Raw genomic sequence first — 288,358 nt, forward strand, 5'->3', positions numbered from 1 at the left:
CTCAAGTGCTAATATGCTAACTAACTTTAGGACTCACTAGTTCTTCCTGAACACCAACTACATCACTGTGATCATGATGTCACTGGATGCAGGAACAATAACAGATTTTGCAGCAAGAAAACTCAGCTCTCTCAGTCAGTGAAGCACAGACTACGGAATTTATTGCTTTAATTCACTACATGTACCATCAACACTGACAGGACATCCACATGAAAAGTGGTGAATTTTCCCTTTAACCATCAAAAATGAACTTGTGATTGTTGGGTGTCCTGTGTTGGTAATTGCCCATTTTACACAGGTAGCAATCCAGCCCTAGGACTCTTTTCAAACCACTTTCTTACATTAACAATTTATACATATTTGTGAATTTCCAATTAATACCATTGTGACTATAGAGATTTTTCACAGCAGCCATACTGATATGACATAATAGGGTGATAACAGGTGTTACCAATGATATTTATCAAGGGTCAATCAACAGGACCTTAATTAGTATCATTGCTAAGATCTATGTTTACCCTAGTATTTCATATGAATATGGCTGTTGTGAGGCAGGTTTTTACATCAAGTTTTCACCAAAGGTGTTCAACCCAGTTTAATAATTAATCATCTTTTCCACTTAATTAATTTAATTAAATTGAATTTAAACATATTAATTAAATAAACACTATACCTTGTTTTTAGATATAGCAAAAAAGAAATTCTTCCTAACCACAATTACATTTTTGTGACATTTCTGAGCAGCTTTGCAGTTGCAGTTACTCATGTAATCTGTTACTTGTGCCTGCCAGTTGGTGGCTGCTGGGCTGGTGGCAGACGCCACTGACACAGCGCTCCACAGCAGCAACAGCAGCAGCAGCAGCGGGGCTGAAGGGAGCAGCCGCTGTGGTCACATTAAAAACTGCATCGCCTTTTGTGACAACTGTAGATCAGTGAGCCATCAGCTCCCCCCCTCGCTCCTGTGTCAGGGATTTGTAGTCTTTAGCGTACAGAACGCCGCCGCGTGGTAGCGCCCTTTGTGAGAGTAAAACTACAGTTCCCTCGGAGCTGCTCGGAGGTGTTAGTTGTCAATATGGCTGTTGTCAGACAGACAAAGCGGAGAGGCAAATAATTCGCCTCTGATTAGAAATCCTTGGAAAGGGGTCGGACAGGGCACTGTAATCAAATAGCTTTATTGTTCGGCTGCAGTAAAAGACACCGCGGGTCTTTGCTCGAGTTATAAAGTTAAATGGTTAAGTGGACGATTTGAACCGAGGTAAGTCATGTACTTTAGCTTTCTACAACACTGAAAGTGATGTTATTAATATCAAACGCTCGCTAGCAGCGACAGCGGCTAACGTCAGCTAGTATCAGCGCTGGCACGGCTAGCATGTTATGCTAATCACTCCACGAGCCCAGCGCTGCCAAAATAGCCTCTGATAAGTTGCTAGTTGTCCTCTTGTGATGCTTGCGGACCGTTGCAAGTATAAATTCAGCGTCAGCCGTGCTGGAAACGATGTAAATCATTGTAGGTTAAAAGGTTTGAAGCCGGCTAATGTAACATTACAGTGGGCATTGTCCGTCTGCCACAGGAACATTTGCTAACGTTAGCTTTTGGGCAAAGGGCGTGAAGCTGGCATCACCAGCAGCTGCCTGCTGCCTGCAGCGGTGAACCGAACGACAGATCTGCGCTCTCACTGCTGCAGGCCGTATAGTCAGCAAAACAAAAACACATGGAGGAAAAAGAGGTGCTATCCAGTGTTGTCAATTTTAGAAATTTGGAAAACTTCATTGCAAATAAACGAGTTTGATTTACTCAGATAGTATCAGATGCATGCCATCTGTATTGAGGTATTAACAGCTTTAGTTTTTGCATGCATGGTGAAAAGCCAGCGAGATTTATCCGACGTTGTCATCTTTGTGGCTGTGATTCATCTTTTCTTCTGTGTGCTTTAAGGAGTTGTTGAACTTGTTCGTACTGTTTAGCAAGTGATAATCTAGTGTAGCGCTGCAACTAACAAGTATTTTCGTAGTCGATTAATCAGTTGATTATCATTTGTTTGTTTTAAAATGTCGATCAGCTTTTCCCACAGCCTTAGATCACGTCCTTGAGCGTCTTGCTTTACTCACAATCCAAAGATACTTAGTTTACTTTCAGGGAGGAGTAAAGAAACTAGAAAATAATCATATTTAAGAAGCTGGGATCAGAGTTTTTACTTTTTTTTCTTTAAAAGAAAGTGACTCAAACTGATTACTCAATTGTCGAAATAGTTTGGGTATTAATTTAATAATTTATTATTAAGCTTATTAATATACTGCTCTTGTCTTATAATGAGTCAGTAGAAGTAGGATCACTCATTAACTTTTTTCTCTGTCTCCTTTGGTTTTCACACCTCTCCATCTGTGTTTTGTGATCTGCAGATTTATATTAGATTGTTTCTTTTCTCTGCTGCAGGAGCTAACCTCTGCTTAGTGGGTTTCAACCACTTAGCCAACTTGTGCCAAAGTGTATAGTTAACCCTGTAAATACCTGACCAGGATGGCTAATGATTTCAAATGCCCAGTGTTGTTAACAACACACAATGAGCCTCTGTATAACAAGTCAGAATCTCTCCCTTGCCGTTGAAGTAGTAGTTAGTACATCCACTTGCATGTTAGAAACAGCTGGAGCTCGACCAATATATAATTTTTGAAGCAGACAATATTAAGGAGTACAAATTCCAATATTGATATATTGTCCCATATTGCAACAATCCCTCAAAGGTGGTTATCACATATTTGTGACAAAGATATGTAATGGAGGCATGCTGTTTTCCAGTCTAACAATAAACTAGTAAAAGTATTAGATTACTCATTAACTATTTTGGTAATTGATTAATTGATTTCATAATTCATTTTTTTGCAAAAAATGGTCAAGATTCCTTGAAGTCAGCTTCTTTAATGTGATATTTTGTGGTATCTTCACTCTCTGTGTCTTTGGGTTGTGGGAAAACCAAGACATTTAATGATGTCATTATGGGCGAAATAAAAAAAAACAACATTTTCTGACATTTTATTGACCAAACAATTAATCAGTTAATCGAGGAAATAATTAACATATTGGACAACATATATGTAGACAGATATATAAAACAATAGAGGCCTGGGCAATATGGCTTATAAATAATATCTAAAGATTTTCAGGCTATACCACGATATACAGCTTGATATACACATTTTCCATTAAATAACATACCATAAATTCTTATAGTAATAGGACCATCATACGGTGATCTAGGTTACATGGACAAAATCAAGTATAATAACATTTGTGACCAAATACCTCAATATTAATATAGTGACAATATTATAGGGGTGCTACAGGTCTCGGACAGGCTTCCAAACATGTTATTGCCTGTCTAAACAAAGTCTCTACTGGAGAATGAAACATATAAAGCCCGTCAAGACAAATATAAATTAGATAAAACGTATGTCAATATTGATATATTGGTCAGGCTCAAAAATGTTGATGCTGTCATTACAGTAACCAGTCTGACAGTTGCAGTATAGATTCAGTGTAGTTCATTTCTTGGGGATATGACAGGTTTTGCAGTGTAACCATGCTTGGTAATGATTTACAGCTTTAGTAGTCTTCTGTATGAAAACTTAATGACGACTAAAGTAACTAGTTAATGTTCAGCAGTGCTACTCACCCACCCTGTGGCGCAGAAGTAATGTATTTTAGTGCCCACCCAAAGTGACTTTCTGCTCTGTGTTGTTCTCCTCTTTTTTAATGCTCAGTGTTACACCAACCAACCAATCTCTGAAGGCTTATATTCACCAGTTTCCTTTATGATAACTTCAAAACACTGCGTACACTCTCAAGTCATTTAGTTTTTTTTTCTCTCTCTGTCCTCTGCGCAGCTCAGCCTAACACAGATGTAGAAAAATGCCAGTGACCCCTTTTAAACCATTTATCATATCAGCATAGGTCGGGCTGGCACAGAAGATGGAAAATCTGCCGCAGTCTGATTCCAGTTGCATTGATTTTGAGCACAGCAAATTGCTTATGAAAAACATACAGCGTGGGTGGTGTGCGTGCAGAGCCGGGGATATATTGTAGCTCTTAAAGAACGGCAGTCAGAATGTTAAGATAGCATCAGCTGTCAAGGTGACTCTGGCACTCTGCGTGTGTTGCCTGCTGGTTCCCAAAAATAGCTGATTTTTATGCCCGGCCCCTCCCTTCCCTTTTTCTTTCACACTTCTATCTCTCGCTCTTGTCTTCCTTTTTCTTACTTGCTGCCTCTTTATTTTCTTCTTGCAGTTTTTTTCTCCTTTCCTACCCCTCTAACTCTCCTCCACTACCTTTATTCTGCCTCCCTCCTCCTCTCCCATCATTCTCATTTTTCTCCCCCATCTGCAACTGCGTTCCTTTTCACTCTTTCCTACTTAATCCTCTCATTTCCTCCTGTCTCATTTCTCCTCCTGTTCTCCATCTCTCTTCTTCTTCTTCCCGTTTCCCTCCCAGATCTTGAGCATCCACTCACTTTCCTTTCCTTAACTTCCCCCCTGCATTTCCTGTTTCCTCTCCCCTCCTCTTCTTCCTCGTCTGTCTCACAACCTGTCTGTCTTGTCTCTTCTCCAGCAGCAGGATGTCTGAGTTCAGTGAGGAGCCGCGCTTCACTATCGAGCAGATAGATCTGCTGCAGCGGCTGCGTCGCACCGGCATGACCAAGCAGGAGATCCTGCACGCGCTCGACACTCTGGACCGGCTGGACCGGGAGCATGGCGACAAGTTCGGCCGCCGCACCTCTTCCTCCTCCTCCTCCTCGTCCTCCTACGGAGTAGGCGGGGCCAACAACAACTCTGCCTCTAATACTACTACATCATTCAACAATAACAACACTGCCTCGGCAACCACCACCTCTTCTGTGTCGTGCAACGGCAACAACAGCAGCGGCGAAGCTGGCGCCAACGATCACTCGGCGGCCGCCGCGTCTTCCACGACCTCCAAAATCTCCACCTCCACGCAGACGCAGTTCGGCAGCGGAGGGGGACTCTCGCCGTCCCCTAGCAACAGCTATGACACCTCTCCACCTCCAGGGCCGCCGCCGCCTTCCGCCATCTTGCCCTCGCCAGTGTCGCTGGTGGCGCTGTCACAGAACGGCAGGGATAGCCTAGCCGCCACACCCAACGGAAAGCTGTCTCCTCCGAGGTACCCGGTGAACAGTGCGGCCGCAGCACGAGCATTCGGGTTTGAAGCTACAGAAGAGGACCTGGACATTGACGATAAGGTGGAGGAGCTGATGAGGTCAGTAAGGGAGCTCTAAAACTTTGTTTGGGAAACTTTTCATATGTGACCATTTGTCCAACTTTAGTTTGGTGCTTGTAGAACTGGACAGTGTATTAATGGGCTACGTCCACTAAAGTATTTTCCCCAGCAGAGAACACCAGTTTGGAGCACTTAGAAGCGCTTTGAAGATGCAGTGTTTTTTATGGCTGGGACGATACATCTTCTGATTTGATGCTATCATGATAATTGCATGCTGATTCTAGCTTACTGCAAGTTTTGTTTGCTTTTTGAACACCAGACCATGGTAAAAAGTTCAATCATACAGTTAAGACTGTATAGCGCTCATTCTTGGGACAAATCATAACCTATCAAAAAAAACAAAAACAAAAAACACTTTAAAAATGATTAGTACCAACACTCTTAATTCCAACTTTTTGGTGAAAATTTATTCTTTAAGGATTTATATTTCTAAACTTGCTCTGTGCCAGAGAACATCCTTATCCCAGACAAGAATTCAAAACTTTAAACAATTTAAAAATGTGTGAAAATCCTTCAAACCTAAAACTATCAACACCCACTGCTGCGTATATATATGTAAGGGCCCTTGGTTTGTATTTTGTAGCCCTTTTAAATCAAAACCAAATAACAAATGTCAAATTTTGTCATCTTCATCAGACTTGCAATCTTAAATGAAAACAATGCACATCACATGTCAGTCAGTCTTTGAGTTTCCTTTCATTAGCTGTTCCTGTTTATCAAATTGGTGCCATAAGAAAGCAATAAATAAAGTACGATTTAAAACAAAAATGAATAGAGCTCCTGAAAACAGCACACAGCACAAAGAGCCTTGAAATGAACACTTCTTCACACATAAAACCAAATTTTGAAGCTAAATTTTGAGTTTTGAGGTTCCTGTAGCTGGTCAGTGGAGTGTGGTGTTGAAGGAATAGTTTGAGTTAACAGTGTGAAGTCAGAAAATACACTCCTGAAAGTTTGAGCACCCCTGTCGATTTATGTTAATGATGTAAAGTAAAATTAATCCGTTTGCTATGATAGTACCACAGTCGCGATGCTAATTTCCCTTAGCATGTCAAAGGGGATTTCCATTGTGTGTTAGCATTGAGCACTCAATTCAGCAATACCAATCAGGAATCATAAAAAAGAAACATGATACTAAAGAGAATTTATTTATTTATTTATTTTTTTTCCTGTCCCCAGCGTTTTTTTTTTGTTTTTTTTTTTTTTTAAATGTCGGCATAAGGTAGTGTACTTGCTTCAGATGAAAGGATGGCTAATCTGTAGATCCATGTGGAGATCCATGTGTTGATATTGTGGTTGTATTTGAATTAGACTCACAAGTCGGTCTCTAAACACTTTGCTCAATGCAAGCTGCTCCCAGTTTTCATCACTAAAACTGTGTGGAAACAGTTAGACAGTTTAAAAAAACAAAAAAAAAAACAAATCCACAGACGAGTGGAAGAAGTGAGCTCTCCAGGGATGTCATCTGTTACAGACGTGGATAATCAGAGATCAAGCAGTAATAATTCATTGATTAGCTGTAACTCTTAAATTAATCAACAACTGTTCTTATAATCAATTAATTGTTTTGCGTCGTTTTTTAAGATAAAATATCCAAATTCTCCGATTTCAAATGTGAATATTTTCTGGTTTCTTTACTCCTCTCTGACAGTAAACTGAATATGAGGGTTTGACTTTTGGACATAACAATTTGAGGGTGTCAGCTTGGGTTTTGGAAAACCCAAACCCAAACAATCGATTGTCTACTGAAGAAAATGATCGTCAGATTAATGTATAATAAAAATAATCAATAGTTGTAGCTCTATTCAGAGACCAGCAATATTAATTTCTCTTCTATTGTCGTTGTTGTTCAGCACTTGTACATGTAGGATGTGACAGTTGGTCTTTGTGGTATTTGTGGCGCTCCTCCTCCACTGTTACTGGACGGCTGGTTAAAAAGTGACAGTGATGGCTGCAGCATTTTACCCAAAGCTGAGCATTTTTCAACTCTCTGTGCCCAGAAAAAAAACCCCAAATGTGCAGCGCTCACTGCCTCGTCACGCTGTTGCCGTTTGTACTAAAGCAGAGTGTAAATAGGCTTTTGTGGACACAGCCCTTAACAGTAAGTAGGTTATGGTGATATAAGACCAGATATCATCAGAGAGTGTGGATGTAAATTCCAATCATATCTACAGTACTACTGATCCTTTCACAAAATGTTCTTGTGTATGAAAGCACTAAAAGTGCCTCTAAAAACAACCTGAAAGGCTCTTATCCTTCTTTTTTTGAAGCCTTTTCATTTTGAATGGCTTGTGTTACAGTGGCCAGTTGGTTTGAGTCTTTATTGGCAGTAGTGTCCACAACGATAAGGCAAGAAAGCACAATTTATGTCAGGGTAATTAAATAGCACCAACTGGAAACTCCACTGAAGCTCCATTGTGTGCAGCTGCTGTTGGAACACATATGTCTTTATAAAACTGAGGTTTAGAGTTTATCTTGACCTCAGAAACAGCAATTGAGAAAAAAGTCCTGCCACATAGTTAATTGAGTTCTGGGGCTTTTGATCATATTGCATGATCTTCATCAACAGATATACTTTGTCACAGAAATGCTTGATGTTAAAAGTTTTTTTTTTTCATGAGCATTTTCAAGACCTTTTGTCCATTCTGGTATAAATGTCAGGGTTCAAAATTCATTCTTGACTGTAGAAACAGAAGTTAAGAATGCATTTCTCACCATGAAGCTCATTTAGTAGCTATGCTGGAGGTTTGAATCAAAAAAGTTGTATGTTTAACGGGAAAAACCTACTGCTTTGTTAAACCACTCAGGCAGTGTAAATGAATGAATTTGTGGCTACAGACTCTGTTCACCAGGATTTACCTGTTTGAAAATAATTTCACCACCTCAGTCTGGCTTTGTTTCAGTTGTGCTGAAAAGCTTCTTATTCACCGTATTATTCTTGAGACTATGATGAAATGAACTGATCACTGGTGTATTCCGTGCTATCATTATTTGTTTGGTTGCACTGGTGCCACTAATACAAATGCATCTGGAAACTGGAAGAGACTTATTATCACTTCTGTGAGAGAGGTTACCTAAGGTGCAGTTCTATTTTGCTTTGCCAAGGCAGCGTTCACTTATGATTATCCTTGAAGCACCTCCAGTGTAGAGAATATTTGCACAGGCAGCGTCTGCTTGATCACAATAGCCAATTCAAGGCGACCATTCTCGTGGGCTCCATGTTACATTTTCAAGCAGGTGGACACTTGCCCAGCTTGCCCTTTACACTTGCAGTAGGCACCTTGACCCTAGGGGTACAAGTAGTTGTGTTTTCGATTGATCTGATGATTATTTTTTTAAGTGAATGAGTGTATTATTTTTGTCCAAAAAATGGCAGAAAATTATGAAAATCTTTATAAACAGATATCTGCATATGAATGTAGAATCTGTAGACAATTGACAGGATAAGGATGTTCCCATACCGATACCAGTAGCAGGAAATGGTTCTCATAGTCCAGGAAATATGGTATTGGCTGTTGGCGAGTAAGTGAGCAACAGTGCAGTGTATTAGCCCAGAAATGGGAAACGACCTCTTTCTTTGCTAAGTCTGCATTATTGTAGCCAGGTCATGGTAAACAGAAAGTCTTTTTAGTCTGTGTCAGGAGGAGGAATAATCCGGTGGATTTTCCATTTTCCACTCTGAGTCAATGTTTTAGCAGTGTTAAGGCCACTGCTGCAAACCTGACTAAGTTACTGACTGATCATTGGTACTGTGAGTATCTGGTGTATAATCTCTGTTACTGAAATGCAAATACAAGAGTTGTGGAGAAGAGAAAACAGGCTCTTTATTAAGTGGACTGAACTGAGATTTTTTTTTAGTGCACTAGTATAGGATTGGTTCTCATTTTGGTTCATGTGGTTAGAATCTGTATCAGGATGGATAAAGTGGTATCAGGACATCTCTCATAATATTGGTATCAAATATTCTGGTTTGTTTGGAAGCAGGTAAACAGTCCATGTAGAGAGCAAAAGAGGTGGAACACATTGATCGAAATGCAATCTCAGAACCCGTCGGCTGTTGTGTTAATGATTTGGCTTTTTATTATCTTTCTATATCTTCATTCATATGCAGATATCTGTTAATAAAGGTTTGCTGAAATGGCTTATATTGTCCATTCGTCTGTTTCAAGTTGCTAATCGGACTGTAAACAATGACTGGCAAATGGAAGAGGACATCTTTGTCCAAATATCTATCATCCATTATCTGGACAATTGCTGGCAACACCGGAAGCTGTGAAACATTGGTCGCTGCCCTCAGAGATTAAAAACTTATTTATGCCCGATGTAACCATCACTGCCCACAGACATCCATGTGTCCTTTATGTTAGCATCGATGTGAAATAATGCATCCACTAGAGGACGCCACTCTAAGTCAGAAGTGAAGAAGAAGAAGAAGAGTCAAAAGTTTCTCACCCAGACAAACATGGTGAGGAAGTTGTGATAATGGACGTGGAGGCAGCGTTTGTAAATGGTGGTGGTCTGTGCGTCTATTAAAATATGGCGTGGACAGAGAATTCTTTTCAGTAACTAATTAATCACGAACATCATAATTTTCAATACTTTAGGATTTTTTAAAAACTAATTCATTGTGACCTGTGTCGTGTCTTGGTTGAACTATTGACTACATTATGACAGTGCCTTCACGACTACCAGTGGCACTGCTATGTTGACTATGAGAAAATGTGCCCAAACATGGATAGAATGAACTCAGAGTACAGACAGAAGGCTTTGTCTGTCTGCGTGTTTACCCAGTAAATTCATCAATCCACGAGGTATGGCACATCTGTGCAACGGTTCTGATCCGTCCTCCGCATGGTTGCACCCACAAGCATTTCGGTAGTAGAGCGTTTTGCCCACCTGATTATGTTAACTTGCTGAGAATTTTTTGATTAGGTCTTCTTTCCTTGCTCTGTGTGCTTCTAACATGGATAAGCAGGCTACATGGTTAAATAGTTTCTTTACCTCTGTCTTTATGATCGTGAGTCTGCATGGGGTCTTTTATTTTGAAAATTAACTGGATTCTCCCTGCCTTTTCTGTTTCTGACTTCCTGCCTGTTCAATCTGCTCTGTGCTAATTGACGCGGCATCTGTCAAAAAGAGATTTGGTGTGAATTCCCCGCATAGCGGAGCGCTGAGCTGCGTCTGGGGCGCGTCTGAAACGTGCTGCAGTGCCTCTGGTGGAATCACAAGCATTGTCTGGTATAGTGGCTCACTTCCACTGTCCTGGCGCAGCCGTACCTGGTGGAAAATGCGAGTAATGTTAAGCTTCAATGAGCTTTAGACTGACGTTAGACTACAGCCATGGGTTCCAAAATTGTCTTTATGATTCTAACACGCCCCAAACCCAAAGACATTAAATCAGGGCTCAACAATAAGTATTGACTGCTTGCCCAGGTCAAGTAAAATGCCATGTCAGGCAAGTAAATCTGGCAACTCACTTGCCTGCATGGGCAAATGGTATAAAATAGTTTTTGATGAGTAATAAATTGTTAATTAATTTTCCATGCAAAAATGGCAGAGAATGCTTTTTTCAGCCTCTCAATATGGAAATCTCTCTATTTTTTCATTTATTGTCATATTCAACTGAATCTCTTTTAGACCAAACAAGACATTTAAGACATCACCTTGGACTTTGAAAAACTAGAATTTACATTTTTCATTATTTTCTGACATTTTATGAACATAACAACCCTAGACTAAATATGACAATTAAGTTAAATTTTGTTGTCATTTGATATCTGCTAATAAATAAAACCATTTCTATCAAGCAAGTAAAAAATGACTTTTGGAAATCCACTTGCCCAGTGGGTAAAATGTTGATCCCTGCATTTTAAATCACTTTCATATCTGGAACCAGTGAATGACAGTAGTTGCTGATTTAACTTTCTGGTGATTGACTGCTACTTGATGCAGAAATGGACTTGCATTGGAGCCTTTACTGTAGTTCACTTGTGAGTTTGTTAAGCATCAGTGAATTGTACTTGTTCTTTTTTTTTTTTATAGTGTGCAGACAATAAGTAAGATAAATGTCGCCTAAAGATACACAATTGTGCAAGAGGTGAAGTGTTGGCACAGATATTTTCTTGTCGAGTGCTGGCTTGGCATCCAAGCAGGACCACATGACAGTTGTGATTAGCACATTTGTCTTGTACAGCCCGTACCACATAAAGATGTACATCCTGTGAACAGAGCCAGACATAAAGGCGTTTTTGTTGAGATTGTGCCCACAGTCAACAAAGAGCGTGTTGCATAAAAAAGGGGAAGTATTCTGCTGCAGACGTTTGAAAAGGCTTCAGGGTTCAAGATGACATTTGCTCAGAAGGAAGGAAGGACGAGAGCATCTGGAAACATTACGTGAAATTACGTAGAGTAACATCAAATGACATTCATGTGCTCAACAGCTTCGCAGGCATTTCACTGTGACAGTTTCAGTGTTCATAATCTATCACAGTCTGCATGTTAGACACCTCCTCTTTACACATTAGCTCTGTCCTCCTGCTGCCTCCCAGCTGCCCCTGTATGAACAGTCAGGGTAAGAATAGACATCCAGAGCTCAGGCTCTCCCCTCAGCACCGCGCAAGCTGTCCCGTTGCTCATTCACGCTGCCTCTGCATTAAATTACACGTCCTCTTTAGACAGCCCCGAGAAGTTAAGAAGCGTTCAAAAGCCCTCGTCCTCTCCGCCCGACTGTAGGACTCTCCAGCGTCTCGCTCTGTGGGGCTGCGGGGGCGTGACACAAGGCTTCAGCTTGTCAACAATCCCACGGTGCCCTTCTGATTTTTTTTTTCCTTCCCTCCTCTCTTTTAAGTGCACATTTCTGTCTCTGCAGGGGTTCGGCCTTTTGAGTTGGCATCCAACACATCGCCCCCCTCCCTTGTCCTCCTCCTCCTCCTCCCTCCTCCTCCTCCACTTCCCACTCTTCCTCAGTCTTGTACAGCAGCTTGTGCTACATTGATTCGCTGGTGTCGATACAAGCAGCGTTTTTGAGCTCTAATTTTAGCTGCGCCGCAAGAGGCTGGTGTGGAGGATATTGATGCTGGATGTCAAGAGTCGTGACGCATTTTCATTTCAGAAATATGCGAACGGAGAAACTCAGGACTTTGATGCGTTCTGCATTTTGACTGTGTCTGGGATACTGACTGGTTCAAAGGATGCTGTGATTGTATGGTTTGAGTTGGGTGGGGGTAAGCGCCCGCTGGAAATGCCTCCCAGTAAAAGAAAAACAAAAAAACAAAACACCCAAAAAAAACGTATGCACTATTAGCATGGATAAATGCAGTTTACACATTTGACAGGTGTTCACAATCTGTACCAGGATGAGGAATGAAGCCAAGACAGCCACAAGCTCATTGGTGTGTGGGTGTGTATGTATGTGTATGTTATTGTGTATGTATAAGGGAGGGGAATGGGCTCCAAGCCAGAAAGCAGGGTGGGTACACTGTGTGACTGCACATGTTCACTCACCACCCTCCATTCCTGCAAGTCTGTGCATGTTTTCCTCTTTTTTTCCCCCTGCCGAGGACACCGAGATAGTGGAAACGTGTCCGCCAAATACATTTAGAAAATATAGATTAGTTGATTGTGGCTCGATTCATTTAAATTCATACGTCTCTCGCCTTTGTGTTCTTCTGAAATGCAGTGCAGATTATGTCACAGCCATAAAAAAAAGAACAATACGTTGATAATGCTGTCAAAATGCACGTCAGATTAAAATGGAGCCTTGGTTTTGAGGGTTTCCCATGAATACAGAAAAATACAGAAAAAAAAACAGATCTGATTGTCTGACGTGTGAATCTGTTATTGTACAGTATACCAGATTAGCAGAGTCTGATGTAAAGGGACACAGCATCGATTACAGAAGTGTACAACATGTACGCTTTTGCAAGCGATGATACAGCAGCGTGCAGCTCAAATTGAACATGTGTAAATACAGTAGTTGTCCAGGCATTTTACCTTCACCACAGGCTGTATGGTTTTGCTGTCAGTCTCTCGTTTTTTTTACCACAATGCACTAAATCCATGGAACCTCAGCGGGTCTTTGAAATGCTGTTGATCTTCTTGTATGCATTTCGTCAGATGTAGCTGCTGGCAGTGTTGTATTAAGATGTACTGCTGTGTTCTTACTTGTGCTGCGTGTGTTTGCAGGAGGGACAGCAGCATGGTGAAAGAGGAGATCAAAGCGTTCCTGGGGAACAGGAGGATCTCTCAGGCAGTGGTGGCACAAGTTACCGGTGAGCAACAACACTGACGCACTCTGAAACCATGTTTTCTGCAGCAGACGTAATGTCATTTTGTCTGTCATGCACATTTATTTGCTGCTGAATGTGCATTGCTCCAGTTGTTACATCTTAGCTGTTAAGCAACACTGGGCAGCTTTTTATATGTTTGCTTAGAGGGATTTTTTGAAGTGGGGTTTTATGAAGTACTTATAAATGGTCAGTGAATTACCTACAGTAGATGATGGGCGGCACAACCCCAGTTTAGAGAAGGAGAGAGGAGTACAAGCATCGAAGTTGAGCAATGTCCTGTTGTGGACAGTTTTACCCACCTTAGTGTAATTTAGAATATTTTTACTTTACCTTACCATTAGACAGCATTTTTTGTCAGGAAACTGCCATTTTATAACACGAATATCACTTTTGCCTCGCTCCACCTGACTCTTTTGACAAAATCAGTAATTTTACCTCGCAGAACACGGGAGTTGCTGGTCTAACCTTTTAAAGCACTAAAGTAAAAAGAAAAGTAGAAAAGCTCAAGCTAACTAACTAATTGAGGCAGCAATAGACCAGCAGTTCCTGTGTTCTTCATGGTAAAATTATTGATTTTGCAAGTGGAGTTTGGCTGCTTTGGAGAGAGCAACAGTTGGCTTATATAATGGTGTTGTCTGACAGCAAGTTAAAGTGGTCAAAATATTCTTAGTATAGCGTACACTTAAACTGATAATTTAGACAGACCTTGTTTCAGGTGGGTAAAATGTTTTACTGGTAATCGTGTCAACAGCAGTACATCATAACACTGGTTCTCCTGCTGCTTCTCCAACCTGGGGGCGTGTCGACCGCCATCTAATACATTATGAATAAATACCTCATTCAATCCCACTCCAGACAACTATCCCTTTGAGGACAAACAAAGAAGATCAGAGGGGGGCTTCTTATGCATCTGCTTAATATGTGCACATAAGGTTTGGGATTTTAAGGATAATGATTCTGAGCCCAATGAGGGAGGAGTAGATGTGACTTTGAAAACTTATTTATGGAAAAAGGGGATCTTTAAATAAATATGGGCACTCATGAGTTGTCAATATCATCTACCATTGCTGCTTGATAACAGCTGTTTACAAAGAGAATTGAATTGAATTATCACTGCACATTTTATTTCATTGATTTAGTTTGAGAATGTTTTTTTTTTTTTGTACATGAATAGTAGTTCTCTTTTCTGCCATCTCTGGGCTTTTCATCCATATTTGGGACCAGAACTTTTACTTGACTGTTTTGGTTTTGGTTCTGTGACTATTGAAGTCTGAAGTGAGAAAGAAAAATTGTTAGGTTTTTTTTTTCCAAATGAAAACAGGTGCTATAAAAGCACAAAAATAGTACAAAAATACTAGTATTAACTTTCCAAACCTGCTGTACATAAATCAAATCCTCCACTTTAACAAAATAGTAAGCTACCACTAGAAACGAGTGAAAGTTCCCAGCAGTATTTCTGCGGCTGCAGCCGGTGTGAGAGACAAGCGATCGGAGAAGAAATAAATTCAGAGCTAAGGAGAGAGAAAACACTTTCTCCCTCTAGTATTCCCCTCTGTCTCTCGAATTCTTCCAAGGGCTGTCTACAAATTGTACCGGGGCTTGATGCAAAACACTCTGTTGTAATTCGATGTCTGGCTGCTTTCCAGGCATCAGCCAGAGCAGGATCTCTCATTGGCTGCTGCAGCACGGCTCCGACCTGAGCGAGCAGAAGAAGAGGGCCTTTTACCGCTGGTACACGCTGGAGAAAACCACACCAGGTACATCTGAGCCTTTCAACCCACTTGCACTGCTCACTCTTGACTCTGTGTGTTTGGTTGAGTTGATTTGTATAACATATTGAAGGACTGTGGTTAAAAATGGAAGCAAAAGTAAGAAGGGAAGTGAAGGATCTCTGTTCCATGAAAGGGAAGTAAAGCTGTGGTTGACCAACTGAAGAAAAGTTGAGAAGTTTTAAACTTGGATGTAAATATAGCAGAGGTGTTAGCCTGCCTCACTGATCGCAGCAGGAGAGCAGCTCCAAAGAACGGAAGCACAGTAGGAAAACTCTGCTGTTTCCAGCAGTTTCCTGTTAGACTGTTAATGTGATAAGTAGAATTAGGCAGCGTCTTGTGGTGTATGTGGTGCAGTGAGATGTGATTCACGCTATATGATGCCTCAATTCCATGTAATAACTCACAGGTTAGCAGAAGCTTGTTGGAGTGTAAAATGAATTGGAGGCTGGTGGAGACAAAGGGAGATGAGACTGTCTGCAGCAGTTTGGTGGAAATGAATTGTTGTGCACTGTAGAGCTGCAATGATTAATCAATTATTAATTGACTATTAATGCCCATCCATTTTGATAATCATTTAATTATTTTGAGTAATTTTTATGTCCAAATTCTCCATATTTCAGCCTTTCAAATGTGAACATTTTTTCGTTTCTTTACTCCTCTATGACAGAAAAGTTTGGGTTGTGGACTAAACAAGACATTTGAGGACATTACTGTGGGCTTTGGAAAACATATTTTATATTTTTTTTTACATGTAATGGAACAACTAATCAATTAATTGAGAAAATAATCGACAGATTAATCAATAATGAAATAATCTGGTGTGCACATTTTGTTTTAGTTTTAGCCTTTTGACGAAAATGTATGTTTTAGTCGTTTAGTCTCAGTCATTAGTTTTAACTAACAACACAAACATTTTAATCTCATGTTTGTCTTGTGTTTTTACCTCCATCATGGATGTTATGTTTTTGGTTTGCTCTGTTTGTTTGTTGTCAGCAGGATTATTACAGAGAAACTACTGGCCTGATTTTCATGAAACTTGGCGGAAGGGTGTAGCCTGGAACTCATCAAATTTTTGAAGCTGAATCTGAATCAAGGCAGGGATACACTAATTCTTTTTCACTGTTGTTGATAGGGACAGATTGAGCCTGTGTGGCCTTGAATTCCTGAACAAACTTTATTTTTTCTTCATGTAAACATAAAATTAACCTAAAACACACTATCCAGACTTGTTGAAGTCTTTTTAACATATCTAAATGAAGTCAAAACATCAGATTAGCAGCTCTCACTTGACTTAAATATATATATAAATGCACAGCTGAGATGATGAGGCTTCATTTTGGTACAACCATATTTTGACATTATTCTAATCATATTGGAAACATCCTGACATACAGCAGCTGTCCTTGCAGATTTGCTTGTCATAGAAGACGGCACTATTGTCCTTGGCAGAGGTCTGTACTCTGAGTCATTCTAGTTGAGGTTTATGTTTTCAAAGCAAGCTACATCTGTCACCATTTTTGGCTTGGACAGTTACCGTACTTACAGGTGTTCTCATCTTTTACAAGGATAGTGTACGCACTATCACAGGCCACAAATCCAGTCACCATTAATAAGTCCTGACTAACTTAATTTTTTTGAGACACTGTTTAGATTTAGTACGGTTAGTTTTGGTTTCATATTGAAATCATCTGGTGGATTAAAGAACTTAACATGTAAGACATGTAAGGCTGCATCTCCCTCTGTTTGACAATGATTTGTTTGTGGACAGGCGTGTGTCTGACGTTGGCGTGTTTACAGTTCAGCAGGTAGCCTGACGTCAGTGGTCGTTTATGGAGGGAAATGAATGAAGAGATTCACATCACTGTCGCTACAGTCTTGTTCTGAATTTGTTAAGAATTAGGCAGCGTTTGTTGTTGAAGAAATTGGAACAGTGTATGTATAAGTTGTAGGCCTGCAACTAATGATTATTTTCATTGTTGATTGATCTGTAGACTATTTTGTTGATTAATTGATTGTTTGGTCTATAAAATGTCACTAAATGGTGAACAGTGTCAGTCAGTGTTCCCAAATCCTTCAAATCCTCCATCCTCCAAAGATGTTCAGTTTACTGTCATACAGTAGTGAAGAAACCAGAAAATATTTACATTTAAGAAAATGGAATCAGAGAATTTTGACTTTTTTCCTTAAAAAATTAGTCAAACCAATTAATCAATCATCAAAATATTTGGTTATTTAGTTGTCTGCTTGGGTCTAATTATTCATTCTCTGTCTTATTTTTAACTCTTGAGGTCAGTTTCTGATTATTAAATGTTTTAAATTTCAAGGCTGAAGTCAGTATTCAGGGAGGGAAATCTTTAGTAAGTCAAGTCTGAGTGCAGTCAAGTTTCAATTTTTTGTTTTTGTGACACCTCAAGGCCAAGTGTCATGCCTTGAATCCAGTGCTCTGAAATGTTTTTACACTGTAGTCGCAGTTTTTACATGTGCAGAGACTAAGATGAACCTTTTTTTGTCTTGATCAAGTCAACACATGGGCAAAAAGTGAAAGCAGATGCATAGTCTGTTGTCAGTCTGTTGTCTTAACCTTAAACCCTCCCTTCGCTGTGAATGGTTAACAGCAAAAACAACAGGCCTCCTGCTGGGAACGGATACGTGTGTGTGCGTGCTGCTGTATCAACCTATAGCCAGGCAGCAGGCATCCCACGCCTTGTCCTCTGCGGCATGTTCCTCGGTGGAGCCCTGCCAACACCGACAGCAGTGGAAACTGCTCTATGCTATTTATGGCCAGACTGAGCCTGGCCCAGCTCAGCCCAGCCCAGCACACACGCCTCCATCACTGCTGCAGAGAAAACTGATGCCCCATTCATGACGCTCCGTTAACCTGGACTGTTTCAGGGCGACCCAATTAGGCCCCGTCCACAGTGCCCGTAGCAGATTAGGTGATGATACTGCACACGAGCTTCTGACCCCGTCACATATCTGATTTTTCAGCCATAATGTGGCTAGTTTTAGTGAGTCTGAGTGAAAGTAAAAGCTTTTGTGTTTTCTTTTCTGCTGTGGTCATGACTTGAGATGAGGCAGCACATTCTTTGTCCGCACTACTCAGTCAAGTTATAATCAGAATGTATTGGGAGATTTGCAAAAGGCGACAGGCTTTTTCACTTACGTTTTTATTAAGGGATGTGCTTTCTGACTGTTGTGTGCTATGCTCAGTTCATCTGTCAAAACAGACACTAAACACATCATTACTACATTTTTTTTTAGACATTTACGAGCACAGTCTGTACCAGGGCTGAACGATATGAAAAAGTCATTGCAGTGACGCTGACTGAAATTGCAATTGCGATATGCAGTATGATTAGTGGGAAAGATCATTTTTGCATCATGATTTTTATTGGGGAAAAAAACTATTCAGATTATGATGATGTGACATTTATTGAGGTCTGTACCAAACAAACATGTTCTCTTTCATCTGGAGAAAAGGATTTTTAGGCCAGGGCATCATACATCACATCATTATAAGGCTGTCACACATTTTTCCTTTTTCAAAATATTGCAATTTGGATATTGCACTTGGCCAGACTGCAGTTTCAATAATATTGTCATTAATTTTGCAGCCCCATTTTGTACTTTTTAAGCCTATATGTTCAAGAGCTTCAACTAACTATTATTTTTATTGTACAAGAGCAGTATAACCACAAAATATAACATCAAGAATAAAAATATGGAAATAAAAATCTTTCTGCTTCTGGCTAATGTGTGATGAAAAAAATGAAAATGTGTTTTTTATATGTATAGTCACTGCAGGGGGGGCGTGGATGACCAGGAGAGAAATATAGAGTAAAACAAAGTTAAATGAATATGATCTATGTAGGTGAAATAAACAGACTTTTTCTGATGTTATGCTTTATATTACTAAAATTCAACTTGATTCCTTTTTTTCCTTTTTTATAAGTTGTTCTCCCAATTATTGTTAATGACTGATAATAAATGTGAAAAGGGGGGGTGCGAACACTGGTCGCCCCTGTAAGGGGGGCATGCCAGAAAAGTTCTGGGAGACACTGGATTGATCAGTTGTTAGCGTTTTCAACTATTGGTTGAGGAAAATGCACAAAATTTGCAACACTAGTTTGGAGAGGTGACTGTGACCACTCAGCAAAACAGAGCAGGAGTTGTGAAAGAAAATATTAGACTGAAGATTTGGTGAAACAGAAACTACTTTGACTGAACAGCTGCTACTGATAATGTCTTCAACATCAATGGTTAAAAATTTACTTAGTTTTTGAGACAAATACTTTGTATTTTACATTGCTTGAGTACAGTGTTTCAGTTCTTTCCACCACTGCTAACCAGTGATTCTGCCCCCCACCCAGGTGCCACTCTTAATATGCGGCCGGCTCCGTTACCCATGGAGGAGATGGAGTGGAGGCAAACCCCGCCCCCCATCACCACCGCCCCTGGTACCTTCCGTCTGCGTCGAGGAAGTCGCTTCACTTGGAGAAAAGAGTGCCTGGCTGTGATGGAGAGGTGAGAGCGGAGGGGGTGGAGGGAAGAAGAAAAGCAGAAGATTAAAGATCATAAATGGGAGTCTGTTTCATAACTCATCCTTTATTTCCACATGGAGTTGAGGAAACATTGCAGCCCGTCCAAGAAAACAGCCGTGCAGCGAGCCTCTGACTCTCAATATTGGCTCGGCCGCACCGCACACATGACAACCAGCAGTAACTCTGCTTTGTTGACATCGTCCTTGTGTAGTGAAATTAATTTAATCAGTGTGACTCTTCTGCTATTTATAGCTACTTCAACGACAACCAGTACCCAGATGAGGCCAAACGGGAGGAAATAGCAAACGCCTGCAATGCTGTTATTCAGAAACCAGGTAAACCACAGGAACCAGGAACGTGTGGACTGCTGAATAAGAATACAGTAAAAATAACATAATGACATTATGCATTTATATTTTAGTTAAGTATACAGAAGTGTTAAACAATTACTTTATTGATGGATAAGTCAATCAGCACAACATTTATCTGCAACAATTTCAGAATAGATTAATTATTTAGCAAAAATTTTCTTGTTAAACCTTCTCAAATGTGAATATTTGCTGGGGTTCTTTTGTTACCAGTTTGACTTGTCAGAATTATCACTGTCTTGCAAGGATATGACGCTGACACCTTGTTACCAATCTAACTTGCTGCTTAACATAGTATACAGTACATATATATAGTATAAGCCGTATATTGTCAAACACTTGTCAAACTTTCAGGACAGATTTTCTTCTGTAACCTGTTGACACAGAGTGATACAGTGTCTATAAATTTGCTTACAACATGACTTCTAAATTTGCCTGAGAATCACTGCATTTTTAAGTTTTATTCAGTATGAAAGTAATTCATTGATTGTTGTCTGTACATCCATGGATACACTGGAACCAGGAAATGCTAATAGCTAATTTGGCTACTTTCAATGGTGCTAATTTGTCAAAACATAAACAAATATTGGTATTTTATGTTGTTTTGTGCGCTACTTCTTTGTGTACTATTATATAATTATAATGCCCAGGTCGAGTGACAAGTCTGGCACAGTAAAACTGGTCTAAAACACCCACTGGATCTGACGTTTCTTGAACTTCATCTACGTTTTATAGACAAAACATCTGTGTCACATCTGTTGTATGATCTCCTCCTTATGCAGTAGGATCGAGTTCTTCCTTTTCAGCAGATATTTAAGCACCATCAGTTATGAAACATTGGTGCTTATAAATGCACTAATAAGAGTGGAATTCACAGCTTGAGGGAGCAGATAGATCATAAAAATGAGGGCCCAGAATGAATTAAAAAGATTAGACCAGGCTGGAAAAAGATAATGTAAGCAAGCTATTATAATTGTGCATCTTGTATCACTACACTTAATCACATTCTCACCAGAATCTCTTCCACTGAGTGATCAGACTCTCGTGGTTTGTTTTCAGGGAAGAAGCTGTCTGATCTGGAGAGGGTCACCTCCCTGAAAGTTTACAACTGGTTCGCCAACCGTCGCAAAGAGATCAAGAGACGGGCCAACATTGGTAATGTGGTTTTGGGGAGGAACCGTAAATGTCCATTGACACTTTTATTTGCACTGCACATTTAATTACATCCCTTTGTGTTAACATGACTATTTCATAATTAATAACACCAATTATAACATTTTTCTTCCACATTGAATGGCTCGCCATTAATTCATTCCATCACTATAATTAGGTTGATGATTGTTAATCAGTCACCTGACATCTATAATGACCTCTGGCAAAGTATCCCCCATAACTGCTGTGAAATTATAAAATTCCTCTTGCATTAACCTAGAACAATTACATTTGTGAAATAGAAGCTCCATTAGGTGCTAGCCAAAGGACTCAGAGGAGAGGACAACCGGAGCTACTGAAGAGATTCATTTGGTCAATGTCTGTGCTAATGTGTGGTGATTTACAGCCGTCCACAGCAGTGGTTCCCAACCTTTTCTGTCCAACGTACCTTAATAACCCAGTGAGATGAGCTCAAGTACTCCGTCTTTTATTCATTACTTTTAGCTAACCATTTCACCCATTTATCCATTATTATTAGCTAACTATTTTTAGCATTTATTCATTACTATTAGCTATTTCTAGCATTTATCCATTATTATAAGCTAACTATGTCTAGCATTTATTCATTATTATTAGCTAACTATTTCTACCATTTATCCACTACTTTTAGCTATTTTAAACATTTATCCATTATTATTAGCTAACTATTTCACCCATTTATTTATTATTAGCTAACTATTTTAAACATTTATCCATTATTATTAGCCAACTGTTTAACCATTTATCAATTAATATTTTCAATAATATTATTACCTTACTCTTTCAACCATGTATACTATATTCAGAGGTATTTCTAACATTTTGCCCCCCTCATGTTTGTAAATGGGAATTTATAAAAAAAAAAATAGAGACACCTGAATATAATGTAGTCCAGCTCGAGACCTCTGTAATTAACATATAATTACAACATCACCAAACATTGAACATTATAAAGTCAGTAACTTAGTAGAACTTATGGCAGTTTTTGAATGGTTGAATCAAATTGCAGTAGATTATACAGGTGTACCTACTGTAATAAAGTTCAGCTGCTCCGCAGTCTGAGAATCACTGCTCTTTAGTAGGTAATGAAGGACATTAATAGCAATAAAGTGTAAATCTAATAATCCATCCTCTTCCTCCAAGAAGCCACAATCCTGGAGAGTCATGGGATAGACGTCCAGAGTCCGGGGGGACACTCCAACAGCGATGACATCGATGGAAACGACTTCTCAGAGCAGGTAGAGAGAGATTAAGGATCCCAAAAGACACATAAAACTAGATTTATGTTCCAGACAGTACTGTAAACGAGACAGAGGTCACTTCTCCTTGTGTTCGTGCTTCATGTCTTCATTTTGTATTGTACTGTCTGATTTATATTTTTTTCATTAATATTTTTCCTTTGTTTTTACGGATCAGCCTCTTGCCAGCCATACACATCCATCCTGTGGTGAAAGGCTGTTCTTGGACAGCACTCAGCGTTCCTGTCATAAGTTAAATGTGACCATGTATCGTCCACGTCCTTCATTCCAATTGAACAATAACATCAGTTGACTTTACTAATTAGTTCCCTCTCTTTGGTCAAAGTCGTGTTAATAATTGAAATCAGCAGCAGGTTGTGGAGTGTGTTTGGACTTGAACACTGTGACCTTTCTGGCACAGTGTTTCTGCTCACACATTCACACTGAAAGAACATTTGACCTGCTGTTTTCCTTCACATGAATGTATCGTCTCCAAATATAGAAAGAACATACAGTTCTTTTATATTTTGATGAAGAATTGCTGCTCAAAGCTGTTGCTGAGGGCACATTAATTAACAAAAGCTCGCTCTCTTCTCCTTTTTTTTCTGTTACCAGTGGAAACTTAAGCTGCAGCAAAGCCCTGTATTACTGTAGAAACCTACAGATGAAGATTGCGTTTCAGTTTAAGCCCTCAAGCTTGACTCCTTATTGCACAACATGCTGCAGCTGAAAATGGAAACAGACCATTAAAATTAAACTGTTGCGGTTAAAGTGAACTATTAAAGCAAATGAATTATGAACACATGAAAGGGTGTATTTAATCTGTCCACAGGTGTCTGAAAGATTTGATTGGTGATTTATTTCTCTAATCAAACTTGAGTTGATTCTTTTTTAATTTTATCTCCTCCAGGCATGTGACCTGCCCTATTTTGACAAGAGACCTCTCAGCCGACCTTTTGGCCTTTACCGACTGGAGCCCACCTCGCCAACACAGGTACGTCCACACACAGAAACACGCCGGTATGTGTGGACAACAGCACTTCAGCTTCACTTTCAGGCAAACAGGATCCACTCTCTTTAACCTGCGTCATATTTCCTTGCCACCATGCCAATCTGTTCTGATCGATTATGTTACTGAATATCTGCTCTGCAGTACAGAGAAGACACCAAGGGAAACTCAAATAAATCAGACAGAGGTTAAAAGAGGTCCCTTAATCACAATTATACTCTGATTGCGTGTCTTTAAATAGCTGTCAGTAATCAGACAGCACGTCACTTAAAAGTGGATTTGATGCTTGATGTCGGCGCCCACCCATTTTCTGGCTCTTGTAAACTCAGTTTAAAAAATGTCTTTGTTTTAAACGTCCAAAATAGTTTGTCTGCAGAAATTTAAACTCAACCATGAGAAATGCACGACAGCAGAAATTGTATGCTTGATTTACTGTTTTGATCCACAGTACACTGAAGGATCATAGTTTACTCATCCTTGAGATGTGGGACAAATGTTCTACCAAAAAAATTAAAATATTGTAAAACCAGCACTCTAATTCCAATATTTTGGTGAAAAATGGGATTAGCTATACTCTAAGGGCCACTGTCTCACTTACTGGTTTGAAAATGGTGGGAATACTGTTCAAGCACGGGTAAACTTTCTACTTTTTATATTTATCAGATATATCTCAACCATAGCATGTCAACTCTGAAGTAAAAATGAAAAAAAAAGCTTATTAGGATTAAGAGTTAGATTTTTTAAAATATATTTTCTCTCTAAATCGAAGAGTAAAAATCAAAAACCCTTCAAACTAGTGTTTTGTCCCAATTCTCAAGAAAGACTGTTACAAACTTAAGCTCTACAGTGAAGTCATCGACCAAGTTCTGATCAGAAGTGATCATTTGTTAAGCCACGCCCCCCTTAACTACTGTTTCTACACATGTCAAGCTTCCCCTTTTCATATGGCACATGCAGTATACAGTGTTAGCAGATTTACCACTCAAAACTCTTCTCTGCTTTTTTTTTAAAAATAACAACAGGATCTTGACAGGCAATTGACAGGTTTGCTCGCTGAGATGAAAACTGTCGCTGGAAGATTTTAATCATCTGGCCAGCGTTGGCTCTGCTGGTCGAAGCAGCCGTCTTCGGTTCACTTTATTTTCCAGCTGCCTTGTTTTAAAACCAGAACCCCGTAAAAGCGTCTTAACTGTACTCTTTTTGACTACATAGAACAGAGGTTCTCAATATTTTCCAGATACAAGGGACCCTCTCATGTATGCCACTTGGAATAATTTGACATGTCCTGTCTTTCACACCTCTACTTACAACTATTTGCACCATGACAACAAAGATTTTTGTCAGCTAATCTGTGTCTAGTAGATATCACTTTTACAACATAAACAAGGCTAGCACAGCATGTGTGTTCAGGAAATAGGAGAGGAAACAGTTGAATAGGGCTGCAACTAACGATTATTTTAATAGTTGATAATCTGTTGATAAGTTACTTGATTAATGGATTAATAGTTCATTTTTAAATGTCAGAATATGGTGAAAAATGTACATTGGTGTTTCCTGAAGATGTCATTTACTGTCAGAGCTGCAGAGAATTTTAACTTTTTTTCTCAAACTGGTTATATGTTATCAAAATAGTTGGCAATTAATTTAATAATTGATTAATAATCGAGTAACTGTTGCAGCTCTATAGTATAGTATGAAGCTTGCTCAACTGTTATTGGAGCATTGAGCAAAAAGGGGGTGGGACTTCATCAGTTGCAGTTGTAGGGAGGGTTGTAGTGAACAGTCAGTTGGTCAACATGATGGCAGAAACAAAGTCCACACATAGCGAGTGCTCGCTGTTCACTTCTTCCCTCTCTTCTCTCAGGACGACAGCGCAGCGCACAGCGAGCACCAGGACCCCATCTCTCTGGCTGTGGAGATGGCCGCTGTTAACCACACCATCCTGGCCCTGTCCAGAACCGGAGGGGTCCCCAACGACATCAAGACGGAGTCCCTGGAGGACGAATGAACTGCACAGGAACCGGGACGGAGGGAGCGGACGAGAGAAAAGCAGCGGGAAAGGGAAGAAGGTGCATAAAAGGCGGCAAACAAGGGGGGGCTGAAAAAAAAAGAGACCAAAATAATGCTACTTAGTAAATCCTCAGTATCTGTCCCTCGGCCAGCCCCCCGCCCCGTCAACTGTCCCTTCTCTCTCAGCTTCCCTCCTCCCACAGAGTCCATGTAAACAGTAATTACCCCCCACCCACACCTCCACCCAACCCTCCCCGATCTATTGACACAGCTGGCGGAAATGGGTCACTATACGTCCTCTGATCTCTGTGAAAATGTTCCACGGAAAGAAGAAAAGGGGTCCTTTAACCCTCCAGAAATGGTGGTCCACGTCTGGGATAGTGTCTCCCAGGACCTCCCCTCCTCCTCCTCCTCCTCCACCTCCTCAATATACACTCTTCTCCTCACAGGATACCTCTGCTCTCTCCTCTTCCTCACTCCCCCACTCCCCCACCCCCTTCTCCAGCCTGGTCGTCTGAGCCGATCCTCAGTCTATCTCACCTCAGCGTCAACCTCAGAAAAATAACGTGTACTGTATATATAATATATATATGGTTCTTATGGTTCTCAGTCACACTCACCTCATGGTGTGCTACCTACCTACCTACCTACCTACCTACCTACCTACCTACCTGCATACCCCTCAAATTTCAACCTCTTCATCATCGTGCAATTTCATCAGAGGAGCAGCCTCCAGCCGCTGTCGGAGTAAAGATGGATGCTGTGAGTTTCCGTCTCTCCCTCTCAGGCTCCGAGGCGGTAAGAAAGGATGATGTCGGCAGACGGAACTGTCCAGTCACTGTCTTCTACCCTCTAGACTTCAACCATTCTTGAGAATTAGGACAAACAATGTCCTACAAAAAAAAACCCCAAACCGCTCTAATTCCAATTTTTTGGTGAAAATCTATTCTTTAAGGATTTTTATATATGGAATATATCTGCTGTAATTTTTTGTTTCTAAACTTGCTCTGTGCCAGAAAACAGCCTAATTCCCAGCCAAAAGCCTAAAACTAGTCTAAAACTAACAATACCTACTGATAACATAGGTATAAAAATGTGTTATTATAATCAGCTTTGTTTTAAAATTAGCCTTTTATGAAAATGTAGGGCCTCTGAAGTTGTGTTCTGTCAACTCAATCAGATTTTTACAAAAATATATTCTAATCAGGCATAAAAAGGGTTAGCTATACCCTAAGGACCCGTCTCACGTCCTGGTTAATACAAATATGGGAAAACTGCTGAAACACTGGTAAACTTTATTTTATTTGACAGATTCATTAAATAACAAGTCTAAAGCTAAATAAGAATGATGGTTTAAAAATGTATATTTTGATTAGCATTTAGAGAACTTTTAGCAACTTTAAAAAATAAAATTGCTGCTCACCACGACTAAGCTGTGAAGTGAAAAAAATAATATTTTCTCAACCCTGTCGATTTTCCATCTGACAGAGTTGACGTCTAATCTGGCAAGTTGTCCTTAGAAACAGTTTGGAAAAGGGCAGGGACTTTCACAAACACCTGGCAGGTGATTGGATGAACCATCAGTCTATCACATCTAACACGGGCTAACTTAAACCAATGGGATCAAAGCTTCCATGGACAATTCTGGGTGTCATCACACCTAAAACCACGCCCCAAGCTGCCAGTAGGATGCTGATTGGCTGCATCTCACACTGGTGCAGACAGAAACAGAAAACTTGAAGACTAGCAAGGTTCAATAGCCAAGAGTTTGATCTTTTAAAATATACTTTTTCCAGCATAATTGAAGAGAAAAAATCAAAATCCCCTCAAAATACAGTTTTGTCCCAGTTCTCAAGAATGGCTGATCGTCTTCTCATTCCTCAGCGGAGTGGGTTTTGTTTTCCTACTGTTGAGCTGCTGTTGGACGAAAACCTTGAAAAAGTCATTTAAAAAAGAAGTAGCCTTAATTTCATACACCTTTTACTTTTTGCAGTATACAGCAGGTTTTGACGTTTTTTCCCTGGCATCAAGGAAAAAACAACTTTTTAGTATGCATATAAAATGTCAGAATTAATGTCCAGTCCAGCAGCAGCAGTGGTTTTCGTTCTCTCACCCGCATTTCCCTCTGTTTTTAGCCCAAACAGTGACTGGATAAACAATCATTTTGCCTTGGTATTTAGCTTCCCAGTGACAATATCGTTAAGTACTCGAGGCTATGAGAATCAGTTTAGGGTCAATGTGATAATCAAGCAAACTTAAGCTATGTAATAAGGGGAATATTTGTGCTTTGTTTTTAAATGTCATCCATGCCAAAGGAAAAAGATGCTTGGAGCAAAAAGCTAAGAGGCTAAGCTAATCTGAAAAAGGTGTTCGCGTTCATCCAAAGCGATTTCTACTACTAACTCCTCCGGGGTACGTAGGTTGTTTTCTCACGCTCAGTGAAGCTTCTCGAGCCAGTGTGGGCGTGACACTACAGCAGGCCTGTGTCAGTAAAGATAGGTATTAGCAGCCAGATATATAACGATAAAAATACCCCTAAGCTATTTACTACTTGTTCTGTGACGCTGCCTCTTTATAATAGCCTAAAGAATGTGCTTTCAGAAGACTTTTTTAATATCAGTGGTATCAAATTAGATGAAATCCACACTGGAAATGGTTTAGAATATCAGAACGTCTGAGGCAATGTTTTGCTTTTATTTCATCTATATAGCCTCAAAGGTAAAAGCACCACTTTGAAGGGAATCAAAGACATTTAAAGCGGTGATGTTGGAAATTATTTTCCTTCTTTTTTTCCTTTTTCTTTTTTTTTTTGCCTCAGGTGGAACTTTTCCAAAACCATCTTTGACTGAAGATCATCAAAATGTCACAAGCAGAGACAAAGTGCTGCGTTTCTTAAAGGTATAGGTCCTGTTTCTTTGGGTGGACTAAGTGTCAAGTATTAGTGCTTATCTTCAAATTGGGCCTCTGGGTGAGAAAATTAAAATAATAGTAATTTTGGGGAAATATGCTTATTCACTTTTTTTTGTCAAGAGTTCCATTAGACGATTGATACCACTTTAATGCCTGTACGCTAAATATGAAGCTAACGCCAGGAGACATGACCAGTATAGCTCGGCCTAAAGGTAAAAAAAAATCTGCCTACTTACACCTCTAAAAGTCACTAATTAACTTGTTATATTTCATTTTTATTAAAGCCATACAAAAAATATTGACAGTGTTTTGGCACAGTAACTTCTTGTGCACTTTTTATACTTTTACAGGAGATAATGTGTTAATTAGTGAGCTTTTGGGTTTCTAGTAGAAAGATGTTTTCACCTTTGGTCAAGGCGAGCTGTTTTCTTCTAGGTGAAGCTAAGTGTCTCCTGGCTCTAACATCAGAATTAGCTTACAGACGTAACACCTGTAAAACCACGAACGGTCATTTTTACAATTCATTTACATACAAAAGGGTAATTTGTGAACCGTAGTGGCGTTGCTAGGTGGAATTTTTTTTTTGCTTTGGTGAGAGCCAGCTTCCTGCTTCCAGCGTCTAGGCCAAATGAAGCTAACAGTCTCCTGTTAGCTTGTTAGCTAGCTTACAGCCTGTAAAACCACAAAAGTGTAATATTTGCAGATAAATTTTTTTGTATGAATCATAAAAAGTGGTAATTTGTGAGTTGTAGAGGTGTTGTTGAGTAGATTTTTTTTTTTTTTTTTTTTTTAAAGGTTATTTTTTTGGCACTTTTGCCTTTATTGACAGTGACAGCTGAAGGTATGACAGGAAAGGGGGGTGAAGAGACAGGGGATGACATGCAGCAAATGAGCCGCAGGCGGGATTCGAACCAGCGGCCGCTGCAGAGGACTAACAGCCTCAATACATGGTGCGCACGCCCTACCGACTGAGCTATAGGGGCGCCCTAGATTTTTTTTTTTTAACTTTGGACATTGCTTGGCTAGGTGTGTTTTCACCAGCTTCCAGAGTCACTGCTAAACTAAGCTAATGTCTCCCGGCTCTTCACACTAAGCTAGCTTACAAAACGTAACACCTCTAAAACCACAAACTGGATTTTTACGGTATGGATTAAACATACAAAATAAAAGTGGTAATAAATAGTGAACAATGGAAGTGTTATTAGGTGGATTAGTTTTTTAACCTTAGACAAAACTTGGCTAACTGTTTCCTGCTAGTTCTAGTCTTAATGCTAAGCTACCTGACTCATTACTGTATCTTTATATTTAGCGTACAGCCATGAGAGTGGTATCAATCCTCTCATCTAACCCTCAGAAAGAAAGCTAATAAGCGTATTTTCCAAACTGTCAAACTGTTGCTTTGAGGGAACCCCTGCCTTCACGATGGTTTTGGAGAACTGGGAAAATATTCTACATAGCAGGATAAAACAAAGCAGTAAACCAGAAGCTTTTAGACAGAAACCTTCTGTAATTCCTCATGTTTAAATGGTCAGACGTTGACCTGATGTATAAATTAATCTGGTCTGTGGATCCTGCTTGTAGAATGACTCCCAGCCCTGGGCTCTAGTCTAGTAAAGCTCTATTTAAATCTATTGCTTCTGTGTGTACGAAGCTGCGAATACAGTGACTCAGTACTGGGACCTGTGTCTCAAAAAGAAAGGGTTGAAAGATAAAAACAATATGTATTTATACTCATTTTTTATGGTAATGTACAAAAAAAGAATGACATATGTTTTGAAATGAAACATGCTTTTATTGTTAAATTAATCATGCTTTTTAATTTCTCCTGACTTATTTTTCTGTCATCATTTAAACCATTTTTTTTTTAAATTCCTTTCATCCCTTATTTGACTGAACAACAGTCTCCCCCTGTTTGTGTCTAAGATAGTAAGCTATTTTGCGAAAGATGAATGATGATGCACCTTATTTTGACTGAGCTTAAAATGTAACCTTCCTCCCCCCCGAGCCTTCCTTTTAAATGGCAAACGTCCAATATATTATTATGGGGCTGGTGTGAAAAAAAAAAAAACATTTCAATACAGCTGCTTTACACACACCATATCATATTAAATCAAAGCCCCACTATGTACTGTTCTCTCCTTAAAGTAACGACAGGCCAAACTCCATAGTGAAATCTAGCATTTTATTGTTGACCTTGCAAACACAAGTGTCTAACTATCGACTATATATGTGGCAGAAACAAACCATTCAATTTAGCATAACTACAGTTACATTATCTGTTACTAGATACCGACACCATTAAGGTTTGTATGAAAATACAGTGCCAAGTTCTGTCCTGTTCCATTTCCATACTATTCAAGTTGTTAGAAACACAATTAAATTGTGTTTTGATAATGCAGTTAGGTGAAAAGTGTTTCATATCTGGAACTGTAAAAAACCACAAGTATTATTGAAAATGAGAGATGGAATCAAGGGGCTGTTTGGATACTGACACCCACAAGCCAGACCAAAAAACACATATCAATGGACCCTTCCTAGTCCTGCCCCTTTTTTCCGCTGTGCTCCAATAATAGTTAAGCAAACTTGCTAGCTGAACTTTGATAAACTTGCTTCTTTCCTGTACTTAGACAGGTTCGCCATTGTTGAAAAGAACACTAATTTTATAGATGGTTTAAGATGTTGCTAAAAGGACCACATTTTAAATAAGCTAATGTTTGCAAAAAACTAGCTAACCCCCCAGCTAATCTATATCAGTTGTTAGTTTATGTGGCTAAAAGTAACACATGTATTTACATTTTAAATTAGCTAATGTTAGCAAAACACTAGCTAATCTGCATCTGTCATTATCTGGCTAGTTACATCAAATAGCTAACGTTTGAAAAACTGTAACTACATCAGTTGTTTGCTAGCTAGTTAGATCTGAACAAGACCCCAGGTAACTACCTAGCTAATCTATAATATTTGTCAGTTAGCTAGTTTTACAAAAAGCTAATGTTATATATGTATATATATATATATATATATATATATATATATATATATATATATATATATATATATATATATATATATGTATAAACCCTGCTAACTATCTAGCTAATCTACATCGGTCATATAGTGTCACATGTAACTAGCTAGATAATGATCGATGTAGATTAGCTAACTAGCTAGCATTCTGCTACCATTAGCTAATCTTAGGTATGACTAAATGTTGCTTTTACATGTCCCCTGGCAACATCTTTTAACCATCTAATTTAAAAAAAAAAAAAAAAAAGGCTTTCTTTTCATCATAGACGAGCCTAACACGTTGGGTACAGGAAAGGAGAACGTTGAAGGTTCTGCAAAAAGAGCTAGCAGGGTCTATTATGAGGTGAACTATTCCTTAAAGACTTTAGACTGATAGGTCCAAAGAGGAGCTTATACAAATGTTTAAGAACTGGCTCACACTTTTCAGTTGCCAAGCATTTGAAATTAGCAGGCAAACTCTTTTGTATTTGAAGGATTTTTTCTCTGGAGTTTGGTGTGACGTTCTCGCCCCATACAAAGAATTATTGTATGTTAGACGTAATGAAATAAGTGTGAGGAAGGAAAAGACTACAAAGAGTGCATTCAGAGATTATTCTCTCACTTAAGACACTTTGAAATGAATTGCCTTAGTGTTTGAGAGATGCCATGGCCCAATTAGCAAGTTTTAATCCAGCAGTATTTTTATGTGAGCGTTCAAGCCTGACAGAAATGTTTATGGGATGGAAGAAAAGAACCCTCAGGTGCTCAAGAAGTAAAAGATTTCTGTGCTTTTTCCAAGAGAAAAACTGGAAAATCTGAATCACAGACTGAAACCTGAAACAGGCTCTCCCCCCCACCCGATGTCGTGGTGTACTCCAGTGGTAGTGCTTACTCTGAAGGGGTGTCCTCTCGTGGTGTGTCAGGGTCAAACATGTCTACATGTCCTTCAGTGTCCCCAGTGAAAACACCATCCACTTCATCCCAATATAGCTCCGAAAAAGAGGACTGAATGCTGTTGTATCAATCTCAAATCTAGTTATGTTCAGAATTACTGTATTGCCCATTTCAGAATTTAGTGCCTTTTTTGGACAGTAGACTGTTCTGTAATTAAGATGTAGTATATATACATTTTTTTGTACAGTTTCTTTGTTCATTTTTTTAACTTGTGTTTATTTTAGTATGATATATATAATGTACAAGAGAATAAAGCTATATCAAACAGACTTTCTGGGTTTACCATCTTGTTGATTACAAAAATTCATCACACAGTTTGATGACAGCAGAAGGAAATTTATTGAACAATATAAAAAGTTGATTTTGCTTTTCATCATCAATAACATTGACATTAATGTTTAAATAAATAAGCAGTCAAAAAGATCAACTTGAATGCACAAGTAAAAAATGTCAGACAAAAATTAATACTAAATGCGTTAATCCCTCAAGTATCCTTATTACATAGAAAATCAACATGTTCCCATACACGCACGCAGTTTATTCAAAACTTGCTAGTGATAAAAAAAAAAATACTCAAGGTCACACCTTTAAAATAACTCACTTCCAATCAATCTCAACACACTTGCCGACAACGCCGATTAAAAAATGTTGCTAAATTTCAGTAGAGTTTGTCCGAAAAGGGAGTGCAAGTTTTTGTCCCCTAAAACAGTAGAAATACACATTCAAGAGCTAAAACGCGCTCCAGTTAAAACAGTTTTTACCCTACCAGCAGCACAGAATCTGGTCATGCATCATTAAGGCACATTTTTGCTGAGTAGTAGTCGTAAGATTTCAAGGCACAATAATAAAAGATCAGCTTCCGATCAAACAATACCAAAAGGTACAAGATTTACGACACTTGGAGGTCTATCCAAACATGCAGCCGCATAACAGATTGAGAACAGTAGAAATAAGCACATCAAGTTGTTGTGCAATCAAAATGAGACATCCACCATTTAAAAATTACAAATTATTATTTGCATCCACATACCGAAACACATTCACATTCTGATAAAACATTCAATATTTTTATGTTTCAAAATACTAAGTACGTTAGGGAGGGATACAGTCCTTTAACAGATGATGACAGATGAACATCTGATAAATGAGACTGTTCCCTCCCCCGACAGAGGAGAATGGAGTGACTCATCGTGTGTCGGCCTCAACTTACAGTAAAGGAGCAGATACAGTGAAGCCTGTAGTAGATCTGCCCAAATAAAACACTTGTTGTCACTCTTTCTGGAAACTCAACCTATAATCACATCACCCAGCTGCTGCGTGTGGGTGTCCAGCAATTAGCCAGTTAGCAGATGCTACTGATCCTCTCAAGTGTTCCACGACTTGCGGTTCTCTCCTCTGCTGCGGCCTGCTGACGCCCCGCCGCCTTCGCCTTTGGCCAGGGCAGTGAGGGCTGCCAGGTTCGGGCTGGATCCAGACAGGTTGGCGCTACGGCGCTTTTGCTGTTGGCGACGGCGTTTGGTGCCACCCCTGTTCACCCTGTCTGGTCTTACCAGCACGCCATAACCGGGGTTACAGTGGAAGTAGTGCTTGCCACCCACTGAACCGTCATTTTTTCCTGGAGAAAGGCACAGAAAAGTTTGTTTGAGATTCTAAATGGTAATAGAGCTATCCGGGGATGCCAAGATTAATGGGCTGCCAATCGTTATTGGACAATATTCAGTAAAAATGTGTGATGAGGAGATCATGATGAATGCTTTCTGATTGCCAATCTTGGAAACTGATTAAGGTCACAAGAAACTTGAGGCAGTACTCAGCTGAGTCGGTGTCATTGTCACATGCTAATTAGCTAATTAGGTGCCTTGAGTTGCCCAAACGTGAACATAGAATGAATTCAAAACAAGCTATCGAGACTTGTTGGCGAAAAAACAAAGGTAGTAAGTCAGTAATGTTGCAGAAATACAAAACTTCTACCAAAAAGTATAAAGTACAAAGATTTTTACCATGTTCCAGTCAGGACTGGCTGAGTCACCTGTGGCACTTAGTGGTAAATTTTGGTATTACTGGTCAAGTTTAGCTTAATATCAAACTGTCCTACAATCCTGCTATACTAGCTGCTATAAGAAAACAAAAAATGGTTGTATCGGCTGTTTACTAACCAATATGATTGGCAGCAAAACACTTGATCAGGGCATCCCTAGACTCAGAAGTCAAAATGTAACTGGTGTAAGTTTGTTAGTGGCAATTTTTGGTGCCATTAAAGCAACTATTCTGCCTTTAGATATCCCCAGATGACTGGTAAGCAGCAAGATAACCAATCGTGTGGTATCGCAAGACTAGGACATCTCTAGAACTAACTATAATTCATGTGAAGAATACGTTAAGGTCATATGCATTTAATAGCAACAAGTTTGGGTATTTTTCTTCTCACCTGCTGGTACCTCCAGTTCCACTCCCACCCAGGTACCCTTTGCAAAATCTGTGGGTCCAACATAACGGACAGTGCCGCTCTTATTGGTCCCCACAGTCACGAACTCCCCTTCTTTCAACCAGTCAGGAAGAATGGCAGTAGCAGCTGCATCTCCCTCTTCAGAGTCTGAGATAATTTCGAGGGTTTCCATTGGCACAGAGAGGTTAAGTTCCGCCCCTGGGCTGCTGGCCTGCCCCCCCTGCATTGGCATATCCTCCTCCTCACCCAAAATTTGTTGAAAGGACTTGAGGTCTGAAGTCTTCACTTTCTGGATTTTGAAGGGGTTTGCTGCTGAGGTATCAGGTTTGGAAGGCTGAACACTGGACAGGGAAGGATCTGGAGTGGCAGTGGATTTCATAGATTCATTGGCAGGTTGGACATCTGTGGTTGAGGGTGGAGTCGGGATGGAGATGCCATCTGTGTTTGAGACCTCAGAAGGGGCCTGTTCCTTGGATGATGCTAGAGGAACCAGATCTACAGATGAGGAAGAAGCTGGAACCAAGACTGCAGACACAACTGGGAGGTTTGGAGCTGAATCTTGAGCACTTTCCATGGTTGGTTGGTCTTGTCCGAGCTGCTGTGGCTCAGGGACTATGGTTTCAGAACTAACCTGACCTTCTGAGGTCGACTGTGTTTCATTGTGGAGCGACAGTTCGTGCTGCTGTGCCTCAGGAATGATAGTTTCAGTATGATCTTCCTGTGCAGATGGTTGTGTTTCGTAATGGTGTGCCATTTCAGGCTGCTGTGGCTGAGGGACGACAGTCTCAGACAGACCTTCTTGTCCCGATGGTTGTGTTTCATCGTGGAGTGACAGTTCAGCTTCTGTTTTGTCTGTGGCAGCGAGCTCAAGTTCTTCTGTTAGAGGGCTTTCTGATTTTATGAGGTCTATTTGTGAAACTTCTGTCTGTTTGGTTTCATTCTCTTGTACTAACGATAAATCTTTAAGTGGCTCCAAACTGTCTGATTGTTCAGATCCACTATAGTCAGTTGTTGAGTCTTGCTTTTGTTTGGTCTGGCTTGATAAGTCTGAAGACTCTCCTTGCTCCTCCAACTGGACTGATGGAGACTGATTTAGTTCTTGTTGATTCAGATTCGAATCTGACAGACTATCATCTGGTTTAGACGGTGGGGAGTCAGTCTTATCTTCAGCTGCCTGATCGTGCAAAACAGGCAATGATTCCTGTGGCTCTGATCGGTCCTCAAGAGAAGATTCAGGATAGGTCACTTTATTGTCCTCTTCCTCTTCGTCTGGCACAGCCTCAAAGCCGTCGGCTCTGCTGCCGGATGACGGAGGCAAGTCCCAGCTCAGTGTGTAGACCTCTGACAGCGTTGCTGTAGATATGCTAGTCGAGATGTATCCGCTTGATGCTTCGCTCACTGGACTGGGGGTGGAGTCCTCTGTCTCTGGGATGATTGGGGGTGGGAGCGGCACAGTTCTGGGGCTCTCTGTTTGGAGGCTGGGAGGAATGATTTCTTCAATCGGAACCTATGAGGGAAGCAGTGGCAACAGTGGTATTTGTGAAATTGCAATAAAAGTCTGAATGCCTGAAATATCAGTTTCCAAAATCTTAATTCTAACAGGACTCTAAGGACTCGTGTATCTTTCATAGTTTTTTGGGTTAGGGCGAAATTGTTCTCTGCAAGACCAAAACTGGTTTCATTATGCTGTCTCAAGGAAGTATTTCCTCTGTACTACTAGTTTCAATTGATTATCTGATTAGAGTAAGTTTCAACCTGCACCTGAAGTTTTGGCCATATGGGTTTTACAAAAACAAGCTGTGAAGACAACACTGTCATCACCCTGTAAAGGTGAGAGGGAGATCTCTTTAGTAAACAGTGTGGTTGGTAAACGTTTTAATCTCTGAGGGAAATATTTGGCTCTCTAGCTGCTAAATGTTGACTATGTTCACAAGCTTGCACTTCCACCGCAGGAAGTTTCTTGAGGGACTAGAAACATTTTGAAGAACTCAGTGTGTTTCCATCACAGGTACCGGGCTCTAAATTACCCTCAAATTTATAACTGCTGAAAAGAGTTCCAAGGACATTATTTTACACCCCAAAAATTCCCTGCTAGGGCAAGTAGAGCTCACTGCAGAGCCAAATTTGACTTAGTTCAGCTCCACCTCTGGACAGAGTGAGGTTCCACCTGAAGAGTGAGATTGGGTAGGGTTAGGTTAAGACTAACAAAGAAAGCCAGTCCCTGTTGTCAAACTGGCCTTAGGGTGCATCTGGACCCTAGCTTCATTGGCTCTGCAGTGAGCGTCCTCTCTGCTCAAGGGACAATACTTTCCAAAGGTACAGGAACTTTGGGGGTGGGGCTTGCAGCACTGAACAATTGTGATTGGTTGAGTACTTTGCAGCATTTTATTTTAGCCACTACTTTCAAAAATCATAAGTGTCTTTGCTTGGTTTTAGAGGCTGCATTACAATTAAGTGATGTAATTTTCTGAACTTACTGACTGTTCTAGCTGTTCTACTATTTGCCTTTACCCACTTAGTCATTATATCCACATTACTAATGATTATCAAAAATATTATTGTGTTGATACTTAATCAAAGCAGTCATAGCTACAATATTGTCACAGTAATGAGGTATTTGGTCAAAAATATTGTGATAGTTGATTCTGTCCACATCACCAAGCCCTAATTACAAGTGATCTAGTTCACATTACACACAGTCCACAGTCAGTCAGTGTATCACACTGTGTATATAAAAATATTGATTTGAGCGGCTTTCAAGAGATCTCTTCAAATCTGTAAAGACAACATAATGCGTATGTACACTGGGAGTCTAATTAATGCAACTTAGTGGCTGGTCTTGTTTGTTACCAACTGTCTACCAGTTATTGCATAATAAAACACATAAGACACAAGAGAGAAGTTGCAGACAGAAACATAAAAGCACAGAAATAACTGCTTCAGTGGCCCCCACCAACCCAACAACCCCCTCCTATAATCCAAAAACCACATCTAGACATACTAAATAAGATTACAATAAAATTGTAATTAAAAACAGTAGAATTATACTGTTTATTTTGTTATTTCTTTAACAAAAGTCCAATAAACTGCCAGGCTAGTGTGGTTTCTGTACCATTCATTTTTACAACAGATAGCTGCAGAATAACATTGTTGAGAAAAGTGTTTGTACGGTTGTGATTCAATGGTTCCTGCTTGGAAAATCTGCCTTTTCCAAGATGACAAATGCACCCAAAAAGTAAGATAGTTTATATGTATTAGTGTATGTCTCTGCATTCCAGAGATGGGAAGTAACTAAGTACACATACTGTGTAATACAAATACTGTACTTAAGTAGATTTTTCAGGTATCTGTACTTCAGTTTTAATGTGAAACGAAAACAGTGCAAAAAGACATTACGAGATGAAAACAACGCAAAAGGTGTAGCAAGATGAAAACGATGTAACACAACAAAAACAAAGTAACAACATGTAACAAGACAAAAATACATAAACGACATAAGACGAAAACGACGTAGCAATTCATTACAAAACAAAAATACATAAAAGACAAACGACGAAGACGAAAACAACATAACAATACAAAAGAGGACAAAAAATATGTAAAAGACATCAGATGAAGATGACGCAACACAACAAAAACAAAGTAACAACATGTAACAAGACAAAAATACATAAACGACATAAGACGAAAACAACGTAACAATACATACGAAAACAAAAAACACGTAAACGACAAAAGACAAAAATGACGTAAGCATACATAACAGGACAAAAATAAAGCAAAAGATGTAATGTCCTTCAGACTTTTTAGTTTTATACTTTGACCACATTTCAGAGCCTGTACTTTTTTACTTTTATTTGAGCTGAGAACTTGAATCAGTACTTCAGCCTCTTTTTATACCAGTATCTGTGCTCCTACTTGAGTGCAGAATGTGTGTACTTTTGCCACCTCTGCTGCTTTCCCAGTACATATGGACATATGTGTCAGACCATCTGTGATTGGAGAACTTACTGGCTGCTGCTGTTTGCTCATGCCCTCTTCGACGCTGGCCGACTGCACCACGATGCGAGGCAAACTCTGCGACAGGGAAGGAATTTAAAAGATGATCCGTTAATGACATTTTATAAGAAACTGAAAATCTGTAAATTGGCGCTGAACGGTTTGTCGAGCAGATTTTCAAGATGTAATCATGAGCGAGTCGGCGTCATTTCAGCCCGGTTCAACTCGGAGATTAGATATTAATAAGAGCCTGTCGATTTCTGAACCTGTTCATTATACCGTGTGCATGAAGTGGTGATTAGCTGCTGTGAGGGAATTATAAAGCTCAGGCTTCAGTCTGACAGTGAGACAGAAATGGAGCCTGTGGGGAAAAAGTTAATCTACGAGTCTAAGAAGATGACAGATACTGTAGGCTCATACTGTGCTGCTTTCTCTCATACAATACTAAACTAGGATAACTAACTGGGCCAGCAGCCATCTGTTACGATATATGTGGACTGCACAGACTTGTTTTAATTGCTTATAATCAGTTCAGCAGATCAATATATTAGAAAGGAGAAGAATAATTTATTGCAGTGATCATCAGCAGTCAAGATGTTGATATGAGATGCAGAAAGTGCAATAAAAATATTTGTTCATCAGATCACTCAGACAGATAATCATGATAAACTGGTAAAACAATCAGGATAATTGCACCATAATTATAATTGCACCCATAATCATTTATCCCTATTCAGTCTTCTCGTTACCTCCTTAACATTCGATATGATCCATCAGCTGATTAAATATTGTGTTTGATTTGCTTCTGAATGTTTTTTTTTTTTTTTGAGTTTCTGGAGAGGGTAATAAAAATAAAAACAAATTTTATCGTCTTATATCTGGAGATGTTTTAAGATGTTTAATAAATTAGGACGATTGTTCAGCTGTGTTCATACCAGACAGTCGCAGGATATTAATCAGGGTGATTGTGTGACTCTCGTGCAGCTCTGACACGTCACGTTCACAGGGAGTTAACACTTCATTCTGGTTTGATTCGGGTCTCTTTTTACTTTTGCTTCTGAGCAGAACAAAACCTACGTGGAAAACAGTATGTCTGCCATCAGAGAGCAGGTCAAACACGTCTATCCTGTCCCTCTCTGGACTTTTAGGGCAGTGAACCTGGAAGTCAACACAACACGTCAGGTGCACAAGAACGGCTGCCTCTTCTGTTGTCATTTTCACGTAGACCCGGGGGTCTGCAACCCGCAGCTTCGTGACCACATGCAGCTCTTTAGCGCCTCTCCAGTGGCTTCCTCTGACTTTATATCAAATGAATAACGGTCATTATTCATTTCCATTTATCTTTGTTGTAGGTCTGTGAAAAAGCTGAGACAACTCAAAATTTCAAGGCAACATACTGCAACAGATTTTTGAGTTTTGAGCCAAAGTTTTGAAAAAGTTCTACCAACTACAAATTTTTTGTTCAGATAATTTACTTTTCTTCTTTTAATAAGCTTAAATTTTTGACTTTTAGAAACCCCCAAAAATTGTATTTAGAAAATTATAGAGTGAATTCATTCAACTGAAAGTGAATGATGGTTAAAATTTAAATATTTTCAGTTAAAACCATTTAATTTTAAGTCACCAAAATAGAAACAAATCAAGTTTACAGTTCACTGTGACCAAATTTTGAAATGCATTTTTTTCCCAACTAAATTAAAGATTAACAGGTTTTGCCAACCTGTAAAGGTTATTTCAGAACATACTGTATGAGTTTGAGGTGAGACAAACTCAGAAATCTACTGCAGTGTGTTGCTTTGAAATTTGGAGTCGTCTCAGATATTTTTTTTTTTATACAGTAAAGTGATTCTTAACTGACCAACTGTAAAAATTTGTAGCCTACACACAAAGTCATAGCCTACAACTGTGGCTCAGCGCCTTTTCCCCAAATTTTTGGTGTTGTTTTAGTCTTTAAAAAAGTCTTCAGGGAAAAGACAGAATTGACAGAATAGAATTAGATGATAGAATTTGATGGCAAAGGTTGCAGACCCCTGGTATAGGAAACTTTCCTTGAGCCAAGAAAAGCAATTTAAAAATCTGACGTTATCACAATGTAAAATTAAAATTTTGAACTGATGATGGATTGAAAGTTACAAGATCAAAGTTGTTTCAGTGCATCCTGAGGGAGACATCAGTGTCTGAACCAAACATCCTGACAATCCATCCCATAGTTACTCCAACATCCAATCCAGTATTTTACCCAAAACAATAAATGTGGCGCTATACAAACAGCAAACATCAAGGTTTTTTTGTTTTTTTTTTTCCGGCTTGGACCAGTCCAGTGGACTGACTGATCACCATCAGCATATTTATGACCCATTTTCAAAGATTTCTGTCTTCAGAAAGAACCACTGGGACTGAGACGAGTTACACCAGTTGGAAAGTATTGAGGGACAGACTAATACACAGTCGGCTTTGTCAGCAGTAAGAAAAATTTAGTGTGCCGCCAGTCTTATCCTTTAATTGTGTGTTACACATAACTGAGAGCAAATACTTTCCTTATACAGGACTTCTTTTTTTTGAAGTGTTTCTGAATTTGCTCAAGTCACAGAAGTCTCAAGTCCTAAATTCTGAAGACAAGATTAGGACAGTTTTTACAGTTTTTACAGCCTTAATATTGTCTCCAGGATTTCAGCTACAGTATTTTCATGTCACCAAACATTTACAGGTTTATGAATGGGAAATGCGTCCACTGTACTGATTAATTTTCAGCCAGGTGTTGAGATCAGGGCTACAATCAGTCACTCATCCAATTTACACCAACAGCCTGCTAATATTTGCAGTACTTGAGGCTTTTGTTTTGGTGTTTGACCTTTGTAAACATCTGTGGCAGGCAGGGTGGAGTGAAGCGCTAATTAGGGCGATGGCCTCAAACAATGCACCGCCAAGGCCCCGCGGGTTTCCATTCCAACCGAACACGGCGGCACATGATTTCCCTGATTAGCTTCCCTCCGCGGCTCAAGGTGCTAATCAGCCGAATCAGATGCTGTAGTGTTTGGCTGCGGCGAAAAATCTGCAGACTCCCGGGTCTCGATGGCACATGATTGGAGATCAGTGGATGAGGAGGTGGTGAAGGAGCGGGGGCGGCGATGTTCACCTGCTCCTAATTAACCCTCGTCTACACACAGTGTGCTCCTGTCTCAGTGGGAGCTGTTTTGCGGCGTCTCAAACGTCGTACAGGACGTCAATCACTGGGGAGGCACCGATGTTTTGTACTGCACGTGATCATGTTTCAGGCTGAAGACGGTAACTCTAGTAACCTGGGTTTGATTCTACAAACATGATGCTGTGACTCAGAGTCACAGTAACGTTTATTTTTAACAAGCCTGAAATACTTTCAAGGTGTTTCCTGTAACATTTAAACTGTTAAACCGGCAGAAATTTCCAAAACACAATAATGAGCGGTATTCATTAAAGCTGCTCAGAGTGATGCTCTTTATTATTAGCAGTAAAACTCAGCTGGCAGCAGCATTTTCATAGTTGTTTTAGCTGATGGACTGTTCTTTTTGTAGATGAGACAAAACACTGCAGATAGAAATAATTTATTGATTTATGCTGATTTATCCACTGCAACATTAAGAATCAGTTGCAGGGGTTTCAAAAAGTTTAAGTTCCCAGTTTAACCAAATGAGGCTTTTAAGGGTATTTAGTGATGTTCTTCATAAAGAGGAGGGAAGCAGGAGACTTAAAATTAAAATAGAAATATGCGGGACCCTCGCAGGGTTCAGTGTTACTGTTTCAGTGGGTCAGAAACCTACTTACCAGTCAATTTTTACTCGCCCCTGTACAAACTGCTGTATTTATTAGTGGTTATCAAATAACAACAAAGACTTAAGTTAACATTAAAAATGTCTGTAACAGTTCTTCAAAGCCCAAGATGATTTCTTTAATTTGTTTGTTTTGTCAGTTGAAAAATCAAAGATATTCAGTTCAATATGATAATAAGCAAAGAAAACTGGGGAATCTCCATCTTTAAAAGGCTGACAGCAGCATTTTCTGCCATTTTTGTTTGGAAAATTACTTGAACAATTATTCGATTGTCAGTATAACAGTTGAATTCTTTTTTACCACTTGCCCAGTTGCGTAAGTTGGTTTTCAGATTCACTTACCCAACATGGCATTGAAATATGAGGACTGCTGTCCAAATAGGGAGTCGAAGCCATAGATGGTTTATTAAAAAGGTTGAATCCCTGTTTAATGAATAATCTATGGATGAAGTGATACACACAACTCATTCACAGACACTGACTCCTTCTGTGAACATTCAGCAGTAATTTGAACTCTATTTAATGCTGAATGGGAAAACAAAAACTGACGTTCCAGCCAGGAATGGAAATCTCAAAGCAGAACATTCTGGCTTTAGCACCGTTGTCCGAGAAGTGATTATTTCAACCTAGCATTTTTCCTTAATCTCTGATGACAAATTATGGTAATTTTGTGATTATGCACAGTAAATATATCACAGATTTCTGCTGTTAAATGAAAAAAAAAAAGAACAGTCAAAATCGAAGCAGCTGAGAACACAATATCCTGACTTAACACCTCATTTACACCTGGAATTAAAATGAAATCTGTATCCCATCACATTATCTAGTTAAGGAAAAACACATGTTAATAAAGGTGGAAATGTGTCGTGACTGGAATGTGATCGGATCTGTCAGACCACATCTGGAGGGAGTCTTGCTCGCATTGTGTTCCTACTGTATATTAGGAGTAAAAACCATCTGAACGAGGTGCTGGCATCCACACACCACAGAGCAGCAACAGGCCTACAGATATCTGTTTTTAGCAGGTGAGAAGGCTGAAAGAGACACAACTCTAGTTACTCATCATATGTCTGTTCTGTGTAGAGCCAGACCAATATATCGCTTGGCCAATATTATCAGTCAATATTGGCTTATCACAGCTTTTTCTATATCTATATCAGTATCTGTCTATATTTTGTCTGATATGTGCCCATATTAAATTTTTTTTTGGCAGGATATAATGCAGATTGTGTTTATAATGCAATATCAGAGAATATATTGATATGAAATTTTTTAATATCATTATCAGCATCTGGCCCAAAAATCCAATATCGGTCCGTTGAAGCCACCAAACAGATGTAATTCAGCAGATAAATAAAATAATAACTTCATGTATGATATCTGCCTAATTCACAAAGTTTTTAAAGTTTCCCCTCACTCAATAATTCACAAAACTGCATGATGTGTCAGTACAAGCCCTTCACATGTTGGTTTATTAATACATCTACATGGCAGCATCATCCAGTGTGTGGAAATTATGTGTGGAAAATACTAGGTGTAAATGCAAAGGCAAGACTCTGGGATCAGGATAACGTATCCAGATAGAGAACATAATGCGAGCAGGACTGACTCTACGTGTGGTCAGGAAAATGTGATGACAACATTTACACCTTGTGTTAACATGCGTTTTTTCCTGAGTGAATAAAGTGTCTGAATACAGACTGCATTTTAATTAAACAGGCGTTAGTCCCTAATTATGGTCACATTCAAGAAACCCTGAATCTTTTCAAAACAAAGTAACGCATAATGTCAGGGACAGTACAACACTGTACACTCAAGTCTCTTCCATCTCTTTGAAATTATGGATAACTCTGCCAAATCTCAAAGTCAACTTGCAGGTGAGTTAATACAGTTTTCCAAAGGAAACCAGACCGAATCTCTGACATCACCTGGTGAAGCCAAGAGAAATGAAAATGTTTGGTGAAAGTGACACACTTGAGGAAAGCACTGCCTCAAAACCAGAAAAACATGAAGAGGTCTACACAAAAGTGCTGTTTTATTCCTTGTTTATGATGAGGTTTATCACTTCTATTTTTTTTTGAAAACTTCTGAAAACCACTCATCTTGGGCACTGAGGCATTTATTCACTTTATCTATTTATTATTTGTGTTTCTATCTCCATAAGCTCTGTTTCCATAGCAACAGGCGAAAAAGGACTAGGTGCTGATGAGTGGAGGGGATATTTAGATTCAGGCGGCAGTGATGCATATAAACTTTTAAATCCCTGATAAGACAGCGAGCAGAACACAAGCTTAAATCCAGAGCACTGTGAGCCGACTGAATGAGTGTACCTGCTGATGGACAGCTGTCTGCTCTCTGCTATCTTCCTTCCCACCAGGAAGCAGCGACTTCAGCAGCTTGGGTACGGCCTTCACTGGGGGGAGATAAGACGCAGCAAAGCCTGAATGCACTGACGGAGAGGACGCGGGGAAGAAGAGAAGACGAGGAGGGAGCAGAGACGGAGAACGCGAGGACAGGGGGGAAGAAGTAGGAAAAGATTAAACTTTTGAGGCGGGATGAAGGGAAAATGAGAGATGTGTTAGAAAACAAGAAAACAAGTGCCAAATTAAGATACAGAGCAAAAGGACAGATATAGTTGTCCACGGGCTAAAGCAAAAATAGAGCCGATGACATCAAAGGCAGGAAATAGGGAAAGATAATACAAAGCCAGAGAAAGAATCCATTAGAAGATAAAGGTTTTATCAGTCGTACCTGTCTCTGGGTTCAGGTTCTGGGATATGGAGCTGGGCATTGTGCGTCTAGATGATGGAGGCACCACAGAGAGGTCCTGGTGACTCTCCCAACCCTGCACACACAGGAGGGAAAGACACCCAGAGGATGATACACATGTGCTTCAATAAGCTCTGACCTTTAGCAGCCTCTGTTGGTGACCAGACAGAAGTGCAACAGCACTACAGCTGTCTATTTCAACCATTTATCCATTACTTTTAGCCAATTATCAAACTTAATTAAAAGTTGTAGTAATTATTTCATTCAAGGATGAATTACTTTTACTGAATCATTTATCAATTACTTTTAGCTGTTTCAAACATGTACGCATTACTTTTAGCTAATTATTTCAACCATGCATCTATAGCTATTAGCTAACCATTTTGATACGTATCCATTACTTTAAGCAAACCATTTCAATTGTTTATCTATTATTTTTTGCTAATTATTTCAACTATTTAGACACTTCAGCTACAGCTAACTATTTCAACCAGGTACAGTGCTGCTACACCTTTTCCAAAGTCTAAATCAAGCACTTCTCAAGGTGTATTTTCAAGCTTTTCCAGCACTGTACAGTTGTGGTAAATGACATATTTATATACATAATCAAAATGATTATTTCATATCGAATCAGAGGTCATTGTGCTATAAACAGGGTTAGAAAATTAAGTTTCATGTCTCAAAATGTAAGTAGGGCTGAGCCAGTGTCAGACTTATATTATTTCTTTATTTAAAAAGCAAACTACTACTGGCAACTTTATCCAAAATCCAAGCACTTTTCAAACTTTGAAAACATGACATTAAAATTGTTTTAAAGGGGTTTTCAAGCACCTGTATGAACCCTGTCTATCACTTTTAGCTAATTATTTAAACCGTGTGTCTATAATAATTTAAAAAAATATATTTTTGGACAGCTGAAGACCCAGCAGGAAAGGAGGGAGAGAGAGTGGTTGGATAACACGCAGCAGGCCACCATCGATAATAACTTTTAGCAAACAATTTCAACCATTATTAATTAGTGGAGCTGCAACCTTTCCAGCTGCAGGCCGGTACTGGAACTGTTCTGGTTTCTGCTTGCCATCATGCATGCTTTAGTTGCATTCAGGTAAACAGTTCAAAGGCAGAGCACACTGACCAAAACGCAATCTAGAAACCTATCAGCTATCATGTGATGCTGATGTAGCATTTCATTAGGTTTTTTTCAAATTTATCTGCATTTATATGCACACAGTTACAGCAACAATTGTTAGTCTATATCACAGAAACATGAAAAACACAGATGAAAAGCTGTCAGACTAAGACATGGTAGATAAATGGATGTTAATTAGAAGATTAGTGGACATGATTCATGTGTCTCACCTTGAAGTCATTGAGCTTATGAGTGGAGGAGTAGAGCTCCAGGCTGCTGGTTGACAGCTGGTTAAAGGGTTAGAAGAGTTAGAGCCCGGGTGTTAGTGAGACGGGTTAACAGCAGAGAAGAAGGAACTGTGTGAAGAAAAAAACCTAAACTCCAGAACACAAACACCACAAAAATAACTCACTCTTATCTTATCTTGTTGTTAGCAAAAATAAAAAGGTTGTGAGGACACACCCGTTCAGTTCAGTGTGGTTAGAAAATGCAGAGTTCAGTACATGTAAGTGATATAAGGAAGGTTTTGGTTTTTGCGACTCTGAATATCACAGATCTGTTCAACAAACATTGGAAATATCGAATATTAAAAAAAAGGCTAAAGATCAATAGGTTAAAGTCTTGTGTCATGGTTTAAAATGTTTCCATAGCTAATATAGCTACTTTCTTCCAAAAAAAAAAAAAAAAAAAACTGAACCACTCCTTTAATGTTTGGGTCACTGAAGAAAAGAAAACTTGTCTTACCCGGTTGATGTTTGGAGAGCTCAGGCAGCGTCTGGGAGCTTTCCCTCTGACTGCCAGCTGTTCCCTCACAGCCACCTCCTACACACACACACACACACACACACACACACACACACACACACACACACACACACACACACACACACACACACACACACACACAAAGCATTTCTAATTGTGTGATTCATAGAAACACCACCACTTGGTGTCTTTATTTGGATGCTTTGTATTATGCAGATTAATTTGCTTTATTTGTTTATTTGGCAGGGCAGAAAGCAAAATGTTCCAACTCCGGCTCTGGTTGACATTTTCCAAAATGGCATCAGGAGTGAAAGAGACAATGAGGATTTAATGTGCTCATTCTTCAGATGAATACTAATCAAAGGAACACAGTTAACTGAGACATTTAGGTATTCTGATGATGCAATATACCAAATGATTTTAATGTGGTTTTAATGTTTCACGTCTCAGGTGTTCATGAACTGCATGTCCTGACCTGTCTGAGTCTGTCCAGAGTGAGGATGTTCTCCACAGCCAAGACGCTGCGGAGGTATTTCTCTATGGCTGCCTCGCTGTCACCTGACTGGTCGTCCTCGGTGCTGGCAGCCAGCCTGGCCAACATCTCCCTGTCCTCTGGACCATGGATGTCCTGTGGGAGCAGGGAGACAGAATGTAAGGGACAGGGCAGCGTCCTTAAATGCCAGCTCTCGGTTCACCCTGCCGGGGCTGCGTGTATTCAAATTATCCTGCTTATCACACAAATGTTTACCACATTTAGCGTCCTTCACAAAATGTCGAAGGCTTTATTACGAGCCACAGTCTTTCACAAGCTTCCACTGGTGACATGAAACGACTGCAGATAGAATCTAGGAGCTGCACTGTAGCGGAAATGTAATTACAGCTAAACAAACAACAGAAGAAGAACACAGGAGAGTACACCACAGCCTCCAACCAGCAGAATTCTTCTCTGGTCGGTTATTTAGAAAACCAAGACCGCAGAGTGAATCCAGTCAGCATGAAATATTCAACAAGGCTGTGCAGAAAGGAAGATAAAGGCCTACATACATAAAACATGTCAGTGTGGTTGAGCTCTACCACTTGCACTTCACATCATTTGCATGTACATTTTTAGAAGCCTATAGATTAATTTAAAAACTACACCCTGCTCTTGAAAGCTGGTTAGTCAAGGTTAATTTCTAAAAAATAAGTGCATCAAAATGATGGTTACTGATTCAGAATGAATGCAAATCAGGTTTCACTTATATACGTGGCTAAATTAGACAACAATTGTAGTTTATTTGTGTACTTCCATGTTAATTTGACCTGACTCAAATTTCTTTGTTGTTGCTGATCATTAAGGCCTCATTTTCTTTCTACATCTGAAGCTTCTATTTAGGTTTTCACATGAAATGACGACAATTGAAAACAATCCTTGAACAAAGTCTTCAGTTTGAATAAAACCACTTTCGCAGCCTTTTTTTATTAAATCAGCTTTCTTTGACCAACATAACTCATCAGTTTCATCCACAAAAATGTAGCTCTTGGTGCTGCCAGACTGCCATGTTAATTTAGATGCGTGCGACAAGTGACAGCAGTGAAAATATTTTGGAAACAAATATGGAAATGATTGCATCTACCTTTTTTCAATGAACTTTTATTTGACTTAACAGCACTCTGAAGTTATTGGAACTGTTTGGATCACACAAACAAACCTACGCAGCCACAACTGGAATTTTATTCTACAAACAGTGAAACATTAATAACATTAGTGTAGCCTGATCTTTATCTGCCACAGTGCAGAAATATTGGCCTTGAACAGAATGAATATAGGAGTAAATGCACCAGTTCATTTATTTATTTTGGGGTGCATGTTTTTGTTATTTTGTAGTTGTTGCCACTGATGGAAACCATTACTGTCACGCCTTGTATATTGTACAAAGTCAGACCAAATTCATCTTCCAACAATGTCAAAACAAAAGGCAAGAAGTCATTCTTCTGCATAAAATAAGAATACATCATCACTGTCTCCAGTTTTTATTGTTTGTTTACTAGTCAAGCAGTTTATAATGTAACTTAAGTGATGGATGTGTCAGTGGTGCTCTGTTCTACTCTGCCATTCTTCATTTTTTTTCTACAAATATGCAGCTGGAGACATATCTTGTTATGAAGATTTATCAGTTCCTACAATAAAGAAAATAAAATTTTATTTTACTTTTCAAAAAAATAACTCTGTGGTCAGTACTTACCCCTGGGATGTTAGAAACGATTTCAAAGGTGACTCCACAGCCGGGGATGGTGCTGCGCTGAGACATCCTCTTCAGCAGGCTCTGAGCGAAACCCTGCAACCCCAACACACAAACACAACTTCTCAAATTAACTGATCTCTGTACCAGCGGAGCAGACATGTTCACTCGCTCCTAGAGCGCCCATCATGCCGCAGAGACACCGACCTGTCTCCCGGTGACGTTGACGCAGATGCGTTTCCTGAGTACCAGCTGCATGTCGGCTGGGTGGCTCAGCTGAATCACTGTGCTGACCGTCAGGTAGACCCTCTGGTCAGCCGACGTCACGCGGCTCAGCTGGGGGCACTCGTGCACCGTCGAGTCCCAGGAGGCCTCCACTTTCACCTGGACCACGTTAAAAAGCATGGAAATGAGCAGCTGAAAGATTGCCTCCATGTAGGTAGTACATTTGGGAAAACGGAAGGGACCTGAATATCAGCTTACCTCTGGATCGTGGTGTTTAACAATATGAAGGTCAAAGAAATCGTCCTCTTCCTCGCCACTGAGTACCGCATCCAGGCCCCCAGCCAACGGGGCTGAAAGACTGGACTGGAAATCATCAGCTGGAGGGAAAAAAAGGCAGAATAAAGAGGGAGAAAATGAATGCAGGTTAAATAGTTATCAAGACATCAGAGGATTTTGCCAAATCATGAGCACAAACTACGGTGAGGAACGACGTACCACTGAGATCCAGGAACAGGACAGGAATGTGTGTTTCCATTCCAGGGACAGGAACCCTGTGGATAAACAGCACCGTCAGCACACTGACTAAACACCTGAGTGCCTGACAGCTCCCTGCACTCATCCTGACAAGTTACTAAATAGCCGTCCTCATCATCGCCAAGCAATTAACACCCAGCTAAGAGGACATGATGAGTAGAAAATCAGAAAATCCTGCTTCTTTCTGAACATTTCTGACCAGAGCTGAACAAAATCACAGCGATGCAAACTTGACTTTTACCTGATGAGTTGCTGTCAACCATTCATACAAAATGAGATGGGGAAAAGAACTTGATTGTAATAGTACTGGATTCCTAACAGCAGGTTTTTACAGGGCAGCGACAAAGTGTGAAAAGCGTGTGAAGCATTGTATTCTGAAAAGCGAACCTTTCCTGGAGAGAAAAAAACAAACAAACACTGACAAAAACTGTTGTAATGATTCATATTTCTTCACACACACACACCTCTCCACCGGTGCTCCAGGGATACCGCTGCCAGCCGATGGCACCAGAACAGCGTTGCGTTCTTCAGTGAGCGTCAGGCGACACTCCAGCAGCTGAGACTCTCTCTCAACATCGTCCTCTGACTTATCTACACACACAAACACAGGTGAGCAAACACACAGGAGGAAAGAAAAGAATATAAAAAAAAAATTAAGAATGCGTCAGCTAAAGATTACATTTAAACAATGCGTGGTCAAAATTACATACAATTCTCTGTATTTAAATAAAAACTGAATATTAAATATTATATAGGGCTGGATGACAGTATTTTATTATTGTTTATTGTCATTCATTGGAATTGTATAGAGTGCTGCAGGAATGAGCCCTAAAACCTGGAAATGAGTTAGCATTTCCCTCAACTCAGTTCCCTTGTCCTGAAGTCAATGGATTTTTTGAATGGAGTTTTTGGTATTTGCCTGAAATAAGGTCTGTGGTTAACACACGTTTATTATTTAACTTTTGACTTCTGGTGATTGCATTTAAGCTTCAAAAATCAAAAAAGCGGCATTTGTTGGAAAGATTATTTTGCTGAACATAATAAATCAAAATAAATCATAAACTTTTGTTCACATCAATCCAAAACACAATGAAATCCATCCATCCATCTGATTATGGTATTCCACATTTTGCATCTTTATTGTGCATTTACTCTCTTTTTTGGCAAATAAATTACCCTCAAAATGCGTGTGTAGGGAGATGGAGAGACAGTCCTTAAACACAACTGTAACTGATTTAAGGGCAGTGGCGCTGGATTATTTAAATGACACAGGCTTGTGCTTAAAGCCCATTTTAATTAACTTACTATTTCAAAATAATCTGCAGACTCCTATTGTGCATTTAGAGATGTTTCTGGCAGATCGGACTGTCCGCCTGCTGAGCCCCGTTAATCAGCACGCGTGACGTGTGAAATTATATTTTGGGTAACACCATCCTGAACATGGAAATATTCTTGAAATATATCCTTTCCCCAGCCCTGTTCCATACTGGCTATTAGTTTACAGCAACAACTTAACAAACAAACTTAACAAACAAAGCCATAATATATTTTTTGGTAAGTAATCATGTACTTAACAACCTGCAGTTATGACACTTCCAAACTAGGAAAATCTTGCAACTAAGTGAAACAGTCACTGTTACTCTATTGACATCAAGAGCTCAAGACTTATGATCAGTAATGATAATGATGACTGGAACTGTACATCACTGCCACTGACTTATGACACGTAACTGAAGAACAGCAGCACTTGTGCTGTAAAATTATAGCCTGAGAAACACATTTTAATCAACAGAATATGAGGAGAGAAGAATGAAGTACATGTTGGTCTTTTAAAGCTGAACTACGCTGAGCAGTGGGAGGAAATGACATGCTGCCAGAAAAAGTGCATACTGACAAGAAAATGGATGGCAGGAAATGTTGCTGCGATCAATCATTTCTGTTCTGTTCACAAACGCCTGGTGCTGGTGACTGTACCTGGTTTGCTAACTATCTTCTGTAGCTGCTGGTCCAGATACTCCTGCCTCTGAGTGACGATGTCCAGCCACTGTTCCCTCATCCTCTCCAGGTCCACCTCCTACACACACAGACAGACAGACAGACAGACAGAGACACATGTACGCATCAGTTGTACAGAGACAGACTTTTTAATTTCACTGTTCACATGAAAGAAATACTCTTCTCTGCTATGATGCGCCTTTAACCTTGATCATCTACTCACTTGGTAGCTGTCCATTTCTTCATCCTCACCCTGAAATTGTAATTGAAATAGAAACAAAGAGTCAAATAAGAGTTTTAAAATTAATTTAGAGATGAGGTGTGTGGAGAAAGGTGGCAGGCACATAAATGCATCATTACACAAAGTAGTCACGACAACCAAAGATTTTCCATAAAATCCCTCATCAAACAAAAATAAATACATTTCCTCCTCACCCATTGTGATTCGCTGCCTCTGGAGGGACGCGTCTGTCGAATCTTAATGTCTCCGATGGACACGGAGACGACGGAGGCAGTGATGAGTGGCATGGTGCCTGAGTCTGGTACTGAGCGCACCTCCACCTGGACCCGACGGGACTGACCCTGGATGTGTACGTTTTCATGAGAAGATATATATTACCTCAAATAAAAACACACTTTTCAAATAAAAGCCAAGTCTCAAATAATAGCCGGGGCGTGGTTGACATGAACAGATAAAGGCCGGCCACAAAAACAGGCCGAAGAAAAACAAAGAGGGGATTAATGCTGCATTCCAGACAACTTGGAACCTAAAAATTACGACTTCCGCAGGAAAAAGTACAGTCGAACATCACTCAAACTCGTCAAACAACAATGACAGCAGCCATGAAGCACACATTGTAAATGGTAAACCTTCAATTAAAAGGCAACATAAAGTATTTTTGCCTGTATTTATCTAAAAAAAGACAAACTGTCACATAGTAAAACCTGTTCTGCACTTAAACTGATCTGAAAAATGTTGCCAATGTTATTAGGTAGCATGTTACAGTTTTAATCGTGTTTCACAAGGAGGATGCACTGCTGAGAGTTCAACTGTTGTTACACTTGCCAAAGAAACATCAGTTTGTCATGGTCGGCCATGTTTTTAGTTTAAGTTTGGCATTCTGCACCTGAAACGCTTGGAGATCAGAAGCTAGAAATTTCAACTGTGAAATTCCGACTCTGATGGGAACGCAGCATAGCTCGGGGTAGCTGTCATATTATGTAGATGTCAACTTGATTGATAGGGCAATGGCACCCATACAGTCATGGAGCCAGACATAAAAATGGTTCACTACCTTCTTAAAATGCAGAACATGAAGTTGGAATAAAATATAATATTCTCATCAGTTTGTTCATCTGTTCACATAATCAGTATAATCCACCACACATACAAATCAGTTTCTAATCTGCAAACAAACTAAGATCCACGATACCTGTCGGAGCTGGAAGATTCCTCCTGTGCGAACGTCTTTAGCAGGAAGAACCTCGACAGCTGTGAACTCTCCTGCCTCGTTAAGCTCCAACAGCTGCACCCACAGCTCTAACCGGCGGGTCACCTCGCTCCACCTGCAGGTACGGCGTGGACACACATCAGATCAGAGCTCACGTACCTTCACATATTGTGACACATAGTAGTTTTTAGAGATATTGATGTTTTTGATATTAGCGGGTGAAATGGAACCTAAATTCATGTCTAAACACCTTAGCATCACTGATAATATGAGACTAGACTTATCTAAAGTAAGACATCTAACCTTATAGTGAACTTTCAGCAGGCATTAGTTTCAAAAGTTATTACCTTATAGCTCATGTCACCAAGGTTTATTTTTGGACATTTATCTGTGGTGTCAGTGTGTCCTTGCTGCACTCTATACACTAATTATAACCATGTTTACAGTGTGTATACATTCATATTGAGGAGTGTTACTGTTCCATTATGACAAACCCTGGAAGAAATGAAATTAGCTGCCTCCTGCAGTACATCATACATGCAGTACATGTCTTATGTAATAACTGACAATAGAATAAGTTATGGTTATACTAGGGGTGCACAATAATATCAACATGTCATAGGTCATGTCAGCTGATAAAGGCTTAAAAATGAGACGTTGGAAAATATCGTTATTGGTCCAAAATGAACATTTCTGCTGATTCTGTAGGCTGATGATGCTTTAATTACGCTCATGTGTTCCAAATGGATAGCAAAGTTTCAACAACTGTCATGGGAGGAGGGCTTTTTGAACCTTTATTCAATAGAACAGCTTAAGATATGACAGGAAAGCGGGGAGAGAGCAATTGATGACACACAGCAAAGCACCCAGTGGCCAGGAAGAATTTTTTATTCCATGAGCTGTGACCATCCTCAGTAATCACTTGTTTAAATAGGCTCCTTAGGACTCACCTGCTCGTTTTAACATTTTAATGTGCATTTATTTATTTATTACTGCTGTGTATGTATACTACCTTTATTTGGTGTTGTGATGTTTATGACAGCTTATATGTCAGTGGAAGAACGATTCATTCAGCACTTTTATCACCGCCACTCAATAACTTAAACAGTTTATCTCTTTTGAGATTTTATTTGTCTAATGTGGCATTATGTATAGTGTTCTCCCTATATGCCAGTGCCAAAAACTAATTTCCATTTTATGTGAAGAAAGTGATCTGAATCTGAAAGGGTCACAGGCTGGAAATGATTTAGCCTCAGGACATGGGTGCACGCTCCATCAACTGAGCTACCAGGACGCTCCTTTGAATCACTCTTGATTCAAGGTTGTGTGTGTTTGTGTGGCTGCACCTTTCTCTGAGAGACCGGGTCTTGGCTTGAATCACTCCAAGGTCCCACAGTGCCAAGTTCCTGCGATGGTTGGCCTGCTTGTGGCCGTACACTTCGATGGCCACCGCCCCCTCTGACAAAAACTCCACAAACTCCTCCAACACTGGCACCGACAACTCCTGCCAAGTTATTGAAATAAGACATGAATTTACAGTTTCTGACACTGACACGTTTTCTCATTTCCTGTTTTTTTTTACTTGCACAGTTGGTGTTAAATAAATCCTAGTTTATTGTGTTTGTTTTTCAAATGGTGACAAAACCAGAGACCTCAGTTTTAGTCCAGACTGCTTTTTGTGTGTTAAGGTATGGTTCAGGGTTAGGGTTAGATTAACTAGGTTAGAGGTGGGGTGTTTGTGTGTTTGCATGAGAGCGGAGGTCCCGATAACTTAAATCATTACATTTTAGTGTGCAGATTTGGTTTAAGGTGAGGTTTACGTTAAGATTAGGCAAGAAGTCAGAATGGCTAGTCTCTAGGAAATAAATATAAGTCTATGTAACGTCGTCTGAGGTGTACGTGTGCGTCTGTGGAACATGGATGACTCCAGTGAAAGCGTTACCTTAGCGCTGTCAAACACCACGGTGCACTGAGGGTCCCTGGAGGCGGAGGACGAGCTGGATGGCGCCACCTCTGGAGCGATGAACACTGGCTCCTCCTGCCCCCAGAAGTGGTACTGACAGAAGACGAAGTTGGACAGGTGGCGAGGCAGACCGCTGGCATGGAGGATTTTGACCTGAGAGAGAGGACACGCGATAATGATAAACAAACACTATGATTTGTCACTTTGTTTTCTGTTGGTTTGAAGTTGCACACCAGGCATACAAAGAATACACATGTATTTTAAGCGTCTAATAAGAAATGTGTTGGTCTGTTAAACTTAATTTCCATTTGGTTGTTTCCTAAGTTTAGAAATTATTTTTACAGGAAAAACAGGAAAAAATGCCTGAGGTCACTAGATAACAATTGGTAGCAAAGACCCCTGCCTTTGTTTTTATTTAATTTCATCAAAAGAAAAATAGACGCGAGAGAAGACCAGGATATAAAGGCGACCCAGAGTTAATTAAACTGGTGACATTTCACAGTACAGTGAGCTGCAGAAACTCACAATAGAGAGAAGACACAACAATGTGACTGCCTGCCAGATCCATTATTAATCTCGAACTATTTTCCCACTGGCAATGCTGAAGTTACACTCACTTATACTGAACAGCTACGACAGCATGTAGGGTCCTGACTTATACTGCATGTCAGTGAGAGAAGGTGTACGATTCTGGAGCGGTTTTCCTGAATATCTTCTCAGATTTGGCTCATTTAAAATCACATGATGAACAAATGAATTGCATGTTCTCACCACACACTCCAGCTTGCGCTCCTGTGGATCTCCGTCTGTGATGTTCTGCTGAGCTTCAGACTGTCCTGAAACTTCCTCCTCAGAGCCCTCTGTACCGCGCCACACCTCCACATGCAGCCGACCTGCCACCTGACACACACACACACACACACAACAGTAGAGTTTCACTCCTATCGTTCACTTTGGCAGGAAGCCAGCATGTCTTTCTTTCTTTTGTCTTTTCTAGGGTTTAGTTTTGTTACCAAGAAATTAAGTTTCCCGGTCAAAGTTAGTTTCACGACATTGTCGCACTGTAGGCCACATGATCAAAGTAATCAAAAATATTGTTGCAATAGATAGTTAAAAAAATAGATTCCTCGGTTAAGTCACAAAATTGCTGATTATCACTGGAATATTTCATTATTTAATCAATCAGACAAACAACAAATTCCAACCTTGAAAATTAAATCATCTTTTTAGATAAATCAAGTTAAAAAAAAAATGCTAATTATTTGCTGTTTTTCTCCCCTTTTATAAGCATTTTTTAAACACTGATTATGGCTCTTTGGCCATTTGTCATTACTTTTGTCATTCTGCCATCTTAAACCTGAACTAATGAAGGTTTTGGCCACTTCTAGCTCTGCTTTGGTCTCCTCCTTCCCACATGAACTTATGCTACGCTCTGTTTATCTCGGTCGTCAGAATGATGTCGAATTCAAGTTGACCGCCTTCCAGTACAACAAGTCTGAAAACAAAGATGGACACCTATAGCAAAACTTTTCTCATGCTTGATAACAATTCAATATGCTGTTTGGGTTTTTTTTAGCGCAAACAACATAACAACATGTCCACAGATAGCGGCTGGATAGTAGTGTGCGCAAATGGTGTGAAGTTGGAAATTTTGACCTCTCAGTTCAAATGTAAAGGACGATAATTCTTTGCCCACTTGGGGGCAGCAGAGCAACCTGCTAACAGAACACTAATATGACATCATCTTTAAGGTGATATGGCAAACTTGTTAGCAAATAGTTGCTGATTTACACACCCAGCAAATATGGAACGTTAGCATTAATTTGTCTTTGTCTTTTTCTGGCCAGCATTCACTTGTTTTAGCTCTGTTTTTGGTCTCCACCTAGATGTGAGAATATCTAGCTCTTTCAGGTGGGGTACAGTGTTTTTTTTTAGAACCTTTTTACTGAAAAAAGCTGCTGATGAGAACGGTGAGATGGACGGAAAACAAAGTTTTTAGTTGCAGGTTGGGAAATCAAAACAGTAAGCTAACAGACACTAATTCTTTCCCCTTTAACATTACACGTAGTCATGATTCCAGTGTTTGGTTTGTCCATTCTGGCCTATTGTAGAAACATGGCGGCGCAACGTGGCAGCCTCTGTAGAAGACGACCTGCTCGCTTCAGTGAGCCAACTCTAACAGTTTCATCTAAATTTTCCATGTATCTCCCAGTTTAAGAATAAACTCATCCATTAGACCCAGTGGGCTCATACCTCTCCCTTCTGGTTGATGATGGGCACTGCATACTGCAGCTTGACATCGTAGAACAGGCAGGCCAGGAAAACGTTGGCCACACCGATCAGACTGTGGTTCTCCTGTTCATCGAAGAACGGGTCGGCACGTTTGAAGTAGGACCGCATCACCTGGATTAGACAGAAACAGTAAGAATGGCTCGAGGCTCATGAACGAATCACTGAAGCTGATTGGTCTGTCTGTGCTTTTTAAAGGAAATAATGATTGAACATTAAAGTGACATTAAAACGACTTCATGTTCATCTTGAACAAGTGAAAACTAATTATTTCTCTTAAATTTAGCTCTTAAATGTTTTATTTGCATTTTCTTATTTCACTGTGTGTGTATTGTGTCCCTTCTTTTAAACATTTAATCAATCAGGGATGAAAAAATGAATGAAAATGAAAGCAAGTACATGGCAACTGACACAGACACATACAAAACTGAACAGAAAATGTTCTACAGATTATAATGTATTTCATTAAGCCTTTATCTGTCTCTGTGTAAAACTGGCTCTCATCTCTTTTCACTCACAGGGTTGTCTTCATCAAAGTCCTTCCACTCCTGGTAAAGCTCCCTCATGTCCACCAGCCTGTTCTCCATCTTCTCCAGAGCCCAGATCTGCTTCCCTTTTCCTTTACGACGAACCTGGATGGCCGGCTCGCTCAATACTGCATCACGCTGTAAAGATTGGGAGAAATGATTTTAATTCCTGTTCCAAACAGAACATGAACAGTGCATTATGTATTTTATATCCTCTCTATTATTGCCATCTGTTCTCCAAACTTTGGGAACATAGAGTTTTTTCAATAACTGAAAGTGAAATTGGTTTACATCGATTTCCCTGCAGCAGAGGTGCAGCAGTGGCTGTGAGAAGGCAATTAAGGTACTTTAAAACTCTTAGCACCTGATTGCAGCAATTTGCATCAAAATCTGCACCCCTTCTCTGAGTCAAAACTCAGTCAAATCTGAGTACACAGAAATTACATATTTTAGTGTGATTTCCTTCCTATCCTCGCTTCTGGAGGACCTTGTTATGCCTAATGTCCATCAAGAATAAAAATCCATAAAGTGAAATTAAAATTCATAGAAAAGATCTTCTTTACATCATCAGAACTTAACCTGTGAGTCATGAGGTTTTTAAGTTTTCTTCAGTATCAAAGTGATCAAATGATAGTTGTCCATCCATGAACAAATGAATATGTGAGAATAAATTATATATGTATTTATTCTTTTAGAGGCTTATTGCTTGGGTGCTCCAGTGGCTCCATACATCACAAACAGGACCTGCTAATAGCTAATTTGGCATATTTTTAATGGTGTGAATTTGCCAAAATGGGGGGCAGTTGTCTCAGATTTGTCTGGAGGGAGGCCACAGTGTCAAACTTTGAAAACTCCTGCAGTACAGTGTGAAAATCATCTTGCAGACTGTTTAAACTTGCTTCCTACAGGCATTTGGACTTACATGTACAATCTGTCCATCAAAGACAGAATCTGCTACTTTGACATCTTGTTCTTTGGCTGTTTTCTCTCTCTTACACACACAAACACACAGACACTCTCAGCCTACCTTCCTGTTGGCGTCCAGGTTGGCAGCGGGTATCTGCAGAGTGACCAGGTACTCTGTCCTCTTGCTAAGCTCCTCGGCGATGAAGCCAGCCTCCTGTGCCAGCAGGTTGGCCCGGACTATCTGCTCCTTCAGACGCCGCAGGCTGCGAGTCATCATCGCTTCTCTGAACCGCACAGACACACACAGGCCAAGTTTTACAAAACATTTGTCAAGTCCTTTTCTCCTTCAAAGACAGCACCATCCAGCTGTATCTCACCTGTCCTCGCTCCAGCGGCGCATGCGTTTTTGAGACGTCGCCGCAGCCACTGCGCCCGGCAGCAGGCCTGTTGGGTCCAGGAGGTGGGAGGGTTTCTCAGGAGTGAGCCGTCGGCGGAGCTGCTGCAGCTCCTGCTCGTACATCAGCCTCTGCCGCTCCAGGGCGCAGCGTTTCTCCTCCTCGTGCTGCCTCTCTAGGGTCTGTAACACCGACTGCAAGGGGTCTGAGGTGGAGGAGGAGCCGCCAGAGGGTGGATGGAGGAGGGAAGAGGAGGTTTCCATTTCATTATTCTTTCTTATGAAATGAAAGTTGGCATTTATAAGAACTGTTCATCCCACACTGAAAAATTTGAGTTATTTAAAGTTATTGTTTAGTCACCCCCAAATGAGCTGGAGCAGCTTCACAGGACGGCACTCACTGTGGTCCAATATTTACCTCATTATCTCTGCTTTGGCAAGCAAAGTCTCCTGTCAGATCACTGCAGGCTTTACACAACCAGGACAGTTTGGATAATATAGGAGATTGTGGGGTAAATATTGAACTTGTGGACCCACATTGGAGTCATTTGGGGGCTAAATATTTGGATTATCCTGCACAAGCTGTTAGGAGTTACTTGATAGCCACCCTGTGCTTTTGATAAAGCTGTATCAAATGTCCTGGTTACTTTAAAGAATAAAGTTATTCCATTTCAATTAAATTCAAAATACCCCAAAAACGAACAATGAATCAATTTGTTGTCTGCATATCCAAAATCTGATACAGCTTATTCCTCGGTGACACAGAGCTCCATCATTGTCATAGCTACACTGAGTAGCTTAAGCTGTGCTAATTAGCACATGTTAGCATGCTAACAAGCTCAGCTAAGATGGTGGACATCTTATCTTATACCTGCTAAACATCAAATGTTAGTAATGACATTAAAAGTTAGCATGTTACAACTGTGTTTAAATTTAGGCTTAGTAGACTCTTAATCTTGTTTAAAATTAAAACTTCTTTGATAAGCCATTTTAAAGATTCACATATTCAGGGAATAAATGGGAGGAACATATTGTTAGTTTTCCTGGAAATAGTTCACAGCAGTTATCCTTAAATAATTAATGAAAATGCTGACAGAGTTCTTTTGCTCTCCATCGTTGCCCTAGTCACATAGATAGACATGATGTAGAGTGGTGAGGTCAGAAAAGCACAAGATTACATTTCCACTCCCATGGCAAGTATTTTTAGATCATGTATGCAAAACCTAACATTTACAGCACTAAGCATTTATCATATCTGACAGTCTGGACTGTTAAAGTTTGAAGGGACAGTTTGGATTTGAAGCGGGGTTGGATGAGGCACTTATCCATAATCAGTGTATTAGCTACAGCAGATATCGGTTGACATGCCCCCAGTTTAGACTTCAGTGAACACGATTTAACCTTTTTAAAACAAAGAAGTGACACAAAAAACAGAACAAAGATGCTCAGACAGCGCAGACACCCACCACAAATCCACTCTTCTTTGATAGGCAACAGTTATACAGTTATAACTCTATTATTATTTTTATATACAGCATTTTATGCATATTTTAGCATTTTTCTTAATTTAAGTTTATTGTTTTTTGTATCCTGTACTGTATTTTCTTATTTCTAGCTATTTATAATTATTAAAATTATAATTATTAAAATACTATTGAAGGTTTGAGTGCCCTGATGTCAATTTGGGCAATTAAATATATTGTTAAACTGTAAAATACAGTGCCTCCATCACATATCTTTGTTACAAGTGTTTGGTGCCACATTCGAGGGGTCGCTGTAACATCTAACGTCATGATAAACTCACACCAAAAATGAATGTAGACAGATGGATAAATATAACTACAGCCAGGGAACAAATAGGTGAACTGTCCCTTTAAACTGATAAAACCCAACTATCCCTTTAAAATGTTAAAAGGATTACTTTACAAGGGCCTGGATGGACAATCCAACCAAAACAGATTCAACCTGTAATTTGAAGTCCAAAGTGATATAACATATATCCTTATGTGCACATTTTCACAGCTTTTATTAATCATTTCGTTGACATGACATAATAAGTGTTAACAGTTATCTGTAAAACTGCTGAATAATGCACCGTCATTTTATTTACCACAAGTTCCAACTGAAAAGCATGCTGAGAGGAAGCTCCTCAGCTCAAACACAGTAACATGTACTTTACTTGTCCAGATCAAGTTAACATAAGTTCATCTCGTTTCTTGATGAATTTCACCTTAATGACATTTCAGTCTGACTCACCGTTGTTGCCCATCCCTTTCATCATGACTTCAGCCTGAGCAAACTCGTAGCCGAAACTCAGCTCGCTCGACACGTCACTGGCCGCGTCCAAGTCCACCTCCAGCCGGTCGGTGCTCAGACACGTCTTCATTGCAGCGCCGCCCTCCTCATCCTCACCTCCTGCGTGGACCATATGCCTCGGCAGGCTGATCCTGCGTGTGTGCATGAGTAGGCGGCGGTTGTGAGCGGTTGTGTGTGAGATGGTGAGTGAAAGAGAAGAGGAAGTGTGATGAAAATAGGAAGAGACACAACGAAGAGTTTGTGATCACGTAAATAAAAGCTGTCGAAACGTGTTTGTGTTAGAAATCAGACACCACATGACTGCAGATTTATGATCAACGCTGAAACAGACCTGAAGAAGTGGTTGTTTCCCCACAGGATTCTGTCCCCGTGATGAATCTGGATTGGACTGGTGATTGGATTTCCATTCACACATGTTCTATAAGTAGAAAAAAACTTTATACAACAGAAGACAACATCTGAGATGAGAAAAGAGGATACTGTGGTCAGTCTACATGCTGGAAATGTAACCAAGAAAACTGAAAAATGGGTATTTGTGCTCTTACTAGTGTCAATTCAAGTTGCTGATTAATTTTTAAATTCTACAATATACTATACTGTATACTGTTATAGATTTTTGTTGCCATTTTGCCTGTATCAGCCAGCACAATGGACAGCAACAAGGCAATGTACAGTGCTGTGTCCCTAGCACTGAATATCAATTTCTCTATTTATTCCTAGGTTAGATACTTCCTGGGGTGACTTATTTTTAAGTCCAATATATTTTCCTCGATGTAAGGTATCACAAACGTATTTTTTTAGTATAGATACAAAAAATCAAGGTAGCTTTTTTTTCCGATATTTTTTGGGCTTTTTACCTTTATTTCTGATAGGGACAGCTCAAAATATGACAGGAAAGGGGGTAGAGAGAGAGGGGATGACACGCAGCGAATGGGCTGCAGGCGGAAGTCGAACCACTGGCTGCTGCAGAGGACCAGCAGCCCCAACACATAGCGCCCCATCAACTGAGCTATAGAGGAGCTCCGAAAATCAAGGTATCTCATTGCCACTGGTGAGTTTGTGAGCAGTGAGACTTCTCCCAGAAATTTACTTAAAGCAGCACTGCGTTTCTATCCAATAGTCCAGCAAACCTGAGTCAAACTTTCAAAAACTTGCAAAAAAGAAAAAAGCAGATAAGGTGCATTTGCATCAACTGGTTTGGAGGGAGTGAAGAAGGCTATGCAAAGTGTAGTTTGCTCAGAAGTTGGCAGTATAGACTATGATCTGTATGGCTGAAATAAAGAAGACACAAGATTGTGAACTGAAAACAAAATGCCAAACAAAACCAGTCACCTTGGCCACCTGTGACAGAAAATGAAAAGAGTCATCAGGAACAAATCTCCCTCAAGCATGCGTCAAAAATGTTTTTTCAAATGTTGTTGTTTATATACTGATAAAAAACACAGCTACTGACATATGGTATTCACCAATATGGCACACTTGTTAGCAAACAGCTGCCTATTTAAACATCTACAGCAGGCACAGAGCAACATAAGCATGAGAGCCTGGAAACTGAAACAAAACAGTGAAGCTGCAGGGCGTAAAATCAAAACAATGAGCTAAAATGGTCCACAGAGCTGATACAAAGGGAACTGCAGCATGCATCTGATTATAGTTGTCTGTGGATTAGTCAGTAAGGTGAGATCCAGTGTTAACTTACAGTATCCAGCTTTAAATTCAAACTCCTCAAAGACTCCTCTTGAGTTTTGAAGATGCTGTCATTTAAGTACATTTATCATGTGGTGATTTCTTCAGAACATTAATCACTGTAGAATATCTTTTTTAAAATATGAGACAGCTGAATCAGTGGTAGACAGAGCAGTCCTCTGTGAAGTTACAGCGATCAATCAAACGCGGTTGCATACTGTAGGTTAGAACATACCGAGCGTTGCGGTGAGGAGTGAGCATCACGCCGTTGCTCTGGGTGATGTCGATGACACAGTGCTCAGCTTGGATGGCCATCCCGCACAGCTGGATGTCCTGCGAGTTGGCTGAGCCCACACGTGTGTGTTCCTGGACACGGAGGAGAGGCGGTCACAAAATGCTCAGTAGCACAACGTGTGTGTGTGTGTGTGTGTGTGTGTGTGTGTGTGTCAGGGACCTTCAGGTAGTAGACCAGCAGCTCATTGAGGGCGGGGTCAGCATTAAGGTTGACCAGGAAACATTTGTCATCCACCACTCGGATTCCAGACGACTGCAGGGAAATGCCCAGACTCTCCAGCTGCCTCTGACGCTCCTGCAGGAAACATACTGAATATTTCATACACGGATTGATCCGTTCATTATTCTAACCTTTAGCTGCCAGATGAAAGAAATGTGAGAGTAAAAAGAGAAGGAGCCGAGCTGAGAAAATAACTTCCAAACTCAATAAAACTCAGTGAATGAGTCAAACTTGAATTAAGTTACACTGAATGAGAAGAAAATCAATTGACTCACATTTAATATCCTAACTTTGATTAAATGTGTTTGAGTGCAAGAAATTGACAAGAAAGTTAATGAAGTTCTGTTAAAGTATAACGAGAATGAGAACCTTTTTTACTCACTACAGGGGAAACTGATGTAGAGTGTGTGTTTGTGTGTGTGTGTGTGTTACCTGTGCGATAGCCTCAGTCTTCCTGAGTTTTTCCTCCCAGGTGACCGTCATTTCTTGGATCAGTTTCTCAGACTCCTCCAGCCGCTCCTTCAGCTCGGGGGCCTTCATAGACTAAGAGTGACAGAAGCGGCAATTACACACTCCAAATATTACTGGCTTATTCACAACACTACAAACTTTCATAAATATCTCTGTTCATTAACTTTATATTATTCCATGACTTATCCCCATTTGATTTATGGTAATATTGTCTGGAAAAAAAATACATTCCTTCCCAACATTCAAAACCTTTATTATCTGCAAAAAGGATTTGTTTCGAACTCAAACAGCTTCTGTCCTGCTGTTCAGAAAACTGATCATTCTTTCATTATATGACACAAATATTAATCATGTTTGTGTTGTTATATAAAATATAGGTGGTTGTTGTCTTTTTCGTTTCACAACTTCACAATCCATTAATATTATTCTAATAATGATCATCTTCACCCTCCTCTTTCCAAGAGAAAACCCAGCCAGCACTCAGATATCACGTCGTTCAGAGTGTGTATATAAATATAATGAATTTTTCTTCTCTTTTTTTTCCTGCATTCTTGTTTATGTTTTTATTGTACCATTGTTTTACAGATTTTTTGGTCACTGTGTGTGTTCTTTTCATCTTTTTGTTGTGTTTTCCTGAAATTATGTTAGCTCAGTTTTATTTACTATTCATTCAAGTTTTTTTTTATCCTTTTCAGTATCTGGATTTTATCTGGGGTTCAGTTTTATGACTGGGTAAATAAAGGCTGCTCCTGATAGGGGTCGCTACAGTGGATCATCGAATCACCAACAGACCAGGCACTGCCGAACCTGGTAGGGATCCCCATATTTGATTTGGCATAGGCTTTTAGTGCTGAATGTCTTGCCCTTTTGGACTCAACCCACCCTTGGCTTGGGACCAGTATTTTGGGAATGTACTGGCTTGTAAATCCCTGGGGAGCAAACCAGAGTACAATGTCTTGCCCAAGGACATGTGGCACGGGGGAGGTGTTTTTTTTTATTTTTTATTTTTTTTATTTTATATATTATTAAAAAAACACTTGCACAGGTGAAAGCTTTCTAAAGTAATCTGAACCTCAGCCTCGGTGAGCTGCTCCCTCAGTTTCTCCACTTCCTCTCGGAGCTCTCGGATGATCCTGGCGTTGGGGTCTTCATTGACGACGGCGTGGTTGACGATGCTCTTGGCCCTGTCGGCGTATCGCAGGGTGGACAGCGTCTCATCGTAGTTGTCTGCAGCGGGGCTGATGGTGGCGACCATGGCGGTGCGGCTGTTCCCTCCCAAGCTGTCCTGCAGGTTGAAACACGACTTTTACCTCAGTTATGATCCCAAACCTCTGAGCGAACGAAACTCTCAAAGAAAAGAAAATCCACTACTTTGATTTATAAGAATTGCTAAATGTGTGAGGAGGGCTGGGATGATTTATGAGCATGCTGTGTTTGAGGGGGATCAGAGTTTCTGCAAAGCTACATTTAACACTATTACAATGCTACATGGAGCCAAATTAAACACTAATTTAAAAACCTCAAATTAAAATCTCAAAGCTGGCAAAAAGAGCCCTTTTTCCAGCAGAGCAGAGCTAATGAAAATAATCAGCAGAGCCTTGAAACTAAATGGGCACACCAGAAAATTAATTACTCAGAGACTTTAAAGTCCAGTTTCTTCAGATTTAATAAATGCATATTGTACTGGTACCCTGTTGTGTAATAAAGTGGGTGTGCAGTGCAAAAGGAACTGCAGATCCACAGAAATCAGTGCTGTTTGTCTGTAGTGGGATCTGTGTGGACAAGGTTTGTTATTTTCTTCTGTGTACCTTCAGCAACCAAGTGAGCACCGAGTCTCTGTAGGGAACAAACTTGTTCTTGTTCTTCCCTGCTCCCTGGTCAGCCAAGGCCGAGATAACTAAACCCAGAGTGCTGAGAGACCTGCAGGGAGGAGCGCAGAGACAGGGAGGATGGGGAGGATCGGGAGAGAAGTAAATAGAGAGGAGGGAGGGAGGGAGGGAGGGAGGGAAATTAACAGGACAGAATGTAATAGAACAACAAGAACACAAATCTTCAAGGCAATCTTGGCCTAAAAAAGGCTGATAAGATTTCAGTTCAGTTCACAGGATTGCAGAGTAACAACACCGACAAGTGAGACAGTAGTTTGTGAAGGAAAGACTCAAGACTCAAAATCAAGATCAAAACCTAGATGATAATGATTAGATGTTTGTTGTGACTAATACAATTATTAGCAACTTGAAACAGACATACATTTGCAGTAAAAATAAAAATCTTATTGTAAAAATGATATTTTTCTAATTTTCCACTTCATTTTGGAAGCAAATATTGTACTTCTTGATGTATCATATTATTAAACATGCAAGCTACCCAGCAGTATATAAAGTAGCCTATATTTAGTAGTCAGTGCTGTGGGCAGAACCATGAGACTACAAAGTGGACTACAGACACAGAGAGGCGGCTGCATCAGAACCAGCGTGATGCAAGTTTCAATTATTGCTTAATATTGAAGCCGATAATTGGCCAGGCTGAAAATCTGTCTCTATTGCACAAATAAAATAAACACAATTCCAGCTTTTCGCTTGGTTACATCATTTAGTTCCAGAAAGTGAAAACTACAACTAAAAAAAAAAAACACTGAGGGGTAGAAGACTTTAGTGTCATGGCTTATTATTTATGTATTTTCTGCTGACTCACTTATTGATGTTGCTCCCTTCTTTCAGCCGTTCACCCGCGGCTCCAGTCTTGGCTGCCCGCTCGCTGCCGGCCAGATCCACCAGACTCAGCTTGCTCACCTTCTCTCCACTCGTCTGGAAACACAGAAATACACAAGATGACATTTTTTCCAGAGTAATTGTGGAGATTTTTAATTGCTATTTTTCAACCTGCACCCTATTTTCCCACGTTTTTGTGTTTAAGGGGCTAATAATTTTTTAACCTGGTCCAGGATTGAGGGAGAACACAGCAGCCACAGCCATGAAACAATGACAACAACGAAACTGTTATGAGCAATTGTGAACCGTCATCCACTAGAAGTGCTTGTGATTGTTACTGACTGACAACATGGTGGAAAGGATCGATACAGAGAGTCCTTTACTTAAATAATGAGATATGTTTCGTTTACTCAGGACTCTCGCCAAAGCCATCAGACTCTATTTACAGAAGAGAGACATTATATCACCGTCAGCTTCATTGAAACTTGAGAAACAAAGTAAAATTCACCAAAAATGTTAATGTTAATTTATCTTCCCACTTTTCCAACAATCACCAACACTGTTTTGGCCAAAATAAAAGCTTTATTCATCACGTTAAATGTAAAAATATTCTGTCTCTTCACGCCGTTTCTCTCCGCTGCTTCTCTGATGTTCGACGTCCGTCTCGCTCCTCTCTCGATATTTTCACATTTAACAGGGCGAATTACAGGTTTATTTCAACCAAACCAGAGCTTTTGATTGTCTGAACAGTGGAAAGATGAAACAATATGTCTTTGGTGAGTTTTATTATATACATTTATGTACATTTCTATGTATGTAATATACATTTATTAGATTATTTTAGTTGAATTTGAATGAAGCCACAGGATAATTTCAAATTGAACAAGACAAAAAATAATACTCAAAGTAGAGCAAAATGAAAACAATTTGATATTTTTTTGAATCAGTTGATCAAAAAAACTCTAACAGGAATGTGTCAATAGACATCTTATGTGAAATGCTTATTTTAGAAAAGTATAAGCTTGGTTATGATCTTGTTTGCTGTCAGTAGCTGATCTTGAGTGTGTGTGTGTGTGTGTGTGTGTGTGTGTGTGCAGTAGTGTGTGTGTGTCTTACCCCAGACTGTAGGTCCATGAGTGTGTGTGTGAGGATGATGTTGAACACAGCGTGGGATCTGCTGCTCTCCTCATTCATATTTGTGGCGGCCACTGTGCGAGATTTATTCCCCTCTGACATCAGGGACTCGATGTCCTGTCAGAGACAAACAAAACACACGACTCGTCTGTACCTGCACTTTATGAGATAACATGTTTCCCTTGGCAACGCAACACGATGAAAGCAAAAGACAAACAGAGCGGGAATTAGACATAGCTCGTGAAGTATTTTACAAGTACCTTGCAGCTGGCCACAGCCAGGCGAGACAGGCCATCAACATAAGGCCCAAAAACGTTGTGTTCCCTCACTCTCAGTGCTTGTCGACTTCTACAGAGAGAAGGAGATGGTTATTATTCCTACATCCTTCAGTTCTATTCTGTCCAACCCAAATGCAAACATGAGAAGATAAAGTGGACAGCTTCCTTCCTGGATAAACAAATAATTACTGGTTGGCAGTTTACATCCACGTCTGTCCAGACTCATACAATGTATGTAATGAAGACTTTGAAGGAATTTAATAAAAAGGTATTAAGTATATTTTTTGGTGACATGGAGGTTATGACTTTTTGACATGGACTGTGATTAATTTTCCAGTGAGAAACTTCACTTAACAGACTATTTTGACAGAGCTTCATCACATGGTGCAACGACATTCATCTGAAGCTCAACAGCTTTTCGTGAACTATAATGTTTCAAATATGGTTGTTTCTGTAAAGAAGCTACATATTCTCAAACATGGATTCTTCTTGCACATTTTCAATCCAGCAGCACAGAAGATTGATACAATCACCACAGTTTCAAGGTGGACACCCAAGATTAATGTCACCAATTCAGTACCCGACCAAATGTGAAATATCGTCTCCCCTCCAGTTCCAGAGTTGTGGCATTGAATAATGGCCACAGAAGTGTTTGTGCAGAACATCATGATAAAAAAATGGCATCGCTTCATCATTCAGTCTTGAGTTACGTCCAAAATCGAAATTTGTGAGGTTGCGGTGACCTTCGACCACCAAATTTTAATCAGTTCATCCCTGAAGCCAAGTGGACATTTGTACAAAATGTGAAGAAATTCTCTCAAGTCACTCTCTCTCTCTCTGTCATATCGCATTCACAAGAATAGGACAGCCGTAAGAATAACCTAAAAATATAAAACCTCTGGTCATGGCTGTCCGCTGGGGCAGAGGCATAAAAATACAGTCAGTCTTAAGATGAAGATTTAGAGCCACTTAACCCTATGTTTCTGTACGATTCACTGTACTGTAGCAGACTGAAGTATGAAGGCTAATATGACTGCAACAGAAATGAAAAGACATTTTTATGAAGACAGGACTGGTTGGACTTGAGTACAGGTCACCAGACCTGGATGAGAGGGACATTTTGCATTTTATTCTACCATCTCCAGGGTTTCTCCCGAGGACTTTTTTTAGCCATGGTGGTAAGACGTATCATGTCTTGAGATCAGTTTTGTTCGCAGATGACCTCCTATACAGTTTTCAAATACAAGGAATTTGCTTTACAAAATACTTCCTCTGCTGTTCCTGTTCTTTAAATGTTGTACTTTGTAAAAGTGTATTCATATTTTCTTGTTTTTTTTTTAAAGCAACATGGCTCACCAAAGTTAGAAAACACTGGGGGAGACCATGATCTGTTTGAGAAGCTGTTTATATCTGGTTTCTATCAAAGAGAGTAGCTTGCATTGGTTTAAAGTTATTAATTCTATTCAAAAACTAGGTTTACAAAAAAGTTTACAGCATAGAATCCCAAATACATGGGCAGGTTTTTGTATCTTTGTACATGACTCCCCGTTTTTAAGTCATCTAGACTGAACAGTTCCTCACCCTTTGGGGTCGAGCAGGTCTCGGACCTTCTCGTTGTAAATCTCCATGTAGGAGACCTCGACGGTGAAGCTCTCTCCCTCCTGGGCCTCCTGCACGGTCCTGCTGAACAGCGAGCTGCAGAGCCGAGGGATCAGGCCAGGCTGCTCCGCTGAGCCCATCATGGTGTACGACTTCCCAGAGCCTGCAGACACACAGAGTTCAAAAAATCTCATACAGAAAACCAACCAAGTAATGTTAAAGAGAGACTAGGAGGAAAATAAGACCATAAAAACAGGACAATGAAGCTTCATAAGCTGCTAGAGCGCTTCCTTTAAACATAAAAAACAGCAAAGAGTATAACATATTAAAAAATAAATTATGTACATGCGTCTCTGTTAAGACAGAGGCATATTTCAGTGTTTTGGGACTGGGGAAGCAAGTGAGATTAAAAAAAAGGCTAAATCATAAAGTAAATGAACCCAGATATGGAGAGTACTGATAATGATTCTGCTGCACACATGACTATATATAAAAAGATGTAGCACAACACCTTCTAAGCTTTCATGAAAACTCAATGACGATAACTTAACACTTCAGTTTAGGATGGAAATGTAAGTGTATGAGAAGCAGAGACTCAAATGAGTTAGCAGCATAAAATGAGACACCCTCAATTAAAAAACAAATTAAACTGCTTGTTGAGACACACACTTTCAGTCTGAGAATGTGTCGAGATTCACATTTTAAGTATCAAAATGAACGGCAGCGAGGTTTGTTAAGACAGCAAAAGTGATCCAAACTGAAGTCAGAAAAGATACAGATGTTGGCAAAGGCAAACGGGAGATTCTCATGCTTAAAAAACAAAGTTTAACAACATGAACTAATGGCAAACACCATCTGGTATGTATGTTCACAAATGATACGACTCAGCAGGAGGGAAATTATTAATCTGAATCATTTCTACCACCTACAGCTCAGGTGGTGGAGGTGCTCGGTCATTAACGGAACAGTCCTTTAGCAAAACGCTGAACCCAAAACTGCACCTTGTCTGTGTGTGTGTGTGTGTGTGTGTGTGTGTGTGTGTGTGTGTGTGTGTGTGTGTGTGTGTGTGTGTGGCCACTTGGCAGAACAAATGTAGGTCATTTTTGACAACAAAGGTCTGACAAATGAGCGCAATATAACAGGTAATAATGACTGAAAGGACGCTGGAATTCATCATGGGTTACACAGACTCACTGTTTGCCCACTACCATTACTTCCAACTCCTCAGAATGACAAAACTGTTGAGTCTTTTCTTTGCAAGATTAGATGCAAAATTTACTTGCAGTGCAGTGGAATCCTCACTCGTCAAAACCACTAGCCTGTCTATTATATTACTGCAATATGATCCCTCTGTACTTTGCCCTCAGACAGCCTTCTCTGACACGAAACTGCCATTATACAGGCCAAATATAGCTCTCTCCAAAGCCACCAGACTCATTTGGCAGAAACAGCAGGAGTTGCAGGTCTACTGCTGCCTCAATTGGTGAGTTTGGGTTACAGTCCGACTACCGTGAATCCGAACTAACAATTTAAAACACCTAAGTCACACAGTAACACAAAACAAACTCGCCGATTGAGGCAGCGGTAGACCTGCGACTCTCGTGCTCTGCAAGCTTAAATTACTGATGAAGTCTGGATGCTTCTAAAAGAGTGATATTTGATTTGTGTGACTGGGAGTTTCATGCTGGAAAAGGCTGTCTGGCAGCAAGGTAAAGGTGTGAAAATCTTCTAAATACTGCACACACCAAAACTCATTCATATTTTTTTTTAGGAGGGCATTTCTTCCTGCATCTCTAAACTGAGGCCTCCATTTACCTCATACAATCCCTCTTCAAAAAATTCCAACTATAATTTAATATTGTGCAAGTGTTTACAGTGCTGCTGTTATATTATATTTCTATTAATATTATGAAGTGGACATAATATGTTTTGTTTTGTTTTTTATTTTACCTGTCTGTCCATAAGCGAAGATGCAGGCATTGTAGCCCATGAAGGCGTTGTCCAGCAGACTCTCCCCAAGGCACTGGAACACAACATCCTGACCTACGCAAACAGAATAAACACTTTAATGTCTCAAAATACAGACTGAAACATCAACTATACTTTCAAGATGACTTTAGAAAAACAGAACAGAAATACAAAAACAGTTTTCTACATATCTAGACATGACTTCCTGTTCCTGAGAGACTCAGAAGCCCAGAATAGACGTGGTGGGCATTTTGTTCAGATTCAATACATCTGACACAGGCGAGAGCTGAACTATTTATACCCCTCACATTGTTAAGAAACCCCCTGGCAAAGGTTTTGTTCTCCCCCTCTACAAAACGTAGGACCACACCACCAATGTGGGGGTAAGAACAACGTGTAACTCTTCATCTCGCCGCCTAAACACTCCCTTTCTCCGATTCCATAAATAGCTCAGAATATCAGGAAACATTCAGTCAGGAGATAACTTTATGAAATGAGTCACCAAGTGGTGACGTTGTGTTAAGCTAAAAACAGAAAGCACCAAATCAAGCAGAGTACAAAACACACTGTGACACTGTGGCAGTGGACTAACCTGCAAACTTGTCTTTTTGAGATTCATCCATGGACCAGAAGCAGTGGTCATAAGCAAAAACCTGAAGAGAACACACAGGATACAAGAGAGGGGATTTCAATTGAAAACAACTAATGCATGGATTAACAAGGGAATGGCTGCACCATAATTCCTAGTTTTCAGTCACGTGACATGCATGGTGAACTGGAGGGCAAAAACAATGGGCCAACATGGCCGCTCACACTAGAGTCTCCATAGAGACGCAGCACAAGTCGCTAAAATTTCTCTTTGTTTCAAGTCATGAATATTTGGATCAAATCTCAACTATAGAAAAACAAAGATATGAAAACAAACAAGTTTTGGGCATTTGCGATCCATATACAGCACCTGCTGCTGTATTTGAGTCACTAAAGTCACTGCCAGAGTTCCACTTCAGTGATGTTTACATCTATATTGTGGAGTATCCTTCACCTTACACTGCCGAGCTGGATGAAAGCGCACTAAAATACTGACAGTTATGTGTATTTTTGATCTGGATGGGTCAATAATGCTGCCGTTTGGCAGGTGGAGGATAAGAAATTCTTCATTGTCAAAGCAAAGGTGATTAGTCATAAACTAATCAATTTGTTTTAGTTAGTTTCAGGGTCACTGTGGTCAGTGTTGTAGGGCAGTAACAACAAGGCAGTGTCATTTCGTTAGGTTAAAATAATATTTCTATAGTTTGCCTTCCCCAGGGACAGAGGCAAGTTTAAAATTTCAAAGGCACAAATCTACAATCTCTTCCTTTCTGGGTTTTCTTTGTCAGACAGGATACTGTAGAAAGCTGGCGGGCAGCAGAAGACAGCATTGTTTTTCCCTCCAAGGGGGCATTCCCATACAAATGTAATGTCATGTGAAAACTACGAATTCAGCCACAAGAGGTTGCCAGGTTACTGAACGAAATGTCAACACGTTCATTTAGGACGCACAAATTTTTTTTTTGAAATTATTCATTAGTGTTCACAAGTGATTTTTTTATTTTGCACCTTTCAAAAAGCTTTGTGGAAGTAATTAGTTTTATTTGTTTAAATAAAAATATTAACATCTGAGTACTTTGGTTTCTTTAGTGAAGGGTTTATAAAAAGGGTTTTGTAGAAAAAACATTCATATTTCTCAAAGTGAGCGATTGAAAAACCTCGTGCTTTGGTGTCCCAGCTGAAACTCACTTACTGTGTGAGCACGTTAACTGATTTAAGATGAAATCCAGGCTGATTAGACCAAACACCAGATAACAGACAGTGAAAAATAAGAAAAACAAGAAACTAACATCAGTGAAATCTTTCAGTTATATTTTTTATCCAGTTTGTTGGTCTGTTGTCTTGAATCTACCTTATTTATAATTCTTGTTCCCCTTTTTTTTGTCATATGTATATTAGATTTACATACGAGTTGCCCCATCTGTTCACACAGTAACTAAAATATGGTAAAATTTTAAAATTTTATTTCTGATGTGTGTTTTTTTCCTCATTTGTGTATATATATAGCAACTTTTATATAAACTCTGCAATTTGTATTTGTGAAGGAACATTAGTTAAATGAATTAATATTTAATCAGTACAGTACTGATTGTATCAGATTATTACATGGGTTTGCTGAATACTCAATTCTGATTGGTCAATTACATCACTCTAAGGGCTGTTATTTCTGTATAACAGACCTTTAAATGTTGTTATGAAGAACAGACCATTGTTATGGACACAGTTCTGATCATAGACTCTGGAGGAGCAATAAAATCATTATTAAATCACTAAAATAATTAGTTAGTAATTAGATTTAACACTTTGTATCAAATTATTTATTGTTTTTGGTACATAACCATGTAACAAACAGGATAATGTACACTAAGCAGGTCCCTACTGTTAAATAAATATTAGAATATATATATATATATATATATATATATATAATAATATCAAATAAATGTGTGCCAAATATTTCTTTTTGTGGGGGTAAGTAACCATGTAAAAAGCAGGATGATTCAAGACCTGCATCATCCTGTCAGGATTTATTTCACAATAATGACCTGCTCACTGTACATCATCCTTCACCTATAATACTCAGAACAGTCAGACGACAGTCTCATGCAGAATGCAGCATAAAATCAGATTGTGGTTGTTCACAGAATGATGGGAAAAAGCCAATTGTCTGATTTTTAAGTCAGGGATAATCAAGGTGTAGTGTCAGGACAACAAATAATTCTGGTCCTTTTTACAACCAAACTCAGCTGGCTCGCTGCAGTTGATAACAAGTTAGGGTTCAGACACACCAAATCTGCTGACATACATCAAGTCGATGGATCTGATTCATTTTCTGTGAAGAGGAGTAGATCCAGACATGATGGATGCAACTTGGCAAGTTGACGGACCGTAGAGCGTAACGGAATTTGCATAATCACAACTAGACCTCTACTTTATGCAAACGATGTCTGCCCAACACAACGTGGCAGAGTCACAAAACACCGATCAAACTGTCGGACTAGGCAGTTCTCATCAAACATGAAACAAAATGCTGTTACTGCATCACCTGTTTCTCAACTAAGATGTTTTCAGAAACTGTATTGTACTGTACTGTAGTTTGTGACTCGGCCGTCATGTTGGAAAGAAATCCAGGGGGCAGTTCTAAGGCAGAGGGAGTATTCAATTCCTGAATGTGTACAACAAAAAGACAAAGCAAAAGAGCATTGTGCAACTTTAACTGTTTTGCTATGATAAGGTAGATATGGTAGATACTGCAGCCGGACCGGTAGCTCCTTCAAATTTCACTACTTTTCTGTTTTAATCTGTTATTTTAAGCACTTGTTGACCAGCATAGGATTTGGATTGAAGAGCAGCGGACCTTCAAACAATCAAAAATGCATATGGCATCTTTCAACCCCCAGCCACATCGACTGGATGCGCCGCAGCAGACCACCCTGCAGAGGAGTGGAGGTGAGCGGGGATAAGAGCCAGGCTAACCCGGCGTAGATTCAGGGCTGCTCCTGACTACTGTCTAGCCAGGAAAATTAAACAGGCAAAATGGGAGACTGTCAGGATAAGGGGAGGGGGACTATGTGTTTTCACATCGATGATGATGGACAGCATTTTCCTGAAGGTTGAACTTTTTTAGTTAAAATATCAACCTTATTATCATCTGTTAACTGCTGTTAACATTCAACCTAAGGCCAACTACAGAATCATTACCTGAGTGTATTTGTGAACATGTGTAAATAAATATACATTGTTTTATATTTCATCATATTCTACTCTAAATATCAATAATCACCTGTATATAATTTATATGTAAGTTGTACATGTGTGTAGCATGAAGGAACTTCAACTCTAATTTCATTGTATTATTGCAATGGTAATAAATGACCTTGATACCTTGAATATTAAATATAATTTAGTTCAGAGTTCAATTCAATACTCACCTTTGGCTGACTCCTGAGGGCCACATAGAACAGAAAGAAAAAATATCAGTTAATAATTGGTGTTAAAATAAACATGAAAATATCAATCAAGCTAAAAAGTGGGCTATTTTAAATCATCCTGTCACTCCATCACAGGCCTGTGGAGGTACACATCATAGGAAACACAGCAAGGGATCATCCAAATCGATCGTATGGCAACACCACCAACGGGATCAATATTCATTCAGCTGATATTTTGGTCTAGGTAACATGTACTTTTCAACAGGACTGCAACTAACAATTATTTTCATAGTCGATAAGTTTGTCCATTAATTTCTTGATTAATTGATTAGCTGTTTGGTCTATAAAATCTCAGAAAATCGTGAAAACTGACAATCAGTGTTTCCCTTTTAATAATTATTCACTTCAGTCAGCTGAGTTCTGATTCAGCAAAACTTTCACATGGTTACACACATTCACACCTGGAAACTTCCCAGCTAGTAGCTGTTAACGTAAGGGAAGAGTTACTTCTTCATTTTTCCCACCAGCATTTTCCCAGTCAGCCTGGGGAGTCTTGGACTGTCGACCCTCAGTCACAAGACTGCTTCTCTAACCTGTAGGCCAGTGGTTCCCAACCTTGAGGTCACAAGCTAATTTAAGTATGTTGTTGTTAGATGACACTGCGATAAGAAGAAAAAAAAAACAGTTTTCTGACTCTAGGCATGCTCTTACAATAAATTTAATGAAACAAACAGAGAGAGGAAAAACTGGTTGTAAACTGGTTTGCCATTTACTGGCCCATACGCCAGATGTATGAGGTGACATTTCTTGATGGAAAGGCAAAGAGCTCAGCCAAAAGTAGGGATGTCCCATCATTTTTTTTCCTGTGAGTCCTTAAATATTAAATACTTGTCTATGCAAAGTATTTATTTGACTTTTTGTTTATTTTTTCCTGCAGAAAACAGCTGCACACTGCATATAATAGACTGTGGGTTGCTGTGTCTTCAAAGACACTTGACATTCACTAACTGTCCTGTGACTAATAATTCAATTCAGGAAAAACTACAGTTCATAACACTGCAGTGCAGAAACAGCCGAGTTAGCAACACTGACTCCAGGTCAAAGTCAGTGGAGTAAGAAGGGAGAGTTTCAAGGATATAGAGTCAAAGGTGTTTCAATCGTAGCCACGCTCAAAAATCTGTCAAGGTGACTAATCCTCTTTGGCTCATAGCGAACGAAGCGGGGAATGTGCCCTTCAGCGGCACTAAGAATCTCAGAGCCTCCCAGCGTCCCTGGGACCCCAGCTGAGCCCAAAATCTCTGCCTTCTTGCCAGAGCACTTTAAAGCCCAGTCACTGCGTTTTAGCTGCTTCTTCCCAGTGCGGCCAACAATAGCATCCCATGCATCAGTCAGCAAACACATCACCACATTCCAGCAAGCAAACGTCAAATTTAATTATCAAACATGTCCTACGCTCCACTGCAGCTTCATGATGTTGTCCATCCACAGAGTAGCATTCATGTTACAGCAAGTTTAAGTCTAAGGGAGTTGAACTTGAAAGTTGAGGTTCAGTTTAACATGAAAATTGTTATGTATTTACATACTTAACTGTGCATCTTCCAGGGACATTAGTGCTTGCAACGCCCTTCATACCTTAATCCACAACCATGCACCAGATTTGATGAACAATGCACCACAGTCTAAACCAGCATTAGTCACTGTCATAGTAGTAGTCATACTACTTGTACAAGGAAACAGTCCCTTCTGGTGACGGACCCACAGCTCCCCTCAGCTCTACAGAGCGTTTTAGCATCCTTAAGCTCATTGTTTTATTTTTCCAGCCCACAACTTCACTGTTCTGGATCACTCCCATTAGCATCATTTTCAGCCGCACCAGGTAAATGTTTTTAGCGACAAAGAACCCTTCTGTTTGCTCTTTGCCCTTCAGCACATGACAGACAGACCAAGTTAAAAACTAGCTAAGCTGGCTTGTGAACTTTGTGGAGCAGGTAAAGAGCCAGATAATTCCTCAGTGAGTTGGTAAAGGTTAAAAATTGAGCTGAAAGTGGTGTGAAAACTGGGCTTACATTCATCATGAGACCATAAAAACTCCAAATGAATGATAGTTTTGCTTAATGTCTGCTGGATGTGTAAACAGACAACTATTTAGTGGTTGGCCAACAAAGGTTTTACAACGGTCCATGCCAATATTTAGAGAGCAGGGTGGCCAATATATAATGCTAACATCAAAACACAAAAAGCCATATACAATACCATTACTCATGCACATTACAACCTAATATACAATGGGATGTTTATTAATCAATGAAACAGAAAAATATACTGGGTTATGTTATAGATTTGACAAAGTAACTGGTATTTCAGGGAGTATAGTGTATAGTTAGATTGCTAGGAGTATTCAAATGCATCATTCTATACAGGGATACAAGATATGATTAAAAAAAAGTCATATTGTTGATTTTTTTTTTTTACTTAAATTGTGATTGCAATATGTGATAAAATTAGTGGGAATTATCATTTTTGCATAATTTTAATTTTTACTGAAAAAGTAAAATCATAGTGATGGGATAACAAACATTTTTTAGGCCAGGATATCAATTCAGCACTACAGTACCCCATTACAATGTTGGTTTCTCAAATATTTCCCTTTTAAAAGGTAAAAAAAAAAAGTGATTTGCTTCTGGTTCTGCAATTTCAGTTATATCGCAAGTACTTGTGTGGCCCTAATTCTATACATTTTAACATAATTTAACGCTAACCAGTACCAGTTGAAATGATATTTGCTGTGATTTAGGATGAGGGATATGTGTTAACAATTAGAAACAATGACAGTGACTGAGAAAACTTAAACAAACGTTTACGACAGGATGCATGACAGTTACCGTACAGGGCTCAAAACTAACATTTTCACCATGTTCCCAAAACTCATAAGTCAGAGGGCTAACTTCGTTCCACAGCAGCCGTATTGACAAGCCTGCCTAAAGATGTGCCTGCAGACATTATTTGTTTATTGCCCTCTTGAGCTCAGGCATATGCCAATGCCAGTTATCTCAAAATGCCAGATAATCCACCCAATTAATGGGCAAATCTATTTACTGGCAAGTTTGTCATAAAAACTTAAACAGTGACAATATGTCAGTATTGTGTTTACAGTGTGGTCTCTGCTGCCCTCAGGTGGCCAACAAATAAGTTACAGCAGCTTTGATGTTGCATTTAGCCATTTACTGCCCTCCTTTCTGGTCTTTATGTGTGTTTTTTTCTGCAAGCTGTACTTTAGTATAATTTACTTTAATATTAGAGAGCTGACCCAAATAGAGAGCTCAAAACAGGTTAGGATGAAGACTAATACTGCATCACAAACGCATTAAGGATTATAGATCTCTTTAGTGATTGTTGTGTATCCCGCAAGTTGAAGATTTGGTCAACCACTACAAAATTATTGTGGTTGTTCCCCACTGAGGAGTGTGAGGCTGCAAACTGCATTCAATATCAGCACCCAAATAGAAGAAAAGCAAAATAGAAGAAAATACAACTTAATCTTTTTGGCAAATCTACTTGAGTTGGCCATCCAAAATGTGAAAATGTGAGAAAAAGATATATTTGTTATGGTAAAAATCAATCATGTTTAAACACAGGCACCCAGTCTCCAGGGAAGGCCCCTTTGAGGAGCCGTACCATACACAGGCTAACTCAAAACACACAGTCTTCACTCAGGCAGAAATATCAATTTGGGGTTTTAAAAAAGGGCTGCAAATTTAGTCATGGCCACACACATGGGGGGGCTGTAATGAAACAAGGCCTCCCTATGTGAGACTTGGCTGGTCCATGAAAGAGCAACATTAAGTCCTGTCCTCTCCTGGGCTAGCGAGGACATTCCTGAGATAACTGGCAGAGGCTCGCAGCTCCAAGGAGTCACTAAAGGAGAGGGGAGGAGGGGGACGGTAGGTCAGCAAGTCTATGACCAACAACACAAGAGGCCTACACAACTAGACCGCTTCAGATTGAAAGGGATAGTTTGGATTATTTTATGTGGGTTTGTATGAGGTACTTATCGATAGTCAGTGTGTTACCTACAGTAGATGGTGGTCAACCTGCACCCAATTTGGAGAAGCAGGTAAGGACACAAGCGCGGAGGTTACACAATATATTGCTGTAGACAGATAGACAGGGTCAGCAGCAAAATGCATTTTTACCACTTAAAAAAAGCCCTGACAGCAATGCCCTCACTAGAGTCTTGATTTGTAAAGATCAACAGATCACTGATTTTATGCCAAATGACAATTTCTTCTTTAAAAAAAAACAACAAAAAACTAGAAAGTCTATATGATATCAAGTGTTGTCTTTGAACACATGCCAGATGCTGCAAGTAGGCTGTCTGGAGAGGAAAACAGATAGCAATTTAATTTTGATTATTGAGATTGAAAGCTCATTTTGATAAATTTTTTGAGTTGATGTTGAAATTGTGACACCCTTAAAATACAGGGTACACTAAAATAGACTTTTTAGGTGGACATTGCTTAGCTTCAATGCTGGTGCTCCTGTTTGCTTCTCCAAATTGGGGACATGCCAACTGCCATCTCCTGTAGCTAAAACACTGACTATCAACAAGTACCTCATGTAACCCACATCAAACAATCCAAACTATCCCTTTAAAGTGGTCTGATGATACGCCATCCTTCTGGGTGGATGGTGACATATTAAAGTTTTTATGCACACATTTTCTCAAAGTCAGGATATAAAATAAACAAACACTTGTGATGGTATAAACAGATAAAAAGTATGGTTCTTATCGAAACCAAGTTCAGATAAGAAAGGTTTCTATTTCTAAACATTATTCAGCAGGGACTGATAAATATTCCTGCAACAATTCAAGGTCTGTTTATAGCATGCACAGTAAAACAGGATCCATGAAACTATACTTTTACAGGCCTGCTGCCTACTGTTGAGCTCCACAGCTATGAAAGCAGACCCCAAGCTTTATTAATTTCCACCACCCTGAGGGTCTGATGGCTCCTGCTGTATTCTTGGTTGCAGCTACCAAGGGTGCTGTAACATATGAACACCCCCTGAGGCTCGTGCAGCAGTTCAGTTAAACCTGTCAGGCAGTGGGCTGACTAAGCAGAAACCTTGCGGAATTGGCTGGTGAACGACTCCCCCAACAAACAACAATGCTTTTCTCTGACGCTGATTATGCTCGTAATAGAACAAAGTCTACTGGGAAACTAACCAAGTGCGTCTTTATACAGAAACCGATGCTTTCCAGCTAAAAATACTCGCTCAGAATCACGTTTACTTCTCCCACGAAGCGTTTGTCTGTGTAGCACTGAGCCTGTAAAACCTGTTCGCATTGAGCCCCAGAGGGGAAGTATACCGCAGCTGAAGCGTGTCAGGGCAGAAGAGACACACACTGATATATACATGCCAAAAAAATGCATATGATAACCATGAAATATGAGACTCTCTTTCTACAAAGAGGGAGATTCATACTGTCTTGTCTGGAGGGGATTGCCCTGAGGTGTGTTTACTGAACAGGGTAACTTGAGAGGGGACCAAAACCTCCAGGGAGCATCCACCTAACCTGCTCTGACTCACAGCCTGGCTGACTGCAAGGAGGAGAGGACTGGACTGCTCTGACAACAAACCAATCAATGCACATTTTGCACTCTTAACATCCATTATTATGTTATTATTTTGATGCACTGCACTGATGCGAGTTCAGATATCATAATATCAAGACAAAGACGCATTTCCACACTGACTGGATGCATAAACTGTAACTTCTATTCCAAGTCTTGAATCTGAATCTTGACATCGTCCTCTCCTTTGTTCCTATCCCTTTAAATCCTGAGTCAACCACCTGAGCAGGACTGAGCTGGAACAGACACACCCTTTGTAAAGAGAGGAACGATGCAGGAAGGACACAGGGGGAGGAGGAAGAATGGGATGGAGTAATTGAAGGAGGAAGGGTGGGGTGAGGTTTAGATTTGAGCAGGGAATCGGGTGTTAACCTGATGGGCTGGTTGGAGTCTGTTTAACCTCTGCCAGAAATCCTGAGGGAATTCAATTTGTAGAACTACTATACTGTAATTACTGTAGGTGTACACACCTGAATGAGGCAAAACAGCAGCTTGCTACTGCACAGACCTGGGTTCAATTCCAGATAGTGGTCATTAATCATTACAAATTGAGGAAAAAAATGGGAAAAACAACTCAGAGAAGTGTTGCTGAGGCACAGGGCTATGGAGGGACTTTATCCCTACATACAATGTGTTATACAGCCATTTTCATGACCAAAATAATAATCACTCCACTAAGAGTCCACTAAAACTTAAATCGAAGGGACTTGGCTGATGCTATCCATTGCGGACCCACAATGGTCATAACATTCAAAAATGCACTCATGGCACTTTAGGTAACTTCAAACAATTTCTGGCGATACAATATGTATCACAATACAGTGGTTACAATTCAATATATTGCAATACTGTAAGCAAGGTCAAATTACTATTTAATAAATGTAATTTTTTGGAAAGCTATCTTTGTATAAAGCACACCCCACCATATGAAAAAATCTGAGTATAAAAAGTTCTTATGCAGTGATTACAGCTTAGACAACAACACTTATCTAGAGGTCGGGGGATTAATCACAACACAAAATGAAACACTGCCATGAATCTTTGCAAGTATCTCGATGCATATTTTTTAAGAAGCAATACAGTATCACGAAACATAATATTGCAATACTCAAGAGTGTCGATATTTTCTTAGACCAATAACGTTGTCTAACTTCTATTTCAAAAGGTTAAGAATGAACTTGCTTTACTATCATGGACAAAATGGACAAAGAGTTAAGGCCAACAGCTATGGATATCATCATAACAGCTACTTCACTCACATGTAAACAGATCTATCTGATCAAGTCATGTATCACGTTAAGACCAGCACCTCAGCAGGGCTGAAACCATTCCTTGAGAAACTCATGTCACCTCATTGCTGAAAATCACTGATCCAAAGGCTTCACTTTGAGGCTTCACTTAATTCATATAACTACAAAGTAAGAATTCACAAAATATGGATGCAGACTTTAAATAAAAAAGACAAGATAGATGTGTACTGTGGTTTACTTTGAAAAAAACAAACAAAAACAAAACAGGAAGAGCGACTGATTTTGAATCCATGGACTCTGACTTTAGGCATTTTCAGTGATGTAACTGGAAAACTGGGCATGCTTGTCATCATGGAAATTACAGCTGCATTTATTAATCAATTATTAATTAAATGTCAAAACCAAAAACTTTGCAAGCTAAGGCCAAGAAGTCTCCAGACAGGTGCCATGTCCTAACCTTTGTGTCTAGTCTCTTAAACAAGGCATTAATTAGTCCGGATGCGTCCTTCACCAGAATCTTTATTTTGTTAAATTCAGTTTAGGCTCATCAGATACATGACTCAAGTCATTTGACACAGAGATCTGCTATAATCACCTAAAAATGTGTCATTATTAAGAGACGAAGCCAAACAAATAATGTGGCTACCTACAGACACCTCCAGGACAAAAGAAAGATAGCACCTGCTGCAGTGGAAGCGGAAAATGTGAGATAACGTAAAATAAAAAGTAAACTGCAAGATGATAGAGCTTTCAAATTTGAATGGTTTTGCATTAAACTAATGATGTGAAACTCTTTGCAGCTTACCGGGAGTCTCCTTTGTTTATGCTGATGATGGCTGGTTGCAGAACTGTCTGGTTCCCCTCCATCTCCACCACACATTTTGTCTTTAGGTCTTTTTCTGGATTGGAACAGAAGTCAGTGAGAAAGGGGATTTATTTTAATGATAAAGAGAAAGAAATATATGCTTATTCCTGAAACAGATCTGAAATGTACAGTGAACAAAATCTCCTCTGCAAAACAGCTCTCTTATCATCACAATGTACTGTTCAAATAGTTTAAAGAGCATGTTCCACTTGTCACTGACAGCACTCTCAGCACAGGACAACAGGTGGCATACACTGTGTGTGTGTGTGTGTGTGTGTGTGTGTGTGTGTGTGTGTGTGTGTGTGTGTGTGTGTGTGTGTGTGTGTGTTTGTGTGAGTTCCTCGTGATCATAACACAAACAGTCCAACATGGAGAGGCAGGAAATAGTTTTATTGACAGTGATTCATACAGGACTCGCCTGTGCAAACATTACGACTGGTTCACTATTCCCCGAGCAGACAGTAAGGAAAAGCTGGGTCGCCGCTTCTCTTCCTCATTCCTGCCTACAGTAGATGGATTTTAAGGCGGAGACAGCACTGAAATTTCCTGTCAGAGCAGGAATCGGGGCACGTGTCATGAGACTTTCCACTCTTACACTTTATTTTCGAAGGTATATTTGTAGTTTTAAAAGACTTTGTGGCAAGATGATTTATCACAATAAATTAAAGGTAGGTTTCAAGGAAGTCTGAAACTTCAGTGCAGCTCAGCTGCTATCAGAGACACAAAAGGAAGTTCAGATTATTTGAGTGGGGTTGTAAGACGTACAACAGTCAGTGTATTAGTTACAGTAGATGTAGCACGTCCCCTGTTTGGAAAAGCAGCAGGACTTCCAGTGTAGGAACCTATGCAATGTACTGCTATGGACATGGTCAGCAGCAAAACGTATTTTAGCCACTTAAAAAGGTCCACCTAAAGAACCTGGTGTACCTTGCTGTCACACAACCTTTTCTGACAGGTGACTGCTGTTTTACAAGCCAAATATCAATCTCTCCAAAGCAAAGTACTTTACTTCACACAACACGAGAGCTGCTGGTCTACTGCTGCCTCGATCAGTTAGTTTGTTTATGTTGTTATGTGACTTTGGTGTTTTAGAGTCACACAAGAACACAAACTAACTAACAGATTGAAGCAGTGACCAGTATCTCTCATGTTGTGTGACTTAAATTGTTTAGTTTTTGCTTAAGGAGTTTGGTTGACTTAAAAAGAGCAATATTTAGCTAATATAAAGTCAGTCTCCCATCAGAAAAAGCTGCCTGACAGCAAAGTAAAGGAGTGAAAATATTCTACATATAGTGTACATTTAAACTGATATTGTTTTTAATAGCTGAACCTTGTTTTAAGTGGCTAAAATACATTTTGCTGATGACACTGTCCACAGCAGCACAAGTCTGTGCATCTACTCCTTTCTGCCTCTGCAAACTTGGGACAAATTGACCAGCACATACTGTAGAGGTAGAACCTCATACAATCCCATTTCAAAAAATCTGAACTATCCCTTTAAGGCCAGTGAAAGTGTATTACACATGTCACTGTACATGCATTATACTGTCTTCTCTGTCAGGATGTGATGTCACTGTCCCTTCTATATTTTTCCATTTCCGCTCCCACAACACTTCAGCCAAAGCTTTTCCAAAGGGAGGTAAAATAGAGCTTTTTAGAGCCTAACTGGGAAAACAAACCCTGTAAGACACAGGAATGAAGCCTCTGTTGTTTGTTCAAAACTAACAAATTACCCCTGGCGTCACTGCAGTGTTGATAAGCCCTGTTGGAACTGGGCAAAGTTGTTAAAAAAAAAAAAAAAAAAAAAAAAAAAAAAAACTTTGTTTGACCTGTGAAAACAGACTAACGTAACGAGTGGCTGCATGGTCCAACTCATGGCTGCTGTAAGTGACTGTCACAAGATTTGTGTGACATTTACTCACCTCTCCTGTTCATTGGTCGCACACGAACGGCGACCTTTACATTGGAGACATTGGGGCTGTTGTCATCCATGGTGCCACCTGACCTGTAGGAAATGAATGAATGGACACAAGTAGAGCCATTTATACTCTAAATGTACTTAAAGTTTTTGCATATGTTCAAATTTAATCGTATTTCACCAAATTACATTTGAACACATCATTTTATTTTTACACTGACTGCAGCTTCATTGCGTGAGACAATAATTAAACACGCTAAGCCACTTACTCTGCTTACTATTACAATATTCATACTTAAATCCAACTTTAAGCAGCTTGTATAAAACTTCCTTGAAGACATTACAAGCGAAAGTACAAACTATGTTGTCAAGAGTTATGAACAAACCGTGTGAAAGAGTGCGCAGTTGTTTCCCTGTCCGACGCCCACAGGCACCTTGAAGTACCCACAGCAGCTAGCCTGGGACGCTAACGAGAGCAAACATACAGTAAGGGGTCAAATATATTCATAATGACTGCTCATAAATGTAACTCACCCTACTACAGTGCACTGTGTAACCCTGCTTTCCATTTGTTAGTGAAAGAAACACTCACGGCAGTACACAGTTCATTCCCTCCTCGGCTCTTCCACCTGTTGCATTTCCTGAAACTTCCCGGCGGCGCAGAGATCAGTCAAGCCATGTCAACTCGCAGCTAAAGGGATTTGCTGTGAGATTTAACTGAGCTTCCAAGTTCTCCAGCAGCGCTCTGGTCTGCACACACTGGTATAGTTGGTTTAAGAGGGGATTCAGCGCCACCATGTGGTTCTACACGCATTACAACCGTGCTTTTCCTTTAAAATGAATTGTCCAAAACGTGTTAAGAAAAAATAACAATATCCTCAGTTGCTGTCAATTAAAATGATACAATAGGGATAAAGTTGTAATATAGTTTTACCCCCGGGCGCGTTTAGAGAGTGCAGTTTAATAAAATATTCGCGCTTTGGTCTTGTTTCGAAGGGAACCCTTAATGTGCAAAATGCTCGCGAGAGTTGTACGCGTCGTTTTCCTCATCGTACAATTTATACAAACTAATTATTTTTTAAAATGTGACAACGCTGGTACTTTCTGGGATGTAAAACACTTAGTTTAGAGTTACAAAAAGATTATGGTTTGGGTTAAAATTGCCAGTCTCGCGAGATCCGTCGTGGATCCGGGGTTGCCTCCGAGACACGACTGTGCTTTTCCTTCAAAAGAGATGTGTCCAAACATTTTAAGAAAAAAAAAAACTAAAATATCAGCAGTTAATTTAACAGTTGGATAAAACTGTGGCACCGTTTTAGAAACTTAAGTAATCGTCTGGATACGGGAAAGGGTGATTTTACGCTACTTTACGACAGTTTCAACTGCCGTACGACAAAGCCGTTTAAGGTCGCAACGTGGAGTTGTTTACTATTTCTGACAGCCTTATCGGGATAAAAAACTGATGTAATTCATCAAACCCGTATCCACCCGCTGGAAATTGGACTTTATGCCTAAAGAAAGAGATGGGAAAGCCAAAGAAAAAGAGTGAGTGTGTGAAAAAGTGTATAAAATGTCCAAAATGGCTTTCTAAACTGCCCAGGTTGCCTCTAGCTTGTTGCTAATGCTAACTATAAGTCTGCCTCTCTCTCATCATATGACAGCGATATAACGCTGTGGATAACTGGTTAATTTGTCGTCCTTCTTTGAAAACAATGTATGCTTACAACTTAATTCATCCAGTTATTGACGAGAACTGTATTGTTGCTCATTATAGTATTATCTAGCTGTTAGCTAACCGTAGCTATACCTGAAGCTAGTAAATACACATTTTCTATGTATTTGTTTTTAAGTAAGTAAAAGTAATAATGTCCCATGACACTGATTATTGATATTAGGTGACCTCAGCCGAGCTGAGCTGATGATGATGACTATTGCGGATGTCATCAAGCAGTTGGTTGAAGCCCATGAAGAAGGCAAAGATATAAATCTCAACAAGTAAGTCTTCACCAGTAAACACATACAGAACCCTGTAATTAGTTTACTACACACCACAAGCCTGTCATAAGATTTGCATGTAAGTTGTATAAATCGCAACTCGAGTAGTGTCAGATTGCATCAAGTATAAAATAATGAATATTTTATTTACATATTCATGAAATCATTAACTTCTTACAGTGGTTTTAATGTAATGTTAACAGCTGGTCATGTAGTTAAGTCTGACGATTGCTTTGTAATCATATAAGTTGTAATAATTGTATGATCAGTTCTTTTAATAGCTCAGTGTAGTGGGTTAGACGCAACTATTTAAACTCCAGCATTACTTTTAAAAAGCATCAGTTAGTCATCTATTATTTATTTGGTTGATAACCTTATGATTGTGTAATTTACCTTTTTCTGGCAGTTTGTCGATGCAATTCTTAAATTAGTAACAGAACTTACAAGATGCAGAATAAGATGCGTCAATGTTTTAAATTGTCAGCAAAGCTGAACATTATGTTTTATTTTTGCATTGATATTGAGAATAAATTAGAGTATTTAGTAGCAAGTATTTTCATTGTATCTCGTCTGACCCAGTGATTTGAAATTTGAAATTTCCTTTGAATTTTACCTGTTTGTTTTTACCTGTTTGATACACACACACACACACACACACACACACACACACACACACACATATACATATGTGTGTGTATATATATATGTATATATGTGTATGTATATATACATATATATATATATATATATGTATATGTGTGTGTGTGTGTGTGTGTGTGTGTGTGTATGTATGTATTCCTTGCATTGAGTATTTGTCCATTTGTATAAGAAAATATTAGAATAATATATAGTATTAGGTTCAAGTAATGCATTGCATGATCATTGGCTAATCATCTCAATGTTTTAATACTTTCCTGAAGTACAGATGACTAAAGATATGTTTTCTTATTACCATGTACACAAAACTGCACTATTTATTTTACCTTTGATTTTAATCTTTTTTTCAAAAGAGTGAAGACGAAGACTTCAGCTAAATATGGACTTGAAGCCCAGCCTCGACTGGTAGACATCATTGCTGCCGTTCCACCTCAGTACCGACGGGCTCTGGTGCCCAAACTAAAGGCCAAACCCATCCGCACGGCCAGTGGGGTACGTACTATGGCCCCCAAGTTCCTGTCTGATTTCTGTAAGCTTTATTTTATGTAGTTGTGTTTATAGTAACAATTTAGATCTGTTTATAACAGCTTTGGGAGTCTGGAATTTTTTGTTCATGTACCTTGAAAAGTGCTTGAGTTTAAAAAAAAAAAAAAAAAGCTGCAGTTAACGGTGGTTTGAAGTAACATCAGACTCAAAAATGCAGTCACATGAAGAAACGTCCCTGCACACAGTGTGTTTGGCTCATTCTGGTTTTAAACTCGACAACTTTTCCTCACAATTTCTTGATCTGTTCTTGGAGGAGGTCATTGATTAACAGACATACAGTATGACAAGATGGAGATGGACGTTGGCCTGGTGATAAATGTTCACGCATAAACTATGACATGGCTCTCTCATGTGGTTTATTACAGAATGTTAAAGGTTGAATGTTTCATCACCTTTTATTTTTGTTTTCTTTCATTTCAAATAAAGACAAAAACTATAACACACCGAAAATACTTCGGGAAGTATGAAAGTTTAAGTCAAAAGTTACTTTATTATTACCGATTTTTCAAATTAAGGATGGTTCAGATATTCTAAGCTTGCGTCTCTGTCACAGATTGCAGTCGTGGCTGTGATGTGCAAACCACATCGATGTCCCCACATCAGCTTTACTGGCAACATCTGTGTGTAAGTGTTGTTTTATTTGTTTTTTAAGGTAACTTAATTTTGTTGCAGATAAATTAATAACATTTATTTAAGGTTAAATTAGATATTGTTAACTGTGGATGCAAGCAAGATATGATTATAATATAATGAATGCAGGTGGAAACCTTCAGGAGGGAATTCAGTTTTTATTGCTGATGTCTTACAGTTGTGTGACGTGTTTATTTATGGTGTTTGATGTAAATCATATAACAACTTCTGCTCTGGCAGCTACTGTCCTGGTGGACCAGACTCTGACTTTGAGTACTCCACACAGTCTTACACCGGCTATGAGGTGCGTTTCATTCTGCCTCAGTGTTCTGTTAATTTACAGGTCTCATTTGTAGTATTTATAGTAAGTCGTCCAAATTCTCAAGTTAGATCAAAGTCAAGCAAATTTTTGTTTTGGGGTTTTAAACTTACAGTGGTTTTGAATTATTGCCGTGCCTCTCTCTTTCTGATAGCCAACATCCATGAGAGCGATCCGAGCACGTTACGACCCCTACCTTCAGACCAGACATCGGGTGGAGCAGGTCAGTGGAACCCTTCAGTGTACATGCTAATTTCTTTGTATTACAATTACACAATTATCTATTTAATCTAGTAGCTTCACACATCTGTGTCTATTTAGTGAATTTTTTCTCCTTTTGCATAGTCACAAGGTGGACATTAGTGTTAATTTTCTTAATGAAAACTATGAATATGTTTGTCACAGACCTTTTTTACCATGACTAAGACAATATCGACTTGGCACAGATGTCGTTAAATACTCACCACCAAGAAATTGAGGTTAATGAAACTTAACTTTTAAGGTAACTAGTAAGGAGGTGGTGTTTTCATCAGATTATGGACCATCAAACAATGATGAATAATTGGCTTTGGCTAAACTAGATTGTCCAAAGTGTTCAATACAATCTGACGAATAAATCAATAAATCATTAAATCATTTTTTTTTTTTTTTTTTTTTTGGCTAAAACTAGACTAAGTTGATTACTTTTTTTTTTTGGACCAAGATAAGCCCAAAATGGCCAGATATTTAGTCAGCTAAAACTTGACTAAACAAAAAAATTGACTTAAAACTGACAAGGACATGACATAATAACAAAATGAACACTAACATGTTGCTAAAGCTGCCATTTCCCCAAATCATGTTCTGTGTAGTGACAGTCTTTTACCAATGATAATAGATTTAGTGTACAGTGTCACAGCTTTTACCCACCTGCCGAGACGCTGACCTCAATTATGCCATTATTTGAATTTATGGCCACATTAGTCTCCTGCACCAGAGCAAAGCCATTTTTTTCAGCAGTAGTTTATGGAAAAACCTCTGCTGCTCTCTGAATATCAATTTGCCACAGTTCTCATCTTTTCCATTGAGCTTTGGTTGTTGGAAGTCAGTTCTTGTGGGATAGCTGCTTAAAGAATATTTCCAATTTGCTTTGCAAGATATTATGATCAATTGTAATAACTTTTACTGTGGGAACATGCTGTTATTTGGTTCACTTCACTGCACTTGATTGTACTCTCAATTGGAGCTAGTAAAATGTCTCAGGTTTGCTAAGTTGCAACTGTTCTAGAAAACCTTGTGTGTGTCGTGTGTGTGTTGTGTGTGTGTGATGCGCAGCTGAAGCAGTTGGGTCACAGTGTGGACAAAGTGGAGTTCATCGTGATGGGCGGGACCTTCATGGCTCTGCCTGAGGACTACAGAGACTACTTCATCAGGAACCTGCACGACGCCCTGTCAGGACACACCTCCAACAATGTGGCCGAGGCCGTCAGGTACGCAGCAACTGGGGGCTTCAGTGTAAAAAATAATAATATAATAATAATAATTAAAAAAACAAAAATAAATAAATACATAATGGAACTTCCTCTTAAAAATTAGCTTTACCTTAACCAACTGCAACAGTAAAACCCTGCTTTTAAAGTAATTAATGACTAATAATAATTTAATTATATAATATGTAATAGTAGAACTGTCACAGGGGACTTTTTTACTGCGTTGAATACTTTGACTTTTAATACATTAGGCACTATTTTCTTATTATACTTAAACAGTTTCACTTAAGTAACATTCAGTAGCAACATGTAGTGTTTTACAGTGCGGTATTAGTGCTTTTATTTCAGTAAAGGTTTCCTGTTCCTTGGGAGTCTGGAGTTATTTTGGTGCCAGTGTTCTTGCTTTCTCTGATACAGGCACAAGACAATTACGGAGCTACATTCCTGGCACTTTTGACAGTGTTTTGATATTTCTATCTTCTATGTAAAAGGTCTTAAAAGCCTTATTCATTTTTTGTACATATTAGACATTGCACCTGCCAAGTACCACAGCTGAGAATATTTAACATTAGTCTCCACCAGAGGGAGCTATTCTACCATTTGTACCTTCATTCACTTTCCTCCACTGCTGGATATTTTCTTCTTCTGCCATCATTACTGTATGTTACAGCAGATGACATCATCCAGACTGACTTACATCAACTTAAAATAGAAAATATGTTTCAAGGTGAAGTGTAAGATCTCATGTTGCAACTATGACTGACTTCTTTCCAAATTTTTCCAAATTTTATCTGTTATTATAATTGATATTATATTGTTATTATTGATATTTTCCAAATAATAACTTTCATTGTGAGTTAATCAACAATTAGTTTATTTTTTTTGTTTGTTTGTGTCAAAAAATTGCAACAGAAAACATTTCCCAGGGCATAAGGGGACATATTTAAACAGTGTCAGGAGGGAACAACGCTGTAATGCTGTTTGTCCTTAGGGTGGGAGAGCGATGCGGGTATTTACACCTGGCTGTATATAGTCTGGAATAGCACAGATAAGCACCTAGGTATCCACTAGCCAACAATGCTATTTGCACCTGGTGTGTATAAAGCAAATGTGAAGTGGGTGTAAATAGCCATCCGGGTCGCTATTTACACATGCATGGCAGAGACAAACCATGACCTTTTCCTAAACATAACCAAGTGTTTTTGGTGCCCAAACCAAACCAATCTGTGCCTGGAAACTGAAGACAACAAAACAAGAGATAATAAGTCAAGTTTTTCACAGAAACACAGCATAGCAGAATCTCCCAAACAATGTTAGTGAATGGTGACCAGTTTTTCAACATAATATGGCTTCATACTGCTCATCTAGTGTAATCCACATCCCCTAAAGCCCTGACATGCCAAGCTGACTTGAAAGACATCATTTACACCGTGTTTTTAGCCTGAACCTTCACTTAGCTTGGAGCCACGTTCACATGCACACGCACACCATCTGAGTTTGGTTTGTGTTGTATGACTGGGATTACACCACACGAGGCATTTTACGTTTTTATTCTGTTGTTTTTTTAAGTTTGAACACTGGCCACCATTCACTCACATTGTCTGAGAGATTCTGCAACACTGTTTTCCTGTGAAACTTCAGTAGTGTTTTGTGGACTGAAAAACTAAACCAACCAACCCTCGGTCAGCTTGAACTTGAGGAGATGACGAATAAAGTGTCATTTTTGGGTGAACTATCCCTTTAAAGCTATCATTTTCAATTTGATGTGAGACGAAACTGAGAAAAGTAGCACATTCTCACACATCTGTGTTTTCTTGATAAGTAACTTGAATAATGACCAGATTCTAAAAACTCATTTAATTTTATGTTTTTCAACTAATCCATTATTCAAATAATTGCTTGAGTTAATGTATCCTCCTCTGATTTGAACAATATTCACCCTGCGATTACTCACTTTCCTAATCGTTCCCATTGTTTTTTGTCTGTGTGTATAATACAGCATGAGAAGTCTTGAACTGACGTGTTTCTGTTCACTCCACTAACCTTACTACAACTAAACACCAAACATCCTGTAGGAAGCTAACATATAACGTTTATCCTCACAGATTAAAACAGTTGAATGAACCTGTTCAGAGCTCAGCAGGAAAATAAGTGCGGGCCGCTCTCAATCTGTCCTCCTCAGTTACCTCCATCGATTCCTCGCTTATGGAGTTAGAGCCGCTTTGAATGAAATTTGCCGCGCCTCTGCTCAGTATGTATGAGAAGCAACTTTTCAGTCTCCTCGGAGAAGATTCAAAGTCAAAGCAGAAACAGCCATTTGTTGAGGAGTCGAAGACGTCATACAGACAATTTGACCAAATAATGGCTTTTTCATGGGGCAGAGGCTGTTTGTTTGTCAGCAGGGGCTATTTACTATTTAATTCCCTCAAGTCCGATAAGACCAGAGAGGCCAGTTTGTGTGAGTGTTTTTCTCTGCCCAATATGTGTGAGTTTGCCTGAATTTGTCCCGGTCCTCTATCAGCGATATTCGTTAAGATTCTGTGACTGGGGTAATTGTGGTTGTTGCTGTTCTGTTTGTGACGGAGGAGGCACTTGATTTGACTGGGGACAGCTCTTATCGCCACCTCTGTGCGTCTGCGTGTGTGCGCGGGCTTGGTGTTTGCAATGTGTCTTGAAGAAGGCGTGCGTGTGTGATGCCCACGTCTGTGTTTCTCCGCACGCTCACCCCACTCCTGCTCTGATCACAGCAGCGAGATACCTCCAGATAATCGCCTGAGATAATAGACTTTTTATTGATTCATCTCATACAATCTGATCATCCTCTCTGGAGCATAAACTCCTGTAATTGGTGTAAATCAGGCAGCAGACTGTAAAAGATGGACATTTATTGCCAGCAGATACAGAATCAGAAGGCATATTAGCTGGCATGAGGGGAGCTAATGGTCATTGGAGCAGCTGGAGTGGAGAAAATGACAGCTGGCTGGCGTGCCAGGATGAGACGTGTCTGCTCGCTCGCTCGCTTCTGTTGTTTTTTTTTTTTCTTTTAGCAATTTCGATCAGTGACTCAAATAAGTTTAGAAGCAGCAGTGGAGTCAGATTGAGGCTAAATGAAGTTCAGAATCTGTCTTGAGATAACATTTAAAGAATGACGAGGGATCGCGCTGCGTCACCTACACTTACTCAGTCTGGCTGCTGATTCTTTTAGTGCTTTATAGCTTCTTTAGTCAGCAGACCTGCTGCTGTGTGTGGACATGGATAGTTTTCCACGAGATTCAGTCACACAGCATGCAGATCAGACTGCTTTGGTGATCAATTTCAAAGGTTTAAAGTTATTTATTTATTTTTTGTTGGAGAATCAGTTGATGTGATGATCATACAGTGTTCATTTCTTTCAAATGTTTAAAATTTTACTAAACATTAAGTAGTTCAGGAATTGGGAAGACAGCGTGATATATAAAAAATAAGACGGAGGGAGTTAAAAGGGATAGTTTTGACTTGTAAAGTGAGGGTAAATTTCACCAAAAAGAAGGTCTGTGATCATATTAGTCCTGTGAAAATGGGCTTCTCTGTGAATTGGGGTTGTATTTACATCCATTTTCTGTTGTCAGACAACTGAACAAGTACGAAATTTGATTGTAGCTCATAATATGTTGAAACGCAGTCAGCAGCTGTGCTGTGAGTTAGACCATATTGATGTTGATGATGACGGAGAAGGTTGTCATATTCAAGAACAGCCACAGAGCATCTGTTTGACATGAGCTGCCAAATGCATATTTATGATGGTGACGCATGACGGAAGTTGACAAAACAAGACAGAACTTTATTTTTCTTAACTGAATGTATTGTCTTTTTGAACATATATAACATAATACTGCACATACAAAGATCTACCTCTATACACGCACACATATATAGAGACAAAGTCCCATGTTTAGAATGTAAACAACATAAAATAAATTGAGTAAAAATAAAGAAATAGAAGAGAAAATGAATGAATAAAAATCTGGGGGTGGTATAACTTATACATATAAGTGCATTGCAGTGCAGTGTTTTTGCTTTGGGGGGGCGGTGCCTGGGCTGGAATGAGCGTGGTCTGTCGTTGGGGTCAACAAAGGACCCCATTACCATGATTACAAAGCATTTGGACCTGAATAAACAGTTAGCACTTATTTGTGTTCAATTTTTTTTATTTTAGCAATGAAACAATGTTTTTATTAATTTATTAATTCATTTACTTATTTATGCATCTATCCATCCATCCATCAGGGGCGGCGTTATGGGTGGGTCTAACGGGCCTGGGCCAACCTTAAAATAGAACTGGCCCACCTTAAATGACTGGGAGAACATATATTTTCTTACTTTTTTATTTTTAATTATTAAAATAAGCAATTTAATACACCTTTAAGACAAAAAAGTTTCCATTTGACAAAAAGACAACATTTATTCGGCTAGTATCACATGTGAGGTCTGGACCATGTCTGCATGTCACAATTTTCATATCTTAAAAGTGTTGTTTTGTGCTGTAACTAACAATTATTTTTATGACCAATCAATCAGACGACTATTTTGTCAATTAATCGATTGATCAATCAAAATCCAAGATGTCTGCAAATGTCTTGTTTTATTCACAACTCAAAAATATTCAGTTTACTGTAAGAGAGGAGGAAAGAAACCAGAAAATATTCCCATTTAAGAAGCTGAAATCAAAGAATTTGGACTTTTTGAAATAAAAAAAAAAGTTACTCATTTGATGAATAGAGACACTTAAACCTACAATGAGATAAAAATGACAAAAGAATGTCTTCTATTGATAATGTATTAAACATCAGCAGTTAAAAAGTAAAATGATTCTTTTATTTCCAGGTCCCATCATTTCATAGTAAATAGCTTTTAATTACCAAATAATATGTTTAAAATTTCATAGAAATTAACTGCAAATTACCCCCAAATTTCATGGTTAGTTATGTGATAATTAGAAGGTACTGTTTTCATGTAGTAGACGGTAATTAGAGCTGTGCATCTTCATTGGTCTCACAATTCAACTGCATTCTCAATTTTCTTTATGACTGATTGCTGATTAAAAACATCCGGGGGTGGGTGGGACATCAGGGCGAGAGGGGCTGCCATCTGATGCAGCTGCAGCTCCAACTAGTGGCCGGCAGCTGCATGACACCTTAGAGGTAACAGTTAAGCAGCATTGCACATGAATAAGATACTGATAAATAGTTACACCGACGAGTATTCCTGGTGCCATTCAGCGAGGGTGGCGACGTTTAATCTTCATCTCTAGTGGTGGTATCAGAATAATCTGATACATAACCACTCGTCTGGAGTGATGTGTGACCACATTAAGCACAGACACTGACATTAACCTACAGACAGAGCAGCTACTGCCGCTAGCACTGCTCCAGGTAAACTATGTTGTTCACCCCCAGACACTGTAATCCTTTTCAGTCTGAAAAGGTGAAGCATTTAGTGAGATATTGTCATGTTTTGTAGGTTAATGTGCAGTGTTCATTTTTTCAGACAGTGTTTAACATTGTCAGTTAGTAAGCTGTGTTCAATTATAACTGCTTTCTGAGTATTTTCTTACTGATCGACTAGAATCAATTAAAATTTGTGTTTAATCAATAGGGGATGACTGGGTGATTCTCTTCACTTTCTCAGAGCTGGGCAGCAAAGTTGACAGCGTCAGCAGCTCCTGACAGTTCTTGCCCCATTCTCCCACAATTCAATATGACATTCAGTTTGCTGGTTGCTATGGCGCTGGTTGCTGTGGTGCTGGTTGCTATGGCGCTGGTTGCTACTAGGAAGTTATTTTGAATTTTAAATCTTAATGGTCCAGCTGTGGCCGGAAAATCAAAACGGAGCGTGTTTATGCTGTAATGGATTATGTTCTGTCACTGCATCAGTGCAGAATCGTCCACGTCCGCATCACGATGCATCTTAGAAGCCATTAATTTTGACGTCCCTAATGGTAATTTCCAGGTGACATATTTGAAATTTCTTAAAAATTACACACAAAGTCACAAGTCTGATCATTTGCATGATGTTTTTATGCAACTAGGTGGCAATTACTATTTCACATATTTGAACTTTCTTTAACTGAAAATTGAAAATGTTACTTGGTGATTATCACCCACAACATGCAAATATTACTTGCTTATTGTCACATAATTAACCATGAAATCTGGGGTTAATTTTGGGAGTAAATTCTGACAAATTTCAAATATCATACTTGGTAATTACCACCTATTTATCATGAAATTATTGGACAGTAGTAACTAATAGTCCAAGTATTTTTTGAGATGAGTACTTTGCACTTTTACTCAAGTATTTTTCTAACACCAGTACCTTTACTTTTAACTGAGTCTTTTTTTAGTAATGTAAAAGTATTTGTACCTGAGAACAGTACTCTCTCCACCACTGAGGGCGATGCACTGCAGGATCACCTTATTTTCAGATTTACTTTGTCTGTGGTAATATTGGCCTTTTTCATGATGAACTCTTTATAGAGTTCTGAAGCTCCAAAGTTCTGAAGCTGGTCACAACAGAGTCTATGGATTATCTCTAAATGAATGAATGTAATGAAACGATAGCAACGCATTCGACTCTGAAGTCGCACAAGTTAGAGTTAGCTTTTTTCATTTGATAAAAAGAACACATGTTATAGGCTCTTTTAAAATATAAATTAAATAATGGAATTAAAAAAAAAATCTACAACTTGAATTTCTGTGTGGGGGTCCTGTTGGGAGGGTGGGGCGCCCTGCCAAATACACTATAGGGGAAATGCTGAAGTGTATAACTTTATATAGTGTAGACAATTATCACTCCACAAATAATAGAGAAGAAAGGGCGTGATGCTTCAGAATCCTGTTCCTAAAAATATTCCTTATCTTTATTTCCTGGGTTTAAGAGTCCACTCAACAAAACTTTGTTAGTAATGTGGCTGCTGAGGAACCAACTTGTCAAATGTTGATGCTAAGCAGAACCTTTGACGTTATATCCACGGATAATATCAGGAAATTCAAGTAAAACACAGACTTTGCTTGTCCCATGTGCATGCACTGCACAAATTAGGGTGTCCACCCATCATATCTACATATTATTTAATTTTTTTTTTTAGAAGTCTGTGTGTAAATGGAGTTGACAGTGGACATTGCTGGTTATAGAAAAGTCATTAAAGCTATTCATGTGAAATCATTTCACAGTCATTGCTATTACACGGCCAATAAACCTGGTCCTAACTGCCTAGTCAGTCTTTGTTAAACCGAGTCTTCATAGTGGACTTCATGTTCACTGTGTTAACTCTATAGGGATCAATGAAAAAGTAAAGGCATTTCCATCAGTACTGAGATAAAAACTCAGCCAGGTCTTCAGCCAGCACAAAAAAACACTGACTGCCAAGCAGTGCAACGAAATATGATCATATCTCCATATTAGGGCTGACAGATTTTGATAGGATAAATAATCATGATTCTTTTGTCTGGTATTAGAATTGTGATATGATGTGCAGTATTAGAGGGAATGATTTCTTACATCATTATTCACATTTTCATCAAAAATCTTAAAATGATTATGGTGTGGCTTTTGCAGGACAGTATTTCATTTAAAATGGTATTCTGACACAAATTTAATTAAATTAATTTAATTAATTAATTTAATTTAATTTAAAAAAAAAGAACGCTGAATCCTAGATGGTGTAACCAGAGTCACTATTAAGTCAGACCTGGAGCACCAAGTTATGACTGACTAAGCTTAAGACCAGCCAAAAGTTCTGTTGGTGCAGCCGGACCCTGTTTCTCAGGGCTGTCTTCAGCCCTTCATCCCCTCACCAGCACACAGGGATGAATTATTTAAACTAGGGCTGCACAACGAATCAAAATTTTATCCAAATTGCAATATGGCTGGCTGTAATTTTCAAATCACAGGAGGTGCAATATTAAAGGCAAAATGTGTCAGATTCCTGAAAAAAAAAAAACACAGTCATTTTAACAAGTTTTTCAATCAAAATAAGAATAGTAATGTCAAAAAGTATAATTTCCTTTAATATTCAATCAATTAGATATTTTTTCAAAATCGTTCAGGCCTAATTAAAACCTACATTAATTGTTGTTGTCAGCACAACAAGCTTTAAACACAACAATGACCTGCATCTTTATCTATATTATATATGGGTAATATCTTATATATCAGCACAGTCAGGACATATAAATGACTGAATCATTTAAGTGTTTATCTTACTGTCAGTGCAATGTAAACCTTCATTAATGTCTCATTAACATTTTTGCATTACAAACATTTTTACGTTCTGTTTATCTGTTGCTGCATTAGTGTCCTTAATGTGAGGCTAGTGTTAACTGTTTGGATAATGAGCCATGCCAACTCCCAGCATGTAAATTGTTGTTGCTAAATGATCCCAACATATAGAGCGCTCCAACATGGTCGATAGGACTAAGTGGTCCAATAAATATGATGCGAGCATATTAAGAGCAGAAATAACTGACAGTTTTCCTGCCGCAGGTACTCTGAGCGCAGTAACACCAAGTGTGTGGGAATCACCATTGAGACGCGGCCCGACTACTGCCTGAAGCGACACCTCAGCGACATGCTGGGCTATGGCTGCACGCGGCTGGAGATAGGAGTCCAGAGTGTGTATGAAGACGTGGCCCGCGACACCAACAGGTCAGTAGGTCGGGGACGGGTGTAGATAAGACTCCAGACATGGTGTGATAGCAGCCGCTCTGATGCTGTGCGATGGATAGATTAGTGTTTTTCTTCGTTTACCTTAAGGCTTTATATTTTGTAATTGTGTATCTGTGTGTGTGTGTGTGTGTGTGTGTGTGTGTGTGTGTGTGTACATGTGTGTTTCAGAGGCCACACAGTGCGAGCTGTGTGCGAGTCTTTCCACCTTTCAAAGGACGCCGGCTTCAAAGTGGTCGCCCACATGATGCCAGATCTGCCTAACGTGGGCATGGAGCGGGACGTGGAGCAGTTCATTGTAAGCATTCACAAATATGATTTGTTATTTTTAACATGTTAGATTATTTATACAGAATTGTACCTACAGGAATACATGGGGTTCGGGATGTTTTTTTTTGTTTGTTTGTTTTGTTTTGTATTTTGTTTTTGATGTTTGCAAATGTTGACCTGGTCACTTCCAGTCTTTTCTGGCTGCCCAGCCTCCATTTGTAAGACCAGGCAGCAGTCCAGCAGTGTTTGCTAGCTTTATAATAAGTTGTTGCTGTTGTAATTAGGTCTGCCCCCTGAAAGTCCGTGAGTCAAATCATCAGTTGGAGACTCGTCTGCTGACTGAGATTCATAAAGTCAAATCGGTTCTTTTTTTATTAGTCAGTTTGCATTGCAGTGAGATAATAAAACTGATAAAACTTACAAAAATGCAGAGGGAGAACTTTTCAATGAGGACTTTACAAACTTAGTCTTGAAATCACCACAAATTACGTGTTCTTCCTTGACTCACGCGCCGCCATTTCACAAAGTTTCATGAAAATCAGGCCAGTTTTTCCATAATCATGCTGACAAACAGACAGAAAACATCTGAACTGAAAACAAAATCTCCTTGGTGGAGGTAATAAGGTGCATGTGGTAATAGCTAACTCAACTAACAGACTGAGCTCAGAATTGCTAAAAGCAAACAGGAATCATTTATGAAAGAGTATGGAAAGGCTGTTGTCTATCAAAGGTGCATTTAGGAACATCATTTTGATGAAGTACAGTTGTCTGATCAAAATTGTCATTCTTTTTATTACATTGGGGAGATCACTTTTATTTCCTTGTCTAATAATGTTTTTAATTTAACCTGTATGGGATAATGTACAGTGAGCAGGTCATTATTATGAAATAAATCCTGACCTTCTTACTGTACATTATCACATTTATTTCATAGTTATGTAGTTATGTCAATAATTTAACACAAAATATTAATGATTTAAATAATTTAGCAATGATTTTATTGCTCCTCCAGTCTAAGATCAGAACAGTGTCCATAGCACCTAGTTCTTCATGGTAACGGTCTGTTATACAGAAATAACAGACCTTAGAATACTGTAATTGACCAATCAGAATCAAACATTTAACAAAGCCATGTAATAATTCTTTTTAAAGCATTTACTGACTTTGTCTTGCTCTTGCGCCATAAGCTAAGTCCTTTCTTTCTGACCTTTTGATAGTGACAACTGAGATGTCACAGCTGATGATAAATGATTCAGGTGTAATGAATAGTGACAGCCATGCGTAGGGACGGTTGCTCTTGTATGGCTGGAATACCTTCCTGTTGTGGCACAAAAGGCAAAATGTCACTTCTTCTTTGCTGTTCTTTTCATTGATGAGACTTAAGAGTGAGGAGACGGACAGAGATATTGATATGCAAGCAGCTGACTGGGAGGCTGTCTTCATCTGTTTATGGCTAACTGGGATTGCAAATGAAGCTTGCGCATAATTGACATGACCAAGCGTATGCATGGCTTTATATATTGAGCAAAAAGGAATGTAAGGTGCATTTCTGTCTATACACTGTCACAGTGCTGTATATGGTTTGGTGAAATGTTTGTAGCTTTACGTTGCACACCATTTAGTCAGAGTTTTAACCATCACCTGCAGACTGAGCTCAGTTTGGATGGACACCATGTTTTTATGCTGCTATGCTAAGTGAGGTCCACACACCAACAGCTTAAGTAAACAAAAAAAATCTTTAAAGATAACTCATAAGCAAACTAATGCGTTAATTCAGCAATCAGTAGCCAAATACAGGTGTTGTGTGCTATGAGAGTGTAGGTTCTATCCTTTTTTATTTCTAACATGAACCAAAGCTTAAATAAACACAATCAAAATGGCATCAGCCGTCAAGGAGGAAGAGGGAGGGAGCCATGTTGGAATAACTCAGCTTATAAATGAGAGCAGTCCTTCCAGGTACTTTGCTTCTGTGTCATGATTCCCCTCATTGGGTGAAAACAACTTCTCTGATTTTACTGGCAATCAATACAAGTTCTGAGGTCTTTGCCAGTTTAAATGCATAAAGTAAGAAAACCGTATCACCGTTGAGCTATTACCAGCCCAAAACCTTTGGGGAGTCAGGTGCACAATCATGGTATGTCTTTGCTGATCAGCAATCAGCGTCATTACATAGAGTTAGATACAAAATAAAGAAATAGAGGTTGGTGAGTGTCGGCCTCCATCAAAGTGGGAAAAATGACTCCACTGAGTGGTTGGACGTGATGTATCCTGAGATATACACATACCTTATTGAATCTGTCACTTTTTAGACACCATTTTGTGTTTTTCGTAGTCTGTCCACTGTGCTGTGATGGTCAACTAATTGCATTGTGAACATAAACATGCATGAGAATTGCACTAGTCTCTTCTATTTGGCGCTGGCGCTGTAACAGCATTTGTTTTAACCCAAAGTTGTGGTGTGGTCGAGGGAAGTGATGTGTAGCTGCTCTGGTCCTTAAAGGCTCTGAGCAGGTGACACCAAACCTTCAAGGAGGAGGGAGGGGCCAGAGAATCAGAGAATCTGGAAAGAGTGAAGCAGAGGCAGACAACACAGATACCATCAGAAGGCCTCGGGCCATCACAGTGTGTTAGGCTTAATCGATGTGCAGTTCTAGTGTGTGTAAGGTCAGCTACTGGTGTCAGTCCTCGGACAGTTTAATAGTGAAGATAAAGATGAGAAATCGAGAGAAGGGTATGACATGCAATAAAATGAAGTTAGATGGTGTGTGGCTTAACGGGATAGTACAGATTATTTGATGTGTGGTTGTATAAGGTTCCTATACATAGTCAGTGTATTACACACAGGAAGTGGTGGTTGGCAAGTCCCCAGGTTGGAGACACAGGGAGGAGTACCAGCACTGAAGATAAGCTGTGGACAAGGTCAGCATAAAAAAAAAAGTCCACCTAAAAAATCAACATCAGTTTAAGTGTATGCTATATTGAGAATATTTTTCCCACTTTACTTTGCTGTCAAGTGGCCTTTTCTGATGGGGAAACTGCCGTTATGTAAGCCAAATATCACTCTCCAAACACCAAAGTCCATTGGCAAAATCAGTAATTTTACATTGCAGAACACAGTAGTTGCTGGTCTGCCTCTGCCTTGATATGCTAGACTTGGCATACATTTTTGTGTGATTTTGCTGTTCCTGAAATACCCTTTTAAAACACCAAAGACAAACACAAACTAACAGAATGAGGCAGTGGCAGACCAGCAACTCCTGTATTCTGTGCAGTAAAAATCACTGATTTCCCCTATGGAGCTTGGTTACCGCTTAGTAAAGCAGCGAAAAATACATTTTGTTGCTGACCCCGTCCACAGCAGCACATGGCTCAGCTTCCACGCTGGTACTCCTCTCTGATTCTCCAAACTGGGGGCGTGCTGACCAGCATCCTCCTGCAGGTAATACAGCTGAACTATCCCTTTAAGCACTACATTATCAAGACACTCATCAAAACATGTTCTTAAAAATTCCTCACACTTGCAGAAATGTTTGGTTTTGCACTGATTAAATAAGTTAATAGTATTGGAAACAACTGCGAATCACTGCATTGTCTGCAGATAACTATTCCAATCAAGGTTGACGAGCAAATTTGCTTTTATTTTAGCATAAATGGGTAAATGCACAGTATGTCTTCACTGCAGTAAGTTGAGCAAGAACTCATGATTCATTTTATATGAAAGCATTAAATAAAATCCTTAGATGTTTGTAGGAGATGATCTATTCTTTTGAGTTTCAGCTCAACAAAAAGTTGAATACATGAGTAACAAGAGTGAAAACTTAAAATAACGGCAGTGAAGTTATACAGCAAGCTGATGATTAAGTTTATTGTTTGTGACATTAGTAATCATGTCTTGTTCTATTGCTTGGCATCAGGGTGCGTCATCCCTACTTATCTCACAGTGGTATAGTAGCAACTAGTCCTACATGTAGCATCTTAAAATAGAAATGGAAAAGCTGTGACAGTCGACTCGCGGTCCCAACTGTGATGTGACTCAATAGAAAATCCTGTCAGATGTCTTTCAGCAGCAGGCTCACTCTACAGCTCTGATTGGAAACACGGCTCTGATACGAATGTGCAGCAGCAGACAGTGCTGCTTCCCATCATGCCTGACTGTAGGATGTAAATGAAGAGTCAGTTTGAGGCTCATTTGGTTTATTTTTACTTTGATAAAACACAAAGAAAAGATGTTACTAATTGGTGCAGCTGTGACCCTTATCAAAATATGTCACTCATCATCTAAGAACCTGCAATATTAACAATTTCTCCCTCCTTTGTTTGTTAAATCAACTGTTTCTGTATTTTATTTTATTTTTTTAATGGTGTTTCTGATTACTGGCGGTGTGGTGCTTCACAGGGTTTTGGATTACAACAGAGCTGTTTTCTCCACAGAGCTGAAAAAGTTCAAAACCTTGATTTTCCTCCGTAATGAGCCACAAACAAAACAGGAAAAGACAACAAAAGAAGTGATGGAACAATCAGATGTAAAATGGAAACGGCTCAGAGGGGCTAAATTTAAAGGGCGACCCCATCTGCATTTATTTCCATGTTTTTCAAATGGAAACTCAGCCGTTAGCGAAAATCAGTGACGCTGGTTACAGTGCCGACCCCCCCACCCCACACACACCCAACTGATGGTGTTTATATGAAGCAATATCTCCAGGTCACATGGAAAAATGTTTATAGATGGGCTGGTGCAGTTTGTAAAGGTAATTTATGAATTTAAAAAAAAGACTCTTGGAATGCAACTTTGCACTTGAATGTGCTGTGATGTATTGTCGCAGTCTTTATGATCTGTCAATAAGCCGTCATCTGTCTTGGTATCTCAAGCAATGTGACTTCATCTCTGTCTCAGGACACCCGTTTCCCTGCTCTGATTGGCTGTAGGTCTATCCAATTGCGTCCAGCACCTCCAAATCCCACCAATTAATCCATGCAAAAACCAAAACGTAGTAGACAAATAGACCAAAATGTAACTGTGTCTTTAGAAAGCACTTTGTTACCTTTTAACTTTCTCTGTGATCACTCCTTTTAAGCACTTGAGTTTAGCTGTTTTAAAACTAGCCTGACTAATAGTGACACAGAGAACTTTTATTTTTAACAAAACGACACTCTCTCAATACACAACATTCAAAATTACTTAAACCATATCATTTCTGTGCTGCAGTGTCATGTTACTTATCATCCGACATATATGCTGATGATGATTTTATTTACAATGAGCTCATACTGATACTCATACTCATCATATATATGTTGGACTGTAAATAAAACAAAAGGGCCTTAATCTCTGGACCACATGTCTGTAATTTACAGTTAAACACGTTGAACACACAATACTCTTAGTGTGTGTGTTTCTGAGCCTGTGCATGTCATTCTTTTTGGCCTTTATGTGGCAGATCATGTGTACTTTTATTGCAATTTAAATGAAATTGTTTCAGTATCTTTAATAGCATTTGAATGCACTGCCTTCACCCTGACGACAGCTATATATAGGCTGTGTTGCTGTATTTTTATTTTTTTGAAGGTTTGGGTGCGTCAACCTGGTGGGGATGTGGCCTAAAAAGTTCAGGAGCTGCTGCAGTAGGTGATCACAGAGAGCAAAAAAGGACAGAACGGAGGTGTAATGAGCTGAGACTCGGCAGAGAAACCAAAATGTCCGCCCCGCCGCTGACCAGATGTCAGCTGTGATGCACAGTTTTGTTGTTTAGTCACAGAAAGAGGACAACGAAGAAGAGATTTAACCCTCGCCTCATTGATTTTTCTGAAAACATTAGCTTGAACGCTGGAGTTATTTAGAGTTGTGTGAACTCGTGTTTTTTTCAAGGTTATTTTTGTGTGTTGTTGTTAGCGCTGACTGAGAGAAGTGGGAATGTGCCGTGTGATGATGAAGGCATTCACGACACCTCCAGTCTTTTGAGCATCAACCACTCTGAGTGCTGCATTCTTCACAGAAAAAGAGGAGAGTGTGTGTCCCCCTGCAGATTTGTTACATTACCTCAGTGTGTGTGTGTTTACTGAAGCACTTGTGTGTGTGAATGTGTGTTTGATGGTAATATGGAGGGCAACAGCGGGTCGGCACGGTGAGAGGAAGCAGATTAAATGTGTCTTTGGCCCTGGGAGCCTCTTTTCTTTGCTTTCCTGTAATGCTTCCTCCGTCACTTCTCCTCTCCTCTCCTGAGACTTAATTTCTTTCTTTGTCTCCGCTGTCTCAATATTTCCTCTCTCTTGTCTGCTTGTTTGTTCTTCTTCTTCTCTCCTTTTGTGACTTTCTCTTGGCTCTGTTATCTTTCACTTTATCTGTTTCTTCTCTTTCCTCTCCACTTACGACTTTTCACTTCACACTCCCTCCTCTCCTCTGTCAGACAGTCTCTCTTCTTCCCGTCTCTCCTGTCACTTCATCTCTCTCCTCTCCCTCTGTGCCTCCTCTCTTATCACACTGACGCTTTCAGATTATACAACTTGTGTGCGGCTCCCCTTTGCTCCTCCTCATCATATCTAATCTTCCGTGTCACGCTTCGTGCCAGTGAGCGAAAAAAATATGCAGGTTCTTGAACATTTTCGCTCCAGGATCCAAAGTGTGCATCTCAGGATTTTTCCTGGAATCCATAAAATTCGCCACTACGCTTCGAACACAGGGTGCATCTAGGAAAGAAGTGAGGAAGTTGAAATAGTGGAAAATATTAGAAAAGATGGGGAAAAATAAGATAAAGATGACTGTGGAGTTTTTCATTTGGCTGCATGATGTACTTACCCATAATTGGTGTATTACCGACATTAAATGGCCGTCAGCAGACCCCCAGTGAGAAGCAGCAGGAGTAACCATGTACTGCTGTAGACAGAGTCAAAACACATTCTGGCCACCTAAAAAAATCAACTTCAGTTTAAGTGTGTTATGTATATGTGTATTTCACTGCTTTACCCATCGGACATCCTTGTCCAATGGGAAACAGCTGTTATAGAAGCCAAATATTGATTGCCTTGAACCCTTAAAGTTCATTTGTTGGCGTAGTATTTGCATGACAAAGTTAGTATTCGACTGTTTGGATCAAACTTTTGCAATTTTGGCTCATATTTCCACTGTTCACCCTTTTACTGACTGTGTTAGATGTGAAAATATAGCGAGAACAAGACAGAGGTGGGACATCAGAGAAAAGCAGCGGAAAACGGCATGAACTAGAGCCAGAATATTTTCACATCCAACACGGTTAATTACGAGATTATTGTGACCAAACTAGAGTGGATGAATGTTGGAGCAGTGGAAGGATGAAACAAGACGGTTTTGATTAGTTTTATTATTTCTTTCAAGTTTAAATGAAGCATGTTATCTGCCAATAAAATAACTGTTTCTGTAAATGCAGCCTGGTGGCTTTAGAGAGAATAATAAATCATCTGTTTCTTGTTAAACAAGAGGCATCTTACTCTTTAACCTGCCGATTTGGATTTTCAGTCTTTCTAAGGACAATAATTGACAGTATTCACAAACATTTTTACAACTTTTCTTTTATGTTCATAATAAAACACTGACTTTTAAATAACTTATAATTTTTTTTTTTTCCAAAAGTGCTCCAGATTACAGTCACACCTTATTATATTATTATATTAATATTATGTATTAAAGGGAACCTGATCTCGCAAAATTGGATGGGAATGTGATTTCACGTGATCTTGTATGGAAGTAGACGTAAACAAACCAGAGACAGATGCAGTGCAACAGTTTGCTGAAGTAAAACTTTGCGGTGAGAAAAACAAAAGTAGAAGTTAAATAGGCCTGGATGAGAAAATGATTGAGGAGACACATCAACACAGGTTCTTTATTCTTCAGTCAGAACAGGAGGTGAGATTTTAACCATCAGTCTATGAACAGCAGTCTGCTGCTGGCTAACATTAGCATGAAGAGCTACAAAGTTTACGGCTGTTTGGCGACACCATCAGCTGCTCTGTCTCGTCGTTGACTGTTTGTCTTCTCTTTATCCTGTTCTTGGAGTCTGTCACTAACACCAACTTCATGTGAGTGTGTGTCTGAGTGTGTGCTGCTGTGATCAGTGTCACTGGTCAGGGCCGGTCACTTTGAATAACAATCTGAACCTGTTGAGGCAAAAACAAGCACTTATAGTAGACATACTTTGATGTACCCATAAGGATTATGTTGCAGCCTGCGTCATGGCTGAAGGCTGCAGCTCTCTCAATACTGAGACACACAAAAACACAGGAAAATAGGGTCCAGGTTGAAAAACGGCCTGTACGCCATGAGAATCACATAAAAATCTACACACAGAGGCTTCAAGGGAAATAAAACGGTTGTGCTGAATGGATGAGAAAGCTGGATGAAAATTTGTTATCTCATGACTGAGACACAAAATATACGTGGTGATAATTTTGGCCATAATTGTGCAGCCCATCCTACGCTAAGACTCCAGCTGCCCTGTGACCCATGAAAGGATTAAGTAGGAAAACATAATAAATGAACGGCATGAATAAAAATCCTAGCTGTTTGCTTGCTGTGTCCGATATGACGAGAACAGGAAGCAAATTCTGAAAATATGACGCAAATAGCAGCTGCGGTTTCAGTGCAGAGATGTTTACCTAAACATAAAATGAAAATCAGTAATAATAATTCCATTCAGATCGTCTCGGAATAGAGCTCCTCAGAGCTGTCTGCCAGCTTAAAGGAGGCATTTCTGTTTACATCAATCACATCCATTCAAACATGTTGTTTTCACGCATTATCTGTAGCCTGTATGTGTTGTCGTGGTCAGCCTGGACGGCAGACCAGTTTTAGGATCCGCAGCAGCAGGAGAATGCTGCATCCTCCTCGCGTCTATCGTGGCTGTCCTGATAATGAAATTCGATTACAACTTCCTCCCAGCCTGAGATCCTCTCTCACTTATCTCTCTAGTACAGATGCTCCCTGTCCCGGGGGAGGCATCCTTAACAGGGTTCCTCTCCACCAACCAACAGGAGCTCTGATATGTGATCCAAAATGGTAGCAGGTGCAAAATCCCCCCCAAAATAGAGTATAGTCTCCTTTTTTCTTTTTTTTTTTTGGTATGAAAGCGTTTTTATTTGCAACCCTCCTCCCTTTAGGTTTAGTGCAGGGCCATGTGGGACATGTCCTCGTGTGATTATGAGCTGTGACGAGAGAGATTCTGAGATGCTGATAACGCGGCCTATTTTGGAGAATGTGCCTCGATTCCAGATCTTCACGGTCCTGATCATGATAGTCGGTGCGGGGGGAGGAGGAAAATGACTGGAAATCACACTGATTCCCTTCACTGCACCAAACCAGACGCCAAAATGTGCTTGATCCAATTGAATAACTGAGCTCTTTGATATCTGCTCCATGCACTCGCAATGGATGTCTGCTTTTACGTTTAGGAGTCATTGCGTTTGCAGATGGAGCCTTTTTTATTGAATGTTCCGAACACTTCTCATTGATGCTGTCTGGTCATGTAAAAAAAAGCCAAATGAATGAAATCAGCTCTCCGGGTAGTTCTTTTGAGCCACTTTAATTTTCTTTATCTTCTTTCTTTTCCCCCTTTTTCTCAATTTAAAGAGGTATCTGTCTGTTAGCTTGACAGTCAAATTTATCACTGCAGATACAGCAGGGTAGAACAGACGTCAGTTCATAATATAGTAAAAAAGATAATGTCCAAAAAATTGATCCATTGTTGCTCTTTGTGCTGAAATGCATGAGTGGTTGGTATTACATATGTCAGAAGTACAATTTAAGGAGACTAATAAGCAACAAACAGTAATGGTGGCCGTGACATTGCGAGTTTTTCAGCCTTAAGAAGTAACTGATATTTTTCTACTTGGACCGGATTTTCCCATGTTTTTGTGTCTAAGTGACTAATGGGTACAATTGGTTCAGTATTGAGCGAGAGCGCTCCAACCAGCAAAAGTGAAATTGAAGTGCATCATAATTCCTCCAAGCAACTGTGCTGTCAAAGTAAGTCCATTAAAAGTGCTTGTTTTTGCCACTGACAGGCTCAGATTGTTCCTCTAAATGTCCAATAACATTATGGAAAACATCCCCAAAAGAGGGAGACCCTTTTTTTGTTTAACCAAAAACACCTTCTATTTGTTCTATTTGAAATGACGAGACTCCATTGTCATTTTATCTCTCTCCGCTTTAATGTTACACGGACCTTTGTGTGTCCCGCAGGAGTTTTTTGAGAATCCAGCGTTCAGGCCCGATGGTTTGAAGCTGTACCCAACACTGGTGATCCGAGGCACTGGTCTGTACGAGCTGTGGAAGACAGGCCGGTACAAGAGCTACACGCCCAGCGCCCTGGTGGACCTGGTGGCCCGAATCCTGGCGCTGGTGCCGCCCTGGACACGAGTCTACCGGGTGCAGAGGTAAGGCGATGAACGGGTCTGAGGATGAACAATGTTTATTGATAGTTTTCACCATTATACAAAACGGTGCTGAATTTTCTTTTTAAACAAATTGAAAATATGTCATGTGGGTTTGCCTGAAAAACGCTGGTCATTGGTAATTCTGGTCCATAAGTTTGATGGTTTGATGTGAGTTTCTTTTGCCTGTGCCTCTGTTTTTTTTAATGTAATGCTTCTCATCCTCCTGCCTCCCCCTAGTAAAGATAAAATACATCAGTAATTAGACACATACTGATGCTGACAGACTTCTATATTATTTTTCCACAATTTAATGTATCATGTGTCTTGTTCCCTGCTTCCGGCTCTTGTACCTCCCATCAGGGACATCCCCATGCCCCTGGTGAGCTCCGGAGTGGAGCACGGCAACCTGAGAGAGTTGGCACTGGCCAGGATGAAGGACATGGGCACTGAGGTGAGACTAAAAGACAGCGTGTCAGCTCTTTTCGAGCGAGGACGCTAATAGTCTTTTCCAGCTGGGATGTGATCCAAACAGGTACCGCGGAACTGTGGCGGTGGCGACGGCTGCCAACTGACAAATGCTGACTGAATAATTAGCATACATTGCTATGATAGAGTAAGATGACAGATTGAAGAACCTGCCAGGTGTAGTTCAGAACTGTTGGAGCACGGAATTGGAGTACCCTCCTCTCCACGCCTCCCACATTAATTGAATTTATGAGGAAAGTCAATGACAACTTTAGTGGAAGTTCATCCAGCCTGAAAACAGTGGGCCAGGGTTCTCCTGACAGGTTCACCAGCACAACACATGAAGCAGAAGAACTCTCACCAGCTCCCATCAGAAAACCCTCAGGATGGAGAGACTTGTCCAGAGTTTTCATCAGACAACCCCCATGGGGTAAAGAGCCTCCTGTAAGCTTCTGTTAGAAACAAGCGAGGCGTTTACTGACCATCGGGCTGAAGTAACACCACAACTCCTGCTCTTTTTCCATCACTGCCATTAGTAAAACCTTCTGCTTGGCTCTGCTTTGTTCTCAGTACATTTTTATCACATTATTCATTATTAAAGGCAGCATTTATGATACTTGCAGAATCTCTTTTTACAGACTGAGCCAAACTGTATCTTGTGCTGAGTTCAAACTGTTTGACCTAGTTACCCGCTGACTTTTCCAAACTTTTCCAAGCACCTTGCAGCTTAATGCAACTCTGTATGTGTCGATTAACATGCAGAGCAGGATTTTTTTGTTGTTGTTGTTTTTGCTTCTTAAGAAATTGTAGTTTAAATGAATAATTCTCATAATTTCAGACCCAAGTTGATTTGGTGACACCTGCAGTTACAGTGGTAACAGCATGTACAGTCTAATGCCAGTCTGTTATTGTTACTCTAGCTCTGACACTACTGTAGAAGGTAAAATTACACAAACAAATGTTGGATTACATGCTGCATCGTCTCCTGTGAATCCCTTGTGCGTGTGAAAACATTTTGAATCCAGTGCAGGGGTGTTGGACCCCGCCACTAACGATGTAAAGTACTATGACGAGAGGTATTTTCATTGTTATAAGTGTACTTGAATGGCTATGAAAATGGGGGTTTTCTTGAACAACTAAACTAAATTCAAGCAATACAATAAGCTTGATGAATGCTTGTTTTATATTTCAAACAGCTATCAAATTGATGTAACCATAAGATTTTGAGTTTTTAAACTAGTTGACCCATTTGAATATTTCTCTGTGTGCAGTGTCGAGATGTGAGAACCAGGGAGGTGGGCATTCAAGAGATCCACCACAAAGTCAGACCGTACCAGGTAACAGACAGCACACTGGAGTGTGTTTGCTCAAGACACTGATTATGAGAAAAAATGTATCAAATGACGTGTGGTATTTGTACAGTGCCCTAACAAAGATGAGTGTGTGCTCAGGTGGAGCTGGTGCGGAGGGACTACGTGGCTAACGGCGGCTGGGAGACCTTCCTCTCTTACGAGGACCCGGAGCAGGACATCCTGATCGGCCTGCTGCGTCTGCGTCGCTGCTCGCCGCAGTCCTTCCGCCCGGAGCTGAAAGGAGGCGTGTCCATCGTCCGCGAGCTGCACGTTTACGGCAGCGTGGTCCCCGTCAGCAGCCGAGACCCCAGCAAGTTCCAGCATCAGGTGGTTACACACACATACAACATATGAAGTAGACACGAAAACATTTTGGTTTGTGTACCAGCTGTGAATCTGATTGCTTTTCTTTGACGCTGTTAGACTTCACGCCTGGCCTCTGTCTTTTTGGCCCACATGAGACTAGAAAAAAGACTAAGATTAACCAGAAAGTGGTTCAAAGTGCTTTAAAAATGACTTCACAAAATAACTCTGTTTATCTGTCCCATTCCCTCCGTCTTGTGCAGGGTTTCGGGATGATGCTGATGGAGGAGGCAGAGAGGATTGCCAGAGATGAACACGGCTCCAGCAAATTAGCTGTTATCTCAGGTGAGACACAAAACAGCATCATTAACCTGTCCTTGTAGATCCAAATACGAACATCGATAAAAGTCATGGCTTGAGATTAAAAGGCACAATATGTAAGAATTTTAGTTTAAAAGTACAAGATGATTTAGGACATGGATTTGTGAATTGGATGTGTTAATACAGTTTGCACCTCTTTACGATGTTTGAGTCATTCAAACATTTCACCACCTTGATAAACAGAACATTTTAGATTTGTTTTCAAGAGTGCCGCAATATGTGTGAATCTTTTCCAAAGTCAACTACAGAGCCGGTCCAGTGCTGGACTTTTGAGGCTGATATTGATATGTGCATTTGAGAACACGTGTATATCGGCCTATATATGATTTATATAGTGTATATTTTATGTATGTTATACATGAAGAGCCTTATTTTAATCATGTAAGTGCAACAAGTGCTCTCTCTCTTTCTTTGTCAACCCAGCCAGTCAAGGCAGATGGCTGCTCACCCAGAGTCTGGTTCTGCTCGAGGTTTTTTGCCTCTCAAAAGGAAGTTTTTCCTCCTCTCTGTCGCCTTAGTGCCTTCTCATGTTGGGAATTGTAGGGTCTCTGTAAATAATATTACAAAGAGCGCAGCCTAGACCTGCTCTATATGAAAAGTGCTCTGAGATCACTTCTGTTCTGATTTGGCGCTACATGAATACAATTGACTTGATCTGACTAGTGGTAAGTCCTGACACCCCTGTGAGCTCCTCATGTTACTTTGGTTCATGTAGATGCAGCAGCACAAAGCGCAAAGGAGGCGAAATATAAAGGAGGGTGTGGTGATTAATAAACACACCCTTAGCCAGTCACATCAGTGCTCTCATCCCTGTGAAACAGCCGAGCCAATCACAGTTCCAACAAGTGATCTGGATGGTGCAGAGCAGCATGATGTAAACACACAACACCACAACTCTGCAGCCGCAGGCAGCTGGTGATGCCAGGGTTTTTTTTTCTCCCCTAAAGTGAATCAGTGCAATGATGATAGAAGCAAATAATAAACCAAATAATTTGGTCAAGCTGTTTGTATGATTGCCTCATTATGATGCTATTTTGATCATAATTCTACTGTATCTTACAGTGTAAATGGTCACATCATATTGTATTTGATGCCAGCAGCATTCGCACAGTAATGCATTTCAAAAGTAAAACATAAAATAACACTTTTGCTAAAATAGGTTGGAAAGAAGGCTGTGAGGCAGCGGATTAATGAGCCGTGGTAATAATAGGACGTTTCCCACATAAACCAGCAGAATAACAAGTTAAAACAGACCCGTCTGCTGTGAGAAGGAGTTTGTGTTTATTTTGTAGCAGTCTGGTGTCATTTGCACACGATGCATTAAACATTTATTTTTTTTATTCTGATTTAAATATACATATCTATAATAAGCTCAGCTGTTGTTTCATCTCTGTGGTTCAACACTGAGCACCTTGTCTCTTCTTCTCTGGTGTGTTCTGCAGGTGTAGGAACGAGGAACTACTACAGGAAGATGGGCTACGAGCTGGAGGGGCCGTACATGGTGAAAGACCTGTATGGATCTGGAATGGACTGAACCTGGACAGCATTCTTTCTTTTTTTTTTTTTTTTTAGCTTTTTATCAATGGATACAGACGCACAAAGTATTTTATTTATCACGACTATATCTTTGAGACACAGTTTCTGAAGTACGCTTAGTGAAATTTGTTCTGTTTTTCTAGGATCAGAGGAGATAATAGTTGGATTTTTCTCTCAGTCCTCGTTTTTTTGTTTTTTTTTAATCTCACTGCACTTGCATCGCCTCTGCTTTATGCAGATAAGGAGACGGTGTGAAAGTTTTAAAGAATAAAGTAAAGTTATTTGGGGTGAAGCCAGAGAATCCTGTGGACCAGGTTTTGGTTCAATATTAGTGGCAAACATTCTTTACTTCTACAATTAAAGGGATAGTTCGAACTTTTTAAAGTTGGTTTGTATGAGATCCTTATCAATAGTCAGTGTGTTACAGTAGACGGCGGTCCCCCAGTTTGGAGAAGCAGCAGGGGTGTCAGTGTCAACATCAGTTAGGTGAGCGCTATATTTAGAATATTATCACCGCTTTACCTTTCCATCAGACAGCCTTTTCTGAGGGGAAACCACAGTTACATGACCCAAAAGTTGCTCCCTCTTGTTCAACCAGACTCCACTGACAAAACCAGTCATTTTACCTTGACAAGCCCAGCAGTTCCTGGTCTACCGCTGCCTCAGTCTGCGAGTTTGTTTGTGTTATTGTGAGACTTTGGTGAATATGAACTAAACCTTTAAAACACCAAACTCACAGATAAATAAAGTGATGGACCAGCAACTCCTGTGTTCTGTGCAGTAAAAATTTGTGTTTTTTCCAATGGAGTTTGGTTGGTTTGGAAAGCGCAATATTTGTTAATATAGCTTTGCAAAAGGATGTCTGATGGCACGGGAATATTCTGAATATTGTGGACACTTAATTATTTTTTTTGTAGTTTCATACAATGGTACTCCTGCTGCCTCTCCAAACTGGGAATGTGCCAACAGCCTTACACTTCACCCATCTTCAAAAATCTAAACTGTCCCTTTTTGAAGAATGATTAAAATAATTTTTGTCTGCTCCTTTTTCTAAACAGGTACTAAAAAACACACACAGTCAATAGCATGTTGTTATTTTTAGCTTTCTACATTCAGACGAACTGGTAGCACCAGTGCCTTGCCAATGGAAAGGACAAAACATGAGAAGAGTCCCACTGAGACGCTTTTTTAAATTCTACTCAAATGTTACATGTGTCTTGGAAAGACAAAATCTGACAGTTTAAGTGCCCCTTGAATCATTTCTGTGTGTTGGTCTGGGATGAAGAAACCTGTTTAGCATCACGGTTTGAGTTAATCATGTTTATGTTGCAATTAAACAGAAAACCCATTATGATCGGAGCGTTCATTAATGCCTGGCAGTGGATGAATGAACAGTGGGAAGTGTCCTCGCTTGGCAGCCGTTGTGTAATTGCTCAATTTTGATTTATAGGGCAGGAAATTGAATATTAGTGTTACATAAATTGCTTTTTTAAAGCCCCACAGTTAATCCTATTTCTTGTTTTGCTGTCATGCATTCTTGGACTTCGTTTATTCTGGTAAATCCACATCACTTGACCGTTTTTGTCTCAGAGAATAAAGTATATTTCAGTTTCTGCTTGTGTGAGAGCCGTTCTTGGAAATCTTTGCACAACATTTCAGTAATCAAACGTAAATGAGAGAAAAGCCAGAAAGCATAGGGGACAAGGGTAAGAATAATCTTTACTCCAGTAGAAGTACAGATAATTATGTTAAAGAAGACTCTGGTTGATTTTGGAATGTATAAAAACAAAAAGTCGCCCTCTGAAGGACATTTCTAGCAGGAGTTTCTGTGCAAAGATAAAAGCTTCATCTTTTTCTCTGCAGTCGGGTTTCCCTCCTTTCATTTTGGTCTTGTTGACTCTTTTGCACTGGTTTTACATCATTTTCGTTGTAATGGTTTTCATCTTGTTACGTACGTTTTTTGTCTTGTTTTGTCTTTTACATTGTTTTATTTTATGTCTTTTATGTTGTTTTCGTCTTAATACATTTTTTCATTTTCTTTTTTCTCTTGTTGCGTCTTTTATCTCGTTTTCATCTTGTTACGTCTTTCATGTACTTTTTGTCTTGATTTGTACTTTACATCATTTTCATCGTTATGTATTTCATGTCATTTTTGTCTGGTTACGTATTTTATGTTGTTTTCATCTTATTAGGTCTTTCATGTCGTTGTCTTGTTATGTATTTTACGTCATCATTGTCTTGTTTCGTCTCTTTTGTCATTTTTGTTGGGTTGCATCTGTAATGTGCAGTATGTACTGATAGACACCCCGAGGACACATCTTTTCTGTGTGTTATTGTCTCATCCATTTAGGTTGAAATCAGCCTTGATCAGCCAACTAAACAGTTTCTCTCAAAACAAACATCAAAACTAAAGTAAGGAACCTTTTTTTAAAATGTAAGGTGGAGAAAAGACAGATATTTGTCTTAAAATGTAGGGAGTAAAAGAAAAGAGTTGTCAGAAAAATAACTTATGTGAAGTACAGATACCTGAAAAATCTATTTAAGTACAGTAAGTAGGTATTTGTACTTCATATTTTCCCCCCTCTGCCTCCAAAGGTCACATCATAAGAGTCACACCTATAATGTATTCCCAATGTCATGGGTGCCCCAGCTGCAGACCCCTGATGATTGCCCCTATGAGAGTGTTTTACTGGCTCATTTGACGCAGCTTTTCCAATTACGTCTCTATCAGTTACCTGTCTATTGAACACTGACTGACTGCTGCGTTCAGGCTCTCTGTTACTGGAAAGGCTTTGTCATTTGAGAAATAGCTCGCAATAAAGCTCAGAACGGCTCACGCCACGACCTATGTCTCATATAGATTCTGACTGCACGGGGCGACTGAGGCTGAACGGCCGAGTGTAATTTCCTGTAATGCGTCCCCCTGTGTCGTGACTGTGTGTTGGTGTTGCAGTCCTGACGCAGTGAGGAACAGGCCGCACTCAGGCTCTCTCTCTCCACGCCTGCTCACTCCTGCTATCAGTTGTGAAATCAGAAAGGACTTTTCCCTCTCTGAGCCTGTGCCGAGCTGATTTGGTGCTGTAAGAGGAGACAGAGGCTGCTCTAATCTCCTCTGCAACAGGAGCAGGTTCAGTTAAACTCCACTGAAGTGAAGGTTACAGGACCTGCCTACAACAATTACCTGAGGCAAAGAAGAGAAAGACGATATATGTGTCTTGATATTCAACTCCTCCCTGAGTTGTTTACATTATCTGATTTCAATTTATTGCTGTAAATAATGTAATGGATCACCATTAGTCCTATTCTGCGCCACTTAAGTTTTAAAAGACTGCAATTGATAACACTTGTTCATAAGACAAGATTAATGTCTATTGTTATTAAGTGTCATTCAGTCATTATGTAATTTTTCATGTAAAGTTAGGGTTCCACATCAATGTAAACGCTGCATTAAAAATGTCATCTGTGACTGAATGACATGACATGTGGTTATGACACTCCTTCCAATAAAGTTGTGTCATTGATGCTTTACTGTGGATACCAGCAGTTATCTCATTTATCTAAGTAATTTAAACATACATACAGCAAATATAAGTGTTAATACTTCTAGAGATGCAGATCTAAACTTTTAAATGATTTGTCTTAAAATCCATATATATCCAGCGCCATCAAGTAACAAGTAACTACCATTCTCATCAGCCTCAGCTGTACATTGTGTTTAAAGGTGCGATATGTAAGAACTGGCCACCTGTTGAATTCATACTCAAAAGATTATGATCAGAGTAACTGATAACTGTAGCTGCCATTAGCGATTTAGTTCAGTTAGCCGTGCAGCTAGCACAGGAGCTTTGGACTGCCAAGCGGAGGAGGTTTTCAGGAAGGATGCAGCGGCGCCTCTGAGACGGATGGGACAGTTTGGCAACAGGGACTACAGAACCATGTTTACCATCCTTAAAGGAGCAATAACAATAACACATGCAAATATGAGTACTGCAGTCCAAACAGCACAGAGTGTATATAGAAGTGAGTTGTTTTCCCTCCACCCTAGACAATAAAGAGCAAAGACAAGGACGAGTCCTCCACTGTAAGTGGATCAGCTGTGTATAACTGTCAATGTAAAGCTAAGCCTGTTATCCTGAAAATAAAAACCCACTGCTCTGAAAATACACACTCTGGACTTTCAGTGTTCAGTGACTGTCCGTCTCACTGCCTGCCAAACCCCAAACTCAAAATGTTGCTCAGTTAAATTGTTATAAACCTCTGCTTCCTCTAAAAGATTATTAATGATTTCTTACAACTCATAAACACTCATTCTGCAAACATTCGGCATTAATCTGAAGTACAATTAACGGTAAACCAGCAAACAAAAACACTTATTATACTTATTAGAATATGTCTTCTGACATGGTTAAGATATGAGAAGCTCCTCACTGCATCAGTTAGAGTGACTTGTTGCCAGTTGAAACATATGAATCACTGCAGTAATTATCCAATGGAAGGATCGTAACTATTTGCTTAATTTAATCCAGGTGGTGACTTTTTTTTTTTTGGTCGGGCAGTGCATTTTAAAGATTTTGCTTTAGACTCTCAATTTACATAACCTCTAAAATCCCTCATCAGACCCAAATAAGCCAATCATGAATAGGTATGAGGACATTTTCCCACCGTACCTGTAACACATTCAGCCCTAAACTTCCTCTGATCTCTCCCGAGAGAAGTGGGAGGTCAGAGGTCGTCTGAGTGAGCTATTGGCTGCCCAGCAGAGCGCGAGGAGTCTCACACACCGCGCTAAAGGTTACAAATCTGTCAGAGACAAGTCACTGAGCTGGGAGCAGAGAGGTTAGGTGAGCCCGCCTGAGTGGCTTAAATCACCACTCGTCCCTCTGATGTCCACGCCGCAGACACCGACGTCATCTTATCGCAACGACACTGAGGAAACAGGTGAGAGGACGCTTTCACTTTTATGTTAATACTGGCTTTTTTAGGCCTATTTTGTGAGTCTTTATCCTCATAGAAGCAAAACTGCAAAGCATGAAGTTCACATAATAAACACTCATGTTAGAATTTCATGTTTATTTAAATGACATTAAGTTTAAAAAGAATTTCTGGACACAATTCATGTTATGATACATCTCTTTTTCTTTTTACAGGCATGTGAGCAAAGAAATAAGTAGTCATCTAAGATCTGGACTGTTGAAAAGTAAGACTGATGACCAGTAATAAACTGTGGACTCAGCAGGGATATGATCAGCAACAGTCCTAATGCTTTAATTTCCTGTTCATGAGGGGCTAGTATATTAGTGATCGTTAGTCACAGCGAGCCTCGTGCTGCCCGCCAGTTCAGTTTTCAGTGCAGATATCGCAAAAAATGCTCAGACAGTGACACAAGTTTGACTTCACTTTCATTCAAAATCCTCTGTGCTTTAAGAAAAATGCTACTTGCTCAAAGCAGACTGGTGAAATGATTAAAAAATATATTTTTTAAAATACCAAACGCTTAAAAAAATATACATTTTTGAGCTATATGTAAATTCAAGTGTAAAGCAAATATCAAATATGCAAAATATCTCTTAAGAAGTATTAAAATTTAAATACACAGAAAGCAGAAAAACAGAAAAAACACCACAAACTACGGCCTCAAACATCACATGTTGATGACAGCGTCAGCACCAATAAGACTTATTTATTAGCATCATTAAAGTACTAAGGAACAAATGTTTCTGTTTTTGCGTCACTTTACATATTTTCAGGGCTATTAAGGAGCATTTGAAGTGGGGCTGTATGAGATAATCAGTGCGTTACCTACAGTAGATGTTGGTCAACACGCCCTCAGTTTGGAGAAGCAGTAGGAGTAACAGTGTAGGAAGCTGAGCAATGTGCTGCTGTGGACAGGGTCGGCAACAAAACATATTTTAGCCATATTAGAAATAAATTTAAGAAACAAAAGACGGCCTCTTCAACAGAAAACTGCTGTTATATAAGCCAAATGTTGCTCTCTCCAAAGCTCCATTTTGCAAAATCAGTCATTTTAGCTCACAGGACACGGGAGTTGCTAATCTACCGCTGCCTCGATCTGTTAGTTTGTTTGTGTTATTGTGTGACTTCAGTGTTGTAAAGGGTTAGTTTGGATTCACCAAACTCACACAGAAACACAAAGAACCAAAGAACATACTGGGGCAGCATTACACCAGCAAGTCTCCAGTTCTGCGAGGTGAAATGACTGAATCTGCCAATGGAGTCTGGTTGGTTTGGAGAGAGTGATATGTGGCTTATTTTATCAGTTTCCTGGTTTCCTGTCAGAAAATGCGGTCTGACACCAAGGCAAAGCAGAGCAAATGTTCCAAATATAGTGTAAACTTAAAATGATATGGATTTTTATATATGGGCCCCTTTTTTCTTTTCTTTTTTTGCTTGCTGACACTGCCCACAGCAGTACATTCCTTGCTTCCCACACCGGTACTCCTGCTGCTTCTCCAAACTGGGGGCATGGCGAGGAATAAGTACCTCATACAACCCCACTTTCAGATAATCCAAACAATTTCTTTAAGACATCTGGAAGCCAAGTGAACGGTTAGATCCATGCTACATCGATACATAGTGGAAATATGTGAAGAAGATAAAAAGCACCTACAAATCAAATGCTAGCTACACTTTTCAAGTAAAAAGCTCAGTGTCCACAAACCGAGACTAAATTAGCACCTAAAATAAAGCTGAGAGAAACACCCTGCAGACCAGACACAAAGTAGCAGCAGCAGTAATCCCTTGCATTTCATTTCGGCCATATAAACACACTAAAATTGATTTTCTATGTCAAGCATTCAAGGTCCAAGCAACAGCATGGTGCTTACATCAAATACAGCTCGAGTAAGTCCCACTAGATCTTTATATGGACTTGTTTAAATATGATTGCGTGTTTTGTAAGCGTCTCCAATGGACCCCCGCTATTTCTTTTATTTTCCCTTTATGTGGTTTCCAACACAGCTCCAGTTTCTGTGACGAAAATAGCACCTCAGCCCATATAATCATACGTATTTCTTTTCCCCACTTCCCTGTGGCAGCAAAGTGGCCATTGTTTACACATGTAGGAAGCGCTGCAGCCGGGGGGGTTTCCACAGTCAATACTTCCATGTAGTGGCTATAGTGGTTATAGCCATTATGGTCTCTTAAGCCCACTTTGTGTCAGTGGGAGTCCTCTTTCAGAGCCGAGCGCACTCTGGCCTCCAGCTGGTCTGCTGGGGGCCGGGCGTCCGGGTCTGAGGCGAGCATGTCTAAAAGCAGGGTGCACATGGCCGGGCCGGGAGGGGGCGGCAGCGGGGGCGCTCGCTTAAACTTCATAGGGATGCACAGCTGGAGGTCGGCGTTCTCGCACAGAGCTTCGCCCAGCGGCATCAGCCAGCCTGAGCGACCCTTACACACGTAGGCACCTAAAGAGAAAACACAAGGGAAGACACTGTTGAGTCATCACAGCTGACTGACGGCAACAACACACACGGCAGGGGGCCGCTGGATCTCAGTGATTAGGGCCATGCATGTATTCGTGAGCAGACAAGTGCCTGCTGGTGTGACATATTACCAGTAATTGCCCAAGTGGCCGTGAGACCACAAGCGTGTGGCAGATTTTGAGAACACACAGAGACACACGGGCCCAGAATGCATTGTTGTTAAACAGGAAGTAACAATGATTGAAAAGACAGACCACACAGTCTGAGGCCGAGGCTCTGTGAGCAAGACAACAAACACATGTCAATACACACAACTAGAGCTGCAACGATTAATCATTCATGAATCAATATTAAATTAATCACCAACTATTTTTAAATATTGATTAATCCGTTTTAGTCATTTTTTAAGGAAAAACAAGACAAGATTCTCTGATTTCTGACAGTAAACTGAATAACTTTGGCTTGTTAGTAGCTTTGGGAAACACAGATCAACATTTTTCATACTTTTCTGACATTGTAAAAAATTGGAGAAAATGATAATCTGATTATTTAAAAAAGACACACACACACACACACACACACACACACACACACACACACAATGTAAGGCTCTATATAAACATAATCCATCTAAATCTTCACTTATGACCCACTAGCAGTGTGTGGTGGTGTCTATATCTGCAGAAAACCTGTCTTCTGCCTGTATTTTAGGGCTGCACTATTCATGTTAAAATGAGAATCACAATTTTTCTCAATAAGAATCGAGATCACGATTCTCTCACACGATTATTCAAATTTATTGCACTATAAAGGCTGAAGCAGAAAAAGCAGGTCTGGGATGCCTGCTGTCTAGACTTTTAATCCGACGACATTAACATAAGACACATTAAAGTGTTTAAACTTATAAAGTCTCTTATAACAACGCCCCCTGATATTTACAATATCAGATAGACTATTTGAGACAGTTTCATCCTTTTGTAATAACCATCTTGAATCTTGTTGGTCCCTGCAGGAAGCTGCGATGTTGCGATCACAACAATTATTCTGTGGTACTTTGCAATTTTGTCCAAATTCCACAACTTTTCCACAAATTTGACCAATCATTGTTGCTTCCATTCCACCAATAACAGCAGTAACATCATGCATGTACGTCTCAGTGTTTTGTTTTATTATTCACAATTTTGTTTTGCATTTATATTTTTTCAGTTTTGTCACAGGTACTTAAAGTACACAACATTTGTACTTTTTATTGACATTTATGAATGTTCTGTGCATTTTTATTTTATAATTTTGTTCGGTTTTGACTGAGTTAAAGCTCCAAAAAGATTCTGCTTCTTTGAGGAACACCCTGGTGCACTTCTTCATTTACAAATAAAGTCTCTTCAAATACACTGATGCATCATGTCATTTCTGGTTCTGTATTATATTATATTATATATTATTATGTATTATATTGTATTATATATTTGGGAGAGGCTGGCTTCTTTACATATTTAGATTAAGCTTTGTGTGTCATCACAACATTTTGTTTAGTTAATTTCAGTTCTTCAAAACTCCTTTTATTATAGCCAATATAATGAAATGTATTACATTTTTGGTTGAAATAATCCAGCATCTGATCATACTCACGATAAATCCAACATTTGATGATGAACTTTGGTTTTATTAAATGTTCTCTCATTACAGCCAAAAACTAGACTTGTTCAGTCGGTCCTGATGAACTGTGGGACTCTTTTGGCTCTGAACGCTTCTGTGAAGCACGATTATGCGTCTATCAAGTGTGGCTTAAGAGTACGGTGTGTTGACATTTTGCAGAAGAGGTGCACATGCCTGATTACCTGATTACAAGTCAACGTGCATTTAAGTGTCCCGTACCAAAGTGAAGGCACCAGGACGGACCAAAATAGGATGTGACAGAGCGTTACTGCTGCTCTGTAAACATAAAGCTACATCTAGCAGCTCTGTGTCAATATGATTTGAGCATTTCAAGAAAGACAGAAGCTACTTTAAAGAGGAAACCAGATGTGTTTTTTTCCTAAATGCATCATTTGCTAGGTCGCTGCCATGTCATTGTTGTTAATAAGCAACAGAGTTCTGTTTTATAATAAACTGCAGCCAGTTTGCTTGACTGACTCGCTCATGTGTAGTGTGGCTACTTTATCAAAACATTGGCAAAGGCAGGGAGGAAGAGGAATGCTAGCAAGTCAACATGGATGTACACAAAGAGGCTTAAAAAGTTTCATGAAAAATGCATTCAGTACATTTGTTGGGTCTCGAGGATACTACGAATGAGTATCAAGAATAGGGCTGAATGATTTTGAAAAACTGTGATTATTTTGAGTGATATTGCAATCAATAGAGGTAATGAATTTTTACATCACTATTCTTATTTTGATTGTAAAACATGTTAAAATGACTATGGTGAGACTTTTGCAGGAATCTGTACCCACTGAAGATGTTTTCTTTAAATCTGTGGAATCCAATGTGTTGGACAGGACATCTCCGCATCACAACATTCATTCATTTAAAGTTTTCCGACACACATTTGGCCTTGAACAAATATTGCGCCCCCTCAGTTTGAAAATTGCAGGAAGGCATATTGTGATTTTCATAAAATTTTGATCAGTTGTGCAGCCCATACCGGCTCCTGACTGGCGAGTATTGAAATATTGATAAACTCCAACACAAACAATACTGCTATCTGTATTTACATTACATAAACAGCTGACAGAGCAAAAGTCTGGGTTCAGTCTACTAAATTAGATGAAAATGCAGCTAAGTGCAATAACTAAAGACACAATTTAACTTATCATTTCTGCAAAGAAACTGTTGAATCTATTCACATATTTACATGTCATGTCTTTATTTTTGTGCAAAATTACAGCAGGTAGCATCTGTAAATATTAGTATTAATAAAATCCTAACAATAACCATCCCTAGATGACTTGTAGTGAGAAATCCTATACTAAAAACTAGTGATGCACAAAGGAAATGCTAAGAGTTAGCAGGCATGCTTTGTGTTACCGGGCTTTAATAAACTTGACTTGGAGGAAATGAATGAAATGGAGGAGCTGCTCACAGCTGAAAGAAAGGAAGCTAAATGTGGAAGACAGTGAAACAGCTCCACAAACACCTCAGAAAACAACGAATAGCTATTTCATTTTTGGAAATCTACATGGCTGACTGGACCTCGGGAGCTGGGCAAAGTTGAAGTGCTGAGATTACTCTTCTTTCTTTCATACAATTAAGAAATTAATACTTTGGGGTTTTGGCTGCTTATCAGAATAATTAAGGAAGATAAAACGCTGGGCTCCAATAACCTGAATTGGTCATTTGTCTTTATTTGACATTTTCTAGACTAGATGATTGATTGAAAAGAATTAGTAGATTAATGAGGAGAGAAAAATCATTAGTTGCATCCCTAAAATGTTACAACTCAAAAATATTAAAGAGGATTATCTGTGAAAGTAATTAAAATGCATCAATTGTTACTTAATCACAAGGTTTCTTGTAGTTCTTTTTCATTAATTTTATGGGAACCCTGTTAGTAACACATCTGTCAAGTCTTCTTCCCTTAATGACGCTCAACACTGAACCCTGACCTACATCTACATAAAGTCAAGTGTTGGACCGGCCTGCTGTGAGGCCAGCAGCGATTTCCTAAACTGACTGAGCAGAAGCCGACAGGCGCTGGGCTTCGCAAGGACAAACACTAGAAGATGTCTCTTGCTCCTTGACTTTATTCTTTCTGCCCCCCCCCCCGCCTCGTCAAATAACCATGTGGGTGTGTGGGTCTTGAGAAGGGATAAAGTAAAATAATGGAGCATTTTTATCTGACTGTGAAAAGCCTCCAGCTGCCTCTCCCCATTTTCTCACTGACAAAGAGGATTGTGATCGGGGCCACTGAATTCCATTTTGCCCTTTTTTTTTTTTTTTTTTTTTGGTTATTTGAATCTGCTGGAACCCCCTCTCTCCCTCCTATCATAACCATTTTCATTCAGCCTAATGGAGTATCAGTGACTCAGGGAGGTTCTCAGGCACTAAACTCTGGGATAATGGTTCATATCCCCCTGCCTCCAGGTCGGCTCTGAGCTGTCTGGACCCATTTTTTGTGAATAAAATGAGACATCTGTATCACAGCCATTTCATTACTCTCTGACAGTGGAGCGCAGAGCACAACTGAAGACGCTGCCTCATCCTATGGCCGCATGGGGTTTCTGACAGGAAATAGGACATTAAAGAAAGAGATTAAAATCTATTCTGCAGAGCTGTACTAGAATGCTCGGCAAAGTGCTTCTTGCTCATATTGAACGGGACAGAGTCTTTGCAGACTTCATGGCTCCAACTCATCAAAGTTCTATGCAAGGACAAGATATTCATAAAAGACAAAGAATGACATGAAATTACACAAACACCAACACATCTGCATCTTTGCATAACTTGAAAATCTTTGCTTTGCATACCTGCATTCAATCCTTCTTGTACCTTTTGTATGGCTTCGCTCTCAATCAATCAGAGCTGCAGCGATTCGTTGACTAATAAATTAGCTCATCAACAGATATACCATTTATTTTATTAACCAATTAAGCATTGAAGTAATTTAACCCTGTTAAATTTTCCTGAGATTTCCTGCTTTTATCTGCTTCATCATATTAAACTGAATAGGTTTGAATTTTACACTGACAACACTACACATTTAAAGACGTCACCCTGGACTTTGAGAAGATGGGATGTACATTTTTCTCCATTTTCTGGCATTTTGTTGACCAAACAATCAATCTCTATGATCATCAGATTTGTCAATAATGAAAATAATTGTCAGTAGCTGCCCTACAGTCAATCATCGCAAGTGTTTAATTTAATTTGATGCGTGATTGGTCCACGACCCGTACAGTCTGTGGTGTGATGAAGTCCAGTGTGGCGTCTTTAAAAGCATTTGCGGTTCAGCGAGCCAAAATGTTGCATCTGATAAAAATAAATGCAGAAAATGTGCAGGTATTATTTCAGACATGCTTCCATTCACATAATTGGTAGCGAATGGTGTAGGAAAAAAAAAAAAAATTGTTAACCAATTAAAAATATATTAACAGATAATATCTGTTTTGTGTAGCCTTTCTCCAAGACTCTTCTGATTTGTTAGTTGTTAGTCTAGAAATGGCAGCAACTGCACTGCATTTGACGGTGAAACCATTTGTTGAATAAGGACAGACGGACAACAGCAGCCGCTTCAATCGAGAGCCTTATTGTTTTATTTTTGTTTGTTGTTTCATGAATTTATGTTTCACATAATGTGCTGCTAGAATTGTTTAAATAAAACTTAAAGTGAGAAAAAGACAGAAAAAGAAGTTTCTAATCTTATTAATCATTAAATTGATCATTAATTGGTTGAGATGCACAAAATTTGCAAACTTAATACCAATACTGACAATAATAATTCACTCGTGGGACATTGGACTGACGTCACGGATCCAGATTCCAAAGTTGGTAATGTTTTTATGAATGCAATTTTAAGCCCACAGCCAAAATGCTGTGACAAAATTTAATTAATTAGTAATTAAACAGCTCTACAAAGGTATCCAGCACTAGAGTTGTCACAAACTTTGAGCTTCGATACAATACTAGTAGATAAAAAAACAATACGTGCTACCTGACTACTGAAAATACTTTTCTCCTTTCTTTTGCACACAGTGTTGAAGACAGGTGCAGAAAAAGTCACTGAACATTAACTGGGTTCACTGCAAGCCACATTTCAGGCAAGACAATGAAGACTGAACTAAACTGAGGTCTTGAATGAGCACTTAGATTATTTGTTTAATAGCTTTATTACTTCTGATACTATAATTAATGGATATTATATCATTTCAACACATGGTATCGTAAAAATATTGGTACTTTGATATTTTGGACAACCTTATCCATCAGTGTTGATTACTTTTGCCGGTAATGTTTAAGGATTACAATTTCCAAAACACTAATTATATTATAGTTACTATTGCAAGTAACTCTGAGTTACTGAGTTTACTTTTTGATCTAGGTAGTCTGTCATACGATGGCGTGTACGTGCAGCAGGCCAGGGCAGGTGACGTCAGCTGTTAGCCAGAAAGCTAAACAAAAGGATGGAAGATAAAAGAGAAGGAGAGAGGAACACTTTCCACCAGTGGAAGTACTGTATTTATTTTGAGTTTTTTTTTTTTTTTTTTGCTAACTAAAGAAGTCAAACACACTCCTGCCACACACTCCCATACCCGATGAAAACACAGGGACAAACAGGAAGAGAAAATGTTGTGATGGAATCTAATTTGAAGGTCACACTCAGAGAGGTCGGCTTTGTTTCCACCACAGCTAACAACTGGACAGCTAACAAAAGCTGAACAAACAAGTTTATTGCACCAGCAGTTCAACTTTGGGGTGCAACAAGGCCACCGACAAGGTACAATAGTAATATATTACCTATGGATTGTACTAAGTGAGCTTGTGTATGTCTTTAGAGATATTTTGGTTTATTTTTGTTTGTTATGTGTGTAAAGCTAACACTGTGAGTGGTGGAACATGTGCTACCAATTTAATTAAGCGTCTGAAAAGTATTGGGATCAGCAAATATCCTAATTCATGCATCGCAATCAGATAGGAACTGAAATAAGGGGATTGTGTATCTCTAATTAAAGGCACTGGGTTAGGACTCAAAGGGAGAAAATGAAAAAAAGACAATGTTAATCTGAAGAAACTGGTGTCTCACACACTGCCATCACCAGCACTTTTAGAGTCCGAGAGGCTGAATTATATACTGTCAGCTTGTATTATAAGAAACAGAGCCGCTATAATCCATATCAAAATGTACATAGCATAAATCATTCATATCTTTGCCATTTAGATTTATGATTGTACCGTCCCTGCTTGATGAAAGTATGATGTATGGCATGTGACATTTTTAATATGTGCCAGTTAATTAAGTCAAACTCAATTCAGCGCGGTGCGTCATCAACCTGCCTGACCACACACTCAACCTTTCTGTGAGCACGACACAACGTGACAGGCCTCTGCTCATGTGTTACCCAACATGTTCACTGTGCCGTACGCACAAAGATACTGACAAAATATCTGTTTAAATATTTGTATATGAATGTGATTGGTCTCTACTGCTTGTGAGGTGCTGTGGTTTCTTGTTTGTTTTGTTTCAGGACAGGAGGCAGCCGTTATTTTCAATCTCTGATCTTCTCTGTTGACCCTCGACCGGACACACTCACCCAGTTGTTCCTGCGTGGTCCCTTCTTCCACGAAGGTGATTCTCTCCAGGACCGCCCAGAACAGCACGCCCAGCGAGAAGATGTCTGCCTGGGCTGTGTAGGTCAGCCCACCCCACACCTCAGGAGCCATGTAGAAGTCAGAGCCGCAGGTGGAGGAGAAGTGCTGCCTGGTCAGATCGCCGTCCACCAGACCTTCACTCATCTTGCTCAGTCCGAAGTCTGCCACCTAGAGGACGGACGGGGAGACTCGTTGAAAAAGAAATACAGTGTGTTTTCTGTTATAATAAATTTTTGAACAAATATATCACTCAAGAAACTTTTCTAATCCTTCACTTAGAAAAAAGCTATGCAGATTTTGTAGAGCTGTTGTTGTTTTGTCACACAACAGTTTGTAGAAGATTAATCTGCAACTATTTTGATAATCGGTTTAACAGCAATTTTTAAGTAGAAATGCCAAATATTTTCTGCTTACAGCTTTTCAAATGTGAATATTTGCTGGTTTATATGATAATAAAATGAATATCTTTGGACTGTTGGACTCACAAAACAATATTAGGGCTGTGAAGAATAGTTCGAAGCTTCATTCACATTTGAACTCTAAATCAGCACTGGAATACTGTGCAGCTTTTTTTTTGCATGCATCTTAATTCTGTTTAAACCTAGAATTTATGCACAACTGCAGAAATAGATTAAGGTATGCTAATATTATTAGCAGCTGCGACTCATGGGATCCAAACATTTCCAAAAACTGCAGTGTTCAAAAGTTAAAATTTGTTGAAAAGCACATAAGTCTGAATTTAGTGTATATTTTCCAAAATTCAGAACATATTCTTATCAAACAGTATATTCTGCTTCAATCCATATTCAGTGGCGTTTAGCATTTAAAAACATTTTCATTAGGGCTGCACGATATGGAAAAAGAACACCATCTTGCAATTATTTTGACTGAAATTGTGATATGCAATACAATTACGGAATGATTATTTTTGCATTACAATTTTCATTTTTACTGATAAAAATATAATTAAAAAAAACATGATTATGTGACGTGTTGGCGTCTGTATGTTTTCCTTCATCTGCCTTTAGTCCAGTGTCTCTCTGCAGAACTGCAGTACCTCATTATAAGGCTGTTTCCTCAAACATATTTCCTCTTGGGATTTGGATATTGCACTTGGCCATATTGCAGTTTCATTAATATTGGGATTAACTGAGCAGCCCTAATCTTCATTGCAGTAAAAAAAAAAAAAAAGAAAAAGAAAACCTCACACACCTGTATTTAATGAGGCTAGCAGTAATCTAACAGCACTATAAATTACATACATGTTTAAAGTTGATTTAATTAAAAAAAAAAAAATACTAACTTGTTTAATAAGATAAATCAAGATTTTTTTAGGCTGATGACATAAAATATGACAACAGACATCAAAGCTGCATTCTAATGCTTCAATAGAAGCTTTGAGTGTAAAAACATGAAATCCAGCACAGTCCTCAGCAACACATTTTGAGTTTATTATAAGAACTTGGGCTTTGGCCAGTTGGAATTTCTGTTCTCTGACATTTCATGGAACAAATGATAAATTACAACTACAACACATCTTGTGCATATTTATTCATATTTATTCAAGTTATCCTTGAAATAAAGGATTTATCCAACAAACAACCTGCATGAGTGCCTGGACTAGAAATTTTACTTTCAGACCACACTGAGTGCATTTATATGTGCTTGAGTATTCTGGCTATGATCAGGTTTTTAGAGTTCCCTGGTTATGTTTTCCACATGCAAACATCATATCCTGGTTTCAGAACCCTGAATATGCTGTCTGGAGTACTCTGATAGAAACCAGGATATTGTGGCATGTAAATATCTTATCCTGGTTTCTAAACATCATTCACTGGTGCAGAACAGAGTGGTTGAGATAGTGAGATATCAAGATACAACTGCACACAGCTGACCAGAATCACGTATACAGGGATATATATAACCAGGTGTCTCATGTTTCATGTGAACGTATATCCCGAATATGATCAAAACCAGGATAAGATTAATAACCAGGATAAATGCAGCCACTGTAGTGACATATATTTTCCCCAGCATATCAGACTTCTCTTTTTAAAGCACCTGTGTTAAAGTTGTAGACCTCTGTATGAGCACACAGGGGTTAGAACAGCATGTTTATTTTCAATCATCCTTTTATATTGCTTTTTGTTATATTGTTTGGTGTGTTTCCACTTCATCGCTGCTGTGAAACTCAAACACCCCCTGAGAAAAAAACTATTAAACTTAGCTATTAACTATTAAATTTGAACAGTGTTAGTTGTGTACTGACGCCATGATGACGCCACTTGATCTGACGTGCGCATCATCACGTCACAATAATCTGCTGCCAACCTTGACAATGGGGCCTTTCGGCGTCACACAGACCAGCACGTTGTCGGGCTTCAGGTCTCTGTGGGTGATACCCAGGCTGTGCAGGAAGGCCACGGCGCTGCAGAGCTGTCGCACCACGGTGTGGTTACGCTGGGCGTCTGGCGGCCTCGACAGCAGGTACTGATTCAGGTCGCCCCCGTCGCAGTACTCCATCACAAGCCACAGGGCCAAGCAGCGCAGGTGTCCCGGCTGCTCTTCCTCCCTCTGGGCCGGCCTCTTCCTGGCTCTGTTCTGAGGCCTTTGTGGGGTCGTTGTATCAGATGATTTAGTCTTCTCCTGGAGTTTTGCCCTGGCCTGGACAGTGTTGGTCCTGTCCTGAAGTCTAGGGACAGAATTATTCTTTCTTTGGTTGTTCGACTGGGGGTCATTCCTCTCCCAACTTTGTGGCTCTTTGACTACACTGCCCTTCAGCACGCTCTCAACCAGACGTGGTGGCAGTTTGCCTGGTTTTAGGGTCTTCAGGCTCCTTGGCCCAGTCTGCAGGAGGCAGCTGTGCAGTGCAATGACATTGATGTGGTTCTTGGCTGTGGCTCTCATGGCCCACAGCTCCTGCAGGTAGAGTTCAATGCACTCTGGGTTGCTGCAGGGAAGCCGCTTGATGGCCACCCTCTGTCCTGTTTTGGCCATATGGCCCTCAAAGACCACACCATAGCTGCCTCGTCCTACTTCCCTCTCTAAAGTGTAGAGCTCCTCCATCTGTCACAGCTGCTGGAGCCTGATGGGAGTGCTGACAAAATAAAATATCTGAAGTTAGCATGACAAAAATGACATGCAGCGTTAAAGTACACAAGTGTTAAATGAGTGTCTAGTTAGGACTGGGCAATATATCAATATTATTCATAATACAGTATGAGACTAGATATTGTAACAGATTTTGGATATTGTTGAATGGTGTAAGTGTTGTCTTTTCCTGGTTTTAAAGGGTGCCTTACAGTAAAATAATGTGTTTTCTGAAATTACCAGACTGCTCTAGCTGTTCTGATATGTTTTTTTTTTACTCACTTAATCATACCTATTATTATTTATCAAAAGATCAATTAATCAAAAATCAATTAAATTTTGTGAAAGCACCTTTAGTCATCCCTACAATACTGTCACAATATCGATACTGAGGTACTCAGTCAGAAATATTGAGATATTTTATTTTGTCTATATCACCCAGCAATATTGCAACAAACACATATCATCATTTTAGCTTGCTTCAGCCTCTTGGAGTACACAGCACTTCTCCAGTCACAACCTACTTGAGCAATAATAATTAATATAATAATTAGTAATATTAATAATGATCAATATCGACCAATATGAAACTTTATTGGCTCTTATCTATCATAATTCGAGTTTTTTATTTATACTTTCTTTTTGTGTAGTTAGTTATAATTAGTTGTAATTATTAAAAATGCTAGTAAAAATTTCCTGCCACTGCAAAAACGAAATAAATGAAATAGTAAACACTGGTGTGACCAATGATACTCATCAAGCTCGCGTTCAGTTTAGGGTAGCAGATCTTTTCCAGAGAGCCAACATGCACAATAACAGCACTGTGATTTTGTTTGACCTGAAAGGAACTGAGCCTTTATCAATATCATTGGTAACACCCTTACTACTATTTCGTGCCAAAATGGCTTCTGGTGGTGCCTGATTAACCCCGGGTGGGATTCTTGAACTTGACTGTTCTACTGTAACATGTACAGTATGTACTATACGCTTGAGCTAATGTTGCTAACCTTAGTAACTACTCATTCCTTACGTAACTCATATTTACCTGTTTCTTTTTCACGTTGAGTTTAACGATACATAGATTAATTTTAATGCAAAAACAATAACCTAAATTTCAATGTAACCGCGAGACCATATGAAGGTAGACACTTAACCTAGCTAATGAATTTAACATGGCGCTGTGTGAAGACACAGTAACGTTTAAAAGGGAAGCGATACACAAAAAAAAGCGTCGTTGTAATTTCAGACTTACCCAAAAGGCTTCAGCTTGGACTACCAGCGATAAATCGATTTGGATCTGCAATCTAGTTGACCGACAAGCCGTCTCGCACCATATTTAACGAACTTTGATTCTTTATTGTTGAAAAAGAACTGAGATAAAGCAGAAGTAAACAAATGCGACAAACTTCCGTGTCTACATTCGGAGCGTCCCGCTCTGTTTGTATACGTGCATCGTGATTGGTTACGAAAACTTAGCCGCGTCTTGTGATTGGTTGGTAGCAAAGCCTGAGCGTGTACTATGATTCGAATTGTCAAGCTACCACAGGTGGCAGACACGAAGGCAACCCCAGACCCGCGAATGATCTCGCGATAGTGATCAATTTAAACCAAACCATAATCTTTCCATAACCCTCACCAAGTGTTCTCTACCCCTGACCCCACCTAGATATTATCCACGGTGTTGTCACATTAAAACACATAATCAGTTTGAATTATACAACGGGAACAATGAAGAAACAACGGCACAAATCTCGCGAGAAGTTAACAAATTAAGAGTTCCCTTCTAGACATGGCCAAATTTCAACTGCTGATACGGAAATTGTCACGGTACTGCCAGCTGGGTTAATGATTTTTAAAAGTACGGTGCAGAGAACAGTGAATTAAGCATGTATTTTAACCTATAATGTTATATTTTTACACATTAAAATGATATTATAAAGTCAAATCATGCCAGATGACGCAGTTTTCAAGGGGCAGGCTTTGAAATGTCAGCCAAACCAAGGGTGAGGTCATTAGTCAGATCGTAACGTCGGTCTCATCATAGTCACCATGGACACATACACAATTTTATATTTACTGTAGTTAAGTATATCCACGTTAATGAGATTTGTCATATTATTTGGTTTTAAAATATATACCACAAAACAGAAACATTATAATCTTGCCATATTTTAAGAGCTATCAGGTACATTTGTCTGCTCAATATGTTAAACAGACCTTTTTCCAAGGCAGCCATATTGATATGAAACAGTAGTGTAAACACAGGTGTTACCAATGGTACTAATTAAGGTTCCATTATATGTAGCTAGTGTAGCAGAGCCTTTTTCATGAGCCAATCAGCACCCTGTTTGACCTGAATGGAATGAGACCTCGATTAACATCATTGGTAACACCTGTGTTTTTTACCTACATACCTTCATATCAATATGACTGCTGTGAGAAAAGAATATGTTAAGGTTGTCTGACGTCTCAATACTAAACTAACTGTAAAGAGTGTATTTCAGCAGTTGACTAGAAAGTAATGTCATGTTCTGAGTCCCATTCAGCTTTCTGCTTTAGTGATGCCAGGCTGTTTTTGTGGATTATAACAACTTGAAATTACATTCCATTTTGAGCTGTCATTTTCTCTTGGTGACTCAGAATGAAGGGTAAGTCTATTGCAAGACAAAATTATACTTTAGAATCTAATTCTGTGTAATGTTAAGTCTAAAGTAGTCTACCTAAGTTGGTTGAATTGTGTAAAGTTTTCGTAAACTTACTGAACAAAACCAGCTATCATTAAGTCAGGTGAAGATTAAGTTAAAGTGAAATCCAGAAACACACTAACGTTGCTATAAAAATACTATACTATTAGTTTGTTAAGAAACAGTATTTTACTTTTGGGTACAGCAAATAAAGTTGACCTGACTTAATATTTAAATTGTATCAATGCAAACTGTTGATTTGAAAGAAGTCAGATTTTTAAGTATATCTGGCTTAAATCTGACTTGTAACCTTGATTTGAAAAAACTTAATTCATCTGTGTGTTGTCAATTGAAGTATATATTTTAAGTTGGTCTAATGATTCTCTTTTTTCATGGCATGTTTAAAGTGATACAATATCCATTAATTATGGCATCAAACTGAAAGTATTAAAAAATATATATAATAGCTCATTCGAGACCTCAGTTCAGCTCAGTAGTTTATTGTCCAGTCTGAAAGCTGTCTTACAGCACTGTGTGCAGGTTGTTCATTTTAAAAGAGGAAGAAAAAAATTTAGCACAAACTATTTTGTGTGCCTATAGGACTTTTTTTCTTTTTTCCATGGTATTGAATAGAGGTATTGAATATGTTATTTTCTCCTAGTGTTTTCTAAAAGTTTAAAGTTCTGGTGTAATGACAAAATAAGCAGGCCTGTAACCTAGCCGGAAGTATTTTGGCCTACTTTGATAGATTCACACCGAAGAGTAAAATATATGCTTCAGTGGGTTCTCAGTTTTCAGCCTTTTGTAAGACAAAAAAGAGAAGTGCTGAGAGTGCCTTACTAAAGTGATGAATCTGAATCAGTAGTCTATTATAAGCTGGGGCACTTTTGTACTCGAGCCATTTCCTTTGACTAAAAAGCACTGAAAATGCAAAAAAACACCAAACTCCCCTCGTTGCTGCAGTCCCATTTAATCACAAAAAGACCTTCTGAACAAAACACACACCTATACACAAAATGAGTGGGTGCTGCATCGGTATCGACTGTTTTTGGATAGAGGAGCGGCAACAGTGGTGATGACAGATAACAGCGCTGGTGTGTGTGTTTGTTCTTCTGAGAGAATATAATAGGAAACATGGTGATTCATTGCACTGAAGCACACTGTGAAAGAAAAGAGCAGCTTTGAAGTGCTTGTGTGTGTGGTATGTGCACGCGTGCATGCTTATGTGATCCATAGCTTTTATCAGCGATGCCAATCATGAATACTCTTCATTACTTGAGGAAGATGGAGTCTGTCACACTTCACTTATTTTTATCCTGAAGCAAATGCCCTCTATTCTATTATCATATCTCACTTGCTTTGACAGATATCTGGATGCAGACGTTGGGCATAACATAGTGTGCATCGTGGCTGGAGAATTTATTAAGAAATATTTTGTGGGGAACCACTCAAAGGAGCCAGAATTGAATTCTCCGACAAATTCAATAAAGCATTCCAGGCACCCCAAAAACATGTTAATGAGTCCAATAAGACTTATAGTTTTAATCACCCCTGTTTTCAGACTAATTGTGTTTCTGTGGGGGCTTTGCTTGCTAATTATGGAGTCCACCAACAGGAGGGGCAACAGTAATTATTTCCTTGATTGAGGTCAGAACCCTTGCATTTAATCCTGAGGTCTATCCCGCGCTCCTCACACACAAAGAGCAAACATCAGTAAACAACTTCTCAGCATCCAGCACTCAATTTCACAGCGGTCGCTCCTTTATAAATGATGGTTTTCTCCTTCAGTAAGCCGGCTTTTCATTGGGAAGTCTGCCACATTGTCTGCCACAATCCCCATGTGTCTACTGTGTTAACCCGGTGTCTTTAATTACTGTTTTTATGTAATATACAGTGCTTTTCAGGTTTCAGATGCCCCTGGCACTGGAAAGGTAATATCTGATGGGAGTTATGCAATGAGATCGATGAAATACTGCTGTGTCTCCCGACGAATGCTTACGCTCTGACAGTTTTTCGGTGGTTGACGCTGCAGATTTTGCGAGCAGAGGCGTAATTCTTCACCCATGCAGAATTATTAAGGTGGCTTTTTGGGATGGAAATGTAATTCTTCACTTTTGGGCCCCGCTGTTAATAACAGTCACTTGTGTCTTGACAGGTGAAAGCCCCGAGTCGCCCACCATAAACCTCGCAGAGATTCCCCCTTCTCCTTTGGTTTCACATCATTGGGTTTAATTGTGGAGGAGGACGGTAAAAACGCCTCGGCTGGATGAGATGGAGAGGAGACGAGGAAGTCGAAGCGAGCAGCGGACACACGAGCCAAATGACGGTCAGTTTTGGTTGCAGTTGTCTGTGAGTTCCACAAACTCATTTGGCAGGGAATCAGTCAGCATTTTTTCATCGTTAGAGCCACTTTGGGCCCTAAAAACCTTTAAAATCTGGTTGTTAGTGTAGGAAGTGAAAGGATAACTTGGTGTCAAAGCCATTAAACCAATAAAGTGGAATGTACTGTATATGCAAATTTATGCATATGCAAAGTTAAGGAGATACTGCCAAGTGCTTATGTCTCTGTATTGGAAAATAGACTTTATTATAGGCAGCTGTCTTGGGACAGATAATGCATTTACACTGATTGCATAATAAGTTTAGCTTTTATATCAGCTATCATTGTCTCTAAATTTTTAAAAGGGTGCATATAAAACACATTGCGATGCCTATTAAAATGGTGTTGTTTCTTTCTTCTTAAAACACTTTATATATCATTCTGTGACTTGTGGTATAGGGATGATTGAAGTGCTGATAGGAATACTTATTTATCATGTTTCCATGATACAAATCAATGCATTTTTATTAAATCATAATAAGAATAAATGAACCCTCTACAGCTTAAATGTTGTGATATGGCTGTTTGGAAACCAATTACACATTTCTATAGAGGGTTATTTGCGTTTCTAATCCTGGTGGGGAATTACTGAATGATGAAAGCTTCAATATTAGATAACACAGTTTCACCACAGGAACCGCTTGGGTTCTTCTACATGCCAGAAATATATATTTTTTCTGAAGGGACAGTTCACCCCAAAATCAAAACTACATTTTTTTTTTTCCTTTGGCCTGTGGCGCTGTTTATTTCCATCTAGATAGCTTTGGTATGTGTTGCAGCGTTCTGGACATATTGACCGTACAGATATCTGCTTTCTCTCCAGTATAACAGAACTAGATTGCACTCAGCTTGTGGTGCTCAACGAGCCAAAAAATCAATTTGAAAAACTCAACAGCAATGTCTTTTTACAGAGAACATGATCCTCTTGCTCAAATAATGCACAGACCTTGTTGTGAGCACTTTCAAGTCTCAACTATTTTCTTTCCACTCCACCAACTATATCACTATACAATGTATTGAACAGTGATACAGTTAGTGAGTATAGTTCAGTCTACTCATTGATGAGAGGCTCATCCTTCTCGGCTAGGCTATAACGTTAGCACCACTGTATGTATTTTTTAATTTGGGGTCAACTGTCCCTTTAAAGCTATAATATGTAACATTTCCACATGATTTCTGCCTGAGTCATGTCATAGATTTTCATCAGCTATGGTGGTTGTTTAACAATGAAAACAACAGCTCCCATGATGCCACACTACTTCAGAAGTCATCAGACTATGTCTTTTGTTATTGTTTTAATTTGTGAGAGACCCCTCGCCGCAGAGGATGATCCGTGAAAATAAAAGATTTTCCCTTTAAATTTATACTTGATTTCATTTTATAGATCATGTGAGTGACAAAAACCTCAACAACCATGACAAAAGAGCTACCTGTGACAGAACCTCGGGGTGTACACGAGAAAGCAAACATCCTGGCTACTATCTAGTGAAAACCTTACCCTTATTTCTTTTTTATAAACCCGGAATTGCCTGAGCGAAATTTTGAGACAAAATATGTGTTCACTGGATTTTATTGGCTTCATGCTCATGAGATCTACAAGAAAATTTTACAAATGATCCATACTAAAACTGGCCTTACAAGGTATCAGTGTGATGTGGTGCCAAGTTAAACGTGACCTTCCCTGTCATCAAGTTAATCACTGCCTCTTGGCCACCAGAGGCAGCGTTTGTGGACACTGGACAGCCAGTGGATGGCAGCGATATCAATGACAGACAGGCCTCGCAGCGGCTGCTTGTTCTTCTGGGCTCCTTATCTCCGCTGCACTGGGGGCTCTGTCTATGTACCCAATTCATCCATCACTATCAGACCGCACACAGGTTCAGGAGCAGCATTCACACTTTTACAGGGAGCTAAAGCTAATGTCTGCTCAGGATGAGGAGCGTGTTCAATTTGAGGTGTAACTTCAAGACCAAAAGAGTAGGGCTTTGGTGTGGCTGCTGTTATTATCAGAGACAAATTATTATTATTTACATTACATGTACTAACAATCAATTGTCTCTGAATTTTTATTTGGTCCAGAACTTTGTTGTAGACTGAATTTACTCCGCACTCACTGGATAAAATACCATAACAATTTGCACAGACATTCAAGGTCCCCAGAGGATGTGATCCCCTGAGTTTTCCTTTAGCATCAGTTTGATATCTTTTGATTTGCACTGACAGGTCTTGACAACTGTTGAAAGGATTGCCTGACATTTGGAACAGATGTCTATGGTCCCCAGAGGATGAATCCTAATGACTTTGGTGGTTCCCTGGCATTTCATCCACTGCCACTAGCAGGTTTGTTTCATGGGCACACATATTTGCACAGACATTCATGGTTCTCAAACAATGTAACCTAATGACTTGGATAATCTTCTGACTATTTCTCTAGTGCCACCATGAGGGTACATGCTTGTAGTTTTGTGTCAGATGACTCAACAACTAGTTGACCAACTGTCATTAAATATAATTCAGACATTTGTGACCCCTCACAAAAACTTGCAATAACTTTGATGTTCACTTAATGTATCATTTAGCCCCATTATCAGGTCAGATTTTTTAAATTGCTCAATACTTTGGTGTATGACCAAAAACTAACAAGCTAAAGTAAGATGCCATTTCACTACATTATATCTACACATTAGCATGTGTATATTGTCATTTTCATTGTGTCATGTTAAAGGTAAAGGTCAATACAATATAATATACAATCATACAGAGTACAATGTACAGTGAGGATCAGTCTCTACATTTAACCCATCCTAGTATGAGGATAACTCTAACCTACGCAAACACAAGGGAGAACATGCCAACTCCACACACTTCAGCCATGCAGTGGCAGCAAAAATAGGTTGTGACTACACTGATACATCATCACATTTTAACTTGATATTGCGAAAAAAAGTTGCTTATTTACACACCCCAACAGTTACCGAGCAACATTATCATTCATTCATTGGGAGTCATGTTTCTGGTCACATGATTAATATAGGTTTAAAAAAATCACTTTCATTTTGCTCTGTTTTTGGTCTCCACCATCTTCTGAGGGAAATATTTAGCTATTTAACTTCTAAATGCTCCACTGTGTTCACAAGCTCGTCATTTTGCCAGTAAAGTTGCGGCTTGACAGTTAAACAATGAGCTGAAACTCACTATAAAGTCAGCTATAAAACTGCAGATTCAGGTGATAATTCTCTATAGCTTCATCACTATGAGAAACCCTTGTCTCATTTTCATTTAAATATATTTTATATATAACTATACAACTATAGACTGACCGAGCTGATAGCATGACTGTAGATGTTTAGTCTTGCTTGTCTTTCACTTGTTTGTGTCTTCCATATTTGCTTCATTCATATCGTCCCTCTTCTGGTTAACTGAACATCCAATATGCATTACAGACCACAGGTTACAGAGGAAGCTCTCAGGACCTTGGGACAGGTCTTATTTTCCATCCTCAAATCTCATGCATGACTCACACTAACCTCCTGTCTGCAGACCCAGGCTGACTGCTTGCTCTATCCATTGACTCCCCTGCTCGACATTGTTCATTCTTTCAATCACAAGAAGAACAAAGTCGCCTATTCAGGTGTGCCATCACCATCAACAAAAAGACTTGTTGTTTTTCTCTGTCCCGGCACAAACAACCTCATCGATCTATGATCATCTCCATGGCACTGCTTTTCGTAGCCTGTATTTAACTTGCATTTCTGGAGTAAACATTCGATTCAAAGTGGCATTGTTTCCCTGACCTTGGCAGAGGGTTGGCGTCGAGGTTGTGGGTTTTATGGACACCTTAGACATAGGAATTCTGGATCAATCTCACAGTGGATGATGCGTATTTTTAGAGCCCCATTAGTTGGCTCAATGAAGACGAAACCGGTGGCGTAGGCAATGCCTCCTACGTCAGAGCGGGCCACGGCATGTGTGTCTGTCCAGGGTTTGTGCGTAACAGAATGGGGGGAATCTACCCCTCTCTCCAGCTCTCCTCTATGGTGATGTGAGTGATGATATAAAGGGGAAGGGAGGGGGGGAGAGAACTGGAGGGTTGAGCCAGGAGGGAAGGGGTGTGCCATTATAAGAAGCCTCAGAGGAGGCATGCGTTCAGTTGTTGAAACCCTTAGCCTAAGGATACGAGCTGAGCCACCCAACGCTCCTGTAGCCACAGAAGGAGGACTCCGAGAGAATATCTTTACGTCACAGATACAGGTAAGGAAGTGCTCAAGTGTGACTTTTTTCATAGGAGTGTGAGCCTTACCTGTGCATAGAGACTGTGCAGCTAAATGAAGAAGAGAAAAGACTTGGTTAGAGATGAGAAACCAGTTAATTAAGAAAGGACTTGTTGTGTCTTATATGCACAAACCACTGGCTAATAGATCCCAGGGGAATACTGTTGTTAACAGACAACCACTGCCAGGATCCTCCCTCTTTCATTCCCCTTTTTGTCGAGCCTGTCGTTCCCGCTTTATCTGTTTCTGCCTCTGTGATTTTGGATTTTGACCTCAGACATGATTCTGTAAATAACCGTGCTCACCTGGAGTAATCTTTTTTTTCCATTACTCTGTTTGTCTCCCTGCGGCTCTAAAGGCATCAGAGCCACCGTCAGCAGTACCCACATCACACCTGATTACTACTTAATTAACAAGAGAGAAAGTCCCTTATTGTGCTGAGAAGGCAGTTAGTCTGTAAGCAGCACTTTGTGTCAGGCTAAAGTATACCTGACTTTAATCTAACACAAGAGTACATAAGAATATATAGAAAATACAGATCAATTTAAAAAACAATATTTAGATTAAATATACTATAAGAGCAAGTAAAACATATATTTTAGAAATATTCTTCCAGTCCTTAGTTTTCCCTAATATTTAATCTGAATTTATGGTGAAAGTCAGTGAATGCCTCTCCAAAAACTGCTTATTTATGCTTTGCTCTTTTGATTGATCATGGAGTATCACACTGAAGCTTCAAAGCACCACTGACCAAAGCTATTTTGTTCTTCCTAAAGCAGCTCCAGTGTCAAACCCGGACAAGTAAAGTAGACAAAAAAAAACAAAAAAGCCCGGAGAAGTGAATCAGTTTAGCGCTGTTATTATGCTAAGCACATGATAATGATGATTTTAATGATAATGGTAATGAATGTGCATAATCTTTTCCCATTATCAGTAAAGACGATACCCGCGCAGACAGGGGAGAAAATGGGTGGTTAATGTGCCATTCACAGATAAATCACTCCACACTGGGGGAATGTTTGATGAAAAATGAAACATGTTTACAGGACGGAGTCAGATACACTATTTTAAAACTGGACTAATGTATTTAAGTGAGTTAAGTGGTTATAGTCACCCAATTTATCTTGAGTTTTTATATAGTGTACAAGGTGAAAAACCTTTCTGTTTCATACAAAGTTAATATTTTGATGGTAATGTACCTTGGCTTGTATACTTTTTCTACTCAAAATATCACAAAAATCTATATTTATTATTTAACAATTTCTTTCCTGGGATCAATAAAGTATTTCTGATTCTGATTCTGATTTATGTACTTGAGAGGCCTCTCAATGTCAGGCTATTTTTTAGGGTTGTTTCGATATCAGTATCAGAAATGCCTCCGACACTGCCTAAAATGCCTATTCGGTTACCAGTTAGTAGGCGAGCCTATGCACCAGTCTGATGTTATTTAATTTAATAGCTCTGAAACTACAACCTGACCGATACTGGATTTTGGGCGCCGATCTCAATGACGATATTAAATACAGAATATAAAATACAGAATATAGATTATATGCATTAAAAGCACATTTTTGCAACATGTAGCCTCACATGTGGCTATCAAACACTTGTGACAAAGATATATAATGAAGGCAGGATATTTTACAGTTTTACAATAAATGTTATCGTCCAAACTTAAATCAGAGCACTGAAAAGGTGAACTTTCACCTGTATTTTTAATAATTATAAATAATTATGTATAAAAAAAAAGCTACAAATAAAAACATGTACTCGATGCAAAGTGAAAAAAATCAATCTATATTGTCATCATATATTATATCATATATATATCATATCATATATTGTACAATGTCCTTTTTATGACCAGTACATTGTAGCTGCTACAAGAGATGTTGCCAAACAGAATTTCATTGTATCCCTTGCAATGACAATAAAGCTTCTTAACTTATCTTTACAGTATACCTTTATTTTGAAATTCCCATATCTGTCACAATTTCAGTCATAGAATTGACATAAATGTAACTGAATGGGTTAAAAGAACTCATGATATCGTCTCATATTGATCAAAGGTCACTGAATAGAATCAAATTGAAATCGAATTGTTCCAGACTTTTGTTTTACAATGTATATATATATATATACCAATACAGATATCGACAGATATAGCTGTGTTTGGCATTGGCCAATATCAGGACAATAATATCACTTGGATTTATATCAGTCGAGCTCTATCCAAAATGGGACGGGACCCTGCTACTTCCCAGAACCAGACCATACAGCAGTGATAACAATCATATCACAGGGTTAGTAGTATGCAGCTGTTAAGAGTCCATAAAAACTCATCTTATTTTTAGTAAATCCAATTTCACTTTGCTTATAAATCTAGAATTGGTTTAATCAAATCAAACCTCACGTCATTGGCAAAGAATGTCATGATTTCATTTTCAATTTATTTATCCTTTTGCTTTGCCAGTACATCATGAACACTCTGTCTTTAATCAGCTAAAAAAGCTTTTCAGGATTTCTGCTGCCTACACTTAGATTGAACTGATTACACTGTTTACAGGATTTTTTGGCCTCTCTGTCAATATTCATTAAGACTGCTCGCAGTATTTTACATACAGAAATCCTTCTCGTGATCAGAGTTCCTGAGGAATAAGACCAAATAGGCTGTCAGATATTCTCCTGTCTGTCGCCCTCACATGCACGAGTATTTTGCAGTTTGCAGTCATCACTTTTTCCAGCCTCACCATCCTCACCTTGATAAAAGTAGGGTGCTTCGTCTGGCCGTGCTAGATTGCCTCCCCTCGGCTCCATGTCCAATGGATTAGTGCAGGTGTCAACGCAGCTTAACAGCAACCAGATCAATGATGACACCATGTCAGCTGCCTAACACTGCAGAATACTGTCCGGGGCTGCTGGGGAGTAACACTGCAGGACTGAGTGCATCATTAAGGGCGTAATGTCCCTCGTCATGTTTGAACCCTTGTTTTCCACGAGTCAAGATCTGATTTAGCTTTGACAGCTGACATTTTTGACATTATCCATTAACTTTTTAGATTTTATTCTTGATGCATTGGCGTGACTTCAGCATCATGAAACATGTCAAACTTATGTTGCTTTATCTCACTTCCTTCATTTAGCTAAATAACCTAAACTCCCTCCATTACTTTGGGGAGTGATAACATGGGAACAAGTTGTATGCTCTTTAATACAGTGGTTCTCAATCTGAGGGTCAGGACACCAAGAGGGTCTCGAGATAATTTTTGGGGGTCCCCAGATGGTTGTGGAGAATAAAATAAAATAAGATATTGTGGCAAGCAGCATGGAATGAGCCAGGAAGTAGGGATGTTACTGATTAATCATTAATTGATTAACTGCTGTTAACAATTTAACCAATACAAAACTTGATTATCAGATAATGTATGTTTGTTTTGTGTAGCTTTTCTGTGAAGCTCTCAGGTTTTCTCACAGTTGGTTTGACTTGCCTTGTTAGTCTAGAAATGTCAGCATTTTCTCCCCATTTGACATTGTTTTGTTTTGCGGAGCCATTTGTTGAACGTGGACAGACGGACAAGAGAAGCAGTTTCAAATGAGAGTCTTAGTGTTTTATTATTCTGTTCATTTAAATCGTTTGAGCTCCTGCAGTGTTCCGGCAGCCTGCCTGAGCTTCCTCGTGTCTGGGGAGGAGGGGGCAGGGCAAACAGCTCACTTCAACCATAGATCACACATTAAATAGGATTTCAACCTATTTAATATACTGTCTATGGCTCCAATTTGCTATTTGAACTATAGTAATCAATTTTGGATGCACAACTGCAACGCATTGCTCCTTCAATCTGAGAAAAAGATGTGCATTTTATATGAATTATTACTGATTGTTAACATGTTGTGAGTTAAAATTCACAACCGTGCCAGGAAACATCTGCCATTATAAAAACATTCAGTATAAGTCAAAAAATACACAAAATACAGCTGGCCTGAAGAAATGCAACAGCCACCTCACTAATGGCTGAAACTATATTCTAGGCATGCATATGTGATTAGTCGACTGTATGATTTAAAATCACCACCTTTTGTAGTCGGCACCAGGAATTCTAGTTGTTTAAACTACTTATCAATATTTTATTCATGTACAAGAACAGTTAGCTGTTGCTCTAAGATGTCATGCAGCTGCCAGCCCCTAGTTAGGGCTGCGGCTCTGGCAGACAGTAGCCCCTCAGCAGCTCGTAAACAGCGTGTTGTGTCGGTATTTTGACGTAGAAAATTAAAATAAAATGGAAAGTAGACTGTCAGAATACACTACCGTAGAACCACTCAGCTAGAGCCAAGTGTAACCACGTGCAGCACAGAAAAGGACATTAATGTGCAAGCAGAGCAGGCTGCTGCTGCCAGCACTGCCAACGTTAGCTACACTGTGTGGCAGGCTGGCAGCTAACATGATAACGATGTTGTTTGCCTGTGACTTGAAGCATTTAGTGAGTTGATGTCATCTTTTGAAGGATCATGTGCAATGTTTATAACGCACACTGTTTAAAATACAATTTGGTCACTGAAGAATGTGAATCAACTTCAGCTGACTTAATACACAGTATTTTTTTTTTGGAGCGAGGTGTAAAATTATGTGTTTTCTTACTGTGAGAGAAGTTTGCACTCAAGCAGCAGGGAAATTAGTCACCAGGAACATCCTTACTATGTACTGGAGCAAAAATAACAATCACTAACAGAAGCGATCATGTTCTGAACAACATTTTGTAACATTAAATGGCAAACATGACTACTCAGTAAACATGATAGGAAATGAAGGCCCTATGTTCATCATCATGATATGATGTGAATTTTGTAGGTTTGATGTTATTATACAATAATACCAGAACAGCTTCGGGTATATGGGAGGTGGGGGTTGTGTCCCAAACACCAACCTTAGTTTTCAAGGGGCTTGCGACTCAAGAAAGTTGAGAACTGCTGTTTTAATGCAGCCAGCTCCCACACGCTCCCACGCATCCACCCCTGGATCTGCCTCAGCCTGTGTGACAGTTTATCAGCCAGACTAAACGATGACGTGTCTGTGCTGCACTCTGTTCTCTCTCAGTGTGCGATCATCATAGTTGAACTGCACTGAGAGAGTAATATTTTTGGGCTATTAACACAGCTTCGCGGTTACTAAACGAGATAATTGTTGGTGTGGTTTCTCCCTATGAAGGACATATCTGATGCTGGGAACGATTGCAGAATAGATGTCACCCGGTTGAGCATCTGCCCTCAGGTGCAAATATGTTCCCAATTAAAAGAAACCCTGCTAGTACAACTGATGGAAACAATAGTAATGATACGCTCGATTGATCTGATATGATGGTGCCTCAGAATGAAGCAGATATGAACATAAAGAGTATCATATCTCCACTTAATATTTGCACTAATGTCTATGCGAGAATGTTATAGCCCATGCGGAATACGAGGAGAAAAAAAAGATGCAGTTTTATCTTATTTTCACTCAATTTGTGTTCTCTACAGTCTACTAAAGATAAGATTTCTTCAAGGCACAAGGAATGGTGATTCTACCAGCAGATATGATTACAGTAAGACTAAAAGAATTCAAGAGATAACAAGTATCTCTGTTGCATGTAATTATCATAAATTTCTGCAGCATCATCATGACCTTTACCCTTGACCTCTTGCCCTTTATGATCCTCATAATCTGTCGGTTCTGCCTCTGTGTGACGATAACTGGACTTGAACGCTGCAACGAGGCAGGTAACAGGTACAATCATGAAGTCTGGCGCAGCTGTGACAGATGCGTCCAAATCGGATTAAGCGCATTCTCTCAGATTAGTCATTTCAGGATCCTTCCCGCGAGAGAAGGGCACAACTGCAAGCGCACCTTCCTCCTGCTCCTGGTCCTCCACAATTCTGCACTGAGTCATTCACTGTCTGTCTGTGGCTGCACAGGCTTCATTTACCCCGCTGTGTGAGAGATGATCCTGTGGCTGTGTGTGTAAATCCTCCTCAAACTGAGGGCTTTTGGAATAGTAACTTGTTATTGGTGTTTTGAGAGGACAACACTGGTCATATTTGGTGAAGATTTCGGTAGTTCTGAATGATTTTTTCTGGTTTTCTTTGAGCTTCTGTGTGAGTTTTGAGTTGGTCTAGAGCAGTGAAATGAGTAAATAATAGAAAGGGGAACAGCAGTTTTGACAAATGAATGATTGCTCAAGTACTTTGTCAAGAAATAATGCCAAATATTTATGTGTTTCAATTTCTCAAATATAGGGATTTGCTGCTTTTCTGTTTTATACCATTTGAAGACTTTGCTTTGGGCCCTGAAAACTTGTGATGAGCATTTTTTGCTATTTTTTGTGAGTTTCTAGACTAAGAAACTGGAAATTAATTGAAAAAATGACAAAACTAAAAGAATGTGCTCAGTAGACTGCAGATCTCTACCAGGCAAACCAAAGAGAATATTTGGATGTAACCCCTTTGAAATCAAGATTTTATAGGTATTTTTTACCTTTTTACCCACAAGAAGTTTTTGAGTTTACATAAATATACACACAAAATTTTGGCTGGTGGGTCCAGTAGTACAGTAGTATGTGAGATAAGGTGCAGACAGGCAACAGGTACCCATTGGTCACTCACACACACACACACACACACACACACACACACACACACACACACACACACACACACACACACACACACACACACACACGCACACTCATACACTCACACACACCATTGCATAATCTCCTCCAGGCTTGAACAAACATCATTAACACACATCAAGGTAATGTCAGTCCTATTGGTTTTAGATGGCAGGAGCATTATTTAGTCATTTCTAATGCTGTATTTGCATGTTTGCTGCAAATAGCAGTGTGACTTACTGTCTTGTTTATTACTGATGTTCAATTCTAGTGTTTTCTTAGGACAATATTAACTGTAGATAAAAATATTACTTGAAAAACAAAGTATTCTGTGACTTTTTCAGCCTTGTGAGGTGAGAGGTATTCCTGTCATGTTTCACATAACCCTGAGAACCTTCACCAATACGATAAGGCAGCCTGTAAACAGCCTGAGAGGCACCACAGTGGGTGAAAAAAGCACTTTTTGCAGCAGTCTCTGCTTATTGCTCTCAGTGTGTGGTAACAACCAAAGGCAAGTGAAAAGAGTATGTCAACATTTTTTATCAGCTCAGATTTTCTCACATCTGTGCTTTGGCAGCTGGACAGTCAAAGAACCTACTTACTTTGAAATCAGCCGGAAATATAAATGAAAAGAACAAAAGGAAGAAGAAAACAAAAGGATTTTGAATAGTTGGGGGACATTATATCCCCTCCAATCCCCCAGTAAAATGATTGTTTGCATTATAGTGTATAAACTGTTCTCCATGCATTTTGTAAGCAGAATAGGCAAAAACCAATCTGAAAATAATTCAGTTAGAGCTGGAATATGAAACAAGTTTATCAAGCACCGTCTAATTTCAGGGAATCAGTGACCTCTGAGAGAAACAGTATCTCATGTCAAGACTGTCCTGATGAGTCACCACATGATGAGCACTAATATGTTGCAAAGAGCCTGATTTAGAAGACTAAATGGTTTAAGATTAAGCACACAAGTATGACTACTTTGGCATTTAAGGTTAAACATTGCTTTGCAGTGTTGATTCAAGTTGCAATTTCAGCAAAATGAAAGTAGAATGAGTTTAAATTCTTATTTCTGTGTGCGCTTGTCTTACCCAGCCTTACATTTTCTTGTTCTGTTGAGGGATGCAGGAAGCTCAAGCCAATCCCAGCATACACTGGGTAAAAAGTGGGGTGCACACTTGCCAGATCGGCAGCCTGGAACCACTTTAGGATAACCAAAAGTAACTACTTTCAGCTTTGCATATGTTATTAAAGTGTTGAGAATGACAGAGGAGACCAGGGACAAAGGGGAAGCTGGCTGTGTGCTGGACATACAGGAGGATTATAAAGAAAGGCTGTATAGTCCATGACTAACAGAAGTGCTTCAGTAATCTTATCTAAAGATACAATTATTAGCTTTGCCTGTAGCTTTCAGCCAAATGCCACGGTCCTCCACAGAAGATGGAGTTCGCTCAGTTGAATCACATTGATTTCTCCTGCATACATCTGCAATCCCAAATGAAAGACACACTTATTAAACTCTATAAAATGAGTGGTTCATGCACTGACAAAAAATCTTTTTCCTCATCTACTTTTATTAGATTTCTGACTCCACTTCAACACAGTGGAGATGAATGGAATTTTGTTTATGGTGCACATTTAAACAATTTTCAGTTTTTCAGTTTTCTCTGGAACTACTTTTTACAAAAGAAATAGTCCCTATGAAAATTGTGCTCTGAGCAGCACTTTATCCAAGTATGTTTTTCTGGAAAACATAATTGTCGCCACAATTACAATTAAGGGCAACACTTTTTTAGATGATGGAAGTGCTTTATTTTTGCACCGTACACAAGTCATAGTGAAGTGGTCGCGGTGGATGTTGGTGTGACGGACTTAAACAACAACGACCATTCTGAGTCTGTCTGTGATTAGGCTTAGGCAAGAAAAGCACTTTGGTTTAGGGTTTGATGAAAGATTCGATTCTAGTAAAATATTGATGAACACGTTGTGTGTCGTGTTTCAAGTTTCTGTGGAATTTTCTGTAGTAAACTAAACCAACAATCTTTCCATAATCTAAAAACATGTTTTTTAAAAGATGTTTTCTTTTTAAGAGCTTCACAAACATAATTCCATTTACCTCCATTGTATTAGAGTGGATGAAGAAATCTCACAGACTGAACAAGCAAAACCAAAACTATCTGCAAACCACTGAAGATGAATAAGAAAATGTTTTTTGTAATTTGAATAAGCAAATCCTTTAAAATAATAGACTTCAGCTGTATTGATTTCATTCACTCCTTTCCAAGGAATGTGTCAGAGCCACATAGGAGAAACTATGAATTTTTAATCAGCATTATGAAGCCTGTCTTTGTCTTTCTCCACTCTCCATTCACACACTAAACTGCACTTTACTGGCCCATTATATCAGATCAACCCGCTTTCAACAAGCGATTACAGAATGTAAGGTGATAAAACACTCATAAATCTCTTCAGGTTATAAAGAATTAATCAAGTGCCATTAATGGTCCATGAGATGTAAAAGGTAGAACGGGAATTTTAATCATTCCCCTTCCTAGAAAGTGACCACATCATCATGCCATCCATCTTTGGTGGCTCCTGGCTGCAGCTTTGATGAAGGGGACTTAAGATCTACACACCGCTGGAAGAGACTGGACTGCAATATGTCATTAAAGATAAAAGATCTCGGCCATAATTCACAAATGTGGAAAGGAGAAGGAGAAACACTGGGAGATGAGTGGAGGAAGAAAGGGAGCGTTGAGGCGAGAACGGCGCGAGAAGAGAACTGCGAAGTGGAGGCGATGAGGGAACAAGGAGGAAACAGAGGGAGAGAGACCCCTAGGTTATCTATGCATTAGCAGACTCCTTTTGTGTTTTTCAGCTTCATGCAGACGACTAATGGATGAGATGGAGTGAGTCAGAGCTTTGTCAGTGAAGAGCACGCTGCTTTTCTTCTCCCCCACTCACGTTCATGACACCTTGGCCCCCTCTCCACCCTTCATTAAAGCTCCTAATGCTAATTTATCCCTCCGTTAGCTTTATTAATACACTCATTTTGCAACTTTGTACACGGTGTGCAGGCCGCTTGCATCCCACTCTCATCCATTCACTTGTTAGGAAAAAGGTCTTTCTTTAGAAACTGTGCAAAAAGTATGTGGAGGACTGGAGGGGGCCTGAATCCATCAAGATCATCCTTTGTGTTATTTATATTTTCTCCATATCCTGTCCTTGACTTGGGGAGAAAAAGATGCAATGCACTCTCACTAATATCTCCAGACAAGATATTGATGGAACACACAAGAAAATGATAGGAGCAAAAAAACATCTGCTCCCTATTTTTCAGAAAAGAGCTGCCAATTCAACTACTTTTACAGTCACTACCTGAGTGAAAAGTCTTGGTTAGGGATGTCACAATACCAGATATTTAGTAGTTGATAACAATACCAGTGAAATGGTCTCCTCATCACAGATATACATGGCAAGTCTTAATGACATGTCACATCCAGTGTTTTATATCCATGCTCTCCTTCACCGGGGCCAGGGACGCCCACACTACTGGCTAATGTGTTGGCATGCGGCCACACATGCAGTTGAGCACCGCTTTGCTTTCAAGTGTATCCTGTGTGTCAGGGGATGCCAGATCCCGCCTTGACACGCAGTTGTTTTTGAACATTTGTTTTGCATCCCACCTAGTGTTGAAATCCTGTCGACTGAAACATAGCCAATTATAGACTGTTTAAGTTGGGTGGGAAGGTTACCTGCTGCCAGAGCCACACAGACTGAGAGCTTCTGTCAAGTTAACTAGCGGCCTGGTGATGCGTCTGTAACGTCTGAACCAGAGAGTAACTTTCAATCGACAGTTTCAAACATGTGGCACCAATGAGGCACCATAATCTGTATTGATTTGGTCCAGTAGCTACTGGAATAGGGTTTCACTGCATTTCGGTACCCAGCCCTACTTTTGATGATAGATGAGACAGACTAAATAGTAAGTAGTCAGGATTTTACATAACATTAGTCTAAACACAGCAGCCTTTAGGGTTTAGCTACTGCAAACGTTGTGGGACATAGTGGAACACAGCAATGCCACCTGTCTCAAACAAAAACAATGGTAATGTGTATTTCAGAATGAGGAGTACAGTTTGGTATGTTGTTGATGTAGCATTTACATAAACTGTCTGTCTCTGAGGTGCTTCACTAAGTGGGAGGTGTTTCCTTCTTTTGTCTGGACAAGTCAGTTGCACCGTTTGCATTCTGGTTTTTGAGAATTTAGCCTTATTAATCCCTGATAATCTGCCTCAAATGCAAAGTACTTCCATATGCAACTCGTACAAATGTTCTTTTTGATGAGTTGATGTAGAGCTGTTGCTGGTGCTTCACTTGTTGCTGTCTTCAACGCCTGTGTTCTCCTGGGCAATCTTCTTCTTCCTGTGCCATCATTCAACGACAGGCTAGAAGTCTTGTGCATATATACTGGCCCTGGTCTGAAAGTATTGCATCCCCTCTATACCTATGGTAGTGTAGAAAAACTAGTTGATGTTTCCAGAATTTTGGTTTGGTCCTGGTACTGAAGCATCGGTCCTGGTAACATCCTTAGTCCTGATACAGCAGCGAAATCGAATGACACCTTCACAAAGGAAGAACAAAATAAAAAAAATAAATCTGGAAAGGGATGCTCTCCCAATGATTTTATACTGCCCTTCCTTGAATAAAAAGAAGAAATAGATAAGTCTCTCCTTTCTGCCCACGGTGTGCTCTTATGGTTTTTAGGCTCAGACAAAAAATGTACTCAAAAAATAAAACCAAATGCATGAGACCAGTGGTCCTTTTATGAAAGCTCTGATTGCTTCCTGTTTGTTTGAAATGGAAAAACATTTTGTCTTGAGAACACGTCACATTTCAGGGTCTTAGTTAACTCTAATGGAAGCACAAAACAGTGTATTTGTTACGGAAAGAACTGGGTAAAAGCATTCATTTGTGTAAGATGGAAAGACTCATCTAAGAGTAGAGAGGGACATCAGGCCCTTTGCTTTAGCCCTTTTTCTTTTTGCTTTCATGCCAGCATTCATTTAGCAGGGCAAGGTTGTTTATATTTGCGAGTGATGAAGATCTATTTTCAAATGAAACTTCCTGTAATGAGGTCTCAGGCTCCTGGATGGATTATATGCTGTCTTAGTGCCCTGGGGAACAGCCTGGTGCACAGGGGCATCCCTTTCCCAGCGATCACCACTTTATCTGTGTACAGTACATCATATATCAGCCCCATGCACCCAGTCAACTGCCTGCTCTGTCAGATAGATTATGCAAATGATATGAAATGTTAAAAGCTAGCTGAAATGGTATGCAAATTTATAGGCAAGGGGTGGCAAAAAATGGACCACTGGCAATATCGAGGCCAAGAACTATATCATTACTGAAATAGAGCAGAGAGAGGAGTGTGTAGGTTCATGGCTCAAAGTGTCACAGATGTGAAGATTCAATTTGAAGTTATTGTGATGTGCAAAAGTTGTGACACTTTCTGGCCCCTAGTTATCAGGAGTCCCTGGGCACAATGACTGGCCCATTTGGTAATTGATGCATGTCAAGGAAAGTGTAATGACTGTATAAGAGAAATGGACATACTACTGTGACGTCATCCATTGGTTTGTGGTCTACTGCACTGAAGCCTTGAGTTTTGGATTATAGTTGTCGCCTTCTTGTTTATTTGGAACCAGAAGTGGCCATATTTGCACAGCCCGTTCCCATTCCCACCTTGTCTAATACTGATGATTTGTTATGCCCCTCTGCGTCTCTTACAGACACACAAGGTACTTTCTAGTGTCTGGATGAGATGAAGTGGGCTTTCAAGTAACTCCAGTGTCTGCATCAGGGGATGTAGTGTAAAGATCAGAAAGTCTGCATATAGACGAGGTGGGGTGGATCACTCAAACAAACACATGACTTTCAAACAGGAGACTGGTCATCATATGATGCATGAAACCAAAAGTCACACTTATGTCACATGACTTACATAACTTTCTAAAAACCACGATCTTCTCCTAAACCTAACCAAGTAGTTTAGGTGCCTAAACCTACCCAAACAGTGACTGTATCATGTTAACGTCATAGTTAATGTTATGTGTTATAAAAGTTTTCTGGCAGCATCTCATACAGACACTAAAGGGTGACTTGTGCATCAGTTTGAGATGCTCAGATGTGTGACAAAGCAGCATCAGTATTTGACGACCTAAGATTAGAATGGATTGATTTGATTTGGATGACAGGGGTGGAGCTGGGGAGGTCGCAGTGGTAGCAACTTGAGAAGTTGCCATAGTAGCAACTCGTCAATCACAAGGTAGCCACACCCTAGAGTATACCCTGCTTTGTCGTCTGTTATACTCTAAATGGGACCATAATTTACAAAATGAACATCATGTTGTATTGAAGAAGACTTTAAACTAGTGATGAAGACTATAAACTCATCAGGAAACTGTTTACTGAGGTCATAAATCAAGTGAGAAGAAGGCTTATTTTCTCATAAGCTTATATGCCTTTTGCAACCAGTGGTGTCTCCCCCTGCTGTTCATTAGGAAGAATGCAGGTTTAAGGCACTTCAACATTGGCTTCACTTCACAGACCTGGAAGGTACATCCACTGCTCTTATGTGTTACAAGTACACTATACAGTATATCTAGAGTGAGAACAATGCCATGAGGGTACATTTTAAAAAATGTCAACCATTGCTGCTTTTATTCTTATTACTCCAAAATTATATTTTTGGAGAAATTAATGATGTTTTATTTACTGTTCCAGTAGTACATAACTTTTTGTTGCTGTATGTTTCCAATAAGATTTACTGTTTTGTAGTAATCACTGTGTTCCCATTTAAAAAAGAATTTTTTGACTGTCATGATCCCAGAATGTTTTCTTTCTTATAGTGATTTTGATTAGAGCACACTTTTGTATTCTGTTCTCAAGAGCATTGAGAAAGCTTCAAATGGATTGTATAGAAATGATGACATATCAAATTTAACATGAGAAAAGAGTCCACAGCTATGTTAGCCACTCAATACTAAGCTTTGAGCTAAATGCTAATGTCAGCATGCTAATGGCTCACAATAACAGCTGTGGTTTGCAGATGTTTAGCAGGTAGTATGTTTACCATCTTCAGTGTTCACCATCTTGGTTTATAATGTGAGCAAGAAACATGAATGTCAGCACCAAATTTGGTGACAATCCATCCAACGTCCAAGACTTTTCATTCAAAACCATAAATGTCAACCTGGAAGAGAAGTTAGAGGATGACATACGTCATTAGGATTGATTTTCTGTGAACCATGAGTCATGTCAGACGTACACAGGTGACACAGGGTCCTGACCAAAAGATAAAAACTCTGACAGTGACGGCCAAGTGCGTCTGCAGTTTTCAAGAACTACACTCTGCTCACCACTTGACTTAAATGCCTCCTTCTTTGATATCATCAGAGTTTATTACAGGTAAAAAATAATGCCTTGTAGCCATCACTGCTCTTCAGTGAGCACGCATCAGTCAATTAAAGGTGCACTCCAGCTTCCAATTGCAAGCAGGAGAGGTCGAGAAATTCTGACTTTAAGTCTCTGGTAAGGGTCGAGCTTTGTGCACTTCCCAAAATGCAACTGGACAGCATCTTCCATTAGATCCCGCCTGCCTCCTGAATTCCCTTATTTCAAAATCCACATGTCCAGTTTGTACGTACCTTGTTTTTATCTCAGGTTTGGGGATGGGTATCATTAGGATTTTATCAATACCAAAAACTGCTTTTTGATATTTATACTTACCTGCCCCCTTAATAATACTACTTAAAGCAATAGTTCACCCAAAAATGAAATTTCACTCAATATCTACTCACCCCTGTGCTGATGTGAGGATGGGTAACACAGCCTGCAAGTGGCCATACTGAGGGGAATATTTAAGCATGTTCAGTGCAGCACAGTCAGAGCAGGGCACTCTCCTGTTAATGGGACGTATTATTGGGTAGTAAAGGGTTAAGTGTGCTGTGCTGCTCGGGGACAAGAGGTGTGCGAACAGATGTGAGTATGTAATAAACATGGAGCAAGTGCAGCTACTTTAACCAATCCTGTGTCAACGAGTTGACCAATACTAATCATTACAACCAGCCCTTTATTACAGCCACTATAAACATCTCGAGGCCGCAGATTGATGAGATTGTAGCCCATTAACACTTAATATCCTTGTCAATTGTTTCTCACTAACAATAATGGCTTCCATTCAGAAGAGAGATGGCAGCAGGCGACGGCATGGTAACTCATTCCCTGAGCCTTCAGAAAGATATAAATTGCTCTCCTGACAATTTATCCAAAGCCATGTGCAGCTAAATAAATCTTTGTTCATCAAACCAGCCTAATTAAAATTAATGTATAAACGCAACATAAGTCATTATGGAAATTTGGTAAGATCATTAGAATTTCTCTGATGAACTGAATTGACCCATAGCTTTTTTAAAAAAATGATGTCTTATGTCTTTAACATTAGATCTGTAGCTCTTCCGTTTTCTTGGATCAAAGTAAATGCTTTTAAAATTATTTTATTATTAAGTTTATAATTATTTGTGTCCATTGTCTAAGTATTGATAACATGCTAGACAGTGGGGGTAGTGGGCAAGTAATGTAATCTGTGTATGCCTCGACACAGTGTGACACTGTTAACACCTCATACTGCAGCAAGCCTAATTGTTGTATTGTAAAATGGAAAAAAAGTTCTAAGACTTTATGTGGATATTTTACTGATAATGTACTGTTGTACCTCTATTCCAGTATCACTGCAGTTCATGAAATGTTACAAATGTAATCAATAGATTTGCCTACATGGACACAAGTTTTCCATTTTCCTGTCGGCAAAACTTTTAAAGAAATAAGGATGAATGTGGTATAAAGAGTGAGAAAGTCTGCAGTGCAGAGGACATGATGAAACACAGGACTTTCACACAGGAGACTGGGGTTCGGTTCCCATCTGAGATCAGCAGTTACCATGTTGATTCTTTGGAGGAAGTTGGTATTTTAATCCAAACCATGATCATTCCTTAAATCTAACCAAGTAGTTTTGGTGCCTAAACCTAACCAAACAGTAGTCAAGTAGTCTGAAACTGTTGGCCTCACCTCAACCAAAGCTATATGTCATCTCCTTTTGATAACTAATGTCCTAACTAATGTTAGATTTTTCACTTCCATTCACATGAGACTCCTCTGAAACAGTTTGAAACGCTCTCTGCGCATTTTGAAAACCTATGGTGTGATGCATACTTAAGTAAGAGCAGAATTACAGACTTGACAAAATACTCACAAAAGAACAAAAAAAAAAAATCAGTAATGTAAGTAGTTGTAATTCATTACTTCCACCCCAGACACAATATGAAATGTTTCTCAGCAAACTTTATTTCATCTTCCGGATGTTGCATAACTGGACCACGGAGTGGAAAACACATATACAATAGTTTGAAAGTTGAGTGTTGAAAAAAAAAATAGAAAATTTGTGTTAGTACCTCAGATGACCTGGTGCTGTCCCCACATTATTTAGCTAAAAGCCTAAATCCCAATATTCTAACATGAACCTCTGAATGTGTGGAGGCAAACAAGTGGCCATCCATTCATTCTCTAATTTTAAAGCTCCTGACAGACACTGCACGACCTCTTTATTAATAATAATTTTGACAAAAAGCTCAAAGTGGCCCAGAATGCCTGTTCATATTAATACACTGTGGAACATTATTAATATGTGAAAGCCACATCTTTGTGCGGTTGCAGCGTGTCCAGTGCCCACACTATCACATACTGTACGCTGTGCTGCTGTACTCATTTGTTCAACTTACTTAGTGAGGACCACTTAAGGGAGAACATAACAATATCAGATGGGCTTAGTCAGCAGGCTAGCAAATGTTCATTGCACAAAACATCCCAGAAGTGCAAACAAACAGGTCCCTCTAATGATTTCCCATAAAGCCATTTATGTTTTTGCAAATGGGCCGCAGTCACACACGACCTACTTCATATGCTATTGACTGCCACTGGTAATGTGGTAAAGTGGAGATGGTCACGGTGTTCTAGTTTTTACTTATTTATTTATTTATTTACTTCAGCGCACCCATCAGTACGACTCCCTCTCTGTGTATTGTCAAAGATTTTCTTTCGCTCTCATCAGTATGACGTCTTCACTGTGGGACTGAGCCGTCTGTCACGAGCTGTGACTTCTGCCGCTCCTCTTCATCAAACCTGTGAAAACATTTCTGAGCGGATTCCATTTGACCAGACGGCGGCTTATGGGGGTCAACAAGACACTGAAAGCGTTTTTCAGCTTTGATGTTACATTACGTCAAGTACAGCCCTTCTTATCATTGAAATGTAGATTCCTTTTCATTTTTTATTATCAGTACATTCATTTTTCAGCTTTTTTATTATACACAAATTTCAAAGCCTATCCACAGATTTATTTTTAATAGCAGTAATGTTCTGTCTTTTTAATTTAGAGTAGGCACTCATCATGTTCTGAACACCACCTACTGTTACTGGTTATTTTTGTGTGAATATTCCTATTATGTTATCATCTCAATAGAAATCATGCCTACACAACTATCCTAACATATTCTTGATCAAAAAGGAATATAAAAAAAATATAAATTAAAGGTAAACTTAGAGGAAACATTCTTCACTTCCTATGTGGATATGCATTCAGTGTCGATGATTGTTTTCAACTGAAGCAATAAATTTCTGATAGCGAGTTATACTAAGTTTAAGTCTCCTTCTCATGGAGCTGTGTCGGCAGTGCCTACATGTACCAGGATGCATTCTGTGTGAGCTAGTGATTACCACACCAGTGTTGCTATGTATCACCACCTTAATAGTCATTACTTTGTTGGCCAAAAATACTCATTTGGCATGAGCCCTGGTTACCCAGAGGCGGAGAAACTAGAAATCCAAGCTGGAATAGCCTGTAGTTCTCCCTTAACACCAATGACATCACTGTGACATCACTGGATGCAGGAAGATCAGCAGATTTTGCAGCAGGAGAAATGAGCTTTCACAGTCAATATAGCAGCACTGAGGAATTTATTACTTCTAATGACTATATTTATCATCAACAGTGACTGGACCTTCACATGAGAAGTTTCCCTTTAAATTTAGCCTCCAAATACTTCCACAGTAAATTCTCATAAACAGTTATATAATGTGCACTACTGCTTCACTTGGGTTTGCAGGTATATAATCTATAGGCTGCACACAGTGTACATGTACAAAAAAGTAATGCTTTATTTCTGAACTAAAATGTATTATAAAGTTTCTTGTAAATGACTAGAATAATCTTCTGCCCTCTACTTTTCTAATTTTCTGCTACAATAGAGACAAAATCCTGATAAAGTTACTCAAGCGTAGTTATTTGTTTAGTGAATAAATTCAAGTAAATATTCAGCCATTATTATTATTATTGGAAACTTTAATGTTTATGTTGAAGTGTATGTTTGTCTGTAGACAAATATATAAATGTTTTCATGTTCAGCCGAGCAGCGGTGCATTGCTGGAAACACTCCCAAGGTTACACAAATAATTAGTTGGAATTAATTATTTGGAAGTGTACCATCTCAACATCGCTACATGTTTTTCCTTTAATTTGCAATTAGTTTTTCTTGGGAACTGTGCTATGCTTTTAAAGTTAAAACAGTGTTACTGACCACCAGGGGAATTGGATTCATTAGATCTAAAACATTTTCCTGCATCCGCTCCTGAAGAGGAGCAAAAAGAACGATAAAGAACAAAGCTTTGCAGAGAGACCATTACTACTCATGAAATGAATTAAATGGTTAGATGCCCCCCCCCCCCAACAAAAACACTATGAGAAAAAGACATCCACATCCCTGAGGCCCAGTGGGTTGGGTGCTGGATTAAAAAAAATCAAAGCATAAAAAGAGAAAACAAGATCCACACATCAAAAGAGCTCCTGTATGAACATTTACTGGCGTGACGTTTCGAGCTATCTGCTCTTCTGCAGACGTTTCGATCTGCTCGAAACGCCACGCCAGTAAATTTTCATATGGGAACTCTTTTGGTGTGCGGATCTTGTTATCTCTTTTTATGCTTCGATGTTTTTTTCACCCATGAATGGGAATGGTTATGTAGGTACTAGATTCAGTCTGTACTTTCATCAGGGATCCAGGTTACTGTAGATATGTTATGGGGAAAGCTCAATTCAAGCTAAAAAGGTGTGGATGTGAAACTATTACTGTTAATGTGTAACTATTGAGAATAATTACTCAAATGTGGGTCCTCGTCCATGGAGGCCACCATGTTACACCGCCATGTTTTTACAGTAGCCCAGAACAGACAAACCAAACACTGGTTCGAGATACAGCCTTTCGCAAGTTTAGTGGCCACCATATGTTCTATATGTGCCTGGAAGGGGAGGGTGAGACAAGCGGTATTCAGTTGGTTGGAGTCTACAACCTCGCTGCTAGATGCCACTAAATCCGACACTCTGATTCTAATAAAGGTGACGATATCAGTGTTGTGTTTACAGCTTTGTTTATGCTGCCCCCAAGTGGCCAAAAAAAATCTGTTCATGCAGATTTAAAGGGGTCCTGTGAGGTTTTCTTAAACAAAGAAACATTTAAATTCATTGTTACATAGCAAAACACAATATGTGTATCCTTAAGATGTAACAAACATGTTGGATGTATTACCTTCATTTCCTGAGTATCTTAAATACAACTTTGTATCGTTTACATCCACATTTTACTGGCTTACAGTCCTCTTTTTCACTGCCTTTGTGGGGAGATTGCTGCATATCTTCACATTTTACCACCACCTGTTGATGGAGGAATAGTGTGACACAAAAACACAAAACACACAATAACAAAATTGTTCAATAAAATGTTTGATAGTTTCACTTAAATGCATTAGCATGAAAGCACATATATATATATATATATTTTTTTTTTGTTGTTGTTGTATGGCAGTATGGCAGTGTTTTTTTTTAAGTCTATTAAGCTGTGTGTGTTTTGATAAATGGTTTAATTCAACATGTGGCAGTTAAACTGAAAATGAAGCTGTTAACTTAAACATTTTTAAAAGTGGGTAATTAAAAGTTATCAATAATTATCAATATTGACTGAAATGAAACATAAATTACAGATAAATTTTTAGTTATATTGCCAGACAGATGATGTAGCTAAATATGGGTCACAATCTTCCTGTGAATGGTAATTTTTGCATATCATTTTTGGTAAAACAAATACAAAAGATGGTGTGATTTTGCCAGGGAGAAGAATATTCCCTCCCATCTGGAGGATCTGATTTGTAGGCCGACCAAAGACAACACTGGTCCATCCTGGTCTTGGTTCATAAACCTGCGGAGGCCATAGCAAATTTTTCTGACAGGGCAGAAGCAATCTATGAGTTTCTGAGTGGCTGCTTTTTCTTTGTTATATCTGTGTTATTGGATGATATAGCGGTGAATGACCTGGTAGATGGGGGTCAGGGAGTCGAGGTCACATACACGCACCTGGTTCAGAGATTTGTTGCTGGAGCCAGAGACACCAGGATCCTGTGGAGTTCAGTCATCCCTCCAGTTATTTTCCGCCAGCTTACACACACATCGTCTTTGAACAAATTTTACAATGTTGGGTGTTAAAAAAAAATCTTCACCTAAATTGTGTTATCTCCCTTGAACTGGGAACACAGACAGTAAAACTCCCTCCTTAAGGCTCATGTATACTTAAAGTTAGACATGCATTTGATACAGATGTGAATACGGATGGAGCCTTCTGTCCGTATTCTGTGTTCATTTCAAAATGTCCATCCATCAGTTTTTCAAAGTCCAAGGTGATGTTTTTAAATGTCTCATCTAAAATCCACAGATATTCAGTTTAATATGGTAATATAATAATATATTAATATGGCAAGTGGGCAATCCTTATTGTTGAACCTTGCATGGAAGTATGTGAAACAGATGAATCTATTTTTGTACGTAAAGGGGGCATAAATGAGCTTTTATCTCCCATCTGGCCAAATAACATTGCTGCTACTTTATCCCTTTACCAATTGGCTTTTTTGATACAGGGCATGACCCATGATGAACCTGATCTCTTTGAGGGCAGATCTACTCATATAACCTCTAACTCCTGCTGTATGATTTCCATCTGCGATCCGACAGTCCAGCCTGGAGTGGACTGGAAAATACCCATTTTCTCATTTATCGCCTCAGGTTGTACTCTCTCTCCATCCCACCCACATTGTCCATCTCCTGGTGTTAGCTCGACGCTCTCCCACCACCGACGCTTTTACTGACCGCCCAAACCCTCCTAATGATCCCTATGAATTAGAATTGACGCAATGTTCATGTCACTCTGTCTGCTTTCTCCCTGCAGGCTGGTACCAGTATCCCGTGAGGCTCTACCTCCCTGCACCTCCAGCTGTTGACCCTTGTTTCAGACTCTTCTCTTCTACCTGCTGGGCTCCCGTTTGTCCCTGTCTGCCTGGCTGTGCTGAGCGATGAAGATCCCTCTGTGGTACCTGGTGGTGCTGCTGGCGTGTCTGTTCGCCCCTGGACGCAGTGACTGCCAGGGGGAGTGTGTGGCCTGCGGTCTGCTCCTGCAGCAGCAGCAGCTGCAGCAAGCCTTCAACACCATGGTGAGTACGCTATGTGTGTGTGTGTGACTGTTTAGTTGACGTGAGTCACTGTTGATAAGAGCGTCCGCTAAATGCCTTGTCAACACTGTAGTGTGTGCGTCTGTGTGGGTACAGCTGCACCGAGCCCTCAACACCCTGATTGAGGTGTGTTTGTGTTTGTGATTGTCTGAGTAAGTTATTTTCAATCATGATAACGGCTTCTGCGTAATGCATTGTGTACAGATTGATAGTGCTGTGTGCACTTTGTTTGACTGTGTATCTGGGAGTTAACATGGAGGAGGAGGGCAGTGTGATTTATTTCCAAGCAGTCAAATGTTTTTATTTATCATTTTTTATTTTTTATCCAGTAACTTGACTTGAAAAATTAATAATGACCAAAAATTATACAAAACCACAGTAGCACTTTCAATAAAGATCACATCTATAGTGTGTTATGAGGGCATTCATGGTGAAATATAATGCACTCATAATGTTTTATGACTGCCATCATAAAGACACATTATAATTTCTGATTAACTACAGTTTGTGTGTCAACAGTCATAAAGTACTAAAGATATGACTTAATTACAGGAATCGCTGGTAACACTTTATATGAAGACCACAGAATTAAAACATTAAAAACGAGACTTATAAGGAATTATGAGTTCAAATGTCTTATGGATGTTCTTGACTAATTATAAATTAGAGGTTGACTGATGGGGCTTATTATAAATTATGATAACCTACACTCACCTCAACAATCAACTTTTGTAACTCATAGTATGGTGTAGTAGTCACTCTATACGTTAAAGGAGAAATCTGTGATATATTTACTGTCATAAATCATATAATGACCATGATATGTCATTAGATATTCAAGAAACATGGTAAGGTGAAATACTCGCTTTGCTGACATCAACACTACAGCTGCGGTGTCCTTCTGTGAAAAGTCTATTCCGGCCTGTGACTTTTATTTCAATTAAAGTTCAAATTATGTAGAACGTTCACCAAAGGAGTCATAAGAAATCCTTAATAGTCTTGTAGAAGGCATAGATGTATAAAAATGCTTACATTGAGAAGTATAGTCTGCACTCCACTGTGTATATTTTCAAAGCAGTTGGCTTTTCTTTTTCAGGTTAACAGGTTTAGTTTTACTTTACAGACAACCGGCAGCTGACCAACTTACAGTGGAGGACTCTTTGTTGCTTGTTGTCAAATTTCAGTGTTGTGCTCGTCTGCCAGAGCTTCCTTGGCTCTGGGGAGGAGGAGACGGGGTGAACAACTTGCTTCAACTATAGATTAAATATTAAATAGGACTTAAAGCGATTTAATATACAGTCTATGGCTCCAACTCGCTATTTGGACTATTATATTCATTTTTACATGATCAGTTGTTACATATTGCTCCTTTAAGTAAAGTGAAATACATATAATGCATCTGTAATAATACATGCTACATCATAACATTTCACAGTGTGTAGGATTAAGTGGCATTTAACTGTGAGTTTACAGATTGCAAACACCTCGTGTCACTCTCTCCTTCCAAGTGTGCAGGAAAACCTACCGTGTCCACATAACTTGATATAAAGGGCTCATTCTAAGGCAATGAAACCACAACGATTTTTATTTTCAATTGATCATACACTAATGAAAACATACTGATGTTTATTGTATTTAATTTCTACCATATTCTGCCAATAGATCCCTGTAAATCTTACACACTGGACCTTTACTTCAGTTACACTCGGCTGCATTCAGTTATTAATGGTTTGTCTGAGCACGTTGACCCACTGCTTTTGTCCCATAGGGAAACTAAACCTTAATAAAATGTCACAGGTTTTATACTTTGAGTTAAAATTCCTAAAAATATTTTACTTGTAATTCTCTGCTTTTTGGCATTTTACATAATAATCATTTAAACTGGCCAAACACTGTATGATTTGACCTGAGTTTTGAGGCATAATACTCATTTTAGTGTTGGACCAAACTTCTGCTTTGTTAGCGTTTGCCATGCAGTGTACTGGGGTTAGCAAGGGCCAGTCAGCTGCTCCCAAATGGCCATCAGACATTCGGATTCATTTCTGATATGTCAGAAATTTTTGTCAGCTGTTGTCTCCTGCACAGCAGAGCCAAGATTCATTTTCCCAAGGTCAGTGTCTTTTTTCTCATTGGACCTGTGCAAACTGGTAAAGTGTCTGAAACTGCCATGGCAACACAACGCATCAAGTGGACGGAAAAGACAGACAGTAAAACGTAGCCAGCTAACCCCCAATTATCTTTAAGTTTTAACACAGAAGAGGGCACAGATGACAACGCAGTGTGTTTCTGCCTCTTTAGCATTGTTGCTTGCAAAAAAAAACTACCTGCCTTGGAGCTTTCAAACAAATCTTTATTTACAACTGTCAAAGGTCAGAACAGTCCGCAGGGCAGATGATCCATTTTATTTTATTTACACACACATGCAGGTTGTGGTTTGATGATCAGACTGCGCAGTGTGAGCACATGAATTTTGCTATGAATGCCCTCATAACACATGTGGCCTTCATAGACAGTGTAACCAGCAATTCTTTTAGTAACTTACACCTGTTGCATAGTGATTATTAGTTCAGATGGAGGAAGAAAACTATCAAACAGTCTGTAAATGTAAAGCTGTTTTTTTTAAGTTCCTCAACTGTTAGCATTTTGGAGATACATGGTTTCAACCACACAAAACTGCTATTGTTTCTGTGTCATGGTGAAGTGGGATTATTTGCATGTGTAAGTATCTCCAGCACTTGTGCAGTGCTTCGTGACCAACATGAAGACAGCAGCCTCTGCACTGACAGAATGCGATTGCTCTCCCAACTCAAAACCAAAACTTGACTGCAGCACACAATCTCATTTTCAAACAGTGTGAGACACGTCAGCGGGTAAAAATAGTCCGTGGGCGTCCATGAATAGCTTGCAGGACGGCTAATTTAGCTGATAATGATGCAGAGAAAGACAGCTGGGACCTTTTTGGGGAGTTGTAATAGAACTCTGTAATTGACTGCTGCTCAGTATCATCAGCCGCGGCTTACACTGGTGACTGACACATTTTATCAGTTCCTCATTGTGTTAGCCGCTTTCCCATTGAGCCACAGATGGAATCCGCTGAGCAATTCCATTGTTTCCCACTCCAGACTGAGAGAGTGTGTGTGAAGCCGCCGGTGTTTGTTATAATGTCAGGACCCACTGATTTATTAGTGTAGACACCTGCACACTTGTGAGCACAGCCATACACACAACCAGATGCACACACACAAGCGTTTCATACTATCATCCTCTCCACTGACTGCATTCATTATGTAATGCTAATCTTAAAGGTAAATGCCAGCTTTTGTTTACACTTGTGCTAATTATCTGTGCTACAGCTGTTACTTACATCATTCTGGGCACTTTCCAAATACTGTTGTTTGTGCTTCATATAGAAAGATTCTTAGATTTTGTAGAGACAAACACACCTCACAGACCGGTGCACAAAACAGCAAACTTTAGTGACTTTAGATTCAAGTTTATTGTCATTGCAACCAGTAAGTACCAGTACAATAAAATAGAGTCTAACCACATGGTGTGACCAGTAACATACAGAATGAACAATAGATTAGTTAAGCACTGTATTGACAAAAAGAAGAGATGTAACTGTGATACGAAATAAGGCTCTGCGATATAACCAAAATATCATATTGGCACATATTTAGGTCATTTCATATCCAGATAACAGCACATTTTCTGTAAATTTAGGCTATATAAAACATGAACACCGTGTCAGACTTTTCATGCCCAAACCACATCGATATACAAGCTCCCCTTGTCTGGTCAGAGTCCTTCTCCTGCTCTGAATTACCCGATTCTGTATCGCCTCCGTGTCTCCTTCATGTTTGTCTGTGTTACCTTCATACAAATTTCCTGCGTGCAGCTGTGCAGTGCAGAGGAAAGCAAAGCATCATCCAAATAACAAAAAATACTGAGGCAGAGTGTGATATGTCACACAGAACTAAACAATAAAGGATTTTATGAAAGCATCTTTATATCATCACATGGTATCACCATATTACACAGCCCTAATACAAAACAAACAAAACAATATACAGAAAGTAAAGCAGCTGTGGAATGTACATGTATGAATAGAACCTAATAGATAGTGTGTACAGTAGAATGGATCTGGTTCTTTTATGTATAGAACCAGCCTGAGCATTTTGTGGGTTCTACACAATATTCAACCACCTCTGGTCTGGCTTTAGTTGTGCTTTAAGGGGTTCCAGCAAAGCTTTGAAGTGTTTGATTGTGATAAAGGTTGATAGACATTCAAACACTAATTATTAGGTCTGTGACAGGAGGCAAACTCAAGTCTCCTGCATGAAAATCAGACATGCTAACACCAGTCCACCAACCTGACCTCCATAACCTTTGTTGCTACTAGGGTGGGCATCTTGTTTTGTTTTTATTGATTCTGGTGCTAAAATGATTTTTTAAATCCGTATAGGTGCCTAAACGGTGGTTGAAGCAATGCTTTAAAAAAGGCACACAAAATGATGGTCAGCAGCATTAAAGCATGTCTTTTTTCATTGCCAAAGCAAATTTGGACTTGAAATTGAACTCTTTGAGGGTCTACAGTAGAGAGGGTGCACACTGTACGGACTGTAAAGCCCCATGAAGCAAACTATGATTTGTGATACTGGGCTATATGAATAAAATTTGATTTGACTTGACAGAGGGAGCAAAAAAATACAACTGAAGGAGCAAACCTGCTTAAGAGCCCTTGTGGCACCAGGCCTGTACTCACACATTGTCATGTCATGAAAACCAAGTTATCACCGTTTACCATCAGTGTTTCCTTTGGTTTTAATCCTTAAATGTGTGTCAGTGTGATTAGACATACTTTTGGTTTTAGTCACATCAAAGGATCCAAGATGGTTTTGTTCTCTTTGATAGGACGATGGTAGATAACATGCTGGAGTTAGATTTCAAGGGTGAACCTTACCACCCCTGTTCTGTCACTCACCCTATACCCCTATACCTATTTTTAAGTGACTTTATTTGACGGATCAGAGGACCTGAAGGGCAAAGAAATGGTACAACCCTAATTCTGGTGCCAACCCTGAACCATCCTCCTCTGACAAAATAAAGCCTTTGAAGCATCGTCACTGTGGGGGACTTATGGAAGACCAGTCCTCGCAAGTGTATAAATCTTTGACTGCGTGCACGCACACACTTACACACACTCACACACATCTCCTCTCACTCATAAACTCCTTTAGATTGCTCCATTGATCTGACGTGGAGAATCCCCTGGTGTGCTCATTTCATTTACGACGGATAATTAATTTCCGTTGATAGATTCACAGCGGAACTCCCTCTTCTCTCATTCCTTTGATGCGAGCAGGTTTTCCGATAACAATGCAATTTATCTCATTTGAGCGAGATTTGACGAGTAAATGGGATTTGCCTCTTACCTCAAACTGAAATTTAACTCAGAGGGCTCGGGAGTTTGAAGAAAGGGGAGAAAGGAGAGATGTGTATGTATAAATCTCTATAGCGTGGCAGCTGGAGCCTATTTTCAAATGTATTTACTCTGAAGGAAAATTAATGTACTGTGGCTTTCCACATTTGAGGGTGTAAATGATAAATTCAGCCTAATTTTGAGGTTAAATGTTAGAGAGAAATTATTTCCAGGCAGCCTAAAATAAACTCGCTGCTGCAGTTTAAGGATTTTGACCAAAGAAAATGAAAAAACAACAAGAACTGACTTGAATGATTTTTATTATCATCATAAAAAAAAAGCATTGCAATGTTCTTCATGTGTCCTTCCCTCCATACCGGGAACGTTCAGGTGTTCAGGCATGAAGCCAAACTGTCAGGTGTGATGATAATAAGACAGGAAGGTCATTAAATGATTCAGCACTGACAATGTTCTTTCTATAAAAAGTTCAATTGCAAAACTCTCTATATACCATTTTCAGAGTAAAAATATCAGAAGTTGAAGAGCCAATCAGAAAAAGATTGGACATAATTTACCTGCTGTCCTTCAAACTGATTTTTAATTTCTTCCAATTATGTGCTGTCAGTCACTTTGCAGAAGTAGATGTCACTTTATGAAATGATGGACATCTCATATTAGCACATAACTTTCCATATACGCTGAACACAGCAGGAGCAGGGCCCATTAACTCCCATGACACATGAGACATCGAGGTCAAGACACTGCTTTCTCAGCCTCTGTCTGGCTGTACGGCAGAGCGATAACACTCTTCCTGTTCACCTGCCACCGCCATAAATGAGACGCTGACCATGGACGATACAAAGGTCTTTTATGAACACGATCAGCCTGGTATATAAATAACTAAATATAAATAAGCACAGTTTGCATCTGTTCTTTCCTTTTTTGCTTTTTGTAAGATTTCGTAAGAGTTTTTACCCTCACCAGTCCTCACTGAATGACTGATTACTGATGAGACAATATGCACATGAGAAGATCTTTAAAGCTGCACTGGATCACTATCACATATAATGCGAGAAGTTTTTACATTTTAACAAGATTAATAGTGTATTGCTCTAACAAGAAATTTGTTGTTATCTGTAGGACTGTGCATTGGCAGGATTTAGCAATACGATACATATCACGATACGGAGGTTACGATTCAATATATTGCGATATATTGTGAACTGTAAGCAATTTAAATTATTGGTATTTTTAAACTAATTTTAGGAAACCTGTCATATTATAAAGAACACACCACCATATGCATAAAATCTTTCCTTTTAGAACTTTTTATGCAATCAGAACTCCTGTAGCTCATAGTCAACAGACAACCCCACGGAGAATTAAAAAAAGACATCTCTCCAGTTCCCCTCAGCTCTACACAGCATTTTTACATCTTTCAGCGTATTGGTTTGGTTTTTTGGCCAGCAGCTTTTGTTCAGTCTCGCCAAACTCATCGACTCCATTTCCAGTCGCAATAGGCAGCAGTTTTCACACAAAAAAAGCTCAGCTAAACCTGACATGCTCAGCACCTAAACACCAACCCAACTTAGCGACTAGCTAGGAATCTTCGTGGAGCAATTAGCAGCTATAGAGCCAGTTACAGTTTCAAGAACTGGTGAACAGAGCTAAAAGCAGAGCACTTATTGGACTTACATTCATCAAGGGCCAGAAACATGAATCCTGTTAATGTTGCTATGTGTCTGCTGGATGCGTAAACGGGTTAACTAACTTGCTAACAGGTTAGCCATGTCAACTTTACAAGGCTGTTATGTGTCAAATATACAGTGAGTATAGTTTTGACTTTGTTGTTGAGTTGAGTGGCCATGAAGAAAGCTTAGTAATGAAGCTTTTAGCACATTTAACTAGGAGAACAATAATGCTGACAATACTTATGTGGCTCCTAGCATACAGCTGCAAACATGCTACTGTTAGCATCAATATTTTTGAAGGTAAAACCTGACAGATAGTGATCGAATCTGATAATTATCACATAGGCCCTACAGTGCTGCACCGCTGTGGTAATGTAAGCAGTATCTTGGTCATCAGTAACATCTAGAAGAATGTAATTATGATCCCAGTGGGGATATTTCAGTTTCCAATCATAAACAGCATGTAAATTCCCCTGATATCTCACTGCTTGGGTGCCTCCTTTTTGCTGTGTGCTTTCCGTCTGATATAGTTTATCCAATCTCCTGTAACATGAGTCTTTTTAGGATTCTGTCATGGATTTATGCATCTAAGGAATCAAAAATTATGTGTTTTTGGCAAGTCAGGCGTTTCAAGCCTCATTCATTTGTTTGCTATGACCAATGTCTGTTTGTAAGGCCTTCATGTTGCTGCCTGTGTGGATTTAACTCTTCAAATTATGTCTCCTATTGTGTTGCCATAATGAAAAACAGACCCAATACTCTCAAATTAAACACCAAGTTGCTCAGCAGTGTAACTGAGAGTAAGAGTGGATAAGTCTATTGATCTTCAAATGCTTCTCAGGTAGTCGCTGTCATGGCTACAAACTGCCTCAACATCTCCAAAATTAAGCGCAAGTCAAAGGATTTTGACCAGAATTTGGAATTTGGGGTCCTATGTTGGATTAATAAGTTAAACCCCCCCCCCTTTCTTCTCCTCTGCAGGTGTGTTTGTTGGAGTGTGAGGGTCACGTCTCCTCTTCGCTCACATGGGAGGTGTGTAAACGTGCCGTGAAGCTGCCGCACCACCCTACACTCTCTGAGGGTGGCGCTCTGTCCAAGAGAACAGGAGAGGGGCTGGAGCTGACCTCTCTCGACCTCAACTCAGACAGTGAACTGCTGAAGTCTGCAGCCGCAGAGCGCTTCCAGGAGGGGGACCGGGATGAGACGCCCTTTGAGCAGCGCAGTGTCCAGTATGACTCATCACTGCTGGAGTCCTCTGAGGAGGGGGAGGGCCTGCAGGGTCTGGATCTGAGTCTGCCCGACGAGGAGAGGCAGCCGAGGGAGGAGAGGAACGTGGAGGGTGACAGCCAGCTAGAGGGGAACGAGGACGACACCTCAGAGGCCGTCGCCTTATCCAAACGCTTTGGCGGCTTTCAGAGGGGGCGCCATGGATACAGGAAGCTGATTGGCTCCCCTATAAGGCCCTTACAAAAGCGCTACGGCGGCTTCATAGGCGTCCGGAAATCTGCCCGGAAGTGGAACAGTCAGAAACGGGTGAACCAGCTGCTCAGGCAGTACCTGGGCATGAGGAGCAGCCGCAGCGGCAGGTTCAACAACATCCCTGTAACTCGGGTCTGGAGGCAAAACAAACTGTAACATGTTTCTGTTGCTCTCACAGAATCCTGCCCCAGGTACCTCAGCCAATCATGTTTTCAGCAGCTCACTCCAGTCGTCATCAGAAGAACAGACTCCGCCATCTCGCTGCACCTCTCTTTGTGTCTCTAAGTAACAAGGAATGTTTTGACCGTGATGTCCTTCTTATCAAGCATATTTACATGCCATTCTGTGAAATAAAAGAATTAGAGAAGTGCAATTGAATATATTTTTGTGTGTTGGTATAATAAAAAGGGGCCAAATGAGATTTGAAAACTGGTGAGAACTGAAGGTGTGACTTTCATGCATGCTTCAGCTGCTGTTTTGCACTCTGTAGGTTATGAGAGCTGTGATGTCCAGCTCTCATAAAATTGACTTTCTGCATAGGTTTCCCCTTTTTAGTAGCATTTTGTAGATTTGGGACATAACAAATCCTTTACAAATGTTTGCCTTCAACTAATTGTCAATATTCCCACATGTCAGAACAGAAACGCACAGAAGAATCAAACCAGCGCTGTGCTTTCAAGATGGTTCAATCAGCTGTAAATATGGTGAGACAGTGGGAGTGCTGAAGCACAAATTGTTAATTACTGGTATAGGAATCTCATTTTCTGCTTAAATAACTTAATTAATTAAACAGTGGATGTCAAATTAGTTTTCTGAACTTTGAGACTCACCAAAACTGCACCTCTCTTTAAAAAAAAATCCTTCCCATCGCTTCATTATGAGTATTGATAAAAGAAAATCTTTGCCTCTCTGTTGTATTCTAATTCTGGCCATTAAGCAAAGTTATTAATGTAAGACTGTGCAAGTTTCTGTTGAGGAAATGAGCAGCAGGTTGGCAGGTTCTCCACTCGGCTCCTTTCAGTGGAACAATACTGGAACAACACTGCCCTCTAGTGTTTGAGGAAGAAACACATCATTGGATCCTGATTTGGGATTAGTTTTGCCATGTCCTCAGTAAAGTTATTGGATTAGATTTTGTTTTTCTGCAAGGGGGACAAACACACAAGTATGCTTAATTTATGGCTGACACATACCTGTCATCCACACTCAAACTAAAAGATCACAAAATTCCCACGAGAAAGAGAAACCCAGTGTCTATTAACCCTCATTCTCAGAGTCTTAGTGGTGTCCAATAATTCATCAAACATGCCAGTCATCTAAGGACCTGTACACAAAGTATCCTGTTGAGAAGGAGGGCTGACTGACTGACTCACTTTTTGTGAAAGTAAAGCCCTTTGCAGCATTAGTTCTATTTTTTTTGGACCCTCCCACTGACTTGAACTGAAATAAACCCCTATAACACCCTCCCCCCAATATCTTAGAAAATATGACTGAATTGGTAGAGTTCATTTCACTATAAACATCAGGACATTTAGGTATACCAATATTTAAACATAATTTGAGAGTATAATATTTATTATTTTAATATAGCCATTAAATTAGAAGTGGAATTATACATGACCACATTTTTGACAAATAACACATTGCTGAATATATAGTTTTTTAGGGAGGGGCATCATGACATGACAAGACATGAAAAAGTTTTGGCGTGTGAAAATGTATTTTTTTGTGAAGATTGAATGTTATAAAAAAAAAAGCTGAAAAATAATCGTGGGAAAACTTTTCCCCACATTTTTCACAGATTACAAAATAAAATAAAATAAGGAATTAGAAAAGATTACCCTGGCAAAACTTATAAAAAAATCACCTGCTCTCAAGTCATAAACACAGGAGAGAAAACTGTTTAGATTAGACTTAAGAAACTTGGCCATCAGATTTTTTTTCTTACTGCCACCGAGCTTCTGTACAAATACATAAAAATGTATGACATAAAATAATTATTAATATTTGCAGTGAAAGTAGCAAAACAAAACACTTCTCATTCCCACCCCCCTCCCTTGCCCTCTCATAACTTTCATACAGTCCCTAACTTACCCTGCAACTTTAGAAATGAGGAAGTAATAATTTAAAGTGTTGCTAAGGCGGATTCTCAGGAGAAACTAATCCCCAGTCAGTCCTCAAACGTGACTCCACCTGGGGCTTTCTGCAGAGCTCTTCATGCCACTTCAGTCCAATATTGTACTTAAGTGCAGGAAGCTGGAAAACTGGCAGGGCCGTTGGGTGTGTATCACACTGTAGGATGGGAAAGGAAGTCTAAATGACACCAGCCCTGAAAAGCACCATCTTAATGTACCATTTGAGAGCAATGAACTGTGCATGTCGACTGTGGTCTTTATTACACAGAATAAGATGTTTCTGCTTGGGTGAAAAAAATATTTGTTTTGCCATCAAGATATTTTCCGTCACATCCACTCTTTTGCATCTTAATAGTGTTTACTAGTGTTTGATTACGAGATGTAATATGTATGCATATGAGTGCGTGGGTGGTTGCAGAGAGTGTGAGTGTGCACGTGCATGTGTGTGTGTGTGCGTTTCCCTGTCAGTTCGACACAAAAAAAAAATGGAATTTGTGAATACAGTGTACATTTCAGACCACATTTCTAGCATACCATTGTTCTGAGTCTTCATACAAAATGTGTATAGAGAAAACGACAATAAAATAGTTTGCTATTTCTTTTGTGGACTGTCATGCAGAAGAAAACGAGCGCAAACTTGCAATAGGTGTGACCACTTATGCATTCAAATACACACACACACACACACACACACACACACACACACACACACACACACACACACACACACACACACACACACACAGCCACATGACCTCTGTTGCTAAAGTATAAGGGGTGGGATTAAGGGGCCAATGTTGTACTTAAGTACAGGAAACTGGTTTAAAAAAAAATCTATTACGACGCCTCCTTTTACGCGTTGGCATGAACAGTAAATTTGGAAGTTATGCGCCACACCCACCTTCAGCTAACTGACTCCCGTCCCACCCTGTATTGCCCTATGCACCAATTACATTCCTTTAAATTACATTGTTGAAAAGAAAATTACATTTTGAAGATGGTTAAAAGATGATGATAGGGCACCTTTAAAAGTGACAGATATGTTAGCAAAATGCTAGCTAACTGGCTAAGTAACAACTGATGTAGATCAGTGGTTCTCAGACTTTTTCTGCCCGAGGCATACTAAATGGCAAAACAAAATCTCAAGGCACATGTACATATGAATACATATACATGCTAAATACCCTCTATAGTGAATCAGAGGAAGACTTCCAGTGGCGCGGGTGAGGAAAATCAATCAGGGCCCTTGATGTGTCCCGCCATCTGGGAACTACGCAAACAGTAAATATGGGTTTGCTTTGATGGGAGGTATTATAAAAGATCTTTTTGGGGGTATGGAATTTGTCTCTGTACTGGAAAATGAGTGTGTACGAAGTACTGATAAAGTAATCTAAAATTTACTTGATAAATTTTGTATAGTTATATAGTTGTATATTGCAATATGGAAAATGTATGGTTGCCAAGGCACAGCACCATGCCATGGCACACCATTGGGGAACCACTGATGTAGGTTACCTAGCTAGTTAGCTAACTAATTTACTTCAATCTAGCTAGTTAGCTAGCATTTTGCTAACATTAGCTAACTTGAGATGTGACTATATGTAACTTTTACAGGTTCCCCACCTACATCTTTTAGCATATCTAAGTACACACACACCTGACGTCCATGCCAAATCTCAGGATCACTGGGTGAAAAAAGAGGCTGCCAAAGCGTGGGAAAACTTTGTTGACCGACCAATCGACTGACCTGCCGACAGAGCAACCTAAAGACTTGCGTGTCGATGCTAAAAAAAAAAAAAAGAATGACAAATGCTTCAAATTCTCAGTGCTTTTTAATTTGTGTTTGACAATATATTTCATCTTTTTTATTGCTATTACAAACTCATTCCCCTAACGCTAATCCCATCGCCATGACTCCATAGCTTCACGGATAAAACCATTAACACTGGTCGTATGCCAACACTCGGGCAGGAAGGAAATAGGGACTTGGTTGAGTCGAACCAAATGTAGCTTATTCTTGTGAGTTTATATTCCAACAAAGTGCCAAAAAACATGGAAATTCCAAAAAAAAAAAAAAATCTGCCCAAATACACGGGCTGAACGAGACGATTTAAAAAAAAAGGTATAAAATACTCGTACATAACTCAAAGCACACAATATCATGTACATCATATAACCACTGTGTCACCACTGGAAGAGAGGGTTGGAATAAAGAAAACAGCCATGTACGTAGCAGTCTAATACAGTGGAGCTACAGGGGCAGTAATATGACCTTTGGATAAAGTAGGAGAGTATTGTAGGCTTAGCACATCACATGATCAAAGTCGGTCAACAGTTAGCACCATCGCAGACTTCAGGTTTCAGGATACAAAGATACAGAAAAAACTCCATTTGCATTTCTTTATAGGAAAGAAACAAAACAGGTTGAAAGTAAAAAACACATGTAGTAAAAGAACAGCTGGCTCTCAGGCCCTGATTTATATCCTCTTTTTGATAAAAGTCTCTTTTATCACTCATTCGTTGTCTCTCACGCTCTGTCTCTCTCCATCATGCAGCTGTTTAGTCGGGGAAGCGCTGGCAGGCTTTTTTCCAGCGGCAGGCGGTGCACCACTGATCCTTGCGCTCCACTCCGTACACCTTGCGGCACTTTTTGGCCTCCCCGCGACCCTTCCTGCAGATGCAGACAGACACAAATGGTGTGGATGAGAAGCGATGCGTGAGGGCAGGGAAAGGAGAAGAGCGGCGCCGCACACGCTTGATGTAATCAATCTCTATAAAAATGAGACTGAGGGAAAATAAACTGATAACAAATGAAGAGGCGATTGAATCAGTTTTATCTTTCCTGGCCGAGCCGTGGAAATGTGATTTTACAGAAGGAAGCAAAGTGGGCGATAAAATGACAACCTGGAGGAGAAAGATAGTGAAATCAAAACAGAAAACAGTGGAAAAATGCGTGCACCCAGACCAATAAAGCTTCATTTGTACATTTAAAGGTCCAGTGTGCAAGATTTGAGGAGATCTATTCTAATATGGCAGCAATTCAATATAATATTCACAGGTGTGTTTTCATTAGTGTATAATCTCCTGAAAATAAGATTGGCTGTTTTGGATGCTTTAGAATGGACAGACAAATCAAACACTGGCTGCAAATAATGTGAATTTTAGCAAGTTTTGCTGCCACTGTAGGTTCAACATATTTGGAAGGGGAGGGCGAGGCAAGCAGTGTTCAGTTGGTTGCAGTCTGCACCCTCACCACTGGATGCCACTAAATCCAACACACTGGTCCTTTAAACTTCAAAACCCAGGACCAGACCACTATTTGGATATTTGAGAAAAAGTGTGAGCAATTTCAAGCTAATATGCCAAATATTCCCTTTTATTCCAACTTTTCATTTGTGAGGATTTGATGCTTCTCTCAGTCTTACAGGAGAACGAATTTAATTGCTTTAGATTTTTGTTTTGTCAGTCAGACAAAAAAAAAAAAAATGATATCACTTTGGCATTTTGGAATTAACATAGGTGTGACCACGTTCTTCTGACATTTTATAGACTTCACAATTGAGTGATAATAATTGGCAAATCAATCAATGATAAAAATAATAGTTCTGATACAGACTTAAAGTCTGGCACCTTCATGTGGATGTCCAACCAGTGTTCATGGTAAATATATTCAACTGAAGCATTAAATTCCTCAATGCCTGCTGTCCAAGAAAGCTGAGTTCTGCTGCAAACTCTGTTGTTCCTCCCGTACCAGTGATGTCACAGTGACTTTACTAGTGTTAAGGAAGAACTACAGGCTATTTCAGCTTGGATTTTAGTCTCCTCCTCTCACATAAAGCCATGTTTTTGCCAACAGAGTAATAGCTATAGGCTCGGGTGGTGATACACCACAAGATGTAGTGGCGGCGTCAGAAGCTTGGCGCAATGCATCCTGGTACACATAGGCGCTGCCAGCACAGCTCCACGAGCAGAAGTTAATTTTCATTGTTAATATACAACACAGTAAGGAATTTACTGGTTCAAGTGACTACATTTAGCAACAGCACTGATTGGACATTCACAGAAAAAGTGGTGAATTTCCAGCAATAACTGAATTGAAGTTGCTCTTAAATTGAGCTTGTGGGAACACAGTTCTATTCTTTAAGTTCGATCTGTCGAGGAACACAAAAATGCTAATTTAGAAAAAAATGATAACAGTTATTAATGCTATGATGCAACTTAAAATACGATTGGCTGCCTTTAATTCACATTGATGAATTAACACCAACAGGGTCTCCTGAGCTGGTTTGTGCAGCTGTGGACGTGAGTGTTAATACTTTTACCATTACGAGTACAGAGAAATCAGTAAATCGTATAGCATTATAATAAAACAAAGACAAAGAAGGAGAACAGACTACAACACATGCACAAATTCCATCTCGTCCCATCCCACCTCATCAGCTTCAACTATTTTTTGTGATTTCTACTTAATAGCAAATGTTGGCAGGCACACTTAACTGTGATGTGATATAAACATCGCCTGCTCAAAGTTAGTCTGTGAGCATTTAGCTCAAAGCAGCGGCCCTAGCATGGCTGTAGACTCTTGGTTGGGATTACATTTTTAAGTAAAAAGTGTTAGAAGTGAAGCATTGAACAGGAACAGGAGCGGGTAGGTGATGTCTCACCTGAAGGAGCAGTGAGTGCGGGAGGGTGACGCACTCATAGGCTGCAGCCTGTTCTGTTGGAGCCACTGTTCCCCGACACTGACAGACCGGCAGCGAGGCTTCACCATCTGAACAGACACACAACCGCACACTGAGCACAACAGCCGCCTCCAAAACACAGGGTTGATTCATGCTCTCTCTGACAGCAGGTTCTAATGTTAAAATGAAAAAAGAGACTAAATCATGTCTATCAGGCAGGCGAACAAACAAACAGATGTGGACAGAAGACCCACCGGAGTGTTACTGTGGACAGAGACGGAGGTGGAGGGCGTCCAACCCTGGCAGCCGGGGCTTCTGGAGGCCACAGATACCTGGACGGGGCTACAGGCCTGGAAGGAGACAACACAAGATTCATCAAGCCTGTGAGACCAGAAACCGGCCGACAACCTGATTCATATGAACAGTTAGTAAGTTACAACCTGCTTTAACTGATTTTCTGGCCACTTGGTGGCAGCAGAAACAAGGTGTTTATCAAGTTTCTATGGCGAAACTGTTAGCTTACACATTCTGCAGACACAGAACTACATCAGCATTCGCTTGGAGTCATTTTTTCTGAGTTCTTGGTGATTTTTAAAATTTTTTAAATATATTTTTGGGGGGCTTTTATGCCTTTAATCAAGGTTAGATAAATGCTGCACCATTTTCACAAGCTAGTTGCTAGATTCTGTTTGGTTTGGTTTTGATCACTGATTATTCGTTTCAGTCACTGTTCATGCAAAAATGTCAAACATTTGCAGCTTCTTAAATGTGAGGATTTGCTGCTTTTCTTTGTCATTTTTGACAGTAAATGACAGTAAATTCATTTGAAAACATCACTTTGGGCTCTGGGAAATTGTGATGAGCATTTTTCTTAATGTTGTGACATTTTATGGACTAAACAACTAATCGATTAATCATGAAAATAACTGTTAGTTGCTGTAAAGTTGCATGTGGTAAAACCATAGCAATGAGCTGAATGGCACTTAATATGCTTTGCAGAGCTGAAGGGAAACCAGACAAATGTACCGAGCTTGTTCACCTTTGTGCATTATAATTATTTTAATGCACTGGTATCAGATCAGTACCATTTCTCTAGCTACTGCCCCAATAGACCCTTTTCATGGCAGCAATACTGATATGAAATAGTAGGGAAAATACACGCTCCAGTTCCATTTAGTGTGGCAGAGCCAACACAGAGTCCCATCCCTTTTTGCTCTGTGCAGTTTAGCAAACTTTGTAAGCTAAAGTTAAAGTAAAACTAAAGCTAACTAGCGTGCTAATGTTCGTAAAACACTAGCTAACTAAACAGCTAATGATTGATGCAGATTAGCTAGCTAATTAGCTAGCATTTTGCTAACATGTGAGGGTATGTTGCTTCTACAGGTTGCCCAGCAATGTCTTTTAACCATCATCAAAATGTTCAAGCGCAACACAGCATGCAGGAAACAGGAAAGGGGATGACAGAGGTAAAAGGCTTGCTCAACTGTCATTGGAGCACAGAACAAAAAGGGGTGGGACTTATGAAGTCAACACCCTGACTCTGTTTGACCTGAATGTACCTGTGTGTCATATCAGTATTGCTGTGGTGAACTGTAGCTTTCACCCGGAGATAATAACACATTATGCTCATGCTGTCCCTCTTAGATTGGCTCTCTGTTCCAGAAACACGACTCCAACACACTAATTCCTTGCTTGAAACATTGATTTTGTCTTCCTTGCATCAGCTGAGCTTCCAAACAGTTACAACTAATCCATTTATGGCTTTTGATTCTGTCCAGTCGCTGTGACAAACAGGCAACATCCGAAATGCCACACATTAAATGATCTCTTCCTGTGAAGCCGTTGCCATTCCCTCTGTCCCATTTCTCCTCCCCGTGCAACCCTGAACTCTCTGAACAAAGCACATTCCTCCCCAGCCCACGGTGCTGGACAGAAGTGGACGGGGAGAGAGCTGGTTGAAAATGACGATGGCGAGTATCCGCTGCGTTCAGCCTCTAGTTACAGAGAGGAAACACGTGCCAGTGTGAGTTTGACGCTGTGGTCAGGCATTCCTAACCACGAGCCGCCAGCAGCCTTGACACACACACACACACACACACACAGTGAAACACTGCTCAACCAGCAGCACTGACCCACAATTCAACCCACACTCTTGCTCAGGCAGGACCCCACTAGATTCCTGCATCCATGAGGAAATAAAAGACAAGTGTGTGTACAATTATTTAACATCTGTATCAATTACGTACACATAAAGGGACATCTTTCAGAAAGTTTGCAGGATGGCTGTAGCATGAATATATGTGTACATGGAGTCCTAACCGCTGTACAGCTACGCCGAAGACATTGTGTCGTGTTTTTCTGCCGTTTACAGGCTGGTGAGAGTCTCGTCTCCTTGGGGGAGCGAGCAAGCAAGCCGACAGCTCACTCTCTCACTGTCACAAAGCATCCATTTACAGGCTCAGTGGAACAGGGTAAATGCAGGTCACCAGCGAAATGTGCTGCTTTGTGATGCATAAACAAAGTTGTAGCTCATTGGCTGGTTAGAAGGGGGTATCGGCGTGGGCGCGCCGGGTAAGGAGGACCTCTGAAACAACACTGCAGCCACGTAACATGAAACTCCAGTAGCATGACGACGTTCTCGAGTCGTTAGATTCTGTTTTCATTTACAGCCTGGTTACACGGACGCTGCGCCTGAATGTGAGCAAAGGGAAGCCATGTTTGGAAGGTAAATTCCTGTGTTTACTCACCTAAAATCTACGCCTGACATTTAATAATTCATGAGAACAAGGGCCATCCTGTCTCCTTTCATCGCTCTCAAACAGCTTTAGCCACAAAAACACAGCCTGTTCTCAGAAAAGGTCTCAAAAACAAGGAAGTAAACAAATATTTAGTGAGTCTTAAATCTCAGCTCTTAAATGTCAATAATAAAACAGGTATGTTGTGCCAAAACTCAATATGACCTCAATAAATCTCTGATATTAAGATAAAGCATCTTCTCAGAATAAAACAGCATTTAGATGATGATAATCATTTTAATAAATCATTGAATGGGGACTAATTCAATTATTTTAGGGGAGCTAGTGACATTCTTATGGCCAGACATAAGAGGAAAAAATGAGCAGAACATTTGTATTTTATTTCGCATTTTGAGAATGAAGTCAAAATGTTGAGGAAAAAAGTCAAAATGGTACTCTGACTTAGCATTTCCCAAAATGCAAAAAAAAAACCAACTTCCTCCTCTGATTTATTTTTCCTTTTTTCTTGGTACTAATACTGTTCAACTCAACTTTATTCTCAACTTTTTAACTTCTCAATATTTTGACTTTCTTCTCTGCCTTTTCAGCTTCTAAAATTTATTCTCAACATTATGACCTTACTTTCGACGGTTCAGCTTCTCAACATTCCAACTTTATTTTCAAAACTTCAACTTTTCAGATGTAATCTCAACATTTCTACATTATTCGCAACTTTTCAGCTTCTTGATGTTTTAACTTATTGTCATTTTGAATTTATTCTCAACATTTCTTCTTTTTTAACATTTTGATTTAATTTAGACATTTCAGCTTCTTAACATTTCTACTTCGCGTGATTTTGAATTTATTCTCTGCATTTCAAATTTATTCTCAAAATTCAAAATATATTTTTTTCCTTTATTTTGGGCCCAATACTCATCTGTACGTTCCAGGTGTTATGACTGTGTACGCAAATCAACATCCACCCACAAATAACAATAATAATTAATAAATCTGGTCAATCATATGAAAAAGAAACGGGAGATCTTATTATTGGTTAGATGTGACACATTCTAAGATGTTCTGTCAGCGCTCCACCACCATCACAATCAGGATGCAAAAACCTCCTCAGAGACCGAGGGCCACACGGCTGCACACACCTGATAGAGATGCTCCGAGTGGATCTGCCAGAAGCTGCTGGGGGCCGACTGGCTGAGCGGGCTGGGCCTGCTCGGGCCGGGCCCGGAGCTGGAGTTGGACCTGGGCCTGTGAGCCGGGGGGATCTGGAGCCCCGAGGCCGGAGGAGAAGCGCAGGAGGCCCAGCTGAGATGAGAGGACGAGGCCTGGCCCAGAGCCTGCTGGGAAGGAGCTGGAGCGGAGCTGGCGTCCACGGTCTCACAGGAGATCTTGGTGTAGTAGAAGTCCTCTTCTCTCTGGGACTGATCTGACCCACTGCTGTGTGTGTGGCCAGAGTGTGTGTGTGTGTGTGTGTGTGTGTGTGTGTGTGTGTGTGTGTGTGTGTGTGTGTGTGTTTGGCAGATGGAGGGACAGACCAGTGGACAACACAGAGAGTAGAAAAGAGTGAGCTGTTTGTTTGGACCGTTCTTGAATTCAGCACTGACTGTGGCCCACATATAAAATCTCAAAAATGTTTCATCACTTCCCGACACTAAGTCAGAGCTCTTCCACAACCTGAAAATTTTATTCCCTCCTGTTTTTTTAATGTTGTTTTGCAGCTCAGAAATGTTCTACTGGGCTAAACTGTCTGGTTTTTACCTCACCTCAGACTACAATGGAGGACTGGCTCCAAAGCTCAAACCCACGACTGTCCAACTGATAAAGTTTCCTCATAGTCTCACCTCTGTGATAAGAGATACACCTCCATAATCCCTTCATATCCTAAAAACTACATAACAAGTAGGAATCTTGCAATTAACACCACATATGAATAAACATTAAGACACTTTTGGCATAGACTGAACTGGCATCAAATATCTCATAAGATTCATAATCTTGTTGATTAATTATTTAAACAGGCTGTTAAACAGGAGTTAAATCCAAATATGGACTATTTTAGACTATTTTATTAAAGCTACGATCTTGTATAGTTGCATTTGACCATTTGAGAACTTTGTCATTTTTTGTTAAATGAAAAAAAAAAAGATTTTTAAAAAGTGAAATAAGCTTTGCTCCATGTTCCAATAACAGCTCTACCTAGCTAGCTAATCTGCATTATATCTATTATTAACTAGCTAGTCACATCTCATAGCTAATGTTAGCAAATACTAGCTAACTAATTTACTTCAATCTAGCTAATTAGCTAGCATTTTGCTAACATTAGCTAACTCAAGGTGTGAATATATTGTTGCTTTTACAGGTCCCCCAGCAACATCTTTTAAAAATCTCCAAAATGCCTAGCACATAGCACAGGAAACAGGAAAGAAGGAAGTAGATCGAGGTTATGTTGGGTACTGAGGTCGACTGTTATTGGGGCACAGAGCAAAAAGGTGCGGGACTGAGAAGTCACACCTTTCCTGGTTGACCACCATGGGACGTGACTTAAGAAAAAATATGAACTGTAATCAACAGCAAGAAATAAATCATTTTTTCTTGATTCCATTTGAATTGTGCCACGAGTTATTCATATGATGTTCTCCATCTTAAAACATAATTTTCCAAGTCAAGAAAGTTAATGTTTGTTGGAAAACTGTTGAAGTATCAGATTGTGAAGATGTAATTAGAAAGACTACACAGTTACGTAAGTGATGTCATGACTTTGTCCCTCCAAAAGCTAACGTTAGCCGCTGAAGCTATGATGCCTGTGTGTTTTCGTACTGTGATGTAGTCACACAACAGAGGTTCTCGTTTGTTCTGCCTCTTCCCGGCTGATAAAAGGATCAGGAGTCGCTGGACAAAACACTTCAGCTAAGATAATGTAAGATGTGAAGGGGCGGCGAGATTGGTGTTGGTGACGTATATTGTGCGAGACGAGAGAGTAGTTCGCTGAGCGGGTTCACGCAAAACTAAACTTGTAAAATTCTGTTTTAAATTGACAAACATCATACGTGTAAATCATGGCACAGTCCAAAAGCACTCAAGAAAATAATTTGTCTCTCACTACAGACTGTAGTTCATATTTTTTCCGAATTTAGGTCCCATGAAGGGACGCAGCTTACTGAGACATTCCAACAAAAGCAACATCCATTCCTAATAAGCACATAACTGATTGTACATGGAAAAATCCCGACTCACCCCAGATGCAGCACACGGATATGTCTTTTTATTCCGACTGAAGACGTTAGCACCTTGCCACAACTGGGCCACAGACACTTGTAGACGCCTCTGAAAGAGCTCTGTGAGAGAGAACACAGCACAGGTGAAGTGCAGGACAAGAGGCTGGGACAGAAAATAAAGAGACATAGTGTACACAGACAGAGGCTGAGAAAACAGTCTCCTAGTCCTCCATAACATTATTTCTTTGTTGACTGTAGAACACTTTCCACCGCATGGTGCCAAACCCTCGGCGGTAAAAACTTTTAAGGGAGCACGCACAGCCTCGTACCTTTGGCTTTTTGGCATTAAGCTCCTCTCCCTGCTCCAGTTCCATTTGCAGGCCTTCGTCGGGGCTGCTGTCCATCTCGGTGACGGACGGCGAGGGGGCGGGGCTCACGTTGCCGTGGTCCCAGCTCCAGTAGCCGCTGCTGCCGCTGTCGGAGAGCTCGCCGCCGCCACACTCCATGTCAGCTGGCGACGATGAGCCGGCTGGAAAAACAGGAGGGTACAAAGTTAAAAAAAAAAAGACTTTTCTTTTTCACCCTCACAAATTATAAATCATTTTCTCTCAGTACTGTAACGATGTAAACATTATAAACATGCCATCATGGTTATTTAAATAGTCTCTGTTCTTTGTGGTTAAAATAGACACTGTCCATTTGGGACTGTTGTCTCTGTCTGTCCTACAGAGATTAGCAGGTGTCCCACACTGGTGCCAAGGTTGTGATGTGTATCTATTTTCTGAAAGTTTCACCACAATTTACCTCTTATTCTGTTTACTTTTTACTGTTCCCTGGTTACTGATATTTTATATTTTACTTTGCCAAAGAAAATCTATTTTCGACTCAGACAAATGAGCTCATTTTGATCAAAGTCAGACACAGAAGTAGACCCAGTAGTAGCTACTATTACTATCAGTCCTGTGAGTTTCTTTATTTATCTTGTGTTATTAGTACAGCAGGATTTTACACACAGTACTACTTAAAGTGAGACTATGTGGATTTTGGAAATTAAAAAGCAATGAAGTACAATCAAAATCAATTCATTCCCCTCTTGGTTTTGTTACTGCAGCCTACCTTGGTCGGTTGTGACCATTAGCAAATGTTAGACAGATTAAGAAGTTGGTTTATTGGCTTTAAGACTCTTACCCACTTGTGATAGTGTTATGCAACATTTATTTACAACATACTGTTCATTACAAATGCTAACATCATAAAGTCTCAGGCATCTAAAATTACTGACATTTGACTCTATTTTTCTAGGCGGGATATCAAGAGTCACTTTTGGTTTTGCATGAAAATGCATTTGCTTGTGTCCCACTGCTGGTTCTCCTGCATGCGCCAGCCTCACAAATTATTACTTTTTATTACTTACTGCTTATTTTGACTTAATAATATCATTTATATTTTTTTAATATTTTTTAAAAACATTACATCTTGCTTAGCTAACAGAGCTCATAAGACCTGGTGGCCAAACAGAAAAGGATACAATGTGATTTTTCACAACCTGGCAACTCAAAATCACCTGAAGTGACCTTTAATATATTAGTAAATGTTTTGTTTACCATTAAAGGACCAGTATGTAAGATTTAGGGGTAAGTATTGGCAGGAATGGAATATAATATTAGTAAGTTTGTTTTCTTTAGTGTATAATCACCTGAAAATAAGAATTGTTGTGTTTTTCGTTACCTTAGAATGAGCCTTTTATATCTACACAGGGTGAGGGTCCTCTAGCAGGGCCATCATGTCGCCATGTTTCTACAGTAGCCCAGAACAGGCAAACAAACACTGACTCAAGATGCAGCCTTTTGCATTTGCCGTGCATTTCAAGGCCACCATAGGTTCTTCTACACACTTGGAAGGGGAGTGTGAGGTGAGGTGTTAGATGCCACTAAATCCTACACACTGGTCCTTTAATTAAACCATGAACTCTTCACTGGCTCTTCGCTGTATAAAGCATGCTTTAGTAAAGGTGGTGTGCGTGTCTGTGTTGGTGAGGTGAGACAGACCTGGTCCAGTATCTGTCTGTGGAGGACTCTGGACCACCGGGCTGCAGGACAGACTGGTCAGAACCATCGCTGCCATGATCTCATCCATCTCCACTGACTCCGGGCTGCGGAAACTGGAGGTAACATGAAAACAAATACCCTTAGACTCTAGTGTGACGAACTCCACTGTCACACACACTCACATACACTGTTATCCCTCACCTGTATGGCGCCTCTCCAGGTGCTGATGCGTTGCTGAGGTGCATTGTGGGTCCCACAGTTTGCACAGGAGCGCCCAGGTAGCTCCAGCCTCGCTCTGCCTCTCTCTGCGGCAGGTGGACTGATGTCTTGTTCTTACGATGGCTCCTCTCCACAAATGTTTTCTCAGCCTGGACACAGCTCTGTGTGTACACCTTCACACAGAAGTCATGGAACAATGAGCAACCTGTTCAAACCAGTCTTACACCTCCAGTCAGCAAATGAATGGAAACTGGTATGTAGAGAGTAACCCAAACTCTGTTCATGCTTTATTTGGACTAAAAGTGTTTGATGCCCTGAAACTGACTCTCACTATTGCCATGAATAAATGATTTAAAGGGTCACTTTGGTATTCTTCAACCGTTTCATTCTTTATTTTCCAATGTTTTTGTGAAGTTTTTGAAATTCGTCCAATATTGAGCAAGACATAAGGTAAGGTATAGTAAGGTAAAGTGAGGTAAGCATAAGGTAGCATAGCATAGCTTAGCTTAGCATAACCCAATGCAATGTAGCATAGTGTTGACCTTTTTGTTAAAGAGTAACAAATGTTTTATTGCTCTCATCAAATCCACCAGACTTCCTTTATAGAAACAGTAATTTTATCATCGAAAAGCATCAAACTCGGAAGAAACAAAATAAAAGTCGCCATATATGGCTTGTCTTTCCACTGTTTAATCAATCACCAACTCTTGTTCAGTTGAAATTAATAATAATTTACCACTTGAGATGTGAAAATATCATGAGAGGTGCAAGAGGGAGGTTGGACATCAGAGAAGCCAACCCCCCACCCCAAAAGATTACTCTTTAACAACATGGTCTCCCTCTGTAGGGATCCTTTCCATAATGTTGTAACTTAGACACTTAGAATAACATTCAGACTGTGTTTGTGGCAAAAAAGCACTTTTAGTCGACATACTGTGACTTTGCAATTGACCCTGACCGGTTGAGCAACCAGCAGAACCTCGGTCAACGTTCTCCTTTCCTGTTTCCTGTACTTAGATATGACCTTAGACGACCCATAAAAGCCACATATAGTCACATCTTAAGTTAGCTTGTGTTAGCAAAACTCTAGCCAACTAGCTAGCTAATCCACACCAACCATTTGAATTCCAATCCATCAATTGTTAGCTAGCTAGTTATTTACATTAGTAACAATTAGCTAAATGTTAGCTATTAGTTAATGTTGGCTTGCTACTTAAGATATGATTATATGTTGCTTTTACAGGAAATGAGGAACTTGACCGAGGTACCAAGGTTGCACAACGGTCCCTGGAGCAGAGAAAAAAAGCATGGGACTTGCAGCTGACGGGTGCAGCGGTCTCGCTCAATGCTGACCAAATTTCAAAAACTGTTGTCCCTATCAGTCAGTTAGACACAAATACATGGGAAAATATGGTCCAGGTTGAACGTGAAGTTACCCTTTAAGAGAATATTTCCTGTCCATGTGTGGCGTCCTGCCTGCAGACAGCACGACCTGTCAGTATGACAGTGTGACAGGAGGTGGGTGACAGTACTTCATTATTTCTCACACAGGGGGAGGAAATACTCATTGATTTGTGGGACGTCTTTAAAGTTACGGTGGTGTGGCCTTTTGCTTATTTGCTTATTCATCCTATCATCAAAATGCACCCATAATGCAATGCTGTTATTCACATGTGTTCACCCAAACCGCCTGGAGGACTGAATGGATGCTAAGACAATGGCGGTGTAGATAAACGGTCGAATAAGGTGATAAAATACATGTGAATCGACACATCTCTCTCCATCCACTCACCAGAGTCTGCTGTCTGTCAGGCACGTTGCACTCGTGCGTCGTCGTGGAGACGCAGGCCTGTGGTCCCGACGGGCAGACAGACGTCCCGCCTGGCCCTGCTCCAGCTCTGTCCTCAGGTCCCATAGCTGCCATGGTGCTGCTGCACACAATGAGGGGACTCAGCACAGTGTCACACCTCCCTGCAGACAGGACACCAGGGACAGCATGAGATCCGGACCAAATCAAAATATCTGGCTGCGTTTTCGAATGTTTCCACAGTGACGCAATATTCCTAAAACTGCTTATTGAAGCACAGCACTTCCATAAAGTTAGGGAACACATGAGAGGCAGATTAAAAAATAGAACGATCAAAACTGAAGCAGCAGAGGTCGAGATATCGTGACTGTGAATCTCTAGTAATACTGTCTTCAAATTCGCCATGTTCTCATGACTGCCATTTCCTTGTGAAGAGCTCAAATATTGTACTGCTGTGCTCTACATTTCAAGTCATATGGAAAATTGCTATCATTTCACCACTTACTGATCGATCAGCAATTGAAAAGACAATGGATGGTAAAAATTTGGAGGGACATTTGGCCATATTAGCTAACATAAGCTAACATAGCATATTTGATAATAGCTAACGTTAGCATTCACACACATCCTGGATGTAGAGTTACATGATATGATAGATAAAGCATAAATTAATTCTGAAATATCAACATACATTTTGGACACACTGATTTGAACCTGGAAGTCATGTTTCTTACTGTTTCTTTCCTAAGTATGTAAGCAAAGCAGCTTAAATTGCTATGTTAGGTCAAATCATACATACATTTTTCTTGTCATTCACTTGTATGAACACTACACCCAAGATTCTCACAATGTGGTACATGTACCACTGGTGGTACGCAAGCTCTTTCTAGTAGTATGCGGAGGAATGTACATCTTTTAAAAGTGAAATTAAAAATTTAAAAACATGAAATACTATCAAAATACTACCACAAATTCGAATGAAAATTTATAAAATATTAGGTCACTGAAATGCAACTTTGTCTTTCCTGTATTTTTTTTTCAACCTCAGCCTAACTGCAGGTAGTTACAAGCTAAACTGAGATGGTGAGATAGTAAGTGAAGCTATAATGAGCCACTGTAAATTAATGCGTCAAAAACACAGCAATCGTGGCTCCAAATGGGAACCATTGCAATCACAGGCAGAATATTTCAAGCAAGCTGTGTCGAAAATGAAGCCAAGCATAAGTCCTGCTGGCTACGTAATAAGCGTTGGTGAAGTGTCCTGCTAGCACAAAATGCTGCAAAATAGTGAGGTGGTACTTGAAGAGCTTGTAAAAACATTGAGAAATACAGCACTACACCAAAATATGCATTCCAGCGCGCAAAACGTCACATAACGTTATTGCTTAGGTGGAGAGACATCAGGACAGTTAACGTTAGCCTACGTGACAAGTTTGATTACGTTCAGTGTGTTTAACCTCCAGGCTTAACGTTAAATACATGTAAGTACCCAGGATTTGTATTGATATTTCAGATTTCATTTACACTTTTCCTATCGCATCACGTAAATGGCAATGCTAGCTAGAAGTGGTTGAATGCTAACATTAGCTGTTGTCTCACAATAGTTAACGAGTTATCAAATACATTGTTTTAGCTTGAAATATGGCCCAACGTCCCATAAGGTCAGGAGTTCCACGTGAAGTCAGTATATATATGTCTAGCTTCAAAAATACTGGTTCCTACATTTCCCATAATGCATAGTATCTTTCATTCAAACCTCCCTGCCTCCTAAATTTCCACTTCAAACTCCGCACCTACAATCTGTCTCGAGCTGAATCCAATGATAACCCTGATGACATCATTAAGTCCTACTCTTGACAAGCAAACTGAACTTTGTGTATAAAATTGGTAGAGTGGCCCTTTAACCTGTGTGTTTCAAGCACCCTTCACATTATATAACATTTCCCATAAATGTAGTAAAACAGTAGGTAAAGTTGAGCGAAAATGCTGTAAATTGGCTTCTTTCTTAAAAGCACAAGTTTAAAGGTTAAAGGTTATTTTCCAGCAGGATGAATATGCTCACAATGAGCCACGCTGCCATCAAAAGATAAATATTGTGCTTTCTCTGATGAATAAATATTTTGATCCAAACAGAAGGCAGCTTCCCCGACTAGTGAGTGTTGGCAGACTCTCCTGCACTCATTCCATCTTGCATCTCTCTGCCTGACAGCGCAGAGCGAAATCACCACAGGGGATTTGAAAATGATTGCAGGAATCTGAAGTGAACACAGACTTGTGTGGATTTAGATAGCGGCTAAACTGAAATCTTGCTCTTAGTTTTGTTGTCTACTCCAATAGAGTACGTGACTGATAACGCGTTCAGGAGACGTAATCTGCACGTTTGGGTGCATTCACTGTGGCCTGTCGCCCATAGAAGTAAAATGGGGGCAATGCTGCATTCAGGGCGCGTGGGAATAATGCTGAAAAAAGCATTCGCCATCTATGATTTATTATGTTTTGAGTGTTATGGCAATTTTAGGATGTCAAACTCGATGACTAGAGTTTCCTGAAGAGTCTGATTGGTCCTGCCCAGTTATTTTATACTCAAAGCACATCTTGATACAGCTAATAAATAAATAATGGCAATAATGGAGTTGGAGGAAACTAAAAATGCCAGCTATTTTTTTGCTTACGATTTGCAGATGTGAGGCTTTTCTCAGTTTTATATTGTGCATTGAATATTTTTGAGTTCTGGACTAGTTGAGACAAGCAAACAATTTTAAGATGCTGCCTTGAACTCTGATGGCATTCTTCACTACTTTCTGAAATTTTGCAGACTGATTAATTTAAAATGAAAATAGCTGTTAGTTGCAGTCTCAAACTATGGAGGACCAAAACTGCCAAAATAATAAATAAATAAATGAATAAATTACTCAATACATAAACTGTCCCATTGAATGCACCAAAAACACTGTTAAAAATAAAGGTGAGCATGAATTAATTTAGAAAATGTGACATAAATTGATATCTCTGTGTGGGAGCAAGGCAGGTATAGCAGCCAAATGATGAAAAGCTGACCCCATGACACACATTGAATGACAACCTCCTCATTCGCATAAAGAAGTTAAAAAAAAAATAAAAGACATAAATAAATTTGGGGAGATCCATTTGCAGATCCATGCTAGGCAACCCAATATGAATATTCGGATGTAATTCCTTTTTTAATACCCTTTTTTTGTAATAAATTACATATGCCTACCATGCAGCTGGTTAAGAGCAGTGAGGAGTCAGCAGTTGGTATAGATTATATAAAGGTTTTATAACGTTTTTCAGGGTTTTTGAAAAATTGTTAGTCATTGCAACCACTAAAGGTTCATGGGCATACAGTCCTAAATGTGCACAAAAAATAGTAGGCTGATAGGTCCAGCGGTACACAAGATTGGCTGCGGACAACCTGCAGTCTCGTTGGTCAGGCGCACAATCACACATGATTGAGCGCATGATGTGCCCCAGGCATGATCAATAAATAAAGCAGAACATTAAGTAGGAAAGTAAAATAAAGGATATTATAAAGGTAAAGAAATACAGAAGCAAATAAAAACAGAAACACTGATTTGCGTTACATTTTATACATTAATTCATGCCTACATTTATTTGTATATATATTTGTATTTACCTTTCAGTGTTTGTGATGATGATGATGATATTATTACTACTATTGTTATTATTAGTATCATTAATATTATTGTTGTTGTTGGTGTCAAACATTATTAGTTAATTGAAAAAACCTTCGCCTTTCAACGAGAAAGCTCAACTCTCCTACTCCTCTCTATGCACCCGAACGCAGCATAAAGCCCGATTTTGCCCACCTCTCCACCAATCAGCGTCCAGCTTCAGTAGTAAACAAGTGGCAGAGTGTAGGCGGAGAGCGGCCGCTGATTGGTTAAACCCTGATTTTCTGATACACACCCCCTTTCTGACAACGTGTTCAGACACGAGTTTCGCCGGGAGGGACTGAGCTGGACGAGAGAGCAGGCCTAATACTGAAAATAACCTCTTTTTAAACGCAAAGACAAATAAAAACACAAAAAACAAGTCGAAATCCAACATATGACACATCGTGGAGCGATTAACAGAGAGATGAAAATGTTGTGTGTGTATACAGTGCTGCTAAAATTACCACTCAAACACATAACGTCATCCCCCCGCTGGTGTAGTAGAGGTAAAGGCAATTAAACTCATCATTATGGACGTCTAATAAGAGTTTACGCACATTTTAATGTGAGGCAGCGAAATCCCCGAGAGTCCGTAAAGTAAGCTCCTGCACGTTTGATGCACTTTGATAATAGAGCTTTAAAGGAAACATTTCACACTTTCCCCAAACAAAAATAACACCAAGATTGATTATAATGCAGTTTATGATGTGTTTAAAGACAATAACAGGCTGTAGTTTATCATCCTTCAACTACATCCCTGATCTCCACCCGGCAACGCAGATTGAGATCAGGAGAAACACCCCCTCTCCCCCTCCCTCCCTCTCCTGCTCACACCGCTGAAGGAAAACAATATTTTTACTGAGCCCAGTGCTACGCAAAAACACATCCGACGACAAAAAAACTAGATATTTTGTGGTACTCACTCGCTCGGTGTCGCGTCCGTCCCGTCCGAGGTGCAGCAGCGGGGTCCGGGGTCGTCGCTGCCTGGCTTGTCCCGCCGCTAGCCGGCTCTTCTCTCAGTCTGACTGCCGGGGGAAAGAGGGGGTTGGTCGGTCGGATACGCGCCTACGTGCGTCTGCTTGGTGAACCAATGCAGGCGGTGACAGCTGGACAGAGCAGCACAGATATCAACCTGCAGCACAGCGCTGCCTGTGCACAAAAGGATGATCTAGGTGAGGGGTTACCAGAGCAGCGGCAGCAGCAGCATCCTCACTCTGTGTCTGCCTGTCTGTCTGCCTGCCTGCCTGTCTGTCTGCTTCAAGCACAGACAAATCTGTGTGTTTGTTCTCAGTCACATGAGCATCAGACACTGTGTTGATGATTTTGTTTGTCCTTAATAAATAAATAAATGAATAACATATACATCAGTTTTTCTTGCATTTCAATGTACAGAGATATTTTTTTTTGCCACATAATATCCCTTCATTTTTTTTTTAGCATACTATACATATATCAGTGCAAAGAAGCTATATATAATATTCACCACAGATATTTTAAAATATAATAAATTAAGGTCCTGTATGAGTTTTACAGCGGTTCTTTAATAGAATAAAATAAAAAAAGACTTAATCAAGTAATATCACAGTAGATATTGTCACATATTATATGGAAAATGGATAAAATACACCTCAAACTGCCACAGGGTCACTCAGACATCATATTCATGAAGAAGTGCCAATAGAAATACTACAATAGTGATATTTATTGAGGGATATTTCTGTCATATGCAATTTACTGTAGTGCTGCTTGGAGCTGATATTACAGCCATATCAGTCTATACTGGCATAAAACTTTTTTTTAACTGAATATAATGCAGATTGCTTTTATTTGTTAGCTTCATAGGCAGAATTTTTTTGTATATTTTATCCCTTTTCTTATTTCAGATTTAATAGATGCATATATTTTGCTCTATTTGTGTTTTTTATTAATAGTTATATATAATAATTAAAAATACTGGTGAAAATTTACAGATATCATTTTGGACAATAACATTTATTGTCAAACTGTAAAGTAACCCACCTCAATTACATAGCTTTGTCACAAGTGTTAATCTCTTTTAAGAGATCACTGCAAAAAGTTTTATGTTCTGCATAAAGAATATCGGCCAATATAAACCATATCAGAACTATTTTACTCTCTAATATCAGTATCAACATTGACCCCTAAAAACCAGTGTCAGTCAGGCCCTATTACAGATATTAATGCAAATAAGATTTATAAAATATCCATTATACATATATTAGGGATGTAACGATACCAAGAACTCAAGGTATGATGATTTCAAGTCTACAATACAATAATTATTATTATGATATTAAAAAAACAAAGAAAAATGATTAAAACTATTTGTTTTAACTAAAAAAAAATTAGTGTTCAGGCTGCTTTAAAATTTTAAGTTGATTGAACTTGAAGACAAGTTGAGGTCATTTTGTAATGATTCAAAATAAAATTTTCTAGTCAAACTAACTTCAGCGAAAACATGTTGAATAAGATATTAAGCTGAACCAACAACTGTTCAGTCACACTGACAAACATTACAAACAAATTTGACTTCTTTTCACATTTTCTCAGTTTGTTTTTTCACACTTGACTCATCTTTAAGTGTGTTACTGTCACACAGAAAGTTTTCATCATATATGTTTTTGTCAAACTACAACAACAAAGGCCTCAGGAGAGTTTTAACTCCAAAACAATGTATGCTGGGAAGTCTGCTGATATGCTAATCATGGTTCTTTAGAAACTTAATTTAATGAGTTGATTGAACTCTGTATAGTTCATTCATTCAAGTCAAAAGACTTCAAGTTAGAAAAACTCTATCAAAAATAAATACTATAAGTTTAAAGTTAAATTAACTTTAATAAGTAAAATATTGGAAGTCTCTTTATACAATAGAATAAAAAAAATAAAATTAAATAATTAACCAAGTAATATCATCACAGTTCAGTACAGTATCCAGATATTTCTTTATGGCGATTTTGCAATATTTGACATTTTATTACATCCCTAATAAATATGTAAAATAAGGTCAGTCAGACATCATTATTGAGGTGAAAATGGAAATGACATAATAGTGATATTTATTGAGGCATATTACTAGTTTATGCAGTTTATTGTAGTGCTGCTATTACTCTGATGAGAAAGACCTCTCAATTAAATTTTATTTTAAAATGCACACACACACACACACACAGAGAGAGAGAGAGAGAGAGAGAGAGAGAGAGAGAGAGAGAGAGACAGAGACAGAGAGAGAGAGATCAGTGATCCAACACCTTCAAGCACCATTAACAGTTTTAATCAAATATTTCAAAACTAATAAAAGTGCTGACACCATGGCACACAGCCCATCAACCCCCAACATCACATGATAAATTCCCTGTGTAGAGATCAAACACTACTTGCATGTGTGCTTCCAGTATGTGTGTGTGTGTGTGTGTGTGTTGCAGAGCCCGTGCCTGTGTGTGTGCATGTGTGTGTCTGTGTGTGTTTGAGAGAGCGGATTAGTGTCGGCTGTCTGCACCCTCTCTACCAGACATCCAGTCAGCAGGGATTTTAGGGTCTGAGCAGCGACACAGTCAGACAGAGAGGTGGAGAGAGAGAAATGCAATCCTAGTCCCAATCTGATTCCTAAACCAGACTGAATTCCTTCTCTTCCTATTTCATTCATTAATGACACCATGTAAACTCGACGGGCCTTCTGTTGACTGCCTCGACCGGTTAGACAGTCTGAGAATCTTGATTATATGAACAGATAATGAATTTACATAGCAGCAGTAGATACCTCAAAAACATTTACAGACACTAGATAGTAGATTTTAAAATTTTTGTACTATTGTACAATAATAGGTATCAATGATTTTAAAGGTCATGGTCACGGAGCAAATGTTGAACACACTTGAGATGGATGATGCTGCCTGCAGTTTTGGGTGGATCCTGGAAACTGGCTGAAGTCCAGTTTTAGGTCATGACATGATTGATGATGCTACAGGTCTGGTGATTGCCACAGAAATTAAAATTCATCCTGAGTGGAACATAAATGTTTGTACCAAATTTCATGACAATCCATCCAAACATAACTGTGGTGGAAAAAGTTGGGGGATCACTAAAGTCAGTATGATTCATTATTTGGAAACCATGGACATCTGCACCAAACTTTATGGCAACCCATCCAATAATTGTTGAGGAACGTCACTAAAAATCAACTTGTGCTGTCAAACTCATGGTGGTGCCAGAGGGAACATCAAAATTAGGTTGGTAAAAAACACGTAAGAACTGGTCACCTGTCGAATTTATACTCCAAACAAATAGGGGGCAGCATATCATTAGAATAACCACTAACTGATGCTAACTGTATCTGTTGTTAGCTAGGTACCGCAGTTAGCATGCAGCTGACTCTGCTCAGAGCATCAAGAGAGTGTTTATGTTTACACGTCTAGCACGAGACCTTTGGGGAGAAGGAGATTTTCAGGTTTGGAGTGGGGGGACCCGGCAGGGAATGCTGGCGGGGAGCAGCGCCAGAATGGGCACCAGAATCGGAGCTGGGCAAGCGTACAACTGAACTGGACTCAGCAGCCTTCCAGTGAACACAGTCGGACTGGGACTGAACAAAGCCTCCAATCTCAATGGAGACCAATGTAACTATGGTGAAGACAGACACAAGGTGATTTACAGCAGCTCAGACTGTGACTCCAGGAACACTGAAGACACAGCAGGTTCAGGAGAGGCCTGAGGCAGAGAAGGAGCAACAGGGACGTTGGGTATCAGACAGTGACCTCTTTAGGCCTAGAAGCCAAACCCACAAAGAAAATGAAGGTGCTGTTGTTGGACTGAGTGCATCTTGAGGCACAAACTCGTATTATGAGACAGGACGGGCCAGAGCTAGCTGTTTAACATGCCATCTTCTGTAGACATCTTTGACAAAAAGTCATAACTAGGGGTGTCACGGTTTCAATATTAATGTGAAAATGAATTGAAATGATCTTTCAGTTTCAATAATCGATTCTAAAAGGCAGAATATGTAATTCTCCCAATACTTTTTTTTCTCTCCACTCCCTGCCTACATCCTACAGCATGTTTTCAAAGAAAAAAGCACTTCCAGGATGACACAGCATAGCTTACCAACTGTTATATCTTTTTAAACAAGAAACTGAAAAATCAAATGACAGGCATAAACCCAATGATCTGTTGATCTTTACAAATCAAGACTCGATTGTCCAACTATGTCAAATCGAATAGTGGATTTGGGGAGACCCTGAAACTGTTACATCTTTACATTCTGTTGTTTTGTTTTTTTTTGTTTTAAACTTAAATTCTCAGATATTGCCTCTATAAATTAACTACTGAACCCCTGAATTTTTGATCCGTGTATTTACCAGCTAACTACTCAAGACAATATTTACTTGTGAACAGGTATCATATTTTATCCAAAATTTGCATATTTGTGCTAAACTCATTAGCCCAAACTTTTTAACATAATAGTTTGACATTTCTTTGTCTTTGGTATGAGGGGCTTAATGCCCCCATAAAAGTGATTTCAAAATCTTGTATTTATCTATAAAAGTTGAAATTTTTTGGGAAAAATCCTTAATTATATTAGTTTAATATTCAAATACTTGGCTAATCTGCTTTATCAGGACTGTGTGGGTGTGGTTTGATTAGACTGATTGAAGAAGAAAATACAAATGCGGTTTAAGCAAAATGTTTGTGTTGATGTAGACCCACATTGCTCATAGTAAGACGCTGAGGAAACAGACAGGTTTTCTGTGCCTTTAATGTAGGACAGTGGCAAGAGAAGCAGTATCACTGACATCAGTGTTGTCTCACTCGGGTGTGTTTCCTTTGGACAGCTCAACACATGGCATGACAACTGGCATTACAAGAACGACAACTCCACCCTGCTGTGAGGTTCTGTGACCTTTGGTTCACTTTGAATTCTCAGTAAGCCCAGGTGCCACTCCCAACTCATCACAATCAACCAGGATAGGGTGGAAAGATGGCTTTTAAAACTGTCTTTGTTTCCAGAACAAACAGACCCACAAGTATCATGAATGTCATACATGTTTACAATAAAGGTAATTCTACAGTGCAGCCATTATCTGCACCAGCTGCTGAGACCAGGGATTGACCAGCAGCAGAGTGAGACACTGGAACAAAAATGGAAGAAGACAAAAGAACAAATACAAACAGAAAATTCAACCCTTCTTTGACAATAAAAGTGCACCAAAGCCTAGAAAAATCCCATTGTACCACATTTCATCAGTGTAAACACATGCAGTACATAAACAAAAGTCACTTCCCTCATGATCTTCCATTACCCCATCCAATGCAACAATGGCAACATTGTAGTATTTATAGTATTTTTTTTCCATTTATTTTCATGTGGTATGGAAATCAGTTAGCAGACTCTTGAAACCTGCCTTGTTGTGTCATGAATAGCTGTTCGCTGTGATGGCCACATTTATTTTCATTTTGGGAAGTACACTCCTTCGGTTTTCTCGCCAAGACTAAGATGAGATGAAATTGTTGTGCTCTATTATGGAAAGAGCTTCATGACAATTACATAATTATATCAGCTCCCTCTACATTCCTAACGTTGTTAACTTTCCTTAATTCATTTAAATCCAGTGAAGAGCAGGCTATCCTAGCAGCTTATTGGCTGGACGACGAAGTGTTAAAAATCAGCATCTATGAACACAGGCAAGTTTGCTGCTTTCAAGACCGACATTAGTTTCAAGTTTAGACCAAGTCACAGCAAATTTTCCAGAGTGAAAACATACAGAATCCAAACTAAAAAAGCAGAATGTAAAATACTCAGAAGAGTCGATAGCTAGTCAATGGAAAGTCTTCAGATGAAAAGTTCTTGTCAGATGAATTCAGATGCCATAAAGTCTGTATCCAGACAAGTGAAACCTGTCATGAGGACATGGTGTGGATGTTGGCTTGGACTAGCAGAGGACAGGGCCAGCTTTCCCTCCAGACCTTCCTGTGTTTTTCCGTTCATCTGTCCATTTGGAACAATGTAAAGTGTGGATAACTTGGGTTCTGTGCAATGGGCTGTGCAGTGCTTCTTGCCTTAGAAATTGGGAACTTCTGTTTTCTGTGATGTGTTTCTAATGTGGCTATGGGGGAAGTGTTCAGGACTGTAACTGGCCGGTTAGTTGGTTACTGCACGAGTTCTGTCTAGTGTGCTGGCGGGCATGTCTCTGTGGCTCCTCCAATGTACAATCCCTTGATCTGTAAATTTAGATGAAAACATGTAAGTGAAATGCAAACATTTGCTTGAACAATTTGTTTCCATTTATCAAGAACTTACCGGTGGTTCCTCCTGCTGTCTTTGTGCCAGCTGTCCCGTTGGCTCCTCCAGGTCCATCCGTCTGTCACAAAGACAAAAAGAGTACAATAAAGACATGATGTTCATACTCTATGCTGTATACTTTTCTCACTCCCAACACATCAATTATGGCAGCCTGGTCAATGCCCCTATGCTTCAACGTTTGACACTGTACTCCTCTAGCATCACTTCTGAAGGCGCCCCTCAAGGATTATGTTTAGATGTGTTGTCATATTGTCAGGTGGCGTAGTATAAAAAGTATGGAGTACCATGGATGGAGGCAGTGGAGTGGATGGATGCCCAGACAAACAGGACTTTGACCCAAGATACCAGGGTTTGTGTCCCATGTAAAACCCAGTCAGTCTTTATTTCTTTTTACGTTACGTAATGTACAAAAGTTACATGACACACATAAGTTTTGTAACTTCAAAGACACAGGACTTCCGCCCAGGAAACCAGGGTTTGTGTCCCATGTAAGATCTAAAAGTTAATGCTGATTTGTTTTTAAGTAACCCTGAACTTAACCGATTAGCCCAAACCATGATCTTTTCCTAAACCTAAACTGTCCCTCAAACCAGCAACAACCAACAAGTGCTTTTTGTGCTTAAACCTAACCAAGTAGTTTTGCTGCTAAACCTATCAAACAGGTTTGTATCTTTATTTTGAAAGTCTACACAGATGTTGCATATATGCCAACTTGACCAGGGAACCCTGCATGTGCAAAACTGATGATAGGAGGATACCTACAGCATCACAGTTTGAGAGGGTGAGTGTGTTGATATGTTCATACGGTCATTATGAAGTTACAGCTCGCGGCCGGTTAGCTTAGCTCAGCATAATTACTGGAAACAGGGGGAAACAGACTGATTTTGTTCAAAAGTAGCAAAATCTACCTACCAGCATCTCTAAAGCTAAAGATCAAACCACTATATTGCGCTTGTTTAATCTGCATAAAAACGTAATTGTATGATGTTATGGGTTTGACAGAGGACAGTGATAACAAGACTCCAGGAGACAGTCCAACTCATAACCCCCATAAAACTACAGTGTGCCATTTTTACAAATAGTTTTTTTTTTTTAATGAAGTCAAGAAAGTAGAAATAATATGTTAATGAGTGAACTCACGGGCAGGCAGGCACAGTTTGTTACCTTTTGGAAGAGCTAGATTAGCTGTTTTCCAGTGTTCCCAGTCTTTGTGATAAGCTAAACTTCCTGGCTATTGGTGGTTGCTATTCTTTTAATTATAACCTTTATAATTAACTGTGTCTTAACAAAGCTGTAACAAGTGGTGGTGGCAAATTTACTCAAGCTGTAGTTAATTCAAGTTAATTCTGTTGGCCAAACAGCAAAAACTGATCTTGGCTGATGACTGGTTCATACACTCTGTCTCTGCATGCCACAGTCTGTGCACAACAGAGGTTGTTGAAATCTCCCAGCTAAACTTTTTTAATTGATGTAGAGCTGTGAAGTATTCTATCCTGTCAGTCTGAGAAGCTAAGGTAAATGTTAGCTCATGCTGCTACAATGCAGAGCTGTATTTTATCACAGACATGAAAATGATGAAAGAAGCATTAGAATATTTTCTTGTTTTTGGAACTTGTTTTTTTATGGTATGTGGTAATGTCTATCAAACTCTCAAGGTGAGAATCTTGGCCACAATGCATGTAAGTAACAAGTGTGACAAAATAACATTTCACAATCAACAATGGGGTTGATTTCATTGCAGACTGGCTGTGGTCATAGTTGCTTCCTGTCATCCCTGTGGTTTAATGCATTATTGCAAACTTCAAGGTAGGCGGCACATGAGAAAGAGTTGGATCTATGTCCAACTGAGTGGGAGGAAGCTACACCTCCTGCATGAAGATGAAGTGCTACAACTTGTAGTTTTAAGTTAGTGTCTTGTGATATTGATTAGATGCTGATTTTGTGTTTTTGTCCTTCCTGTCTCATTGCTTGTGAATCCAGCTGTATTTCTGCGGTCAACTGAGTCAATCAATGGTTGACTCAAACCGTATCGTGTAGCATAATAAAATTTCCACTGCAGACCTTCACAAAGTAGTCAATAATGTCTTCTAGTGATGTGGAATAGTGGTCAATATTTATCCTCCTGGACCTCAGAGCAGTATTGAACACAGTGGACCCCAATTTTAATAGAGAGGCAAAAAAGGAAGTCCCTCAGGGGTCAATACCAGGTCCTGCCCAGTTCCTGAGAGGCATATAAAGTGCTCTCTCAGATGTCTGACAACTTTGCCCCCTCCCAAGTCAATAACAATTTTTCATTAAAAGGTAATACATCCCCTATTTTGTTCAGCCAATGCAACTCCATCTACACCTGTTTCTGCCAGACATCTGTCTTAACGTCCAGGATGTATAATATTACTGCTGGATTTTGATACCTTTTACTCTGTTCATTTAGTAGCAAATGATCACATTAAAAAAACACCAGAAGGTCTGGCCTCTTTTATACTCTACAAGCAAAAGTACAATTTAATTGAAATTTAGGAAAGCCTATGAGAGAACATCGACTTGCCAACTTTAAATATGCATTCAATAGGCAGTCCCTCTTATAATTTGGTCTATCCATATACATATTTAATTCTTTCTTGCTTACCTGGTGTTTAAGTTGCCTTCAGCTATTTTATATTCTTTATTTTCTGTGTTTATATATGTTATGGTAGTTAAATGATATGTATGGGTGTTGGTCTGAATGTGATAAAAATAAAGCCTATCGTCATCAAAATTATTATTATGGATTTTTGGTAAGAATTACAACATGAAATTGTTATTACTGACTCTGTATTCCATACCCAAAGCTTTTGTCATTCAAGCAGATGTTAATCATATTAAAAACTAGCTGCCAGCTGCTATCTCGAAAACTCCCTGACAAAAATCTTTCTTATACTCTTTGAGCAAAATGTCACGTACTGTAATTAGGCATTTTTAGTGATAGCCTAATCTATTTTTATTTGTCTCATTGGTTTGCATGGTTTGACTCTAATGAGGCCAATAACAGCTACAGTATCAAAGCGTCTACCGTCCTGCTGCTGATTGCTGATAATCAGCCACTTATTACTTCTAATTGGCAGCTAATGAGCTGCAATAAGACACTACACGCTACATTTGGAAACTAAAGGTGCTGTTGCATGACTGGAGTACGGTCTTTAGTGAAAGACTGTTAGAAAGAGGGTGGCAAAGAGCAGGAAAAAGAGAAAGGGGGAGATGAAAAACAGGAAGTTCCTACCGTTGTGGTGCCGCTCACATCATATGCATTGCCACTTTTCCTGTGGATGACAGCAAAGAAAATAAGAGGTTATTAGGTGTTATAAAGGTATGCCATAACTGTATGACTTCAGTGTGCACAGGGACAAAGGTGCATTCAGTCCTATTTACATTATGTAAGTCTGATTTATGGCTAAAGATCATTAAAACTCTGTTCTCCTGTCACCTGTTTTGTATCCCTATTGTCTTTATCATCCTGGTTCATGCATACACAGGTACACCAGGCCCTCTGCTCACAGTCTGCTGCTCTCCCTTCAAAAAGACTTTGTGCCTATAATGGGCATTGTGCAACCCTCAGCACTCTCCTGTCCTGCTTCACTGCACCATTCACCAATCTGGTGCAGTATACAGTAAATCCCTATTTATACCGAAACTTAGTTGGATTTGATTAGACCTATTAGACCTGACTGGCTCAGCTGAGCCCAGGCTGAATTGCTCATTCAAGTGCGTAAGTTTGGGAAGGGCTTTGGCAGGCCAAACTGTCATGAGTAAACTATGAGTAATTTCATGCTCAAGTCAAGTTTTGGCCCTTACCGAAAAGGGTTGCAAAATGCTGAACTCACTGTTTTCAGCTGAATTCCTAAATTTAACTGACAAAGATTATAATATTATGTTCTTGGCCGAGCTGTCAGTTCAGCATTTGTGGACTATAGACTTGATTTGTGACTTGCTTTGTAAGACTTTAGATTTAACTTGAGACTTTATTTGACAAAGTTTGAGACTAGACTTGCTTTTTAACAAGACTTAGGAGTTCACTTGGCTTTTGACAAGATTTAAAACTAGACTTAATAGAGGTATGCCTTATCTTATCTTAGACTTGGACTTGCTTTGACAAGAATTCGTCTGACAAGATCTTTGACTTGAGCTTTGCTTTGGCAAGTTTTGAGACAGGACTTGAATTTGCTTTGACAAGACATGTGACTAAACATGGGACTTGCTTTAAAAAGACTTACTTTGATAAGACAGTTTGATTTAGACTGGCTCAAGAGTTCAAAACAGTTTGGGTGCATTTCCTCAAAAAATAAATGTACACATTTATAATTATGGATCTCCCTCAGCAACTGAAATATAATACATAAATTTCACATCACTTATCAGCTGCAGTCATGAAATCACGAATGAGACAACTGTCTCCTCAAAGTCTGCCCATAACTCATTTACTAGTTATGATTCCCATCTATCACTACGGTCCCATTCCTGTCTCATTCCTCTGAGTGACAAACAAGTCCTGGAATGTACAGCAACAGTCTGTAAAAGATAAGACTATTGTTTCACCCCATACTACCTCTGTGTCACTGTCACTGGTATGTTAGATGTGACAACTGCAAAAATGGGCGTGCAAACACACGTGCATTCAAAGGTGTGTGTGAAAACACCTACATAGGCGTGCACAAACACATACACACACTCATACGGACTTGTGTTACTATATTTGTGGGGACCTGTCATTGACATAATGCATTCCCTAGCCCCTTGCCCCAACCCTACCCATCACAACAAAGTGCCTAAACGTAACCCTCATCCTGGTTTAAGGTTGTTACTAGTTCCCTTGCCTAACCTAAACTTAATTCTAACCCTAAACATAAATCCAAGTCTTAACCCTAAAACAGCCCTTTAAACTTGTGGGGTTCCACAATTTGGTCCACACAGAACTGGTTGTACCCCACTAGTACAGTGGGCTCGGCCAACAAATACACAATATTTGTGTTACTATATTTGTCTTTGACACAATGCATTCCATAGCCCCTTACCCTAACCCTACCCCATCACAACTAAGTACGTAAACCCCACCTTTACCCTTGTTTAAGGTTGCTACTCACTCCCAGAAACTAGTTCCAGAAGCAACTTGTTGCCTGCACATTTTCTTGGCTATTCTAAACCTAAATTTTAAACGTTACCATAAATCAAAGTCTCTTTAAACTACCCCTTAGACTTGAGGAGTTCAGCATTTTGGTCCCCACAAATTTGGTTGGTCCCTACAAGTATGGCGGGCTTCTGGTTGTTGGACCCCATGAATAGAGTAAAACAAGTTGACACACACACAGTTGTGTTTCCATCACTTCTGAGGACAATACGTTAATTTCCTGAAGAGTTGCTCTGACCCTACCCACTACAACTGTCTGCCAACTCCTAACCCTAAACCTAACCCCCTAACCCTAACCCAAGCCTTCACTCCAAAAGTTACTGATTTACATTGTTGGGACCGCACCGTAAGGACACTGAGTCCCCATAATGTGCGACTGTAACCAGATTTATGTCCCTACAACATGAGTATTACACACACACACACACACACACACACACACACACACACACACACAGACACACTTACATATAGGATCTCATTAGGACGATAAAGCTGTTGAGTTTTAATGTTCCAAGCCCAGCCCATTTGGCTCAACTGCCTCAAAAACAATATCTTATTATTATACATTGCTTCCTCCTCTTCTACAGAGAGGCAACACCCTTCATCAAAAACCGCCTATCGAGTTGAACAACTCTCTGTTCTGTGCTGCTGAAAAGTGGTGAGTAGCAATTAAAGTCTGGCAAGTCTGGCGAAAGGAGAATGAATCAGCCAACGTACTGTGAGCAGTCACTCCAAACAGGAGAGGACTTGTTACTCTATACTGGCTGGCAGTACTGATCACGATTACTCATATAGTATGTGACAACTGTTCCCACTGTCAACTCCCTCTGAGTGACAGCAGGAGTGCAAATAGTCAAATGCAGCTTATATTTCCTAGCATACTGAAGAAAAACAGACATGATTTGATACAAATATACTCAAATAAATGTCACTTTTCATCATCACGTTCCCCTCACCTGTTACACCTGCCACAAAGGGCGACGAGAGTGATGCTGAGGATGAGGAAGATGATGAGGGAGATGACGCCCACTTCTGGGGTTGAAAATGAACCCAACATGCCAACCATTCCTAATGGAGCCATTGTCCCAGTGCTCTGTAAAGAATGGCAAAACCAAGCCAGAAGTGTCACCAAAGTAGGCACACATTGTTCACGAGCAACCAAAGGGGTTGTGGGAAAAGACTATGTGAAGTTTTCTACTAGATACAATCTTGTTAATATCTCAAAAATAAAAAGCATGTCACATATTCACTTTTCAGATGAGCATATTCTTCAAAATAATATATAATATATAATATAATAAAATAATGATAGAAAAATAAAATACAGGGTTTGTAACTTACGTTCTTTGCTGCCCGACTCTGCTGTCGCTCTGTCAAAAACTGCTGTCAGTCATTCAACTGCCTTTGCTTTATGTGGCTCACAGCAGGTAGGCGACTCAGGGAGGGACTCAGTTCATTGGCGTACTGTCTGTTATGAAGGAGGTGCTGACACGAGCCCATAAAAAAACCCATTGTGTTGTTCATCATCACTAAATTACATCCGCACCTGAGCACCTCAGCACCTGTCATGCCTGTGGCTTCCAGGAATGTTGGAATGCGTGTTTTCACCAAAACTACTGTAACCTCAAAAGACGGTGAAAAAGAACAGTAAATCAATACAAAACATTTTTTCAAACTTATGCTGAAAATTCCCTGGGGTGGAAACCTGAGTGCAGAGCCAGCCACTGATGTTAATTCATGTGTGTACTGGAGCTGCCTATCAGGGCAAAAGCTGATTAGGCAGACACACACACACACACACACACACACACACACACACACACACACACACACACACACACACACACACACTGAAACAACATCTCCCCCTAGCAGCAGTTTACATGACTGCAGACATGAAGTAATTTTTGTTGTCTTGTATTCCTGGGCTATAACTTATTTTATTATTAGTATTTATCACATTCTCTCAAATATGTAGTATTGGCACTGTGAACACTATGATACTTGCATTGGATGGCTGTTCTTGTTCCTATCATAAATAACATAAATAATAACAATGAAGTTGCCCATATAGAAAGCATATAGATAACTTTTACAAAATGTTTATATTTTTTTTCTTAAACTTGTAAGTATGACCAGATACAAAATCCTTAATAAACTGAAGCCTGTAAAATAAGGGAACTTACAGGTCCTGTATATGATGGTCAATTCATATACAATGTCCTTAGAAGATATGTGTGATATCAAACTTAAATGAGTGGGGCAACCATTAGCTGAAATCGAAATCTTGCAAATATTGTATAAAATTTTTTCAAGACATGCAAAATGTCACATATGTGAGATAAAGAAATGAAACAAAACATAGAAAATGGAACATATTTATATATCTTTACAATTGAGATGTTTCTTACCTCAGTCAGGTTCAATTCCAACATTCCCTCAGCTGTGAAAAAGAAAATCATCCAAGAACTCAACACCTAATTCAAAGAAATATTTCCAGGTCATTAACTACACAGTCCAACCACTAATGTTAGCTACACAGAGATCCAGTTACAGTTAGCTAACCTGTCACTGACAGTATGTAAGTAACAATAAGTACGAAGTATTGACAGGCTGTCAATACTTCTTCATCTACTTACTACTACTTATGGCAGTTTACTTAAACTTTGAGTGTGAAGTGTGAATAGCATGGTCTACTTTACAAAGCACATTTAAATGTCCATATCTAAATATGTAAACCTAACAGTGAACATAAAACATTATGTTATGCTATACAATTTCAGCAGTTGGTACTGAGGTAATCCAAAAGTAACAGAAAGTAATCAAGTAACAAAACTTTAATATTGCGATACTTGGATTAGATTACATTTTTTAACAGGTAATTCTATCATTATACATTTTTAAAGTAACCCTCCCAATCCTGATTATGTTGTTGAGAAAAAATGCTAAAGTGGCTATAGTTATTCATAGTATGAGACATGGAAATACTTTAAGACATATGATACATTCATCATTTTCTGTAACCGCTTATTCCCGAAGGGTCGCAGGGGGCTGGAGTCTATCCCAGCTGACACTGGTTGAGACACCCTGGACAAGTCGCCAGTTCATCGCAGGGCTGACACATAGAGACAGACAACCACTCACACTCACATTCACACCTACAGGCAATTTAGAGTCATCAATTAACCTAACATGCATGTCTTTGGACTGTGGGAGGAAGCCAGAGAACCCAGAGAGAACCCATGCAGACACGAAGAGAACATGCAAACTCCACACAGAAAGGAGGATTCAAACTCAGGACCTTCTTGCTGTGAGGCAGCAATGCTAACCACTGAACCACCGTGCCGCCCTATACGATACATACAAAACAAATCTTTTTCTTTTCTATATGGGTCTAATAGGGCTCCATGGTTTTAATAGTCAGTTACATTTATACTTTTAATTGTACAGCTGGATAGCAGCTGGATGTACACTGAATACACAGTAAAGAACACTAGAAAATATACTGCTGTCGCACACACTCCTTCTTAGTCTCTGTACCAAGAGCTGATTGGTTGAAACTACTGAAATCACCCTCACACGAGAGGTATTACATAAAAAGAGGATCATTGTTCTAATGCAAAGCAGGGTTTGGATGTGGACTGGGAACAGTGTAAATGGATTACTGTGCTTGAGAGGTGCAATCTAAGGTCTTTGAAAAGGCCAGAGGTTGAGTCATGAAACTAAAGGATAATGTAAATGATACAGTTGCCCTTGTAGTGGTGAGTTCTGTATATGTATAGTTAGTGAGCAAATGAATGCAGCAACCTGGAAAACCCAGAGCAAAAAAATACCAACGTGTCTGCAGGATATATACTTTGTGTGTAGGTGTAGGGGTTGGCATACCATTGCACAGTGTTAAATTGCACTACTTCTTAATGTCAGTTGTTTCCAGTTGTGTCTCCAGTCACACCTGCACAATAATGCTATCAGTCCTGAATCCCTTTTTTAACTGCTTGGTCAGTGGAATTACCCCATTCGGTGCCAAGCGTGCAGACCAATTATATAATACATCATTCACACTGTATTAAAGTAATAAATAAAAAAGTTTCAGATCCTTCTGCTGTTTTCCCTGAGAAACACCATTTTAAGGTTTCACACAAGGACAGAACTTTCAATAAAAAAAAGAAAAGAAAAGAAAGAAATTTCATGTTTTGCTTTTAAAAGAATTCATAGTTTTCAGGCAAGTGACATGCATGCTGACCTGCAGAAGCAGCGGAAAATAACATTGTTTTGCCCTCCAAGGGGGTGTTCCCATACAAACGTGACATCACGTGAAAACTATGAATACTGAGAGAATAACAATAAAGAAAATAAACACCTACCAGCACCTGTAAAGCTCTCTAATAAACATGTTCTTACTCATTTAATCATTACAAAAAAATTAACTTTTGGCAGAGATGGGAAGTAACTAAATAAATACTTAGACACCATACTTAAGTAGATTTTTCAGGTATTAGGTTTATTTTTCTGACAACTTTTTAATTTTAATCCCTTTTACATTTAACCCCTTTTAACACAATCCTTTTTTAATACAAATATCTTTTCTTTCTACTCCTTATATTTCCAAACAGCCTTGTTACTTTAGTGTACTTTAATGCAAGACGTTAATGATGAAAACAACGTAACAAGATGAAAACCACGTAGACGCAGTAAGACGAAAATGATGTAACATGAAAATTAACCAAACAACAACCTTAAAAATGTAACAAGACATGACAAGACGAAGATGTAAGATAAATATGTAACAAGATAAATATGACGTAAGATGAAACGACGATAATTAGCTAAAACACGTGATAGACATAACGTTTCTCATAATGTAACTATTCCATTTAAAACATAATTGCTATGAAATAAAGCTTTGTAGATGCAGAGACATAGTTGAAGGTACAACAGAGAAAAAAACTGCATTGACTTCCCCCGACTCGCACATCCATGCGCACACATCTCACCACCCCTGACTCTTTACCATCACACGCACACACATCTCTTTGTTAGTGATGACACCGACACCAAGTAACACCCACGCACATTACTTGTTTAACAACCCCATTCTGTCATAATCATCTTCTGAAGCCCCACAGAACAGGCAATCTATACAGCTCTCAGCAATTTTCATTTGTTCCCTTCCTGGGCTCTGTATGAGATCTGCTCAGAAGCACAAAGCAAAAATCAATAGCCACACTTTAACAGCAGGGAGAAAGGAAGCCTGCAGGAATCATGGCCAATTTCAAATATTTGTAACATAATCCTGAAAGAATAATTTGCTCATATAGGAATGAACCCAGCTAACAAATAATCTCTATTTGTGGGTAAATTGAAAAAATAATAAGCTTCCTGATGCTGAGCTGAGTTTAACCCTGCAGAGGGAAGTGGGCCTCCCGCATGTGCATATATGAATCTAACAATACTACCACAGGGTTCACTAACACACTGGTGTCTTCATCCAGACTCATTTCTGTGCTGACTGCCACATAAAACATTATTCAATTAAATATTTTAAGAGAGAACATATTTAAGAAATAGTTTGACATTGTGGGAATTTGCTTTCTTGTTGAGAGTTAAATGAGAGGTTTGATACCACTCTGTGTGTTAAAAATGAAGCTACATGAAGCCAGTTAGTTTAGGTCAAAGACTGGGGACTGGGAAACAGCTAGCTCTGTCCAAAGGTGAATTAACGTCACCTGCATGCACCTCTAATGGTGTATAGAGGACAAAGCTAATTTTAGACCCGATTTGATGGCATTCAAACTCAATGAACAGATGTAAGTGGGCAAGAATAGACACAAATTCTCCCAGGGTGATGAAAACTTTGACAAAGAAGCATCAGAGCGAAAAACTTGCACTTAGCCCGGGGCTTCATGAATCTGCTTTATAAACTCAGAGAGAAGAGGAAAAAGGAGACAGAGACTGGAAGAACACAGTCATACTAGCACACACACGGTCAGTGCGTATGTTGCTGAGTAGCTTACAGCTAATGTCTGTGCAGCTGGCATATTAGCTGTTGGGGGTGAATTCTCCACTTACCCAATGTAGTGACGTTTTATGATCTACTTTGTATCTTTTTTTTGAAGTTTTTTGCTTCACCTTTCACAGTTAGCTTGGTACATATTGGTAATAGTATTTACTGTTAGTTTTGTGTAGTGTTTCTGACCATTTTAATAATTACCTCAGTGTCTTACACTGCCATTAGTAACGTTAGCTAGTCACTGAGTATAGCACCAACACATTGGCACTGTCAACTTCATTCAAACTCGACAGAAACAAACAAACAAAAAAGTTGGCTCCTCTTCGTCTTTCCACAACCACCCCCTTTGGTTTGGTTGAAATAAACCTTTGATTCATGGCGTTAGATATGTCAAATATTCTGGCTGTGTACATCTCCCTGCCATTTCTCTGATGTCCAACCTTTGCTTCACTTTCTGTCTGAACACACCAAAAGCTTGAGAAAATCACAACACAGAGCCAAGAAAGGGTCCAGCACATAACCCCTGTAAATCTAGAACTTTTCATTTTTACACTTCGAATTTAACAGGTAAGACATAAGGTGTTAATTAATGAGGTTTATAAGTGCTGGTTGGCAGATTTTCTTACCTTTGGACTGAACCAGGCTAGCTGTTTCCCTTGGCTTTCAGTCTTTTATGCTAAGCTAAGCTAATGGACATTCATAAGAGTGGTACTGATTTTCTCATTTAAACACACTATATGTAAGGTCTGCCAGTAGGGGTCTCTCTCACTTTTAAAACGATAGCAAAAGACGTAGTTTGATGATGTCGTGAGGTAGCGTGGGATCGTGGAAGTTGTTAGCTTCGCTGTTAAACAACCACCATTTCCAATGAAAATTTATCTGTCAGAAATCATGTTATGGAGGTAATATTAGAGCTTTGTTCACATCATGTTTAGTCATGTTCACCAATATCCTTTCTTGCTCTCTGATGTTTCCGATGTGTCCCGTGTTTTCCAGGAAGTTAGCTAGTGAGAAACACACTGTTGCCTTGAATAAATAACAGATTTCTCTGCGTTTGACCATTGTTTGAATCCTTTGATGTAACGTAAGTAACTCATCAAAATAAATGTCTAGCTTTTAAATACATTTATATATGGAGATATTACATATCATAGCTTTAACTTGCAGCAAGAAAGCAAACAGCTTTTACACACGTCCCAAAATGTTGAACTACTCGCTTAAAATGAGGCCTGAGCTCTGACTCACACTGATACCAGCCCATTCAGAAACTCGTCCCGAGGGAATTCACTTTACATATTAGGGACAAAAAGTGTGATAACCAGCTTGACTGAAATACAATACATATCACCTAAAAACAACAGGCAAAACCACAGACACACACTGACCTGACTGGCCTGGTTTCCTCCATATGGACAGAGTCAAAAAGATATATTTGTGTTTAACATTAGTGTCTAAACAACCCTGATTAATTTCATAGCCTGTTCTAAATATGGATAGGATTTGCAACTTTTTTCCAATTTCCTCTAGATTCCATTTATACTATGTCATGCTCTCCAGTGCTTGGCCTTGCTGGGTGTCTGGCCAAAATCTAAATGCTTCAGTTTGGGAGCAATTGTATTTTTCTTTGTTTTGAAAATCAATATAATTAAGAGGACTGAGTAGGAAAGAGTTTAACATTAGTGAGTCACCCATTCACCACATCTTGACGGTGTTATAAGTCCTTTGATTGTGTGGAGAAATTAAACAAAACCCATGCAGTTGTTGTGTTTTGCCCCTGTAGGGCAGTGTTGTCCTCTGTCATCATTTCCAACCCACACACATTTCCTTGTAACAGGATGTGCTGAGGGATTTTACCCATGTGGAAGACCTTTCTGCCAACTTCTCTGAAACTAGCCTCTTTGTTTGCCCAAATCCCACTATCTGGCATGTCCACTTTGGTGAATGTCATAATCCAGATTTGCTCGTTCACTCCTTTCAGTGTTGCTGCTCACCTCAGAGAGCCTTTGTAGCAAACAGGAATGTCAAATGTTAAACTTGAGAAGCAGGTTTGGAGCTGCAGTATGTCTACAACTGGACAATAAACAAAATTTGAATACACAGTAGCATGCTTTCTGTATCAGACAAAGTACAAATAATTTGAAAATGCACTTTCTCAACAGATATTTACAATACATGCATTTTTATTAGACATACTTCCAAGAATTAGGAGCAGAAATACATTTAGGCATTATTAGGTTTACTCCTAATGTGTTTCAGACCAATACTGTTCATCAGTCTTCCCTTCAGAACTGACTCTGTCATGAGCAGTAATTAAATTGGGGGATGAGTCACTGTGGAAAACCTTACCGAGCCATAGTTAGCAAACAATGAAGACCACTGAGCCAACTATTGCTTTGTTGAACCAGCAGTTAAACCCTTCAGATATTTCAGATTACCTGTTAACTGTACCAGACAAGAAGCTCTTTCACATTATTTTATTGTTCAGATACTTCAAATAATCACAATTTTTTTTCCACAGGTAAACTGATTTATGTTAAACAAAAAAACATAAAGTTGGCTTTTTTATTATTTGGTACATATATTCTACCTTCAAATGGAACTCGTTAACATGTGGTCAAGACACAGGCAGCCATATGCATGACACCCCCATTCCCCTGAAGGCTCATTTATGCTAAACGCTGGACACGCATATGGATACAGATGAATCCTTCTATCTGTACTCTATTAATTTTGTCTGTATTTGTGCACATTTTGTAAAAGCTTACAGATATGGATGAAACAGAACACTACCACTGGTAGTCTTGGGGGACATGTAGCAGGGTTATCTTTTGAGGGGAACCCTTCATTTCCAAAATTTTCACAAGATTTGTGACCTTGTACGAATTAATTGTGTTTTATAAAGTCACAATGATGTGGTTTAAATCTGGGTAAGTTTAGGGACAGAAAACATTCATATGGATTCAGGAAAGATCACAGACTGGATTAAACCGATCACTCTCTGGAGGCCTTTCGCAAATTTTCAGTTCCCTTACAGACACAACTGCGTAGCAATATAGCTACACGACAAACCAAAGAAGTGTTAAAATCCGAAAGTGCTGGAAATGGCATTTGTAATCACCTTGTTAGTGATAGATGACTCCGTCCACATGTTGCAATGTAATGGCCACAGAGACCACCTCCACAGACCACCGACCAACGCTGCTTCTCCTTTTGCCTCTCAAGAGGTACATTATTACAGCCTCCTCCACCATCGCCATGTTTGGGGGTGGATGTAGTGCTTAACATCCATGCCACTGTAAAGGACACATGGAAGTATGTGGGTAGTGACTATGGATTGGCTGATTGATGATGCCATTGTCCATCACCATGACTGTCAGTTGACCATCGTAACATCATGATTCAAAAGCCCCTCTGTATTTGAGGAAGTGTGTTGCCATAGAATTGTTGCCTAAGTTCTGTTTTTGGCAGGTGGAGGAGAAAATAAAAAGAATGTGTTGCTGCGGGTCATCGCACTATGTCCCATTTTGTGTTCATTATTTTCTTTTTAAACACAACTCAGTTACAGACGTGATGTCAAATTGCATACCCTTTTAGAACTAGCAACAATATCATCCATCACAATGTTTCACTGTGGACATCGTCATATGCCAATTCAGTCAGCATTAGAGGCTGACATTTTTTCGGTATTCACGAGGGATAAGTGTGAATTTCATTATTGATCATGGGAATGGGATGGGACAGGAAAAGAAATCAGTCAGTCAGTCTTTTGAAGGCATTTGACTGTGGATTTACAGGAACAGAACAGAACCATTCTTCCAGGATGGGGATGAGACAAGAGTATTTTTGTGGGAGTGGGATTGAACAGGACCCAACCTTAGCAGTGACAGTTACATCATTAGAGATGTATGTGTTTATTTTCATATATAAAAGGGGCATAAATGAACCTTTACGAGTCTGTGAATACCAAAAGAGGGGGGCATTCATATGATCTCCTGAACACAGTAAACACAATCCCATTTGAAGGCAGCATTAAACCTAACCCCTCTCTCTCACACACACACAGACACACACACAGACAGTTACACTTGTCACTTGTCTCTCTCTTGTTTATCCTGCAGTTGCTTTTTCATGTGCCTCATTGTAATGTGAGCTGTCAGGATGCAACACAGGAACAAGGCGGGAAAGGATACGCAAGCCCACCACAGCTGCCCCTCTCCAAATACCTCCACCACTGTGTCCCTCCGCCTGGCATAGTCCCTGAACAGAGCCTCCAGCTGGAACACGGTGCACAGGGACAGAAACAGGTGGAAAATCTGGTGACCTTGTCCCACAAAGTCACAGTGGCCTGGGAAGAAGCGCTCAGGGATGGGGCAGGAGAAGAAGAGGGCGGACAGCAGGAAAAAAACAATCTGGAGGGCGTGGAAGAGCAGCGAGGGTTCTTGTGTCCAGGAGACAGTGAGCAGGTGGTGGACTACAGGACTGATGTCCAGCACGTATGCTATGGAGGTAGGGATCAGCTGGCAGATTTTACGCTGCATTGGATATGGACGCCGGTACCTGGACTTCGCATAACAGCAGCCTGCACAGGAGAACCACCCAAAGAAGGCAGCTCCAGGTAGAAACAGCAGCCCGATGAAGCTGTCTCTCCATGCCGGCTCTGATGTGTAGAAATAATGTCCAAGTGAGCACCCATACTGATAAACAGCTACACCCACATAGTCCATGAAGAAGAAGAAGTAGTGTGCATGTTCAGAGTGAGACTGCAGGAGGTGAGCTGCCACGCTGAAGAACAGGTAGGTTAGGGAAGACACCAGGAAGATGGTCAGAGGTAGAGAGGCTGCGTCCAGGGTGTACCCCAGGGTGCTTATGTTGGCCCACCAGCGCAGCAGCAGCACAGGACCTGCCAACAAATGAGTCCACACGTTCAGGGATTCATTGTGTCTCTGGAAGAGGCTGAGGAGGTAGCAGCGCCAGTCCTGCTGGACAGGACGGTAGCCCGACAGGATGTAGGGCTCTCGGAACAGGCTGGGGACCTGAGAGGCAGTGACGGTGGGGCTAGGGGATGGAATAAGGTCCGATAACCGGGGCAGGTGGCTGAGGTGCTTTATGTTTAGGGTCAAAGTGCCGAGCCGCTGCAGAACATCTCCTGACATGGCTGGGTGATGGGTCGAGGTAGAATGCAGGCAGAGGAGGACCACAGGACAGAACACCTTGTGGGAGACAAAACTTAAAAAAAAGAGAGAGAGTAAATTATTACAAGTTCATTTTCTAGGAGAGGATGCCACATGTAACTGACAACACATTCTCATTCCCAGGTTGTCACATACCAGTGCTTTCACACACCTCAGCATCTCCTTCTAGGGTTGACAACATGTTAAAATATTCCAACCAGCCACTTGTCAGCCCATTTGTGCTGCCACAAGTTTGCTACGCCCATAAATTAACAAAAAGAACTCACAAAATGTCAAGACAGGAAATATTCTCATATCTATTTTCCTTATTAAAGAGAAAAATATGTCAGATCACTTGCTGAATTCTTTAGTCGAACTAAGACGAGTTTTAATTGCCTCGTTGATTCCATAAAACACACTTCGTTTAGAAACTCACCAACACCCGTCGTGTTCAGTCTTTCCACTGTTATAACATCATATCATATATCAAAAAATGGTGATGGATTCAGCCAGTTGCTGATATATTCCTTCAATCGCCTAACCTTAGCTCTTACAGATGCAAAAGATGCCCTTTAGCATCTGTATGAAATGCACCAGGCTTTTAAGTAAGTTTGAGATAAACCTATCAGCATATGGAGGAGATGGATGGATGGATCAAACAAATAGAGGACTTTCACTCAGGGGGCTGGATGTTCATGATGGGTGAAACCAACCAATGATGTCCGTTCATTTATGATTTCTGTCTTCAGGATTTTTTGGGCAAACCAGAAATATGGCTTGGTGACGTGCCAGAGCCATGGTCCCCCAACACTATATAAACCCCATGCACTGACACATTAAGGACATGCCTCCATCTCCCCTTATCCTCCCTGACGGTCAGTCACAAACTGTCTCAGTCCAAATCAGCCCAGCAGTTCACTTCAGCTCACTTCAATTCCAACAACCTGACACAGCAGAAAAAAATAACAAAACAATCCATCCTGTCACCGTCCTCTAGCTCTTGTGGGTCAAACATGTTTGGACATGTTTGATAAAGCTGCTAGACAGAGCGTCCATGTTGAGGTCGTTTTCAGATCATAGTGGTGTTTGACACTGAGATTACTAAAATGTACCCTGTGCATCAGTATGAGAGACCGAGGGGTGTTACAAAGTCATCCCTATTTGATGACTTGGACTGAGGATAGATAGGAATTCAATTATTATTTTAAAACTGCAAGGTTATTCATTAAGACAGACCTTATCATGGCTCACAGGAACCAACAATGTGCTTTGATGTGATGCCAAAAAGTGTTCTCTGGGTTTTCCACGTCTTTTTCTGAATGCATTTATCTGCACAGTGAATCAGAAGGTGGGTGATGTGAGAATTTAAGATAGGGAGAAAGTGCAGTTTTGACTTTAATGCAGTCTGAGGGGGATTAAAATTGGGAGTGAAGAGATAATCATTTCAAAGTGGAATGCACACCAGTGTAGGAGAGGTGCACTTGTGGAAGACTGTCATGTTGAAACACTGGTAAATTATTAAAACATGTTTTGCATTGTGACTATGAGTATGTGACTATCTTCTCATACAAGGTAAAGGTAATAAAACACAAACCAAACACAAACTAGCCATGTGTTTCATTTATTACTGTACGTGGATGTAAGTTTTTAGTTTTGGTTGATTGATCCAATATATTTATTCTGTTTTTGTAATGTTGTTTGTCAATGTGGAGCCAATTTTAAATACTTTGTTTACCACTAGGTAGATTAGTAGTGTACTCGTAAATCATATTATATAAGCATATGCTTTTTTCCTCTAAAAAGTTGCTACTCTCAGTGTAAAATAAATGCAGTGGAGTAAAAAGCACAATATAAACCTATGAAATGTAGTAAAGTATCATAAAGTGGAAACACTCAACTAAAGTATGTCAACACTTTTACCTGAGTACAGTACTTGGGTAAATACAATCAGTAACTTTTTACCACTGCATTTAAGTATGCATTACAGTCATTGTTCTCCATATGAGTCATGTTCAGGAGAAACGCAGGTATGCAATCAAACCTGTAACCATCACCCACAGAGAAGAATGTAAACGACTGTTGAGTCACTCAGGTAAATGAGCACCTATGGAGGTAACCAGACAAACAAGGACCCATCTGAGGACAGACTGAAAACAGGTACTGTGCCCCCCTCCTAATGGGTGCGCCCTCGCCACCGTATCTACACTTTTATTTGTGTCACAAAAACGCTGCTGTCTGACCCTGACAAACCTGCACGTTGAAATCTTACAAGGTACAATAGCGCCTTTGAACGAAACTGATCTTAAGAACACTGCTGCATATGCATTTTATCATAAAGAAATAACAAATAAAACGATGTTTTTCTTTAAAGCATTTGACAAATTAATTGTATATCTGTAGTAGAATCACACGGTAAAGCAACAGGTATGTAACACAGCTGTGTGATGTTGATGATGGGATGAAAGAAGAAGAAGAAACATCAGCTCACCTGTTGTATCGACCGAACACCTGTTGAGCCTCCGGAACCGCAGAAGAAGAAAACGGACTAACTACACTGCAGGTTTTCCTGCTGTTCGAAGTGAACAGAGCAGTAAACTACAGCATGTTGAGGTAGAGAGTTGTTTCAGAGGCTGCAGAAGAAGAAAAGTGTAAAAACACAGTCACAGCTGAGTGTGGGCGGGGCTACAATGACCGGATCTCTCCGTGTTATCAGTAAAGACAACACCTTAGGCTAACGTATATTCCTCTAATAGACATTTACAGGTGCTTATATTCAGAAAACTACATTCAGTCTTACGTTTGTGCTAAATAGCCAATCACCGTGAGACTATTTAACTATCATTTTCTAAAAGAAACTTAGAGGAGTAAGTTTATGTGTTTATAATGACCAAATCCTTTATGATGACTGTGGTTAAACAGGACTGTTTTTTTTAAACCTTAATAACAATGATACACCTCAGGGGGTGAAGAATAGATAAAATGCATGTTTAATTTTACATGTGTGTCTCCATCTACTGTCCGGTACTATACAGTGCATTCATGTTCAAAACCAAGTTGGTCTGCTTTATTTGCATTTGATTTCATGCCAGAAAAACATGATATTTACAGTATAAAGACAATGAAAATTAGGGCTTACCAGACCCATGTGGCTTATATTATATTATATTATATTATATTATATTATATTATATTATAATAACAAAGATTTTAAAAAGTTAAAAACTAATCCTGACTGGTTGATGAGGGATATACTGATACAAGGTTGAGTGTTATTCAGAAAGACTGAGCAATCTGTTTTGTCTCAAGTGTCTCAAAATGTATTTGTATACAGCCAGACACGATTTTAATTAATTCCTATAAGTTTTAAAAAATGTTTCATGTGATTAATTGTCTATATATGGCACAATTCTACTAATATTTTGAACTTCGCCACACTTAATCAAATCATTATTATACATATTTTTAAAAGTTTGGTGATTTAAAATTCTTAGAGTAGTGTTAGTATGCAGGCTGGAGACTCCCACTAAAACTAGCAAACTATAATAAACAGATCTTACTTCTAAGCATAAATCTACTCCTTATACATGCTACATTTTGAATAACTATTACATGCAAAAGTAAATATCTGTATGTCTAAATGTGAACAGAATATTTTGACTGTAAATCAACTCATAATAACAGATATGAATTAAAATGTTATTAAAAGTTTGTGACAGATGCTCAGTTCACATTATCGGGGCTCTCAAACTTTTAAATGTCATGTCAAGTCCCCGGTTATGTCTCCATCTCCTGGACAAATCGGTTAGGACATGGATATTCAGCTTTTCCTCCTTTTATCAATCCGCCCCTTCCTGCTCCATTTTCGCGCGAGTTCTTGAAATGGGCGGGGTCACGTGGTGTGACGGTGGCTCTTATTGGACGGCTGCACGTTTACCCGCCGACTATGCAAAAGAGTACGTGGCGAGCTGACCAATCCGGTCCCACGCTTTACTTGTACCCGGCACGCAGTGGCGCGAAAATCCTTCAGTTGTGTGGCTTGACGGCAGCTGACACACACCGTACCAAACTCCGTGCAATATTTTAACACTTTAAAAATTGTAATAAATAATCTGTAACAATGGCAACCGACGTGGTAGATGACCGGGAGATGAGAGAGGCTCGGAGGGACTACCTGGACTTTCTGGACGACGACGTAAGTCTGACTTTTATTCTTGAATTTAACCCTGTTGTGAGGTGAAATGAGAAACCATGCGGTCACAACAAAAGAACTACCCTTCATTTGATTATTTAGTCAGAAAAATCGCTGCTGACATCTAAATAACACCAGTTTACAAACGCTACACGTTACCGTGAAGCTTGGTGCAACAGTTCTGTCTGTTTTTAGTCTGCTAATGTGTTTAGTTAGCTGTCTTTCTTCTGGAGCTCAGTGAAATTATTATCGACTTGTTTTCGATGAGAGATGATAAAAAAAATCTCACCGAACCTCTGTCTGTCTACTGCAGCAAGACCAGGGCATTTACCAAAGCAAAGTTCGGGACATGATCAGCGAAAATAAAGCTCGACTCATCGTCAACATCAACGACCTGAGGAGACGCAACGAGGCCCGAGCTGCAAAGTAAGGAGGAGACTCTTTGTCTGTGCAGGAAAACTGTCTGATATGCTCCTTTACTCAAGCAAATGTATTAATACCACACTGAAAATACTCTGCAGACAAAAGCATACTTTTACTTTTAATTTATTATCAAATTATGAAAAGTAAAAGCACTCATACTTAAATAAAGTTTGTGATTTACCATTAATTATGATGATTTTGTATTCATAATACTGCTGCTTTAATGTGTAGGTACCATTTTACAGTTGTGTGTTAACTTATTTATATACTGTTAGGTAGATTTACCTACAGCAAGAATTTTCTCAACACAAAGGAGCACATCATACTTCAGGTTCATATTCTAGACTACAACTCTGAAATGATATTGCATACTTAAAGCAATTTATAAAATATAAACTTGTCATCACAAATTGTTGTTTGTATTGTATTATTAAAGGTATAATATAAGTCATTAATAGAAACTCAACTCTAGAGACCAACTGAAACTAAAATTGAATTAATAATGAAACTGAAAAAAGCCATATACAAAACTATTAAAAACTGTAAAGAGTAACCCAAATGTTTTCCTGCCCTTCCTGTCAGACTGATGAATAATGCCTTTGAGGAGCTGCTGGCGTTCCAGCTGGCTCTGAAGGACCTGGTAGCCTCTGTTGACGCCACCTACGCCAAGCAGTACGAGGAGTTCTACATCGGCCTGGAGGGCAGCTTCGGCTCCAAACACGTCACCCCCCGAACTCTGACCTCCCGCCTGCTGGGCAGCATGGTGTGTGTGGAGGGCATCATCACCAAGTGTGAGTTGATTTTCCCTGTCTTTGGACTCTGCTTTGCACTTGATCTTTGCTTCAAAATCATTCCCCTCATAGTCAACATCTAAGGGATAATTCAGATTATTTGAGGTGGGTTGTACGAGGTATTTATCCATAGTCAGTGTGTTACCTAAAGGAAAATGTATTTTAGCCACTTGAAAATATCTCAGTTTCTTTGTATTATCGTGTGGCTATAGTGTTTTAAAAATGTATTTCAGATTCAACAAAGTCACACACTAACACAAAAAAATTAAACCACAGTGCAGCGGCGGACCAGCGACCCCCTGCCTTCTGTAAGATAAAATGACTGATTTTGTCTAGTATTTGGCTTATTTAATAGCGCCAAAAGAAGCCACCTGATGACAAGGCAAGGCAGTGAAAATATTCTAAAGTGTACATTTAAACTATTATTCAGTTTTTTATTTGGCTAAAACACGTTTTGCTACTGACCCTGTACAATGTACTGTGCCTATGCTGCTTAGCTTCGATGCTAGGACTCTTTCTCCAAACTGGTCACGTCAACGGGCATCACTGTAGGTAGACACTATTGATAAGTATCCCATACAACCCCACTTCAAATAATCTGAACTGTTCCTTTAAGAACATGTGTATCATGCCTCCCTCTCACTCTTCAGGTTCTCTGGTGCGTCCTAAAGTCGTGCGCAGCGTCCACTACTGCCCTGCCACCAAGAAGACAATGGAGAGGAAATACACTGATATGACCTCGCTGGATGCTTTCCCCTCCAGTGCCATCTACCCCACCAAGGTAACTACAGGAGCCCAGATGTTTATTTTTTACTTTTCAGGTGTTTGAATGCCGTTGTTACCCAAATAAACAGTGATGGTTGGTATTTTTTATTCATGTTTTCCTGCTGTTTCTCATCCCTTGTCAGGATGAGGAGAACAACCCCCTGGAGACAGAGTTTGGTCTCTCCATCTACAAGGACCACCAGACCATCACGGTGCAGGAGATGCCAGAGAAAGCCCCTGCCGGCCAGCTGCCCCGCTCTGTGGACATCATCCTGGACAACGACCTGGTGGACCTGGTCAAACCCGGAGACAGGGTGCAGGTCATCGGGACATACCGCTGCCTGCCGGGCAAGAAGGGAGGATTCACGTCCGGCACGTTCAGGTGAGCTGGGATAAACGCGTACTGCAGCTGCTGAGTTTCCTTTTGTTCTTTATTATTCATGTTCCACCCTCTTCTCCTCAGGACCATCATGATTGCCTGCCACGTCAAACAGATGAGCAAGGAAGTGTCCCCCTTCTTCTCAGCCGACGATGTCGCCAAAATCAGGAACTTCAGCCGCTCTCGCTCCATAGTGAGGCTCCAGTCTTTCTTCAGTCCAATCAAATATGTAAAAACTTTCTCTAAATGAAGAAATTAATTTTCTCCTCTCTGATTTTGCTCAGGATGTGTTTGATCAGCTGGCTAAGTCCCTGGCTCCCAGCATCCACGGCCATGAGTATATTAAGAAGGCCATCCTCTGCATGTTGCTGGGTGGCGTGGAGAAGGTGCTGGAGAACGGATCACGCATCAGAGGAGACATCAACATCCTGCTCATCGGTACAACAGTTTGTTCTGCATTCATGGAGATGGCGATTAAAGAGAGATTAGATTATTTGAAATTAGGTTGTATGAGGTACTTATCCATAGTCAGTGTATTATCTACAGTGGATGGCGGCGGTCAGCCTCCAGTTAGAGGCAGAGAGAAGAACCAGCATGGAAGCTAAGCATTGTAATGCTGTTGACAGGTTTGACCACTTAAAAAAAAGTTCCAGCCAAAAGAAAATCAATGTTTAAGTGTATGCGATATTTAGAATATTTTCTTCGCATTAGTTTGTCATCAGATAGACTCTTGACGGGAAGCCTTCATTACGCAAGCTGGATATAACTCTCTCCAAACAAACCAAACTCCATAGGCCAGAACAGTAATTTAACCTCACAGAATAGGGGAGTTGCCGATTTACCTCTGCCAGGATCGGTTAGTATGTTTGTGATATTGTGTGACTTGTGTGTTTTTAAAGGTCAGTTCAGATTCAGCAAAGTCACACACTAATGCAAACAAACTAACCGATCCTGGCAGACTCCTGTATTCTGTGAGGTTAAATTACAGATTTTTTCCTATGGAGTTTGGTTGGTTTAGAGTAAGCTATATTTGGCTCATATGATGGCTGTTTCCTGTTGGAAAGGCTGTCTGATGGCAAAGTAAAGTGGTGAAAATATTTTAAATGTAGTGCAAACTTAAACAGATTTTTTTTTAAGTCAGCTAAAATACCTAGTGTTGCTGTCCTTGTCCACATTCTGTACCGGTGCCCCTCTCTGCTTCTCCTAACTGGGGACGTGCTGACCCAAATTGTCCCTTTCAAGATTATTGTGGAACTTTGGCCTGGTGACGCCAACAATTACTTTCTTACCCCAGTTCTGATATCAGATACCTCATGATGCTCTCTCCTTCACCAGGTGATCCATCAGTGGCAAAGTCCCAGCTGCTGCGTTACGTCCTCCACACAGCACCCAGAGCCATCCCCACCACCGGGCGAGGCTCCTCCGGAGTGGGTCTGACAGCTGCAGTCACCACTGACCAGGAGACGGGTACGACACACATGTAGAACTGCATAAACAACATTTTTGCCATTTACTGCCAGTTTTCTGTGTTGAACTAGTCTGTTGATCAGATGTTTTATTTTTCTCCTCAAGGTGAGCGTCGTCTGGAGGCGGGTGCCATGGTGCTGGCCGACCGCGGCGTGGTGTGCATCGACGAGTTCGACAAAATGTCCGACATGGATCGCACGGCCATCCACGAGGTGATGGAGCAGGGACGCGTCACCATCGCCAAAGCCGGCATCCACGCCCGCCTCAACGCCCGCTGCTCCGTGCTGGCGGCCGCCAACCCCGTCTACGGCAGGGTGGGTAACGAATATCATAGGAATGTCTTTGCCACTTAAACAAAACATGTATATGGCTAACTATCAGCTGACGGCTTTATTTCTCTCTGCAGTACGACCAGTATAAGACCCCGATGGAGAACATCGGCCTCCAGGACTCCCTGCTGTCTCGTTTTGACCTGCTGTTCATCGTGCTGGACCAGATGGACCCCGAGCAGGACCGTGAGATCTCAGATCACGTGCTGAGGATGCACCGCTACCGTGACCCCCACGAGCAGGAGGGAGCAGGTACAAACCATCGGGACTTCTTCAAACCTTACTCTGTTAAATAAGCTGGTATTTGTTTAAAAATATCTAAAATGTTGTATTTTGTTTTGCAGCCATGACTCTGGGCGGGACAGTGGACATCCTGGCCACAGACGACCCAGACGCAGTCGCAGAGGAGCAGGAGGAGCTGCAGATCTACGAGAAACACAACAACCTGCTGCATGGAAGCAAGAGAAAGAAGTATGCACACAGTATCTGTCCTGGCATGGATTATAAACATCAATCTTTTTATTTCTAATAAATGTCCTGCGTGAAAAGTACAGTACACACCGGGGCGACTGTTTGTGTTTTAAGAGAATAACTTAAGAGTAAAATTATTCCTTTGTTCCAGGGATAAGATCGTGAGTAAGGAGTTCATGAGGAAGTACATCCACATCGCCAAGGCTGTGACACCCGTGCTGACAGAGGAGGCAGCCAATCACATCGCAGAGGAGTACTCGAGGCTGAGGAGCCAGGAGCAGATGGGCGCCGATATCGCCAGGGTGAGCAGCAACACACGCACCTTTATACGAACACGAGAGGTTACTGAAAATACACACAGACCGGGACAACTTGAGCTTTTATCATTCTGATCAGTGTGTGTAGTTCGGTGTTGTCAGTTTCCCAGCATTCCCTGCCTTGAGCGGAGACCTCAGAGACTTTTTCCCAGCAGATATTTTGACTTGTCCCTGGAGGAAGAGGTGTTACTAATAACATTAATGATGGCTCTGTTGTGTTCAAATGTACCAGTGAGTCAGCAGGCACAATGCCAGGCATCTAAACAGAATTCATTTGATCATTTACACTTTTATTTTTATTACTGTGACACGTCAAAATGTCTTCTGTGAAAAAGACCAGTCAGCCAGAAGAGCTGAAAACACCTGTTCATGTGCAGGGCCTTTAGTGGAAAGCTAAATTGATGTTATAGATTATGCCTGTGTGTTTCCTGCTATGTCCCACTGAGAAAAATCTGTTAAATACAAGAACATGTAACAGTGGTTAGCAGTGTTGGCATAAAAATATGTAAATACTAGAATTATAAAATTAAAGTACTTACTGTGTAGCTTAGGCTACAATAAATCAATCAATTTGGTGTTTATTTTAGGGCTGAACAATTAATCAAAATATTATCCAAATCATAATACTACCAAGGTAAATACCCAAATCACAAGAGTTCAAACTTTTTAATTCCAACATTTTATTCAATGATCTGCACATGAAATGGTACAGTTCCAGGTTTTCTTTTCAGGCTATAATGTCCCCAATTGTCCACCGTAACCCCCAGCAACCCCACCCCTGATTATTTATTATTAATAATAATAAATATATAAAGACAAGGCAATTGCAAAGAGAGGAAAATAAATAAAAAATAACAAAATAAATTAGCAAAAAATTAAGAAATACAATGAGAAAAAGAAAAATGAAATTAAAAGATTGGAGCTGCAACTTTTGATAAAGTGTCCCAACATACAATTATAAATGAAGCATTATGGTGCTACAAAGGTGCTTGAAAATAAAATGAAATATTACAATTCCTACTAAAATTGAGTCATAATGCAGTATCTGCTGCAGTAATCACAATTAATCATTTATTTTTATAAGACACAAATGATTTGAGCTCCAGTTGTGTCTCAGTAGAAACCATGCACATGTACAACTGCTGCTACCTGATGACCTGACCTTGTTCCCTCTCCTCCTCCTCCTCCTCCTCCTCCTCAGACCTCTCCAGTGACGGCCCGTACGCTCGAGACCCTGATCCGTCTGTCCACGGCTCACGCCAAGGCCCGAATGAGCAAAGCCGTGGAGCTGGAGGACTCTGAGGTGGCCGTGGAGCTCGTCCAGTTCGCCTACTTCAAAAAGGTTTGTACTGAAGAGCGGAGTGATGGTGTTTTTGCCCTGGGGTAAAGTGAATGGAAGCTGATACCTGGGGTGTGCGCTCTCCTCTGCAGGTTCTGGAGAAGGAGAAGAAACGCTCGAGACAGGAGCGGGACTCTGGTTCAGAGGAGGAAGAGGATGAGGAGGCGTCCACTCAGCGTTCACAGAAAACTGCCAGGAAGAGGTACAGATACACACTTACAACCCCAACTCTGCATCTCCTAGAATGCAGATAATAATAATATACAGCTGCAGATGTTTAAAATGTTGTTACTATTGCCAGTCAGTAATAACAGTATCCTGTGTGTCCTGCAGGGGGCGACGTGGCTCTCACAGCAGCGAGCCCTACAGCCCGTATGACTTCAGTGAGGAGCAGGACGTCCCTGAGAGTAAGCATCACTTAAAGACCTTCACACACTGCGGCAGTCTGCTGTCACATCCTCACTGACTCACACACACACCCACAGCTGAACACACTTTGTGTTTGGACATCTACTGTTTACCACTGGACAGGTTTTGTCCCTTCTTTTTAAACTATTTTAGAGTCTTGTGGACATACAGGAAAAAAAAAAATTGCATTTGCCCAACTTATTCTGAAAATCTGTAGTGGAAAGTGTACAGTATGTTTATATTTGAGGTACCTATATTTTTCTTGAGTATTTCCATTTTTTTGCTCCTTTCTGCTTCCATCCATTACATTTCAGAGGAAGATATTAGACTTCGTTTCTCTGACAGCTGTAGTTACTGTTGCAGATTAAGATTGCACATACAAAACACCCAATCAGCTATTAAAATATAATCCATTGTGACAGATTAACCTGCAAAACTGTTAATAAGTGAGCTTGACCAGAAAGAGCTTTTCTTTTGGTGCTTTAAAAACAATTTGCTGGTCATATTTATATACTATTATCTACCAGTTGTCAACCTGGGAGCCACGGCCCCCACTAGGGGTCACCAAAGCTTTATGATGGGTTGATCAGTCCTGATTTTTCAAGGGTGTAAGAATTAAAAAAAAAAAAAAGTGTGTGCAGTTGTCTTATATGTAAACACTGTCCTTATTTCTGTGAAGAAAACAAAATGAAATCATTTGTATACATTTATTTTTAAGTGTAGATAAAAAAAAAAATCTCAACCTGAACATAAGCTATAAAAATGCAGGTAATGCTTCAATTACCAGTTCCCATGTTTTTTAAATAGGTGGTAATTACCAAGTAATACATTTGAAATTACCCCCTAATTTCCTGCAGGTAGGTGGTAATTACCATTTCACATATCTTGAAATTTCTTTGAAATTAACCACAAATTTAGCCCAAATTTCATGATAAATTTGTGATAATAACTGAAATTTCTGATAAATTATCCCGCAATACTTGTGAATTATCACATTCTTACCATAAAATTTGAGGGTACTTTGCAGGTAAATGTTCCTGTGTAATTACCCCCAATTAGATGAAACGGTACTTGCTAATTATCACATAATTAACCATGAAATTTTGGGGTAATTTGTGGATAATTTCTAAGAAATTTCACACATATTACTTGGTAATTACCATGTATTTACCATGAAATTATGGCACCTGGAAGTTGAAAATGCACACTTAAAACAATCAAAGAACTAAAACAACACTGGGCAGTGTTGGAGAAGAAACTCCTTAATTTATCATAAAAGAAGCCTATTAAGTATCGTTAAAATTTTTAAAAAGGACATGATGCAGACAGTTGAATATAATATGTAATGTCCTCAACATGTCCCTTAGTCAAGGGCCGTCACTTTACTCACTTATAGTCCCTTAAAGAAAAAGGATGGGAATAACTGCTGTAATCTGAGTAATTCTTCCACCTGTTCTAAAAATAACTAATTGCACATCCAGTTAAGACATCCAGTAACAAAGAAAAAAAAGCCAAGGGTTTAAAAACATTATATTAACATATTTGTTGATTTTTTTTAACTTGTCTTTGCTGATATGAAACACTTTGCAGGGGCTTTAAAATCCTGTTTCTCTCTTGCCATGACAGCACACGTCTAAGTGTTCTCTTTGTGTTTGAGTTCTCACATCGCTTCTTTATGCTCCTTTTCAGTTCAGGCACGCTCCCCAAAACCTGTCAAGCCACGGCGAGAGGAGGGGGAGGAGGCCATGGACGCCACATCACAGGCTGAAGACACTGAGCTCTCTGCAGAGAGGTGGGTGATGAAGTGCACATAATGATCAGTGTTTGTTTACAAAAGAGATTATTGACAAACTTCAAGGGATGATAACTTTGAGTAAATAACTCCCCGCTTCTGTCAGGAAGTTGCACAGACCTGATGTTTTATGGCGCTGCAGTGCTGTGAAATGTGATCAAATCCGTTTCCTCCTCCAGGCTGAAGGAGTTCAAGTCGTCGCTGTTCGCAGTGTTCCAGTCCGCTCACGCTCAGTCAGTGAAGATGAAGACCCTGATGGACGACATCAACAAAGAGCGTCAGAACCGCTTCTCGGAGCCAGAGGTCCGCGCCGCTTTGGCTCGCATGCAGGACGATAACCAGGTCATGGTGGCAGATGACATCATCTTCCTCATCTGAGGGAGGAGAAGGAGGACAGTTAATGAAACTGATCGCATGGACTCTGAAAGAAACGGTGGTTTATATTCACATGTACATATTGGACACCTCGCCTCTGTTTTTCATCTAGAATTTTCTCAAAATGCAGTCAGACCTCTGACCTCTAATCTGCAGTTCCATAAACGGCACCAGTAATTTTGAAAATGTGTTCTCATGGTGGATTTGGATCCACGATGGTGCAGATTGTTCCATAAACTCTTTTTTGCAAGCAAAACCAGTGCAAAAAGATCTAAGTTTTAAGCATTTATGCACTTGTTTGTGTTCAGTTGTGGTAATTTGACTTTATAATGTCCTTATGTTGCAGACTGTTGAACATGTCAGTTCATATGTAGAAGGCAGGAGGGGACTGCAGCCCCTACAGTGTGAAACCCACTGTGCATTACTGCACCATCATAAGGACATTATAAAGTAGTTTTACCGACACGTCTGTTGTCTGGATTTGTATATAGTTGAAGACAAGATTTGAAATTAAGCATAGTTGTGTATTAAAAAAATAAATGTAATGCTTGGGAAACTATTTGTGTTCTTAAAGTAATTGATTCTTCCTAAACCCCACCCCTTTTTTTTGCTCCGTGCTCCAATAAGTTAGTTAGGTACCTGTCAGAAAGAATCTCAAGTCAACTTTTTGTGTTAATGCTGCGTTCCAGACGGTTCAGAACTCAAACATTTCTGACCTCTGATGGAACCATTCAAAGTTGGAGTTTCATACTTGTGAAGACTTTATGAAGAAGCCCTTTTCTGACATCAATGGCAGCACCCATGCAAACCTAAAATAATGCATACTATCAAATGGTAAAACTTTAGTCGCCAGTGCTAAGTTCCATACAACGTATAACATCCTCCGTTTCCTCATGTAGTTCCCTGTGTTGTTTATGCAAGAAGGCTGTACTGCTGAGGGTTTGAGTGTATACTTGCCAAAAAAAAAACAAAAACTCATTAGTTTTGAACAACCAGCCATGTTTTTCTCCTTAATTTTGGTGTCATGAACCTGGAATGATTGGAGGTCTGAAATTGTAAATTCCAACTGTGAAATTTCGACTTCCAAAGTTGTCTTGAATGCAGCAACACCCTGCATTTGTGTGACGTTGAAATAATCAGAAAAATATTACATAAGTTGCTGTCTGACGTCACATACGCAGAAATGTCGTGGATGTTTGGTTGTTTATAACGGATTATTTCACGTGTTGCACATCAATTTTGTTGCTCACATATAATAGCTGTCCACATAGTGACCCGGATCAGTTAGAAACATTTATTAGCATTAACCCTGATAACCAGTTAGTTAGCTTAAAAATGGCACTTTACAACTTACAAGCTCATGAACACACTTAAGTCAGAAAAACAACTTATAAACTGATAATAGGACTGTCCAAGAATGCACTTCAAGCCAGCCCAGCACATAGCATATCTATGTTAAAGAACCAATTTTTGAGAACGGTCAAAAAGAGACCTGTAAAGTGCCAAAATATCCACATCTTTATTTAGCTAATGTGAGCAAAATTCTAGCCAACTAGCTAGCTAACCAGTGATATGATTAACTAAGTGCTGCTAACTTATGTAACTAACTTATAAATGTTGACCAAAGAATTGCAATTAGAGTTGGTATTAATCATTTACAAAGGTTTTTTGGTAGGACATGATTTGTCCCAGTTCTCAAGAATAGGTGATAGTTGTCCTGAGTGTTAGCAAGATGCTACCTAATGACATAACTAACTAGCTAACAATTTTAGTTAGTTTTGATGTTTTAGCAGACATTGTAACCTATTGTTATATTTACAATATCTTTTAAACATCATCAAAATGTGGTTTTCTTAGCACAACATATCTAAGCACAGGAAAGGAGAGAGCTGACTGTGTGTAGCAGGGTTGCACAACTGTTACTGGAACACAGAGCAAAAGTGAATGCTATGTTACAGCACGTTACTTCATTCCTTCCTTAATGTACATTCTGGGAAAATCTCTGCTTGCTCTATCCCAGGAAATTTGTGCTGTGATTTCCCAAGTTTTTCTGCCAGCCAACTGTCACTCTGTTTTATTTTTGTTACAAAAATTTGCTGGAAAAATGGTTTTGAGATGCTGGGGCACTGATTTCCCAGAGGAGCTGTTCTCAAATGATTTAACCTCTTCTTGCTTCTGTACTGCTGTGTTTACAAGAGGCATTTTATTTGAAACCCGCAATGAATCCAGACCTCGTTTTGTGTGGGAGACAGGTCCCACAGGTCATCGTACACCTCCTCACTAGTTTGAAAAACACTGCTCAGCCTCCGCCTTCCTTTTTCCATGTCTTTACCCCAATTAATAGTTAATGAGGTCGAGCATGATTGAGATGATCGCGCTCAGGTGGTCAGGCCGCGTAGCGTCTCTGCAAGCTCGGCTGCGTTATGTAACTTATCTGTGTTAAGTGCACCAACCACGCACAGGGAGCAAGCAACCACTGCCACCGTCATCCAGGACATAAGGCGACATACATGAGCTCTCTACGCCCACGGCTGACTCATATCAATATTGTATCAAATGCTACAGCCCGCGCCTTCCTCTCCTCTTGCACCTCAGCTGAGTTTAGTTTTAGTTTCTTTTACAGTTGGGTCTCAGGACAGCCATGACAACTGTTTTGAATAATTAAAATATTCAAACCCTGTTATTATGGCCCTCTAAAGCATCAAAAATGTGAATGATGGTATTAATGCCTGTAAACAAAGGTGGAGAAGCTGTATTTAATTAATTTATTCATTTTGTCCCTTATAGTTCAACATTTTGGGAAAAATAATTATTTGTTCTCTTGCATAGATGAGAAGACAGACACCAATTTCATGTCTGTCCAGTCACCATGAGGCTACAACAAGCAGCTGGTTAGATTAGCTTAGCATAAAAACATGCTAGCCTGGCTCTTTCTGCAGGTAACAAAATTTGCTACCCAATACTTGTAAAACTTGTTAATTAACACACTATACCTTGATTAATAAGTCTGTACAAAAACCAGCTGTGCTGCTTTTCCAAGTGGCAAAATTGAAAAATACTAAGTAGAGGGATTGCAAAAATGAGTATAAACTCCTGTAAACGATGAGTCTTGATCAGCATATTGACAATAAGCACTGTTTGTAATCTGAGAGCTTGCCTTTTTTTTTTTTTTTTTTTAAGTAGAAATTTCATGATGTAGAACAGTCCCAAATAGTTGGCGTTGCGTCAGCTTCAGCCTTGCAAGACTTGGGATGATTTAAGGCAGTGGATGGCAGCCATTTTCAACTTATGCAATGCTGTTTTTTGTAACTGTAGATACATTAGAGGATTACAACTTATTGTACTGCTACATCCACAGAAACTCAATGAGCTTCACAGATTGTCAGTGTTTCATCCTCCCATGCATTTCCTGCAAGGGGAACTTCATCGTATGTTTTGTTACAAAATCTTTGCAAACTTATCATTCTTTTTCTTTCTCTTCGAAAGAAGTAGAGAAGATGAGGTGAAAGTATTTCCTGTCCGCCGCCTGCATTCTTTGACTGCTGCTGTAGCTGACTTTCTATTTTCATGTGAGCCACACAAAAGCAAATCAGTTCAGTTATCATAAAATACTAAACTTGAACCATCACTCTCATCCTTCTCAAACCAACTAAATTACTCATAAATAAACATCTATCATATAAGCATCTGTCAGCAGCAACTGATTTCTTACATCTTACTGCATACCACTGCAGCAGAATATTTTCCACCTCATAAGTTCACCACAGAACATTTTACTTGTCTTCTCTGAGGACCTACAGCCCTGTGTTGGGCTGTAATCTCTCTCTCTCTAACTTAATATTCTGTGTCTTGTGCTTTGCTTTCTTCTCTCACTCATTTTGTCCTGTGATTGATTATTGATCAGTTAGATGTAAAGTCTTTTGCCCCAAGCTTGTGATGAGCAGCTACATAAATAAATGATCTGGAACTTGACTCTGTCACCTGGTATCATGTCAAACTTCACCTTAGGGGAATAAGGCTCTTATGTAACAGACTGTAGAGCTGACTGAGAACTAAGCGTGTGGGAGCATGTCATTGGAAATAAATGGGAACGGGAAGTGCTATTTGGCAAAAGAACATTGAAACATAAAAAGAAGCTCAATTCATGTTGAATTCACCCGAAAAATAAAAATAGGCAGAGTGACTTGCTCACAGTGTTTACAGTAGACGCTCACTGTGTGTAAAACCTAAAAGCTGTGTCGTTGTTATTCTGCATCTTCATCAGTTAATCAGACTGATTTAAACTTCGGCACATGCTATTAGCACCCAGGTGTCAGTAGCTAACAATATTGTTTGGTTGGAATAGCCAGTGTGGCAACCTTGTGTGGCAGAGACAAGCATCTAGGTATAAGTAGCCACCAATGCTATTTGCACCATGGGTGGAATAGCCAGTGTGGCTATTTACACCTGGGTGTATATAGCCTAGCATGGGAGAGACAAGCATCTGGGTTTCAGTTGCCATCAATGCTATTTGCCCCTGGCATCTAAATAGCCAGTGTGGCTATTTACACCTAGGTGTATATAGCCTAACATAGCAGAGACGAGCACCCAGGTGTCCATAGCGAACAATACTATTTGCATCCATGGTGTAAATAGCCAATCTGGCTATGTACACCTGCATGGCAGAGACAAACCATGAGCTTTTCTTAAATATAACAGTAGTTAAAATTAGTTTTGTTGCCTTGATAAGAGCCTAGTAATAAAAAAACAAAAAAACAAAAACAGTCTAGTTAAAGTCTAGTTTCACAAGGGGACTCAAAAGTTTAGAGCTAAACTAGGGGGATGGGTGTAAATAGTTAAATAACTGCCATGTGACTGTTCTCACCCTGGGACATATGGACACAGTGTTTAATTAGTAGGTGGCACACTGCTTATATGCACTGAATTAAAAACAATGGATTAAATAATGAGTAATGTGAAATTAATGACTTGTGGTGACAAACCCACAGATAGTTATCATCTGAGTCTGCAGCTCCTCTCAGCCATGCATTTCAGCATCTTTCAGTGCTTTTCTTTTTTTTTGTTTCATGCATTGTAGTTTTACTGTCCTGTTTCGGTCTCATCAGTGTCACTTCCAGAGTTTCAGACTACACAGGCAGCTGCTTTCAGGGCTTTTATAAACCAACCTGCTCAGCACACAGACAAAGTTAGCGAGCTGTAAACATAGTGGGGCAGATATTTCTCTTGAGAGTTGGCAAAGACCAAAAGTGAACTCGTGTCACGCCAATATTTTTTCAGACAGTAACACAAAGAAGACATAATACAGCTGTTTTCACAGAGTTTGCTGTGTTCAAACTTCCAGGCAAAAGTGGCTTAAAGATTGTGTAAATTATTCTAAACACGATATACATTTAGAAAGTAGTTGCCAAAAACATGAAAAGACAGAGAACTATGTAATACTGAATTCTGAAGTTCCAACAGCCCAACACTGAAGAAAAAAAAATACAGTGCTCTCTTTTTTTTTTCTTATTTGTGACTCAAATTGGGATTTTTTTTTTTGTGAACAGCACAAATTCCATGAAATCTAATCTTTTCAATTCTGATTTGGACCACTTTCATATCAGCTCCTAAATCAGATGCAGGTCTGACATTTTGCAATGCAACCTCAGTCTGAACAGTCATATCGGGATCTGTGCGACTTTTACGTCACTCCAGAGGACTCTGCTGTGTCTGTTGCTAATTAATAGAACACAACTCCTACACGCTTTCTGGCAGAGATGGGTCACCTGAACTGAGTGTCTTGCCACCAGAGTCTTGCAGAAAGACCCAGACGGATGGAGTTGAAGTAGCCCGTGACCTCCTGAAATGTGTGTGTTGGCACTCTAGGATCCATAGACTGCAAGCCTGTGATATTTAAGGTTTGTTTGACTGCAAGGAGCTCATGTGAATTACTTCACTGTGATTATTTCAAGCTTCAAATACATGCGTTTCACAGGTCACACACTTATTCTTCAGAACTGGGACAAAATCATATTTTGAGGGAGCTTTGATCTTTACTTTTCAATTATGCTGAGAAAATATATTTTAAAAGATCAAACTCTTGGTTATTAACCCTTGCAATGGGCCAACCTCCTAGTGATGAAATTTTTGACGTCTTAAAGAGTAAAAAAATATTATGCTTTTTCATTTCACAGCATAGTCATAGTGAGTTGTCATTTTATTTTTTAAAGTTGCTAAGAGTTCTTGTAATGCTAATAAAATACACATTTTCAAACCATAATTCTCATTTAGCTTTATTTAGAAGAGCTACAGAGTTGACATGTTATGATTGAGATACATCTGATAGCAATATTATTTAATGAATTTGTCAAAAAATGCAAAATGTGAGTGAGATAGGGGTCCATAGCTAACTCTTTTCATACCTGAATAAATTATGTTCTTGTAAAAACCTGACATAGCTAACAGAAATGTGGGACACAAATTTAAAGGGACATTATTTTCATAGAAAAATCTCTTATAAAACAAATGTGTTTATACCTATGTTATAGCTATTAGTTTTAGATTTTGAAGGCCTTTAAGACATCTTTAAATAGTTTGACTTTGTGAATGAATTCTTGTCTGGGACAACGGTGTTTCCTGGCAAGTTTAGAATTAAAAAAAAAAGTAAAGCAAACCAAAACATTTTATAAATTACATATAATTAATATATACAAATCCTTAAAGAATGCATTTTCAGAAAAAATGTGGAATTACAGTGTTGGTATTAATACATTTTAAAGAAGAATGGGTGTTTTACAAAAAGTAGAACAGTCCCAAAAGGACTTTTGCAGACAGTTGAAGCATGGCTTCATTAAAACTCCGGTTCAAATGTCTAAATATGATCAGTGATCTTGTTCGTTTCATTTCTTGCATCTATTTGTCTGCAGTATCTAAGAGGAACATGTTGTATTTTAATGGTGTCAAACTGCTTGAACATCATCTGACACCATCTCTCTTTACTCTACATTCAGTACAGCTGTGCTCTAGTTAGTCACTCTTTACTCATTTGATGTGAGGTTTTCTGATTTATTACCAGAACCCAAGAATTTCAGGTCAGGCATTTCCTTGACCTACATTGTTGTGTGTGGGAAGGCAGTGTGTAGGAGTATTCACTAGTAATGTGTTTCATAAGACTCAAATTAAGCAACAATCAAAGTTGGGGCTGTTCAAAACTGCAAGACTGCACTGAGTGCACATCTCTGCAAGGCAAAAGATGGCGAAGCACCTACTGCAATGTCCCCACAACCGCCGGCGACAACCAGTCAAAATATTTTTGTAAAGTGTTGTGTTTTCTTACAGCAAAGAACTGCTTAGAAAAGTGTATTAGTATTGGAACCATGCATCCTGGGTTTGGCTGACTGTAAGGAAAACAATAAATGGGACAATAAGTCCAAACTTATCAGTTTAACCTTTGGCTACCCATAGAACTGACTGTCATCCACATATCTTGAAATAACAGGTTGAGGGATTTCATTGAAAATGGCCATGCCAACTTTTTCCTTCCTTTCCTAACCTGGTGTTATTTAAACCCCTTCAAGCTACCAAACCTTAGGTCATCTCGTTTGTTTTACTTTTTAGCTAGCTACCAAACAGTGCAGTTTGGTAAACTTTCTAGCTAGCTATAATATCGTAATATTTTGTTAACTTTTTTAGCTAGCCCATAAACCATGTAACATTTTGTAACCAAACGTTAACAGCCTTTGAAAATGGTCATGCCAGTTTTTCCCTCATAAAAATTTAGCCAAACTTAGGACCCCTTCAAGCAAACATAACATAGTTGGGACCAATCAAAGCCTTAGGTCATTTCATTTTTGTATGATACTAATATCATGCACATGTGACCAAACACATGATCCCCTTCAGGCTAACGTCACAATGTAATAATGTCACAAATGTCACAAAAAAATGCTAATAGTCTTCACTGTTAGGAGGTTCTCTGAAGTCAATAGATGGATTATACTATTTGCTTTCAGAAATGGGTTCTTCTTTACATCGATTTTAAGCTGAAATCTCAGTCAGACTTTTTGAAAAGACATTGCAATCTGGAAGAGGTTATTTAATAGAGTACAGATCTCTCCCAAAAAGAATATTTGGATGTTTTGCCCTTTGTAATCACCAACATTTTGGTTAGTAACTGTAATTTAATTACATTTTTTTTTCTCAGTAACCACTATGAATTGCATTTGGTTTGTAATTTAATTACATGTAACTATTTAGATGTAAGTTGTTACTCTCCAGCACAGCTAGTATCCTATTAGACATTTGTGTGACATTTTGTCATCATGAGGGTATCAATGAGCAGCGCTTAGTTAAGATAAGTTAACTAATGGTGAGCAGTTCATCCTTCAGTCCAAGTGGTAATTTGTTTGGCACGAACTTTGAAGCAGTTCCCTCAAGGCATTCTTATGAGCTAAGTTGACCACATGTTGTAAAAAAATCAGGGCAGTCCCAAATAAAAACTGTTGTCCTGAATCCCAAATCTTGTCCCTAAAATTAAATGTTACAGTAATAAATAATGAACAACATATGAATTTATGAAAATATTCCAATCAAATCTGTTTTGTAGGCTATAATTCCTGCTTTTAGTTATTAAAATGGCCTGTTTCTTTTTTGTGAAATATATTACAGTATTATTGTCATCATAAATAATGGATTATTGATGTCATTCGACTTGTTGTGAACTGATGACACAAAGTGCAGCCACCACTGCAGGATGAACTTGTGATGAAGAAATAGCTAAAATGAATTTGTAAGCTCCTGCAGCTTAATGACATTCTTACCTTCTGAAACATCTTTAAAATGAATTACACAGCTGCTGCTGGGACTCTGCACTTCATAGCAGAATCACACAGAATCTGTAACCAATCTTCATGATATTAATAACATTTTATTCCTCATGTCATGAAGCCCCCCAACCCCCTATGATATTGCATTCACAGGAATGGGATGACCTGCAATTGTAATGCCTCTGGCCATGACTGTTGCCATTGTGGAGGCAGAAACATTTTTTTTAAGGTTTTTCAAAAAATTGTGAATCAGAGAGGTCCTTCAGCATAGAGTCACAAATGTAAAAAAAAAAAATTGGCTGATTGGTCCAGTAGTATGTAAGATTAGCTGCAGACAAGCTCCAGGTGTGTTGAGGTATGCACGCACAAACACACACATGCAGGCGCTGGTATAAAATTTCCAGCTTGAGTTGCAGATTTCGACACAGGTGTTTTTTTCTTTTAGTTCGAAGACATCTTTTTGCAGTAAAAGTAATAAGATATGTGCCGTTTTCAGAACCACATGAAAAAGATCTATGGGATAACATTTTCACACCTTTTGAAAGGTGTCTGCTGACTTTTCACATTCACACAGGGGAATTACTGCTTTTTCTATGTACTTGGGCCGACTTGGGGTGAAGTAAAAGTATAATGCATGAAGAGAACATTCAAAGAAAGTACAAAAGATCAGTATAAGTTATATATATGTTCTTCTCTTTGTATGTCTGAAATGTATGTTGCTATATACTGTCATAACAGAATAGAAGACAGCGAGAAACAAACACACACAGGTGGATGTAAATGGGTGTGGACAGAGAAAGAAATGCTGACCACAAAGAGACAAAACGTTAGCCAATCATGTTTACAGATCGACATATGTATCTCTAAAATCAGTGAGAGTCATAGCGGAAAAGCGCCACAGATCTTGCCAACACACACAAACACAGACTGCCTGGATATAAATACAGACACTGCAGAGACAACAGCACAGCAGCGCAGCACTTCGCAGTTTGACTTGGGTCTGCAGCCGAGACGACACAGTCATGCAGCTGGTGAGTTTGGCTGCTGTGCTTATCTCTAACTTTCGATGATCGCGAGATTAGTTTTGTGATTTGTACTGATTGCATGACTTTTGACTCTGCGTTTAATGCTGCAGGTCTCAAAACAGAGAGACAAATTTAAGATATCTGAAACCTTTTGCCAATTTGTCAAAAAATCAATGATATCTTTAATGGTAACTTTCCTGATAGCAAAGAGATGCAATGTGGCCTTCCTCAGGTAGTTGTTTAGGTCCTCTATATATTTACAAATCAATTCCCGTCAGTATTACATAAAGCAAGAATGCTTATGTACGCGGATGATTCAACTATGTAGAGGACGGCATTACCACATGTAGAGCTGACAGAAATACTGAGTATTGAGATTAGAACACTTAAAAAGACTAAGCTACTTAATTATTTTGGCTGCTACATTTATGTGGACAGAACATATTGATGATACAACTAAAATCAGAAAGAGCATTGCTGTTACCAGGAAATGTTTGAGGTATGTAACATCAAACACTCTGGACCAAGTGATTCAAGCTTTAGTTCTGTCATACCTCGACTACTGTTCAGTCATTTGGTCATCTGTAGCTAAGAAAGAACTAAAAATACTCCAGATTAGCACTTAATTGTTCAAGAATGTCTTAAGTGACAGGAAACCACTGTACTTTTCTGACTGAGAAGTGTACATCAGCAGCAGGCACGATCATCTGACTCGACCGGCCAGTTTAGGATGTCTTCTACCACCATGACTAAAGAATCTCTGCAACTCTACTGTAATTTACAAAACCATTACAGGATGATACTCTTCACCAAATCAAGTCATTGAAACAAACACCAGAGCTGCCTTTTAGCTGGGATCGCACCAACAAAGATTAGTTCTAAACCTGATTAAACCATCCTTAAACTTTATATTATGTTGCACCAAACTTTTAAACTAGCTTAAGCCTAAGAAAGATTAAATGTAAACTTCTCTTTAAACCTCAATTTAGTTTTTACTCTAAGCCTAGATTACACTTTATTCTGTTGCACACAAAAATGTGGTCCGGTATTAACTATTAACTTACACTTGAGGAAGTGTAACTTTTAAAACAGCAACATCACTTTTTAAAAACCTTTCAGTCATAGCAAACAATATAACTTTTTCCTACAGCATAACTTTAAAAAAGAAAAACGTATTACTTTTACTACATTTTGTTAATGAATATAGAGCAGCTGAAGTTAACAGTTTTCCCCTTACTTTATAGTTAGTGAGTCCCAACACCACACTAATACTTTATGTTATGTAAATATTTATCTATTTAAAGTTGGTTAAGCAAGCATCTCCATATTGATTCAACTCTATTTAATTTTAGTTTACATCACTAAACCCAGATGTGGTGAACTGAGATTAGTTTTACATTGTGCAGCAGAGCTCTGCTTAATTTTAAAATGTTCATTAACTCATTTTAAAAATGTTTTTGCCAAATTCTGATTAGAATTTATCTTAGATTAAATTGTTGTTCGTGCAACCCAGTCTAAGAGAGTACTTAAGACAAATAAATGCATGAACAAACCCTTCATGTTTTATGATGTTTATAGTGCCTAATGATTTAAAGTAATTGCTGAATTAAAAAGTTTTGTATATTTGTGATGTCATTCAGATTCACACATTAATTGATTAAGTCGACTTTCAACCAAACAAAAAGGAGTAAAAGTAAACTTTTCTTTTAGACCACTCTTGTCCATCCTCCTTGGAGTTTCTCTTTAGATGCTGTGTGTTTTTCATGCTCATAACTTAAAAAGCACTTAGAAAGTCTGTGTGGTGTTTAGGTGTTGAGAGTTTTGTTGGTGCTGGGCCTGGTCGCGCTGTCGCACGCCACCAAGAGGGCCCAGGCGGTCAAGGTGAAGTTGGGCAAGGGAACTGGACGGCCGGGCACGACAGTGAGACTGGTCCTGGATCCTTCGATGCAGCCTCAGATCGCCAGCACGTCTAGCCCAAGCATCGCCAACATGTCTCTGTCTCCGTGGACGTACAGGTGAGGCATCGCTGAAGTCTGAGGGCCTTTAATGTTACTTTACACAGGTGGTGTCAAAAAAACAAAAACAGTTTGACACATTTGGTTATTTAGTTTTCAGTTTTGAACTTTTAGGCCATGTTAGTTTTAAACTCGATCAAATCATCACTAGATCCCAACAGCACTTTAATTTATGTTATTTATTTCTTTACTTTAATCTCTCTAGTTTTTGTCTACATCACTAAACTTCTACTGAGCAGATATTAGTTTTTAATTGTGCAACTGAGCTTGGCTTAATTTTGAATGTGGATTTACTAATTTTAAACGTGGCTTTGCTAACCTCTGATTTGATCTTAATTTAGTGCAACCCTGTCTAAAAGCCTGAAATCCAGATTATAAATGTTTTTTTTTCCCTCCCTCCTCAGAGACTCCTGTGTGACGTCTCGCTTGCCTCAGCGGATCTCTAATGCTCAGTGCCTGACCTCCGGCTGTCTGAGCCTGCAGGACGGAGGAGAGGATTTAGCGCTGGAGGCTAAACCCATCTACTACCAGGTCCTGGTCCTCCACAGGTGAGACACCACAGTCTTTGGAAAAGCAGCAAATGATGCAGTTTTTGTCTCTGCTTTTGTTTCACTGCTATAATTTCTCCTCTGTGCACGCTTATAAAAATACAGTAAATTCTTAGAAGCTGGTCAGGAGTCAACATAACAATGAACACATAATGTAATTTGGAGAGCTTTTATTTTTCTTAACTTGAGTCATTTCCTAATGAAAACAACCTGATAGGGCAGGCATCACCGAGAAGTGTAAACTAATAGTGTGAAAGACACGATACTGTTTCAAAAATCAGTTGTTATAGCTAGATTTTTATGTTTGCCTACCAGAACAAAAGAGGTATAGATTTACTGTTTTCCACCAGGTATGCAGGATTTAAAAAACAAAAACAAAAAACAACCTTCATACATTTGGAAATATTAATGTCAAAGACAGTGATGGCAGTTTTCTGTCTGAATGAGACTACAGTGTTGAATACAAACACACACACACTCACACACTTCCAGCATTCATTCATTTTTGGGGAAAATTGAGACAAAATTGTATAAAGTTTGAATTCTTATTGAAGATATAAACATATGTCTTAAAGTTATATCTTATATCTCCATAAACGTATAAACTTATGAGAAGACTACACAGTTTAAACAACCAAAGAGCTAATAGAGCGGCCAAGTGTCACAGTGAAATATTATTCAAAAAAGAAGACTTTTCAGTATATATGATTGTAATAAAAAACGCAGAAGACAGAATTGTATAAAAAGTTTCAGAAAAAACAAATGTCAGATGCAATAATCTGCTCAACCTTCATGTAAGTTGCTTGTTTATCACAGACTTTCTGCAGTGATTGTGGTCATTATTTGGTTTAATTGTACAGTCTGTCAGTTGTTCTGTATTGATATTATTATGCATTAAAGATAATATGAAATATTCACAAAATGATGTCACTTAGTTTGGGGTCGTCAATTTAATCAATGATTAAAAAGGGGTTGGAAAAGGCCGGGAACCACAATAAATGCAACATCTGTCTTAACAGATACATTCATTGTACTGAACTGAATGGAAACTCACTGAATTAGATTACTCTGAGATTTGTTTCTTCCCTGTTCGATCTAGTCACACCCACCACGCTCCAAACTGATTTCATTTCACTCTATAATCTCATAATGACATCATCTGTGTGTGTTCAGCCCTCGCTTATTGTCCCCTCCCACTCCAGAGTCCCGAAGAAGAAGAAGAAGAAGAAGAAGGCGAGGAACGAGTATGACTTCCGACTGGCGATGGAGGAGATCACGGTGGGCTGTACTTGTGTGAGGCCCACTGTCATACCACAGCAGTAACACACACAAGACCTCAGATGTTAGCAACTCATCCAGTATGCTGTACTTTTTTTTTTTTTAACTTAAACTTGACTGTTTTGCTAACATGTCCCTGGCTTGATAGAGTGTTAGCTATTAGCTCGCCAGCTACAGTAGCCTAGATACCAAGAAGACCAACAAAAGCTCTGGCAAAATGTATTTTACAAAGACATGCAATGTGACATCAATGTTGTTGATACACTGATAGTGTGGGGTTTCTTTCTGCCCCCTGGTGGTGAAAAACTGGTTAATGCGGCTTTAAAGTCTTAAACTCAGAGGAAAAGGTACAGTGTCTGACAAACATTTGTCAGACACCACAGCTGATTTGTGTAGTACATTATTATTAATTTTATTATTATTATTATTATTATTATTATTATTATTATTATTATTATTATTATTATTATTATTATTGTTGAGAGAGGGATGTTGTTTGAAATATATACTATATATGGTAACATTATTTTTGGTGTGGGTGTATGTTTGTATATTTTGTCTTATTTTATTTCTCCAATGTTTCAAGGTGTTTTTTTTTCACATTTTATAACAAACCCATTCTTATTTTATTGTAAACAAAATCAAAGCGCTTTATTAAAGTTTTTATCCCAACTTTGATGTCAAATTTGTTTCTTTATGTTGGGAAATTTGCATGTAATGACTAATAGGATATATAGTAATTAATTTGCGTCCTGTATTGAACTTTAAATCATGCTAAAGTTTCATGGTTGTGACTGAGCTGAGAGAAATATTCGTATATAGGGACCTTTGTGTACAGTCCACTTAAAATCAATATAACAATATAAGAAAAACTCTCTGTAGGTATGTATTTCAGGGTGTGTACTCCCCAAACTCAACCAAGACCTTTTTTGCACTAGTCATATTGATACAAAATACTACACACTATCAATAGCACCCTGAGTCTGTTTCACCTGAACAGCACCTCAATTAAAATCATTAGTAATACGTCTGTTTGTATTGATTTATTTATTATGTTTTTAAGTATGTATTATTATTTATATCTATGTCTTGACAAAATTGTTGCTGTCAAAAAGGACTATAAATTATGTAATCTGAGAGGCAGGACTGAGGGCAAAAAGGTCATGTGCCTCCTGCAGCTTGTTACGTTCATTCGAATCGACCTGAAACTACGACAGTGAAGGGGACATGTTCTTACTTCTCATACCCAGTGAAAATTACGCCTCAATCAGCAAACGAGAAATGAAGAGGACAAGCGTGAGTTCAGTCAAGCTCTTTTTTACTGACCATGCCAAATAGATACAATCAATCCAGCCTTGAAGATATACAGCGACACACAGTTACAGCAAGTACAAACCCCATGTTACAGTACGACTCCCCCATCGTTACAGTGCAAATATTTTAGACATTTCAATCAAGTCAGTATGACTCAACAACTCGAGCAAATTTCATCTTTCTGTCGACTCTTTTGGGTTGAAATTCCCTTTGAAAATCATAAACTGACAATCAGAGCACAGTGACACATGCCAAAGCTAACTCATCATCTTTCAAAACCAATTACGTCCAAATTCTGAACTGCTTTGCCTCTTTGTGATGTTATTGTTGTTTGTACCGTATATATTCACCGTCCTTCATGTATGCATATGTGCTTTTGAGTTGTGCTTAAAGAAATAAGAGTGCAATCAGTGCTCTAAATCTAAGAGACTCAAATGCATGTCACTGATCTACAACTACACTACAGTTAAAGTTTCACAAAGAGCCTGAAAGTGGCAGAATACAGCAGAGCGTCTTTCTTTTACCCCCCAGAGCACTGTAGAACCAAAAGCCTGAGGCTTCATTTTATATTCAGAAACCACAGTTGAGCACACGTCCCCAGACAGACCGAACAATCCCGAATACGGTGCAGCGGAGGATTAGCATGTGAGCAGTGGATCCTGGGAAATCAATTTTAATTTTTATTTCGGAAACAGCAGAGGCTTGTGTTTTAAGTTGTGTTTACGTGTACTGACTGGGAGTTATCCTGTAAATCAAAGACTACAGAAGGCTGGGACTCTTAGTTTAGGTTGTGACTGACTACAAACTACATCTGTGTGTCCAGTTTTTAAAGCACATCATGCCGTTTTTCATTTTTAACGAGGTAACAATTTAGATTACAGCTCCCCACTCCACAGTTACTGTCTTATTGGAAAGAAACTGTCTAATTGGTTGCGTTGCTGCCAAATTGGTGGCATCCAGCAATGATTTCTGAGGAAAAACACAGCTCAGTTAACACTGCAAAATATCATGCAGGCAGTTATAATTTCCTATTTTCCTGCACTGTAAAAAAAAATCACAGGAATTTAGTGGAATCAACTAATCTTTTCTCATTAATTAAGTTTTATTTATTCAAGTTAATTAAACTTAAAATTTCACTTCAAAACACTTCAGAACTTTCAAACATGAGTTCTTCTCACTTTTGACTTGAAAGTCCAATCAACTCATTACTCTTTAGTTTGAAGGGCTGTGCATTCAAGTGCAACTGAATTAATATCAGGTTTGTTTTATTATGAATGTTTGTTTTAAATCTGTAGAAAATTGCTTCACTTTTTTCATTTCAATGCCAGTCAACTTAAATTTTTGAGGCAGCCTGGACACTAACTTTTTTAAGTTAAAAAGAATTGTTTAGTTTTCCAGTTCAGGCAGTCATATTGTCCTTATTGACTGAACACTGTAAAAAATCACACAGGAGTGGAATCAACTAATCTTTTCTCATTAACTTAATGTAAATACAGGAGCTTTATTTATTCAAGTTAATCAAACCTAAAATTTGTAGTATTTATTTTCAGAACACTGCAGAACTTAAATCAACTCATTAAATTAAATTGGAGTGGTTGTTTATTTAACTTTTCTTATTCTTCTTGAACATCTGTTCTCAAGTAGAGCTGGATTAATATCAGGTATGTTTGATTAGGAAAGTCTATGTGTTTTGAATCATTACAAAATTGCTTCAGCTCATCTTTTCAAATTCAGGCAACTTAACATTTGAAGGCCGCCCCGACACTAACTTTTTAAAGTTAAAACAAACTGTTTATTTTTATTGTACAGGCAGTTATAATGTCCTGCTTTCCAACTGAAGAAACAGAATGAAGAAATGAGAGAGCTGTGATTTAAATTTTTACCTCCTGCTTTGATGCAGCTTTCATTCCTGACAAACAACCATGGTTGCCCCTCTTTTAAAATTTTTAATTGTTTGTTTTGTTGCCACCCCACCCCCCACCCCCACCCACTTTCCTTTAGAAAAAAAAAAAAGAACAAGATTTCTTTTTGAATTTCAACATCAAGACTTGGCTAAACTTTGTACAGCTTGTTCAGAATCGTTACAGCATACATCAAATATGAAAACTCCTTTTCCCTTTGTACCAGTTGCTTTTGAGTTCTTTTTTTTTTCCTGCACTGTTTTCATTTCCTGCTCTTCCTCTCTCCCTTCATCTTCTTCCCCGGCGCCACTCATCTACCGGCAGGCTTCCTCCTTCATCTCCTTGTTCTTCCTCACTTCCTCTGCGTGTTTGTCCTGCCAGACAAACACAGAGACATAGCAACATCAGAGTCATTAGCATTCATGAATATATTAGCATTAATGGAGGACGACTCAGCAACAGTTCATAAAGATTTTAACAGGGGAATGATAGAGAGCGGGGAGAACTAAAACCTCTTTTCCACCTCATGTAATATTCATCATGACTGATCAAGCTTGTGAACAATGTTAAAATAGAAATGCAAGCCCAGTTTATGATACAGAAGGCTTGCCTCATTTGCACTCGAGAAAATATTGAATTTTAGGTCTCAGTAAAAACGCTGCTGGTTAAAGGAAAAGTTTGACACTTTGTAAAATATTCTCATTTGCTTTTGTGTTAGATCAATACTACTCTCATGTCTGTACGGTAAATATGTAGCCGAAGCTGTAAAAATGACGATTTGCTGTTTTATGTGCTGGACTGTTTCTTGGCTGAGACCTCCTGCTGGTTGCATGGAAACTGGTTCAACCAAAGAAAGAGTACAAATACAGTTTTTGTGCTTTCTTGTAAAGATTGGGCAAACAAGACATAACTTTTTAATTTGGACAGAGCCAGGGTAGCTGTTTCATCAGTCTTCATGCTAAGCTATGTTAGCTGGTGGGTGGTGAACAAATATGAAAGCGGTGCCAACCTACTCATGTAAATCTGAGTAAGAGAGTGATTAAGTGTATTTCAGAAAATGTCAAACTGATCCTTTAACAGCGACACACAAAACAACAACAGCAACAAAGAATAAAACAACAAAGATTTTGGGAAACTCTCTGCTGGGAGTTAGATGAGAGGACTGATATGAGAGGAAATTAGCCTGGTTTAGCATAAGGACTGTAAACACACAGCATGGTTCTCTCCAAAGTTCACAAAACTCCTCTAAAACTGATTAATTAACTTATTGTTTTGTCTTCTATCCAGTCCATTCTACTCAGTCTGTGTACAAATCTGTGAAAAACTGTTTCAATGCAAACACCTAAGTCCAATGTTGTGCAGGTGATACATGAAATTTTGACAACCCTGACTTCCCAAGAAAAAGAGTCAAATAACATATTCTAAAGAGCAAACACAGGCATTTCTCCCAGGAGGCCTGTGTGAAAATCTAACATTATTTTAAGCTTTAAGTTACATAATGCTACCTTTGTCTGGTGACATGCATCACATGATTTGCTTCACCTGCGTCACATGACTCACTTAACATGCTTATTTCAACCCAAACTATTTTTTCCAAGCAAACCGAGTTATTTTGTTGCCTAAAGCTAACCAAACTGTGACAGTTTCACAACGTGAACCACGTTTATTTTTGTTACCATGACAATGAAAGTCACCTGCCTATAGATAACAATGAAGGTCACATGACTTTGGATCTGCTCTTGGGTGCGTTCGAGATGAGCCAGGCCTGTGCAGAATCCATCAGCGGCGATTGCTGCACAATGCATGCTGGTTAGATTTGATCATGACTTGTTCTGATCCTGACTTGTTCTATAGTCACTGAGAAATATAAGTGTGAAAATGAAAATATGCGATTTACCACTGATAAAGTGGTTTGGGCCTTGCAGGAAAAATATGACTTTCTGCACTCAAAATGTTCAGGATGGATGTGTTTTTCCAAAAAAGGGGCCCTGAAACAGGTTCAGCTCCTAGGAATATGGACTGGGTTACAGAATACAATGCATGTAGCTGGAAATAACACTAACAACAGTGGTGCTAAAAAAAGAGCTTCTAGGCAAGGATAAAATTGCAAAACTGCTGGTGGAAACTTGATATGTGTGTCTTTATGATGTCCAGACAGAAGCCCACGCTGTTTCCATTTCAAAACCTGACGTGTTGAAATTTTAGAATGTAAAATGTTTAAAATCCATCATTGTATGGTCAGTTATGCCTGGGAAAAAGAAATAACAAAATGGATATGAAAGGTACATTTCCAGTAATGTTTTTTTGTGGATTTTTCTTAAAGGGACAGTTCACCCACAAATCAGAAATACATATTTTCCTCTGGCTTATGGTGCTATATAACTATCTATACTGTTTTGGTGTGAGTTGCAGAGTTATGGAGTTATCAGCCATGGAGATGGTTACTCAAGATAATCCATCTACTTTCTTTCTAAATGAAAGAAAGAAGTTCCCACATGATGGCTGAGGGCCATTTAGTTCCATTATATTGCAACTTACATTCAAACATAATAGATGAATAAATGGCACTACAAGCCAGGGGAAAAATATATTTTTTTGATTTTGGAGTGAACTCTCCCTGGAATCCTTTATTAAAGCTCTGTACAGAGGTTAGAAAGTAGGCCGTACCTTCTCCTGCAGCCTCTCCAGCATGGCGGCCAGCAGGGCCTCCCTGTTCTCCTTGTTGGCCTCCATCTTCTGCTCCAGCTTCTCCTTGGCGTGCTTGATGAAATTGTTGTTCTCCTCGAAGGCCTTCTGGATCACCTCGCGCTCGTGCTCCCTCTTCTCCGCCAGGTGCTTCAGCAGCTCAGCCTCCTGGCACTAGAGGGCGATAGAGAGCACTGAAGGTCAATCAACCAGCAGTTTTCACCTTTATTACACTGCTAATGATAAAAGACAATATTAACTGCAACCTTGGACATCTTAAGCACTATGTATTAGGGAACAGAGGACACCTGGACACCTGACACCATTAAGAGAAGGTTGTATTTGAAAACTGGTGACCATTCACTTAAATGGTTTGGGTGATTCTGCAGCGCTGTTTTCCTGTGAAAAGCCAGACTATCCCTTTAAAGGTACAGGGGATACAGTGTGTGTGTGTGTGTGTGTGTGTGTGTGTGTGTGTGTGTGTGTGTGTGTGTGTGTGTGTGTGTGTGTGAGTGAGTGAGTGTGTCCTCTGGGATGGTGCCATTTGTATGAGTTTGCAGTAGCTGAAATCACAGCCTCAAGAAATAGTAAGTAATTTACATTACTGCCTGCTGAGCATTCTCCACAGCTAACCATAATTGTTTTGCATTTGTGTGTTTGAATTACTACACAACAGATTCAGAAAGTAGACATTATAATATTTAAAGCCCCTGAAAACATAATTAAATATTGATGCCTGATTTAAGCACAATCACAACTGAATTCTGCTCGCCTCACCCTCCCCTTCCAAATGTATAGGTGAAACTATGGTGGCCAGGAATGTCATCAAAAATGTGAAAGGGCCTATCAGGAGCCAGTATTTGGTTTATCTATTCTGAGCTACTGTGGAAACATGCTGGTGCAACATGGCGGTCTCCATGGAAGAAGACCTGTGTCCTCTGTAGTTATAAAGGACTCATTTTAAGACAGTACTTCTCATTTTCAGGCATTGCACAATGATGAAATCCACTTATGATCACTTCCTGCCATATTCTGCCAATAGATTCCCTTATGTCTAACACACTGGACCTTTAAAAAGATCTTTAGGTATCATTTATCAAGAGTTTAACAACATAAAACTCAGCTAGTAGACCAGACCGGCATTATCATCATCATAAAGTTAGAAACTACTAGATTGGCTGAAGGTTTTGTTGTGGTAAGAGAACAAGAAAATGCAATAAACATAATACAATAACTATGAATTATGAAGGAACTCTCAGCATAATTGTTTCCATCCAACAGTTTTTACATGAATAAGTATTGAATTACAAAAACTAAATGGAAACAAAGAATTTTGAAAGGAACATAGCTCTTCCTTTTAAATTATGCTGAATAACAAACTCGAAACAACTGTTTTAATAACAAAAGCTTTAACATTGAGATGTGAAGCACATAAGATGCATGAATATAAACTGTCAGTGTGGTGAATAGCTAAATGATGCTGGTGACAGTTAGTACTGATGGATAACTGGCTTGAGTGGGAAGCTGCTGGAGTACAGGCATCAGAAAACAAGACAAACATGTTGTCTCCAACTAAATAGCCTGGATCAAACACTTTGCTATCAACAGACAACACTTAGCCTAACGCTACCCAGTGATTCAAATACAGTATGTATAGATGTCTGAATAAGCATTATCTGGCCACTGTATTGGGCCATTGATCCACTTGGACAAGGAAGACACACAGGTCAAATTGGACTGACAGCTCTATCTATCAATCTCCCAGTCCATAGTTTTGGGCATGAATTTGGCATCACAACACTCGCTTGTTGAGAAAAGTGGGTCGTCACAGGCTGGCCACGGTCCATGAGACGCAGCCCACCTATAGGTAACCTGACATGTCAGATGGTTTGTTGCACAGAACCATCTGGGAAGCCGTTCACAGAAACTGTTTGGAAAAGGACAAGCACTTTTAAAAAAAACACTTTCCGGGTCATTGGATGAACCATCTGTCATGTCTAACACGGGCTAACTTCAACTAATCAGATCAATTCTCCAAACCGAAGCCGGTCAGAAGAAGAGCGAAAACATTTTCTCCAGCAATAAAAGCCTTCAGTGCCATTCTTTGCTCTTTGTTCAATGAAGAAATACTCTCCAATTCTGATATAACTGATGCTATCACAGTATCTATTCTAACATCATCGGGAGCTGCCATTGTGTGTTTGAGATGAGTCATTTCTCTGGATGCTTGTCACTGTCAGCGCACCTAAAACCACACCCATAGCTGCCAGTAGTCCTCCTGTGGATGCGCCACCTCTGGTCACAAACAGATAACTTGAAATGTGGCAAGAAGGATTCTTGCGTGACCACAAAATCTCAGGATCTCGCGAATCCAGTTAGCTCGCAAGATAAGCTTATAGGTGGGTCAGGCTCACTTTGCTCCCACACCAGTGTAGGTCGATCTCAGACGTGGCAAATGCAAATCAGCACAGCATGGTTTGACTCGGCACAGCCAACAGTGCCGGTGGAAAAGCCCCATATCTGCGCTACCAGGATTATACTGGTGTGATTTTATCCAATTGATTGTCAGCGACCAAACAAACCACCAACTGTCTTCAAAATCTGATTGAAATGCTACTGAATGCTGCATGACATCACATTTTTTCAGGCTAAGCCCCGCCCACTTCAAACCAGTGAAAATGGTGCAGAGAAAAACAGAAATGTGACAGGACTAAAAAAGTTTTGAGTAGAAAAAGTGCTTTCATGTAGAACATATAATAAGAAGCAGATTGAGAAATGAAGTTTCCTGTGCCTTTAAGGCACAAATGAAACCTGTGATGTTGCAGCTGTCTTGTGACCGTTCTGTTGCAGCACACATTCTCTGTTGCAGCTATAATTTCTCTCCTCTCACCTTTCCCCTCTCTCTTCCTCCCCCTCTCTCCACCGTCCTCTCTGTTTGATGAATATGAGCCATTGTGAGTGTGTCCTTGCATGATTACCCTTGTACTTTCATGTGGCTCTTTTTATCTTTCCATCCTCCCTCCGCTTGTGTTTCCTCCCTTCCTTTCTATCAACTCAACTCAACACTCCCTCCCTCTTTCCTTTTATCCATTTCCACCCTTTTTCCTCCTGAGTTGATAAATCACGCTGCCCACAAAGAGCGTTGTCAGATGTTTGACAATGCCTGAATGAGCTACAAATAGCTCAGGTTAGGGTTACAGCTGTAGGGTTCGGGCCTGTCCAGTTGCGTTTCTTGTGTTGATGCGAAAAACCCCAACCTCCAGCCCCTCTCCCCTCACCTTCCGCCTCTCCTCGGCAGCCTCCAGCTTCTTTTGGATCTCCTCCAGGGATGGGTCGCGGCGCTGCGGCATGGAGGTGTTGAGGTCTGGCACGCCATCAAAGGACGGGGGCTTGAGGATGACCTCGAAGGCCTGGCCCGATGCCCGCTTGTTCAGCTCAATCACCTCCACGTCTTTGATGACGCACCAGCCCAGGTCCACCGCATCTGTGGAGTGGGATTGTGGCCATGTTGAGATGATTTGCTTACGATGAATTTTTAAGAAAAGAAATCATACAGAAATTAAGTGGAATCAACAAATATTTTCTGATTGACTTCATGTAAATATACAAGTTTAAGTCAGGAGAATCTGTTTTTAAGAGCTCTGAAGTGTTGTAAGGATGAATACTAAAAATTTTAAGTTTAGTAAACTTAAATACATGAAGTCTTTTGACTTGAATGAATGCACTATACATATTTCAGTTGACTCATAAAATTAAGTTTGTAAAGAAACATGATCTGCATATTTGCAGGCTTCCCAGCATGCACTATTTGAGAGTTAAAACTCTTCCAAGAACTTTCTTTTTAATATTTTAAAAAAAAAACACAATGTGAAAACTTGCTGTGTGTCTCCATTAGAGTTAAAGATAAGTCATGGTTGTTCGTGAACCATGACGAAGGTTAGTACACTGTAAAAACAAGTTGAGAGAACTAATAATTTCAAGACAACTGCCTTCACTAGAGTTTAGAATCAAACCCAAATGGTCTGACATAAACTAAACAAAGTTTTGCCAGCTTATAATCCTTTGTTGGGGTAATTTATTTCTCTTAGATAAACTTGAATCTCACAGTTTTAGAAACTTAAAAAAATAGTATTTCAAAAGTTTTTCACAAACCTGATTTTTCATTATCTAGGTACTTGAAAATTAATTTTTGAAGTACGATTTCCTCTAAAACGCAAAGATTTGAGTTTATCTAAAGAAATAAAATAAAATATCTCAACAAAACATTTTTAGTTGGTAAAAAAAGCAGCCTGGTCACATTTATTTTAAGTTAAAACAAATTATTTAGTTTCATAGTGAATCACATCATCATCAATATAAGATTTTTAGTGCATTGTGTGTTTTTGTGTTATTTCTTTTACATTCCTTCTACGTGTCCCTGCTTCAATTCCTACATTTCCCAGAATGCCTAGTGTCTATATTGGCCATCATACAGCATATTTCTCCCCAGTGTGTGTGTGAAAGTAGTTTATTTTTACCTTCTGCCTTGTATGTTGGTTTTTCTGCAGTCTGTGGGTTCAGGCAGGAACAGAACAGAGACACCAGGGGGAGCTCTTTCACCTTCTCTTTATAGGCTGTGGACACACACACACACACAAACACACACACACACACACACACACACACACACACACACACACACACACACACACACACACACACACGCTTGTTCTGTTATACTTGACATTGTGTTGACTCTAACTCAATAATGAACAAGCATTCAAGGACTGATGATGTAAGTCTCCTTTTCAGTGGCAATGACTCATCATTGTCATTATGTTATTATAACAGTCATAATAATGACAGGATATGTGGTTGTTCCCACTGTGGAATAATACGCAGTGTGTACAGTAAAGGAAAGGGGAGCTGTGAGGTGTACGACTTTCTGCTGTGGCAGCATTTACCTGCCAGAGTCATCTTCTCACTGCGTATGTAACTCTCCAGGGATGCTGAAGATCCTTCTCAGTCTGTCAGGGAGAGACATGCAGAGACAGAAGGACAGACAGAGGGACAGACAGAGGGACAGACAGAGGAGAAGGACTGAATGATGCAGCTTCAAAGGTCATATAACGAACGTGAGAAGCATTGGCTCAAGAGAGATTTAACAAGACCGCAAGCTGCAGAGCGCTTGTGTAAGCACCTCCCATTAAGGTTTAATTCAACCAATGAGAGAATAGCTCTGAATCAGAGAATAAATATGGGCCAAAATACAGCATGATTCTGGCCAAGGATAGTTTACTCAGTTTGAGTCCCTCAGCAGGCTGGGAAAATCAAACTGGGGAGTAAACAAGAAAGTACATTTATAAAGACATCATCATCATCATCACACACACACACACACACACACACATACACACACACACAATGTAAAATGACATTTTGATCTCATCATACATCATCATCTTGTTCACATGTGAACAAAAACGGTCCATCCCTCTTTAAAAAGGAGACTTCAGCAAACAAAGTGAACATGTAAGTGCTTTAAAGCTCCTTCAGCAGGAAATTGCATTCTTGTTTATCATTGATTTCCCATTGATCTGTGATTTGTGATGTCCACTCTTTCTTTACAATGCCACTGGACAACTCACAGAGAACAGGCTTAAAGATCCCCGGCAGACATTTCTGTAGGATGTATATGAACACAAATTTGTGTCTGATGTGGTTTTTCCACACAAAAAAACATCTCCTTCTCTCATGGATAAATCCAGAATTCTGTCAGAATTCTGAACAACCTAAACTGACCAGTGGAATATCGATTCTGACATATTATATGTGTAACAACCAGACATTTTGGTGATTGTAGTGCTGGTAAAATGTTTAATTCAACATTTGCAGCTTGATAATTTGTCTGGATGACGAGGGCGGACCACTACTTCTGTTGCCAAAATGTGCGCACAGCTTTTTGTTGATGTCGGCTGTAAATGGACAGAGAAATTGTTACATTTATTTATTTATTTTGAGTTAACTGCTGTTTGATATTGTTTTAAATTTAGGTTATGTAATGACAAAATGTAATCAATCAGAAACTTTTTGCTATTTAAGTACAAGTACCTCAGCTACTGTGCTTCAGTAAAGAAGTGGAGTAAATTAGTTTCGTCGATGACAGAAATGAAAATGTCTGTTCTTCTCAAACGTATTTTCTACCGCTCATGCGACGACAGGACTATGAGTATCAAGCCCTGGCAAATTTAACTTGAAATCATGTCGAACCATGTCCAAGAATGGAAATATGACATTTATGTTTGTGTCATGTATTAATTTGAGAAAGTTTCTGTCTGCAACATTTTTAGTTTTGCCAATGGAGTGGAAGTTTCTAGCACTTTGTCACATTTTGCTTGTACACACCAAAGTTCCCACCTCAGCCAAGAAAACTTTTACTTCTTTTTTTTCGAGTTACTGGTGTTTTTATGCACAAATGAAGATGAACGATGAAGATGTGACTAGTTCAGGCAGGGACAAGAGGCGTGAAGCAGTTGAAGAGCAATTTTGAAGCGAGTTCATTTGTAAGTATACGTCATCCATCATATTGATAAGTCCGCAATTATTTGTTTTTATGAAGTTGGAAGTTAGTTAACTCTGCGTTTTGAACAGCCAGGTTTGTGGGAGGTTATAGTGCCCATCCATCCACTGTCTATAACCACTTATCCTGATGGGTCGTGGGGAGGTTAAAGTGTCCAAAGACATGCAGCAAAATAGGTTAATTGATAACTCTAAATAGCTCGTAGGTGTGAATGTGAGTGTGAGTGGTTGTTTGTCTCTGTGTGTCAGTCCTGAGATGAACTGGCGACTTGTCCAAGGTGTACCCTGCCTTTCGCCCAATGTCAGCTGGGATAGACTCCATCCCCCGTGACCCTTCAGGATAAACAGTTACAGACGATGGATGGAGGTTATAGTGTGTTTAAATAAATTAACAAAATGCTCAGTCTGCTTGCTGCTTTGTTTTTGACACTCTCTTGCAGTTAGCATTTAACATGCATCTCATTCGGGCTCCAAAAATATATATTTCAATTATTAAATTAATATCTTAAACTACTAGTCGACTAGGATAATCACTGGTTGAAGCAGCCCTTCAATAGATGCAATGGAAGTTTCAAGTTTCTACATCACAGTTGTGCAAAATGCACACTGGACCATGATAAGCTACCGAACTCTTTGTGATGTCACAAAATCCTGCTCACATGGATACAATTTAAATCACAAATTTAACACCTTCAGTGTCAAAATCTGCACATACATCGCATCCTCCAAAGTGAAGCTCAAACACCCGAGAAGTAATAAATAGCAAAACACATCTTGAAATCCTTGTTGTTTTTTTCCTTCTGTGTTGCAGTGAATCACAGCTGTGTCACAAGTGGGAGAGGCAGCTGTATATCTTTGAGAAGATGCAAGAGAGGAAGAAGAAGAAGAGGAAGGTATAAATAACAAAGCGAGGCATCAACCGTGACACCAGCCGGTTTCACCACCTGCTGAACAAAACCTTTTAACAGTGCTGTGAAGCAATGCTTGTTGTGATCGAAGCAAATATGTCTCTGTGATGCTGACTGTGGCCCGTTAATCACATCAAATAATACTCACTGATATTAGACTGAGGAGGGGATGAAATAAAAGAATGATTGTATTAAATTTAGATTTCAAATAACAATTGAATCAAACTGGACTGCACTAAGAGACAGCAAGAAGAAATCTGTCACCAGAGATTCCACCACCTGCTATCACCCTGTCTGTCTGTCTGTCTGTCTGTCTGTCTGTCTGTCTGTCTGTCTGTCATATGGCCTCATTAACACTGAACTCATCATTCTATACACTGTAAAAAAAAAAAAAAAAGTTGTTAAAACTGCCTTCACTGCCTTTTGAGTTTTGAATCAAACTCTTAAAGACACAGTTTCCCCCAAAATCAAACTTAGACATTTTTCCACTGGCCTGCAGTGTTATTTATACATCTATTGATTTGGTGTGACTTGCAGAGTTTTGGAGTTATCTGTTGTAGAGGTATCTGTCTTCTCTCCAATATAATGTGACTAAATGGCACTCAGCTTGTGATGCTAGAAGTGCCAAGAAAATATATTTGAAAAACTGAGCAGCAGTCTCTCTTTCCAGAAACCATGACCCAAGTTACTCAAGATAATCCACAGACCTTGTTATGAGCAGTTTCATGTAGGAACTACTTTCTTTCTATGGTAGAACCTACTGGAACTACTTTCTTTCTATCTATTTTTGATTTTGGGGTGGACTGTCCCTTTACATTTTGACCTATATTCTTAGTTAAGATAATCTACTTTTCTTTTTTAGTTCAATTTGAGTCTTTGTATTTCAAAAGTTATTCACAGTGAGCTGTGAACCTGATTTATCATTATTTGGGTGCTTGAAAATTCAGTGGTTGAAAATATTGACTGAATATTGAAAATATTAAATTATTAACCGCTATTTGCTTTTTTTTGTCAATGAGTTCAATATTTTGTGAATTACAATTTTTGGCAGGTTTGTAAAACTTAAAGATTCAAGTTTATCTAAAGAATAAACATAAATTATCTCAACAAAAGATTATTAGTTGGTAAAACTTTTTCATAACAAGAGTTTGAGTAGGGCTCAAAATTCAAAGATCTATTGAAGTAAGTTGGCCTGATATTTGCTTTCTTTTTAGTTTTTACTGTGTACAGACTTTTGAAACCTTCAAATCTAAAAAAGAAGCTGGGAAAATAAATAGTTATAGTTAGGTAGCAAGGTAATTTTTCTCACCCTCAATCTCTTATTTCTGTTTAGTTCAAGGAATACGTATCATTATAACAAGTAAGTATTCAGCTTTATCAGTGCTTGGCTGTGAGTCCTCTGCAGCAGTTGTGGGTTTGAGCCCTTTTCTGGACAGAACTTTCTAAATAATTGCTGCTCAGGGTTAATAATCGTATCAACAAATACTCAAAGGTCTACAATACTTAAACTCATGTGGTCGGCTAATTGTGGAGTTTTATCATGTGAGAATTCAGCAGCGCCCTGCACAGTTCGCTGACCTTTTCACAGCTGAGTGCACACACTAATTAAGTTTGGCTTTATTAGCCTAATTGTGGGATCTACTATCATAAACACTCACATCATGTGGAATCAGAATCAGGAGGAAAACAGTCTGAGGAGTAAATCTAGGAGAGAAAATGAAGGCTCGATTTCCACACTTCAGGTGCCTGATGTGGGCCTAATTTGATCAAACATCTGTGATGGGACGTATCTGCCAGAAAATGTCCCACCTGCTCTGAACTACCTCCCCTTCATTAGCTAAAATAGTGCTCTACATAGATGATCATCCGAACAGCACAGCAGTCAACAGGAATATACACTGGTAAATACTTGCCAGCCTCAAGACAGAAACACTAAACTTTGTACGTATTGTTCTTTTGGCAGTTGTCCAAAACATACAGGAGGCATAATTTTGTAAGGTAGAGAAAACCTCACAGCAAAAACGAAACTGGTCAGAGAAAAACTAAATCTACAGAATGCGCATTTAAAGCTCTCAAAATGTAGTTTTTAATTCATGACCACAGCACCCAAGACAGCCAAGATAGATTAAACGAAGCCATGGACATTTAGGAAAATATGCCTCTTTGCTTCCAGGAGAGTTAGAAGCTGTAAGTATTTCTTGATGAACAACGGTTTATCAAAGTAACTATTCCTGGCTGTTGTTTGCCAAAAAAAAAAAGATAAAACATGCTTTCAGTCTTTATACTAAGTTAAGCTAAGCATCTCCTGGCTCCAGCCCAACAGCGCTACCCCAGTACCTTATTGGAAAAACATACTCAAAACATCACTAAAATGATTTTGTAAGTAGCTGAACATACAACAGATCAGGGCCCCATTTCCCAGAGCCTTCATAGCGGTACGTGCGTCGTAAGTTGTATTTTAAGGTCTCCCTTAAGGTTGTCCCAACTCTGGGAAACAGCCCGTAACCTTAAGGGAGACCTTAAAATACAACTTAGGACGCACGTACCGCTACGAAGGCTCTGGGAAACGGCGCCCAGGTTGATTGTCAATGACGACATACAACATGTCCACTGACAGGTGTGGCAGACCTTGGTTAAACTACTAAACTACTTGGTTAGGGTTAGGCACAAACACTACGTGGTTAGGTTTCAGAAAAGATTGTAGTTTGGGTTTAAATAAGCAGGCTATGTTACATTGCTACTCCTCAACACTGTTTATTTGCTAGCACATTTACCAGAATGTTAAAAAATTCATTTAAACTTGGACCAAAAGCTAAGCTAACTAGCTAGCTAACCTAATAATGTTTCCTGTAAATGAGGCAGCTAGGAAACGACTTTTTGCAGACACTGATTGGTGTTTCTATCTATCTATCTATCTATCTATCTATCTATCTATCTATCTAGTATTCATTTTAAGCTGCAGACTTTCAGCATGTGAGTTGCGTCAAGAGAAATGATCTCCAGAGAATAAGAGAAGTGTACTAATGAGACAACCAGTGACAGAGAGAAGGAGAGATGTTTCATTAAAGTGCAGAGCACGCGCTCACCTGACATGGTTCCCGGTGGGACAGACACACACAAGGTCACACACTTGTGCACATATAGACACATGCAACATATATGTGCAGATGCCTTGCAATACGCAGTTGCAGCACACATACTAATGCGTACTAATCAGGCAGTACATGTAAATGCTCTGCTACACTGTTGGAATGCACACACACACACACACACACACACACACACACACACACTCACAGCTGCTTCTCATCTCTTGAAACCACCCAGGTTGCAGATCAATGCTCTACTTCCTGCAGGAGTAAGAGAGCTCCATTTGGTGTCAATACAGAGAGAGGGAGAGAGAGCAACTTATAAAGGTCTTGGTACACACGGGGAACATTTGGGTCACGCTGATGGGAAATATGCTGACAGTTATATCAAAGCGAGGTTTTTCATTATATCAATTTATGATATTTATGCAAATTTTGTCCCAGAAGATCACTATGTCCCCACGTCTGCAGAAAGTAATATTTTTCCTTTATGTTCTCTTAAAATTTGGCTAACATAATGGTTTTCTGAACAGGTAATAATTGCATGAGTTTGCATATTAAAGCTTGGGTAGGCAGTTTACTTTTGGCGTCACTGGGCAAAAAGTCCATTATAACTTTTCAGCAAAATGTAATTCTAGTGGTCTGACAGAAAACTGGACTTTTGCACCTCCTCTTTGTACTGTTTTCAGGCTTTAAAAATCTACCAACAAACAAAAATATAAATGCACCACTAGTTTTCGCTCCCATTTTTCATCAGTTGAAGCAAAAAAAAAAAAAGGCATACACTGGTAATCTTCCCTGAACTTTAACCAATCACTCTCCATGCCTAAACCTAACCAATCCAACCGTCAAAGGCAATGAGTACTAGCCAATCAGAGGCAGGGTAGGGTGTGTCTTGACCTTGCCATCGGTATCTGTGGCCCTATGTGAAATGAGCATAGTTTAGTGCCTAAATGTCTTTTTTTCAAGATAAAAGGTACATTTTCAAGTGTCCTTTCATTGTGACCAGTCCAAGACACAGTTGTGCAATAACCATGCTGTGTAATCAGCATCTCTATATGCTACACCTGTTAGGTGGACGGATTGTCTTGGCAAAGGAGAATTGCTGACTCACACATTTATGAACAAAATTCAAGAGAACTAAGCCTTTGTGTGCACATAAAAAGTCCAGTACAACTTTAAAATAATAAAACACACTGTGACTGATTTGTCTTATTGTGCATACTCATGTCTATTTTGTCACTCTTTAAATGTTGCATAAAGAGTGGAAAGCTCACAAATTAACATGGTATGTCTAGGCTGTCTGGCATATAGCTCCTGTGAAATGTAAAATAATTGTTTGTCTTCTTTTTATTTCTTTTTTTTTTTGTACAAATTGAACATTTGTAAGTCCTGTCCCTTTTTTTTCTGTGCTCTAACTATCTAATCAAACTACCTGAATTGTTCACTGGGTAGTTAGCTAGCATTTTGCCAGTATAAGCTAACTTAGGATGGTACCTTGGTCAGCTTTCTCCTTTCCTGTCGCCTGTACTTTAGGTAGGTGTTGGGCTCATCTGTGTTGACAAAAAAGAAAACTGAAAATGGTTAAAAGATGTTGATGGGTGACCTGCAAAAGTGACGTATTCATGTCTTAAGTTAGACTGGAGCACAATACAAAAAGGGGTGGGACAAAAAGTTTTTTGTCTTTCATCATCTTTTTCTTCTTCTTCTTCTTCTTCTTCTTAATCAACCACATAATTTCTGCAAAACTATCCAGTTATGGAAAAATGACTCACTGCTAAATATTTCAAATTCATACAAATTTAAAAAGAAAAATTCATTTCATTTCATTTGTTAGGGTTAGGATTATTTTTACCATCTGCAGTTCTGGCAGTCTTTTTGCTGGAACAGACAACACGTTTTCTGAAAGTGTGTATCTCACATTTATTTTTCAAATACAGCACAGTACATTGCACTGACACCTTCAGTGCTCTAGGGGAACAAGGTTTCCAAAAGAACTGAAAAGGTGATTTTTTTCCATGAGTACAGTATCTGATGTGCTATTTCTATATATTTTCATATTCTTGCATTAATAATAAACAGAATATTATGAATGTGACATTTACACTAATCCTGAAGAAGACACCTCTTCTTACTTCTAATAATATTCTGTGTTATATTTTGATTTCTTATAGGAGGAGCAAGTATAACTTCACACTAAAGTTCTCATTCAGTATGACCGACACATCAAGAGAACATTTGTCAAATTTAGCCCACAACACCCATCTACAGCTGACATTTTTATGAGCCATTTTGACTCAGTTGGTTGGTTTTACAGGTTCAGGTAAAAATATTGCTTTTGTTAACTGCTGTTTTCCCTTCTGTGTGTTTTTTTTACTTTCCACCTGCATTTAAAAAGGCACTACGCACACAACACTAAACCTGGAACATGGGAGACCTCAAAATGAAATCAACACTAATGATAAGACACTTTGGAGGTTCGAAACCAGCCAAAAATTATAAGACAAATAGGAAGTTTTGTAAAGTATTTGTCACAATTTTTCCTGCTCTGTCGAACACACACACTTACACATACACACACATGCACCTTTTTGCCACATATACACCTAGAAACCCCCTCATTTTCCTCTCCCACTCTCTCTCCGTCTTAATAGCAGACACAAAGCTGCATGTGCACATATGGAGGATCAATAATAAATGACACAGGTTACACACCGTACAGTTTGAGGGTACACCGAGTTCTCTCCCTTTTCCTCCCCTCTGCTGTCAGCAGGAACCACTGCATCATCACATGCTCACCCACCCTCGCCCCACTACACCCTACCAATACACTCCCTCACACACACACACGCACGCACAGAGGTAGCCTTCATATATAGAATAAAACTCAACCTTCAGAGCCCAAAGTGACACAGGAGAGATGCTGATGTGTGCAGAGATGCTGATCTGTGTGTGTCTTGCAGACTCACCCCCCTCTGTCCCTGTCTTCTCTGCTTCTGATGGTGGACCGGTGACTACGGTTACCCCCGTCTGGCTGCACGGATACAGGCGCCGGGCAACAGCATCAGCAACAGCATCAACGCTGCCTCCATGACATCACCTTGGAGACGTCTTATTGGTCTGAGACGCTGCCAGCATCCAGGCCTCACAGCCAATGAGAGGGGAGAGGAAGGATCGGGGGAGGGTCGTCAGCTCTTTGTGTTGTACTGCAGGGTGGGTGGCAGAATCACTGTTTTATTATATGGCGCAGGAGAGTGGGATCGTGTGTGTTTGTGTGTGTGTGTGTGTGTGTGTGTGTGTGTGTATGTGTGTGTATACATTTACGTGTATGTATACAATGTATGGGGGAGAATTTAGTGAAGTAGTGAGACAAATTGGTGAAGATTGGTAGTCTATCTTTGTATGCGTGTGTGTGTGTGTGTGTGTGTGTGTGTGTGTGTGTGTGTGTGTGTGTGTGTGTGTGTGTGTGTGTGTGTGTGTGTGTGTGTGTGTGCATCACAGCAGGGGGCCCAGCCAGGAAGCACGCAAGACACTAAATTATTTAGATCTTCAGTGTAAAACTGTAAAAAAAAAATAAGAACAAGAAGAAAACCTTTTGCAGTGTGAAGCACATGCAGTTCATCATACTAAGTATTACTGTTAGGACTACAAATACCAGTACTTTTATAGCTATTTTACAACTCTTAACAGCTGCTACTATTACCACTATTAAAAACTTTATGCTCATATTTATTACTACAGATTTATTATTGTTGCGATCGTGTTTCATTCTGCTGAACATCAATTTTATATTCAATTTAAGTTTAGATACTGCCTAAGCCACTGAGTCAGCTGAGTTTCATTGCTTCCAGTTTATTTCAGTGGTATTTTTTGGTAATGATTAAAACATTGGAATATTACATACTCATAGGTTTACTGTGTGATAATTTGATTAAATACAAAATAATTTAGGAATATGCACCATATGCATGTTAAATTCGAATAAGTAATGACTGATTTTGAGACAAGGCTCAAGATCAGGTCATAAAGGATCCACTTCAATGCCCTTTTCAATTTCCATTATATGATGAGTTGATTTTTGTGCATTAGTTTGTGCCTTTTCCTATATACCCAAACAAAGTAACATTAATACTGTTACAAACCAGTTACCACACAGTGAACTTGGCTTCGCAGGCCCCTGACTGGGGTTGAATACAAGCTGGACTCTAGAGCAGCTTTGATGATCATGTGTTTCTGCTAGGAATTTAAAGCTGCTATGATAAATATTTTTACATTAACAATGGATGAACAATGACCCATAATAACACAAGTAATTGTAGAAAGGTGTCATCCATTGTGACAAACTTACAATTTTCACTTAAGTCTGCAGTTTCTGCTCTAGAGAGCATTTTAATGTTTTTCATATTGTTGTTTTGATTTTATGGACCCCATTTTTTTGTAACTCTTATTTTGATATTATTTAGTCACTGTCTTGCCTTCATAAAAACACACTGTACACACATGTAGTTAGAAACTAGCAGCTGAATATAGTGAAGCTTTTAGCTCTTAAAGAGCCTGAAATTTCCAGCAGGAGTTGGTGGAGAACAAAACAGAGCTAAAAGAGTGTTAAATATTGTACTTGAATGTTTTGCACTAAACGAACATTCAGAAACATCCTGGTACTCCCTGAAAATACTAAATGAATAGAATGTCCAACATGTCCTCATGCCTAAACAGCAAAATAAGTCAATCGCCAATGACTCCCAAAAAGGTATTTATGTCTGGTGGACTGTACCAGCGATGGGAATACTGGACCAAAAGTACGTCACATACGTCACATGCCAGCAGTTTTGGTGGGAAAAGTCCTTGGTTAGGTTTAGGAAAAGAAGGGTGTAAATAAGTACGTCATGTATGTATGTAAACTTCAGAAAAGTCCATGTTGACCTTTGGTTTCACGTGGTATTTGAATCCCAGTCTCCTAGGTGAAAGTCCCATGACGTCATGCGACAATAAAGAGGTTCTTAGGTTGGTTCTTAGGTTTCAGAACAAAGTGTACTTGGTTAAGTTTTGGAAAAGATCATGGTTTTAGGTAAATAAAATAGGTTTTGTTACGTAACATACTGTACCATACTGTACCGTAATATACAGTAGCATACCATACCTTAATGTAACGTACCATACCATACCATACTGTAACGTAACGTAACGTAACGTAACGTAACGTAACGTAACGTAACGTATTGTAACCTTGGCTTGACATTAGCTTTTTGGCTCCCAAGCCACTGTGGCAAGTTAGTAGCCAATAAAATAAATTATGTTCACAATAATTTACAATTATTTATATGCACAATGATGTATAATTTGATTTGATAGATTTAATTCTGCCGGTTAGAAGAGTATCCTGATAATGACTGAAGTTTATTAAGATATCATTCATTAGGACAAGAATACAAGAGAAGAAAAAAGAATGTAAGATAAATATTTAGCCTTGTAAATATAGCTTCAATTAGAATTTATTTATAATATAAACAACAATAAGAACATATTGAATCACATCTAAATGTAAACATTTAATTTAAACATGCTTTATCTGCCTTAACAAAACAACAAGTTGCTAATCTTGCTAAACCTTTTTTCTCAACAGTTTCCTCCTAGCTACAGGATAATACAAGTTCATGTTCAGCACTTGATCATAACCAGTTCTGTATGTTTGTGTCCAAAAAAAAAAAAAAAAAATTAGCTGGTTGTACAAACGGAAGTTTTTCTGGAGTGGGCGGGCTGGAATGTCACTTTTAATTACCTCCGTGTTGATGTATGGTCACCTGCCATTTATTTAACTGAGATATCATCAGAGGATGCCCCTGCCTCCTGCAGAGTCTGTGCACACCCCTGCTGTTGCTTACACAGTTTTTGCAGTAGTGGATGTAGACACCTGTTAAAACTTTTGCTATTATATTATTACTGTAACAGCTGCTGGTGATAGCAACACTGACATTAACATTAGTTTGCCACTACTGATGTTTTTTCTATATATATTACATTGATATAATGAAATAAAATGTCAAAATGAAAAGTTAAGATAGCAAAAAAGAAGTGGCTGGAGGATGGAGGACGAACAGTAGAGAAGATAAAGTGACGTATGTGTTGTTGCCGCCCTTTGATCCTGTATTCAGCTCACACAACCAACATGATGTCACCGCGCTGTTCACGGCACATGAGATGAAAGAGCTACAACACCGGAGAGGAGAGGAGAGGAGAGGAGAGGAGAGGAGAGGAGAGGAGAGGAGAGGAGAGGAGAGGAGAGGGGATATGCATGAGGTCACATCAGGGTGTGTCCTGCTGTCGCTGTCTCCTCTCCTCTCCTCTCCTCTCCTCTCCTCTCCTCTCCTCTCCTCTCCTCTCCTCTCCTCTCCTCTCCTCTCCTCTCCTCCTCCACTAACGGTAAACGTGTGTGTGACATTACACACACACATCCTGGAAATGAGATCACCAGGGAGAGAAAGAAGAAGAGAGAAAGAGTGAGAGGAGGAGGAGGAGGACAGGGAGGGAGTGAAGAAAATAAGGAGGAGAAAATAAGATCAAACAGACTATTTCAGTGATTCTGGGAGAACAAAGATAAGAAGGGAGGACCAGAGTGGAGGGAAAATAAGGAGGGAAGACCAAGCGAAACAGGGGGAGCTCACTGGGAACACCCATGGGAGAAGTTGTGATGGGTAAATAAACACTCTGGGAACGGAGGATGAGGAATCACACATTTTACAGAACATGAAAGCAGCTGAGGAGTGGGATGAGGACAAGAAATGGACAAATCAGGTCCCTCTGTCGACAAGGAATGCAACTAAAATCTCTGCAGATGCACAGAAAATAAACAGATTTAAATGTAAGGAAAGCATATGGATTATCTTCCTTATGATGAACTTTAACAATATCTTAAGTCCAGATGTCTCTTTAGAAGTAATATTGGATTTTTGCTCATGTTTATAGCAGAATCACAGATGCAGATAAAGCTTGATACAGCTCTTTAGCATGTTCAATCAGAAGTCATCTCCATAAAGCACTCTCGTGTGCCGCAAGCCCTCGTGGCCTGTAAAAACATAAACAATTACAGAAGCTTAGCGGCGGCCCTGATCTAAAGTCTGACATCATCTCTCAGTGTCTCAGGATGAGATCATACTATCTAACTACAAGCCTTACTCACTCTAAAGTGTGTTAGTGTGTGTGTTTGTGTGTGTGTGTGTGTGTGTTTTCTGCATATTTGAGTGGGCGGACTCGTGCAGGTGTCCACTGCAGGACAATTAGATTAGGGCTAAAATACTCTACAGAGTGATCTAATTGAAGATGAAGGGCTTTTACTAGCATTGATTTTGACAGCGAGGCCCTGGTATCAAGGGGAAACAAAGCAAGTTCACCTACTTCTACAGGAAGTGAAGTTTAATCTCTTTCCCCCTGAACTACACAAAAGTTTGGCTTGGATTCTGCTTAGCTGAGCTGAAACTGAGATAAGTGGTTTAGGCCACATATAAAGAACCGCAGAATTCATTTTGCATTAATGGTAGACCCGCCGCAATCACAAGAGACACAATAGCACGCTTTCAATTAGGGCCTGTCCTCAAAGAGTGTATAGGTCATCTGAATAAGCAACTTATTACCCATACTTATGTTTATTGTAAGGCAGCAACCTCTAGTGGCCATAGTAACTGCCTTAGTTACTGTTGCTATGCCTGTTAAGCTTTCCATTCTCGCACTGCACATCTGCAGTTTTGTGGCAGATTTAACATCAGAAACTGGCAGCAATTGTTGAAACTATAGGTCTTCAGTTCCATGGAAAAGTAAACAAAAGCAGGTTTTTCTTTTCCAGCTGAGGACTGTGGATTTTGTCAGCGAAAATGAAGACTTTTGCTAGCAGATTTCAAAAGTGTGACGTGAGCTAATGCTAAAGCTAAAACTCCTCAAGTCAGCTGAGAAGTCCATCTGCAGATGACTTTTTAAGAAAGAGATCTCTCTGGATGAATTACAATACCTTACTGTATATTATATTTTCATATGGTCAGAATAAATCACTATATTCACCATCTGCTTTTTAGAAATATCATCAGTTCATTATTGAGAAACAATGGACAGGTCTGTGATGCCTTGTTATGGTTGCTAATCTATGCAGACTTTTGGTAACACTTTATATATTAAGATGCTGTAATAAGTGTTAGCTATTATGTCCCTTATGAGATGCTCATTCACATTAATATGTATTAATAAGACTATATAAGTGTTAAAACATGTTTTTTGTTAGTTTATAACAATAAGGTTTGAATCCAGCTTGGAGTATACCATCTTACTCTCCTCCCTCTCCTTTCTCTCTGCATGTGTCACTGTCCAATAAAGGAAAATAATATTAATGAAAAAAAAAAACATGATTAACTCTTACATAACCATAATAAGCTTTGTTCACACTTAAGATTCATTTCCCCCAAAATGCATGATTAACTGTAAATAGGTGCATAATAAAGGATAAATGAACATTAATGAAAGTCCTATCAATACACAGTTATGTCAATAAGCCTCTTATTATCTATTAACTGACAGTTATAGCAAACACCTTAATATAAAATGTTACCAGACTTTTTAATATTCCTATTTGACACAAAAGGGTCTGAAATATGTTAAGTTACCGTGGCTGTGGGTGACATTACTGCAGGGAGTTAGCTAGTTAGCTGGACATGCTGGTGTTTGCAACTTATGTTTGAGCAGATGAAATTTGAAGTTTAATTCATTCCTTACATATGTGCACTTGTGTTTTATGTTTTTGAAAGACCACAGCCTCATGAGACAGCGTGTGTAATTATAGTTGCTGTTCAGATAAGGGGTTTAGCAAAGCGTTTGAAACAGTATAAAGTGTGATAAAGTCTACATAAGGAGGACAGCGAAGGCAATGGTCCACCACACTTTGCCTCTGATTTCTTTCCCTAACCCTAACCAATCACTCCTCATGCCTAAACCTAACCAACCCAACCAACAATGGAAATGAGTACGAGCCAATCAGAGGCAGAGTAAAGTGAGTCATGTCTTTGTTGTGTTGGGGAAAAAACTGCGTCCAATATGCTTGTCACTGCTGCTCTCTACCAGACGTATATGTTGTTTGGGGAGTCATTAGCAATCATCCTACTCTATCATGTAGGTATGAGGAACGAAATATGAATTTGGATTACAAGTTCAGATAGTGCAGATTTAACACAATATGATCACAATCCACAAGAAACATGTTTAAAAAAAACTGTTCCCACACTAGATCTTCGTTGCCATTACAACAATATAATATAAAGTTGTCTTGACCTCCTTTTGCCGAGCAGACTTGAGCCTCTGCTGGTACTCTTGTCAAAGGACAGCCTGTCTGGAACAGTCTGTTACCATGGGAACAAGGAGCTGACAAGTACAGTGAGAGAGAAATCATCGAATGCCAGGGAGAGTGTGTGTCTGCATTTGTGTGTATGTGCACAGTCTAATTGAGTATGATGGCCTGAAAGCAGTTGTACTTGTATTAAAGCATCGGTTATGGATTACTTTGCTCTATAGAGGCTTATAGGTCATCATGTTTCAGTTGTGCTCTGTAGCAAGAATATTATTTATTTGTATATTTTAAGCTTGGTGTAAGACTGTATCTTCAGAAGGGAGATTTAGAGGCGAGGCTGTTCCAGTTCACAAATTCTGCCAAGACACTCTGTAAATGTTGCACTATATGCAGTCATTCTGTAGCCTATTGCTAACCCACCTTGAGGTAAAAAGTCACACACCTCGTCCATAGTGAGTGTATACTATACCTTATGACGTTGTATCTTCAGTGTGTCTTATAACTTACTGTAGCGCCCTTGACATAACATCAGCACTTTTTTATTAATATTAAATAATGGCTCAGTACAATGGCTCAGTGCCTTGTTCATGTTCTCAGACTTATAAGCTACAACCAGACTTTGGAATACAGAAAAATACATGTAGGGGAGTTATAAATTAGAACACAAAGAAAGGTAACCAGAATTTGAATAAACATTTGTAGGTTGAACAATCGCTAATGTTAACTATAGAGGAGTTAGTTCACTACTCTATAACTGCTGCTAATTCTGCTGCAACAACTGCTACCAAACAGTGGTGTGTTCAGCCTGACAGATTTGACTGGGTCAGCTCAAGTGGGGCACTGACTTATACAGAGGTGTGAAGGTATGAAGTACATGTGCACTAATATGTGCCTGCATATGTGCATTTTAGTGCCATTTCTCCTACCTACTTTGATTACTAACATCACAGTATCTTGCAGTTTCTTACATCCCCGTTTCTACCAATCACAAAGTAACACCATACAAAAACTCTTAGAGACACGAGCTTGACAATGTGCTGTTTTTGCGATGCATTTTTATTTTTCTGTATCACATGTTGGTGTATGATTCATGCAGGAGGGTGATTCATCACTTATTCACTTTAATGAAGAGACCGGCAGCCAAGCTATTCTTGTCATCACCATCGAAGTGTGGCAGCGCTTTGTCATGATATGCTGTTGTCTTATTCGTGCTGATAAACTTTAGAATATAGTCATACACTCTGCAGAGTATACTGTAGGGGAGAGTCACCTGAAATGTAAAGCTTACACACACATTTTCTAATGCTACGTAAATGTCATCATGATATCATCATGTCAGCATGTGGTCACTGTCATATTAAATATCTCTGAGAAATATTGACAGCATTTGCCGATTCTGCAGGGAATGACACCTGAAAAAAACACTTTAATACAAACTGAGTAGAAATTAAGATCCAATCTCATTTCTTAAATATAAAGTTGTGTTTGTATGTTGTGGAGCTAAAATCTGCATTAATGTCTGCAGATGTCTGTTCCTTGTCAGTAAGCATAGTTTAGCCAATAGGCTACTCTGTGTTTAGTCAGATGTCATTTCATTACTTTACTAGGAAGGACACAAATGTGACAGTTGGTATATCTGGTAAATTTTAATAGCATCATTATGTTTTATCTGACCACATCCATCGTATGAAATCAACTTAAGTTGATTTACTGAAATGTTTTTGATTTACCATGAAATTATGCTGTTATGCTACTAACCCTAACCCCTAACTCCTAACATACACTTTATATTGGAAAGTGTCCACTGTCAGTTTAATTCCTCACGACTTGTTTTCTCTGTAGAAGAATTTGAAGTGGTTTATGAGAGAAGACACATGTAGGTTGTTTGCCTGAAGATATTAAATATGTAAGTTTAAAAAAAGTCGACTCTGCCCCACCCTGCTTCAGTTGGCTGCATAGTATCACACTGGCGTTTGGTTTTGATACACATGTAGGGGATATGATGCAACCATTAACTGATTATTACACATTATATTACATATAACATATATTATATCAGATGTGCTGACATAAAGCATCTAGGCCTACATGATTGTAGTTCTCTGTTGAGGTACACACCAGCTCCTCCTCCCATAAAAAAGCAAATTCCCCTGAAAACCATGAATAGTTTGCCCTCCCGTAAAACACAAACATTGACTGAACAGTGCAAAACACGCACACACACCATATCTATTTTTATTTCTCTGCCTTAAATAGGAGTTGTTTTTCTAAGAAACAAATGCTTGACTACGCTGTGGTTGAAAGCATGAGCTGCTGCAATTATTTTATCTGATTGCAAGATCCTAGCAGTTGAAGTTATTTACTGAAAATGTGAAGACACTGTGAAGGAGTTGGTTCAAAGACAGTACTACCTGTCATGTGGAGAGCAATTAGACAAGAAAATTCATCACAGTAAACCCTGCTGGTTCAGTGGGGAATCCATGTCTCACACTCTGTGATGTCTGACAGAAGAAAGGCATCAGGTCCCTTTATAGGCTCACAGTTTGTCTGATGGTGGTGCCATCTGCTGGCCAATCACAGACATGTTTCTTTAAACACCATATAATACATGGTGTACATTATGGACTTGCTTGTCTAACATTGACAAAAGGCTTAACTCGACTTTGACTTGATATTCATGACTTGATACTTGACTTAGACTTGAGAAAGATGACTTTTCTTTCAAGATACTGAAAAGTTATGCTTTGCCTTTGAAATGGGTGATTTCTTGTGCAATGTGTGCAAACCTGGCAACCTACTAAATCAGCAAACCAGCAGAGACCAACGAAATAGGCAGCTATCATGGAGGAGGCTGGTGCATAAACAACAAAATCTGGATTTATGATACTGTTGCTAATAAGAGGAGAACAGTGATATCAAAAGTCTGCAGCTCAGTGACACAAACACCACAACATCCAACTTCATCCATGACTGCAAAACCCACAAAGACAGGTATTTGAATGTGATATAACCAGTTAACTATGTGGACACACTACCAGCAATGAATGTTGCTCCCGTGTGCAGCTCTTGTGATCCTACTGTCCATCCTTGTTAATTTCTGAGGCTTGCCATTGGTTGCCATAAAATGTCCAATTTATAGTGTAATCTGGAAAAGTTTAATGTTGGAAACAAAACTTTACAAGGCCACTTTTAACTGATTTTAATGTGGAAACTGGGGGACACTAATTGATTTGTGACTTGTTTGACCTGAGCAATGACTTGACTTGCTCGACTTACACTGCAGCAGAAACTTGACTCAAATTGACTTTCATATACGTGGTAACTAGTCCCAGTAGTCTTAAACTACCGACCTGACCTCTGGTGGTGGCTTCCTGCACAGTTTCAGTAGATCAGATTTCTTTTGATTCCACGTTGTTTTCACCGTGGACACCAGGCCCCCACAATCCTCTGGGTGCAAGGGGGTCAAAAGTGAGGCCCTTACGTATATTTCTTTATATGTTTGCTGTGATGGTTTTATTGGGTTGCTTTTCTCTTTATGCAGTGCACATAATGCTGAACACTGGGGCAGTGTGTGTGTGTGTGTGTGTGTGTGTGTGTGTGTGTGTGCACATGAGTACATATAAAGACACGTCCCTGTGCAGCAGGGGTCAGAGGTGTAAAACGAGATCTTTCCTATGATGGGACGCTGTGACAGTTACGACTCTCCTGTGTGATGGACGTGATGTACGGGTCAGCAAGGATGAGGCATTCCTCAAAGACAATGGTGATTTAATGGCTTTTTGCGACTAACTTGCCCGTCACTCTGACTGGCGAGAGACTGATGTGTCTTCAAACTGCTTATTGTGAAGTAAAGAACGACAGTGAGACGATGATCATTTCGTGATTTTCTCTTGAACATAATAAACGTTTACCTGCAGCTCACTCACTCACCGAAGCATGACTGATGTTAAATTATGATCATGTGGAGAGGAAGGAGAGACAGTGTGATTTCACGGTGAGCGAACGTGTAACTGTCCGTCACTCTCCTGCAGGAGACATGTGTCTGCATTAGTGCAGAGACGGAGAGACGCGCAGAGGCAGAGAGAAAATGAATCAATCTCCAAAGAGCTGTTAGTCTAGAATGTCAGAGATATTATTCACATTTCAAGCATCTCTTGCCCCATCCATCTAATCTCATCATCGTTGTCATATCTGCGCTTTGATCAGAAATGAAAGTCATAAAATAAGGTCTCAAGGTTCTGGTTTTTGCGCTGCACAATCTCCCAAACAATGGAAGTGAATGGTGACCAGTTTTGCATCCATACTGCTTGTCTGGTGTAATCTAAGTCTCCTAAAGCCCCAACATGTCATTTATTTGCACATGCACACTGTCACACCTCACACACACAGTTCAGATGGTGTGCACACACACGTGAATGTAGCTCTAAATTAAGGATGCTGTGAAGATTCAAGCTAAAAACATGGTGTAAATGACGTCGTTGGGGTTTTAGGAGACTTGGATTACATTAGATGAGTGTTTTTTTCATTCAAAAACTGTCACCATTCACTTCCATTCTTTGGGAGATTGTGAAGCACAAAAACCAGAACTTTGAGTTTTGTGGACTCAAAAACAAACCCAACCTTCGATCATCATGAGGTTGAGAATTTTCATTTTTGGGTGAACAATCCCTTTAATGTATAATTAAATTATATTTATATAAGTTGCAACATAATTGGAATAAAGTGTATTCTTTAGGTATATTTAAGTTTATCTTACAGGTGTTTTAAACTAATACAGTCAAGTACTACAAGCTACTACAAGTTACTGTGTTTCAGTAGCCTATATCTTCAGTAGCACCAATTATATGTCATAAGCATTTGAAGTAAATATAAAACACATCGAAAATAACACTTTAACACTTAACACTACATGATTCATAGGTATACATGGGTGTAGTTCATTGTACTTTTTTAAAACCTGGGTGAAGTCTACTTTTTTGTTAACCCAACACCAGATGATTTTTTTCTTGAAATAACAGTAAAATGTGCAAAGTAAAACTTGACTGTATTTAACTGTGTTTCTGAACTCAACTTTAGTTTTATGGCTGCAGAGCTCTGTCACCCTCTGCTGCCTGTAAACGGATGACTCCATTTTCCACCAGCCACAGCTTACTTCATTATAGATCAATGATCTGAACTTCTCCACCGCAGTTACAGCATCTGCTGCAGGAAAATCTTCCTGATGTAACTCTGACTACCTATGATGACAGTGTCTTTACAGAGATACTGGACATTTCAAACAGGAATTTGTCTCGAATGCAATCATCATTAGGTTTTACGGTAGCAAGCTGTAAGAATGTCATTGTGTTTTGAATATCATAGTCCAGTCATGCAGGAATGTGTTGTAGTAATGGGCACAGAAAGGACGTACTATGCCCTGTAAATTAAATTAAATTAAATTAAAATAAAACTTTGAGGATAATTGAGGAAATCATTTCAAAGCTGCTGACTTCACCTGACTTTGTCATTATTTGTGTCCTTGAAAATTAAATGACTGCAATTGAAAATCTTAAATTACTAACCATTATTCATTTTCATTTCAATTAGTTCACTCTACATCATTTAAAAATCCAATATGTTTGGCTTTTTAAAACTCAAAAATTCAGTTTCATCTACAGAGGAAAATTAATTAGTTGGTAAAACTTTTTCAGAACTTGTTGAACTTAAGTTTGAGTTGGGCTCAAAACTCAAACATTCATTAAAGTAAGTTGCTTTGTAATTTTGAGTTGTCTTAACCTTTTCGTTTTTTCAGTGTGATTGTGACAACCTAATAAAACCAATTGTTAGTTAAAATTGTGTTAAAATGTTCTGTAGATGTGGATAAAACTGTTTTGAATTTACTGTTAAAACGGTTACAGCCAGAGGCACAACATTATTATGTCTGACTGGAAACTAGCTGTGTTAGCAGCCAGTTTTAGCTAATAAATGATGTCCTCGTGTATTTTATTATAGACTGTAAAAATCAAATTATCTTACATATTTAGCCTCCTCCCACTGCTTTTGATTCAGCTGAAGGGAAAATGCATAAATAATCAAATCCAAACAAGACTTGTTTAAATTAAATCAAAGTAAGTGCCCTCCACAAGATGTACCACATGAACAGAGTGGGGGCCGCTGCTCTGGAGAGCTGTTTTCAATTTACAATCGTTGTGGAGCGCGTAGAGTATGAGAGAGCTGACCCACTTACCTTAAACTGCACCATCACCCATCACATCCATATGGACACCATACACGCTCAGGCTCCCTGATGTATTCACAAATACGCCAGATATATTGTTCTTTATTGGCACAGAGAAGCAGAGCAGGTCGGATCTATTTATATCCAGATGTATTCTCCTCTTTTCCCCATAAGTATTAAAATGCACCATGTCGAAATATGTTCTTGAAGAGGAAAACGTTTTTTTTCATTATTGCATTTTTATAGCACAGCAGATGGAATGAGTTGCTTCAGTCCAAGCAAGCAAAATAGAATCTATATGTGCGATTCAAAGCCACACAGCTACACAACTATGTTAAAGGCACACTATCTAATTTCTGCTGTTTATGGGTCTCAGTCAAAATAATAACAAAAGACGCAGTTGGATGATGTTGGGAAGTAGCATAGGATCAAATCCTCTCCTTTAGATGAGGTGATGAGAATCTATCTGACGTGACGAGGTAATATTTAGTCACGTTTGCCAGTTATAGTGACTAGCTAGCAATGACTTGCAGGAAATGCACCGTTACCGGAATAAATTATGGATTTCTCTGCATTTGAACATTGTTGGAAACATTTGAGATAATCTAGTGCACAACTCGACACAACTTTTAATGTGGAAATGTTATATATTTTAGCTTTAAAGGGATCAACTTGTGTGATGATCTGCAGGGAGAGAAAAGGATTTCTTTGCTTCCTGTGTCTGTGTGTGTATATCTGGAATGTGTGAGTGTGTGTGTGTGCATGAAATTGTAAAAACCCAATCACAAACAGCAGTGAAAACAGACGTCGATTTGGGTGGAGGAGGTGGAACAGCAACGCCCCACCATTGCGTGTTCGTCCCGTTTATACAGAATGGTGAGGCGGAATAAACAGCACAATTATCCCGCCTTAAACAGGATGTGTAAAATGGGCTTTTGTCTGCGTGTTTAGCATTCAGTGGGTTTATCACAGCTTTTAAACTGGAAACAAGAGCTTTTAGAACAATACAGAACCAAAGCAGTGAAGTCAGGGCCATAAAACCAAAATAATGAGCTGAAAAACACTAAAACCTTTCATAGAGTTGAAAGAAACTGTAGTTGGCTGATCTATCTCTGTGGTTTCCTGACTATGAGAGACCATTTTCACATAATACACAGCAATTGAATCCATTAAATCCTAAATAACAGACATCTAGTACCTCAACACTGTTTGTTTTAGGATAACTACATGTGTATTGTGGGCTAATCAACGAGGCTAATCAGTCAGAAGGAAACCAACACTTCAGTGTGTCTTTCCGTACGTGTGAGTTTTTGATGAGGGACTGAAGAGGCCTGTGATGTCTTTTAAAAGACGCACAGCGAGCAGAAGGCTAACAAACAGACACCTCCCCACTGAGACCGCAACACTTGTCTTTGTTCTCTGTTCTTCTACCAAGAAACAACTGACCGGGACGGGTGACCTCGGAGCAGCAGGGGACAGAACGGAAGACAAAAAAGACAGAGAATGGAAGACAAAAAGACAGAGGAAGAAAGACAGACTAGTTAAAAGACAGAGAAACAGATTAATAAAACAACAGGAGAAGCAGAAGGCACATAAGTGATATTAAAACCCCCACACACTTTCATACACTCTTGTCCGTCACGGCTCCGACTATCAAACACACCAAACCAGCCTGTCTCACTCGTTTCCCCTTCACCTGTTTAATAAACGACTCTGACTTCCCCCGACTGTAACAAAGGCATATTTTAAGTCAGCGTCCACAATTAGAAGCAGATCCAGGTGGTGACCCACTGAACAAACAAAGAGTCGGGGTCACACTGAGCCGACCTTCGACCCCGCTGGCAAATAGGTTGAACATTTTCTCCAGAGGGATGCACGGGGTCTTTTCTTCCTCAGAGGGAGCATGTGTGTTTTGGGGGCTGCTGTCAAGGCTCATTTAACAAAATTTACCCTCCATTTACGGCTACTGTTAACCTCTCGCCTGGCTGTGGCTGTGAGGGAATGATGGTGTTGAACCTCAGCTGTGAACTGTTGAGACTCTAAACAACAAAAGTCAACTGACAGGAAACCTAGAGACACTATGAGCAGGGCTGGAAGTAACTAATTATGAATACTCAAATTACTGTACTTACATTTATTGAGGGAGGTTGTACCTTTATGAGTAGATTTTCAAGTCTGTACTTTTACTCATACTGAAGTATGCATTACAAGATGTAATCTACTTAGTTACTATCATAGTTGAGTACTGAGTACATTTTGAATTAATGTCCAAACCTTTCAATAAGGTGATCTGATCACAAAAATGCCTAAGAAAACCAGGAAAAACAAAAGAAAATGCTGCGGCAGCACACATTTAGAGTAATGATTACGCTTTAATCTATTGCTTTCTGTTTAATTTAACCGATCAAAAGTATATTCATGGATAATTAATCAATAGACACAGAAGTGTCTAGTGTCAAGTGATAGTAACTGCAACTTATTTGACAATGTTTTGTCTGGCGGAGCCATTTGCAGCCATTCTTAGACTTAAAATGAGAAAAAAACAGGGAAAAAAAGGAAATGAGCAAAAAACTGTATTATTAATGATTAATCAATTGACTACTGATTAAGGAAAATGCACAAAGTTTGCAACCCTACAGTAGTTTGGAGAGGTGACTGTGACATCAGTGGTTAAAAGTAACGGAGTAGTTTTTGCACCGAACACTTTATACTTTCTATGTACTAACTTACTTAAGGCGATAGTTGACCCAAAAATGAAATTTCACTCAGTATCTACTCATCCCTGTGCTGATGTGAGGATGGGTGAAGATCTCCAGTTCATGAAACACTCCTGGAGCTTCAGCGGAAAACAGCATTGCAGTCAAATCCAGTACAATTGAAGTGAACTGTGACTAGTTTTAAAATGTAAAAAAAACACACACAAAAAAACCAACAAAATGTCTCCATACTGCTCGTGTGGTGTAATCCAAGCGTCTATAAACTGCGACATTAAAATCTGACCCAAAAAGATGCCATTTACACTCTGTTGTCTGAGTCGCTTCCAGGTAGCATGTAAACACAGATGTGAAGGTATTGTGAGATCTCATATATCATTATCATTGTTCATTTTGTCATCTTGTCACTGTGACTCATCTGTTGTGTGTAGCATGAGCACTCTCTGCGAGGCTCCTGCAGACTTCAGTGGTGCACTGCAAACTATTAGTCTACTGTATCCTATCCCTGTTGTACCACTAAGTAGGTCTGTTAAAATACATCACTGCTTTTCTTTTTATTGGGTCAGTCCTTCTGTGACTATGATTGCAGTGGATAATTAGCTGGAAAGTGACTCAACTAGCTTATAAGTTTTCATGACTCATGATGTAGCTCAGAATTGGCTCTGAGAGACTTAATTTCACTGAATTGTTACCAGAATAAACATTAGATGACGGCAAAAGTCAGTTTATGCCTTGTTTATTTTTCAAGAGAAAGTACACAATAGCGGATGACATTTTGTGGGAAAATTCCGTGGGATTCCTGGAGGATTGGAGTCAGTCTCATTACTCATCACAGGACTGGAACAGAACAGGAAAAAAGTCAACGGTAGCAGGAATTATAACAACAATTTGTCCATTTTTAGATATAGGTATATGAAAAAAATAGGGGATAATGTGTGTTGACTGCAGATTGACGGGAACAGGATGGGATGAGAATCATTCTTACTGGATTGTGACGGGACAGGATGCAGGCTTCACTAATACGTTGCATTATTTTGTGGGTTTTTCAAACTGAATCAGCAACTTAACCATTACCAAAAAAGTGATGACATAGGTTACAGCGCTGATACCCTCCCCTTCTGTCCTTCAACCTGCGGGGTTTATGTGTAGTCATGTGGGAAAGTATTCTTTGCAGGTCTTTGGAAATGAACATTTTGATGCTAAAACATATAAACTTAGAGCAAAATGTGAATGTTCAGATTTGAATACATGAAGAGCACTACTGGAAAGCAACAGAATGATATAAAATCCCCTAAACTCATCCTGTGATAAGATTATGTCACATCTGTGTCAGCAGCTTGTTTTGCTCTGTGGTCAAGTGACCAAGCAAAACATGACAAGACAGTATGGCAACAGACAAAAAAAGGTTTTAACACAGTTGATTTATGATTAAGATAAAAATATTCCAGAGGAAAAAAAAAACCCAGAGTGTATTAACAGCAACAACAGCATGCAAAGAACAAACGAAACAAAACAATTCCCCTCTGCGTCTGGTTTTCTCCTTTCTTTATTCATCATGTCTGGTCTAAAAATATTGTGTTCTCAAGTGGTCCAGCAGTGAATTCTGGGAATTTGGATCTACAGTACAGCATAAGCAGTTCCAGTGTCTGGGCTCCTTTTCAATGATCTGCCCAACAAGTAAACGTCGAGCTCAGACATTCCTCCTCTCTGTCAGTAAGGGGTCTGTGTTTTATTTTTACATATAATCATATTTCCATCAATTAACCCATTCTGTAAAAATCTATACCTCATTCTGTCTGCCAAAATCCACTCGTGCTGCTTTTCGTGCGTGGACTGAACTGTTTCATTTCAGGTTTAGCATGTGGTTTGAATTAACCGTGCTTCTATAGCTGGTGGCTAAATGGAACATGTCAGCCTATTATGTTGGGGTACAAAAACATATCAGGTATTGTTTCATAATGTTGAAGTCTGGCCAGTTTTTTACCTGATTTTCCTCCGCTCGACATTAAATCTACTACATTTGGCTTGTGTGAGGAAACACACATGCAGTCCAGATGCTAAATAGTATTTAAGAGGACTAAATAGTACACAGACTTGTGTTTTACAGATTAAATATGGGTTATATGGGTTAAATTATCACATGTAACTGACCTTCAATGAGTAGAAACTGTTTCTTGTCAAAAGCACAAAAGCCAAACACTGTAAAAACAAAGTAGCTGAGAAAAGTCAACATTTCAATAGATTTTTCTAAATATTTTTTAGATACTTTGAGCCCAGTTCATTATAATAATTAAAAATTTAATTATTTCAATTGCAAACATTTAATTTTCAAGTACCCTAATAATACTGGCAAATCAGATTATAACAATATTACATATATATATTACAAATACAGCTTACTGTGAAAATGATTTAAACTACAATTTAAACTTTTCCCCCAAAAAAGTTGCGAAAACTCAATTTACTGCAGTAGATTTTTGAGTTCTGAGCCAACTCAAAGGTCTTAACAACTAAGATTTTTTTGTTGAAATAATTTACTTTTCTTCTTTACTTACTTACTTCAGTCTTTGAGTTTAAGAAAGAAATTTCAAAAAGTATTGAGTAAATTCATTGAATTGAAAGTGAATAATGGTTAATATTTTTAGTTTATTGTTATTTTAACAGATAACAATACACACACTTCCCAGCTCACTGTAAACATTTTTTGAATTACTAATGTCTTTGAGTTTCTTAAACCCAAAGATTCAAGTTTGTCTAAAGAAGAAAAATAAATTCTCTCAACTAAAGATAAACTTTTATAAAGAGTTTGAGTTGGGTTCAAAACTCAAAAATCATTTGCAGTAAGTTGCTTTGAATTTTTGATCCCCCCCTTTTTTAGCCATGTTTTGGGGCTTCTTATACTCAGAAATTCAAATTTAGTTAAAGGGTAATTATCTCAACAAAAGATTATACAGTAGTTTGGCAAACTAAAGAATGAAGGGAGGTGATTTTTTACAGTGAACCTCATGAAAAGTGTTGCCATCTTTTGAAACAAAGGCTCCTTTGGGACAGTAATGATATTATATGAGGTCAGGGCAAACAATTACCAATGTGACTGATAACAGAAAGCCTTTTGAGGATCATGAGCCTCCCTAATTCACAGGAATTGGTAGAATGAGTCTGAACAGACCATTCTGCATTAGTTCAGCTCAATCACGGAGGCCAAACACACATGTGCGCTTGTGGAAAAGTGAATTCCCCCCTCTGAACCCGGGGCCTGTCAGCTGACCGCCACACTCCCATAAACCAAGGCCAGACCTCTGCCACGCCTTTGATCACCTTACACCTTGAAGAAGTGCTCCACATTTATCACCGCTTTAAAGGGGCGCTCAGAGATCTGATGCTCCGCTGCATTCCTCACGTGTTCCATCACTGTGTTTTCTAAGGAGTTTCATGTTTCTTAGTGTTCCTTCAGCAGCACAAAAGCACTGCAAACAAGCATCTGATTTAAAAAGGAAGGTTACCTGCTGTTCAGGAGAGGTCTTTCACAGAAAATGAGAAAGACTGTAAAAGTTCAAGTTATTTGAACTTTGACCTTGTTTGCTGCTAACCTTTCAAAGTACAACCAATGAGATAACAGCTATATGTGATGATGCAACCAGAGGAGACAATGGATGGGTGGAAGTGACACCAACGAAGGAGGGAAAGACTGATGGTCGAGTCTTGAAGGGAACCTCAGATCTGCAGAAGATCTCGCAAGAGTGATCGATTTAACATTTGCGCAACATCACAATGAAGGAACAACATACACAAATCTCGCGGGAGTTTTGCTAATCAAGGGTTCCCTTCCAGACATGACCAAAGAAAAGTTTTCAGAGTTCCTCAAACACTATAACACAACATTAAAAGCAGATTTTTATCTCGCTAGGAAACGTAATGCCTGGTGAAATGTGAACACTCAGGCCAGGCTATAAGATTTGTGAATTATGTAGTGTATGAGCTTATCTAAATGCAGAGCTAAAGGTAGCTCAGTCATTTATATGTCAGGCAGACAAGACGTGCTGGTTGTAGTGCTGTGACGCGCCTCTCTGCGCCCGACCTCGCATCGAGTCTGGGACAAATTTCCTATCATGTGAAGGCCTCTTAAGAGAAGTGGACAAACCATCTAGGTCTGTAAAGCAAAGCCAATGCATAAGTGTCTTAAACCTGCATTCCTTCTAATGACCAGCAGGGGATGCCGCTATTGGTTGCAAATAAGACATCTGACTGTATGTAAATTTATGAGAAAATGACCCTACTTCTCAGTTGATTTATTACCTCAGTAAACAGTTTCCCAATGAGCTTATGATCTCAATTGTTAGTTTAAAGTCCCCTTCAATACAGCATGATGTTCATTTTGTAAATTATGGTCCCACAGAGAGTAAAATAGACAATAAGGAGTGGCTACGTTGTGATTGACAAGGCATGTTCTCAGTCATCTCTAATCAGGATAGAGGCATAGCAATCCATCCAAAGCTCATCTGAATATGGTCACTTCTGGTTCCAAGGAACTAAGATGGTGACGGCCATAATGTCAAACTCAAGGCTTCAAAACATTTGTTCACAAACCACAGTGAGATGTTGGTATGTTCACACTCACCCACTGTATGTTACCATCCCAGCATCTGACAAACAATGTATAGCTGGTGAACACAATGGAGCTTGACATTTCCCTCAGCAACTGGAGGAGACCAAAACAGAGCTAAAAGGGAGGGAATATTGGACTTGAACATGCCAGGTAGAGAAATATGACTCCAAATGAGTGTTTGTTTTATTAATCTCTACAACCAGGCATCTGTTTGCGAACATGTTTATAAGAAGGTAAGAATATCTATTTGTTTCTACCTTTTTTTATTTAATGGAAATACCAGAAATTTGGAAAAGTTGGTAAATTAAAAAACAAATGCAACAAAGTGCAAAAACAGACACAGCAAATAAAACAGCATGTGGCTCATTTGTCAGTCAAGCCTCCACAGAAGAGACAAAAAATTATAGCAGATGGAAACATCTGATCTGTGTGGAGTGAACCTGATGAATGTTGCTCCCAGGAGACCAAAAACATTTCAACTAAATATATTCCATCATGTTCATGACTGAAATGTTATTGGTAATATGTGAAACTACACAGCCTACAAAGTGATCATGAACATTCAACATGCACAATAAGACACCTTTAAGAAGTCTGACTCCACCTTTGGCTTTCTCAGTAAAACCCCTGTTGCGTGTCTCCTAGCGTCTCAGATCTTACCCTTACAGGTCCCGGCTGGTGTTTCCCCAGCGGTACCGTTTAAAGAGCAGGAAGGATGGAGGCCTTCCTCCACCCAGGGCCCCTGCTCTTGCCTCTCTGTGCTCCTGCTCTAAATCACAGCAGCAGGACCTGCAGGGGGCAGAGGGGAACATAAAATACAGCAGCTCTGACATGCATGAAAGACCGTGATAGTGCCGCTCAGTGCAGGAGGGCTGCTGGGAGCTGACGCAGGACAGATACAGATGAATAAATGGATGAGGGATGGATGGATGGATGGATAGATACCCTGAACTAATGTCCACCCCCTCTGACTGGGACACGTGCAGGGGGAAACGTGAGGAGGTCTGCTTACTCATCAAATAGTGCCTCAGCTACATTTCTAGAGTTTCAGTAATGCTATCTGGCATTTTTAAAGGCTGTAAGTCATGATATTGTTTTTAATTTGAGGCTAGGTACAATTTAAAAAAGCTGAAAAGTTGAGGTAATTTTTAAATCATTAATTGAGTTGTACTTATTAGTTGAACCAACAACTGTTAAAAAAATTGTATTTGTGCTGCCTTATAATTTTAAGTTGACTGAATTTGGAAAGACAAGTTAAGATATATTTTTTTTAATGATTCAAAACAAATAAACTTTTCCAGTCAAATAAACTTGATATTAATTCAGTTGTACATATGAAACATGTTAATATTTTAAGTTGACTGAATTTGAAAAGGCAAGTTCAGGTAATTTTGTAATGAGCCAAAAACATGTTAAATAAGCTCAAGATATTAGTTTGAACCAACAACTCTTCTGTCTCACTGACGAACATTCATTTACATTTTATACATGTATATATGTTTTCTTCAAATTATAAAAAAGGGGGTTTGAACTCTGAAACAGTGCATGCTAGGAAGTCCACTAATATGCCAATCATGTTTCTTTAGAAACTTAATTTAATAAGTTGATTGGATTCTGTTCAGTACCGTCATTTAATGCATCATTTCAAGTCAAAAGACGTCATGTAAAAAGAACTCGTTTAGAAGTTCTGAGGTTTTCCCCAGAATAAATACTAGAAATTTTGACTTTAATTAACTTGAATAAATAAAACTTGAGTAAAACCTTAAGAGAAGATTTTTTTGCAGTGTAGCGCAGATATCTTAAGCCTAATTAGAAGCCAGATATGATCATATATCAAGCTCCCAAAATGTGTGCAAGTCTTCAGAAAGCACTGAAAAATGAATGTGATAATTTACTTGACATAATCTAGAACTTTCTTTGATAAGCTTTCCCATCTGGTTGTCCATGAATCACAAGAAAAACACTAAAAGTTACTGGAACATTTTGTTTGGCCCATCTGGTTTGAATAACCTTCAAAAACAGTACATCTTCCCCAAACGTGACCCAGGCTTATCATATCTGCCTCGCTGCTTTTGTTTTTAAAGGCTGATAATTTAATTTTCGCTCGCTGCCTCCTTTCATCGGCTGGTTAAAAGTGTCAAGACAGACAGGTCAATCATTTAGGACAGGAGCAGCCCTTCAGACTTGACAGTGTGTGTGTGTGTGTGTGTGTGTGTGTGTGTGTGTGTGTGTGTGTGTGTGTGTGTGTGTGTGTGTGTGTGTGTGTATGTGAATGTGTGTGAGTGCTAAGAATGAGGCATTACAGTAAAGCTCAGACACCTGGTATAACATAAGAGACAGATAGGCGTACAGACATAAGACAACACTGACAGTTTTATGTGCATTTAGTCCAACTTAAGAGCAACTACAACACAGATAAATTCAGTGAGGTGAAAGGGTTGCTAGACTAACTATCCTGCCATCGATAGAGATAACTTTACAACCTCAATTCCAAAAAAGTTGGGGCGTTGTGTAAACACGAACGAAAACTGAACAAAGTTATTTGCAACAACTTTTCGACCTATATTCAGTTGAATACTTTTTTTTATTTTTTTAAATATTCACTCATTCTGAATTTGAAGCCTGAAACACATTCCAGAAAAGCTGTGACAGGAACATTTTTACCACTGTGATACATCACATTTTCTTTCAACAACACTCAGTAGGTGTTTGGTGCAGTTTTTAGGGTAGTGTGGCCTAAGAGGTCAAAGGTAACGGGTGGTCAATGTTGGTTTTCAGCCTTGCCCCTTACATGTAGAGATTCTCTGGGTTATAGATGTCAAATCCCTAAATTCCTTTAAGTTTTGTATTGAGAAACAAGTGTTGGACTATTTGCCCATGCAGTTTTTCACAAAGTGGTGAACCTTACCCCATTCATGCTTGTGAGGGACTGAACCTTTTGATAATGTCCCTTTAAAAAAATCATACTGTCACCCATTACCAATTAATCTTTTGCCTTTTGAATGTTCCAAACAAGTGTTCCTTGTTCTTGTTATATGCTACATTGTATATAATGCATTTTTACTGGATCTTCTAGTGACTTTATCGTGTAATTTTGAATGGATTAGTTATTTTTGCTGTGATGGCAGTGACAGCTGGTCCACCACTTTGGTCCAGTCTGATGCAACTGGACAACTGTTGGATGGATTGCCCTCCTGGTCCCCAGACAATGAATCTGAAGGCTTTGGTCACACCAACTTCTCATCTAATGTCACCATTAGGGTTGACAGTCTAGGTTTTGTGTGTATTTGATGGATTGCCATGAAATTTGGTACAGACATTCAAGGTCTCCAAATGATGTATTGTGATGACATTGGTGATCTCCTGCCCTTCTGACATTTTCAATTAACCAACAAAATATGACATCTAGCATTTACTTGATGCATTGCCGAAAACTCTGGTAGATTTTCATGGTTTCCAGACAACAAAACTGATGCTGATGTTTGCTCCAAAAAGAGGTCAAACCTCCTTTTAATACTTCGGTCTATAGCCAAATAACTGCCAAATTAATGCAGGGTTCAACATTAGCCACTGACCTGTGGCCACCAAATATTCTATATAGGTGGCCTCCTGTGGCCACAAAGTTTTATCCTCATAATGTTTGTTTTTGCCAAAGCAAGATTACAGTCCCACAAACAGACAGATTCCTTTGAACCTTTTAGTTCGACATTCAACAAAAATAGGAAACAGTACTCATCTCTGGCTAGCAACTGATATGCTGGGGCTACTAAGCATTGGTCTACTAAGGCTACTCAAACTGCTAACGTTATTCTTACAGAAGAACCAGAAACACAAAAGGTGGGCTATGAAAAAACTAAACAGCAATGAAAATTTAGCAGTGAATGGAAACAGGAGTTAAAGTGGCTGGAATGATACATCTAAGGATAATGTACTACGATGTGTGCCTCCAGGTTCCTCAACTAGCTAGAAATGTCACAGCTAAGGGAGGCTGCCTTTTCTGTATTGTTTATTGTTGCTGGACCACCAAAAATGTACTTTGGCCACCAAATTTAGGGGCCACTGCTTAAAAATATTGAAAATTACTAAAACTGGATTTACACTTGATGCAAGTGGTTAACAGGATTGGTGTCATGAATCCATAATGTAAGTTTTGATTGATAGTCCAACATTGGATTTTACTCTTCGATAACACCACTGTAGTTCTAAATGGATATATTTCACATGATGCAGCCATGTCATGCTTTCATTATATTGCCAGCTGTAACTGTGTTTGCATAGTTTCATAAACTTTGTAAATGGTGGGCTTCAATGTATGTATAGAGCTGGAGTTACATCAGCTAACTTAAAACATTATTTTACCCTGTCTCATTACTGAAAAGGAGATTACTGCCATGTGATTACCGTCTTTATGTTCCTTCATTCACTGTGATAACAGGGGGATGATTGCAGTCAGCTGAAAAAGATGTCTTTTAGATATGCATTACTGAAAAGGACACCCAGTCGTCTTTAACTTTTAATGTTTTCAACAATCTCCGCTGACACTGGAAACTTAGAGGAGATCCATGTGTGAACATTACATGCATATATTAGCATGTTCAGATTGTCATCGAGAGCATGTTACCATGCTGATGTTAGCATTTAGTTCAAAGCACTGCTGTTCCCATTTACAATTTCACAGAGGCACTGAAGACTCTCAGTTATGTTTGTCATTCAGTTACAACAGAGTCACAGTTTTACAGCTATCTTTATGATCTTATCACATGCAATGTGCTTTAAAGATCAGCCCCCGCGACAAATGCTCAAAGCACACAGTCAACAGGGCTGTCACATGCAGTTTCAGCAAAGCATAAATTATCAATCATATCACTTCTAAGTGCTTGTACAGTGTGCACCAAGAAAAAAATCAAACAAACAACTACAAGGTGGTCGATATAAACAAAGTGCAGTATGCAAGTCGTGCTGGTTAAAAATTACAGACGGAGACGCAACAACTTCCAGCTTCATTTGGCATCTGAAGTTGCACAAAGAATGTTAAGTCGAGGCTAATATTTCAACTGTTAGCCAGTTAATATTTGGCTAATGTTAGCTTGATAGCAAAATAATTTTGCATGAGGCCAGAAACTCAATGCTACATTATGACTTTTTCCAGACTCAAAAGTCAAAGTTTCAGACTTAGGACTTGACAATCCTGACTTGGGACTTGAGTGCAAAGACTTGAGACTTACTTGTGACTTACAAAACAATGACTTGATCCCAACTCTGGTGGAGACAGACAGGAAACATGGGAAGAGACAGAGAAAGACCTACGTCTAGTAACAAGGGTCGCCTGCCAGAGTCAAACCATTGATATTGTTAAGTGGTAGGCTGAATATGCCTCAACCATTAGGCTACCTGGGTGCCTCAGAAATGAATCTTTTAATGATATCTGTAGTGGTTTATTATCAGTGAAAAACAGCTCTAACAGACACTATTTGAATTTGGTTGCATAAACTTGAACTACATCTGGCAAATGGCAGCAAAAGACAACGCTACTGTTCTTTGACCCTGAAAAGTGACTTATTGGAGATTCAAGGTTTTCATCTGACAGCAACCATAACTATCGAGTGACCACTGGCCAAAAAACAGGAATATGCTGTTTCTCAAACTGTCACCATGGCAGCTCAGAG

The 288,358-nt window shown here is 39.4% G+C and overlaps 11 protein-coding genes across 27 annotated transcripts; 5 read left to right on the forward strand and 6 right to left on the reverse strand.

The window, feature by feature from the left end:
- The first annotated feature begins 977 nt into the window (after positions 1-977).
- On the forward strand, positions 978-26,615 carry hmbox1b (homeobox containing 1 b). 3 transcript variants are annotated; one of them, XM_084737489.1, is made up of 10 exons: positions 978-1,255; positions 4,604-5,269; positions 13,475-13,560; positions 15,225-15,335; positions 19,721-19,874; positions 20,144-20,226; positions 21,319-21,414; positions 22,594-22,688; positions 23,599-23,682; positions 25,562-26,615. In XM_084737489.1, the coding sequence occupies exons 2-10, from the start codon at positions 4,611-4,613 to the stop codon at positions 25,703-25,705; spliced, it is 1,512 nt and encodes a 503-aa protein (XP_084593615.1). In that variant the 5' UTR covers positions 978-1,255; positions 4,604-4,610; the 3' UTR covers positions 25,706-26,615. The 3 variants fall into 3 exon arrangements, with proteins under 3 accessions (XP_084593615.1, XP_084593617.1, XP_084593616.1); XM_084737491.1 differs by having other exon boundaries at positions 22,597-22,688; XM_084737490.1 differs by having other exon boundaries at positions 4,607-5,269.
- A 6,277-nt stretch (positions 26,616-32,892) lies between these two features.
- LOC146314052 (kinesin-like protein KIF13B) lies at positions 32,893-87,108 on the reverse strand. 10 transcript variants are annotated; one of them, XM_084737520.1, is made up of 42 exons: positions 86,955-87,089; positions 86,749-86,828; positions 86,367-86,449; positions 84,385-84,478; positions 76,694-76,706; positions 73,267-73,327; positions 72,657-72,749; positions 70,689-70,869; positions 69,090-69,177; positions 68,812-68,946; positions 67,679-67,791; positions 66,793-66,904; positions 66,057-66,269; positions 64,946-65,056; positions 64,454-64,588; positions 64,235-64,365; positions 62,645-62,731; positions 62,254-62,444; positions 59,981-60,203; positions 59,725-59,887; positions 58,689-58,835; positions 58,135-58,284; positions 56,653-56,781; positions 55,861-56,034; positions 55,265-55,422; positions 53,901-54,033; positions 52,903-53,049; positions 52,691-52,720; positions 52,447-52,546; positions 50,937-51,063; positions 50,434-50,489; positions 50,197-50,315; positions 49,921-50,097; positions 49,717-49,809; positions 47,967-48,119; positions 47,471-47,548; positions 46,957-47,013; positions 45,580-45,673; positions 45,159-45,277; positions 39,035-39,100; positions 35,006-36,530; positions 32,893-34,192 (listed from the first exon to the last, which is right to left on the reverse strand). In XM_084737520.1, the coding sequence occupies exons 3-42, from the start codon at positions 86,434-86,436 to the stop codon at positions 33,942-33,944; spliced, it is 6,297 nt and encodes a 2,098-aa protein (XP_084593646.1). In that variant the 5' UTR covers positions 86,437-86,449; positions 86,749-86,828; positions 86,955-87,089; the 3' UTR covers positions 32,893-33,941. The 10 variants fall into 10 exon arrangements, with proteins under 10 accessions (XP_084593646.1, XP_084593650.1, XP_084593643.1 ...); XM_084737524.1 differs by lacking the exon at positions 86,749-86,828 and adding an exon at positions 40,100-40,180 and having other exon boundaries at positions 86,897-87,070; XM_084737517.1 differs by lacking the exon at positions 86,749-86,828 and having other exon boundaries at positions 86,955-87,108.
- Positions 87,109-87,732: 624 nt separating this feature from the next.
- On the forward strand, positions 87,733-116,127 carry elp3 (elongator acetyltransferase complex subunit 3). The gene is made up of 15 exons (XM_084737526.1): positions 87,733-87,907; positions 88,258-88,357; positions 89,368-89,506; positions 90,114-90,184; positions 90,431-90,494; positions 90,664-90,732; positions 91,824-91,978; positions 100,502-100,663; positions 100,853-100,979; positions 111,159-111,352; positions 111,713-111,803; positions 113,089-113,154; positions 113,269-113,496; positions 113,736-113,817; positions 115,296-116,127. Exons 1-15 carry the CDS (start codon positions 87,886-87,888, stop codon positions 115,385-115,387), a joined length of 1,662 nt encoding a protein of 553 aa, XP_084593652.1. The 5' UTR covers positions 87,733-87,885; the 3' UTR covers positions 115,388-116,127.
- A 5,939-nt stretch (positions 116,128-122,066) lies between these two features.
- Positions 122,067-134,668, reverse strand: LOC146314054 (serine/threonine-protein kinase pdik1l-B). The gene is made up of 4 exons (XM_084737464.1): positions 134,473-134,668; positions 132,462-133,227; positions 130,073-130,298; positions 122,067-122,810 (listed from the first exon to the last, which is right to left on the reverse strand). Exons 2-4 carry the CDS (start codon positions 133,194-133,196, stop codon positions 122,566-122,568), a joined length of 1,206 nt encoding a protein of 401 aa, XP_084593590.1. The 5' UTR covers positions 133,197-133,227; positions 134,473-134,668; the 3' UTR covers positions 122,067-122,565.
- A 3,396-nt stretch (positions 134,669-138,064) lies between these two features.
- Positions 138,065-172,915, forward strand: pnocb (prepronociceptin b). 3 transcript variants are annotated; one of them, XM_084737466.1, is made up of 4 exons: positions 138,065-138,230; positions 140,508-140,624; positions 163,587-163,848; positions 171,961-172,915. In XM_084737466.1, exons 3-4 carry the CDS (start codon positions 163,711-163,713, stop codon positions 172,612-172,614), a joined length of 792 nt encoding a protein of 263 aa, XP_084593592.1. In that variant the 5' UTR covers positions 138,065-138,230; positions 140,508-140,624; positions 163,587-163,710; the 3' UTR covers positions 172,615-172,915. The 3 variants fall into 3 exon arrangements, with proteins under 3 accessions (XP_084593592.1, XP_084593593.1, XP_084593591.1); XM_084737467.1 differs by lacking the exon at positions 140,508-140,624; XM_084737465.1 differs by lacking the exons at positions 138,065-138,230; positions 140,508-140,624 and adding an exon at positions 142,424-142,535.
- Positions 172,916-176,406: 3,491 nt separating this feature from the next.
- znf395b (zinc finger protein 395b) lies at positions 176,407-194,234 on the reverse strand. 3 transcript variants are annotated; one of them, XM_084737794.1, is made up of 10 exons: positions 193,933-194,233; positions 189,300-189,478; positions 187,490-187,680; positions 187,289-187,401; positions 185,570-185,769; positions 185,260-185,360; positions 183,168-183,459; positions 179,530-179,625; positions 179,258-179,364; positions 176,407-177,264 (listed from the first exon to the last, which is right to left on the reverse strand). In XM_084737794.1, the coding sequence occupies exons 2-10, from the start codon at positions 189,429-189,431 to the stop codon at positions 177,153-177,155; spliced, it is 1,344 nt and encodes a 447-aa protein (XP_084593920.1). In that variant the 5' UTR covers positions 189,432-189,478; positions 193,933-194,233; the 3' UTR covers positions 176,407-177,152. The 3 variants fall into 3 exon arrangements, with proteins under 3 accessions (XP_084593920.1, XP_084593919.1, XP_084593921.1); XM_084737793.1 differs by having other exon boundaries at positions 183,168-183,462; positions 193,933-194,232; XM_084737795.1 differs by lacking the exon at positions 179,258-179,364 and having other exon boundaries at positions 183,168-183,462; positions 193,933-194,234.
- A 4,526-nt stretch (positions 194,235-198,760) lies between these two features.
- LOC146314057 (uncharacterized) lies at positions 198,761-206,595 on the reverse strand. The gene is made up of 4 exons (XM_084738195.1): positions 206,439-206,595; positions 203,578-203,617; positions 200,319-200,379; positions 198,761-200,239 (listed from the first exon to the last, which is right to left on the reverse strand). Exons 1-4 carry the CDS (start codon positions 206,561-206,563, stop codon positions 200,160-200,162), a joined length of 306 nt encoding a protein of 101 aa, XP_084594321.1. The 5' UTR covers positions 206,564-206,595; the 3' UTR covers positions 198,761-200,159.
- An 8,943-nt stretch (positions 206,596-215,538) lies between these two features.
- On the reverse strand, positions 215,539-219,329 carry paqr8 (progestin and adipoQ receptor family member VIII). The gene is made up of 2 exons (XM_084738014.1): positions 219,152-219,329; positions 215,539-216,718 (listed from the first exon to the last, which is right to left on the reverse strand). Exon 2 carries the CDS (start codon positions 216,643-216,645, stop codon positions 215,581-215,583), a length of 1,065 nt encoding a protein of 354 aa, XP_084594140.1. The 5' UTR covers positions 216,646-216,718; positions 219,152-219,329; the 3' UTR covers positions 215,539-215,580.
- Positions 219,330-220,673: 1,344 nt separating this feature from the next.
- mcm3 (minichromosome maintenance complex component 3) lies at positions 220,674-230,267 on the forward strand. The gene is made up of 17 exons (XM_084737680.1): positions 220,674-220,855; positions 221,166-221,278; positions 221,858-222,066; positions 222,717-222,847; positions 222,975-223,213; positions 223,295-223,403; positions 223,495-223,648; positions 224,546-224,677; positions 224,783-224,991; positions 225,084-225,258; positions 225,351-225,477; positions 225,629-225,779; positions 226,996-227,136; positions 227,226-227,335; positions 227,467-227,540; positions 229,231-229,333; positions 229,513-230,267. Exons 1-17 carry the CDS (start codon positions 220,781-220,783, stop codon positions 229,709-229,711), a joined length of 2,451 nt encoding a protein of 816 aa, XP_084593806.1. The 5' UTR covers positions 220,674-220,780; the 3' UTR covers positions 229,712-230,267.
- Positions 230,268-239,433: 9,166 nt separating this feature from the next.
- il17a/f3 (interleukin 17a/f3) lies at positions 239,434-244,080 on the forward strand. Its single transcript, XM_084737449.1, has 4 exons — positions 239,434-239,543; positions 241,347-241,552; positions 241,957-242,100; positions 243,303-244,080. The coding sequence occupies exons 1-4, from the start codon at positions 239,535-239,537 to the stop codon at positions 243,421-243,423; spliced, it is 480 nt and encodes a 159-aa protein (XP_084593575.1). The 5' UTR covers positions 239,434-239,534; the 3' UTR covers positions 243,424-244,080.
- Positions 244,081-245,369: 1,289 nt separating this feature from the next.
- On the reverse strand, positions 245,370-262,929 carry stmn4 (stathmin-like 4). Of its 2 annotated transcripts, none has more exons than XM_084737560.1 (6): positions 262,803-262,929; positions 254,222-254,284; positions 253,796-253,891; positions 252,557-252,762; positions 249,261-249,452; positions 245,370-246,967 (listed from the first exon to the last, which is right to left on the reverse strand). In XM_084737560.1, exons 2-6 carry the CDS (start codon positions 254,232-254,234, stop codon positions 246,908-246,910), a joined length of 567 nt encoding a protein of 188 aa, XP_084593686.1. In that variant the 5' UTR covers positions 254,235-254,284; positions 262,803-262,929; the 3' UTR covers positions 245,370-246,907. The 2 variants fall into 2 exon arrangements, with proteins under 2 accessions (XP_084593686.1, XP_084593687.1); XM_084737561.1 differs by having other exon boundaries at positions 262,726-262,862.
- Between the last annotated feature and the right edge of the window lie 25,429 nt (positions 262,930-288,358).

This window comes from Lutjanus erythropterus, chromosome 15 (assembly GCF_056507025.1).
Source record: "Lutjanus erythropterus isolate fLutEry1 chromosome 15, fLutEry1.hap2, whole genome shotgun sequence".
Taxonomy (NCBI): domain Eukaryota; kingdom Metazoa; phylum Chordata; class Actinopteri; order Lutjaniformes; family Lutjanidae; genus Lutjanus; species Lutjanus erythropterus.

Excerpts from the sequence above, each read along its gene's own strand:
- stmn4 (XM_084737560.1), bottom strand. Across the intron at positions 252,763-253,795 it reads ACCAACATACAAGGCAGAAG|ATGCGGTGGACCTGGGCTGG; the intron begins GTAAAAATAAAC and ends CCCACTCCACAG. Across the intron at positions 246,968-249,260 it reads TGGAGAGGCTGCAGGAGAAG|GACAAACACGCAGAGGAAGT; the intron begins GTACGGCCTACT and ends TTTGTCTGGCAG.
- il17a/f3 (XM_084737449.1), top strand. Across the intron at positions 241,553-241,956 it reads CTGTCTCCGTGGACGTACAG|AGACTCCTGTGTGACGTCTC; the intron begins GTGAGGCATCGC and ends CTCCCTCCTCAG. Across the intron at positions 242,101-243,302 it reads CAGGTCCTGGTCCTCCACAG|AGTCCCGAAGAAGAAGAAGA; the intron begins GTGAGACACCAC and ends CTCCCACTCCAG.
- hmbox1b (XM_084737489.1), top strand. The coding sequence starts at position 4,611 with ATGTCTGAGTTCAGTGAGGAGCCGCGCTTCACTATCGAGCAGATAGAT. Across the intron at positions 21,415-22,593 it reads CAAGAGACGGGCCAACATTG|AAGCCACAATCCTGGAGAGT; the intron begins GTAATGTGGTTT and ends TCTTCCTCCAAG. Across the intron at positions 22,689-23,598 it reads GAAACGACTTCTCAGAGCAG|GCATGTGACCTGCCCTATTT; the intron begins GTAGAGAGAGAT and ends TATCTCCTCCAG.
- pnocb (XM_084737466.1), top strand. The coding sequence starts at position 163,711 with ATGAAGATCCCTCTGTGGTACCTGGTGGTGCTGCTGGCGTGTCTGTTC. Across the intron at positions 163,849-171,960 it reads AGCAAGCCTTCAACACCATG|GTGTGTTTGTTGGAGTGTGA; the intron begins GTGAGTACGCTA and ends TCTCCTCTGCAG.
- znf395b (XM_084737793.1), bottom strand. The coding sequence starts at position 189,431 with ATGGCAGCTATGGGACCTGAGGACAGAGCTGGAGCAGGGCCAGGCGGG. Across the intron at positions 185,361-185,569 it reads TTAATGCCAAAAAGCCAAAG|AGCTCTTTCAGAGGCGTCTA; the intron begins GTACGAGGCTGT and ends TCTCTCTCACAG. Across the intron at positions 179,365-179,529 it reads CTGTCCACAGTAACACTCCG|ATGGTGAAGCCTCGCTGCCG; the intron begins GTGGGTCTTCTG and ends GTGTCTGTTCAG.
- paqr8 (XM_084738014.1), bottom strand. The coding sequence starts at position 216,645 with ATGTCAGGAGATGTTCTGCAGCGGCTCGGCACTTTGACCCTAAACATA.
- mcm3 (XM_084737680.1), top strand. The coding sequence starts at position 220,781 with ATGGCAACCGACGTGGTAGATGACCGGGAGATGAGAGAGGCTCGGAGG. Across the intron at positions 224,678-224,782 it reads CACCACTGACCAGGAGACGG|GTGAGCGTCGTCTGGAGGCG; the intron begins GTACGACACACA and ends TTTCTCCTCAAG. Across the intron at positions 227,137-227,225 it reads AGTTCGCCTACTTCAAAAAG|GTTCTGGAGAAGGAGAAGAA; the intron begins GTTTGTACTGAA and ends TCTCCTCTGCAG.
- elp3 (XM_084737526.1), top strand. The coding sequence starts at position 87,886 with ATGGGAAAGCCAAAGAAAAAGA. Across the intron at positions 91,979-100,501 it reads AATGTGGCCGAGGCCGTCAG|GTACTCTGAGCGCAGTAACA; the intron begins GTACGCAGCAAC and ends TTCCTGCCGCAG. Across the intron at positions 100,980-111,158 it reads GGGACGTGGAGCAGTTCATT|GAGTTTTTTGAGAATCCAGC; the intron begins GTAAGCATTCAC and ends TGTGTCCCGCAG.
- LOC146314052 (XM_084737524.1), bottom strand. The coding sequence starts at position 86,931 with ATGGAAAGCAGGGTTACACAGTGCACTGTAGTAGG. Across the intron at positions 50,316-50,433 it reads CCTGTTCCTGGATCTCAGTG|CTGATGATTTCCAGTCCAGT; the intron begins GTACGTCGTTCC and ends TTTTCCCTCCAG. Across the intron at positions 45,278-45,579 it reads GAACCTGAACCCAGAGACAG|TGCATTCAGGCTTTGCTGCG; the intron begins GTACGACTGATA and ends CCTCTCCGTCAG.
- LOC146314054 (XM_084737464.1), bottom strand. The coding sequence starts at position 133,196 with ATGGAGGAGCTCTACACTTTAGAGAGGGAAGTAGGACGAGGCAGCTAT. Across the intron at positions 130,299-132,461 it reads CGAAAGGCCCCATTGTCAAG|GTGGCAGACTTCGGACTGAG; the intron begins GTTGGCAGCAGA and ends TCCGTCCTCTAG. Across the intron at positions 122,811-130,072 it reads GACCACGCAGGAACAACTGG|GTGCCTACGTGTGTAAGGGT; the intron begins GTGAGTGTGTCC and ends TTTTCTCTTTAG.
- LOC146314057 (XM_084738195.1), bottom strand. The coding sequence starts at position 206,563 with ATGGCTCCATTAGGAATGGTTGGCATGTTGGGTTCATTTTCAACCCCA. Across the intron at positions 203,618-206,438 it reads CTTTGTGGCAGGTGTAACAG|GAAAAGTGGCAATGCATATG; the intron begins GTGAGGGGAACG and ends TGTCATCCACAG. Across the intron at positions 200,240-200,318 it reads GACAGCAGGAGGAACCACCG|ATCAAGGGATTGTACATTGG; the intron begins GTAAGTTCTTGA and ends CTAAATTTACAG.